At 40.4% G+C, this 249,575-nt stretch overlaps 5 protein-coding genes across 5 annotated transcripts; 3 read left to right on the forward strand and 2 right to left on the reverse strand.

Annotated features, from left to right (window-relative positions):
• Positions 1-104,380: 104,380 nt before the first annotated feature.
• On the reverse strand, positions 104,381-163,238 carry CTPS2 (CTP synthase 2). Its single transcript, XM_054271661.1, has 19 exons — positions 163,187-163,238; positions 161,597-161,802; positions 160,106-160,276; positions 159,682-159,782; positions 157,803-157,919; positions 157,031-157,114; positions 154,476-154,556; positions 152,997-153,148; positions 152,612-152,744; positions 150,385-150,473; positions 149,583-149,677; positions 148,707-148,769; positions 148,046-148,089; positions 120,095-120,191; positions 118,214-118,269; positions 117,398-117,494; positions 115,860-116,004; positions 107,599-107,709; positions 104,381-105,934 (listed from the first exon to the last, which is right to left on the reverse strand). The coding sequence occupies exons 2-18, from the start codon at positions 161,778-161,780 to the stop codon at positions 107,640-107,642; spliced, it is 1,779 nt and encodes a 592-aa protein (XP_054127636.1). The 5' UTR covers positions 161,781-161,802; positions 163,187-163,238; the 3' UTR covers positions 104,381-105,934; positions 107,599-107,639.
• Positions 163,239-163,554: 316 nt separating this feature from the next.
• On the forward strand, positions 163,555-183,074 carry SYAP1 (synapse associated protein 1). Its single transcript, XM_054271823.1, has 9 exons — positions 163,555-163,782; positions 166,910-167,028; positions 169,275-169,341; positions 170,749-170,822; positions 171,115-171,254; positions 173,221-173,366; positions 177,301-177,359; positions 178,305-178,449; positions 179,955-183,074. Exons 1-9 carry the CDS (start codon positions 163,581-163,583, stop codon positions 180,080-180,082), a joined length of 1,080 nt encoding a protein of 359 aa, XP_054127798.1. The 5' UTR covers positions 163,555-163,580; the 3' UTR covers positions 180,083-183,074.
• Positions 183,075-189,198: 6,124 nt separating this feature from the next.
• TXLNG (taxilin gamma) lies at positions 189,199-213,421 on the forward strand. Its single transcript, XM_054271976.1, has 10 exons — positions 189,199-189,324; positions 197,948-198,260; positions 198,971-199,062; positions 202,244-202,414; positions 203,169-203,363; positions 204,759-204,878; positions 205,850-205,924; positions 208,472-208,564; positions 209,093-209,188; positions 210,194-213,421. Exons 1-10 carry the CDS (start codon positions 189,214-189,216, stop codon positions 210,512-210,514), a joined length of 1,587 nt encoding a protein of 528 aa, XP_054127951.1. The 5' UTR covers positions 189,199-189,213; the 3' UTR covers positions 210,515-213,421.
• Positions 213,422-218,001: 4,580 nt separating this feature from the next.
• On the reverse strand, positions 218,002-226,703 carry RBBP7 (RB binding protein 7, chromatin remodeling factor). Its single transcript, XM_054272336.1, is given in 11 exon segments — positions 218,002-218,446; positions 219,260-219,370; positions 219,890-219,947; positions 220,864-220,940; positions 221,511-221,588; positions 221,678-221,804; positions 222,733-222,893; positions 223,446-223,561; positions 223,862-224,035; positions 224,485-224,627; positions 226,372-226,703. Coding segments are annotated over 11 exon segments (1,446 nt in total). The 3' UTR covers positions 218,002-218,377.
• Positions 226,704-227,322: 619 nt separating this feature from the next.
• On the forward strand, positions 227,323-228,012 carry LOC128934615 (uncharacterized). Its single transcript, XM_054272337.1, has one exon. It carries the CDS (start codon positions 227,323-227,325, stop codon positions 228,010-228,012), a length of 690 nt encoding a protein of 229 aa, XP_054128312.1.
• The last annotated feature ends 21,563 nt before the right edge of the window (positions 228,013-249,575 follow it).

Consider the following 249,575-nt stretch of genomic DNA (forward strand, 5'->3'; position numbering starts at 1 on the left):
TGTCACATGCTGCAGGGTGGAAGGTTTGCAAGCCATGGTTGTGAGAAATCATGCAAAAATCACACAGGAAATCAGGATTTCAGGACAGTTATAAATACAGTTATAAAATCTGTATTAATACAAATCATAGAAAGAGCTAAGTTTGAAAAGAAATTTTTAGGCTGATGTTAATACAATGTGACAGGTTGGGTTGTGAACCGGTGGGTTTGAAAAGAGTTAAGGTGGAAAAGTTTTCAGTAGAGCTGAGACCTTCAAATGTCAGGGATTGTCCCTGCATGTACACCCCTTAATTTAATTTCTCTTCATTTAACCCCTATTTCTGCCACTTCTGTTGTTTTCTACCACTGGATCATAAAAATTCTTATTTGGATTCAATGTGAGTGACTCACAGTAAACAATGCATTCATCAGTAATAGAGAAATTTTGGTGTGTATCCAAAAATAATTTGATTTTTACTCATTTGGTTGCTATGCCAAATAATTTAATGAATGTTTTCTGAAACAAAATGTCAGTCTGTGGCATGACTGCAAACTATTCAATAGATGTATTCTTACCTGTGTTCATTATTCTTGTAAATCTGCATTAAAACATTGTCTGACCTCAGTGATTGATGTAAGCACTCAACTTCATGAATTACATATTCTCCTATTCTCCTAATTAAGCCTTTTCTGTAGCTTACTGTCCCAAGTAAACTGGGAGATATACATAATATACATGAAGAATGTGTATTTAAAGTAATATAACATTATAGAAAAAAAATTATTAAAACAAACCGAACAACAACAAAGGCTAGAGATGTTCTGAGCCCAGTGAAAACCTGACAGGCAGTGGGAAATTCTTTCTTTCCAGCCATAGCAACCACACAGAAGAGATTCACATCTGTGAATCTCAGTCTTTCAGACTCTGCAGATCAAACTAGTCCTGGATATTAAAAGCACCCTTCTAAATTCTGAATTTTGCTGGCAACTTGCTGCCTCAACTAAAATCTATGGTAAAAGAGTCATGGCTTTTAGGAGAGTCAAAACACTGCCCCTTGCATAGAAGGCAGATACATTTAATGGGAACTAGCTGCCCTGGCTAATCTTCATGAGGTAGGTTTGGCTGACAGTGCAAGAGACGAGGTTTTCTTCTTCAGCCACTTTAACACTTTTAGAAGGAGACAAGGATTTATCAAGTGCAATAAATTATTAGGAGAGCAATTAATTTTTTACTTTCTAATTTAATATTTTCAATAATTTTTTTATCTTCTAGATCTGTTCCTTAAGTTCCATGGTAATCTGCAGCAGAAAGGAAACCAATAGATGACTCTGCAAACATAAATTTAAATTCTCCACTCCTACATGTCTTCAAATTACATCAGTCCCTTGGGGTTTTTTTTCCCTCAGAGAATTCCTTCCCGTACATCATCACAGCACCATGGTTACTATGGGCAACATGTCTAGGCTAAGCCAGCTCTCTGGATTCCCTAGTCTTTCCTAGGAAAACAGATACTTTCAGAGGGCAATTCAACCTTCACTTTTGGCTGGATGAGAGGACTCACAACCAAAGAGTCTGGAAAGGGACACACCTGGCTCACTGCCCCACCAAGTTAGCCAGGCAAACATAGGAAAAACAGTGAGAAAAATTGGCCACACACTGTCCACAGCTATTGTAAAATATTTGGCTAGAAGTGCATTACTTGTGCAAATAAGATGGGCTGCAAAAATATCCCACCAATCCATGGTTTTGGCATAGAGGGAGGCAAACACCAGGTTTGGCTTTACTTGGTTCTCCCTCTGCAGCATCTTTTTTCTCTTCAGTGCTTTTCTTCTCTCAGTGATACTTTATGAAAAATCTGGAAACCCTGAAGTCTCAGCAGTATTAGAAGGAAGAGCAGGGGCAAAGGAAATACCTAGTAAAATTTGTCAGATGTTGAGTCCCAAGAGCAGAATGGTAGTACAAGGCTCAAATATTGATTTTCAACAAAAATGAAATTTTGTTGAAATCTGACAGCAAATTTCAGGTTTGCTTATGGGAAGGGATGAAAAGAACAGAAAACAATGAAATACCACAAGCTCTATTCTCCTAGGAAATCAAGCAGGAAGTATGATTCAAATCCTCTATAAACCAATTTATATGAGGAAAAAATAGATATCTCTTGTCTCAAGCACACCAACCAACACACCAACCACACCAAAACACACCAACTAAGACCACTGGTGCATCACAAGATGAATGAGACAATCTTCATAAAATTAGGAAATTTGTAGGAATAAGAATTTGTAGGAAATTTGCATATGATACTGCTCCAGGCAAAATAATGGAATAAGAGATTTTTTTTTTTCCAAAAACACAGCATGGATTTTCAACCTGGTATCATAAAATTACCTGCCTGCAATGAAATGGCACTGCACAAACACTATTGCATATTGCATTTAAATAACATTTCTTCGAAGAGCAGATGGATAAGTGGCTTGCTTCACAAGTGCCACATTTTCACGACCTGGAAAGTTTCTTAGTTTCAATCCTCATTTTCATTTACTTAAACAATAATGATGAAAGAACAGGATGCTTCAGGCAGACTCAGGTTAATAGGTATCAATTGTGCTCTGGAGTATGGACTCTTTCAAGTCAGTTATTGATTCTCATAAAATAGCCTGCATCTAATTAATTTTTTTCTTACTGTAGAAAGTGTATATGAATTAACCACATGAATATAAGGTCAAATCCTGAAATTTGTGTTCAGTTTTCAGTTCAATATTTATTGAAGTAACATTCCCACTGAAGTGCAGCCAGAGATCAAAGGAAAGCTCACTTTTTTCATTGATGCTTTTAGACACACACACACACACACACACACACACACACACACACGCACACACACACACACACACACACACACACACTCACACCAGAGTTTATCAAGTGTTCTGGAGTTTCATTTAAACCACCCAACTCCCAGGTAAATGTACTGATACCTGGGCTATGGCTCCATTCATGATGTGTTTATGTTAATCAGGAGTATTTTTACCTGGAATGTCATCTTGGACATGAGGAACACCCCCAAAGTAAGTTTCCACAACTAGTGCATTCCTTCTGAAAGTTTCATGACTGAGACATTTTTGTTTTGCAACATAGTGGAAAAAAAAATAACCCCATTCCTGAGTCCCCCCATGATTTGTGTTACAGACATTGAGAACTGCTGACATTGGGATGTTGCTGGACAAAAAATGAGAGTAGGACACATTTTCTCAGACTGGCATATCCATGGAAAAGGCATGGAATTATTTATCCTCCACTTCCCTTATCACCAGAGAGAAGCAAGCTCTCATGAGGATAATCCCATGCTATGATGCACAGCTAAAATAGAGCAGACAATTCAAATCCCAAATGTGCAGTTTTCCCTCTATTACTTCAGGGGACCTTAGTGATGAGCAACTGAGGTGTAAATTTCTTCAGCAAGGTGAGGCAAATCCCAGTGCAAGGGCCCTTTCCCTGCAGGGGCAAGGCCATGGAGCAGGGAAGGCATGCCTGTTGTCACTCACCAGGTCCATCACCAAGGTGGTGGCAGAAGCCAGGCTGCTCCTGTGGTTCCCAAACCATGGGACCTGTGGCCATTCCATGTAGCAGGTTGCTTTGTCCAGATAAAGTTTATTTGCTTGGCCACTTTCCATACAGTCAGATTCTTCCACAAGCTTGAAATATATGGACTTCCTCCTGTGAATGTGGGACATCTCTCCACAGTTACACCCCAGGGACTAAAAGAAAGAAGTATTTCATGGCTGGAGTGTAGTGAGATACATCAACCTCTACTTAATGGGGTTTTTTTGCTAGCTTTAATATATAATTGCTTCAATGTAATTGCTTTAAAACAGTGCACTTTATGTTATATCAACTAGTGGTTTTAGATTTTTTTACTGTACACTAAGTAATTCTAATTAAGATCTTCTGTCTGTTCATTTTTCTTAATAAATAACTTATCTTTTAGAAATATATCTGATTTGCCATAATTTAACTTGCAGGACAAAGTTGCAAAACCTAAACTGTTAACAAAATCTAAGGCTAAGGAAGGATTTTCCTTCATTTAAACCCCTTTCTAGGAAGGAGTTTAAATACACCAAAAAGTCCTTTCTGCACTTTCGACTCAGAGAGAGCTTTGCTAGCAAGCTTTGTCTGAAGCACCCATGACATTCCATCAGTGCAATTCTATCCAGCACTTTGCAGCAATGATGGTATTTAGTTTTTGCGAAAAAAAAAAAAATATTTGCTTCATCTTTAATAAAATTACTTCAGTGTCACTTGCCCCACCTACAAGTTCATCTGGTTACTTGAAATATCTTACTGTTGAGAGAGACTTCAGGCTGGGTTTTGGACCCAGAAACCCTCTTGGGGAGTACTTAGCAACTGATGCACCAGAAGATGCAACAGTTTCTTTTAAGATACTGATTTAATTAGAAGGAAGTGACATCCAGCACAATGAAAATTTACTTCTTGATGATCAAAACTAACACCCACACAATAATACAGCTGTTGTTTTCAACCTCTTCCACTCAACCTCTTCCACTAAAATGTGTTCATTTGTTACAATGAAGCACTTCATTGGCAGCTGTCTTTCTTCTGTGGAGTTTGATCTCCTTCAAGCACCATGAGTTTGCTTTACTTTATCAGGGCCAGCCTGTGTCTCTTTTAGCCTGTGCCCAAGGAACGCTAGTGCCCAACATTTGTCTGTCTTGAACTTCTGCTGCCTTTCAGCTCATCACAACAGTCTTTCCAAGATGTTCCAGCAGTAGGAGGGGTTGAAATCCATACTGAAACTTGACCCTGACCTTCCTCAGTGGATTCAAGCGGAATTAAAGAGAGAGTGCCTAAACAAAACCATAAAGCCTGACTGTTACCTGTGAGCCAAGCCTCCAGGAGAGCTCTGCTCTGGAGGGCTGGCTGGTGCTGAGCTGCTCCTCTGCTGTCTCTTCCTTTCCAGACAGCTCAGCCCACACAGTGTCCACATCTCTCCTGTGTATACAGTGGTTTCCCTGCCCTCTGTGTCTCTAATACTGTCTGCAAAGGGGCAGGGCTTTCTTAAAATCTTCTTACACAAGGAGCCTGGAAGAAACTGGCTGGAGGGAGCCCTTTGGGATTCAGTCTGTGTGCAATGTCACAGCACTTGAACACATGCATTGACTGAGGGACCATCCAAAGCACACAAATCTGCTTCTAAGCTCCAGCATTAGTGTCAGAGCTGAGCAACTGTCCCTGTATCCAAACTGGCAATTCATGGATGCAAAGTGAATGCCAGAGCTTGGAGGAGGTGATCCTTGGATAGCAGTAAGCATTCTTGGGCCCCTCTTCCCTCCAGGGCTCTATCCCATGGGATTATACTGAGTAGCTTCCTGAAGAGGCCAGAGTCTGCTATCCTGAATTCCAGGGCCCTGAGCTTGCTGTGTGCCCTTCTCTGCCGTGAGCACCTCAAACTGCACCACCTCATGGTCACTGCAGCCAAGGCTGCCTTGGACAATACATTCCCCACCAGCTCCTTCCTCTTGCTGAACCTCTCCTTGTTGGCTCCTCAAACACTTCATAAGGAAGTTGCCATTAACACATTTTTATCTTTAACCTTTAATTCCGGTTCTTTAACAATATTTTAATCTGGAAAGCAAATTTCCTCTTACAACCATTTGGTGAGGAAGATTTCACAGAACTGTTTCTGATTTCAGAGAATATTCTGAGTTGGAAGGGACCCACAAGGATCAAGTCTAGATCTTAATGAGTGGTCTGTATTGGTCAGTATGGGGACTGAAGCTACGACCTTGGTGTTATTGGCATCATGCTCTGATCAGCTAACCTAATCTTAGCGTCCAACTCATTAAAATCTCTTCAGAAACTGACACATCTTTTTACTGACTCCTTACACACTATTCTTGTAAGGAAAGTAATTTTTCACTGTGGAAAATTTTGAAATTTGGAAAATTCTGACTTTCCTCTGTTTCGTCATATTTATCCAAGAGTCTAATAATTTGTTGGCATGAATCTGTGTCAGGGGAGGTTCAGGTCCACAATATCCTTGGGGTGGCTGACTGCATGGAAACACCACAAGCCCTGAAGATCCTGTGTGAAGTGCAGGTGCCAAAATGTGCTGAAATTAGCCTAGGTGCACCTGGGGGAAATGCCCAGGCCACCAGATCCTACAAAAGGACAGCAAGATGCTACCCCAGATTAAAAAGCTGCTGTGACCATGGTGGATCCTTGGATGGTTATCTACCCCTCTCTCTCCTTTTTCTTTCTCTTCCTTTTCCTATCACCTTCTCCTCAAAACAGATTGTAAACCTGACCAAAAAGTCCAGTCAATGCTTTGCTAAGTGCCTTGTTCTGTCTGGATGCTTTAGAGTTTGCTAAGTGAAAGTTTGGCAAGTGCCTTATTCTATCTGGATGTTCTGAAGTTTGAAAGTAAAAGTTATTTTTAATTAAACTTCCTGAGTTTTTTGTTGTTTCCCCCATGCACCACTCAGAGTAAATCACATTACCTTCCCCTAAACCCTCCCAATGGGCCAGGCTTTACAGAATTGTTTGACCAACACTTCCAGGCACATGGTGTGACCCTTGATGCTGTCCTGCACAGGGTCAGGAGTTGAACTCAATGATTCCTGTGGGTCCCTTTCATCTCAGGATATTTTATAATTATATGATTCCAGCATTCTTGACAGAGAAAACATCAAAGCTGCAATCCACAACAAATTTTCTTGGGTTTTTTTAGAATTTGTCATCACATTTCAAACCTTCTGTTCTCATTGAAACAAGACTATTTTAGGAGAGATACACACATAGAAGAATTAGTTTGGGATTTTCAGATCTGAGTTCACTGAGAATAAAGGGAAGAATGCTATCTAGTCCTGTTTGCCTATTGTTCCCTCTATAATTTTTTGTAAGGCTTCCTGAACTACTTCACTTTGAGACATCTCTTCTGATCATAGAAATTTCTTTTCTACTCATTTTGCAAGGAATTAAAAAGTTCAACATCTGTTATTTTAGTTTCAGTGTGATAATACATTATACATTGCATTGTTTACCAATTAAATATTTGAATGTCTTTTATCGCAACAGAGTCATTCCCTAGGAAGATTAAAAAACAAACTAGCAGAGCAGTTGAAGGGCAACAATTGCCTCAGTTTTATCAAGTTCATATTTCATCCCAGAAGCTTAAGTGACTTGAGCAGGGTGACAGCTCTCCAGATCTAACTGGCTTGTAACAGTTTGAGATCTGTCTAATTGAGCGAGCCCAAAGCCTGTGACAGCTCTGCTCGTTTCTCTCAGTGAACGTTCTGAACCGGGCTCCATGTTGCTTTTGAGCATCAGATTGATGGGAAAACAAAAATCATGTGGGAGAATGATATGGGTTATTGACTGCTCTGCAGGGAATACAATGGCAGAAAGCAGAGCATTAGTGTTTACATACAGCTGAGCTAAACAAGGATGCCAAATGCTCCCCACTAAGAAGTATTTGAGCCGTGACCACTAACTAGCAATTTTCATTTTAGACAGCATATTCTTTTCCAGTTTAACACAGATCACTACTATGGGCAAGACTTTTTTCTCTTTGCTTGTTTGACAAGTTGTTTAAATAGCAGGAAAAAAATATACCATTTGTTTAAATACCAGTTGAACTGGAGAAAAGCATTGAGATAAAAAAAAACTACCTGGTAAAAAGATATGTGAAACAGCAAGGTTTGAGATTGAAAAACAGATTTTCCCCTATGTGAGATTTTTTTTTTCCTCCCACAAAAGGCCTCTCACAGGTGCCACTTGATTTCTCAGATCATTATGAAAGGTACAATACACTTGCCGGTGCAAGTACCAGTCTTTCACAGAGATGTGTGGGACACTGGATCAAGGAGAAAGACTGGAGCTTAGAAGAACATATTGGGAGCAGATGAGTTTACCTGCTTCATCTCCTTTTATGTTTTTTCACTGCTGTGAGGAAAAGTTGTACTGCTTTTGCCTAAACTTAGAAAGGGAGAAAGCTTGAATGCTGCACAGTGAATTCCTGGGAGCGCTGCACAGTGAATTCCTGGGAACACTGAACAGTGAATTCCTGGGAATTCCTGTTCACACCATGTGTAAACAAGAGTAATGGCTCCAGAGGAACACGTTTGGAGTTGAATTTTGCCTCCCCCAATTGGTTTAGAGGAAGACAACCGTATTTCTAAGAAAATATGGCACAAACCACAAGGCCTGAGACAAGCGGTAAGTGGGAAGGCTGGAATAATATCTGCCTTTGAAAGCAACCTGCCACCTCAAACACAAATGGAGAAAGAGGAAGGAGAGATCACACCTGGCAGAGGAAATTAGTATGTTCCTAAAAACATTGAGAAGAGCATGATTTTCACAAATCATCTCCTCCTTCCCATGGCATTTACAGGATCCATTGAAAAGCATTCACCAGAACCCCGCTGTCAGAGCTGGAGACCTTGGGAAGGTGCTTCTTGCTTTTTCTCATGAGCAAGGGAATTTTTCTGCATATTATTTAGGCAGGAAATTTTTTAAATCATTTTGGGGAGTTCTGGTTTGATTTTCTCACAACAGCTATAAAATTTAACTTCATCTCTCCAGGGGTTTTTACTGATGTCATTTTAGCAACTTTAAAGATATTGTCATATTATGATGGTAAATACATAAAACCAAACTAAATTCTGTCCTTGGCAGGTTTCTGTCACTGTATCCTAGTCCATGTTTCCAGTGTGACTGAGGAAATTACCAAAGACAAGTGGAAAAAACAAAACAATTTTACATTTATTTCAATTTTTTAAAAATATCACTTTAGTGACATTTGTCTCAATTTTGCCCTTTCCTTTGATGTTGGCATCTCCCAATGGAGAGTGTTTTTATGCATGTCCAGGAGCACTGAATCAAATTGCTTGTTTTTGACATCTGTCTTACACATATCAGAGCCACAGGAGTGCCTCACCTCACTGGACTTGTTCTGGGGAGCCCCAGCTTTATTTTCTACCTCTGTTTCTCATATGGTTCTTTTGAGTACCAGACTTGCCTGTCTCTTTCAGCAGAGAATGAAGGAAGAAAAAGGGGAAAATTACCTCCACATGACCAGCTGATGTGAAGAGAATCAACCACAAATGCCAAAATCACGATGAATGTTTGCCACTGGACAGCATCTAATCCATTATAACTAAATATGTCTATAATAATGTATGGTATAATGTATATTTTAGTATTTTATATATTCAACATATTATACCACTAATTGCAACCCTGGATGTCAGGGTTGATGGCAGGAATAAAAACATTTCCTAGGCTAGTCTGGTCATGAGGGCAGATTTTTCCCTTAGCCCCAGAACAGTGATTAGTCTGATGCTCTCAGCAGATTGGGTCATGTTTTAATCTTGAGATTTTCTGCAACCACAAACAACACCTGCTTCCTAGGCAGGGGTTAAGCATTGATGCCAGGTCTCCTTGCCTGTAAAGAGCACAAGAGGTTTGCTAAAGTTTTGCCCAACTACTGTGAACATGTACCTGAAGACAACTTTCCTTTTTCTGAGTGTCTCTTGGTGCAGTTATAGCAGCCCTGACAACAGAATACTGGCACAGGAAGTATAATTGCAAAAAACCAAGAGAGTGAAAACTTATATAATGGAGAATGGTTTATGCAATAGATGTGATAAAACTTGTGGAGTTTGTGGATTGACAACATCAGACCCTTGGCTCTATTTTGACCAAAGGGAGATGGGGCAGGGAAAAGGATGTGCATGCAAGGAAATGTTTGGGGTTTTTTCTGAGGTTTCTGGGGAGATGCTGACAAAAGGAAAGGAGCCAAAACTGATTGTCTTGATACCTTTAAAGGGATCAAGGGAAAGACCAGGTGAAACCCTCCACAGGTCTGTGTTTCTATTGCCTTATGACCTATTAAAGAAATCAGAAGTGACATCTATTACTATTCTACTATTCATGTCCATGCTCATGACAAAGATGTTCTAGCCCAGTCTGTGGACAGACTCACTGATAAAAAGGAATTAACATGTCAAATAAACCCATTCTCTTTTGCCCTCAGATTTATTGTGTCATAAAGATCAAGACCTAATAAGTCATATCTGGAAAAATCACTCTACTGCTGTCATCTGTTTTATGTTGATGCATTTTTGGTCTGGGAAAGTACATGAAAACCAGAAAGTAATTTCAGAGTCCTACAGAAGTGTAGATTTTTTTCAGTAGACATTAGATGATATCAGAAAATATAACACTTTTGTTGAGCATCATATTTGTTATTTTGCAGATTTATGAGGGAAAAAATGTTTCCACAGCTGTAGCCCTAGTAAGATATTTAATAATGGTGGGGTTTGGTTTGGTTTTTTATGTTGGTTTGCAGTGTAACATGTCCTACTGACAGAAAAGTAATCAAGTATATTTATGGATATGATACTTGGACATAATGAAATAGAATAAAACATAAATATCCCCAAAGATTGGACATAATTTCACAGTCAATGTAAATGCACTTTGTTCCTCTTATCTATCCTAACTCTATATAAGAAAATACCATAGATGTAACCTTTTTGAATTTGTGCATAATATTTTTTAATAGAAAAATGCTGTCATGAAGACAAAATTTCAGCAGGAAGGTGGAATTTCCTGTTTGGACAACATTACAGAATTATGAAACTGCCCACAGAGCTCATTTCATCAATCTCTGAATAAAGGCTTTTAATTAAATTCAAAAGTTTTGGATTTAAAGGTGAATTTACTATTTTAAATCAGAACCAAAGTCTCTGATATCAAATTATTTGTGTGATGAATCACTTGAACATTTTGGTGAAAAGGATGGATTGTCTGTTCTTGAGAAGTATCATAATTTGTATTTTCTCTCTGTTTCAGAGAAGAATAATCAATTCTTACATTGTTTGTGTTGTTTTTCTGAAATTTTACAGGCCTAGGATAAAAATATGTCCTGTCCAATTTCAAGAAAAGCCAGCTGAGGCACTCTGAATTGCACAGGATACCTAGACAATGTGCTTTCCAAGGTGTCTCTTCAGATTATAATATGTTCAGGTTATCCAGGCTTTGTAATTATTAAAAAGGAGATTTCTTGGATAGATATAGAACCCCAACCTTCACTGAAACAAATGACTTTTGGAGAAGTCTTGAAACAACTTTGTAACATCAGAGCAGTGTCCTGCATTCAAGCCTGGAGCCTAAAACAAGTGCACCTTAAAGGAATGTCAGTGGCATGGTGGTAGGGTTTGAGCATCCAAGGATTAGAGGGATTAATATGTGTTATCAGGCTCATCACAGCATGTTTAATGTAATATGTGGTTATCAGGCTCATCACAGCATGTTTAATGGAGAGAATTCTCTGGGAGATCAGTTCTTAGTATGGATTATCTTATGAGACAGAGCTCCTCCATAAATTCACCATCAGATGTACAGTGCACTGCAATAATACTTCTGATAGTGAAAGTTTTGATATTAGGCTAACATCTGAACTCTTTCACAGAAATTAGAAATGGAGGAGGTGTTGTGGTTTAACTTCAACTCAACCCCACACAGCTCCCACTCCACCCCAGTGGGATGGGGGCCAAATCAGAGGGGTGAAACTGAGAAAACTTGTAGGTTGAGATAAAGACAATTTAATAGGTACAGCAAAAGCTTTTCACAAGCAAAGCAAAACAATTAATTAATTCACCATTTCTCATGGGCAGGCAGGAGTTCAGCCACATCCAGAAAAGCTCCATCCATGTAAGGATGCCTTGGGAAGACAAACGCTGTATCTCCAAACATCCTCTCCTTCCATCTTCTCCCGCAGCTCTCTAGGCTGAACATGATGCCATTTGGTGTGGAATTTCCTTGTGATCATTTAGGGTCAGCTGTCCTGGCTGTGTCCCCTCCCAAATCCTTGTGCACCCCCAGCAGTCATTGCTGGGTTGGGGTGAGGGGCAGAAAAGGCTTTGACTGTGCAAATGCTGCTCAGCAATAACAAAACCATCTCTATATGAACAACCCTATTTTCAGTGCAAATCTAAAACACAGCCCCATACTAGCTACTATGAAGGAAATCACTCCAGCCAAAGCCAGCCCAGCTGGGGAGCTCTGGAAGGCTCCAAAGTGCAAATTAGGGGCCCTTGAGCCCAAACAGAAGAAAGAAGGAGGGAGCAGCAGCAATAGGATGCCCTGCAGATGTGCAACTGGAGGTGACCCCACTGAGGTGTTTCCAGGCTTGTACCTGATACAGCTGGATATCTGCACTGCTGTTCAGCTCAGCCTGGGGCATGGTGATGAGCTAAAGCGCATATGAAATTCAGCTCAGTATGAAATAAATAAATAAATAAAACAGTATGAAATGACAGTTCTCAGCAAGGGTAATAACACTTCTGGGGCATTAATCATTGCTGGGACACAGCCAGACAGCAGCAAATTGCAGGCTAATAAGAGAAAATATACATGATATATCGTAGGTGTGATTAAGTTCCAGGGCAAATCTCTGCCAAATGTGACTAAGGATTGTAACACAGGGGAAGGGGTGGGGGCAAAACCAGCGTGAGCCACAGAGGAGGGTGTGTCTGGCAATGCTGAGGTGCATTTTCATCACTGAGCCAGCAGCACTCCAGAGAAGAGCCAGCTGAGGCTGCTGAGGGTGGTTCTGAAGAGGTGCAGCTTTGGGAAGTCAAAGCCACTTGGCTTCCTGCAGCACAGGCTGTGATTTGGAGTGGCAGAAATACTGGCACAGGCTGGGGCTGTAAACTGAGCAACAGCAGCAGGTGGGAACGCCATGCACACAATGTTTCCCACATCTTGTGATTGGATCCTGCTCACCCCCTGGGAAGCCCAACAGCATCCTAATCTGCACCCATTATTGTATAAATAAATGCTTGTCTGAATTGCCCCTGTCTCTGTGAGGGCAGGATGATGCTGGGCCAGCAGAAGCCCCAGGCCTGCTCACCTACAGGAAAGCACTGTCCCTGATCTGGGCCCATGGCCAGCAAGCATCTCTCCTCTACACTGGGCCCTTCACACACTGCACACCCCTGCCCCCAAAGGTGCTCAGCATGTCCTCCAGGAGCCTCCACTACACACTGTCTCCTGTCTCTGCATCTTATGGGCAGCTAGGTGACAAGGATGGGCACCCAAGGGACCCAAGGGCCTGGGAACCCCTTTGAGGATTGAGCAGTGTGAGCTGGGGCACTGGCAGGGAAGAGGAAGGACTTTCCTTCACCCAGAGCAGAAAGACCAAAACCCCTTGGACACAACGGCAGAGAAGGGAGCCCCATTCAAAGCAGTGGCAAGCATGGAAACAGCATTTTAGCAGCATCAGTATAACCCCCAGAGGATGAGCACAGCTCCAGGGCCTGCTGCAGAATGTCCCAGCTGGAGCTCTGGGCTTGAAGATGTCAGTGTGAGAAGCACCTGGCTTGTCAACCTGTGACTGTCAGCCTCCAAGGTGAAGCCTTGACAGACCTAAGAATAGTGTTCTGCCACAAGGGGAAAAACCAAACTGTATCTGCTGTGGGTCTGGTGGCAGGTCCAAAGCTGGGCGGGTTTCTAGAAGCTACAGGAGCTGCTTTGGTCACACACTCAATCGTAGCACATAGATTCAGGAAATAAGAGTTGTACTGACCATCAAGAAAATGTTACAAGAACAAGAACAAGTAAAAAGTAATGAGTACCTTAGAAAAAGCAGCTGATAGCCATCAGCTATTTTTCAGCTTTACTGCTTTGAAAACAACGTTGGTGATATAGCAACATATTTCTTAATAAGCAGAAAACAAATGTATCAGATTAATAACTAACGATCTTGTGCTCCAGAAAATAGCAGACTAGAATATCTTTATTTGGCATAATAGAAGATATAAAAAGTAATCTAAAATTGCAATATGATGCAGAGAGTACTTTGGTGCAGAGTTGATGTAATAAGGCACCTTCAGTGGTACATACACTCCCTTTTGTAGGGGGTATTAGGGCTACCCTCAGCAAACTGTGCACACCGATTTCCATGCACACATGCCAGCCACAGAATACAGAAATACTCTGCAGTGTAAATTCCTTGCCAACAGGGGATTTCACCTGAGGTAAAGAAATCTGCATATGTTGGCTTTTTAGAAATATTTTCAGCATATGTAGTAGCACAACAGCCACTGTTTCCTGGTTATTTTTTAGGACACAAAACAGTTACACCAGTTCCAAATCTGGAAACTGCACATGCAAGTACAGGTTAGACAGGGAAGGGAAGGGAAGGGAAAGGAAGGGAAGAGAAGGGAAGGGAAGGGAAGGGAAGGGAAGGGAAGGGAAGGGAAGGGAAGGGAAGGGAAGGGAAGGGAAGGGAAGGGGCAAAAACTGTGTACACAAATAAGGTTTAACTTGTGAAGAACTATTTTTTTTTTAAGTTTTTCTCACCATTCCTGTAACCTAGCTACAGAATATTTTATTTCTGCTGTGTGTTTTCTTTCTCCATTGAAAGTGTTTATCAACATCTCTGGCACATAAAAGGAATATTAGGACAGAAGCTAGCAGTAATTTTCCAAATAAGAGTCCTTTGAAACATGTATATAGCTTAATTTAATCATATGACTCTCACCTTGGGGCAGCTGCTCTCCCAGTATTAACACCCTTTTTCTATACAGATAATGGTATGCAGGAAATAACCCCTTGCTTGTGGCTTGTTTGGAACCAGTTTAAATTGTCACGGGATTTTCATTCAGTGATTTAAGGATTTGAAGATTCTCTGAAATTACTATCATGGAGAAGATTGAATTTCCCAGAAGAATCACAGCACAAATAAGTGTACTAGAAACACAAACTGGGGAAAAAATGGGCAAAGTAAAAACATAAAGGTGAGAAAATTGTTATGTGGAGAAATAAGTCCTGTATTTAATACAGAAAGCCTTTATCTGCTTTTGTCTGTTACACAAGACAATTTTTATTGTGGTTAGATTATAAATGTCTTATGTCAGCATGCTGATTTGACCTAAATGTGACAATTCAAACTGTGGCATGCGAAAAAATACATATCAGTATATGTAAGGATATATACTGACCTTGAGTATGCACAAAAATATATTGTGAAAAACACAGACTTAATGTAAAAGTTTATTTTAAGACCCAAGCATGAAACTGCCTAAACAACTTTGACTCATAAAATGTGGGAGTCACAAATTATGTTTTTTTTCAATATTTCTGTTATTCTTTCATATTGTGATAACTGAATCTTAATCTGTCCAAAAAATTCAATTGTTGACTTGCTTCTACCATTCTGTGACAGTCCAAAGGGAGTCTTTCTGTTCTGAGTGCCAGATAATTTCCTTAGCAAACACATATCACTGTCAAAAATTAAGTAAAGTAAGTAAACTGAAGGTTTCAATCCTAAATCATATAAAGTTTTCCCTTTTTTGTTATTGTTGTATTGTCTTTCCACCACATCAGTGAAAATTAAAGACAAGTTAAATATGCTGCCTGCATTTTAAAGGGTTTTCTTATCAAAGAAGGATTAAGAAACCAAAGAAAAAGCCAAACAGAACACAAGCAGGAAATAATAATAATTTCAATCTCTGCCCTTTTTGTATGCTTCATTTTGAATTACTTCTAAGAGGGATTAAGTTTCTGACAGAAGATTGACCTTCAAAAGGGGCTGAAGTCCCTTATCTCCCAAACTACTATTGAGCTCTGCTTCGACTGTCATAGATCCAACAGCTTATGGAAGAGCAACATGAATTCAAAAGGTGCAAGCTCTCCTTCTTGCAATCTGCTTGTTTTGAAATGAACTGAACATGTCTGTGTATGGACAAACCTTATGAAAGTTTAAAAAGAAAGCAGTTATCACAAGGCATTCACCAGTTGTGATGCCCCAGCTCCTAAATCCCGTTATTTCTGCTCACCTCCCCTGCAGTGCCAGGTTCTCCAAGCCCCCTCTGTGCCATGGGAGCCCTGGTCCCCTCCTCCTCAGCCCTGCAGGGGCAGCCCAGGTGCCACCAGAGGCACTGAGGCTGCTCTTGTTCTCCTCTCCTGGAGTGTCCCTCTGTCCCTTCCGTGCAGAGGTGGACAAGGAGATGGGTGAGCTCTGTCAGTGTGAAGCGGGAAATGAAGAAAGCATTTTTTCCTGGTTTGGAGGAACCCCTCAGCAGTGCTTTTCCCATGAAGAGGGGGTTCCTGAGGCCTCCTTCTGATGTGTCTGAAGCTGCTCTCCTCCCATTCAAGTGGCAGAGTTATGGGCTGATGTGAATCATACCACCAGCTCCTGCTTACACAGCCTGCAGGATGTAAAGCTGGAAATTGCCCAGAGCTCTCAAGAAATTATCTGATAGATTTAGAGCTATAACTTTCTTTTATTCAATTATTTTCTGAGAAGTGATTTTAAGCTCCATCATTTGAATAGAAACTCAGCATCAGATTAGTCCTAGAACAGAATCTGTAGTGCCTAATAGCCCATTCTCTCTCCCAGTCAATAGATTTTCTTCTTTAAAACCTCAGGGAAGCAATTGTTGCAGCTGAGTTCAGTGAGCTATTTCCTAATGTATTGTCAATTAACAGTTATATTGACTGGAGAATTCAGCTGATTTCTTTGTACATTACTATCACATAAAAAAAGCTATCAGGAGGTAATTAAATGAAACATTGTTTAAAGACACCTAATAGAAATCTACCGGTTGAAATATATTTCAAGTTTTTAAAGAACCACCAACACTTATCTCATTGACATGAAATGGGAGTTAGATGAAGAGACTTAACATTTAATTTAGAACATTTTCCAGTGTCTAGGATTTGAATGCTTTAGAGAAAGTATGTACTGAAAACCTCTTTAAAGTAAAGGCTAGATTTCTTTAAGCAGAAGATAAACAGAAAAGATATGATGGAGATTCATTTTTAAACCATAGTTTGTACTTGTTTTAAAGCCTTCTCACCTTTTCTCTCTGTTAAAAATAAAACACCACAATGTATTCTTTTCGCTGTAAATTGTTTCACAACCAAGCAGGTTTTTTGCGGGGGGGGGGGAAGGGTTAAGAAAAGGCATCGTTCCTGTAAGGTGACTGCTGCTTGTTTGACATTTCAGAAGGCAGCAGCCAGCCTGCAGAGTACAGCACCCTGGCAACCCAGACACACTCAGGAGGCGCTGGGACAAAAATGGCAACTCCACAGGCAAAGCAATTGTTTGTGTGCACTGAGCACACCTGCAGAAATCTGGCCATGTACCTAAATCACAAGTTTGCATGTTTAAGCAGGTTTGAAACACAGGTAGTGTTGGTGAGGGGGTTGGTGCAGAAGGTCAGGAATCAGCAGGCCGGCACCCTGGCTGAGGATGAAGGCACACCAGCCACAAGGCATCCCAAGCACTCAGGCCTAGCAAGAGCATTAACAGCACTTACAGGATCAACTCACTAGAAGCTGGAGGAGAAATTACCTACATTCACTGCAGAAGATGATTCTGGATAGGATTTGGGTGCTTGTATCCTCAAATCACATTTGTAAATTACTGAGAGGAAAGGAAGGCAGAGACGAGCACTTCTCAGAAGCAAAGGCAGCTTTGAGAAGAGGCAATACTGCTGCAAGGCTGACCACAGCTCAAAATTCCGGGCACATCTTGGGTACTTCCAAAGAGAGAGCAAGTTATTACACAGGCTTCCTATTATTAACCCTGATTTCTTTTTAATGACCTTATTTTTACTGCATGGCTGATTTGAATTCTAATATATAAGGACCTGGTTTTTGTTTGGTTAGATTTTTGGTCAGTCAACCTGTATGTGAAGTGGACCAAGTGGACTCAAGTGAAACCAAGCTCACTCCATCTTTCTGTCAGCAGTGGAACAAGATAAAACAGCATAATTGGGAACTCCTGAGTAACCTGTGCCTTTACATACGTGGGGGACAGAAGAAAAGGTTTCTGTGATACCAAAGAATCAAATATGACAAGATTTTTCACAAATAATTATAGCAGGAAAATCCCAGAACAATTCTTGTGTTTTATGATAAAATATTACTTGCAAAGATTTACATTTCCCAAGAGGAGTTCATAAAAACACAAGTGGCAAAGCAAACTAGAAGGAAGGAAGCTAAAAATAAAACACAGTAGGGTATTCTAAACCCCTTTTCACTCTTGAAATCTGATTGGGAATGATAGAAAACAGAAGCTTCATGTAACTCTCTTGGTTAGACTGTCATTTAATAAAATAAGGACATAATAACAAGGTGAGACTGCAATTGACAGGCAGGTACAAAAGCCTGGATGTCTTGAGTCCCAGAATGGGAAAAGTTGGGGAGCAGTGAAATGTGTTTGGCTAAAACCACATAAAAACAGATCTGAATGAGAGATCATTCACTACAGTCACCTCAGCTAATATGAATGCAACACTCATTTTTCCTTCTGCTAATGAATTTTGGGGATTCAACATTCCATCAAATCAGGGTCAAACTGAGGCTGCCATCAGGAGCAGTAAGTATTATAGTCCAATATTCAAGGTTTTTTCCACAAACAGAGACTTCAAGGACTGTAAGGAATGAAGATATCAATCAATTTCTATACATTTGCAACCAGTTTGAATTCTTGTATCATAACCTGAACATGTAAGGAAAAATATTCTTCCCTAACATAAATCGTTTCACAAACATTCAGAGGGAGACTTGGAAAATTACAATCCTTTTTTGTTATTCCATTCAGGGTATTTTTTCATAGCGTGTAATGCTGCTCCTGTGCATTTTCCATTTATCTAATAATATAAAAATGTACCATTTGAAGCTTGGCAAACAGATCAATGTGGATGTTACCATCATCTTGATAAACAGATATTTCTGTGAGAGTTGAAATATGGATGTTTTGTCTAGCAGGAAATCTGGCGTTCATCCTAGGGTGTCTTCCTTGTTTGACATGCTCTGCAGCTTGTAGGTCTTGGAGAGACTGATATGATCACAGGAAGGTTTTTTTGGATGCAGCTGAGACCAAAGTTCAGCCCATTTACAGAAAATGGTGACTCTCAACAGGTTTTCATTTCTTACTAAAAGATAAATTAAGTCAAAAGGCTGCAGAGACATTTCCAGGTTAAATCACAGCTGCTAAGAGGACTGCCTTGGACAGAAGGGTTTGTGCTTTAAACCTGTATCAATAAAACAAATAGAAAACAGAGGAGGTGATCCAGAAAGTTACAACAATAGCTCAGTGTTTGAAGAAATTGTTCAAAGGAAAGGGACAAAATACTTCTGTGGAATATTTTTTTGTCTGGAGCCAGAAAAGAATGAGATTAATCACAGTGTCTTTTTTTTTTTTTTTTTAACAGAACATGTGGACAAATGAAAGAAATTGCTAAATTGCTCTAAAGTTTCATTTCCTTAAGCAACTCTGAGGACAAACCAAATGTTTAAGAAAGCATCAATAAAAGTGTATGAACATGATGTTGCTATTTATGAGGGAAGGGATATTACCCTTTTCCATATTCTATAAAATCTCTCAAATGATTGTAATTTCCTTATTTTACAATTACTCCAAAGTCCTCTCACCCCTCTGTCTATACCTCAAGTTTGTAAAGCTGGGACCTGAGCCATTCCTCAAAAATCTCTGAAGAATTTGCAGGTCTGCACATTGAGAGGGCTGCATGAATCCCAAGTAGAATTTTTATAGACTGAAAACTTGATGGTCTTTAAGGGCCTCCCACTGGTCAAACACAGAACTACATTGGTACCCTCATAGTGAAGTTCCCTTCCCCTTGGGTTTAGGTGTGTGAGGGCTTTGACCTCTCATATTAGACAGGACCTGGGCAAGGCTATGGGGAAGACCCCTGAGATTCTTTGAAAGAGAGATTCTTGTGGGATTATGTGAAAGGAAGTAAAATTTCCATCTAGAAAACCATTTTCAGTGCCTATTTAATCTCATTCTATGCTAAGTTCCCTGAGGATGGGCTACCTAGTTGTGCCACTTGTTATTTTTCAAATGAGTCATGACTTGGTGCATAGAAAGAGAACTTTTTATTAAAGAACCTCTGAAAATTTCAGGGGAAGCAGCCTGAAATGGGCAAAAAGCCAGGGAGAACCAGATAGAATAGAAACTGAGAAGAAACTTGTGCTTAGCCTGTTCCTCAAGTTTTCCTCTCTAGGACTAGAAATGACCTCTAACTCAGCCTAGAGCTGCCAGGCATTGAGTCAGATTTGGAAATATGGTCCCTCTTCATACAGACTAATAATGCCAGCTCTCTTCAGCCATCTGGCAGAGTCCAAGTGTGGATCACATCACATCAGTCTGCCAGATCACCTGGACACATTTTTCTCTTTACATGCTGTTGTTATACTCCTTTGTTCTGTTTCCATTTCCACATTATTCTTCTTAACTTCACTGTCTTGTGTTTCTCCTGCTCATGAGGAAGAGCTTTCCTGCAGCAGCAGTGAGCTTGAGTGGGTGTCCTTCCATCACCCTACATGGGGCAATCCATCAATGCTCTGTCCCTGCACTGGGAGGTCCAGGGCTGCAGCTGCCCTGAAGGGTCCTGATGATTGGCAGTGCTCAGGCAGCACACAAATCTAACCTGCCCTTGCAAAAAAAGGGACATTTCAGCCTTCCTGCAAAGTCACTGGAGCATCCTGTCTGCCTGGTATCAACACTGTGATGTTGGAGGTAGCCAGGCCTTAGGAGTGACCCCTGAACTCCCCTCCCTAAAGCACTGGCTGCAGACAGTATTATTTACCAGACCAGGCAGAGCACTCCCTGTTAAGTGAAAAAATGGCAAATTTGGCCTCAGACCTTGGCTGTCCTGGAAAGCAGTGACACAGCTCACTGAAGGAGACTGATTCTCCTAAGGGTGGCTGCCAAAATAATCCTTTAGCAGCTAAGAACATGCCTAAAGCTTTACCCACACAGCAAGTTTATCCTACACCTCAGCCCAGGCTGTTGAGCTTTAGCTACTTGTGCCCCCTTCTCCCACTCAGTCCAAAGACACAGTCAGTGCTTCCTGGCTCACCCTTTTGGTCACCTTCTTGCACACAGCCTGGGTGGAGTGGGCACAGCTGGGTGCTTTCCTGAGGAACAGCTCCCAGATCACTTCCCCATAGCACAAAGCCAGGGAGCAGGGGAGGGCAAGCAGGCAGGTCCTGGTCACCCTCACACCCTCAGGTTTTTCTTCTTGGTGGATCTCAGTTGTCCATTGACATCTCTTTGTGGGAACCTAGAGCATCCCGCTGGCTGTCTAGAATGGCCAAGACCCCTGCCAGGGGGCTCAGAGACCCTGGCACAGAGCCCAAGATGCCCCTGTGGGTTTGATTATGACCTGTGGAGCAAATTACCAACCTTAGATGAAGATCAGCAAGCCACGACAGTTTAGGTAGAATAATAGTGAAGTTATCTTGGGGTGGAAAAGTAGATTTTGGGGTTTCTGGTATGGGGGTTCAGGAGGCAAGATGGAGGGATCTGGGTCTGTCCAGCCTTTCTCCTTCTTCTTCTCAGCCTCCATCTTCTGCTGTGATGTTGGCACTTACAGATTGGTCTAGAGTAGAAGCTCACTGTCTAACATAGGTGATGGGTATTGGAAAGTAATTGTAAACATTGTACATGTAGTTTTTAGTATAAAGACATAACACCACCCTGGGGGCAGGGAGAGTGCCTGGACTGTCCTGCTGAATGGACCTCGGCTGGACAGGAGAAAGAATTTTATAGATAAGGAACAATAAACAACCTTGAGACTGAGAAATGACGCCCTGACTCCTTCTTCAAGTGCCAGGCTGGGAAAAGAGACTTTCTAACTCTTCTTGGGGTCATCTGACAAGCTAAAGATCCCAACATGTCCTGAGTGATGTCCAGGGGTGACAGCACTACCATGGGTACAAAGTGATGAAGCAGGTGCAGTGGCCAAAGCAATTGTGTTAGAGCTAGCCTGGCAAAGCCACAGCCAGGGAAAAGCATCATTCTATTTCCTAGCTTCTGAGAGCTCAAAATATGCCTCTCCTGGTTAGAAATACAGACACAATGCTTCTCTGCAAAGACAAAGTCCTGACAGCCTAGCCCTGGGGCACTCTCTCTGCTGAGCTGTTTATTCTTGGGCACCACAGGTGCTGACTCTTGTCCCTCCTGGGTTCCTGAAGACTGTGATAAAAAGTAGTAATTTAGTTAAGCACCAAAGAAAACCCTGTGTTTTCTCTTTATTTCAAACCATCCTTAATTACTGTGTGAAATGCACATTCCCTGTGCTCACCTCCTCCTGCAACAGACTTCTCTCATTGCTCAGATCCTGCCTGTGCCTCCTGCTCCCCAGTGACCATAAGGGAAGCTTAGGGTGGCAAACTGAGATCTGCAAGTCCAAAGTGAGACTGAGGCACAGTCAGAGAACAGATGTAGGTCAACACAGATGGATGAGAGACTGAAAAATCTGCCTTGGTGTCTGAACCAGCTATGGGAAACAAGTTAAATCTGTAAGTCTTCTGCAAATGGGATTGAAAGAGATGGTAATCACAGCAAACAAAATCAGCAGTAGACAAGTATTCCTTTTACTAGCAGAGGAACCTTTGCTGTATTTCATTAAAGCACCAAAATTCAAGAAAGAAACAGCTGTTTGTGGGCTCCTGGCAGCAGATTATAACTTAAAATTACCCAAAATCTATGGTTACAGTAAATCAGGAAAACTCTAGTGCCTTCAGAAGTTCCCAATTGAACCTCAGCTTCTGTATCTCTGAATTTGTCTCTGGTTTCCATCATGAAAGCAATTCAGGCTTATGCTATCTATAGACAACCCATGCTATAAAGTGACTTCATGTCTTTCAACTCATTACAGACACTAATAAAACACACAGGGTCCTTGACATTTAATCTACTGTCATAATAATGTTGGAAGTACTCAAAATGAGGAAACTCATTTCATAGTTTGTACCCTTGACTGACTGAGGATAACATTTTATGTTGCCCTGGTAAAGGCCACGTGAGATCATGCCTTTCATGGTCCTTTAAAAAAATAGTAAATAATTCTGCATAGAAAATAAAAAGAAAACTCAAATTCTCCTTTCAGACCCACCTCTCTTTTCTGCAGCCATCATTCTTGTTATGTCCTACCCTGGCTCATGCCTCAGTATCACAGAGACACCAAAAGCCAAGATCTTCATGGCAGCCAGGAGTGCTCCTCTGGTCAGGGTCACACACAACCCTGCTCATGGAAGTGTTTTTAAATAGGAATCAAAGGTCCTTCAAAGAAGCTGTAAAGTTTTAGAGACCCATGATACAGCTTCTAGACAGAGAGATCTCCCTTCCATGAGCCCCACAGCCCTGGTTCACAGCAGCCAGGACTTGTGAAGCCAGGACTTCACTCTCCAAGACAGTGTGAAGCCGGGTAAGGACCATTGAAATTACACAAGTGGAAAAGTAAGAAGTTACTTATCAAATGCCCTGGAAGAATTCCTGCCTGTCTGAGGCAGCAATGCAGCTTCTCCTGGCCACTTGCAAGTTTACCACCCTTAAGAGAGTATGTAATGGAGCAAAAAGCACGTTCTGCAGGGAGGCTTGAATTTTTACTTCTGCCTCTCCAACCAAACCAAAAGGCTATTGAATGTAGTGGAGAGGCTTTCAGGCTCCCTTCAAACCTGGAAAAACCTCCCAGTGATATACTGACACCTCTTCAGAGCAAAACCAACCTGACCAGTTTGCCACACCAAGGAAACCTCAACTCACTGCCCAGGTGAGAAATGGGACTGGATTTTCAGGCAGGGTCCCTTAGCCAGGTGCCAGGAGGTTGATTCTTCCTCTGGGGACACTGGGGAGGCCCTGGGAAAAGGCAGTGGCCAGGAGCCTGCCCAGGACTGGTGAGCACTGAGCCCTGCCTGCCCGTGCCTGCCTGGACACGAGGATGCAGCATCTCCCCCAGTGAAATGTTGCACTGTGTGCAGGAGACACATTCTGCTGGCATTAATCCTTCAGTCTTCTCACTGCCAGTCTAGCTTGAAGGAGCTATTACACAGTCTATAAAGTTTAAAAGAATAAGAAAAGCTTAGCTCCCCACTAAATAGGTTGAAACAAAAACCACTCAGTTTATCTCTTCTGCAGCAGCCACACAGACTAGAGACATAACAAGGCTCAGAAATGGAACCAGAGTTACAAGAAAGAAATGAATTTGCAGGAGCAGATGCCCCAAAAGTACAGTTATAGTTACAGTTTGTGAAAAAAAAAGAAAAGGAAAAAGGACAAAAGGGGAAAAAAGGAAAAGAAAAAGAAGCCTGACAGATAAAGCTGACAGAAAGAAAAATAAAAGTAAAATTAAAAAATAATAATTGCAGACAACATTTGTTGTCGGAAATGCATCCTAAATATCTCTGGTTCATACTACAGAATCAGAGCAGAGTCATAACAAATTCTGCCCTTGGTTTTAAGGGGGTCAGGGTGGTTCTAAGGGTTTCTGTTTCCACTGACAGCCCTGATTTTCAGTGTAAGTGCACCACCCTGCAGAAGCTACAAGAAAGTTAGATGTTTAACATTATGAACTCTTCTCAAAGCTCTGCTCTGTGTGTGTATCCAAACCCAGAGAGAAATAAGCTCAGATGCTGCTCCCATCTCCACTTCCACCTATCATCATGACTTACCAGGCATAGTCAGATCAGCAAATATGTGAATACCTGGAAAGACTGCTGGCGCTTTCTGTCCAGACTAGAAGTGGGAGGAGATGTAAGAAAGTTCGAGCTGTGAATGGAGCTACTCAGAAGCTATTTTGCTTTTCTGTGAAGAGAGATGTATTTAAACTCCAGATGAGGCTGAATGATGGGGAAAAGCAGCACAGATTACTCGGGTAGGAAGGGGTGAGGAGAGGACAGCAGAGCCAAGAGCCGTGCAATGGGCAGCAGGGATGGATGGATGGATGGATGGATGGATGGATGGATGGATGGATGGATGGGCTCAACCCCCTGGGCACCCCCCCGGACACCCATTGCTGGCTCATTTACCATCAAATGAACGGCTCTGCTCACAGAGGAATGGTGGCTGCATTGGGCAGGCGTGTGAGGCTCTGCCAGGGTGCTGCCATGGTCCTTGTGCACAGTGCTCACTGAGGAAAAACAAGGTTTGGAGCTCAGAGCTGCCTCTCCCCTGCTGCTTCCCAAAATCCTACCAGGGCCATGTTACCATTTGTAGCCACAGCTTTCAGAAAAGGGATTATGTCCCAAAAGGGACATATGAAATGCCTGTATTTTTCAAAGTTCAATCAGTGAGCCTCAAAGACCTGTGGGCACTTTTGCTAATGGGAGAAATCCTTAATGACCCTCTCACAAAGTACTCAAGGGCACCAAATATTTTAAATAGCCAGTGGAAAATCAAACCATGTAGTGATGACAGTGTCCCGAGCCTGCACTTTTTGAAGTGAAAAGCTTGGTGTCCCTCTGGCCAAATCTGAGTGAAGTGTAGTGGAGGAGAGGCTTTCAGGCTCCCCTTGAACCTGGAAAAACCTCCCAGTGATAAACTGACACCTAGGACCTTAGCTGGTGCCTAGGCTACCAGTCATTCAGGTCTTACTAAAGCATCCAGAAGAGAGAAAATATCCAATTAGAGGTTTACCAGCAATCAGAATCTCGGCTCACATCTCTGTATTAATAACAAATGTGAACACTGATGTCAAACAGCATTAGGTGAGTCACTAATCATGAAATTTTGCAGACAAAGATGTCAGAAGAGAGAAACAACACAAGAGGTGATGTGTCAAACCAAGCCTCTCCCTGGAACTCTTGTAATGCAAACCTGCCACCCCAACTGGCAATGTGGTGGAAGTGCTCCTGCAGTGACTGCCTGGATTTCTGGATTTCTGGAGGACTGAGTGGCAGGAGTGAAAACCTGAGTTCATCATTTTGAACCAGTGCTGTGAACAGCCTGTTGTTTTACAAAGTGGAGATGGTCTGTACTTTTCTCTTTAGCATTTTAAGTAAAACGTTCAGAAAACTTGGTACTTTTGGGATTTCCTCATTTTATCATTTGAGCAACATTTTATTCATCTTTGTATAGGGTCTTGATTAAGCTTGAGGACTGGGAAGTGAGTTTCAATCTCTTTTTCAAAACAGAGTCCATATTGTGAGTGTGAAACACAAACCTGGATGTGGGTGAAAAATATATTCATTACAGAACAAAAGCTCATCCTATGAAAAAAGATAAAGAATTAATCTGAGTTTCCAGTAGGACAATTTTTGCTCCAGTTTCCCTCGTGCAATGAATTAATGCTTATATTTAGCCCTCTTCTGTTCACTCAGAGTTGTACTAGACAGCAGTATCTGTTTTGAAAACAGGCAAAGGAAAATAGTTTTATTTTCTTAAATTCAGCATCTGATTTCAATTATTCTAATATCTTTACAGATTGAGTCTCTGAAGTTCGTTTGTGCTGAATGAAAAGTTGTTCCTCTTTGTGATTCTTCTTGAATCAGTGATGAAATCTGTTCTGACAATACCTCCTATTTTTGAAAAGCATATTTCTGATGTGTTAAGTCTAGGATATAAAATTCTGTTAGTACCCACGTAGGGAGAACAGAATAACTCATTTAATAACAAACCTATTTTTGTTCCTGGTTGTGTTTGTAATGGAATAGGAAACAGTGCTCCTGTTTTCTGCTGAGAGTACTTGAAGCCATCCTTCATAATGAAGCACAGGTCTGATTCACTGCTCCTGTTTTTCCAGCTGGAGAGTCAGCCCACACTGCCTGTTAACATAGAGGTGCCTCTACTTGGATGCATTTTTTACTCAAAATCATTGCTATAAACCAGACCAAGATAACTGCCAAACAAGCCTGTATCTGTGTTAATTGGACTATCACATTAAACCCACAGAGACAGAGCATTTGAAGCACAAAGATCACAAACATGTCAGTTTTCTGCAGCGGCTCCTTGCAGCCCAGATGAGCTGTTCATGTCGCTAATTGGCCGTCCTGCAATCCAGAGCAGTCCTGAGAGGGGAGAGGGAAAGGGCATAACCGTGGTGCTTATGGAAAAAAAATGCCACTCCTCATATTTCACAGCTAATCTATAGCTCTACATTTCAATTATCCTTTCCAGTAATAGGATGATTGCTTGCATTCAGTAATGAACCAGAAACCAGGAACTTAATGTTCTCATCTGCCAGGCAGTTTTTCTGACTTTTAGACCAATTGACAGCAGCTATAAAAGCATTATAAAATATGGCATGATTTAATAGATGCAGCTTTCATCTACCTCAACGTTCTTCAAAATAGCTTTAGTTAAATATAATTTTCCAAATAGAAGGATGTCAAACCTTATCAGCCAGGGTCCACTACTAAAGAAGATTTTTTTGTGAATACCTAGAATTTAACATTTGTTCTTCAGTTTTTTAATAAATCAGGAGTGCTAGAAATGCCTGTATTTTTCAAAGTTCAATCACAAATAGATTTAATTGAATGACACATCTAACGTAACTGAAGAATGATACATCATCATAAATGAATCTTTCAGCACTTCAGGGAGGAACTCAACAAAATAAAATCGTCTATTAAATTTATATATTTTAATAATGTATTTGAAAGCATGCTGGAGTTTCAGAAGATCAATAAATTGTTTGGGGATTTTAGGTTTTTTTTAAAGGCAATGGTGGCAGTGAAAACACATGGTCCTACAGATCTCATTTTTGCATTTTTAAATACATTCGACAACTCTTTTGAAAATTCTTACTTTCATGTTTTCATCTTAGATGCCTAAATTCCTTTAGCATTCAGGCTTTTAAAATCAGATTCTCACCAGAACTTCAATGAGACTTTTGACTACAGTAATTTTGGAAAGTAAAGTCAAAAATTAAACACTCTGAAGACACTTGAGAATTTTCCTGGGTGTTGCAGGGGTTTTTTTGGTTTTGTGTGTGTGTGTGATTCTTGTCTAACTCCAGTAACCAAAGAGCTGTAAGAGGATGCCATGAATTAATGTAAGTCATTATCCAATTAATTTCAACTTCTCTCACACTAATTTTTTTTCACCTGCTATTTAAATTCATGCTGTCTTTACACACAGTATGACTTCCTCTTGCTTTACCACACTTCCATAACTAGCTAGTTCCACAGGCTCTCTGATGACTTCTGGTTTGTGACAGGGCAGTCACCTCATAATGTGACTGCACATCTCACATTGCATGTTGTTAGAACTGCAGAACACCTTTATTTCATAATTAAGAGAAGCTCCTTTAAAAATATTGAGTCCAGACAAGTGTTGCATTTGTAGGCATATATTAACTGAAAAACTGGACAAGCTATTGACTTCCCAAAGCTAAACACAAGTTGAGAAAACTATTCAAAGTTTAACTGCACACATACAAGCTGGAACAACCAAAAGCTGGTTGCTGGCATTTGTGCAGCAAAGGCAGAGGGTGAGAGATCATCAGCTAACTATCTCCTAGGGAAAGAGCTAGAAAAATAATTTATAACCTGAGGAAAGTGAAGGGAGACGACCATCCGATTGATGAGCATCGATCTCCGATTTATTGATCCAGCTTACACACTTTTATAGTAGTGTTAATTAAGTTCATACATATTGCAAAACCCGAGCTCATAATTGGTTACAGATTACACATTAACCCCTCCTTTGTTGTCAATACCTGTGGTTTCTTGTTGAGGCTAATACTTGTTTTTCTCATCCTGCTGTTGACTTGTTATTGACCATTCTCAAGGCCTCCATGTTTTCCACCATGTTTTTCTCATCACTTTACTCAAGGACATGGTGTTTATTGTTTTTAAGGAAAAAGCCTGAGAACTTGCTGCTTACACCTGCCTTTTACTTTTTAACCAGCTGTATGTAATCATGGCCTTTTCCTATAAGCCATGTCTGAACAAAACTCTGCAACAATAACCTATAAAGGGGGGATACAAAACTGACCACAAAACCAGTACCTCAGATATAACCATCTTTTTTCATTACTACTATAAATTTGCATTCCTAGACCTGTCTTTCAAAATTACTTGTAGTTTTCCCTGGAGGAACAGGGCTGAGAGATTAGGGATGAAGTGGCTGCTTTGCAAGGAGTGTGTCCACAAGCTGTGGGGTTTTTTCTCCTCTCTCAAAGGTGGTGGCTGCAGGTTCCACCCATGGTGGCTGAGGTTCCTCAGCTGAGCACAGTCCCACAGGCTGGGAGAGGTGGGAAACCCCAGTGCAGGCACAGCCCTGTGAGAGCCAGCACAGTGCAGGCCATGGGACACACAGCCTTTGCTGGAAGGGAGCAGAGCTGCCTCTCTGTCTGGGTGACAGCTGAGTGCCAGGAAAGGGCATCCTTGCACTGAGCACAGAGCACAAGCATTTCACTGCTGGCATTAACCTCCCTCTCTGTCACTTGCCCTTCTGGCAGGGCACAGCAGAAATAAAACACCATGAGGCACAAACTCAGTGGCAGAGAGACAGGTGAAATCTAATTTCCTTGATGTTAGAAGCCTTGATGTAAAAAAACCTCCATCACATGGCGGCGGATGGAAATGAGAGACCTCAGAGGATCTGCTCTTTTGGCCACTTCTGTTACCAGATTCCCACAGCTCATTTTTATTTAAAAGTGGATTTTCTGAGAACTGGAATAGACTTTGGTAGAAGCTAAATAAAACTAGGTGACTGAGGGGTGGCAGTAATGATTTTTCAGCAGTGACAAATTACTTCAAGCAGGGATAAAGGCAAGAAAATTGGAAGAAATGCTTTGACGCATCGTAAGAGCACACAGACGGTAAGCATCCTCTTGGATATCTCACTGGAAAACTCTGTGTGACAGCAGGTAAAAAAAGGTTGGGATAAAAACCAGTCTGGCTCTCAGTCTGAGACCTGAGAGTGGCTGGAAGGTTGGTAAAATGTCAAGACGAAGAGCACTGATACATTGTTTTACAGGCTCAAATGCACTGGCGTGACTGTGGATACAAGCCTGTGCCACTCCATGGTCTTTAAAAATGTATGTCCATTACTCTGCAGCCTCTCCCACCCACTGTGTCTGCTGGTTATTACAGCCCCTCACTTGATTTCAGTCCGCTTGTAAGAGCTCAAGGTAAAAGCTCTGATCAAGTTTGAAGTCTGTCTGGGTTTTTCCCTGGATGAAATATCAGGCGTCTTTTTCAGTAAGTCTTGTAGTTATTTTAAAAAGGAATGTTTGTTTTCAGACTACATTTGAAGGCTAAAACATATATTTCTTTTGAATTCAAGATCTTTCTGATGTGTTTGGCACCATAAATCCTTCCAGGGAGGCTAAATACCTGCACAAAGCATGCAGGTTGGAACTCTACTAGAAACAGAGCCACACACAACACAAGAGTAATTCCATATGGCTGGGGAGAAAGGTCTATTCAAATTAAAAACACTAGGATGTTTCAAGTGGAAGAAAACAAAACCACAGGCTCAGGAGATTCCTGGGTGAGAAATGCCTTTTTTTAAATTATCCCACTCTTTTCCACACATAGCACATCTACTGCCTGTATTGAATCACTGCCTTTTAACCACAGCCCTTATGAAACCTTTGAGGCAGTAAATTCAGGAAGAAGAACCAGAAGCTTTAATTAGGTATCATACATACTGCTTTCTTATCCTATGATTTCTTATTCCTATGATTCCTTTCCTCAGTCCTAGCAATTCCCATTTAGAGGAAATACTACTGCATCCTTGTTTCCAGTTTGGGAAGACTTTGCAGGATCAGCAGCTGTTGTGAAGCCACAGACCCAGGAGTTTAGGAAAGGTGAGAGGAGGCAGCTCCCCAAGCAGTGGCACAGTTAGCATTCATGGAAGTACCACAGAAGATGGTGACAAGCCAAGACATCCCTCATCTCAGATCACCCACTTGGCAAGGCTTAGGTAGCTTGAAGGCCTCTAAGAGGAACATCTCTTGGATGTTTCTGATCAGACCTTTCCTGTGAAGAGGAGGCTGGAGGCCCTGAGATCTTAGGCATGAGTTTCACAGTCTCCCAACAGCAGCTTCACTTCCATTGCCAAACAGAGGGATTGGCACAAACTGAGAAGAGCCAGTGCTGTGCAGGGATGTGTAACTCTGGGCAGAGCACCTGGAAACCAGGCACCAGCATAGGCAGGTCCTTAGAAGAGACCAGACCCCATCCCTGAGCCATTACTGAAAAAATGAGAAACACACGCTGAGTGGGGACACAGAGCAGCCCTTACAGCTGGGACTGAAAACCAGACAGCAGCTACAAGAAATGAAGGAAAATCAGGTTTTTTTGCTCTGCATCCACAAGCAGTGACTTCTAGAAAAAAATGAAGAGTCACACATGTGATAACAGGGAACACTGAAGTGTGGGACATGTTCATGACCTCAAGAGGCAAGTACGAACCACAGTGCAGAGCTGAGGTACTGACTTCTGTGTAACAGGGAAAATATGTGGGAAATGCTTTTGATCAGAGGACAAAGCAGAAAACAAGACTGTTCTTCAGAGGCTGGATAGGGGCTGAATAACCTGCCCTGAAGGGCTGACCCAGAACTCACCCATGACACACCAACAGAGAAGGGCCATGCAGAGGATACCTGAGCAGCAAATATCCTCATGAGGATGAGGAGATGAAAAAAAAAATATTTTAAAGGCTCATAGCAGAGGTACTCTAGTCCCCAGGGTACCATGCACACACGGGAGCAAATATGCTCCGTGGTGAAGCAATTCCCAGCATTTGAGAAAAGCCCTCAGACACCAGACTGCACCAAAGGTGCTCGAGAACGGCTGCAAAGAGGCAGTGGGGCTGACTCAGAGGAACTCCTCACAGACAGAGCTACCCTGGCTAGGGAAACCTTCAGACTGAAGCAAAGGGAGCACTTAATCATCAGAAGTCGGACACAGACCAAAGGAGTGATGAACCTGGAGCCACAGGCACACCAAGGTAGGAGTAGAAACTTCAGAGCTATAGTAGGAAGGCAACAACAATGAGAACAAACCCAAAATCAGTCTGTGGCTTGTATACCTGTCCTTCTCTTTGGGTTTGAAAATGGAGCAAGAAGTTGAAGACATCAGTACTGGGGAGGAGGAGCTCTCTGAGCAGCAGAGCTGACACACCACACACTTCTTAACCAGAGGGTGATGGATGATTTCAAGAAGGGGAGGGAGAGTAAAAAAGTATGCACATGGTATGGTATTTCAAAAATCAAGCAGGCTGTAGTGATTCATATCCACATCAATGTTAGAGGTTTTCTTTTCTTTTTTTTTAATTATGTACCATTAAAAAGCAAACAAATAATGTAGTAATGCAGTGAGTCACACCTGCCCATCTCTAGCCATGAGGAGGTGTGCCAGGATTCAGAGGAGCCACATCTGTTATGCATCTTATCAGCCCCTGGAGGAATAATGCTGAAGGATTTCAGGAAACTCAGTCAGCTACAGTCAGAGATGTCTCAGACAGCAAAAAGCAGAGCTTGAGGTCTCTACATCCATTCATCCCACATCTGCCTTTAAGGTACACTAATGAGCATCCTCAGCAGCTTTCTCTGTAGCCCAGAGAAAATCACCATGCCAGTCCCCTTCAGCCCAGCCAGCCACCAGATCATTCCAGTGTGGAGAATCCAAGTCATTGGAAGTGCACAACTTTTTGTGACCCAGTGAGCAGGGGGATTCAAGGACTTCACTCACAGTTTCCTTACTGATTTCCTTTTCTTTCATCTTCCTGCATTACCAGCTCTGTATTGTGGGGTTGTCAGGGGAAAAAAAACAATATGCTACTCACATATCCCAATTTTTTCCATCTGTTTGGTCCTTAAAGGCTCACATGCAAGTCCATCTGCACATCTCCCCACGTTGGTGTGACTCTTTATGCCTGTAAACCTTTTCTCTGGAACCTTTTCTCTGAGTGTTCAAATGCTATTTTGACTGTGCTGCCTCTTCACAGGGTCAAATGGGATCTATTCCCATTAAAAGAAAACTAAATACAGTTTATTAAGAGATCCAGGTGTCCCTTCACCCCCAACTGGAAGCTCTTATATTAATCACTTTCTGATTTTTTAGAATTGACCTTCTTGGTGAAATATTAATGACAGATGTGTTTATTCTCATGCTGTGATCAAACACTAAGAACACAAAAGTCAAGGCCAAGCAAAGAGAAATGTATTTCAATATTTACTTTGGCAGTGACAGAAAATTATCAGCGAAAAGTTCTCTTCCAATTAACATTATCACTGCTATTGCAAACAGTGAATGACCAATGTTTTCACATACTGTAAAGCCTGGATATAATTGACACTCATGATCAACTCTAAACTTCTATTCCTTGTAAATGATTAGAATAAATGTGACAATGAAAAATCACTAGACCTTCACTGGGTAATGAAACTGTGAGTGATGAGCAGCCCGTGATACTGCTTGTCACACTGCCCTGATTGCTTTCAGGATGGATTAAAAATATTAGTAGATGGCAAAAAAGTGGTGGGTGTCATGCTCAAATTGTGGCAAGGCATTTTTAGCACATAAATATTGTGTTCCAAATTCACTTTGAATTGGAAATGAGCATTCCCACATGAGTTGCAAAGTGACTGAGAGGACTCCAAAAACAAAGGGAGGGGACAGGTCAGCCAAGGGAAAGTGTTGGGAACTGAAGGGAACCAAGTTGGGCTCTAGGTTATGCATGGCCCCACTGCTGGATGTGGCACGTATTTTCTACTCTTGCCATGGGGAGAGGGGAGGTGAAGGAAGTGTCTCTCACTCTCTCTTAGTCTGCCAGGACTCCCAGGGACTGACTCATTAGAGAGAGGAGAAGAAAAACTCCTGGCCTTAAGCTATATTTAAAAATAAAATAAGGCTAATTAAAACATTTCTGGCTCACAGTCTAAAATTATCCCATGGAATTCAGAGGTCTAATAATACAAGCTACTTGCTGTGTAAATATATTAATTACTGTAGGGTAGCATGGTAAGAGCTGCTTTCCTGCAACAGCCAGAGTTGTCAGTGTGCTGGCAAGCAGAGGAACTGCTACTATGCAACAAGAAATTGGGAAATACATAAAAATGAAAAATTATGGAATTATATTACTTTACCTGCAGTGATAAGATATGAAAATACAGTGAACACTCATGTGACTGTAATACAGCAGCTCATGAGAGAGCCAACTTCAATCTGAGAAATAGTAATACATTCCTCAGGACACAATGATCTTGCAAAAAGAAACCATGAGCTGAAAGAGTCTTGTGAATTTGCAGGCTATCTCACAGAGAAATTAATGCCATTATCCTGAAAATATTCATGAATTTGCTGAGCTTTACATATGAGTCTTCCTATATTAATCTTTTCTCTGAACTTATTTAGCAGAGTGATACATTTTCAGCCAGGAGCATGTTGAACTATTCATTTCAAATACGCAGCCTGATTAATTTAATCTTCCTTTTGTGAATCAGCCATAAACGGATCCTGATTTGTGACAGAAATTGCTGTCCTGAAGAGTAAGCAAAAAATTTAGAGCAGTTTTCTGGCTAATGGCCTATTTCCAAACCACTTGCTTCAGGAGCCTCCTTTTTGTGGGCTGTTACTGATTACATGCACCTGAACAGTACCAATCTCATTTCCTGAAGGGTGACTGAGATGCTTGGGGTGAGAAAGCAAGGAGCAGCAAGTGCTCCTGCTCACTCAGCAGCACTGGTAGGAAAAGCGGCTGCTCCTCTCAGTGGCTGCCAGAAAAGGAGGCAGCAGCCAGACAAGGCAGTTCTGGAGAGAGGGGAAACAGCCAGAGCATTGCCATGCCACAGCTCCTGCAGGAGCCCTCAGTGCAGAGGGATGGGGGGGAAAACATCAGATGTCCCTAAGCAGCCAGGGCAGTGTCCTACATGTTCAGAGGGCCGTGTGTGGGAGCTGTGCTTTCACACTGCTTTGGGTGGAAATTTGTTAATTAATTTGAAATGAAAACTTTTGATTGTGTCTTGCATAAGTCATTCCCTTGCACTCCCCCACCAGCAGTGGCAGTGGGCAGCTTTGAGGCCAAATGGGCAAAACAGAGTGTTGGCAGAGCAAACTGTCAAACAGCAATCATGCCCCCACCTCTTCCCCAGTACTGCTATTTGACCGAGGCTCCCTCTCTGTATCCCCTTTTTTCAGATGGGTCTGTCTGTCCCCACTGCAGATCACTGCTGTCTGTGAGTGATCACAAGCTGTTTCCTTCCCACTCTCCAGAAGCTCTCTGGACTGTCAGAGTTTTAGTCCCAACTTCTTGAGAAACTGAAAAACAAAAACAATACCATGACCATAAACCACTGAGTAAATCACTTGAATGTCCCAAGAATCACTTCATTTTCACAAGAAAACAGTTGTTTTACTGAGAAAACCCTCTTGGTGAGCCTACTTGATGCTGAGTCCAAATTACATAAGTATGACAAGTTTTGTATAATTTAGATAAAGTACATGAGTTAAAGTCCCTTGACCAACGGAATGTCTGGTGTTTATTTCTATTTCATTAACAAATTAGTCTGTTGTCTGGGAGAATCAATAAGCAATTTGAGAGCAGAGAGCTCATTACACTCATTAAACTTGGTATGATTTGTAACGAGGAACAAAGTTCCCATTTATCAGAAGCCAGCTGAAAGAAAGCCAGAGCGCTTCAGAAAGATTAGTCAAAATATCCCAGACCCTTAACAACTTCTTAGAGAGCAAAGAAGGGGAGTTTTTTGAGAGGCTCTCCCCATGTGAACCTCCAGTTAAAGAGCACGTGGCAGAGTTCCAGGTATTGAAGTGCCCAAGTTCAGCCCTGAACACACTAACTCTGAACCAAGCTGATGCTTTCTGGTGTCTAAGAAACATCTACAATCTTCACTGAACTAGGACCAGCTGTTCCACAAGCATCCTCTCTTGGCTGGAAGCATGGATTTATGGCTTATTATTGTTCATGGCTCCATAAGAATGCATAAGGGTCCACATCAACTGATCAGACTGGGGCCCACTAAACCATTTGTTTTGGAACAAGATTTTTGCAAACCTTTGAATTATTTGAACTGATTTATATATCCCTAAATACTTCTTTCTCATCAGCGAGGCCAACTGCTGGCTGTAAATATTATGACTATATTATCTTTATTTTAATTAAGGGAAGGTTTTAGCTGCCCTCAGAAATATTGTGCCTCCTTCTTCTCCATCTCTTTTCTTTAAGAAAGCAATGGACACTCACTGTTACTGTTTAAATAAGTTGCTTAACTCCCACAAGACCAAAACGCTGCAGTACCTGGTAGCAGAGAAACAAGATGTCATACCTACATGTATTTATCTCCTGCTATGAGTTGGTCACAGCCTAAATGACTGAATTCTTTACTGATTCTGCAAACCTGCACAGCACTGTCTACCTCTGCACTTTGGATAAGCCATTGCTAAGATGCAGAAGTCTTCCTGGGGTTCTGTTTCCCTTTTTTCTTCTCTCTGTAAGGCTTAGGCTTTTTGTAGTGCATGATAAACACAGGCTTTCCTCCTTCAGAAGTGATTAAGCTCTTCAATCACTCCCTACAGTAAAACAGGTCCTAAGGCAAAGAGTTTGTTTATGTGTGTTTCCTCATGTCTGCTTTCTCTCATCATGCAGAGTCCTAAGTGTCTCATCCTAATTAACAGTTTGCTGTGAGCCATCCACAGCAATTGTGTCTGTCCATAATCTATAGTCAAAGGACAAAAGCTGACTCAAAAAAGCCTTGTGAGTTTGCTTTGCCTGTACTTCATTGCCTTCTTTGTATGTCAAATATTACCCCAAGTGCAAGTGAGAACTGAGGGGAAAGTCACTATCATCTGAATAATATTCCCAGCATTCATGTGTGTGCTGTGCAGCACTCCTCCCTCTCCCCAAGCCATCAGAGCAGAGCTGCCAGGGTTTGGGTCAGCAGGACCCTGCAGAGCCCCAGAAGGGAATAAATGAGAAGGCTGTTGTGGCTAAGGACATCTTGCATTTGAGAAATAGTTCACCCTGAGAAGTCCTCAGGATTTTTTCCATTTTCACCTCTGAGGTCAAGTGGGTCAACAATGGAGCTCACAAGATGGAGGGAGAACCTGGGCTCCACCCAAAATCCACCAAAAAGGGATGCAGAGGGGATTCAAGGGTTTCAAACAGCCTCACCCTGCACTCTGCTGAACACAGGATTGCCTCAAGCCCCAGCAATGTCTGGGTAAGAGAAGAGTATTCTACCCTTAAACTTACCACATTTGGTCTACACTTCACCTTCAAATATAGCATCCAATGTTAACAGGATGAAAAGTGTGAGCTTAAAACAACAGGGAGAAAATTGCCACAATGAGACTAAACCACTCCTAAAACTTGCCCCTTGCAACACCTGAAACATTTCTCCCTGAGACTGTTTTTCTGGTTTAGCTGGGATTTGTGAGATAGAAATCACCTGCTGTATTTCAGCAAAGATGTCAATAAAGCCTCCAAAGTAGTCCTGGCCTGTGAAGAAATACATTTTGATTCTAAATGGAAATATCCCTCTATGTCTTTTGGAAGATCATCCCAGTGTTTCATCAGAAAAAAACAAGTCTAAATAAGTGCAATTATTCTCCAGCAGCTAATGAGGAAAATCTTCCCTGCCAGTACAGACTGAAAAGCCCAGTGTAAAGAATGAGACTGAGTGGACTGGAGCAGTTAGAGGTGGCTTTTAGTGGAAGGTCAAAGGGTAGGGAGTGGATCACTTCAAGATGTTTCTCCATCTCAGCAGTGCCTGTCATGGACATGTGCAGTGACCACCCACAGAACTGAAGCAGCTGAAGCTTTGCACAGCTAAAGAGCAAACCCAGCACTGAGAGCAGTGCTGAATCCAGCTCTGCACTTTGTGCACATTTTATGGTACTTTACAGAGCATTCCCAAAGAACTCTGCTTTCAATAGGTAGGATTTGTAGCACTGTATTATTTTGTTACCATGCATTAGGGTGATTTTGATCGAAGAAGGTCTGACTCATAACTTCACACTACAGGAACAGGCTGGAGTTTACTGGAACTGAACAATATCAATAAACAGCCACAGTCATATTAAGGCTCTGTGGTTTGGCTCATTTACCATGCTGGCTTTATTAAATCTGGCATAATTGACATTATGCATCATGCAAGGGCTATTTGGTAGAATTTTTCAGGTTTTAAAGAAATGCTTTCAAAACATCCCAAGAATAGGAAGATTAGAAATATTTCCTACATAAACAGTCGTGATCTTTTTCACTAAAGGACCTCCAGAACTCTGGCAAGCTGCAGAAATCCAAATGCTACTTGCAGACCTACTAGGTTTAATTGTGCTTTGAACACATTCCTATTCTGACAGAAAATCTGAATTTTCCCACTCTGACAAAATTATTGCTTTCAATTTTGACTGAAGAAATGCCAATTTTCTCCCTCTCAGTAAAAATCCTAGTTTTCAGGGTGAGATGGAGCCAAAATATCAATGGAAAGCTATGGCACAGAGCACTTCTCACATCACAGGAGCACTTCAGCAGCCAAAGCAAAAGGGGAAGAGTTGGTCAAGGAGGGAGAGGCTATTTCTGCACATTTCCACCAAAATAAGCAGTTGCACTAAAGGGTGGATACACTAATCACAGTACATCACTAAATTTTTATTTACCAGGCAATCAGATTTTCCATCTACAAAAAAGTAAAATATTACTGCACAGGTGAGGTGGGCTTCACACTAAAATGGTCTCACAGACCTTGGAGAACCTCCAGATGTGAATGACAAATACAAAATGAGGTTTTAGAGAGAGGGCACTGCAAAAGGTGTGGGGCTGACAATGAGGGTGTGCAGACCAGAAGCACAACCACCAGGAGTTGTTTCACAGGTCCACCAAAAAGAGAAGACAAGAAATCAAACACTTCCTCAGAGCCACATAAAGGCAGCCAGTGTACAGGATCCATCATTCTTCTTTCTTAGCAAAATCCCCTGGTCAGACCTGCCAGAGCTGGTTGCTTAAACTGTAGCTATAGGTTTAAATTTGGTTTTATGCTAAACAATTTCATTATCTTACCACTTTTTTTGTTTCTTTCTCTGTTTTTTTTGCTATGTATTTTTAATATTTCTCTGCAAATAGGTGAAAAAGAAAGGAACCAGGACAGTATTGGGTTTTGCAGAGCAGCTGTTCATGTGCCATGGCCTTGTCCCCATCTCCACAGTCAGGTGCAGAGTTGGGTGACCTGCACGATTGGGCTGAGCAGGAGAGCCTGGAGGCACAGGGCACAGGGAGAGCTGCACAGCCTGAGCAGCATGTCACAAATGTCACAGGGGAGAGACTGTCCCCACATCAGAGGGTGGGCTGCACACACACTTCTGGCCACTGTAATGGGGGTTCCAGCTGTTGTAGTGTGTTCATCAAGTTCATTTGATTCCTCCCCCATTTTATGTATCTGCTCCCCCCCATTTTGTGTAAAATGGTTCTGCCCTCCTCAGTTTTCCCGCCACAGCCCTGCCAGTTATATTGTCAATCTTTTAGGTTATATAATTCCTCCTCCCCTTTTTCCCTTATATGTATGCTTTTCCTCCTCCCTGGGCCAGTCAATCACCCCCCCCACTCCACCTAGTATTCCAGAAGCTTCTCCTCTTTGGGGGTTGTGGTTGGCTGTGGTCCCGGGACCCCTCCCATACCTGGTACCTATGTGGCTCTCCACTATGTCATTTGTGTTAAGCTCATCCCCTCTTCTCCCCCTATTGGTCTTCTGTAAACCCCTCCCGGGTCCACTCCTTCCCTTTATAACCCTGAAGCACCCTTTGTTCTGGGTTATTCGCTGGTACGTCAGGGCTTCCCTCCCTGGCTGGCATCGTGGGCTTTCCAATAAACCTAGTTCGTCCCCAGCGAGTGTCCAGCTCTATCCTTCTCGTCGTTTAGCAGCGATCCAGTCCGCAACCAGCACAGCCCGAGGCCTTACGACGCCGAGGGGGTGCTGGCAGGATATGCAGCGAGGTGTCGGCCTTAACCTCAGCTAGCCGGACTCTGACCTTCTCTGCTCTAGAAGGCCAAATACGCCTCGCTGCACCAGCCCCACGGCTGCCAAGACTGATGCAAGAGGAGTGGAAGGTCTGATGAAGAAGTAAACAGAGCACCGGGGAGAGATGATCAGCATTCAGGCTGCATCCCTGAGAGCCTGCTGAGGGACCACTCGATGGAGGTGCTGCTCCTCACCCTTGCAGACAGAGCCAGAAGGACAGATCTGCCTGCTGAGTGCCTGAAGCAGTGGAGATCTCACTTGGGCCCTCTGCTTTTCCTGAGTGGTGACACTACTTGGTCCAACAACCCACAAATGCAACTGGACTTGATGCTAAACCCAGGGTCTCCCATCTCACACCCTGTGAGACCCACTGCTTGCTGGATTTCACTCTGCTCAAGCTGCTCTCAAACTCCCTGGTACTACTTGGCACTTGGGAAATTAATTTCAAACCAGATCTGTTCCTGCCAGCAACAGTGCTGGCTCAGCCAGAGGCAGATATCATCAGTGAGTGATGAGTGCTCATCATGTCCGTCTGGGAGTACCCAAAATGGAACCAATGTACACTTTTCTCATGTATCACAATCTACACAATGTGAATTAAGATCAAATCCAGCACCGGGGATAGTCCCCACTGCAGCAGGAAGGGGGACCAGAGGCCATCTGGCAAGCTGCACATCTGATTTCACGAGCATGGAGCCTCTGCTGCCTCTGTGGAATCAGTGGGCTGATGGGAGAGGCCTCTGGTCAGAGTCAGGGGTGCTGCAGACTGGGGAAGAGTCACACAGAGAGCAGGGCAGGAGCAGCACTCTGCAGGGGTTACACCAGGGGCCAGCAGCCCCAGATGGACAGACATCCCAGCTGATAGGGACCTCGGGAGATCTCCACTCCTGGGGCTTCAGAAGGGATTGGTACCATGGGGAAATCAAGTGTGTTGTCACAGAATCACACAACAGGCTGAGATGGGAATAAAGCAGCTGGTGAGATGTCTGGGGAGCCTGGAAACAACATTCATTCAGGGAGGAGACATGCATGGACTGAGCAGCTCTGCTGACATCCAATCTCACAGCCCATCCAAAGAGCGTCCTTCTATGTAAACATAGTGAAAGATCTGCTGCTGAGAAAATATGCCCATAAACTTACTTTGAACTAAAGTTGCAATCTTTGTGCAAAATTGCTGTCTGGAGTCCCAGTGTAAGTGCTATCAACATAATGTGAGCCAACACTGAGAAAGTTATTCTGTTATAATCTCAGAGAAAATAAAATACATGAGAAATATGCTTTAGTGATGTGCCTTACAAACAAGCAGTGAGAAATATCTCAGGTTTCCTGGATTACCTGCTAAACAAGAGTCATGAAAGATTGATTCCACAGAGCACTTGTTCTGTTGAATGTTAATGCCCCAAAACTCCCTGAAAGCAGATAAATAACAAGAGATACATCACTTGCCATTTTTTATCCAACAGCACAAGAGATGTTACAGCCGCTTTGGTAAATGAATTGAGAATTTCACTTAAACAGAACTTACTTGAGCATGTATGTGCCCTCCATTCATTTTTAAGAGCCTCTCACAGCATCCCTCATGCCCCTGTGTCAACCCTCCATCTCCTCCAAAAAGGACTCACAGAAGTTCCTGAGTGATTGGGTTGAGACAGCAAGGTCAGGATACTGGGAGCAAAAGCTTGGAGCCAATCTGAACTGGAAACTGCATTATCGTATCTTGCACTTGTTTCAGTGGAGCTCATCAAATGAGATGGAGATCTCTAAATAAAATAATTTGCATTGGTGGCAAGAGGAGAATTAAAAAAAAAAAGACAGAAAGAGACATAGTAAGTAGATATAGTAAGTAAAGGAAGCAAAAAGGAAAATCAGAGTTCAATACTGGTTTTGATTGAGGGTATTGGTGGAGGTACCAGACCTGCTCTCCAACGTGAGGTTATTTTGAAATCCACTACTGGATCTTGAACATTTTCATTAAAAGCCTGAGCCTCCAACAATCCTTTTCTGACTTCTGTGACCATGACAGCATTGCATTTTAAAGCATAAAATCTCTTTGCTGTGTTATTTTGGCAGAGAAATGCAGACTTTGCACACCCATGAAATTCAACTAGTGTGATAGCTTTGGGCATTTGTTTGCCTTTCAGCACACAAAGCCCTTTTATTCTGATAGCTGTCATTAGCTGCTGTTATGCCTTTTCTCCCCTTTATCCGACTGTATTTATAAGTATATTTCTATGTTTGCTCCTGTTTCCACAGTCATTACTTGGTTCGTTTTACTAATATAAATCTATACGTTTTGTCCAACAAAAACATTTGAAATGTGGCTCTGGTTAGTATGTATCTGTTTTCACAAAGCAGCAAATATCTAAAACTCTCACATAGAACATCTGTGTGTGTTAGACAATCCTTGGTTTGGACAATGCTTTGAACACACTCAATTTACATTTCATTTCATAGACTTGCTCATGCCTGAAAAAGAAATAACCTGATAAATTATTTGCAGTTGCTGCCAGCTTAAGCAATGGCTGAAATGCTTTGTTGACGAGTGGAACTTTTCAGATTATTTTTGGTGCTGTGACATACTGCTGTACATAACCCAGACTGGAAAATAACTGACAGCCTCTGGCATCTTGGAGATAAGCAGTATCAGCTGCCATAGGGTAGTGGACTGTGTCTCATGAGTAAAACAGACTCTGGCAGTAGCTTTGGGAGAGAAAACCTGATTTTTTTTTCTAACAATTGTGTTGTTAACACATTTCTATTTTATTTTGATTCAGCCTTTAGATGATTATTTTCTTCTTTTTTGCTACTGATCTCTTCCTTTGGCATGCTGGGCATCATCATCCAGTCTATTTGGAAGCATGACTGAAAAGTAAGGTGACCAGGAACAAAAGGGATTTCAGATACATAAAGTAATTTTGTGGGTCTAATGTCTCTTCCCTCCCTCCATCCCCTTGGAAAGTGGAGGAATTATCCCCCTCTCCAGCTGCTGAGAGAGACCTGTGGCACTGTGTCAGCCCAGGGCCACTGTGCGAGAGCTGAGCAGCCCCCAGGAGGGGAATCTCCCACCATGGACATGAGGAGCCACTGTAGGATTTGCCCTCACCCTGCAGGAGCAGCAAAGGGGCTGCAGCCAGAGGGGGAGGCAGGATGAACCACCTGGGACTGCCAGGGATGCTCTGTGTCCAGAGCTGCCTTTGGTGCAAAACATGGAGCCCACTGTCTGGCTGAGAAAACGTGCCAGAAAACTGGAAGCAAATTAAGAACACCTTTCAGAGCAGACTGTGTCCACTGTGTTCCTGATAATGATGACACATCAGATGAGATGTCTAAGCACAGGAGGAAAATGAGAAAGGGCATCTGCACCCTCCTAAATTATTTTCTCATCCTGTTCTCCCTTAGTACACACATGTCTGTGCACTGTTGCTGTGTACTTGGCCCAGGAGAAGCCTTTGGGTGCTTTAAGTCACAAAATAATTACACAGTTGCATGTAAATTTGTCAGATGGTAAAAGCAATCACAGGCATCCACTGGTTTCAAACTGTTAATTTAGGGATAGGAAATCAGTTGCAATAAAACCTTTCTGGAGATGTCAGCTCTGTATGATATACACACACACACACGTGTACATATATATATATATCTTTGAGGGCCAACCATGGCACGATCTCATTAGAATGCTTTTTCCAAATCTGAAACTAAAACAAGCAGAAAAGCATGGCCAGTGAGTGAGTGTCTATCTTTATACTACATAAACATGCAAAAGCCCTGTCAGAACAAAGCCTCATGGGTTGAAGCTCATTTGACACCTGCTCTTGGTCCCTAAGAAGGAAGTTGTTCAGCTGTTATTCAAAGAGTACGACAGTTTCAATGTTCACACTCTTAAAATCTCTTTTTCTTTTCACGTTGTGGGCGCTCTCTCTCACAATCAGCAATCAGTGCAGGAGTTGTCTCCTGAGCACATCCCTTTTGGAATGTTTTGAGCCCCCAAGAGGCAGCTCAGCCCAGTGCAGATGAACCATGGTGGCAGCCACAAGCTCCCTGCACACATTTTAGAGGTGCCAGGCTGTAGAGGTGCAGCCTGTGGTGCATTTCACAGGCACTTACACATCAGGCACATCCAACCCAGAGCTCGGTGACAACGTGGGCCCAGTAAGAGAGTGAGATTTGGCATAGAGACACCTTCCCACAATCACACGTCACCTTCCAGAAAGATCTGGACATAACCCATTCTTTATTCAGGCAAACTGAAAATTTTCCCTACTCTATCTTTTATCTTTATACTTGTGTCATTCCCTGTCTTGAGTATGTTTTGTATTTTAAGCTCAGTTTTAAACCCAAAGGAGACTGAAAGTTGAGCATATTCACAAAGGCTTCCTTGAATTATAACATCTTTGGGGAACTCTTTCTGATTTTTGGAAGACAAGAAGTTTGACTCTCATTGCATGCTGAAAACAGCTTGAGGTCACATCAGTTACAGCACAGTGAAGAGGCTTTAAAGACTGAGATAACTCTGGTTTTGAGTTAATACTATTACTCTGACACAGTGCATGTAATTGTCTCTGGGGGGATATTTTAATTAAAAGGGGAAAAATAAGTTTCTTTCCAACTACAGCTTCCTTCTACCTCTCATCAAATAAAATGTAGATGATGCAGAATAATTATTCTCATTAGTCCTAGTGGTTTGTGCTCAAAGCATTTGTGATAACATCTTGCTTTACTCTTTGTCTTTTCATTACCTGTAGGATACTGTAGAATACCAGGCTGATGCTGAACTGCATCAATGCAGGCAGCCTTGGAGGCTCATACCTTACCATATGTTTTAACATCTTATCAACCTTTAAATTTAACAGACTGATTTATGTGCTGACATTACGGTGAGCTCCCTCTGGTTACTGAACTGTGTTTTATTTGGATGCACAGGTCAACAGCAGCTTCTGCAGATCAGTTCTCTCTGGTCTCTGCCAGAAGCTGATAGGAGGCAAATCTTTTGTGCTTTTCTGGAAAATAAACTGCAGATTTTCTTTAGGAAAAAAAAAAAAAAAAAAGGCATTGTACACAAAAGAGGAAAATAGTGTGAATAGTGGAGAATGGGATAAGGAAATGAAAATTAAGGCAGAGTTGCATGGTCCTGAATATTCAGAATAATCATATTTCATCCTCCAAGAATATCATCCCAGATAAAAGCATGAGGTTAATGTCTCCAGCTTTCCAGATCAGGAGTTCTGGAAGGAAAATAATGAGACAGAAAATATTTTACATTTATATGAAAGACTTCTGGCAAATGGCACTTGTGATTTCTTAGTGTGCCCAAGTAAAGGAAACAGGTGATAAAGTAGTCAGTGAAGAAAGATAAATTTCTTTTTTTCTATCTTAAGTGTTTGGAGTTCCAAATCCATCCTACTGTTTTATTTCTTCCTTGCATCAGTATAGTCACTGCTTGAAAATAAAGGCATTTTACAAAATTTTCTAATTTTCTGTAAGACTTTTTTTTTAATTTAAAAATTGTTCAGATATTCCTAACTGTTTTCAAGTCCATTTTTCTTCTACTTTTGCTGGTGTATTCTGATACTCCAGGCTTTCCTTTAGAGTTGCAATGAGGAATTACAGTAAAATCATTGAAGCATCTTGTTAATTGCTGTCTGGTGGCTGATCAGGGGTTGTGACTTGGCAAATTTTATTGGAAAGTACTTTGTCACAATCTGACAAGATAAATTAATTAGTGTAAAATTCCACTGTGCATTCATTAATGCCAATGTACCTCAGACCTTTGACATAGCTGGTGCTACATAATTTACACAATTGGCAAGGAGCACAGTAAGACCAGTGTTTATTTCCATTGAGCATTCACTTCTTAAACACATGTGCCTTATAAAAAGGAGATTAACTGACTCTTTAATATTGTTAAGGTGATGTATCCCTAGTTGCTCAAGTAGTCACAGTGTTTATGCACCATTTTGGTCTGTCTGCAGAAGTACAGCCTAAAGATTATTGTTCAAAAAGATTTTCTTTATGGTGGTTTAAAGCTTTCATGTGCTTTACAGCCTCTCACTGTCACTGAATTAGAGCACTGCTAGTTTTCCTTGCTAGCAATGTGTCCTTGCTGTGTAAATATGAAAGGCTACAGATAGGCAAGCAGAGTCTGTGGCAGGTGATTTTATGATGCAGATGAACTAGGAATATTTGCATGTCAGAAATATGGAGCTGTTGAGAGCATTAGGGATGGTTGTAGTGATGAACTCCAGTCTGGAAGTGACTGTGTGGAAATAAAAGGGACTGAAGCCATAGGAAGCAATAACTACAATTCCTTTAACAGTCCTCTGATGAAATCATCCATGATATCATGCGGTCTAGGAGAAGTATATAGCCCAGCTCACACTGCATGGTGTAGAGGCACACAGAGGTCCTGATGCTGATTTTGCTGGAGTCAGCAAATAAATTTTTGCTAACTTTAGTTGATTAGGAAATGTTAAAATCTTCTCACCCTTTTCTATAAAGAACAGATATTGTAATTACCAACTTGCAGAAAAATCAAAGTCCTAACAAGAACTTCTGTTCCCATTTTGTTCTCTGTACATTTTGGTTTCAGGGTTTAAGGCATAACCAGAAATCATCCCTCCACCACAATGTCAGCAGCAGTCACTATTATCTCCTCATTATTAGGGACCTGTATTTCAAACACCCACAAAAATATTGATTCCCTAAAAATTCCTTTTATCTTTATATTATGCCACTGGCAGCAAGAAGAATAACCTGTATCTGAAATAAAATTGCAGTGGGTTTTCTTCCCTGGTTGCCAATACACAGTTGAGTCAGAAGCAATACAAGAGTTGTGGGCCACAATCACCTAGGCTGTTGTTTTCCCTCTGCATTCAGCCAAGAAGGAAAGTGTGGGTGTCTCTTTCCTGATCTTGCCTTTTAGTCACCCCCCTCCTGAGAGCAGCTTCTCCCCACTCACTCCTGGGGCGGCTGCACTGCCCATGACTGGTGGAAGGGCCACTGCAGCACAAGCACAGAGTGGTCCTGGTTTGGGATCCTACAGAAACTCAGGCCCTCAAAGCTGGGAAGTCAAATCTTTACCTTATTCTACTGGTAAAATTTTATATATTTTTAACCTTTTTTTTACCTGTCTCAGCAGATGATCCTTGTAATGCAGCAGCACAGTTCAGGTACAGTCATTTGTAGTTCTCAGAAAAATCACTAAGTGCAAGCCTCCCTTCTGTATTCCCTGTTTTCTTGTCTCACTCATCTCTTCATTTCTATGTGATGCTCATAATTTTAATATAAAAGGTGCTCTGAGTCAATGCAAGGACTTGAATCAGTTCAGCACAATGGGAATGAAACAGAGAACCCCATTGTGATGCAGATAAATGGTTCCAGAAATGTAGCAGAAAATGAAAAGCAGAAACTGTGTCCATATCACCTATGATTACCCCAGCACTTGCAAAACAGCTTTTGAAAGATTAGAAGGTAAGATTTCTGTGAAGAATAGGAAAACAAGAAAAAAAGAAGGAGAAAATCCCCTTCCTCAAAGAGCATAATGGTAAGAATTATGAGTATCTGTCACAAGAGCTGGAAAGTGCTATATTGCAGTAAGCATGCCCAAGGTAAACGGAAAGACATGCTCTTAATAAAAGCTCAAGATATACTCTTAACAAACTTAGTAGTAAGTTTTCAATGTTTCTTACCAAAAGTATAAGTGAAACTGAGCTCAAAACTGGGAGTTCAGTCAAGAGGTATGTAGCATGTAACACAAGGTTTGGTATTTGCTGCTTTCACAACAGTGTAAAGGCAAAAGAAAGCAAGTGTAGTAGAAGATGCAATACCTTTTATTGCTTAACTGTTGCGCTTTTGGACAGCTGATGGGCCCAGAAATCTTGTCTGGGAGATTTTTTTTTTTTGTTGTTTTTTGGGTTTGGTTTGTGTTCCGGTTTGTTGGTTGGTTAGGGTTTTGGGTTGGTTTTTTTTTTTTTGCAATATAATAAATTCGAAGCTCAGTCTGGGCAAAGCACAGTTGCTGGAGTTTCACATAATTGTATGAATCCATTCAACAGTTTGAGAGGAAAAGAGCAGTTACTCCAGTGGAACAGAGCTAGATGAGGGGAAAAGAAACAAGGTATAAGGTCACTCTTCTCTGTGGGACTGAGATAGGTAATCAGGACTTGAAGAAAAGAAGTGGTCTCATGGCGACTGAGTTTCTTTGCTGATAAGTTTGACTTGCCACTTAGAACTCCCTAAAGACCAGAGAGAAGAGGAGGTTTAGATACAAAAAGGAGCAAGCTAATTGCACAAACCACAGTAATTTCTGAAGTGCACTAAAGTAGATCTGTCATATGATAGGAATAGCTGGTAAAACAGTGACTCATGGATAGGTCACTTTTAAGCACTCCTAACTGGGCATATAGGTGTGCATTTTCTTAATAATATTAGTGCTTAAAAAGGCTGTGAATCATCCAAATGAATTTCAGAGATGTGTGGAAAGTGACCATCCATTGACACCAGCTGAAGTAGGTATGGATCTCTGAAAAGGTGACTGGCTGCCAACATCTTTGCCAGAATTAAGTAAAACTTAAAGCACTGCCTCCCTACCCAAGTCTTTTGACATCTGAAGGCCTACCAACACCTGCCATTTCCCCAGCCTGCAAGAGGATGTGCTCTGCTGAATCTAGGTCAGAAGATCTAGAACTGCTCTTTATCCTCAGACATTTGCCAAACCTCTGTCATCTCTTCAACTCCATTTCAGGGCTAACTAAAAATGTTTTATTTTGCTTTGGGATTTTTACCCATTTTAAACAGAAGGAATAGTATGCTGAATTTAGTGGCTATATGCTTAGGATACTCTATTTGTATTGGCAGTGGCTATTAGAGCTGTGACTATCGAACATGATGTGCTACTATAATTTAATGGAAAAGACTTTAAAACTTGTTATTTGCATGTTGGAAAGATTTTGTTTGATTGTTTTTTTCTAAATGACAGGTTACAGTCCAAATCAAACTGAAGGGCATCGTCACACCCATGTGCTATTCTAATTTCACATAGGATGCAGCCCATTGCATTTGTCCAGTTGGGTAACTGATGATTGTCAATAATACTGAGAGCTTCATCCAATGCTAAAAGTAAAATCCCATATATTAAAAAAGAAAAAGACTCTGATTCCACACAAAGAATGAATAAATTGCTGCCTAAATGAAATTAACTCTGAGCCATCCCATTCTCTTGCAAAGTATTTTGGGTGTATTTTAACTTTGCACTATCACTATTGAAGTGATAATTAACTACCAGAAAAAACATATTAGCCCTAATGCATTGTAAACAAATGCTGTCAATAAACAGGCACATTTAAAACACATTTGTCTTTCCATTCCACTAAGATGCATGATATACCACATAGTTAGCAATGAAGCACAGTAGATCCTTGCTTTGCACAACTTCACAAATAATCTTGTTAAAGACAACAGAACAATGTTTCCTATTGAAACATGGCATTTCTAACCATTTCACCACTATCACAAGGCAGAAACATCTATCAAGATTACCTTGGCAATCAAAAATGCCTAAGCAAATCACAAACGTAACTACTGTAGAAAATTATTGAACTGATTAATTCTGTAAAGTTGAGTAAACATCCAATAAACTTGTCTGATGTAGAATTAAAATTAAATTCTTCACAAGAATAAACAATATACATAGGAGAAGCTGATAGAAACCTAGACTAAGTTAAAAGATAAAAAAATGTTGAAGTATTATAAACTATGGCATATAGTAAGCAAGAACAATGTTTCTGAATCCACTAAATCCCTCTTATCTCTGATTTCCAGTGAGAGTGGCAAGATAGGTTGTAAATTTCTTATACAGAGGGATCATCCCAATAATTCAATCTGTATTTTAAAGGATGATGAAATAGCTGTCACTCTATGGCTTTTGAATCCTTTGTGCATACACAAAGAACAGGGACAAAAGCTGTCTTCCTTGTGCTGTTATATCACACAAAACCCGCATTCCCACTTTCCCCACTCTCCAGTGCCCTGCCATTCTCAGTGGAGCTCTGAGGGCAAGACAAATAACAGAAGGAAAATGCTAAAATAATTATTTTAATGGCTAGAAAACAAGAAAATTTGGGTGAGATCTTTAAAACTCTGAGACAGATATCAAAGTCATAAACAGGCTTTCCACTCTGTCCTTGCATTAAAGACAGAGTAGAATCCACTTATCACCAAATTAGGTCATTGGCTTTAGGGGCTCTTTCACAAGGATGAGCTTGTCCTTAGCTACTTCCTGGACACCTAAACCTTCTTGCTTTCATATCAGTGAGACTACTGAAAGTTTTGTCTGGTGTTTGAATCAGGAAACAGCATTTAGACCACTTAATTCAATATGGTTGAAGATTAATGCAGCACAGCCCTGACATGGTGCATTTTATTTTATTTGAACATGTAGATTTTTTTCCCATGTTTAAATATTTCAATTTTTACTTTGCATTTTATGTACATAGCAAGAGATATCCTAGGATGATTTCTCTGCGCTGATTTTGGTTATGCCAATTTTCTGGCACTGAAGATGGAGCCCAAAACTGCAGCTTGACTAGAAGCCAAGGAAAGGTGGAAATATGTTAAAGAGAGTTATTTTCAGGGCAGATGTTGCTTTCTTTTGGTGCCAGTCCCCTAGCAAGCACGAGAATCAAGTCCAAAGTGTCAGTCCCAGGTTACCCTCTTATCAATATATTGCACGGGTTCCATATCACCAGAGCTTCATACCTCCTTGATGTTTCCTGTAGTCAGCTCCTCTAGGCACTGACTCTTCCTTGCCCTCACAGCAGCCAAATTACTCCAGTTCCCCTCAGCCAACCAACCCACTCTTTTATAACACTCTTCTGATTGGCTACAGCTGTGGCCTATTAACATCAGGCCTGCTCCTAATCTTTACTAGTAACCCACCTGCAACTCTTTAGGGGTAAGATTACTCTCTATACTACCTTTATTTACTTGTACTCTATCCCCCTACAATTCCCCCTTTTTCTTTTAATTACAGAGTTGCAGTATTTCTAGAAGGACATTTTCAAGTAAATTAACATTATGACACATTCATATATTTCATTCAGAACTAGCACCTATACAAGTGTTCAGACAACACATTATAGTACAAATATATATGTTTCTAAAAGTTAGTTTGGTTTTATAGCTTCTCATTTTACAAAGTACTTATCTTGAAAATCTTTTATACTCATGTTTAACAAACATTAATAGCTGCAATTAATATCTTTTTCCAGTAGTTTAGTACTCAAGTACTTTTCCCAGAATCCACGGGGTTATATGGTCAAATCTTGTTTTCCTGAATCCACAGAGTTATACAGCCAAATCCTGTTTCCCCAAATCCACAGGGTTATTTAGTCGAGTCCTTTGCCCCAAATCCACAGGGTCATCCCAAATCCCAGGGATCATATATTTTAGTCCCAAATCCACAGGGTCATCCCAAATCCATGGGGTCATATAGTTTAGTATTTGAGTCCTTTTTCCAAATCACATCGGGGTCACCATTGGTCATCAATATATTGCAAAGTTTCCATATCACCAGAGGTTCCTACCTCCTTGATGTTTCTTGTAGGCAACTCCTCAAGGCACTAACTCTTCCTCATCCTCACAGCAGCCAACTGACTCCAGTTCCCCTCAGCCAACCAATCCACTCTTTTATGACACTCTTCTGATTAGCTACAGCTGTGGCCTGTTAAAATCAGGCCTGCTCCTAATCTTTACTAATTAACCCAGATGCAACTCTCTAGGGGGTAAGATTACTCCCTATACTACCTTTATTTACTTATACTCTATCCCCCTACATTGCCCTCTCTCCAGGAACTGAAGAGCAGCAGAAAGGGCTGATATCCAATCTAAAGGACCTGCCAGTGAAACACTGAGTTGAGTTTCAACACAAGGACCTGGAAAAATTGCACTTTTTGGCACCCAAATAACTATTTTTTTTCCATTTGCCAACACAATCAGTTGGTTTTACATACAAAGTATGATTCAAAGGTGCCTCATGTGACACCAGCTGGCCAGAGCAGCTTTCCCAGCAGTGCCTGTTACCTCAACATTTTGCAACAGCACTTAAAGGGGGGTTCACTGGGCTTTTACAATGAGTGCAGACCCATCTGTCTGTGGCCCAGGATCAAAGAAGAAAACAGAAAAGTAAATCAGATCAAAGAGTTGAAACCTGAAGCAAAGTTTAACAGAACTGGAATGTAGAACTCTTTCCTTTAAACATCCTATCAATCCTTTTGTCCCATACACAAAACATTTGCTGAATTTGCAGTAGCTCCTGCAACTCTCTTCCAAAAACACATTGCCAAGTAGTTTCCATTTCCAAGTAATTCTCTCTTTCATGCACTCCAAAGAATTAGAGAAACACACACAATCATTTTAAAGAACAATAAATTAAGTGAAAACTGTCAACTTTACTATGTAATTGCATTGAATCCATGCAATTAGGTGCAAGAATAATTTAATTCCTTTTACTGATTCATTCTAGAGTTAGAATTACACAGTATTAAGGCTAATCTTTCATACTTAGAATAATTAATTGGCCTCAATATATTTGTTTAGGGGATGACTTAGGCAGGAAAGCACAAATTGCTCAGTGGTTAGGTGGTGTACATTTTCCCTAAGCAGTAAGTGATGATGTGAGGCTTTATACAAGATCACCACCATACTAAATCAGCTCTGGACCACCTTTATGACATTCCAGGGTGGTCCCCATGCTTTTTTTGGTCAATGCTTTTTTGTGTGGCTGCCACAGGATTGGATTATCTTTGCTTGTACTTTCATTTAGTAGAAATAGAAGAAAGGGGAATTTGGTCCTTTTCTGGGACGGGTCCACATCCTTTCATCAGCCCTATGGGTACTTCCAGGATGTTTTCCTGCTCAACTGTGGATGGATGTTCATTCCTATGTAATAGTGCAAGGAAAACAGTGGGGAAAGGCATGACTTTCCATCTGCACACTGATATAACCAATTGCAGTCTTTGTTGTGGACATGGGAAAAACATTTAGGCACAAAGATTGTCCTTTCCGGCTCACACATCGGATTGTGTATCAGACAGGGGCCAGCCACCACCACACAGCTCCAAAGGAAAGAAGGGCCACTGAAAGAGCTTCCTCAGACTTTTCCTCAGAATTTGTTTTTATATCAATAGGCACAAACTTACCTAATAGATTCTTAGTTTCGCAAAAAAAAAAAAAAAAAAAAAACCACACAAACAAAAACAAAACAAAACAAAAAAAAAAAGAAAAGAAAACCCCAAACAAACAAACCCACAGAGGTCAGTTGAAGGAACAAACTGGGCTAATGAAAAGAAGGGAAATAAAAGTAATTTGCTACTTGCTGCTAAAAATAATTATTTTGGACCCAAGGTGCAAGATAAATTTAATCATATTTAATTTGTGAGGGCAATCATATTTAATTTGTGAGGGCAATCATGTGTGTGACTGAGCAATCCAAAAAAACCCTGGGTATATCCCTCATATAACCCCAATAGAATGGAGGAGCAAAAAAACTTAGATGAATCAATAGGATAGGAACAGATTACTGTATCTACTTACATAGTCCCACACTTTCTAAGGAAAAGAAGAGTCCACAAAGAAAAAGAAAATCCAAACAGAAGTTAGGCTTTGCTTGCATCAGAAGTGTCATATGTGGGATATGTTGCATATGCATCACACTGATGTATTTTTGCTTAAAGCCTAATACAGGCTACTGTTGTATGTGAAAATTTCCAAAAGTCCCTCTTAAGACTTCACATTCTCATTTATTGACCTCTTTTTATTTTTCAATGCAAGGCTGTTTTTTCCTCCTGACAAGGTCCTTTTTTTTCTTTTTTTAACTTCTATTTCTCATTTCTCAGAAAGTTTTGTTTGAATATTCATATTTCTTCTCAAAGGAATGGACAAAAGTGAATAGCAGTGTAGTGGCTGTTTCAAGACAAAGACTCAAGGAGGAGGATCAGGAGGCACAGTGCAGATGACTTTGAGAGACATTTTGAGCAACTTTCAGTGAGGAGAACATATCAGCTGTTTGCATTTCTAGGTCACAAAGGTCAGAACAATAGCAAGAAGCTTTTCTTTCAAGAAAACAAAACTCCACACATTAATCATTCACAAGTATGGGAGTGATCATCTGAAGAAAGTAAACACATAAGAAATTAAGCAAGTAGTGCATGAAACTTATTTTCCCCAAATTTTATCAAATTTCCAAGGCACTGTTGCTACAGGAATGACATTTTAGGCAGTCACTTCTTCTGGAAATGTTAAATTTATGTTTGACTTCCCTAAGGCCTGATTCTGTTTTGAAGTATTTGAGCTACAAAAGCTGGCAGCTTAATGCCCAAAGTGCCGTGGGGGATCATTGCCTTTCCTGTGGGCCAGTGCATTAGAAGTGCTGCAGGGTTAGTGGGACATCAGAAGGTGAGGATTTGCTGTGTCACTTTTACAAAGCACTGAGTCCCAGTGCAGCATTGTGGTGAGACCTGCAGAGCCAGAGCCCTGGGAAAGCAGGTGGGGAGGTCCCAGCTCCTGCAGCAGAGGAGGAGCCTGGAGCCTGCAGCAGTACAGATATCTCTGTTCTCGGATCTGCTGCCAGACAGCCAGCAAGGGACAGGGGTCGTGCATTAGTAGGCCAAAAATGCATCCATTATTGATTCCATCTGTTGATTTTCATTCACAAATAACTCCCCTCTGTCCAGCCCACCAGTCCTACTCCTCTGGTCACCCCTTCTCACCTCCCAGACCAGAGCACTTTTCCCCAACTTGCCCACTCTATGCAGTGAGGTTTTACCTGCTGGAAAAAGTGTCTGAACAGTGCCTTGCAGAGCAGCAGAGAAGCTGAGTGTCTGTTGAAGGCTCCTCAGCTGAGCATACAGCTTACAACATTACCTTTAAATAAGGGTGCCTTCACCCTCAACCCACCACTTTTGGATTAAAATGAGTTGTCTTTGTTTCTGCTGGGACAGCAGATGGGAGAGGGAGGTACTCCATGGTCAGGTACTTTTCTCTGTCTGTTCCTTTACCTCCACCTGTGCCTGTTCTTTTACCTCCACCTGTGCCCTCAGTCTCTTATTTTCTTCCTCCTCTCAGAAAGGGCTGGGCACAGACAGAGTTTTAGGACAGTTATTGCCTTAAAGCCTGACATAATTAAAATCTCTTTCATTACCATCCCTGGTCAGAGAGTATCATTACAATGAACAGGATAGGTACCTTTAGCCCTTACAATAAGAATAAAAGATAACTGCCCATGACCACATGTGTCACATACTATTAACAGAATGCACAATTCAGTAATGAGAGTTAATACAGTTTATAATGGCACTGAGGTACTGATATAATTTAACACTCAGGTATTGGGCAGGATTCTCTAAGCCACCATTGCTTGGTGCACTCCTCCTCCCTGAACGTGGAGCTCCCACTTCTCCAGCAGCAAGGCTCAGGTGCAGAGCACATGTCCAGTGATGGGAGCAGGTTCCCACAGACAGCAAACTCACCGTGCTTCTGTATTTAAGATTATTAAACCACCTGAAGCCTTCTTGGGAAGTCAGAGCTGCAGTAATGGCAGAAATTGAGACAATTTTCTGCTTCTAAACCTGTCTCATCTTGGCAGGGACAGAAAGGAGCCCCCTGTGCCTGTGCCTTGGGTCCTGCACACAGTGGGGAGCTGGCAAGCCCTGCCCCAAAGCTGTTCCCACTGTGAGGGCACTGTGCCAGCAGTTCTGCCCTGGGTGATGCCATCTGATGTTTGCAGCTCTGGGTGCTGCTCAGCCCTTGCTGCACATCCTTCTGCAGGACCAAATTCTCCCCAACAGCTCGGGTGCCACAGGACATGGCTCCCACCATTCCCATGGCAGCCTTTCCCATCAGCCACATCCATCCCCCTCCTGACCTCTCTGATCAGCCTTCCAAAAGGATGTGCCAAGTCAGCTCTGGCAAAAGGGTAGCTCTTGTGGGAGTCAGGGAGAACAGGAGGAGCTGCTTTCCCACTGGAGTTGCTCTCTGTCCCACTCAGAGCACACTCAGGAGCTGCTGATGGACTGGAGCACCATCCAGGCTGCCAAGTGCAGTGCTGGTCAGATCTCCTCCTGGGGACACTGCTCAGTGCCACAGGAGCAGGGGCCCTCAGCAAGGAGCTCAGGAGCTCCTTGTTCTCTTCCAATTCCTGTTCTGTTGATTGTCTTCAAGAAAGAATTAATATTCAGCCAGGAAATCAAATTGTCATCCATTTTTTCTGCTGTAAATCCCAGGGCCCCCACTACATGCCTGCACTGTTTCAGAGATAGTTTCAGGACCTTCATCATCTGGAGACAGCATGGGTGTTAAGGAGTAAGGATCAGAAACAAATAGAAAATAATTGACACAGGAGTGTGCCTGACAAAATTTTACAGACTGATGTGACCAGTGTTTCAGTTGGAGCCATGAAGTCTTTGTCCTCTTCTCTTTGTCATATATCATAGAAAATTGTTCCCTGTGGTCAGTGGCAGTGTAGCTCTTCTGAAGAACCACATCATGTCACATAGCTGGTATCATGTTCTTCTCTATCATTGCTCATGAAGGCCACAATATTTCAAAAAGGACATTGAAGAATGAGAAAATATGCAGAGAGGAGCGGCAAGTTTGATCATTGCTCTGGAAAGAAAAGAGAACCCTATGGAAAGACATCAATAGCCTTCAAGTAGGTAAATATATAGCAGAGAGAGATTAAAAAGGGAATGGGAGATATGGGTGGAAAAGGAACAACTGAGACCTGAGAGCCCTCCAATGAAAGCATCACACAACAGACAGATTTGAAACTGTCATAAGGTCAAATTATCCAATAGAACTAAATTTGTGAGCTCATTGCTACCAAAAAATATGGAAACAATACGCAAAAAAAAAAAAATTAGACTAATTCATAGAAGAAAGAAGTTTCATAATAAAAACCCCTCACCTTCAGAGTGAGAAGCCCCTGACAGCAGGCTATGGATAAGAGATCCTACCAGGGCAGCATGAATGCAGACTGACTCTATGCACCCAGTTACTGCCTGAGCACTTTTCATCTTGCCTGGTGGTGGCTGCAGGGAGGCACAGAGGGTTCTGGGCCACATGGGACCTGTAAACCCTGTGACACCTGTCATCAGTACAGCTCCAGACTGGCCAGAGGCAGCTGGAGCAGAGTGACTGCCATGGGGCTGAGCTGTGCACATGGTGAGAGCACCCAGCCTGGAGGCAGCACAGTGGGCAAGGTGATGGTGGCACTTCAGCAAGGGATACCTCCACACTTCTCAGAGCTGGGGGAAGATTTTCTCTCCTTCTGACTCAGGACTGAGCACTGACAGCACAGCTGAACCCTGTATGACCAATGAGTATAGTTTATGTGATGTCACATAAAATGCAATGACCTCTTTATCACTTCATATATTCCAGTCCACTCTGGTATAGTTCAAAACCAAATGCAGCAAATACTCAGTGTAAGGGAGACATGAAATTGAAATGTATGGAGCAAAAATACATCCTTCTTTTCTCATTGCAAGAGGTAAGAAAAATTCAAGTTCTTCCATTAGGCAGGAATTAAAATGTAGTTTATAGAGCAGGAAAACAGCATATTATTGAACAACTGTAAGGCAAGTGAGGTAATCATTAACTGATTCTATTATGCTACCTTCTCCCAAAATTAAAGTGACTTCCCTATAATTTAGAATGGATTCTGAAAGTATTTCCTGACAGTGTGTTTCCTAATGATGCAGGGCATGATGTTTCTGTTCACTCTTGCTTTGCCCTGTGGTGAAACATGCCAGATAAGAAAATTAGCAAGCTGTTCTCATTAACCCTTTTGGACTGTGTATCCCATGCTCACAACAGACAACTGGCAGGTAGGCTGGGAAATGTAATCAGCTTTGAGCCCATTATGAACAGGTTTGATGAATTGTTACTTCACAAATTATGTCTGCCTGACAAAGTACCTGGCATGGGTGTCTGTGCATTCCTGTCACATGGCAGCTTTGCTGTGTAAGGAATTTAGGACTGGTTTCAGAAGGAACTCTGCTGCCAACATTTTCTTTTGGCACCCCTGGGAATTATCCTAGTTTAGAGTGTTTTACAAAGCTAAGAAATTCCCTAAATGCTCATTTCTGGAAACAGTGCTGCAGCTTTCTGTGGAAGGCAGGCTCTGAACAGTAAAAAAATTGCACATCTACACTTGCACAGCCCTTTCCTTCCCTTCCCATGCTGTACTGTGCACTGCTGGCTTGTGGATAGCCTTTGTGCCTCTCCAGGGAGCTGTGTTTCCCCACAGGGCATCACTGCCACTCATCTCATACTGCAGCATGCTGTGACCCAAACTGCAGCTCCTGCTCTCCAGAAATAGCATCCTGCCTCTGGGAGAGGTCAGCCATGGCTGACTGCCTCATGGCAGCTGTATCTGCTGTGGAGGTTTCCAAACATGCCCTGCCTAATGGCTCATTGCCTTTCTCCTTCTCAGGAATCATCTCTCAAGAGGCTCTGCATTGCCTCCCCACATGACTGGAGACAGCACCCACACAGAGCTGTCCCCCTACACACTTCTCACCCTGGAGAATCCTGTGTGTGGGTGAAGTTCCCATAAATCACCCATGGGGAAGTTCCTAGGCCTGCCCTGCTCCAGATTTGTGGCTCAAGGGCATTAGAAACTTGGGATTTGGGATACATCACTGTGCCACAGGCACTGTCTGAGGGCTCTTAAGAATGTAAATGCACCCAGACTCACAGCAAGGGTCACCTCATCTAACAGCAGCTTTCTGAAGCATTCTTAAGAATGGAGTGTAAAAATCAGTCCTCTGCCCTTACAATTTCTCCCAGCCTCTTAGAAACCAACATTTTAAGGAGTTCTTGAGGTTGCATATTCATCACTGTATGTAATAGCTCTTTTCTCCATGAGCTTACCCAAGTCCCTTGAAATTAATTTTTTCTTTTGGATAAATGCATTAATCTTTTGACAGCAAGATTTGGGGGTTTGGAGGGGGTTTTTCCTCCTTTTTTATTTTTTTTTGGCATATGTTACAATAAACAGCTGAGACATGATAGTGGCAGGTTGTACTGGAGGACTGGAGCTCAGCTGCAGACCTACAGACTATTTCTACCCAGACATGTCCTCCCTCCCTCTCTGCCTCCTGAGCTCATCTCATGATCAAACCCAGCGCTCTGCTGTGGTAGCCAACCACTCCTGATCCTCCTTTTCCCAACCCTCTGAGGGCAGCAGCAAGGGCAGCAGGCAGGGGTATGGAGAGAGCCCTGCATGGGGGGAGTGGTTACTGCTTTCAGTAATTGCTGAGATCATTGTTTATGTGGTCCCTCTGCTCTGAGACAGAAATACAAATGCCTGAGGAGATCAAGCATGTGGACCACTCACCAGGAAATGGAAGCAGAGGTTAAATGCCCAGTATTCTCCCCTGGACCCCCTCTCCAGAGTTCCCCTCCTTCACCTTCCTCAATCCATGCCTGTCCTGCCCTGCTGCTGACCAAACCCTGGTGTCCCTCTGTGCCCTGGAGCTTCATGGCCCTGGGCTGGCCCTGGGGCATGGCAGGGCTGAAAGGGCAGGTGAGGACGGTTCTGTGACACTGTGAACCCTGCAGGAGTTCTGACCCAGTCAGTCCTGATTTTGCTGCTGACACTGAAGCACAGCTGGTCCGACCATGACTGGTGCTGTGCTTTCCCCTGAGGTCTCCTGCTCTGTGTGGAGGGTCAGGGCTGTTCATCCACCAGCTTTGGCTGCTCTTCTGTTAGCTGGGTACCTCATTTTCCAGAAATGCCATCCCAACAATGCCCATGAGCTAAATGTCTCTTTATGTTTTTAAATTACAGATGGGCATAGTTAACATGATTCACCAAGATATATCTTATGTATCACACATTGTTCCCTTGATGAAGACTGCATTTCTCTTTAACACTTTATACTGCATTTCTCTTTAACACTTAGTATAGCCTAAGGTCATACTAGAGCAGCTTTTTTTATGAGAGATCTTGTTTTGTAAGATGATTTACTAACAGCAAAATGTCAAGAAAATCCCACACTCCACAAGCATTACACAGCAGTTCCTACATGTGTGTGCTTTGAGAAAAGAAAAGTCTACTCCCCATTATCTGAACCACAATTTTGACCATTTTGTTTAGCTAGAGTAGAAGCAACCACCTCTGAAGCACCTCAGATCCATGAGCTACACAGATGGTAGAAATGGACACAGCAATTCCATTAAAAATAATAATAGCCAATGTGTGGAGGTTACAGGTGAAAATAGTATATTGGACCTGTAAGAAAAGGAAAAGACAAAACATGAATAAGAGTGTTCTGGGAGGACACTTAGAGAATCACAGAATAAAAATAGCTGGATGAAGAAAGCCCTCCAAAAAATGGAGCTGGAAAAAGAAAGATGTATTTTGAAACAGCAACAAAAGAGTGAATTATGCCTGTGAGCCGAGAAGCTGAATGATAGTGCCAAGGTCAATGGGATGGTAGACAATGGCTTGAGAGAAAGTTAAGAGGGGTTTTGTCACTTGCTAACTTGGCTATGAGAAGGAAAATTTGAGAAAAGGAAAAGAAAGGGAAAGAAAGAAAGAAAGGAGAAGGAAGGAAGGAAGGAAGGAAGGAAGGAAGGAAGGAAGGAAGGAAGGAAGGAAGGAAGGAAGGAAGAGAGAAAGAAAGAGAGAAAGAGAGAAAGAGAGAGAGAGAGAGAGAGAGAGAGAAAGACAGAAAGAAAAAGAAAGAAAGAAAGAAAGAAAGAAAGAAAGAAAGAAAGAAAGAAAGAAAGAAAGAAAGAAAGAAAGAAAGACCAAAAAAGGAGAGGGGGTAGAAGGACAGAGTTTTGTCCCTGAACACCAAGGAAGCCAAAGAAGGAATAGGAAAGGGGAATAAACAGCACTACAGACATCAAGAAACAGCAAGTTCTGCAAAACTTGAAGTATAGTAATATAAAATCAGATTGTCCTTCCTTTTTTCTGAGACACAAAAACAGTTTGATTACATTAGGGATTTGAGAAACATACAAAAAGATATTTTGCAGGATAAGAAATGTTTCTTTTACAGCTTGAGAAAAATACACATTTCTGAAAAAAGCATGGAAGAAAATATCATTCCTGGTGAGACAAGTGGGAGCAAAAAGAGGAAGAGATCTTTATTTGTGATAACCATACATTTTGGAGACTAACATTTATACTTCAGCACATATGGGAAAACCAGTGAGATATAGTATAGATGCTGTATCAAAGACATATTAATCATTTGAGTTTTCCATTAAAAAATCTGATGTTTGATTGTGAACCACATTTCTGAGGGTTACACAGCACACAGAGATAATAAAAATATTTTCTCTGAAACCCAAAAATATCTTTAAACACAGGTTCTAGAGAATTAAGGAAGACAGATGCACTTGCCTTGAACATTAAAAATTCCCTAAATCCTCCATTACTTTCAAGCAGTAGTTTTAATCTCCAAGGAGTTTTTACTGTAGATAAAAGTAAAATCTACTTGGAGTAGGTTTTTGCTTTACTCCGATGCAAATTAATAAATTGTTCAGCTCACATTTCACAACAATTCCCAAGGCAGGACCCACAGACAGGGCATGCAGACACCTTTGGAAGCAAAGACTACAAGCAGCTCATTTTGTGGCTGTGGTTTCTACTTCACTAAAAGCTGCAGGCTGTTTCAGGGTGCTGGTGTCCCTCCAGATTCTTGGGGGATTTGGAACAGAAGCCTCTCCCCAAAGCAAGGCACTGCCAGTTTGCTGCTGGCCACACCTGTGGCTGTCAGGGCAGGTGCCCTGAGTCTGAAGACCCTCCCATGCTTTGACCTGAGTCAGCTCTCAGGATGCTGCCATCCAGGGAGGAGAGAGCTCCTTTCCTACCAAAGCATGTGAAACACAGTGAGGGACACATAAATGATGGTTTTGAACATCTTTGATTCTGAAACAATACTTTTTACTTACTTGGAAATATGGAAACTTCAGTGAGAGCAGCCATGGTTTACAAAGAGAAATGGACTGATAGATTATGTTAAAGTTTTTTTGTTAAAGATCTCACATCTTCCAGAGTGAGGATCTGCTGTTTTCTACAGGATGTGCCCAGGTGAGAGAATATGGTTCCCAGCTTTCTCCTACATCTTCCTCTGATGAGGAGGAAAAGGGAACTCCCCTGTCCCTGTTCCCACAAGGAACAGCATCCAAGTCTCCCAGATCCTGCAGCCCCAGGGCCCCCCTAATGGATCCCTGTGGCAAGCAGGAGAGAAAACCTCTGGTGATGGCCAACTCTGTATAAATGGATTAAGATAGGACTGCCCCAGGTGGCTGAATCACTCCAGAAGCTCTTGTGTTTGACCAAGAGCAGTTCTTTCTCTCCTTAGAGAGTCATGGGCCACCTGCAGGTGTCTGAGTCAGCCTCATCTTCTAAACTTGCTGAGCTCCTGGCTGTAGTCAGTGGATGTAAAGAAATTGTTGATGTTTCAGCAAGCCTCAATCTGCAGATTCCCCATGCATGCTGTGATTAGCTTGTTACAAAACTGTATGAACCACTGCAATAATCCCATGTACTAAGGAAAGGAATTTGGTACCTCTGTTCAACCCCTGTTGAGCAGCACACCTCTGACTGCTTGGATTTACAGCCTCTTTTCTCACTGAAAACAAATTTACAAATGTCCAGATTCTCCCTTTTCCACTCAGCAGAAGAAAGATGACTCATTAAATCCATTGTCTGCTCTAATGAGGTGAGTGCTCATGAAATTTCTGATCTCACTCCAAAAATGCTTCTGAGTACAGGTATTTAGAAACTGCACTTATCTGGACAGCTTTCATCCTGTTTGTCAGACCTTTTAACTGATGAGTACAATTCTAGGGGATGGAGCTGCAAGCCTGGAGGATGCTGCATGTGAGGGAGCAGAGTGCCCCTGCCTTGGCAAGGCAGGCTCAGCCTGACAGGGTTTCTCTGTGCATCCCTGCTGTCTGTGGTACCAGCAGCCTGTCAAAGTGCTGTAGGATCTGAGAACACTGTCACTGACATGTTAAGCACACTGACATGTTAAGCACAAATTTATCTTTGTTTTATGCTGCTTAAGATAAAAACCTTTGCCATCTTTTCAATAGGCTGCTGTCAATTAATCTCCTGCTGAGGCTGTCTAAACTTTCAAACAGTGCTGACATTTTCATTATTTGGCAAACTTGCCCTTCATTATCCACTTTGCCTCTCATCCAGGCTCCATAAGGCCTGAGATTTACCCTAAGTAACAGCTAATTGAATACATTTTCTGTGCAAGAAATCTTGTAATCTGCAGAGATCAAATAACAGACTACTTGCACAGTGACTCCTCAGCTGGACATTGGATTGCCGCATGCTTGCACCATCCTAATGAACAACAGGAATCTTACACTATTTCCCAGCTCTCTTTCTTTAATCTACTAACCAGGGGTGGAATCATAAAAAAGGAACCACAGCTCAATAGGTAGGGAGGCTCCCTTTTCATGTTTTCTCCAGGCTCAAGTTTCTACAGACACATGACAAAGACATTTTCCTGCCTTTACTGGTTTACAAATATAAGAATTGAAACATATTAATTGTCATCAACACTTATAAATGGAGTGAGGACTCTTGTCTTGATTTTTGGAGAGCAATAATAAAGAAACTTGTTGACAAGTTTCCCCCTTATTCTTACATAAAGCTACATTCCTTTTCTGTTTTCAGTTTCCTCCTATGAAATCATCATTAAGACCCAAATTCCAGGCATTTTCAAATGCATGTGAGCAGCAGAGGGAAAGAAAATACAGCCTTGTAATTTATATGATGTGAGCACAAAACCTTGTCAAAATTCTTTAGCTATGCTAAGCTAGAGGAAAGGCAGGAAATGTTGAATTCACACAACTTAAGGAATGCAATTCAGCTTTCTGCTACCTTTACCATGAATGAAGTTGTTGATATTTTTCTCACAGAATGATATTTCTTGAAGATCTGAAGGGGCAAAACATATGTGTGGAAACACATTAATTTCAAAGAAAAATTGTTTTGCCCTTTTCTGTTTTATTTTCTCATAATAACACATAACTTTCATTATGCAAAGGTTAAAAAGCTTCAGTGAAATGCTATGGATTATTTTTCTTCATAAGGAAAATCCGCAATTTCAGCTTTTAAGTAGACAAAGAAGAGCATGGTTCAAAATCCCAACATTTCTCTTGTGCCAGGATTTACAGGCTCCCTTGGACTGGCAGTGATCTGTGTGAACAGCCTGCAGGATGGGCAGTGGCTGGCAAGAAAAGCAGAGCTTGGCAGGTCCCAGGCCAGGCACAAGGCTCAGATGCTGACCTGCAGCTCCCACTCCCATCACCCTGCAGCCCAGGCCAGGCTTCCACCCAGCCCTGCCTCCCACAGCTGGAGGTGGCAGCATCCTCCTGTTGTAACATCACCCTGCTCCTGCTCTGTGCTGAGATTTTGAATGCTGTTATAGAAGCTCTTTGATGTATTTTCTTCCAGTCAGTCTTTCCCATCCTCTAAACAGAGAGTAGGAATTTGGCCAATATACACAAGCTTTACAATCCAGTCTTATTGTGGTGGTGTTCTCAAGGGTCCCAGGACAAGGGAAGAGACAAGAATCTTAACTCCATGATTCAGAAGGCGGATTTATTATTTTGTGATATATATTATATTAAAAGAAAATAATATTAAGACTATACTAAAATAATAGAAGAAAGATTTCAGAAGGCTATCAAGGAATAGAATGGAATGATAATAAAATCTTGTGGCTGGCCAGAGTCTGAGATAGCTGGACTGTGATTGGCCATTAATTAAAAACAACCACATGAGACCAATCAAAGATGTGCCTGTTGCATTCCACAGCGGCACCTAACCATTGTTTACATTTTGTTTCTGAGGCCTCTCAGCTTCTCAGCAGAAAAATCCTAGCAAAAGGATTTTTCATAAAATACCTCCGTGACATCTTATCAATCAAAAAATTGAAAATTTCTTGAAAATTGAAATTAAATTTCTTTGCAAACTTTCAGTCATTTTTGGAGACTTCTGCAAAGAAAAGCAAAGCTCAAATGCTTTTGTTCTTGTTTTTCCTTCTTTCCAGGGGACTGTACAGCCTTTAAACACAATGCAGAAGGGCATTTTTCACATTGGTCTTCTCCTGACTGATAACAAGTGTAGAGAAGCAGAAAAAGTACAACACTGTGAGAAAAATCATTCACCTCAACAGATCCAAATCCTCAGGAAACATATTTTCATTTGCAATGTGACCACCAGCCTGCAGGGTGTAAGGGAGCAGTGTTCTCTCTCCCAAGAGGAAAAGGCACCCCTTTTTCCACAACACCACAAGAGCTGTGTTAACATCACATCTGAGACATGACAGAAAATTTCTGCTAGCTAGAAACTACAGTGAAAGGGTTGTTGAGCATTGGTGAGCACCAGATGCTACTGCATACCCTAAACAAGCAGGGAGTGCCCAATTTCAGACGTCAGCTATTGGCTGTAGAACACAGAAGGTATGGATAGAGGAAATCCAAATTGAAACTAAGCCTCAAGGCAAAATACCCCACACAAGTTCAGTGGCCTAAAGCATTACACCTTTTTATGCAAAGCCATATTAACTGAGATTGCAAAAGTCTAATCAAAGAGTCATTACTAGTCCAGTTCTGATTATACTTATTGTCCAAATTATATAATTATTACAGGAAGATGAGGAACAGACTTTTCAGGAGAGACCAGCAGGACTGGCAAGGTGAAGCAATATGACTCTACTTAAGGTAAAGATTTTACTTTCATTCACTTTAAGGATCCCTTTAGGGATCCATAGCATTTGAGAGGCTATGGGTTAAATTAGATAGAGACAAAAGAAAAAAGTTGTTGTTGATGTTCTCAGTGAATCACCAGCCAGTTAACTAACAGATGAGTTAGTTATTCTACAGGCCTTCAGGAAAAATCTCTTGATTCATAACCCTAATCTTTGTGGGACCTTTCAATGTCTCACACCTCAGCTGGAAACACCCTACTGTTACTGTAGGGGAAAGTAAGCAGGGAATTCCTAGAGGTTGTTTACTATAATTTCTTTTCACAATTAGTCAGCAAGCCAGCTAGGAAAGGTGCCCTCCTGGACTTGCCTTTTGTGAGTCAAGAAGGGCTCATGAGAGATAACAGATGAAAAGAGCAATCCTGCTTCCACTGCTCATCCAGTCAATATGACTAACTTCTGGGATACAGCTTGGGGTGTGTAGGATGATGTCTTGCTGTTCTCACAGACAAGGGTATTTAGCTTTTGAATAACAACACCTTTTTTGTGGTAGCATGAAAAGTCTCACTTTACCAGCTGCAGAGGATTTCAGTTTGTCAGCTTGTATGCCACCCAGCACAGCACAAAGAGAGAACTGACATTATCTTTCTTTCATCTCCTGCTCAGTCTTGATAGTGACTCGTGGGATTCCTCATGCTGCTCTCAGTCTGTGGTTTCCTTCCCCTGGGAACACTGGTGTAGAAGAGACAAGATAAGTGTTGCTGCTGTGTGCCACAGATAACTCTGCTCTGCAGGATCTCTTCATGGCGTGCCAAGGCCTTTCCTGCCTTTCCTGCTGCCATGCTGAGGAAGTTGGGGTTGCATGGGGGACTGGGGGGAGGCACAGCCAGAACAGGTGACCCCAGCTGACCAAAGGAACATTCCAGACCATCTGACATCATGCTCAGTGTATAAACTGGGGGGAAGAGGAAGGGAGCAGGAGACATTTGGAGAGATGGGGTTTGTCATCCCAAGTAACCATTGCACATGGTGGGGCCCTGCTCTCCTGGAGATGGCTGAACACCTGCCTGCCCATGGGAAGCACTGAATGAATTCCTGGTTTTGCTTTGCCTGTGTGCCTGGCTTTTACTCTCCCTATTAAATTGTCTTTGTATCAATGCATGACTTCCAGCTTTCAGCCTTCCCATTCTCTCCCCAGTCCCACTGGTGGATGAGCAGCTGCCTGGGGTTTGGCTGCAGGCTGACCAGGCTGGGATGACACAGAGAGGGCAGGGACATTTCCCTGGCTGCAGTGGCCAGTGCAGATGGAGAGATTCAGAAGAAAGATGCTCTCCATGGTTTGCAGCATGGAGTGACTAAAGTGGCGTCACATTCAGAGTAGTCAGAGCTCTGCAATCATGCTGCAATCCAGCTTCCTCTGGGAAGATGCAGTTCTAGAACCAGGCCAAAGCTAAAATGTCCAAGAAGATTAGTAATAGTGTTTGGAATATTTTTACTCATGATAGAATAACAAAATTAATATATCTGGAAAAGCCATAGTCAATAAGCAAAAGGTGACTACATTGTTTAGGTGAAAATAGTAGTTATTACCTTGTTTATGAAAGAATCCCCCAGTCCCTCAGTATTTATGATGTATGTCAAAGTTCACTAATAAATTTCTATGTTTCAGAAATTTTGAACAGTATTTTCACTGGCCACAATATTAGACAATTATAACTCTCACAAAGAATATAATAATCTCATTCTTCAAATTGCTCTTGCTTTTCTTTTCTTTAGGAAGCACTGAGAAGTGCACTCAGAAATCAGCCTATATGGCTTCACTTTTTTGTTTTTATTATTATTCGGAAAATATTTTTTTCTGGACAGAGCAAAGGCTTCACGTAGGCTGAACAAACAATGCCAATTATCAGAAAGTATTCTTCTCACCCTAATAGGAACAGCTTCTGGTGCATTCAATTCACATTCCATTACATTTCCTTCATTACAGTATGCTGATGGAGAAAGGGAATTAATTTCATATCACTTCAAGCTTTTGCTGCCACTAAGCAATTGGTAATGTTGATTCCCTTCTCCTTGAGTGGTGAAGCTTTACTGGCAGTAGTAAAATGTTATTATCTTCACTCTGCTGTAGTTCTAGGCTACACCTGGTCTCCCAAACATACCAAGACATAAAAACTACTTACCAAGGAAATTTCAAGCACGTATCTACATTAAAATTATTTATTAGATTCAGCAATTCCTTTTCCCCTACAGCAACAAATATGGCCTTTAGAAACTAGTATTGTATGAAGAATAAGCTGTCCATTCAAATACAAAGTATTCCTTTCCCCATTTATATTTTTACCCATTTGAAATCCATTTTCAGGCTTTATTATCTAATAAATACCAGGTCCCAATTCATGTTGAGGCAGAATATTATATTAGCATTCCTGGAACTCTGTCTCACTATTGAACCCTGCTTATATAAGATGAGTATTTTTCTTTAGACACAGATGTCAACCTAAATTGATGAGATTCTCCCACTCCTAATAATTGGTATGAAATTTTTTAACAGTCACTGCACAAAAATTCACAGCCCATGCTGTAATGAGCCATTCAGCTTCACATGAAAAGTTAGCAAGAAAATCACCTTCTCCAGAGCTAAAATGACATATTAACACTTGCAAAACGTGGTATTGTATCAAAGAGAATGAAAATGTTCTCTAAGGCTCTGAGCACAGCAGCACATGCACAGCCCTGAGTGTGCAGTCCCTTGATCTCCTCTGGAGTGATACCAAAGGCCAGCATTTAAAATTGCTTATTAAATATTTTAACAGAAGAACAAGTCAAAACTGTTCAAGATTGCACAGGGTCTATATACAGCCCTGGAGTTAACAGCTCAGTCATTTTTCCCTCAGAGCACCTTTGTCTTTAATTCATTTTTCCTGTTTTGCATTGCTATTGTGATGGATTGGGCTGCTCTATTGGAAAACTGCTTGTGAATGCTGCTATGATCAGCAGGGGAGAAAATCACCTGCAAAACAGAAATTCAAAAGGCTATTTGGTCCCTGCCCACACTGATAGAGAGACAACACTGTCAGATCAGTCAACAGTCCAGTTACTTATTGGAATTTTCTGATGAGGGGTATGCCATAGTCTCCCACATTTCTGTCACTGTATACCTATAGAGTCAATTTTTTTCTCCAAAATCACATTTACATCTTCTTTTCTGTAATTAAACTGAACACATCTTGCCATCTGTGGAAAACAACTGAACATGGAAAGCACTTAATTGTTGGGCTTACTTTAGGCTACCTTTAGAAATGTGTATTAGAAATCTGTTCTGCCCTTCACCACATTTATCCTTTCTGCCTAAGACTAAACAAAGGCAATACTTTCAACATATCCCTCAGCAGTGGCATCCTCAAGTCACCCTTCTTATCAATGCCACCTTTCAGCTTTTGGCATGTTCTGCCTCACCCACCCCTTTCAAAGGGACTGAAAAGTCCAGGTGGGAAAAGGCCAAACACCTGAGTGAAACAGAATCTTCCTGTTTGGTTGCTATATTTTTCAGAAAGGATCTCCCTCAAGGCAGTGGACACAGTTCAGTCACCAGCCCAGAGGTATCTGCTGCCATCTGGTCTGTCCCAGACCAGATGGCAGCAGCTGACAGATGTCCCCAGATGTCCCCAGCTGACAGATGCTGCTCCACAGGACACAGCTCTCCCATGGCTCTATATTCCCTTGTTCCACAGAGATCTCCTGGGCAGCAAAAGCAGCAGAAGTGACACCATGTTCAGGTAACTCCATTAATTTCTCTCTGTCTGCTTACAGAACCAGATAAAAAGTAATCTTCCAAGATACAAGTCAGCATCTGTTTACTTCATTCATTTTAGAAATCCTTGTGCCTTTGCAGACCAGACAGATTTCTACTGCCTCATGTTATGCAGGTTTATGCTTCCTGAGGATCTGCAAGTCCAAGAAGTATGATTGCCTGCTCTTCTCAAATAATAAATGAGTTCACTTTTAATTTAATCTATGTTCACATTTGACTTACTCTCTGCCTAAGTACCTTTTTGTTGTATGACTGATTCCATAGGCTCTAAATATTGTTAATTATATCAAAGAGTGGTATCCAACCCCAAAACAGACTTCCATGAGTTTTACTGGAGGAACTGGGTGTGAAAATGATACTTTGTTCTTCATTTGACTGATCTTCTGTTCTTCCAATTATGCTTTTACCATGTTCATTACCATCTACGTAGCTATGTAAGGATGTATATATGGCCTTCCTAATCTCCTTTTGCAGTTAACAAAAAAAGACAGACCCTCCAGACTCCAGGATTGTCAATGCAGAAAATGTAAAGGGCCAGGAAGGAAGTTCATACACTGAACCTTTGAGCATCTATCATTTTCTTTATCCCTTGGTGTGTCTTTTATTGTTTCAATTCATTCACTCTAATATTTCACCCATGCCCAGTCCAGATGATAGCAGAATCTCTCTCTTAAACAGATGTCCCACTTCAGGACACAGATCTTTTACCTCACTTTATGGAAACACAACTCAGATGGTCTAAAACACAGCCCTCCAACTGCCTTATGCTTAGAAACTGAAATAACACACAAAAGAAAAGAGCAACCCCAGCTTTGGGGCAGAGGAGCATCCATATGGGTCCAGCAGAAACCCAGGGACAAGTGCTATGCAGCTTCCATAGGACCAACCTGCACTAACTAAATACAGATATGAGCCAGGGAAATCCTTTACCTGGCCTCATAATTGAAAATTTATCATCTTCCCCAATAGACACAGCTTAGGAAAATAGCATGTTTATTTTAGGAGTCACTGTGTACACAAAAAAAGCCAGCTGAAAGCCATATATGGCTGAAAGCCATATATTGATTGTGGCTGCAGCACAGACTTGTGGATCCCATCCAGAGGTTAAAGGGAAGTTACTGACCACAGGGATTTTTTCTTTTCTGCTCCTATACTCAATGAACAGTCACAGGGAATTTCTGCAGGTAGTTCAAGGGTGAGGACTGACTAACCATTTGAGAAATCTCAATCTAAATTTTAAGTGAAACAGGGAGGAGCTCCAGATTTCTGATCATCTTCATGGTCTCCTCTGGACTCACTCCAACAGTTCCATGTCCTTTTTTGGGAGATCTGGAGCTGAATTTATTAACATGCAGAAATTGCAGTGTATAAAATTACAGTTTTAATTGAAAACTAGCATTGATGCAAGTACATTGCTGAGAATGGTCGCGCTTTGATACTGTCAGTGTTGAACTCCATAGTGGGCTGTTATTTGCTAATGTTTGTATACATACAAAGCATACACCATCAGCAAGCCACTTCACTAAATAAGTAGGGTACAAATGCAGTTAACAATTACTGCAACTGACAGAGTAGTGAGTACAGGCTTTTCTCATTTGCACTTTGGCATACAGACAGCCTATGCTGACGTGTGAAAAATGAGCTCTTTCTTTACATGTTTTGCCTTTCTTCATTATCTATATAGAATAATAGCAGCAGGGGCAAAACCCTCCAGCATGACTGAGAGAGCTAAGAAAAGCCACAAACCCCCCTGCTAATGTGATGCCAGTTCTCATGCAGAGCTGCTGAGTGCTTTGTGCAGAAATCCTGATGCATCTCTGCTCGCTGCCTTCGGATCATTGCTCCCGTACGGACATGGCACAAAAAGAACCACCCCACTGGAGGCAGTTACAGAGCTCCTGGTGAGTTAAACAGAGAGCAGAGCTTGCCTCAGGTCCTGAAGTCAGTGTGCCTGTGCAAAATGACATCTTAACTGCAGGTCTGTGCATAGTGTAGGACATTTGCATTTGGGTTTACCCTGAAGGAAATCCCAGGCAAGTCAATGACATAGTTTGGATACATCACCAGTCCATGGCTGAGGAATGAAGATCATGGCCCCACCACACTGCTGTGATCCCTGAACAGCCCATCCTTCCCTGCTGCAGCCCAGCCTTTAACCAGATGTGCTGTTCCGGTGGCAGAGGGTCCCCCAGTGTCAGCTCACCTTGTAACCCCATTTAGTACTAGACCCATCTCAAGGGAAAAGCAAAATCATAGTTATTGTCACAGAAGACAGGAGTAATGTACTTTATTTATGGATCTGGGAATAAAACTACAAAATAAGAAAAAAAGGAAAGAAAAGGGGGGAAAAAAGAAGAAGAAAAACTAAAGCCACTTAAAATTATTAAAGCCACTTAAAATATTTCTCTGTCCTTATCTGCTCTGTCAGGAGTTGTTTGCAGATGTTGCCATTACTGATAAATTCTCACAAGCAAATACCCATCAGAGAACACTTTGATTTTGGAGATCCCACCTCTTCCTCTGCTCGCAGTCTCCTGTTTAGATGTTTTCTTAAAAGAAAAAAATCTCTACATATTTATGAACTTTCAAAATCTATTCCATCTCTCCAGTATTCCCCTTTTCAGCTATTATTGTGACAGTTTGAATCATGTTTCAGTTTCATTTCTTTCTTTTCCCTCCTGCCAGTCAGTGCAGACAGGTCCCTCAAGGCTGATTTTTTGCGTCACTAGTGCTGTACCTGCTGCCCAGAGCATCTGGCTGGGTCCCAGTTGATGTTTAACCACTGAGGTAAATGCATCAAGGTGAGTAATTTTCCTGAACTTTCATATTTTTGCTATGTGTTTCCACCACCAGTTCTGCCAGAGCTGTGATTTATCACAAAATTTCAAACATTTTATCTTTACTGTTCCTTCAAACCTAGTAGCACCACACTAACACCCAGTTCAGGAGGTTCAGGAGGTTTCCTCCCCACTCAGATAACAGCACCCAAACTGCTGCTTAACAGAGACAGAAAGCAGAGCAGAGCCTGTGCCTTGGGCTGGGTGCAGTCTGCCCTGGGCAAACCCTGGACTGGGGCTGAGGCTGAGCAGGCTCACAGCTGAGGAAAAAAGGCTGGAAAAAAGAACAGGGCTCAGCCTTGTCCATGCACATTCCTTGCCAGGGATGCTGCACCCTGCAGACCCCACCTGCCTGCTGCAAAATCCAGAGCTGAACACGGGGAGCTCTTAATCCCCAATCCTGGTGTCCTGTGTGAAGTCCTGGCCCTGAGCACCCAGTGAGACAGAGGGAGGGCTCCCTGCCCCTCCATGCCAAGGAAAAAGCACCATCACCATCACTCAGTGGTTCAGCTCATTGTGCTTCAGCAGCCACCCAGGGATGCTCGAGCAGCCCAGCCATGCAGCACTTCTGGATGTCCTTCCCTCCACACCAACTCATTGAGTGAAGCAAAACCCATCACTGACCAGCAAAACAAAGCACCCCAAAGGCCAGCCCTTTCTGCAGGGACTGTGTGTTTGTCCAATTAGGGCACCTTCCCAATAACTTTAGTTTTAAGTGCTGTGGCAACAGGTGGTATAAACATTAACAAACCAAGTGGAATGGGAGGGCAGGCATTCACATAAAAAGAAAGTCCACATTACAGGAGTGGTCTGTGCAAAATGACACAAAAGCCAGCAAGTCTAGAATAGATTTAAAATGTGTATGAAACAAGTACAAATTTTTGGAGGTATTAAGTAGGGTAGGAGTGGTAAAGGCTTGTCAGATGAGTCCTGGTAAGTTGTTTCCCATCTAATTATCTTGGCACTCTCTCTGGTGTTCACCTACCTCTGCAGAGTCCCAGGACTGTGGCTGGAAACAAGCTGCCTTCATGGCAGCACAGCCACTCTGAGTGTCCATCAGCACTGCTGCCCGTGTACTCTGTCTGCTGACCAGAGCTCCACAAAATCCTCATGAGCTGCCAACACAGAACTTTGGGAAAAGTTAGGAAATTAGTTGGTTCTTCAAGCAACTCATCATCACTTTGTCTTGAGCTGGAAATAAGGACTGAGCTGCATTTTTGCTACCAATGTTTTCTGCCCTATCCAGCAACACAGTATAGTATAAATGTTCACAAAGTGAAGCTCTCCATGGTCTACTTCATTGGTTTCAACAATGAAACTTGATCTCCCCCAGAAGACATGCTAAGTCTTCACAGTGCTGAATGAGTTAGTATTTAGTGTACAGTTCAGAAAAAGAGGTTTACAGGATTAAATTTATATAGCATGTGTATGAAAGTAAAGGATTGAATGCCTATGGATTGTGGTAAACATGTTCAGTTTTCTTTTCTGAGTATATGGCCCCTCTGATCAAGCAGTTTGCTACATGTAATGTTTTCTAAATCCCTTTTAACAGATATAAATAACCTGATTTTTAGTCTACAGTGTTCCAAGTTTTATCAGCAGAATACTATGTCTCATGTACTCTTCCAAAGTCCAAACACAAATATATGCTGAAAATAAACCCTGCTACTTTGCTATCTCTACTTACTAGGACACTCTTGCCTGCTTTTTAAACTCAAGATATTGCTGCATATTTATGGATTTGAATACAAACAGCATGAAAAGGAAGGCAGGGGAGTTTTCTAAGTACCTTCTGTAAAGACAACCCTAAACAAAACTCTGGGAAAGGCTGACCTTCATGCAGGTTTGCCTGTTCATTTATAACAGTTGCACAGTGACAATATTTTTTCAGGGTGCAAAGTGCAAAAGAGATACTGAACAAAGGGATTTTGCTCTTGAGGGGTTTACTTTCCTTCTGGGTGAAGTTATTCAACTGCTCTGTTATGTTTCATTTTGCTGCTTCTCCAAGTGTCAGGACTGCTTCTAGAGAAAATGCTGCAAGGAGTGATGACAAACAAAGCAGCACATGACCAGCAAGAAAATATGTGGAATCATTCTCATATTAACTTTTAAATCTGAAGATGAGTCTTAATGTAAAATGCCTGGACTTCTTTCAAAACTGGAACAGGCTGCCCAGGGAAGTGGCTTAGTCGCCATCCCTGGAGGTGTTTGAAAGATGTATGGATGTGGTGCTGAGGGACATGGTTTAGTGGTGGACTTGGCAGGGCTGGGTTAATGGTTAGACAAGAGTCTTTTCCAGCCAAGAGGTCTATGATCCTGTGTGCTGTGCAGGGCTGCAAAGGTGAGTAAGCCCAAGGAGGGCTGCAAAGGTGAGTAAGCCCAAGGAGGGCTGCTGTGGGCCCCAAGCACTTTGAGCAGAGCTGTTGAGAAAGGGGACCAGTCTCTGAGATAAAACACTCTAAGCAGTGATGTTACCAGCCCAGCTGAGCCCTTGTCTCTGCAGCAGTGCAGGCTGTCCCAGTACTCCTTCCCCTCTGAACCAGAAAGGTTTTCCCAGTTTGCAGCCACCTTTAGCTACCCAAACCACAGGCACAATGTGTGCTGGGGGCTGCTTCCCTGTAAGACTGCTCTGGAGGGACTGAGGCATTTTCCCAAAGGAGCTCAGTGTGAGAGGTCACAGTGCCTTCATCAAGCTGTAGCTGTCCCCATAGCTCTCCCCACCAAACCAGCATAACCCTTGCTGGTGGTTCCTGACCTGCTCCCCCAAACCCCACAGTCACAGATCCTCCATTAGATGAGCAAGGGGAAGTTGCCCTTCTTGCAGCTTTGAGCTAAAAGTGACACAGGTTTCCAGGCTTTCTCCTCCATGCTTCCCACTCTGGGCTAAATTTCCCGTTTATCTCTCCTGAGTCTCTGTTCCCCTGAAACAGCCCATTTTCCCAGGCAGTGGCTGGATGAGCTGGCAAAGACAGCCCTGTGCTTGCTCTCATGCTGAGGGCCACAGGCAATCAATCACTGGAGTGTCTGTTTGTTGTGACAGACGGATAAGTGCCTCCTCTTCTCTGTTTTCAAATTATTTCAAGCAACAAAAACAGACACCCAAAACCAATCTCTGAGTGCTTCTTGAGCAGCAGAGCCAGGACCTCCAGAGAGTGGAAGAGCAGCCCCTGAGCTGGTGATGTGGGGAGAGATGGGCTTGGGGCAACCTCTCTGAGATGTGCTGCTGCACCAGCAAGGAGGACCAGGAAGCCCCACTTGGGGAATCTGGGTCAGGAAATCACTTACCTGCTTTATAAAGACTTGACCACAGGAAAGTCTCTTACTTTATACATGACAAACCTGTGGGGAGAAAGAGAAGCAGCCTGTGGGGAAGGATTGTCCACAGCTCTGGGAGCCAATGGGTTTGCTAATATGCCTTCCAGATATGAAAAATCTTAATGATAACAGCTATCATCTAGATAAAAGAGCTCTGCTCTGGGAAAGTGTGAAGGTCTTTTGCTGGAAACAAGCTAAAAGGGGCCTAGGGAAGGTTTTCTGTACTTTGTTAAATTCTGTATACTTTCTTCTAGTTTTTGTTGAACTTTATGTTCCCTGTAGTTTTAAAACATAAGCCCCAGAATTCCATAGTTTACTTTTATTATAAAGAGAAAAATTGATTCAAAATTTCTTTTCAAATATTCTAATTTTTTATGAAGATTATTGAGTAACACCCTGAAAAAATTAATATGGACAAAAATATCAATTGCATTAACACCAGATATGGATATTTTACAGGTGTGAAACCAAGTGTAATAACATACTATACAGGTTTCCAGGTAAAACAATCCATTGGAGGGAATGGAGAAATTATTTTGTCTACCAAATGCTTTTTTAAAATTTCTTTTGAAAAATAAAAATTAAGCATATTAATACACATATTTTTTTCTAAATAAACATAGAAATCTGTTTATTTTCTACAACTTCAAGATATCATTCATTACTGTCAGGTCCTGCCACCTCATACCAATGAATTTATTAATTTTTAAGGAACTGAAGGGAATGGATTTAGATGATACTTTGATATATAATTGATGATCTCTGTATTACAGATGCTTTTGAGTCAAATAGCTGGGCCAGCCCGACTGGAGTGTTTTTCAGTGAAATATCACAAGAGCATGTGCTGAGCTATTGCCTGTCCACACTGGCTGCAGGGCAGGGCAGGAATGCTCAGAGTGGCCAGAACATCTGGCTTCATATGAAGAGAGAGGTTCAGGGGCTTGTCTGGGGATGGTTGCAGTCAAATGTTCTCCATTCTGAATAGGAAGAGAACTGAGTGACCTGAGACATTTCCAATGACACTGGCCAAAACTATAAAGGAAAGGATTTTTCAACTGGCAAATCCTATCTGAATATGTTTTTATGTAGCAGGGCAGAGTAGGATGGCCTAGAACAAAAAATAAGGTGAAATTTCACAGAACCACAGAATCTTCTGAGTTAGAAGGGACCCCTAAAGGATCATCAAGCCCAAATCTGAAGTGAATGGCCCATGAAGGGATCAAACCCACAACGCAGTTGGTGTTGTTAGCATCATGCTCTGACCAACTGTACTGCAAGAACAGTCTGTGGATTCAAGTTTCACTGAAGAGACCTTTAGATAGTAAATTAGAAACATTTTCCTAACATCAGCAACCCTTCTTTCAATTTCTCTGCCAGTTTCTCTCCTAGGGAGACTGAAATTCAGCTACTACAGGGCAACACAGAAATTCTCCCTCACAAATCAGGGTTTGTATTTGTTTCTACTTTGGCACTATCATCAGTAGTCATACAGGGGAAAAGACACATTTTATTTTCCATGCACAGGGTGGAACATGGTCCTTCCCTGGAGAAACAGATTCAAGTTGACTCAGATGGGGTGAGGGAAAGTCAAGTAAGGCACTCCACACCACTTAAGAGTTGGTCACTTTTCTTGGGTTAGGCAAGGAGGACATCAAGGGGATGAGAAAGCTCTACCTCACCCCTCATGTCTCAGTTTAGTCTGACTAGTGTAGTTTAAAGCAATTGTTCTGCGTTAGCCAAGGGAAAATCCATTAAGGTCGCAGGGAGCAGGTGATTTCACAGTGCCATGGAATAGATCCATGCTCATGAAGTTTCAGTGGTCTCCACTTGATCTTTGCAAGCAGTGTTTGCTCTCACCCTGGCCCCCAACAGACAAAGTTGGTAGAAAGCCTCCTGTCATTATCGATCTTTCAGATGATGTTACATTTTCTCATTCCCACTGGAAGAATAAAATATCTGGTAATTGTTTGCACTAGTAGCAGCATGACAAACGTGAATACATTTTTTCAAAAGCATAGGAACAAACTCCAACAACGGCTTGGCTTTGATTTGGTGGAGGGGGGTGCTGATGATTGTATCAATGACAGCAGTTGTTTTCATCTGCAGAGAGATTTATTCTGAATAGTGAAAATATATTAAAATTATAAAATAGTGGTGAAGGAAGGAAGGAAGGAAGTGGCGGAAGGAAGGAAGGAAGTGGCGGAAGGAAGGAAGGAAGTGGCGGAAGGAAGTGGCGGAAGGAAGTGGCGGAAGGAAGTGGCGGAAGGAAGTGGCGGAAGGAAGGAAGGAAGGAAGGAAGGAAGGAAGGAAGGAAGGAAGGAAGGAAGGAAGGAAGGAAGGAAGGAAGGAAGGAAGGAAGGAAGGAAGGAAGGAAGTGGCGGAAGGAAGTGGCGGAAGGAAGTGGCGGAAGGAAGGAAGTGGCAGAAGGAAGGAAGTGGCGGAAGGAAGGAAGGAAGTGGCGGAAGGAAGTGGCGGAAGGAAGTGGCGGAAGGAAGTGGCAGAAGGAAGGAAGTGGCGGAAGTGGCGGAAGGAAGTGGCGGAAGGAAGTGGCAGAAGGAAGTGGCGGAAGGAAGTGGCGGAAGGAAGTGGCGGAAGTGGCGGAAGGAAGTGGCGGAAGGAAGTGGCGGAAGGAAGTGGCGGAAGGAAGGAAGGAAGTGGCGGAAGGAAGTGGCGGAAGGAAGTGGCGGAAGGAAGGAAGGAAGTGGCGGAAGGAAGGAAGGAAGGAAGGAAGGAAGGAAGGAAGGAAGGAAGGAAGGAAGGAAGGAAGGAATTGGTCTAGCAGAACCTGCCTTTCCTGAAGCCATGCTGGCCCAGCCTGGTCCCTGGTTAGTGTGTGATGGCACTGAAGATGATCTGCTCCATGATCTTCCCCATCAAGCTGAGAGGCCTCTCATTCCCTGGATCCTCCTTATGGCCCTTCTTGTAGATGGGTGTCACATCTGCCAATCCCAGTCAACTGGCACCTCCCCAGCTAGCCAGGAGTGCTGATAAATGACTGAAAATATCTTGGTGAACTCTTCCAGCACAGGGAACTTTGCTGGCATTACACAAGAACAGGCCCTGGTACTGTAAATAGTGGAGCAAGAACCTCACTCCCCTTGTAGGAGCAGACAGGGACATGATTTTTCTTTCTATGTGCTATCTGCCTCATTTTAGGATCCTATACATTCAATTCCCTTGGAGCTATTTTATTCCAGCAGTGGGTGTCACACAACTTGCCTCACAGCTGTTGTCAATGAATAACAACGGGACATTATAGTAAAATGAACAGCCTATTAGTTCACATCCTGGTCTATTCTCATGCCTTGCTCCTTAGAAAACCAACAGGCAGCTGCACTGTGACTTTGAACTGGTCCCTATTCATCTCCTACTGGGGTGTGCTTGGACATCCAAATGTATTATGCATGCACAGCAGCTCAAAGGAGCCTCGTTCTTGCTTCAAGCCTGTGGAAATAATACATTGGATGGGGTGGTTATACAAATAGCAGTAATTATGCAGAAATCAGCCCATGTTCCCTTGGTAATGGCACCTCATTAATTTCACTGAAACCTTCCTAAATTATACCAATGAATTCTCCTGTAAGTTTGGGTTTGGGGTTTTTTCTGTTTGTTTGTTTTTTCCCTTTCATAAGCAAATTTTGCCTTAGAAAAGCAAGAAGGGAACATTTCTGCTGGGTTGAAATAGATACATTTCCCATCAGATAAAACAGCAGTGGTGAGAATAACAGTTGTGGTGTCTAGTACACACTAAAACTGTGGATGATAACTGCTGCAGAGAAAGTATTACTTTGATAAAAAAAGTTCAAGAATTAGTTCCAGAAGTGGCAGAGCCCAGTTTCCAATGGATTTCTGTAGGCAGTTGAATTGCATGAAGGCTGCAGCGTGAACTCACCATGTCAGTAAACATGACAGAACACTACAGGGAGAAAGTTATAATATTAATTTTGATGAAAACCGCTATTAGCCAGCTGGGAGTTTTTTTATTAGTAGTAGTTAATGCCAGATAATCTCCTTAGGAGACAACCTTTGACAGAGGAGAGGACTCTTCACTTGACCCTGTGCATTTTACAGCTGAACAGCTTTCGCATTAAGTTTACAGCTTACACATTAAGTTTTCTTCACATTTTGTCACCCTGTCCTGTTGATGGAGGGGTTGCTGGGTACCTGGCAGCTAGCCAAGGTAAGCCCAACACATTCACTTTTATGTTTACTCTATTTAAAAATCCCTTCTCTGACTATTTACTCTGATAGTCTCCATATCTGATACCCCTTATTTTCTCTCTCTTCTGCTGAGGTGTTTCTTATGTAAATACATGATCACCCATGTTTTGATTAAGCTTTAGCTTTTTATTTGCTTATTTTTATTCACCAGTTGTACTACTTAATTATTTTATTTGCCTTTCAAAGTCCATATTCAGTCTTTACAAGTGCAACACATTATTCATTTAATTCTTGAGGTACACATAGTACTTCCAACCAATGCAACAATAGTATTTCCTCTAACAAGCTTACAGCTCAAATGATAGATGATAGAAGAAGCCTGAGCTGGGGCAATCACAGAATGATAAGTCTCTCACTGTATACCCTTGAGAATGAATTGATCACAGGATGTACATAGATCATCACATCCTTGATGGCATGTAACTGTGTAATCAGTGCCTGATAATGGCTTCAAGACATTAAAGCAATGAGGTTTTAAAACAACCTTCTTGTTAGAGTTGTGGGAACAACAAAATAAGTCATCCTTAAGCTGGAGCCTGGTGTGTTTCTGAAAATGACAACAAGATGATGCTGCCTGCAGCAATAGGAGAGTGGATTTTTTCTTTTTAATTTTATTTTTTTTCCACTTTATTTTTTTATTTGCTTGTTGTGAGCAGGGAGGGAAAGGGTCTTTTCACAGTGTAAGCTTACAGAAGGTGAATGTCAAAGCTGCATGCATAAGGGACAGCAGCCATGCATAGCACCCTGGGAACAGATTAGAAAGTGCCAGCACAAGGTCTAGCAAGAAAGCAGGGTCATTAAATGCCTGCCTGCACCTGTGGTAGCTCCCACCCATGCCTAAGAGGTGAAAGGATTTGTTTTACTGCACAAGAGATGGACACTGTGCATTAGACTGACCCCAGCTGATCACAGACTCACCCAGTGACAGCTGTCAATCTGCCTTCAGAGCAGACAGCAGCTGGCACTGCTAACTTGCCAAACCACATTAAAATAAACCATAAACTATTTTCCAAATAAGCAGTTGTTCTAGCTTTTGGAGAGCAAATAAAAGCAGGGAGGAGAAGGAAGGTGGTCTGCAGGTCAGAAAGAGAAATAGGGACACATGGCCAGAAGATGATCTCACAATTGACTGTGATCTGCTTTTCAAAAATAGTTTCTACTCCATCTGCACCAGTATATTTGATGATAAATGATACTCCTGGAAGAGTGGCTAGACATCTTAAGACAAAATTAAAGGGTTTATTTGATTATTTGGGGATAAAGCATTTGTGCAGGCAAAGCATAATTAAATACCACGCTCTCTACAGCCCTCAGAATGCTGCTGCAAGGTTAAGGTATTGTCTTTTTGCCTCCTTTGTGCACTGATTGCATTTTGCCTATACACATGCTCACACACACACACACAGAGTCTGTCAGCTTGCTGGATTTGCCACTTTTCTCCTGGTTTGAAATAGTCTTTTCTTACTGGAAAAAATACTTTTGTATCATTGCCAATAGCTTCCCAAATACTGCTAGTATTCAGGGAACAATGACAGGGAATGGTTTATTCATCCTGTGTGTTTCTGTCACTGATCATACCTGGAGACTGAATCCTATTTGAAATACAGACGTGCTTCCTGACTGTCTGCCTAGAAAAACAGATATCTGAATGACAAAGGCTGAAAGGGAACCTGTGGTATAACAGTATTCTTTAATTTTTTTATTGGATTTTAAGTAGGAAAAATTTTTCTGCAGTGCTGCATGGCAGGGAAGCCCAGGAGTTTCTGCCCAGCACCTGCTTGATGTCTTTGGAGCCCAGATCCCAGGAGCAGACTGTGTGGAGTCTGTTTCTCCCTGTGTTCTGCCACACCTGACCTAACACAACTGAATGTTTCATTGTCTGTCTCTGCACAGAAGGCAGGCAACATTGTTTTGGTGGAGTTTTTAAAGCACATCTGAGTGCTTTGGCACATAATTATTTCTACAAAAGCTCTCCTCAGCTTCTCCATTCTGTGCCTACCTCACTGCCCTTTTCAAGCTGCCTTTTTCAGTTCAGCTGCTGAAACTCTGCCATGGGAGAGGGCACCTGCTGTTTGTGCAATCTCTGTCTACCACCCCGTCCATGCCTATCCAGGGAAGCTTGTCAGCTTGTTATACTGTCTAGAGGGGGGCAAGGATGGCCTTTGGTGAGCACCCAGCATGCAGGGATCTCTCTCTGAGCGAGCACTTCTGAGCACAACAGCAACACAAACATATTGACAAAACAGTATTTGAAATAGAAACAGGATTCTGCCACAAACACTCTGGAGAGCTCCTTTCCCCTCTCTGTTGTAGGAGTTTGATCTCTCTGTGCACCACTTTCACAGCACACTCAGGGGTTCTGAGTAATTTCAAGGGTTTCAAGTGCATTCCTCCTATGTTTTGAATGCAGACATAATAGTAACATCTCCTCCTTGATTTTCTTGAAGAGTTTTGTTAATGCATTTCATAGGGATTTGACTTTCTCTCTACTCCATATTTTTAGATGTTTTTTCGGCAATAAAGATGTGTTTTCTCTCATAAGAGAGTGAAGAGTGTTTACTCCTCAGCTCTTTAGATCTGCTTCACTTTACTCCATCTCTTTCAGGATGAGCCATTGATAGCAGGGCTGGAGAAATACAGAACATTAAACTTTCTGAAACAAGGCAGGAGCAAAAAAACCTGGGGTGGGATGGTTCTAGCATGGGGTGACACAAAACTGGTGCCATGTCTTGGTGATGGAAAGAAGGATTCAGCAGTCATCACTGCTGAGGCCCTCAGAGACCCTTCTCACCCAGATCTGGAGCTGGCATCCACAGCCGGTTTCCCAGAAAAACACCGGTGGTGAAACACATGGCAAATTATAGCATATGTCTAAATTCTTGAGAAAAATACTCAAAATCCCTCATGTAGGGATATAACAATCCAAGCTCCCTGAAGGGAGGGAGAAATGGGGTACAATGCAGCATAGATGAGGAAGCAAGAGGACCAGATAGGACATCCCCTGCCAGCAAGATGGCAGTGGGATCAGTGAAAGGGTCTCCAGAACAATGGCACAACACTATGGGCATCAAACATCACCATGCTGTTGAGCAGATATTTTGGCAGTCAATTCTGTGGGGAGAGTTTGTCCTGAAAACTCATTCCTCATTGCTTCATGTCTGGAATAAAAGCAGAGAGCCTGAGGGAAGTTTCATCCTCACAGGTTCAAAGACCTTCATGTAAAACATGACTGGAGGTGACACCAAAGAAAGTTCTTCTTGCCCACCCTTTGTCTGGTGATCCAGCTTCTACTTCATTTCAGTCACCTGGAATAGGTAATGCATTATTCCTTCATGTTCATATACACATAATGGCCCAGAAGTCTCAAGAATAATGATGGTATCAGATTAAGCCAAGCTTAGTTTTTGTCCTGAGTATGGACTTCAGACCATGCAAGTTACATGTAAGCTCTTTGTGAGGCTGGTTCTGAACTTTGCAACAAGCAAAAGGCCTCTTTGGATACAGACTCATGTCACTTGTTTCTATTCATCATACCAATATCTCACAAATCTGCCTTGATCTGAAAGGGAATGATCGCTAAGCTCTTGAATCTAAAACATATTTTACTTCGTAAACTTAAAAACAAAGGAAAAAACGGTGTGTTGATAGCTGCTGTTAGGCAAGAAGAGATCAAAATGTGCTAAAATAGTTTCTTTAGCAGTCTGCCAGAGCCTTCAATTTTTTTTCACCTAGTAAAAATTTGGGATAGTAGCAAAGACTGATTCACTCCAGGCAATTAAGGAATTTTTATGATGTTTTGCACTTTTTGAAGTATCTTAAGCCATATGTAATTCACTGTAGTTCTAACATCTGTCATTTCCTTGGGAATACTTCACCTGTCAGAAATTAAAATGCCTTACTACTAATGAGATATTCTGATTTCAGATTGTCATTTCCGATTCTAAATATAAAAGTAACTACCAGCACATATGACCCCCCACAACTGAACAATTTTATCATCATTCTCAGAAGTAACACCAGTACTTTTGCTTTTTTCTTGTAAAAGAAAATCTTTTACCATAATGACACCCTTACAGTCAAGTGGAAAACATTACATAGACATAAAGGAATGAAATAATTGTATCAGTGATTTCACAATATTTGCTACATAAAAGAGAAAAAAATAAATACAAAAGGACAGTTAAGTTCTTATGTACAGTCATATAAAGCAGCTTTTGGGTTTGTTTCCCAATGCATGGAAAAAAGTATCTAAAAGCAGAGTCTCTGAAAACTGAGTCTCAGCTTAGTCTCTGAAAACTGCAGCAACAGCAGGAATGTTTGTGCTACTTGTAAAACTCAATAAATGAAGTGTTGTTTCTTTTCATCATACCAATATCTCACTTTGCAAACTACACAGCTATCCATGAGAGAACTTTTAAAATACAAGAGGCAGATTCATAAACAAGCTGGATTTCAGGGATAAATGTTGCCCCGTGCAAACCTCATATCCATCTCCTGCTGTGCTTTTCCTTTTTCAGGAGACTTCTTGCAGTAGGCAGGAGTTCCTGCTGGCGTTGTCATCCTATTCACTATTTGGCCCTCTCAGCCTTGGATGCTCTATATTGGATATCCTGTATTTGATATAGAGTATAAGATGTCTCAGAAGGGAGCCAACAAGTAAGCAGACTTTTAAAGACTCTCCCTTTATCTAGCACATGTAGTTGGAATTATCTAAATAATTGCTGCAGTTATACAGCCTGTTCCTATTCTGTAATTTAATGCCTCTGCACATGTCTATATACTATAACACTCCTCTGCACAGCCCCTTCAATGTTTTACAAGTTGATTTTAGATGAGTATTAGTAAGTGTACTGATAATGGTGATTAAATAAGTAAGAGTATTTCTTCACTACTTACTTCTAGGGACTGAGAAACTGTATTTTGAACAAACTGCTCTGGTTTATTCTAAGAGAAAAATATTTCAGAAAAAAGCAAACTGCTGGATACCTGGTTAGATCAATATTCAGACACTAACTAACTATGTCTCCTTTTCCCATTTCATGTGCATTTGAAAGACAAGAGAATTTAGCAGATTTTTTGCCAAAATTCTTCTCCCTTTCCTGAGGATAAGACCATGTCAGGAGATTAAGAGAGAAAGGATTTTCTCGGGTCATCAGATCCAGCTTTCTGTTATCCCTATTAGCCATGTCACACACATTTTTCCATAAAGAGACAAGTATCTAAGTTTATTTTTCATTCATATCAGTGACCATCTACTGGTTAGGAACATTGGGCTCATTTCCACTTGGAAATTATTCTTGTCCTTGTTTATTTCCAGTTCTTGTATCAGCATTTGGGTCAGTTAAAAGCAGTGAGGTCCTTTGGTTAGCTGCCGGAAAATGCGCTTTCCTTTCTTCTGATTCTCCTCTCCTTCTTACCTCTGTTGTTACTCCTCTTCAGACAGAACAGATCATCACAACCACGTGCTCTGTTTTGGGTGGGACCTCATCAGTGTTCTCGGAGGGTGAATAAGACTTTTCCAGTGCCTGCTGAAAGCTCTCTGCCTGATCCAGCCACAGGCCTGTGCTGGCTTTCCCACATTTCCACCTCAACCTGCTCTCCCTGCAGTTGCTTACAACAACAAGGTCTTGTTCCTTCTTCCTTTGTTTCCAGCAGATGAGCTCCAGCTCACAGCAGGAATTTTAGCTACTTAGAGACCTTGTAATTTTGACTTCCATAATGTCATTATTTCTTTATTACGTCAAGATTTAAAGTAATCCTTTTGTTCCTGTACTGTTCTTCCTCCCAGCTGTTACTACCAAGAACTCATAAGCATGTTTCTACTTTTTCTGTCAAACTCTAAGATATTTCTGAGTCCCATATCCAGTACCCAAGGAATTCAGTTCTTCTTTTTCCTACTACTGATTAGTTCCCCTCTTCCCTTGCATTTTGTTTATCAGACATTTCCTTAGTTATCATATACAAATTAACACACAAAACGGCAGCCTTATTAATCATTTCCAGCGAGGAAATGTTTAATCTAAGTCCAGGCAGATTGAAGCTATTTCACTCCCTCTTTTATCAAAATTTAATTGAATCATGAGGGATAAGTATTAAGTTAGACTGACAAAATCTACTGTCAGGAGATGGCAAATCTACTTTGTGTTTTATACCATTCCCCATCTAGTTCATTGCCTTTAATTATGCTTTTAGAATTATGGGATGAATATTGCCTAAGTGTCTAGTTTGACTGCATTCAGCATTTTGAATTCAAATTTTTTTATGGGAATTGGCATATTTTATCATCACCTGGGCTCATTTGAAAACACAATAATGTTTAATTATTTTTAAGGTTTTCTGTGATGGAATATGTCCATTTCAGCACCTATTCTGCTGAAAAAACTTCTTATTTGATTTAAAGTACATTGTGAAGTCCAAGTGAATGCCATTTTTCCACCATCATAACCTTCTTGATTTTTAAATTGTCTTTTTTTGTTATTGATCTGCTCTTTCATTTTTATCTGATCAGTCTAAAGAATGCCTTCTTCTCTATATAGAGAAATATACAGAGAAAATCCAGGAAAATTGTGCCTCAACATTTTTTCTTCATTCTACATCTGAGAAGGGAGTTTCCTCATTCTTATTACAATTCTTAAAATGTTTTTAACTTGAAGAAGTACTCAAATATTTATCTACTCCAATGCATTCACACAAGCAAGCACTGATATTAACATAAGGGGGAAAAACCAGCCAAAGATTGTAAGAGTCATTAATTGTGAATCACACAGTACAATAGCACATTTGTTTTTTTTTCAAACTAGCACAAAAAGCCTTTCTCACTGCCATCCTTACAAGTGTCTCTATAATCACCTGGAGCATTTAGCTTCCCACGTTGGAGAACTAGAGGATTTGACCTAGTTGCTAGATTTAAGGGAAACAAGATATAGTAAGGAAGAAGCTGGAGGTTTTCAAGGCAAGATGTTGCCAGGGTTACAGGAATTTGCTCGTGCCATCCTCTCCACCACACTTGAGCTATTCCAGAGCTGCTTCATGTGCCTGCACAAGGAAATAAGTGCATACACCAAGGTCTTGAGAATGTTATTTCCAGACAAGGAGAAACACAACATGCTGTGTTCAACACTGTTTTCAGCTCATTTTGTTCCTTATTCCTTATCAAAGCAAATATTCTATGTAAAAAAAAAAAAAAAAAAAATATGAAGAAGAATGAGGTGATCTTGGTTTGAGAGAGGTCTTCAGCTGGTCAAGATGTTTTGTTACTATTTCGAGAATGACATCATTTGAGCAGAGACTTAATATTTCATACTGGACTTCATGGTAGTACTGAAGAGTTGTAGAAAAGAAAACCTACTTTTTAAATGTGTATTCATTCATATTTTACCTTATCAGTATCCAATGAAAATAAAATATTTGTTGTAAAAGACTACACTATAAAACTCCTTTAGAGTAAGACAGATGTTAAGATTTGAACCATGTGGATCTTCCCTGGCCCTGCCTGAACTTACACCACAGGCCCCTGGTCATTGTCACATCCCCGTCCTGACTGCCCCTGTGTCTTGTGTGAACCTCAAAGTCACATTGCAGCAGTTTCTCTGCTGCTGCCAGGTAGATTCTGGATGTGACTCACTACCTTGCTTCCTCTGGGATTGTTGCTGGATCCTGCCATGGTCACCAACCCACCCCTGGTCAGAGCCTGTGGGACAGTGCCTATTGCAGAGGGCAAACTAAACCCCAGCTCCAAAGGCACCAAGGGATGACAGCTCTGTGCAAGGAAAGCTCAGGTCCTGTGGGAGCTGTGATGAGAATGAGTCTTCTTCTTCATTCTTGTAGACAGCTCTGACTTTCCAGGCTGGGGATCAGTCCAACTCGGCCCAGTCTGTCAGGAGCCTGACACAGCTTTTCTGTGGAACTGTCCTTTGAGCAGGAGGAATTGTGGTACCATGTGCCTTGTAAGCCTTGCAAGCCACTGGAGAGGTTTATTCTGCCTGGGAAGGTGCTTCTCTTGCCATATTACAACCACCACACCATAGCAGGTACCAGTCATGCTTCTGAACTTCCCTGGGCATCTACAGGGCCCGGGAGAAGCCAGCAGTGTGTGAAGCTTGATTTCATCTCAGAAACATCCAAGTAAGTCTCTGGATGCTGGTTGCTACAGGTCTTACACAGGGTGGAAGAAACTAACCTCAGTTTCCATAAAGCATCCCTTTCCTCAGACTGTGCTTCTAGTTTTTGCTTTGTTTTTCATGGCCAGTCATTAATTACCCCACTGATTGATGCAGAAAGCTGTGAGGATAGGTTGCTTTTGGCATCAAGGAACTTTTAAAAAGAAACTTCATTCAGGAAAGTCAGTGATGTGGTTGGTCTGAGGTCCATATGGACAAGACCTGTTGGACCCCGTACTAAGGCTGAGACCAGAATGATCTCGCGTGCTGTATTTTCATTACCAAAATGCACCTCAGCCAAGGTGCATTACTTGAGCATGTCTTACCTGGGTTTTTGTAAGAACTCTTAGTGAACTTCCCAGCACACCAAAGCTTTGACAGAAGCTCACACAGAAAGGGGCAGAAACAGGTCCAGCCTGCTACAGGCACTCAGCCATTGTGACTGTACTGTGGTGTTACACAAAGGTAATCCCAACAGCCCCAGTGCTGTTCAGGCACATAATCCCCAATGAAATGCAGTGTTCAGAGCAGAGGCATTACACCTTGCCTTGCATCATGGCACACAGCCCAGCCCAGCTGCCCTTTTCCCAGCCTGGCCCCAGAGCCTCTGGATTCCTGACTCCACAAGCAGCTCCTGGGGCTCAGCAGCAGAGCAGAAGGGCAGAACCCAAGCTGTGCATCCCCACCTGCCCCTAAAGCAGCTCTCCTGGTTCCCAGCCTTGCCTTATTAAGGAGCAGGGTTCCTGAAGGGGATACAGGAGGGTTTCTGAATCCCTGAAGGAGGAGGAGGAGGAGATGAGGGCAAAGATTATGCTGGAGTGAAGAGCTGTAGCAGGAGAATTCATGACCTTGACTTGCATTGTTCAGTGTGGAGACACATCGCAGACTCATCACCTCTCCTTTGTTCCTGTTCCAGCTGAGCACTCAATGTTCCAATCCCCTCCTAATCAGCATCACCCTTTGTAAGCAACACAAAACGTTTCCCATTTTCTAGATACATCAAAATAATGCTTTGATTTAAGCTCCTTCCTGCAGAGAAACAGAGGGAGAAAGACCTTCTTCCATCTCTGTCCCTATACTAAGAGCTGTTTAGTGCAGCCTTATTGACAGTACTCAGAAAAAAATCCAGCTCCCTGCCTTCAGAACTGAAAAACAGGACAATCAGGAATAGCAAAAAATCTATGCTGTCACCACTTTAAAAGCCCTTTAAAGGACAGCTCTTAAACCCAGCATCAGAACAGAGGCATGTCCAGGCAGAGAACAGCTTAAGATGCTCTGACAAGGTTACAAATCCTAGGCCCCTCCATCTCATCTGCTCTGAAGTTTTTCTCCATAGTCTTGGACTCACTAAGTAACTGCAAACACCCACTGAGGAGAGATTGTCTTCTTGAAATGAGGTGACACTCAGGTACTGGATGACACTCAGCACTAGTGGAACCATAGTTAAAGTACCCCAGTTAGATAGAGACAATATATGTCTACTAGACAATAAATATGTTTTTGCAAGCATTTTGTATTGGAAGTCCTGAAAATCATGCAATATGGCTACTTAAATGCTTGGCACGGCTACTGAAAAGGGACAGCTTCAGATATAAAAAGAAAGTGTCAGTTTGTGGGAACTTTATTGCATGGTCTGATGGTCTTTGGGACAGCAGAAGAGAACCTGTGCATGCACCTGTGAAACAAGAAAACAGGCAAGTGAGCAGTGATCCTGACAAATAGCACAACAACTTATTCTAATTAACTAAATTTAATTACTGGAGTCAGACAAACTGTCTTTTTACAACGAGCCAACAAAATCAATACCAAGGATTAGTCATAGCAAATTTTGTAGTGCTGCCTGTTAGGAAAGTGGCTGGACTTTTCTTATTAGAAAATCTGCTTTTGATCTAAATATTCCTTGCACAGCTTCATCTGTCTGAACTGAAATTGTCCATATGTGATATCTAATTTTGACTAATTTTTCCAGAAAATGTTATCAAAAAGAGTATAACCATTTCCAAGAATCAAAGCAGTGAACAGGATACTGCTTAGCCATGTAACTTTCCAGGACAATTATTTTCACTTTCTTACCCTTTGCTTCAGAGTGGGTACTTAAAATGCAGTAGGAAGTGGAAGCTAGCATCAGAAACTGGAACTGTGCTTCCCACAGGGTCCAGCTAAACTCAGCTAAGCTTCACAGTCCTCAGACACTCCACAGATGCTCTGAAGTGTTTGACAGCTGAACTGCCCAGAGGTACAGCCCTCCCTGAGCACAGTGCACCCATTTCCCTCACTGACGCAATCCAGGAAACTTCTCAACATGCAGGAGCTCTGGGAAACTCCCCTGAACAGCTGCTCTGAGTCATTTGGGACCTACCTGGGATAAACAAAGAATTTGTACTTAATTGTACCTTAGGTGGCGCTCAAGCAAACCAAGGGAGGGACCAGCTCTTTATGAATAAGGGCTGTAAATCAAAATAACAAGAAATAAAAATACTGGCCAGGCACAGCAGATTCAGACATAGGCCTGGGGCAGGAAGAAGAGAGGCTGAGGCAGAGGAGCCAAAGGAACAAAAGCTCAAGATCTGGGCCCATGGGAACCTCATGAGGTCAAACAGGGCCAAGGTGCTGCACCTGGGTCAGGGCAATCACCAGCATCCAAAGGAAAGCTGGACATGAGTTGGCAGAGTTAGACTGACAGGAGATGGCAAATCTACATTGTGTTTTATACCATTGCCTATCTAGTTCCTTGCCTTTAATTATACTTTTAGAATTATGGGATGAATATTGCCTAGGTTTCTAGTTTGAGTGCATTCAGCACTTTGCAGCCTTGTGGCCTGAGCTGCATCAAAGGCAGCGTGGCCAGCAGGGTGAGGAAGGGGCTCCTGGCCCTCTGCTCTGTGCTCTTGAGACCCTACATGGAATACTGCACCCAGCTCTGGGCTCCCTGGCACAGGGAGGACATCAGCTTACCTGAGTGAGTCCAGAGGAGGCCAAAAATGACCAGAGGGCAGCAGCACCTCCACCATGGAGACAGGCTGAGAGAGCTGGAGTTGTTCAGCCTGGAGAGAAGGCTCGGGGGTGACATTATAGCACCTTCCTAAAGGGGAAGGTACCTAAAGGGGACTACAAGAGAGCTGGGGAGGAACTTTTTACAAGGATGTGTAGTGATTGGACAAGGATTAATGGCTTTGAACTGAATGATGGTAGGGTTTGATTAGATATTAGGAGGAAAGTCTTGACTGTGAAGGTGGTGAGGCTCTGGAACAGGGTGGCCAGAGAGATGGTGGATGCCCCATCCCTGGAAACATTCAAGGTCAGGCTGACCAGGGCTCTGAGCACCCTGGTTTAGTTGAAGATGTCCTCGCTCACTGCAGAGGGGTTTGGTCTAGATCACCTTCAAAGGTCTGTCTCAACCCATTCTATGATTTTATCTCGAGACAAGCACCCAGGCGGTGTCTCTAGTCCATATTCTCTGAAGGTTCTCACACATATCAGTGTCCTCTTCAAGGTGGGTTCCATGTGGACAAAATTCCCTCAGTGAAAGCCAGACAGAGAGTTCAATGAAGTCCCAGAGGTTCCTGAGTGCAATGAGGAACTCCAGGACAAGGGGAAGAACAGGGACTGGATGGAAGCAGAGGATATGACACATCACAAGGCAGGAAAAAATACTGCTGTGAGTGACAGAAAAAGATTAATATTTCTTATAAAAGTAGAATTCTAATCAATACATATTAAAATGTCAGTGAGGCAAAATAAACACATTAATTTTATTAATCCTCTCCTCTTCTAGCATGTGTGCTGACTATTCCTAGCCCACAACAGAAGAGACAACCAAGCTTTATCCAACCAGGCAATGAAGCCATCAATAACCCTGCCACCACTATGCCTGAGGGAATTCTCTCCTAACCCATTTAAGTCTCAGTGAGCTTAGGAATAGCTGTCAGAGCAGACCTCGATGATCTTTCTAGTAATCTTTTCAGGCCACTGGGGAAGAAATAAAATTGAACATTTTATTATCTGACTTGCTGTGGGTTTGGGCTTGGTTGTTCTTTTAGTTTCTTACTTGAGAAATCCAGCCTTTGAAGGACTGTCTTCAAAATCTTTCTACTCATCTCCTTGAGTGGGGCCTTCCTTCAAAGGGAAATACAACCCTGATCATACATGTCTACACAAATGACTGTTGAACCATTTTTTGTCATTTGTCTGCTGGAGATGAACACTTCTCCGTCCCAGTGAGGAGAACTGAGTGGAGCTCTTAATCAGTCCTGTACCAGCATTATGTTGATTAAATATTCATTAGAAGACAATTTAACCTGCTCTGGCTTACTTTACTCTGAGGTAGACAAAAAGACCTCATATTTGCTCCACCTGGGGGAGCAATCACCTGTGAAATCATCACAGGTATTCCAGCAGGAATGATCTATCTTCAGCCTCAGCTTATGTTGTGCAAATTCTTAGCACAAGTTTGTGCCCCAGAGCATCTCTTTGCTGCCAAAATTTAGTCCTAGTAATAAAAATGAAAAAAAAAAGAGAGAGAGAGAGAGAGAAATGTGGAAAACACAAGTGCTGCTGTATTTCAGTAGTTGTCAAACATTTGGGCTGGAAATGCTGAGTGACATACAAACACTGAGAGGTGAACAAAGTAATCTCCAGTCTTTATTCACACTAGGTTTCCCTGTAATATCTACCTGTTAAGGGAGAAGGCTAGCTTATTTCCTATGTCTCCTCTCCTGTGAATCTGAATCCTGAAAATGCATGAAAAAAACTCCAGCAAAAGCAATTCAAACATGAATTAAGTCATGCTTTGTAAAAAATTGACATAAATTTGCATGGACAAGTGGCCAAACACAGGGAAAGCATTAGAATGCAGCACACAGACAGGCAACTTTCTTAGTTTAATCTCAAAATAATTTAGCTTTAATGTTCTTAAAAAGCAGATGTCATTGTACAATACTGAATCAGACACGCAGAGCTGTGGCTGCTGAGAAGCCCAGCCAGCAGTCCAACCTGGCATTCCTGCTATTTTGCTTCATCACAGAGAGCCCCTGAAGTGTCTGCTCCTTGTCCATAGCAGTCATGGAGACAGGCATTGCCAGCACTGCACCACCTCCCTTCAGCTTCCCTGTCTGCACTGGTGGGAAAGGAGCCATGAAACACCTGCAGGCACACTTAATGCTGAGAATCTCAACTCATTCTTCACAAAATAGGTTGAAAACCTGAAATCTTGTTTCAATCTATACTAGCTATCAGATAACCTGATTTCTTTCAGGGCAGATTTTTAGCTGACACATATTCTGTGGAAAAGTCATGGTGCAAGGACTGTTCCACAGCCACCTTTAGAAAACTGCTGCTGTGGTTTCAGATGTAGCAAAGGGCTAATCCAATTTCAGACAAGTATAAGGAAAGGGAGGGAGAACAGAAACCCACTTTCCTATCTTCATCTCAAATTGCAGCATTTAATGATGTTAGCAGTGCAGTGGTCAAGTCTGGCTGAGAGCCCTCACATAATTTGTTCCATGGCAAAGAAGGAACCTCAGGAAATAAAAGCCCAGAGAATCACACCTGTGACTCTCTTCCCAGGCAGGCACACCTGGCTTTAGGGAGTGTAAGGATCTCCCTAAGGAAAGTACAGCAAGCAGTGTCAATAACTTCTTTCCCTACACTAGGTCGGTTTAGATTTGCTGCCAACTTTTTTATTTGGAGCATTGTTACAACACTTTGATACAAGAAAATAATCACTGATGGGAGCTAGTAATTATCTGTGGCAGAGATCACAAGAAGAAAAGAAAGAAATGATAGAACATCAGCTGCGGCATAGCCCATTAACTTGATGCCTTTCAATTCTTCTCAGCTTTCATCTCCTTCTATTTTAGTTACTGCTACTCATCTCTGTGTGGCCTCCCATGGTTCCTGATCCTTTCTGTCCAAAAGGCATACATTAAACCTTAGAACAGTGTCAGGCTTTTTCCTAATGAACAATTGTTAAAAAAAAAAAAAAAAAAGAAAAAAGAAAAAAATAAAAGAAAAATACAAAAAAAATGACATGTTTTTTAAGTCACTGCATAACCTTACCCTCTGGCTTAACTTACTTCCAGCTCCCAAACATCTCCTATTCATGTAAGAATCAAATAGGGGTTATTTTTGCTTTCATACAATGTGCCTTCCTGGTCTTATTCCAACACACATTTGTTGTCATCCTTGTAGAAATAAAAAATGCCGCTGTTCTTTATAAGAACATGAAGCTTTAGCAGAAAAGAACCTCATGGGGCTCATATGTCTCTGTTCCCCCTAGTCCTAGTCTCTTCCCTTCATCCTTGGGATGAGAATACAGACAATATGGCTGTTTGAAGGACACTAAAACCTTCTCTTTTCCAGCCCCAGGTGGCTAAAATGCTCCCCAGTCAATGCCATGAAGAATTAATAAGTTAATGCCATCCTTCCTTGCAGCTGTCTTGATGCACAGATCTCTCCACAGGACTGGTTTGCTGGTGGCAGGACAGGCTGTGAGCTCTGTGCTCCACCCCTGAAAGCCACCAGATGAAACAAGAGCAAGGATTTGGATATTTAAGCAGCACATGCTCTCTGACCCTGAGCCCTGTGAATAATGACAAAGTTTAAATGCCAAAGCTCTCTTAGCATCACACTTTTGTCACCATGAGCTATTTCACTGTGATAAATTGCATTAGTGCTTCTGTGTCTCTCCTGGCCAAAGCCAGCCTTGATCTAAAGTCAGTTTTGGTGACACTCATGCCCAGATTTTCATAGTGTGCTAAAATCTTTGTAATATCTGGTTCCACTTATATCAAAGAGGAGATCTGGCTTCTTAATGGGTCTATCATAGTGAGACTAGAGAAAGTCTAATGAAATCCATGCTGGGCTATTTCATTATCTTGCAGGCAATAAAACCATCCAAACAAAGACATTCATTATCTCTCCTATTAGGGAAGAAAACAAGTGATCTATATCATTTAGATTATCTCATTGTCCTCCCTGTTCAAAAATGATAGTAGCATAATGAACATTAAAAAAGGCAATGTATATTATTCACTTGTTTCTTTCCACAGTAAGAAAGCAGTGCCTTAGAAGGAAGAATAAGCTTGAGGGCTCAGCTGCATAAAAATTGCCTATTTTACAGCTCATTGCATTGTTAAGTAACATTATAGTGTAATTTGGCCTTTGGGATATAGTTTTACATAGGGTAGACTAACACTTGCAATTTTTTTAAAATATTCTTTTCCCCCAAATATGTTACACATAACCAAATTCAATGTTTGGACTTTCAAATCTGCACTAAGTGGAAATGATTATAAGCATACATGACAGTAGGCTGCTTCTGGACTCCAATTCAAAACCATAATTTTTTCTAAAGTGATATATTAAACACTTCAGAATTGCTCATCTCTACTGTCTATCTTTTTAAAACAGATTATAGGGTCTTTATGATAAGAGCTCTGTCACATTGACATGCCATAAGGCTGGGATTGTAGTAAGAGATTTGGAAGGTTAAAAAAATACAATCATTATAATAATTTTTGTCCTGTTTTCATAAGAAAAAAATTATTTCTGTGACTGCAGCATTTTTCCCTATCCCTTCCTCAGTCTGTCAGTTGTCACAACTTCCAGGAAATTTTCAAACAAGTGCAACAAAAAACATGTGTGTCAGAAATGTTGAATTCCTCCAAACTTTATGGAAATAGGTTAGAAATGCCAAGGTAAAAGGCAGTTATTACTGCCAAAAGACACCAGAGAGTTGGGCAAGTGCATTGGCTACACTGCTACCAAAGCAAGCCTTGGTAGGAGCACTTCTGGCCTGAAATCAAAGGCAACTGCTCTGGGGCTCACCCTTCATCTCTGAGGGCAATGCAAATTTAAATAAAAAGGGGTTTTAAAGGGTATTTAAAGTTCTCCAAAGCACACATCTTCCACAGCTGTCTAGAACACTGGGCACAAATAAAAACAACACCTCAGCTGCAGATTCGCCATTGCACTAGAAAATTGCACTAGAAGTGGACCAGGGCAACTGTGGAGTAGGTTTAGCCAGTGTTTGAATTCAACAAGGCTAGAATTTTACATCTAGGGAATGCCTTTTCACAGTTTCCATAGCATTTTTATTTCAATTAAGCCAAAATGAGATTCTAGTCTCCTTGGCTGTAGGAAATATACTGAAGCTAAAATATGTTGCTTAGAGGCAGTGACTGAAATCAAATGCAAATTCAGAAGAATGTGTCATTATATTGCCCATTTCTAGATGACTAAAGAAAACAGCATATAAAAGAGCAGAATCATATATTTTACTTTCAGACTGGATTCTCCTACAAATAAATATCAAAATCCCCAGCGGGTAGTAAAGACAACCAGACTATGTGAAAGCAAAAATGTTCCAGGTTCCCCCTAATAAGAAATTGCCCTACAAAGAATATGACCAGCACACATCATTTTTTTAAAAACTCACTTGCTTTTTTATTTAGTAGAAGAAATTGAAACTAGGAAGCAAATAGGGATATTTCATCTCAGAAGGGGAGGGGAAATTCTGAGTTATGTTCTGGAATTAAATTCTTAATAAATAAATTCATTATTAAATAATTAGTAATTCAGGCATCTAAAATGGTTATCCTGTGGCAGCACCTCAGTCCTGTGTTACAAATTCACTGTAATATCCAAATCTTTAATTGTAAGCTGGCAGTAGAAGGTCCTTTGTGGTAATTTACCTTTAAAGCAATTAAGTTCTTAATGCCACTGCAGCCTAAAATTTTCCTAGCATTTACAGTTTAGCTGAAGGGATAAGGCCAAATGTTGCCTTTGGACACCTGAAGCTGGAAGTAAGGAATGGGAACAAAACCTCTGCCTTGGATTTCCAGAGGGTGGACTTTGGGCTGTTCAGGACACTGGTTCAGAGAGTCCCTTGGGAAACAGCCCTTAGGGGTCCATGGAGGCTGGACATACTTTAAATGGGGAAATCTTGGTGGCACAGGAGCAGCTTATCCCAATGTGCCAAAAAAAAGTCAGTGAGGAAAACCAGTCTGGCTAAACAGAAAGCTTTCCCTTGAACTCAGGGAGAAAAAAGAGAGTTTATGGTATTTGGAAGAAGGGGCAGGCAATTCAGGAAGAGTACAAGAATGTCATTAGGTCATGTAGAGAGAGAATTAGAAAGGCAAAAGCTCAGCTAGAACTCAATCTGGCCACTGCTGTGAAAGATAATAAAAAAGTGGGTTTATAAATGCATTAACAACAAAAGGAGGGCTAAGGAAAATCTGCATTTTTTGTTAGATGTGGAGGTGAACATTGTAACCAAGGGTGAGAAAAGGACTGAGATGGAAAGGCTGGAAAATGCCTCCTTTGTCTCAGTCTCCAACAGAAAGACAGATTATCCTCCAGGCAACTGGCCCTGTGAGCTGGTAGACAAGGATGGGGAGCAGAAAGACACCCTGCAATCCAGAGGAGTAGTTAGTGACCCGCTGTGCCCCTTGGATGCTCACAGGTCTCTGGGGACAGATGGGATCCAGGGAACCACAGGTCTGTCTGCCTGTCCTCAGTGCCAGGAAAGGTGATGGAGCTGCTCATCTTGAGTGCCATCATGTGGCACACACGGGTCAGCCAGGGATCAGGCCCAGTCAGCATTTAGGAAAGGCAAGTTCTGCTTGACCAACCTGAGCTCCTTTTATGACCAGGTGACCTGCCTGGTGGGTGAAGGGAAGGCTGTGGATGTGTCTCCCTGGAGCTCAGCAAACCCTTTGCCACATCTCTCACAGCATTCTTCTGGAGCAGCTGGCAGCCTGTGCGTTGGATGGGTGCCTCTTCACTGGGTTAAGAACTGGCTGATGGCTGGGCCCAGGGAGTGGTGGTGAATGGAGAAAATCCCAGGGGTGGCTGGCCACCATTGGGGTCTCTCAAGGCTCATTATTAGTCCTATTTAATAGCCCTATCAATGATCTAGACAAGGAAATCAAGTGCACCCTCAGTCAGTTTGTAGATGACACCAAGCTGTGCAAGAGGGAGTGTTGATCTCCTGGAGAACAGGAAGGCTCTGCAGAGGGATAGGAATTTTTGGGGTGAAGTTTTGTTTTTATTAGATCAAGATATATTGCTGAGAACAGCAAACTAAATCTCAAGTACAGAAGCTCTCCTTCAGATGACCCAAAAGCTTGTAAAAACACTTCTAAATAAGTATTTCCATTTCATGGACACAGTTACATCTGCCATCAAGTTTGCTTCTCCTCTAAATTCACAAAGTGTTAACCCATGTGTAAAAAGTCAGCAAATCAGAGGGTGTTAGTTCAGATAGCAGCAGAAACTCATTCTTTTGTCAAGTTCATGTTCCTGAACACTACAGCAAATATTACCAGAATTGTTTAAGCCTGTACAGTAGAAACAAAAATGACATAAATTAGCAGCCTTGTAAATTAAGACTCCATACCGTTAAAGAACACAACAAACAGACTGGGTAAGGGTCTTTTATCTTTTTCACACTCACATATTCTTCTCACACAATGAGATGACAAACAGATGTTGAACAAATCATCTTGGGAAAAGCAGTTTCAGAGGACTGCCACAGGCACATTTTAATTTGTACCTAGATTTTTACTTTATACAGTCATATTTTAAGCTATGATCCTAGTTGAACTTTTACATTTGCAGCATTGCAACAATATAAAAAGCACACAAGCATGACCTTTGTGTGATTCCTCTGACCCCTCCAGTAAGCTTTCTGTCAAAATTCTCAAATAAAACAATCCCAGGAGTTCTTCTACACACTTCTCAAATTAATAAGCAATCATGTCTCTGTTTCCCAGCAAAGTCAGAGCTGCATTACCCTGAGTAAAGATCAGATCATTACATTTGTAGTCTCATCCCTAATTCACTTAGCTATGTGAGTAGCAAATCTCCTAGATTCTGCCCCTCAGGAGGTCTGATTCTCTCCTGCTCACAATATTACACTGCTGCCTGACTTTGTGTAGCCAGGAGAGCTCTGTATCTTCAGTGAGTTGGAGAGAAATCTTTGTTGGTCAAAACCTTTCTTTCTTAAAGCTCATGTAAAACTGAAAGGAGATATTCTCAAGAGTGATATCCCAGTAAGTTTGTAAATAAAATTTGGCAGTAAGATAACATACACAGAACAATCTTTAAATTGTTTACCTGCTTCAAAATCAACTACACACTAGCACTGTCCAAACTTTGTAAAAATGGCACATTATGCCCCCAAGACTAAACACAGGGGAAGTACATTAGCCAGCCACAGGCCTTAGAAGTCAATGTTTTGACTGTTCAAAATTTTGGATGCCTTTTCAATTTCTCAAACCTAGACTCAACCAAGGCATATTATTAGGCAGGTATGTTAAGAAGAGTTCAAGCTCTTCCAGGCATTGGAACTTTGCTGAGAACAGTTTACTTTTATGTGTACAGGCTTCCTTCTATCCCTTTTTGGGATGAAATAAATTAAATCTTGGGTAGGACAGATGAAGAATAGCATATCCAGCAGAGGAAAAGATAATAAGCTGGTGCCTGAGGCTGGCACTAGCAGCAGCAAAAACTGGCACAGGCTCTTACAAGCCAGCAGGGACAATAACTGGATGGAAGAAATAATGATGCAACAACTTCCATCCATAGGGGAGAAGAAAGAGAGAAGTGCTGTCACTCCTTCCTGTTCAGACAGTGGGTAAGTTTTTTAGTCCCTTAGGAAGAACTACTCAGTGGTATCTTTGTAAAGGCTCCTGGCTGTTGATACTTGCAACTGAAAAGGGAAATCGAGGCGCATCCTCTGGATGAAGTGGAATGTTGAAAAAACAATCCTTCAAATCAATGATTAAAAGTGGCCACTCTCTTGGATCATTGAAAGAGAGGGATGTCCAAGGTGAAACGGTCCCATTTCCTTGATGACCTTGTTAATTCTTCTAAAGTCAAGAAGTAATCTCCAATTAGAAGTTTTCTTGTGAATAACAAACAATGAAGGATTCCAGGGACTGTTTGTTGGATTAATGGGGTCTTTCTGCAATTGTTCTTTCACTAAATGTTTCAGAACACTCATTTTCTTTTCTTCCAGGGGCCACTAGTCCACCCATACTGGGTCATTCGTTTTCCAGGTTAATTTTAGGGTGAGCCACCCCAGAGAAAAGGGTTCAAGACTGGCTTGCCAAAAATCAGAAAGCCTCTTTATAATGGCACTGGTTTAAGAAATGGGAGTCCTGTGCTCTGGCTCCTTTTCCAATGACAGTTTCTGTCTTTTGTTCAGTATCTATTTAAAATTCATACACAGTCTAAAGACACGGGCTCAGGTGCTCTCCTTTCCTCCCTCTCAAGGAAGCTCTTGTTGCTTCATCTGCAGAATCACATCCTTGCTGGTTTTCCAACACAGGACCAGTGGAGGCAGGTGGCCCTGGTATTATGAGAGCCATGAACATTGGTACTGAGAACTGGCTTTAACCTGGAGGAGTGGGCAGCCCCCAGAGGAGAGGGGACCTGGCTGCTTCTGAAAGTCAGGAGGAAACTGGTCATGTCTCCTGTGCCCTGGGGGAGTGCCCTGGGAAAGGGATTGTTATTTTTCCAGGGAGGGAGGGAGGCACTACATGAAACTCATGATGACAGATCCTGCTGCAGCTGTGTCTCATGTGGAACTGGTCCCAGCAAGGGCAGACAGAGGTGTTTACCCAAGCACCCACACTGGGGACACACGGGGACAGGCCCCTAGCCGGACTTCAACAAGAAAGGGTTGCTACATTCAAGGCTTTGACTAACACAAAAATGGGTTTGAGGCCCAAGAGAAGAATGAATTTTGTATTCTGAGAAAAGTCAGCCTGTCTGGGGGTGAGACTGCTCAACTGAGCCCCCCAAAACCAGGGAGCCAGATACGTCTAACTGATTAGTAACAATGGTGGTAGTTGTGGAGGGATTGAATGTAAGAAAATAAAGATAGTGCAGAAGGTAGTCTCACACCCGAGGAGTTGCAGCTGTATTAATCACCAAAGATTAGGAACAGGCCTGCCCTTAATAGGCCACAGCTGTGTCCAATAAGAAGAAGAGTGCTACAAAAGAGTGGGTTAGCTGGGCGAGAAGAGTTGGAGTTTGCTGTCTGTGCTGTGAAGAGAGCTGGAGTTTGGTTGCTTTGTGAAGAAGAAGGAGTCAGTGCTGTGAGGAGCTGCATATGAGAAATCGCTGAGAAGGTATGGAACTTTTGCAATATGATGACAAGTAGTGACTGATTCCCAGTCCAGCACCTACACCTATCAGAACCTATCAGGAATAGAATCATCTGACCCAATCTATGTATTTTAGCCATTTGGGCTGGGCTCTTTTTTAAGGTTCGTGCCAAGAAAGAAGCAATACCCACAGGTAATTCATCTGATCTGCTAAGGCTGACTTGAAAAGTTACTGGTTTGTCTGCTGAGGACAAAAGGAGCCTGTGGTGGGTAGCTCACACATAGGCATCAATATTTAGCAGTGCAGGTGCTGATACAAGCATGGCCCACAAGGCCCAAAGGACTGTCTGTGATGCTGTATTTTGCAGTGTCCCATCACTCAAGCAGGATGCTTACCAAGCTCAAAGAGGACCAGGACTGTGCTGCCTGGTTTCCAGTCTTACATGAAAACACATCCCCAGCAACTCAGAACATGGTGCCTGTGTGGAACCTTGAGGAAGCTTTCAACAACAAAAAATACAAACAAACAAAAACCAACAACAACAACAAAAAAACCACAACAATGACAAGGCTGATAGGAAGGTGAATACAAAACCCATACATATACTATGGCAGTGTTCTTCCCTGGGCAGGTTCAGAACTGAATTACACCAGGCTTTGGAATGAATCTTCAAATTTATTTCCTGAAAAGGATCTGAGGTCTGGCACACAACAGCTGCTGTGGGAAATCAATCACATGTAGTGAGAATGTTTGCTCCAAAACTGCACTATTTCTCCAAATTGCAAATCTATATTTAGGCAATGAGGACCGTGTTCCAAAGGTAGCACAAGTGATATTCAAACAAAAAGACACCTGAGGTCATATTTTTATTGCTCAGATTGACTCTGTGAAATCAGGGATTATTGAAGCTGCTACTGGATGAGGATCTGTTATGCAGAAGCTCAGAGCAGACTATCCTGACTATTCCTTTAAATAGATGGAGTCTTGGATTATGCCTTAATCCAAGACTTGGGTCAGTCCTTAGGTTATCCAAAGGATGCTACTGTGAACTTCACTAGCATCTCCCAACTTTCCTTAAATTGTTAACTGAGGGTCCATAGAAGTAGAAAAAATAGCCCTACCTTTCCAGGAGCCATTCTGAAATACAGAATGTTGTCCACACTTCAGGAAAAACTGGTTTTCTAGGCTCTGACCCAAATTTGTGAGAGCAGGTTACCAGGAGTCCAGAAAGGCAACTAATTTCTTCAAATGAATTAGAATGTTACAAGCAGGGAAAATATTTCATATACAAACAAATCATCAAAGTCTAAAGATTAAAGTACACAATTTTTACAAGATGAAAGACATTTTAATAGAGTTTATTCCAGCAGTAGGTTAGCTAGGTCACAGCAGGATGTTAAATCCTGCAGTCTCTGAGGTGTTTTGGAGAGCAAGAAACCAGACAGGACTCAAGATTACTTACTTTTATAGGAATAAAGAACAATAGAACTGGCCCACTTCTGTGTTCCATGAAAAGTTAGTTCACATTAAAAAAAAAAAAACAGTTAAAAAATGTTTACAGATAAAATCAAGATGATTAACCAGAGATTGGAAAATCAGCATTTCTGGAATTGCTATTCAGAGGGAATTTCCAACTGAGGCAACATAGATATTTTCTTTGGCCATCTAATAGATGCTGATGTAAATATCCTGAGCCATTTTAGGGCATCTATACAAATATAAGCCTGCTGCATAGTAGAACATATGCAGACTCTTTTAATGTAATTATTGTAGATGAGCTCTCAATTAATTTCACCTTGTTAGCACATGCTAGTTACCAATTCAGACAAAACTGAATACCTGAAAAATCTAGACAGTAGCCAGTAAAGGGAGAAATAGCTGAGATACTAAGTTCATTGTCATCAAAAATACAAAGGCTGCTACCTGAGACAATATGAGAAATCCCTGAACAAAGTACCAACCATATCAATAGTGGAGACAGGGTGAAGTGATAAGAGGAAGAGTTTGTCTGGAGGTTATCACAGAGCTAACAGCTACCAATTCACTTTGCAAGCAGGGAAAAACTGAGCACTTTATGGGATAAAATGCTGAGGCACAGAAATGCACCACAACTCCCGTGTAGATGTCCCAGGGAGGAAGCCTCCTTCTACTTGTGTGCAAGGATAAGGTGTTATTCAGTCCTAGGTACAGAAACAACTGCATAATTTGTTAACTTCCCTGTCAAGCTGAGTGAGTTTCTGCAGCATGTTGGAAGAGGCCACATGTTCTCCCAAGGACAATGTTATTCTGATTGCCCCCTGCTCCACCTCACTCCCCTTTCTCAGCACATTTTGCTCACCTCACATATGCAGACAGCAAAGTTGAGGGAAATGAGCTTCAGCCAGTCCCACACAGGCTTCCACAGCCCCTGTTCACTTGTGCTGATCTGGCTTTGCTGCCAGCTCAGAAGTCCTCTAGGCTGTAATCACACTCCCTTCTGTCATTGATACACACAGAGTTTGGAGAGAAACTTTCATTTGCATTGCCATGGCAGCTGTAACAGCTCTCCTGAGGAGGCTAGCTCAGGTTGGTAAGTCATTTGTTGCACCTACACTTGACCCTCCCTTATCATCCTCCACATCATTTTGGGCACCAAGACCCTGCCCTTATGATTAGTGACAACTGCCTTTTCTCTCCTGAAAACTTCCTTTAGCTTTGGGCTGCAATTCCTGCTTACACAAGTTCTTGCAGAAAACTCAACCTCTACTTTTAAGGTATTGCTCAAAACTTCCAGTGTCTTCCTGGAAAGCCAGGGCTTAGATGACTCTAGAGGATAGAAGGAGTATGCCAGAGTCCCATGAATCTCAGGTCACAGTAAGCCTTTTTTGGTACTACTCGGAACCAACAATCACACTCTGTCTGATATTATTATCTTCAGAAAAACAGCAACCTAATGTAGCATCTGGCCCACCCTCCCACAAGAGCTCCCTGATGAGGAACTGTCTGTTTGGTCAAGCAAATCCTCCTCACTAGATCCAAACTCTGCAGGCATTACCCACTTGCACGTGCAGGTTCTGTCTCCAAGCAGTTACATAATGGGAAACAATCCTAGCTTTGGGGTACACATTAAATATGTTAGGCAGGTGCTAAAGGAGCTCACCTGTAAAGCTGACAGTGAAACAGGAACCCACACTGCTGAGATGCAGCACTGGACTGCAGACACTCAGTAAGATCCAGGTCTGTCCACAGAGTCAGTGAAGTGCAATACCTACCCTGCATGCTGCTCCCCTTCCTTACAAACAAGCACAGCTTCATTAAATGATGAATTCTTTCTTTAACACCACAGTTCACATCACATTGGCACCATGATTCTTTAGCAGTACCCAAACACTTCCAAATAACACAATTTATTGAAAATGTTTTGAAAATACATTTGCAAATTACAGACAATCTTAGGAAATTCTTCACTTTTCACAAAGCAGTGGCCAGTGTCTCATTGGGGAAGACCTACAGTGACACCAATTCTGCTGTCAGCATTTCTAAGGCACATATTCACAAACTACTTTAGGAAAGTGCAGCCATAAAAATACATTTTATGTTTCATTACCATTAAAGCTTCTTTTAGTGAAAAGACAAATTTACTGTGTAACCTGAGATTTTCTAGAGCAATGCACAGCCCTCAAACTTGCTGTTTTACAAAGCTGTAATAAGGAACATGGTGCTACTTATTTTTGTGCAGATATTGACTTCTGATGAATTAAAGCAGACATTTTGCCCAAAACCACAATGAAATGCAACTCTCAAAATTCAGAATTTTTCTTTATAGGAAAGTGTGCCCCAAGCACCTGGAGCCCATCAGTTACATAGCTCAGATTCACCTTCTGTGACAGGTTTGATGATGCCCCAATGCTAATAGGATGCTTACACCCCTTACACTTTAATGCTGCCTTACACCCAGAGCAGCATCTCTCATCTTCCTCTGCTGTCCCAGTGGTTCAGGCTCCAGCCCTGGCCTTGCAGGGCTGCCTGAGCTGTGATGCAGTGAAATAACTTGTGATTTCTAAATTAAAACACATCATTCCATTCTATTTGGGAATAAGTGCTATGATGATGGAGTGGTCACAGGATACAGGAAAACAAGGGTGAACCTTACTTAATTTGCTTCATACTTATTTACTACAACTAATTGAGTGTGGCAGAGCTGGAACCCAGATAACACCCCAGGTTTATGACTGGTTTTTCTACAACTTTCATAATAGTGTTAAAACTGGAGTTTAATATATTAACGTATTTACTTTCTCTCTTACAAAATACAAATATGAAACCACCTTCTAGTATCACTTCTGTAATTTTGTAGGTCAGACTTATGTTCAGCATTATCAGACTTCCAGGAGAAATAGAGAAAATGAATTTATGTGAAATCAAATTGCTTATAAAAGCAAAGTGAAAAAACTTGTATCCAACATTAATTACTATAATCACATAGAGCTGAGGTACAGCAACCATTTTTCATTTGTACAGCAAAACTGAACAGCAAAAAAAGTAATAAAAATATATATATACAAACTTAATAGGAAAAAAACCTGAAATGGTTTTCTACTGCTCAAGAGAAAGACAATTTTCTCTTAAATGCTTTAGTGCATGGCCCTCCTCATTCCCAAGAGCTAATGCATTTATTCTTCCTGTTCCAAGGCAAACTGAAACCAGTCAAATCTTTCTTCAAATCAAGAAAGCTGTGAACTAGTGAATTGATACATATTCACCTGAGATCACTCTGAAATATAGGACAAGATAACAATGATTAACAGCTAAGGTGCACAATCATTTGGTAACTTTTGAAGCAGCATTTATACAGAACAGTTTTTGCTACAGAACCGTAAAACTGTCATCTGTAATGAGAATTATTGAACATAGCAGAGGAAGAAACAGTATGAGAACTGCAAGCAGCTTACTCTTCTACTTTCTTCTATTCAATATTGTCCTGTTCCCAAGTTTTCTGTAACATAAAAAGAGGGAGAGAAAGGAAGAATAAATTTTAAAATAACAATTATTAAAAATATTTAATCTTTAACTCAGTTTATTTCATGCTTATGTAATTTTCACTCAAATGTGTTGACTCATTTCAAAGTAGTCCTATGTAAATTCTATGAGTAGATGCATTTTATCTAAAGTGAAACCACAAAGTTGAATATAATCTACATGTGTATCCAGCTCTGATTAATGGGTAGAATTAACCATGAGATAAAAAAAAAAAAAAGACAATGCTTTTCTTATTTTTTGATATCTGGATTTAGTTATTTAATCTTTTCTACAGTAATTCTGTTGAATAAAAATTGTTATCCACTAGTGACAAGTCCAAACAAAATCAGCTTGGCTACTGATAACCACTTAAAAGCATCACAAAAGTGCATTCATCCAAGCACTGAACAAGTCACCTGCAACACTAAACAGAGAACTACCATCCATAAATTCCATTGAGGAAAGCAAGGGCTTTTCCAGAGGCACTGCCCTGTACCTTGTGTTGGCTCAAGAAACAGAACCATTGTGATGTTTGGAGGTGGGAAGGATCGAGGCAGGAGTGAAAAGGAATGTCTTGTCTACTTATTTTTTGGTTATTTTAGGGCAGGCATCAGTACTGTATGTACATGTGCCAGGTCATTTAATCTCCTAACATTCTGTTCTTTGCTCTCATAATTTGGGGATGGATCATTATCTTTAACATGTAGTACAGGAGAGCAAAAAAGAATTCAATTGAAAATCACAGAAGAAACCCATGCATCTAAGGACTGAACTCCAATTTCTAGTATCTCATGCCACTACTTGGATCAGGAACCATCAGGCAGAAATGCTGTTCATATGTAGCCTCAATTGTCTGCTCAGCACAGCTGCTCAGTGCCAACACCGTGTGAGACATGTTCAGAGGGGAAAGTTGTGCCCTCCTCACAAAAGTGCTCAGAAATACTGAAAAGCTGAATGGGAGACTCATACCAGCCCCAGCTCTGATGAATCTGCATAGGAAAAATAAAGTAAGACCAAGTTTCAAGCCCAGATCCTGCAGAGATCAGGTGTCTCACAGGAAATGAAACCTCCAACCAAAAGGAAATCTATGACTACCACGTTTACAGGTGAATAAACAACCAATCCAACATCACTCTGGCAAAAGCTATGGCAAACAAAGCCACAATTTCATAAAACCAGTTTGTATCTCTATCACTCTGCAGATTGAGTACAAGTATTTATGTTGGGATGTCTTTGTTGTATCAATGCATCAATGCAATTACAGGTGAATATTAAGGCAAAATAAAAAATAATGTCTACACAATGTAATTGAAGTGATTCTAAATTGTAAACTGAAGACACGAAAAAATGAAATATAATTTTAAAAATGCATTTTTAATATATCTTCAAACACTTACACAACTTGGTTTTGTACAGCATCCTACATAAAAGATGTACCCAAAATACTTAGCAGACTTTAACATCTCAATTTGAGAGTTAAGCAGCAGATGAGGAAGACAATTAAATGCTACAGACAAGAAAGAAGACATAAGCTCTCAGATGGGACTTGACACAAATCGGAGAATTAAGTTAACTTTATTTCCTGTTTTAAGTCTAAAATAAGTCAGTGTCATAAAGCAATATCAAAACATTTCAGTTTACCTCAATAGCATCATCCATTTTGGTGCTCACATATAATAATTTCAGCTTGTGTCAGAATAAGGAAACTCTTTTTCTGGAGAGCTGTCATCACTTAGGTCACTGTAGCTGTCACTGTTGGAATCAATAAGAATTCAGAAAGATCTAAACCAAATATTTCATTTCAAGCCCTCCAACCCATGATGCATAAGATCAACACTTTCCTCAAATGCAACCCATTTCCAGAAAACTTCTTTAGGCTCATGCTAAAAACATGGTATTTTAGAACACCTTCCTCCAAGGGAATGGGCTGAAGTCTGGAGTTTAAGACTTGATGCAAAATAATGCTCTACCTGATAAACAGTACATTAAATTTATTTTTGCTTGACTCCTGTACATTCATTCTGCATTTTGCTGTTGCTGTGTGTCTAAGATCATGGTTAACATGATAGATAATAACAGGTATTCAGAACTAAAATAAAAGGAATTTCTCCCTTATGGTAAAGAAAATCATTAAGTTAAGACAATCAAAAGTTAAGACAACTTTATTAGCTCACAATTCTACACTTAAATTATAGTTCTTGCTCTTTTAGTAAGAACACAATTTTCATTGCACCAAGCAATATCCTGACAGTTTTTCTAGAAGTTTTATCCCCTTTTGTTGTATCCTGAGAGAAGCAGACTGGTTTCCAGAGACCAAATTGCCATGCAAGTGATTGTTTTATAAGTGGTAAGAACAAGGAAACAGTGAAGAACAGGAATCATCACAGTGACTGAGAGAAAGAAGTGCCCACAAACCACATTTTCAGTTAGTGTCTATTGGGTCTCCAAGCTTATCTTAAATTTAAGTGCACCTCAGAAGTGCCTCCAGCCTCAACCCCTCCCTACTACACTTCATTCCACAGTCTGTTTTCCAGATATTTTAATTTTCCCAGATGAGAAGCCAGCAAAGGCAGCCCAGGGAACAGATTAGGTACATTTGAGCAGCAATAATTGTGATCAGCCCTGTGACCCTCCAGAGCCCAGGCCATGGTTAGCACAGCACAGGGGGGATCTCAGACCCCACTTGTGTGGGATCATGACAGCCTTGGGTGCCAACTCTGTGCCAGGCACTGACTGCACAGCTGTCCTGTGACACCTCCCCTTTACCACACACCCCTTCATCCTCCAGACAACAGGACCCCACTCATGTTGTGTTCCCCATCTCTGGGCATGATCTCCTACTGAGACATGGAGCACATAGCCCAGTCAGACAGAGCCTTATCAGTGACTGCCTAATCAGTGACTGCCTGCTGGGCACTGCTGCAAGGGAGCCATGCAGCCCCACAGTCTCTGATGAGGCTGCACTGGGGAACAGTGAACAAACTGCGCTCAGCTACTCTGCTGCTTGCTACTGAGCACTGCTTTATAGCCTGAATGTCACCCTCTCTTCTTTGAGAGAAAAGGAAAACTAAAGAAAGAATAGGTAAAAAAACAGACACCTAAACAGGGTGGGACAGGAGGAATGGCACCAAGAGTCACCTCATTTAATTTCTACCTCTGTTAGGAAAGTTTCCCACAGTTACAGCAGGTCACTGTACCAAATCTGTGTAAAACAGCATAGATATTCTGGCTGTCCTGACATTAAGACTTTGTCTACAGCATTCTGCCCTGGTCTGTGTGACACACACACTGCTGATGTGTTCTTATAAAGGGTGTGTCACATCAGGCTAGTGTGAAACGTTCAATTGGATCATTTCATCAGCTGGTGATCAATTACACAGTTCAAGTGAGGAAAGTGTTGTTAACAGTACGATCAAGCATGCCAGATGCACACAGACAAACACAACATCACCAACATTGTACTTACTTTTTTCTGAAAGTACCCATGGAAACATGGAAAAAAATTCAGTATTATTAAAACAGTTTTGCATTTTCACATCACAGCAAAATAGCAAATACTGTCCACAGAGCAGAGAGTAAAACTGATTGTAGAGAACTGCACAATCTTATGACAGCCATGATTTAAGACCCAAGTTTTCAGAGAATTCTATTTTTTTAATTATCTCTGCTAGCCAGTGGCAATCCCAGCCCAAAACCATGCCAGAGCTCTGTAAACAACACAGTATGGGATGCTTAAGTAGAAGTGCTCACCAACCAATGGGGTGAGTGGACAACTGCCCAGCTTCATCTCTTGGAGGCAGTCAGGTGCTGATCTCCACCCAGCACTCTCCTCATAGGTCCTCCCCCACTCAGTGACACAGGTTTTAGAGGGATTTACCCACAGAAGTGGATGCTTCTGTGGTTTCACTGACTTACCACCCAAACTTCTTAAGCCTGTTTTCAGTTTCCCAAAGCTGAGGCTCACCTGGCTGCTAGAGCAGAGGCTAAAACACTTAACTCAGATGATGACAATCCTGTTCCTGTTCCCACACTGCCCAATTTCAGTACAGGATTTGACACCAAATCCCAGAGAAGGGCTGACATCATTACATTCTTGACTTCTGCAGTAGCACTTCACAGTCTCCCCTACTTTAGGGCTGCTCTATGGGGTGAAAGTCAGTTTGATGTCTCACAAGCAGGTCACAGGGCAAGAAAGGCAGGGGAAATACCCAGGTAAGGATCAGGCCTTGGGTTTCAGACTCAGGTAGCTGTCAGCCTCTCAGGTTCAGCTGCTTGAATGATTTGTCTAAGCATACCCAGAACCTGTGGCATCATCTTAAAAATAACAACTTGGGCCCCAAGGAAACCTGAACTTCAAGAGTTAGGCTGCCAGTGGACTTGAAAGCAAACAGGAACTCCTGAAACTTGGCATATCTACACCTGTGTGTTACAGCTTCAAACCAGCACTAGTGTCAGGTTTCTGAGATTTACTCTGATTTCAAACATTAGTATCACGTGTAATCTGAAGGAAAAATTCAGATTTAGGTGGCATTAACCAGAAGCAAGCCATCTTTTCTCTTTGGAATAAATGTGTACTTTGTTCCAAATTACAATGAGTTGTACAGATACTAAACACAAAACCCTAATGGATGCTTCATGCTCACAGCTGGTAATATTCAGTAACCTTAGTTAAATCTAGTGGCTGTGAAAGTGGTGGTGGTGAGAAACCAAATAAGCCCAGCTTTCTTTAATGAAATTCTTTTTCACACTGAGCCAACCACTGAAAATATATGCTTACATTTGCTTCAGCAAGTTTTCTCTTAGTCTGTGTTCTATTGGTAATTATCTTCATCTTATTTGTAACAATTCTTACAACAGTGGACTCCAACAAGGAGGTACTGAGCAGATCTGAGGCCACCAGATCTAAGATCTAACCCCAACAGGTTTTGTTTGGTTGGTTTTTTGTTTTGTTTGTTTGTTTTTGTGGGTTCTCGAGTATAAAGTGGTGGCCAAGGGAAAAAAAACATAACAAAACTCAAAGAAGTGTCACTGGATCTAGTCAGTCACTTCAGATGAAGTATTTTGGTCACTTCACTCCTGTAGAATGGGTACTCTGTAAACATTCTGTTTTTCACTTGGAAAATCCAGATCAATATTCTTTAGAAACAAAGCAGCAGTTTCAGGGAAGCTTTTCTTTCATTAATTTTTAATGTACAATTGACAAAAAGCTCCTTTTCCAGAAACATAAGGAATTAAAATAATTACTACAGTAATGCTATACCCTGCAAGGTGCCAAGCTAAGTGCATTTCTTCCTCAGTGCAAATTAAAGATACATGAAGTACAGATAAATTTAGTACAGACTGCAGTTGTTTAAGTGTTTAGCTTTTGAGGACTCAGCAAAATGAAATCTGCAAATTATAATAATTAATTTCCCCCAAAAAATCTGAATTATTAAAATTATTATGTCATTAAAACATTATTTTGAATAAATGCATATTTGATGGTGCAATGGTTATAATTGCAGTCACCCATATTCTTGGTACATATTTTTATGATTATTATATGGTCATAAAAATCACAGATATCATTTATGGTCATAAAAAATTTATCTAGCATTTAAAATCATGATTATCCTTTAAAATGATGGTCATCATGATACAACCCTATGCCTCCATAAAACATCATTTCATTTGGGAATCCCTCAGCACAAACCCAAAACTGTGAGCCCCCTGCCCTCACATAACTGGACCTTGGATAAAATCTTCATCTGGGACAGGCAGCAGCAGCTCCTTACAATCACTGGAGAGAAACAGGCTCTGGCAGTGTGTAATGCAGAACTGACCCACAGAACTGCTATAATGAGCTATTTGGTTCCTTAAAGTGCATTTTCACTGAACAACTGCAGAAAAAGACTTGAGGTCTCTAGTTCAGAAGGGTTTTCACTGTAAACATCTAACATTTAATGACAAAGTTAACTGACATAACTAGCCATTACTAAGTGCCAGTATGGTTAAGAAAGGATTTTCTTTAAAACTTCTCTGTAGTTTTCCGTAAGAGCTCTGAGGGTAACAGGGTCTTTGCTGTCCCAACCATCCCCACTTGGGACCTGCATCACTGGAAGGTCACTGGAGCCAGAGCACTTGTCTTCTGTGGCAACTGTGGTACTGACTGAGGACACCATCCTCACCAGGACAGCTCCCACCTCTGGCTCCTGGAGTGCCATCTTTTGTGGAGTAGCCCCTCTCTTGCTGCTCTCCTGACAATCTTCAAATCCCATTTCCATCAAATCACATGTCTGGATTCAGCCAATGGCAGAAGCATGATGGTGTGCCAAACGTGTTCTCGACTGGGGACAACGTACAGGGGACATCAGGCACCAGAACAGGTCACACAGGCTGGTTTCTGTCCTGTTCATGGGTGCTTTCCTCCACAGCTGGTCTGAGAGAGAGCTGGACCATGCTAATGCAGCAAGCACCATATGGGCAAACTTTCTGAGGTTTTTGGTGTTTCATTTAATGCACCATTCCTTCGGTTCTCTGGCCACTTTTGTTCTTTGTCTCTGAACACAGCTCATAGGTCATCTTTGATTAATGTTTTTCCTAGAACTCAAGAGTACTCTGTGACTAGATGGCATTGGATTGGCGATTCACATTAGCATATTCACTAATGCTTTGGAAAGCTTTGTTTTGGCAGTAGTCAGTGTTGCCTACACTTACTCACCTAGGAACACCTCTCATTTCCTACATTTCCTCCCTTGTACTGGATATTTGTGTTTATTTATCTTTAGCTTCTTATCTTCTTCCTCCAAAGATATCATTATACTCAACAGAGATTACTAAATTCCCTACATATTTTTTGTTACTTCTTTGTTCTGAATAGCACTTTCATCTCTTATTCAAATGACATTATTTGCAAATATAATTAATGCATTCGGGCTTACTCTTGCAGGCCATTAATAAAGGTGCTGGCTGTAGACAAAGAAGAAATAAAGCCTGCTGATGCTAAACTGGATAAGGGGAAAAAACACATCAAAACAAAACAAGTAACATGGCTTTATTGTACACCAGTGATTTTGCAACTCATATTATACTGTTCCCAAAGACAAATCAGTTTTTATTAATTTTTTCAAATGAAACTACCTAAGTCTCAGTAAAAGCCAACAACATTACATGTGAAGTTCCCCTCTTCATCCACTAGTTTCCTATTAAAACCCTTTGTTTTCTCTTTTAAAGCAGCATATCTGTGGGTATTGTACACTTTTGAGTCTCATGTAGTTTTGGTTTTCTCTGTCCTTGAAAATGAAAATGTAAACTGGCAGCCTCCCACCAAATTCCTCACTTCTATATGAAATGGTGACTTCAGTATTTCCATGGAAAGGTTTGGAAAAGGTCACGATCTAAAGCCATTCACAAGGAAATGAAGCGCAGGGCTTTGATGGTTGGGCACTCATGCCATAAAGCACAAGAGGCTGAAACCACAAAGGCAACTTGGGAGCCCAACTAGTACTTCAGGTAAATAAGTAACAATTAATCACTGAGCTACTCTGATCCTTTGGTCAGTTCTTGGCTGTCTCTTGGTGTATACACTGACATTTCTAGGAACTAAATTTTCCTCAGAGGATGCATTCCAGTCTCAAACTAGGTATGCTCATGCCTATGTGGGCCTATGTCTGTACCAGATTAGGCCTTACAAAAATTTAAGAGACAGTTTATTCACTTTCATTTATTTAGGGCACTCTCCCAGAAGTAGTAATGCATCCTTGAAGTTATTATTAGCTTTGCTGACAAGCTAGGGCTTCTGTCCAGGTGTCAAATATTCTAAAATCACAACCTAATTATGGGGCTATTAAATGTTCTGGAGTAATAGTTTCCTGTTAAGACTCTCATGCTGAAATACCCATTTCCTTTTGTCTCAGGACTTCATCATTCACTCTCTCTTTAGTGTTTATGGTAGCTTTGCTTTGGTAATCTGCTCAGCTTGCTGGTCTCCACAAATTCTCTGCCAGCTTACTTTGCTCTAGTCCACAGCACAACTAAAACACAGGTGGGTGGTGCTGGATGAGGTGTGCAGAAAATCCTCTCCTCAGATTTATTTCAGCCTTGCTAGGACATGTCTTAACTTTACAACTCAATGACATCACCAGCATTCTGGGGTTTAAAGGTTTACACTGGAAATCTTTCCACTCAGCAGCTGGGTAGGTTAATATGAGTGTGTGTGCTGTAACTAACTGCAATTCCCTCCTGAACATTCTTCCACACAAAATCTTCCTCTTTTAGCCTCCAAATGCCTTCCTATTCCAGTGACCTTTCTCAAGACACAGGAGTATTGCTTGATTGCTGTGTAACTAGGTAAATAGCAAAATCTGCAATTTTATAAAATAAGTTTTGGAGTATGGATTTTTGTCTTTGCTAAATGTTTAAGATTTGGTAGGAGTTTATTCTATGAACATGAAGAAAAAGAGTTGGGTATACATTTTGAATGATTAATTCAAGTAAGTCTAAGTGAGGCAAATTCAGTAATGGCTGAAACTTTAGGTCAGGATTAGATAGCATATAACACTAAGGGATGTAAATTAGCAGGATGCATGCAGATCACTTATTAAAAAAAAGTAATTTTTCTTTATCTCAGAGAAATAAATAGGGTTACTTATGGGATAAAGCAGTGTAAGAAAGGATATTGGGGCCTGTGAAGTGTGAGTCAGAGTGCCCACCAGGAGGTAATGCTGAAGATCACAGTGATGGAATGCTCTGCCTTGCCAAGCACCACAAAAATTTGATCTGTGTATTCCACCAGCACAGCTTTTAAAAGGTAGCTAACATTATAACTGCTTCTAACAATAACAGGCTAAGGTAAAAGGATTGTTTCAATCAAGCTCTGGTTTGCAGATCAGAAATTCATTCTCTTTGTATGCAAATCGCTCCACAACCCGGCAGAGTAAATAAAAATTGATACCCATAAAGGAGTAGGGAACCAAAAGAGATTGGTCTGGTCTGGTTTGGCTGTTTTCCCATTACTACTCAAACTTGAATAAAATTGCTATTTCTCTCCTAACAAACACATCTTATTTTAATAGAACACAAGACTTGGGGGAAAAAAAAAAAGCCCAACCCACAGAATTAATGAGTTTGGTGTCTTGTTTAGAGGAAAAGCCAAAATGCCAGAGTTGGATCTGTTCAATGTTATTATTCAGTCATTTTATGATTTTTTAAAATTTTTTGTTACTGTGCCCAAGGCTTCCCTCTGATTTCTTTATTATTGCTATTATAATGAAATTTTAACTGTTCTTAATATCATTGAAATAAACAAGAATTAGTTGACCCTGGATAAAAAAATATTGGTACATTCAATAAACCAAAGCCTCTGTGTCCAAGAGACCAAGGACAGAGTTTTGGCTGAACCATCCAGTTCTGACCTAGATCCAAATCCTTCTGTAAGTCTAAAGGTATCCCAACTGTTTTATTTCAGGCCTGTCTCTGAAAGATAGTATTTATTATTTAGCTACTTCAAAATAAAATCAGTGCTTTCTTTGTTGTTGTTACCATCATTCAAGTACAACTGGGTACGAATTTCACTTCATTGCTTGATCCTCTAGCAAATCTCTTTCCCTATGAAGCTACTGTCGATGGAAGTTAACACAGGAGGCTGCCTATCTTCATTTGAATTTATTAATTTTTTTACTTTTTTCTGATTGTAATGTGGAGTTCTGGCTTTAGCCCTAATAACCTCTGAAAAGGAAGAAGTGAGGAACGGTGCTTCCTGCTTACAGCTTATTTTATACCCAAGTATATGACAGGCACACAGTCACAAGTAAATCAATACATGAAGAACTCCTTTTCATCTTCTGGGCTTCTGAATTGAAGGATGGGATAGTCCCTCTAAAAATGTGACTGGCAAATGCAGGCAAGCAAAAAACAAAGATTACCTGGGAGACAATTTACATCCACGCTGCAGGTATGCATTCAGTGTCCCAGTTGCTGCCAGCAACAGTCCAAGGTATGGAGGTGAAGGTTTCATAGGTCTTGAGGAAAATTCTGGGTGGAACTGAACTCCCACAAAATATGGGTGATCTACAAGATAGACATCAAAGAAAATTACACAATGTAGGAAGAAGATAGTAGAAAAACTTTTAGGAAAAAAACTTATTAAAGATTTCAGACTAGTGTCCAGAAGCCAGAGCAGCACATGTGAATTTAAGGGTGAGGGAGCAGAAAACTTCTTTCCACAAAAGGCAACTGACAACAGAGGCAGAAGGTTAGTAGGGCAAACCAAAGAAAAATCATCCTCTGATTCATAAAAACTGAATAATAAACCTGTACCAACATGTAAGGGTGGGAGGAGAAGGACACAATTGGAAAGTCACAAAGTTTACATTTATCATGTTATTTTCATGGTATTTTGGTTTCCAGTATCTATTTATGCATGTCTATTCAGAACAATATGCTCAAAGCAGGGACAAACTCAAAGTTAAATCAGGCTGCTGACAGCTTTGTCTAGTCAAGTTTTGAAGGTCTGGATGGAGATTTCACAGACTCTGTAGGTAATACACTCCAGTAATGCTATATCCTTTGCCTATACTGAATGTATTCATATTCCATAAATGAAACACAAATTGGGAAAAATGAAACATATATGGAGACCTTACCAAGAACATTTGAGGGTGCTTAGGGAGCAGGGCAATGTCACTGTGAAACTGGCATATAGATAAAAATCTATAAAAAGCCAGGAGTCTCTGATGAGTAGGAAAAGGCAGTCACCATGCTCTTCTTCAAGACAAAAAGAAGGATCCAAGGAACCACAGAAAATTCCTGATGTTCAGAACATGAAGGTCAGGAAGATTGGAACAACAAACCTGAGAAGAATCTGTCTTTGGATGCAGGGAGAGCACTGGCTTTCCTTAATTCTGACTTTAACAAAGCTTTTCATATGGTTTCCTACCCTTTAAGTTGGAAGCTGTGGACAATGGGTAGACCACAAAGTATGTTAAAAAAATGGCCAGACTTCTGTATTCAGAGAACAGTCATGAGTGGTTTGAAGTCCCAGCAACAGCATACTTGGAGGTACTCAAAACTGTACTGATACAACTCTAGAGAAGTTGACCTATAATTGGAGGTATCCCTGTGCTGAAGCAGAAGGTTGGACAATATAATCTCCCAAATCACTCAATGATTCTACATAGCCAAATGCCCCTGAGCTAGACTTAGGGCCTTTTGGAAAAGGAGCACATTTGTCCCACATAATCAAATACATGCACAGCCTTTGCAAAGTGTAAGACTTTTCCTAACCCACTCTGAATTTTCACCAATTGTAATACACAAGTGGAGTTAGCAGTTAGCACCCAAAATTATCTTGGCTGTTAAGACAGATAAATATTGTGCCTACATGTCATTCAACAACCTATAGTTTACAGTTCATACAGTTTTAACAGATGCAATAAGTATTACAAACAAGTAAGACACTCACTCTCCAGTTCAATAATTTCCATCCTGTTCCCTTCTGTATCATGACCAACAAATTTCAACCCTTTCTCTTCAAAGCAGTGAGTCAATTCTGGGTTCACCTGAAACGTTGAAAGCAATAACAATGGTAGTTCTGTTTATTTTTGGATCTAACAAACAGTAATTGTAATGGTTTTTACATGCATACAAGAATGAAGAGAATTGGGTAAGGGTTGGGAACTTTTGCTTTCTTGTTTTAACAACTCTGGCATAAATTCGTAAAAATTGTCATGTTTATTAAATAAAGAAATGAACCAGTAATTTTAAAAGTTACTATGAAATATTCAAAAATTAAAGCCGGGGTCCCTTCTGCTTGCTGCTCTTCTGAAACCAAGCAGCCTGAATTCCCCCTTTTTAAATGATCCACCAGATGCCCACTGACCTCCCTTTGAACAGTGAATTTCAGTGGTTATGACAAAAGCTGTGATGCAGCTCTTCCTTCAAACTGAGGAGCTTTGCAGTGAGCTGTCTCATTTCCTTGATGATGTTTTAACCACTCAGTTAATATCCAAACTTGAGCAGGTTTGCCACCATCATATTCTCCTCCCTTTCAATGAAGGTTAATATTGTCTGAATCAGTTACAGCATGCACAAATCTGATAGTTCAAGGCCCTTTAGAGACACTGATGGAGTCAGATCCCTTCTGAAGTACCTCAGAGGTAACTCCAGGAGTCCACCTCATGTGTGTCTCCTTGAATGTCAGTTTTATGAAAGTATTCAGGCACCCTATCCCAGATGTTTGCATACAGAGGAGTGGATCCATGCAAAGGACAGTGCTTACCTCATAGCGATGCCTGTGTCGCTCCTCTACAAACATTTCATCACCATAAAGCTTCCCTGAATAAACAACAAAAGAGAAATTAAAAGCCCATGTGTTGCTTTAATAGTTGCTACAATTACTCCTTGTAATTTAAACCTCAAAGTCACATTTAACACTTGTTAAACACAACAAGACCTTATTCATCTCACTGCATTTTCTTTTCTTCCTGAGTGGAAGAACACTCATCACTCATCCTGAGTGATGACTAGTTTCTTTTAATTCACTGCTACCTGAGTTCATTCAGGATTCATATTCAACATTCCTTGACTAGAAATAGCTTAGGCAAACTAGACTCTAAACACACTTTAACTAATTTAAATTGTAAAGCTTTAAAAAAAAAGTCTGAGTGAGCCAGCAATGTAAAATCCCTTCAGAGTTTTACAACAGTTGTACACAAAAGATGCAGGGAAGGAAGCCTTTTAGTAGCATCTGTTCCATTTTAATAGATTATGCATGGCACCTGGCAGAGTACCTCCAAAGAACAGAGAATATTGCTTTTCTCTGTTTTCCTGATCTCATTACCCAAATGACTCTGGCAGTCTTCTGTGCGTCATCTCGAACACTCTGCCTTTCACAGCAACAAGGAGCAAGTCTGAGATATGCAGTAAACTTCTTTCTAGATTTCAATCATATCTCTTACTCATAATCATGGCTCAAACTTTGCTCTCAATTTACACTAAGGTCATGAGAATTACTCTCTTGCTAGGGGGTTGGTACATGAACTAAACTACCAAGAACATCTTCAGAAATTGTAGAATAATAGTACTGCCATTTTACAAAGTATGGTGTATGTCTTAATTTTAAGGGACCACTTTTCCAAAACTATTATTTTCATCCAAGTTGTAAAACATAAGGAAAAGAAATCTTATTTCCTGATTAAACTACCATAGCTTTTTCTTATTCTTTCCAAAGATCTAAACAGATTTAAACAACTCTTAATATTGGTCAAAGGTTACAACACAAGTTAATTTTTATTAACTTTTCCAGAAATGTTTAGGTCACACAACAACTTGAACTTTGTGATATGCATATCTATATCACACATAGGCAAAGTATCACACAGGCCAGTTAGATCACTAGTATGGGCATCTCTAGAATTGCAGATTTTTCATTAAATGTGCATATGGTATTACACTCTGGTCTCCTGCTGAAGTAGATGTAATTTTTAAGTACTCAGAAGGATGCAATCCTTAAGTTTAACATAGCTAAATAGAGAATACCTCAGATCAATATCAGGGGCAGGGCAATATAAGTACATACAGATTTAGTTAATGGACAAGAAACTACTTTTCACACTTTTGCAGCATCATCTATATTACTACTGTATAATGGGCTGATTAATAGGAGACAAGAATTACTTCAATTTTAAAATACACATCGATCTAATTAAATAATTTTTTCTATATTCTGGTTTCTTTTATTTTGTTATCTGAAGGATCCTGTTGCAGCAAATAATTTTCCTTTTCTGCAACATATACTTTGCTTTCCCAAAATAAGATTCCTTCCAGGATCAAGCAAGAAAATAGGAAGGAAGCACTCTGACCTTCTCAAGAACATAATGAATTAAACTGCCATGAGAAGAATTTCAGTTTTCTCAACATTTTACTCATTGCTTTTAAAAAAGCATTGGACCTTCAGTGACAGTTTCACTGGGAGCTACAGATGCCTCTCATTTCTTTTTTTCACTCCAGTTCTCAGTAAATGTAAATAACAGGATCAGAGTGAATGAGCTCAGGGAAGCTGCCACCTAACTGTTTGCTTAAGGTTATAGCATTTTTGGTTTTCCATGTTACAAAGCTCCTATCCAAAAGGCAAAGTCATAAGAGCAGAAAAATAACTTACTTAAAACAGAATTTTCAGTTTTAAAAACAGTCCTCCTCTTCCCCAGTCTCATTGTTCCTCCCATATCTCCAGGATTGTGTTCTGGCATGTCAATAACCTGTAGAGAAAAGTTGCTCACTGTTTCATTCAACAAATAAAAAAATCCTAAACCAAACAAGCCTAGCCTAGCAAGTGGCATAGATTTTTAAGTGGCAACTTTATGTATTTTACCTTCAACCATTTCCAATCATTATTTTTCTTTTGTTTTTCTAATGTTTTGTTCTTCAACACTGCATTGCAATAGACTGACAAGGTTAACTAGTTAGTGACAAATGTTTTCATTTAATGTTAAGATTAACAAAAGCAACTTACAAATTTCTTATTTTAATTTTTGGGGGTGGGAAAAACACCTTTCTTTTAAAACTTATACCAAAATGTTACCAATAGGATAACTCTGCCCAAAGCTATTCTTTGTGCTAGGATAGTACACAGATTTTAAAAAATTCAAATTCATAGACCAAAAAAGTCCACCAAGTGATAAAGACACCATCTCTGGAAAAACAAAGACCCTTGACCTCACAGAGGCTGAAAGATTATACATATTAAATATGAGTAAATAATATGGGTTAAAATTTCTGTACACTAGGCCATTCCTTATATTGCTTTTTCTTATGCCAAGAGGCAGATACAGCTGTGGTATCAAGTACGAAGGCAATCAACCTCTTGGGAAGTAGGAAGAGGGGAAGGGCATGCAGCAGCAGAGTGCAAAAAGGACACTTGTAGTGAGAGGACAATATTGTAAAAGCAGAGTATGGGAACAGGTGACTCCAGTATGTGTGTGCTATTTCAGATTATAGATATAACTAACTTATCACAGAAAATGGAAAACCATTCCCCTCCTTTCATCTCTACTAACGGGTTTCTCAGATTGCTGAAGAGTAATAAGAGTATTAACAAAATACTGGGTTGCCTTGTATGAAGAATATGCTATTTAACATAAAATTTAAAGTCAAGGATATACAAATACTGGGTTTGAGGACTGAAGCAGAGGAGTCAAATGGCTTCTACGTGTGTCAGGTGAAACCCAGGATAATGGGATTCAGGGCATGTCAGAAACCACAACCTAGTAGAAGGAGTGCACCTAGCTTTGCTCAGTTTGAAAAACATTGCAGGGTCTCACAATCCAGTTTAGAGGAAATCTGTCTAAGAGAGGTAAAACAGTTTGAAATTGTAGAAACGTGAGCTGAAGCTTTGACCTATGTACTTGTATTCACATAAACATAGTCAGTGAGAAATGTAATTGACAAAGAAAAGTTCTAAAAATATAAATATTCACATATATGGGTAATCTCAATGGATTTTTATTAACCTTAATTTGCCCTCTGAGAGTAATGAAAACAATATCTGATGACACACTTCATAAAGTGGAGTTATTCAATTTAGGAGGGATGGTGGAAAGTGCTCAACCTTTGGCCTTGTGCCAATGCATTTCAGCTGTGCAATTATCTCTGTACAACCTTATACATTCAAAATGTTATTTATAAGCAAGATATTCATTATAAAATGAGCAGGAGTTGTGATCAAACCAATGGGATATTACAGATTCTTCACTTACCTCTCAAATCACAAAAGTAAGGACCTGTGCAAGATGTTGAGGTAAGCCCCCCTCCACAAATACATAAAATAAAATAAAACCCATTCACTGAATCCTTACTATTTTAAAAATATGAAATTTACTGAATTTATTTTATTTCCTTTCATTTATTTTCACTTTTTTCCTGAAATAGTGGCCACAAAAAAGAAGACAGTCTCAGTAGAGGATCTGCTCTGCTGAAGGCTTCTGTCATCCTCTGGGTCAGACCCCCTCATCAAATGTTTGTGTGTCTGTGTGTCTGTGTGTCTGTGTTTTCAGCTCTCCATCTCTCCCAATACTGTTATATTAGTAAGAAATGGACAAGGTTTGCTATATTAACTTTTGTCATCAGGTGACAAAAGGAGCTATTTATGAGTTAATGCCTTGGAACTGCTTTGGCTCAGTGGCCCAGATGAACTCCAGCAACTAAAACAGCACAGCCCTCAACATTACTTATATGACTTGAGTTTCTCTGCAACAACATCTGCGCAAGAAGCTTTTGAAACCAAAGTGGCACTGCTGCCCTACAGCCCAAAGAAAGTAATGAGAATCAGAAAAGCAATGTCATATCAACGAAATATTTTGCCATATTATACAGAATTTATTTGATCAGAAAAAGCATAGGTTTCAAATAGCGGTAGTTTTGAACAACTGTGCAACTGAATAGGCTCTTCAACAAGCTTATGCTTCCTGGCACAGAATAAATCAGCTCTTCCTGTGCATTAGTTCTTTGAAAGGGCAGAGAACAGCACAGAACAGGCACCACAAGCAACAAAAATATATCTGTAGGGAGGATGCAAGAATATATAAGGCATCAATTAGGTCTTTCTTACCCAAATCTCTGAAAACTGCCAACACTACAGGGATTTTATAGAGATTTTTATATGTATTACACCAGACAGCCAACATGAAATTAAGAATGAATCACTGTAACACAACACAAAGCACATTCAAGATATAGAGCAGTCTGATCACTATTTAATCATGTTACTAATGAATAGTGACTTCAACTATCCATGAACAGAAATCTTCTTTCAGATATCTACTGCCTGGATTGTTTCATTGTTGATAGAAAACATAAAAGCTAATGAGAAAACTTTTCAAGCCCTGACACTCAACATAGAGCAGCCAAGGCTCTGAAATCCCCACAAATATCATTTTAGCAATCATGCCAGGACCATTACATTTTATCTTTGTTTTGCCTCATGTTCTGCAATGCCATTTTGAGAAATTCATCTACTCTGGTTACCTTGGCAGGGGAAAGGGAGGGAGTGGGGGGTGTCTGCTTGGGTTTTGTTTGCAGGCTTTGTTTTTGAGGAGTTGAGGAGGGAGATGAACATTACTTGATTTGAACAACTGATAGCTAAGCAGCTTTGAAAGAACATTTTTACACGTTTGGGGTCTAGGCTTTTTGGCTTTTTACTTAGACCTTGACCGGTGAGCAAATGATTTAACAATGCTGAAATAAATTACTACACATGTAAGTGCAGATCAGAGCATCAGGAGATGCCACAGCCCTGGAGATTACCTGAACACTGAGAAGAGGCTCTGAACACAGCACACAAGGGATTGTGCAGAGGGAAAGCTGACAGGAGCAGGGAATGCAGTGACAGGTACTGATGAATACCAATCCCTGCTGAACACAGCTATGAAAAAAATCTAGCAGCACAAACTGACAAGGACTCAACCCAAACTTAAGGAATTAATCCTTTTATTGACTCTTCCATCATTCTCTGTAGGATTAGTCAGTACTTGCTAGATTTGATCAAATCAATCAATCACAAGTTCATCAGTAGAAAAATCCAGACACCTACAAATGGGATATTTATACTAACATCTATTCTGTTTTAGAAACAAACTAATACAAATATTTTAAAGAAAATTTGACAACTACAACACTGCCAGGGGCACAGAGACCTTCCAACTTGGCAAGGAAACCAAAATGACAGACTTTCCCTGTTCAGAGGGTTACATTTTCAGCTACTGAAAGAATGTGCAAATATTACATCTACCTGCCTTGCTCCCTTTTCCCCCAGAGATTTCCCAGTTCCAAGCAAACTGCATCACTGCCCACCCATATGAAGCACTCAGTGCTCTAGGACTGAATTAACTGCCAACAAAGCCACTTGCAGATTTCAGACCACTCAGTGCCCCATTACTCTGACTGGAGAAATGTTTTTAAAGGACATCCACCATCATGTGTAAGATCAAAGCAGAAATTATCAATAGCTGATTCATGCAATTAGATACTGATATGAGCAACCAGCTTGAAAAATCCTGTCCTCTACTCTCTTCAATAAACTACAGCACAGTATCCAAACATTCCAACAAACACCAATTTAAATTTCTTAAAACTCTGAAAATCCCATAGAATACCACTGTCAACTATTTTCCAGTTTGGGTGATCCTCTTCTCCACAGGTCTGTTGTTTCCTATTTTAGAATTAAGTAACTGCCATGGAGCATTCATTTATTAAAGTCTAAAAGCTCTCTAAGGATTCTGTCTAAGCAGAAATTCTGCTCCAGAATGTTTTGTAACATTTTCTCTAGGAGAATTCATGAAGGGCGTGGCTTCTTTTCAAACAGTGCTTACTCACTGGTAAGCAGAGTGCAATGAACTGAGGAAGTTAATGGAGATGTTGATACGCAAAGCCCATAAAGATATTGCTTAACAGCATTTTGAGAACTCATTCAAGTTATTCCAAACACATGTCCTAGAGCTGGCTTAAAGACTTAATCAGGCAGAAAGTTTCAGACTGTCAGCATTAGTGCAAGGCACAGGGTCAGATAGTGCTGGCTACAGCACTGCAGCGTCAGTCACGCCATGCCACGAAGGGCAGGATTTGCCACAGACTTGAATAACTAAAAAGGATGTGCAAGGGTGTTCTCAGACTTCAAACTGGTCCATCTCACATCATAATTAATGACTAAATACTAATTTATTTTCAGAAAGATCAGCAAATCTGTAGCTAGGTGAAATCCTTAATCCTATCATATATATCTTTAAAAACTCAGAACTCTGTCACTGCCTTTGGAGAGGACTTCTCCAGCTGCAATTCCAAGTAGGTGAAATTCTGCCTCTACCAAATGCCCTTAAATCTACATCAGGTATATCAGAAAGAGGATGGCATCAAGCAAGTCTGAGCATCCTAAAGAGAGGGAAAAACCTAGAGAGTGAGATAGAGCTTGGTGCTCTTTTCATCAAACACCCCACCCACAATGGTGAGACAGCCTGGGACTGTTTGAACAGCACTGTGCTTGGGTGGTCTCTAACTCAGAGAATCAGTACATCCTGCAGGCAGCTGCCACAGAAGACTGGGCCACAGACAAGCCCCATTACCTAACCTACACAAAATAGCCACAGAAACATGAGATTGTCCCTGGTGGACACAAAGCACAACAGATGTTTTACCCTCAAAATTGTCCAATATTCTAAACTTGCTCCTCCCTGAGTTACCATGCCTGAGCAAGCATCCATTCCATTCATTAACAGACCTGGGCTAGTTTGAACCACTTCATTATCAGTTATCTCTGCCTTCAGCAAGCAAGACAGAAGGAAAATTGTTTACTTCAAGGAAAGTGAGCAGGAAAACTGATTGTTTCAAGCGGTCACTACTCCAGATCATTACTGAGGAGAATTACTGGTATCAGCTTTCAGGCAGTGCTCAGTGCCATGACCTACACTACCATGGTACTTCTTGAAGAAATCCTGTTCATCTGCCATAAAAACCATTATCCTCACAGGGAACAGGAGGAGAACTTGCAACTGTTTTTCATCCCATTTCCCTAAAGTAATCAGCCCACCATCAGACTTGTAAGACAGACTGCCTGGAGTCCAACCACTGATCCCTCCCACAGAATGGTGTCCCACCCATTTGATTTTCTGTCCACCTTCAAAATCTGCTCAGTGATGATTTGGTACTCAATAACCAGAGACACAGAAACTGAGGTATTTCTTTTAGAAAGGAAGTGAAGGGGCAGCATGTAGAAAATTACAGACTGACCCATCTTAATTCTTTTTCTAGTTGGAAAATTTTTTTGTAGTGTAAAACTTCCCAGCTAAATGTAGAGCTGAAAAGAAATCCTGGGCAGATCAGCTGAAAGACACCTGTGGACTATTTGTTTTATTTACTGGATATGGAAGAGCATCCTATCAAAAGGATAGCTATTTGAATAGAAAAAAAAAAAAAAAGACAAGGACCCTTGGTTGAAAAGTTGAAAAAGAGACAGCAAATTTTCAAGTAAGAGCTCTACTCACAGAAGAAAGAAGTGCAATTGCTATCTAGAGCATGAAATCCATGTCAGTTTTAAGAACACAAACCTGAACATCTGTATTTTTTGTGGCTTTGCTTCTGCTTTAAGAGAAATTACTTTATTCTCTTTTTTATTCAGCCTGATCATTCATTTTTACATTATCTGACAACACACATTTGACTGAAGCTTAAACAACTTCTAGCAGCTAATATGATTTCACCAACTAGGTTTAGTTGCACCTGATTAATGTATCATTAAATTGAGGTTTTAAACTGAAAGACAAAAGTATACAATCACACTGGTTGATACTGAGAGAAGAAAATTCCTTACTTGAAATTTGGAGTAAAGGAATGAAACAGAAAGAAAGGATTCTAGCTCATAGGAAGCAGCCCAGTACCACTCCTTCTAAGTAGGGTATTATGCTTCATATTATGCCCAAAGATCAGTGGCTGACCATCACTTTAATGGCTGATTGATCACCTTTTGAAACAGACACCAGAATTTAAAATCTGACATTTCTATATCAAAAAGAATTTTCTACTAGTTGGGCTAAATCGGTATCTCTGATACATGAACATTCCATGAAAATCAGCTGAATAGAAGGAAGAACAATGCATTTACTCAGAATAAAAAATGCTAATTTTTAACTCTTCAAAGAACAAAACCCCTGTAGTACAATTTCAGATCCCAAAGAAAAGCAAAGTAGTGAGAAAATATCTCTAAATGTGTTAAAGACACTACTGAGCAAGCATGTTAAACTGCTACAAGGTATTATGCAAGCTGTCTTTGGAAAAAAATCCCACTAAAGATAACTGCAGACAGTTGTGAAAGTAAATCTTGATCTATATCCAGTGCCCAAATCTTGTGCCAATCTGACTCCTTCAACAAGCAGCTCAACTGAGTCCCCTCTGGAAAATAACACAAAGCAGCCAGCTCATGCCCACCACTGTAACCTTTAATTGAAGCAATTTGTTCTCATGCACAAGTCTATCTTCTTTTCAACTGTTCTTTTATATCTAAGCTGTAACTTTGTAGAAATGAAAATAGATGTAGATAATGAAGCTCTCATACTAATTAGTAGTATAGCCATCCTTCTTCCTACCTTCCACTCCATTCTCTTCTCATTTACATTTTTGCATTTTGAAGCAGCATCTCACAGAGGATCACAACCAGAAAGAACACTGCAAGCTCAAATAACTGGTATTGGAAGGCATGCAGGATCACTTTTACTGTTTAAACTGATTTATATCTACCATGTAGAGATCTTGAAATATTTGACATGTATTTTTGTAATGTACTCCTTCTGTCTTCCTCTTTGAAAGCTTCTGGTTTGATTTAACTCCTGTTTAAATGTCATCCTGGTTCCCTCACCTCTACAACCTACACCCCATAATAAAGCAAACAAAATGAAAGGCCCTCTAGAACTGAAGCTGATCACTTCATTACTTAGTGGTACTTCCACTTAATTTACTAATTTGAGAAATTCTAGTAATGTTAATCTTATGGATTAAGAGCAGAACAGACATATTTTAACAGGGAATATCTAGGCAGAAAGCCTCTGGCTCAATCATTCTAATTTTAAATACTACTCTTGTCTTCCATTGGATGCCCAGAATAATAGATGTACTTTGACATATCTGGTACATCAGATATGTCTGATGTACCAGACATATCTGGTCTTTCCTGTCTATAACTTTTCCTAAATTATAGAGAACATGAATTCTGGGTATCTTGTTAGGCATACAGTATTGACATTTATTCTTCTGGAAAGCTCTCCAGGAAAAAGCAATGGGATTTTCTTTCCCCCACAAATTTAACAACAGATTACTTCCTTGAGTCCTTATCCTCCCTCCCACACATACATCATAATGTTTCTCTTCTCATTCTGGAAAAACTAAAGCAAGAGCTGGATATCATAAAGTGCTCATCAAGGTACTGAATTGTAATTCTAGGATTTTCTAAATCCTTTAACTTCCTATTGTGAACTATATTAGAAAAAAAGATAGCATAGGGAGATAATTACAACACAACTTTAAACAGATTATCTTGTAAATGATTTGGTATTTCCATTACTGTCTATCCAACAACAGTAAACATCTTCTCAGCTTCAGAAAACCAAAAGGAATGCTGTATATTAATATCACAGCAGAGATTAATTACCTTGATTACCTCTGCCAGGCATTTCAGGGATGCTTTGAGACACATGCTCTACATCACATTTAATAGCTTCCTGCTTCCATTTCAGAAAAGCTTCAGTTGGCCAAAGACCATCTTGTCTGGAAGACTATTCTGATAAAACACTTATGACCTACAATACTTTTTTTTTTTCTCAAGTAGAAACCATGATGTTTTCCTTCTGAGCAGGATCCCTCCCATCTCATTTTGTCTGTCCTACTTCCTCCAAAAACCTAATAAACATCACTGTTCAAATCATTATTTAATTCTGCACTTCTTGTGATCTTCTCCCCCCGCATTAACTCCCCCCCGTTAACTCTATCCCCTTCAACATGAAATGACAAGAATTCTTTAACATTTGCTTTCCTTAATTGTGTTTATAAGGTACAACCAGGGGGTCAGGTTCAGACACCATTCAAAGGGACAAGTGGCTTGACCAGTTGCACCCACACCATGTACATCAAACAGTAATCACTTCCTGCCCCATTCCAATAACAAGGCCTAGAGTTAACATGACAGTCCAGACATGCCTGTGCAGTTCTTGCTTGCTAATAGATCATATAAAACCAGAATTGCAAATTTTCATATTCATTTCTAGGGATGGACATGGTACACACTTTTAGAATATAAACCCAAAGGAAGAGCTACCTGTGAGGAAGTAAGAAGAGAGAGGCAGAGAGGATGTGAGTATGCATATGGAGAACCACTAGAAAAAAGGTCAGAGAAGTAGAGAAATGGATCTTCACATCACTTCTTATTTAGCAACAAGATGGTGAAAGCCTATAGGAAAAAAATACCAATATTTTTTCTAAGAAAGTAACATTTACAGATTTGACTTTATACTAGTGCAGATCAAGCAGACATTCAATTAGCATGACATCAGCTGAACACACCCAGCAGAATTGTTCCTCTGTGAAAAGTGTGGGTGGCCAGGTACAGATTAAATCAGCAGATAATGCAGTGATCTACCCAAATGCTACAAATGTTTACTGAGCAACCAAAAGACATTGCCACACAGCCAAAGCTCCAGGATGCATCACCAGAGTGGCACACAACAGGCACCTAACAGCCAACCTCACAAAGGCAAAGTTTCCCAGTGGCACCCATACAAAAATCATTTTTATCCTTCACCTGCACCTCTGATAGTCTCCAACAGCAGAATGAAGAGACAGAGAGCACGAGAAAGAACTTTTAGTTTAAAAGCACAGATCTACAGCACGTCACTGTCAAATCCATTGCAAATGTAGTTCTGTTGTTCAGTGCCTAACCCCCCAGTATGGAACACTGCATTATCACATACAATGAAGGATGGGAAGCAAATAAATACAGAATGAAGGAAACAGAAAACCTCATTAATAAAAAGGTCTTCCTTTTGGGGAACTTTCATAATTTTCTCATATTTCACATTATTTTTTTCTCCTTCACATCAATTTCACGGGAGGGGTCAGGGGGCAGACCAGACCCTCCCCATGAACTAAACTTTATGCTAAAATGAAAACTTCAGCTCATAGCTTTTTGTTTAGTTTTACTAAAAATTAAATACTTCACAACACAATGAACAGGCCACTCACATCTAATAAAATACACCCTCCAATACAACCATTCAACTGATTTGAATCCTTTATTTTTCATTGCCCATGCACTTCTAGGCACATGTTCAGCTCCAGTTCTCACACTGGGGTGTATAAAAGGCTATTAGGAAAAGGATGGAAGTCCTCAGCTGCTGCACAGACCTTTCTCTGCAGGTATCAAGTCACTTTACAAAGGCAAGTGTGCTTCATTACCTCCATTTGGTATGGGAAAAATAAGGCAGATTAAACAATTTTTTTCACCTAGAAGAACCAGGATTTCTGTGATATCTAATCTTGTTCCTACATTTTAGAAACAAGGCAGCTAGGGATACAGAAACCACATATTCCCAGGTGACCTTCTAACAAAGTCTTAAGGTCACTTGGTCCCTTGTCTGAGTGGGAGAAATATCTACAGAAATGGCATTCATAAAATTGGAGATTTCATGTTGTTTTCAATGTATGACCTCCAGTAATCTATTAAGTTATGCAGGAATCTGTGAACATTAAAATAAGGAATTAAATATTAGGTAAATATATAAATTAAATATAAGGTAAAATATTTAATGTTCCCTAATTTTTAGATTTTTGTTAATACACAATTTCTGCAAGCTTATTTTAAGGCCAGTGGGTGAAGGAGATGTTTTGGAGTTGTTATATCAAGCAATATAGTCACAGCATTAAGGGATCTGGACAATTCCCCTTTACATTATTGACTTGCCAAACAGAACAATGGTGAGGAACTACTTCACTAGTTACAGTGTTTCCCCTGTGTGTGACAATCACCTCACATAACTTCACCTGCATAACTTCCAGATAAATAATTTAAGGAAACCACCCAAGTGCTTCTCCCTGTAGGGACCACAACACAGACAGGAGCCAATACATTCAAGCTGGAGAACCTCACCAAAACGTGTGGCAGCTTGAAAAGCTCATCTAAGCCATGAGGTGAGCAGTGCTGATCTGCCCTAACCTGCACAGAAGGAGTTTTGTGAATGTCCCTTCAACATCCATTCTTTGTCAACACTCTACAGCATCCCAGAGCATCCTCAGCTCATTCTGAAGTGACACACAATATATTGCAGCATTACCAATGCAGACTCAGGCACACAGTTCTCCATTAAATAAAATGTTCTCTGCTTATTAAATCAAACCCTGACAGACACTCACCTACATCCACTTCATCCAGAAAAATGTTTTGTACACAGCATAAATTTCCCTATTTGATTTACAATTAGTTACACATAATTCCTTTTGTAAGTACTGGAAAGGGCAAAGCTTTTTTGATAATCCAGCATGCATTTCTACTTAGAAAAATGCTTTTTTTTGAAGAAAATTTTAAGAAAGGAAAAAGGTGGGAGTTCATTAACAGCAAGAAGGCATTCTTCACATAAACTAAATGTCCAAATGAAGAAACACAAATACCTTTAACTTTATATATATAAATACCAAATAATTTACCCCATCCCCCAAATATTTAAGAAGAACCTTGTAAAAGGCATCAATAACTGAGAGGTCAATTGTTTTTATTCATTTTAATTTAAGGAGGAAGATGGCATTGTGAAGTTAATCAAATATCAGGACTAAAAGATAAAATAAAACTCATACACAGAATAATGGCCATGGCAGAAAAATCATGAGCGTTCTGCTTGTGTGCAGTATCAAGGAGATATTGCAGTATCAAGGAAAGACATTGCCAAGCTAAAATCCATCTTCAGGGGAAACCCTCAAATTGAAGTGTTAAAAGTGGTTACAAAACAGACAGAACAGACAGTAAAAAATCACTGAAAACAGATGGCACTCATTCAGTTTTGAAGAGACTGAAGGGTGAAACAGCTGATCCAGTACCTGTGGTGAATAACTGCCCATTAGCCTTGTCACCCAGCCAAGTGGCAAATGCCTCACGGAGATACAGAGACCCAGGGTCTGAACAACCTGATGGCCATGCCAGGCAATGCAGCTGAAGCTTTAACAAAAATGTAGAAGTACAGAGCACCTGGGCAGCTATAACAGGTTGGGACACTGCCAACAAAGATTCTGTAAAGGGAGAGACAGGACAAGTCTGGCCAAGGGGGCCTTTCGTCTGGATGGAGCTGTGGTCTGACCCAGGGTGCTCTTGTTAAAGTAAAGGTGAAACCATAACATGCACTGTAGAGCACCACACACATTGCCTTCCTGTGAAATAATTACAGGTGTGCTTAGCCACAAATGTATTTCATCAGCTCAATCTGAGTCTCAAGAGGAAAGCAGGGTTCTCTCCTTTTAATTCCTTATCTAAAGTAAAGGTCCTCTCAGTGCTATTTATCACTTGACCTCCACGTTTTGCTGAGTTTGCAAGTATGTGGTGGAATGAAGAAAATAAGTTCACTGAAAAAATTCTTTTTAGAAACTTTTTCAGTTGTTTGCTTAAGTACTGGCTCTCTCATTTCTCCAAGAAGACAGATATTATTAAATGTCTCATTACTTAAGATTCGGCTCAGAAAAAGCAGGTAAAAATTAGTTAAGTTGAGTGAGAAGGTGATAATATAAATATATTCACGACATAATGGTGTTAATGATACTAAATCTCTAAAATGGTAATTTACTTTGTATTAGTTAATTCATACTGTTTCTTTATAGTCTCACTTACAATTCCAGATTCACAGTGAGAGAAACAGCAAGACAACACAAACCTTGCAAGAACTCCATTTATCATTACTTAAAATGAATTATTCTGAGAAAGATTAGAATATTTCTTTGCCACAAGACAAAAAAGTTGTACACAAAGTCAAGCTGAGCAAGAAAGTACAGTTGCTGATCTGTGTCATTTGCAGGCGCAGCATGTCTGCTGTGATTTGTCAAAACTAATTTTTCATTTTACAGCTTGAGCAATACTGAGGTTTTGGTGGTTTTCCCAGGCTCTTGGGCAATGTCCTTCTCATCAATGAAGACCAAAGTTAACAGTTTCATGGCAAGTTATATCTCTGATGCCTACACAGGCTCCCCCTAATTAGCCAGGCCAAATGACAATGCCAATGGAAGCCACAGCTAATAAATCTGAATTATCTTTCAGTGGCAATGCAATAATCACCAAGTGGTTTTAGACATATATTTTCATTTTTTTCAAATTTATAATTCCAGATTCTTCACTGCTAGATACTAGGGCTTTTTAATACTAGGATCCAATGGGCAATGGAAGGTGACTGTGCAGAGGTGCTGGGAAAAATGGACTTCTCTCCAAGGACAACCAATGTCTGGGAAAAATGTCTCAGAAGAAAAGCAATGTTTCTCCTTTTTTGATGTTTCAGCATAGCATGCACAGGTATCTTGGGTTGCACAGCTCTGCTCCAAACTGGTGCCAGCCTTAAGGCTGACCTCCATATGGCATCTGGTGCACTGCTTCACAAGCTAAAGACACTTAAAACTTTCTTCTAAAATTCACTCCACTCTTGATTCTGAATCCTAAGAAATTATTTAAAGCTACGTTTTGTTACAGCTTAGCTGTGAACCCCTGTGTATTACAGGAAGGAAAAAAAAAAAAAAAAACACCAAGTCCTTTTGTGTTGAAGGGAAGACTAGTCACTAACCCAAAATAAATTAAACTGGCTTTAAAGTAAATTCAACTTAATTGATAGTTGGTTTCCTCACTAGCACAGCTAAGAAGCAAGTTATGGCTGAGGTGGATAATTTGTTAATTTCAGTTTACAAAATGCAAATCTACTTCTTCAAAGCTCTGGTTTACAGATGTTTAAATACGATGCACTTGTCTAAACAGAGAAAATCCAAACTACTACTCCATTTATTTCTTGAACCTAGAATAATTTGGTTTTGATTTTATATTCAAATTGGGTAATTAGAAAATCTAAAATTAAGCCAGGTATACAAGCACTACCCTTTCTTAACTACAATTTCTGTAAGTAGCAACAGCCTAATTTTTTCAATAGGCCATAATCACATATAAAATAGTTAGAAAACTGATTGCTCTATACTGTTTGTTAGACAACTGTTACTCTTCTCATAGGCCTCATTAGTCCCTCTAAATTCTTCGATTTTCCCTCATGTCCACTCTCACTTGGTCAAAATAGAGGATAAGGGGAGAATTTTCTAGGAGCTTCTTGCTTCCATTGTCCTAAATTTCCATTAACCTTTCAGAGAGACCTGGAAGTTACTAATGCCAATTTTGACAGTTTTCCTTTGAAAACAATTTAGCAATAATTTAGCAATATCTATTCTATCTAGACATTAATACATCAAAATGCTAACAAGATGAGGGATTTCTATGCCAAAGGTAAAGCCATTACTTTGTAGCATTATTTTTGTTATGCTTCCCATTGGTAATGAAACATACCATGAAACATACCCCAAAATACCACTAATAATCTGATTTTACAAAGCATGGCTCGCTTGCAGTCTTCTCACTGAGAATTAGTAACTTCTGGAGCTCTACTGGTGCATATAAGCATCTCTTTCTCCAAATCAAAGAGAGAGCTCCAAAGTTCTTACCACTGTTCTATTTATTCCTCTGCCTCTGCATTTTGTACTGCTGAGTCTGATCAGGCCAGCAAGGCCTGCAAGGCTTTGCCATCCAGATACACAGTGCTGAAGGGGAAGAAATTGAAGAGAATCAGAAGTTTCTACCAAAAAATGGCCTCCCTTTCTTTCTGCCTAAGGGCACCCCTCATGTTTGCTGCTGTTTTCTCCACACTTACCTTTTCCTGGCAGAATGTAGGTGGTCATTGTCTAGCACAAGCACCTTCAGCTCAGTATTTTGGCACTACCTCAACAATTTCCTTCCACTTCAAGCAGCAAAGTCAACACAGCTCCAGCTGGGTCCCAGGGGCCTAAAGGGTCACTGCAGCACAATTCTGATAAAAGACCTCAGTCACTGATTGACAGGGGCTTGAACATGGTTAACTGCTGAGAGCCCCCTGTCCCTGCCCAGTGTACATCCACAGAAGAGTGCACAGTGATACATGGGGTGAAAACACCAGAACACTCCTTCTCCCAGCTTCTGCTCTCTAAGAGAAAAGCCAGAACTGTTTTAGAGAACCCAGAACACAATCCCCCATCTTTCCCACATGCACACAAAGTGAGTCAAGAGGATCCTGTCATGTCACCACACCACACCTATCACCACACCATCATCTCAAGCTGCAGGCTTTAGAAGAAAGCCACACAAACTCATATGGTATCAGACTCCTGTCTGTCAAGTCATTTTCAATAAATTCTAAGAATACAAAATGGATTACACCCTTCCAGGATCAAGACAAGCAGATATGACATTTCTTACTCACCAGTAGGATTATTACATTGACAGACAGTAGTCCTAAACTTGCATGAAAACAGATTATAACTATTTTTAGCTAAAAAATATGCTGGGCAAGGGAGTTTCTTAGTGGTACATTTCCTCTTTTGAGATCAAGCATCTCAATGTGATATAATCCCTAAATTAGGTGCCCATTTGTCTTATTAGATGCACCTCTAGACCTCTTTTGAACAGTCCATCAGGTTTGCACTGCTGAGAGCAACAACAATGCTCTGAAAATGAGCTACAAACTTGATTCCAACTCCCCTCATCGATTTTTTCTTCAGGATTAAGAAAGGGTTTTAGATAGAGATGTGACATCTAGTGACTCCAGTTATCTCCAGTGTCAAAGGGCAGCTGAGAAAAGACCTCATCTCACCAGAGAAATAAACTCACTAGTGCCTCTTGTACAGCATTATTGTACTTATACTTACTTTGCTCTACCTGAAACTGAACCAAAGCCACTCCTCCATAAATGCATATATGCTTTGCTGGAATGGAGATTTACACATTTTTGATCACTCTAAAAAATTTCAAAAAACAAATCTGAGTTTAGTATGCAACAAAGAAGATAAAGGGTTTTAGCAGCTACATAACTGTAAATTTCAGCTGTGGCACTAACAACCAGATTGCAATGCTGCACGAGTCAAGGCTCACAAACGGAAGGATAAAACCTCGTATTGAAACACATTCTCCCTCAAAACTATCTTGTGCAATATGGAATATCTACATCACAGGGAGTTTCAGTAATAAATTAGTCTGCCAGATGTGTACATATGACAGTAACAGCTGACACATATAGTTACAATGAATAACACATCACCAATTTAAAGCTGACTACAAACAATGCATCTTATTAAATAATTCATCCCTGTAGCAGTCACACCCAGTCCTGTTTAGGGAGACACCTTCAACATCTCATTAGGTGTATGTCACAAGGGAGGGCCTGCAAGAGACTCTTGTCAGGATAACCCATATAGCTCAAGTTTAATTTGTGAGATGAGACAACCCTTTTACACGTCACCACTACAGGTTTTACAAACAATGACAATTTTAACATAGGGAATGCATCACCTGTGACACATAAAGGATTCTACAACTCATCCCCAACTTCCATCTAACAATTCCATTCCTCAAAGCAATGCCATGTTCTCTACAATGGCTGCAGTGCAGTTTGCTGAACTTCTCACCCGTAATTATTTGATCTTTTTCAGAAAGTTTGTTCACTGAATGCTCCTTTTCTCTCAGTCAGTCCTTTGTCTCCTCCTAGGCTAGCAGTAAGAACCAAGTGACAACACTGAAATGTTCTATCACCCCTCTATTTGCACTACAGAGCTATTTCCCACATCTGCGAGCCACCACATATCTTGGAAAAATTACCCATGGGTTAGACTGGCTCTCAGTATCCCAACTTTAAAGCCCGTTCCTTTCTGTAGGCAGGTCAAGAATGCCTGAAGATGAGTGCCTAAAGCCGTGGGACTGACTCTGCAAACTCACCAAAGCCCTTAGAGCTGAAATAAACACACACCATGGTAGCAGCAGCCATCTGCACCTCAATGGCTTTCATTATTTGCAAATTATCTACAGCACAATGTATCCCATATTTAACTTCAGATGCAGCATGGGGATTGTTAATTTACACAGGCACAGACACACATACATTCTTTATACCAGCACTAGTTCTATAAAACTTCTGCTCTGCTTTTTTACTCATTAAGAAATCAAAACTTGACCCCTTGCAAGATTTCTTAGCAAATCAGATAGGATTCATATGTTCCACAGAGTCCCCAGTCCACCCCAATTTACTTTAACTGTACCATCATTTTTCTCCCACATCTCCCATCTTTTTCTGCTACAAAAAATAAGCAAAGTTAACAAAGGGCTTTCTTTGATCTAGTGATGGATGTCTGTAAGCCTGAGATGATGCACAAGCACTATGTAAGTAGAAATAAGTGAGTGAGTGAGTGAGTGAGTGAACAAACACTAAGCACAAAGCCGCTTCCTGCTCTTTTTTTTCAAGTGTTCGACATCCACAAAGGTATGCTCTCCATTGCAGCAAACTTCACTTTGACAGCAGACATTTCAGTACTCTGGCTAGGCTGTGAAATAAGCCTCACAGAGATCCCTGAAATTGCTTAAAGTAGCTGGGCTTACATACAAGTAAGCCTGGTGCTGCTACCATAAAATACACCAAAGAAGGTGGAAAAATACTGGAGGGTTAGGGCGTTAACCCATCACCAGGGGATTAAACAGATGATTTGAGATAGTCACTGCCCTCAGGTGACAGCCCCACCCCTGTGGAGGGTGCCCTGTCCCTTCCAACAGTGTCAATGAATGGCATAGAAACCCACTTGCAGACCAACCCAATTTATTGTCCATCACCTTAAGGTAAGCAAAGAGCACAGAATCACATAACATTCAGCCATCAGTGGTGGCAGGAAGGATGTGACAAGGGCAAAAGAGACAACACCTGGATTACCATCCCACTGAATCCATCATTAAATGCACATGACTGTGATGCTGTAAACTTCACCCCTCCTACCACTTTGGTGGCACCCAGACTTCAGCCATCCCTGCAGCATCCCTTGTGCTCCCTTACTCTCCAATTGACTGGAACTGCTTCCTCCAAATATGCCCACAAACCAGCTTACTAGGGAAGTATTCACCAGTAGCCAGTTTTGAGTGAATACTGAATGTGTATACTCTGAAAGAAAATGACACACCGCCACCACAGGGACATGCATTAGCCATTGCTAATGGCTTTGTATCTAAGCTAAAATAAAAATGTCAATTCCAAAAGGATACTGTGCTTACAATGACTTCTCTAGACCAGGGCAAACCCAACTGAATTATGCCAGAAACTGCAGGAATTATATATTTTCATATTTGCAAGAAAGAGCAGCAAGGCCCTGGAACCAAAGTTGGATTGCTGCTTCTACACTGGAAGTCAGCTTGCACAGACATCAAAGCTCCAAGTGCTGCTCTTTAGTCCAGATAAATGCTGATATCTGCTAGTCACACATCATCAGGGCAGCAACAGTAACATATTATCTTCCCCTACTTTTGCTCAGATTCTTAGTGAGCACCCAGAATTCCTTACACCTGGATATCATTCTGCCATTGCTGGGCTGTGCTGGGTAAGGTGGATGTATTTCAGAATAGCATTTAAGTCCTACAAGGAGACACTTCTGGAAAAGACAGAGTACTGGGGCCTGTCAAACTGAGTTCTGTGGCTGATTCCAGAGTTCAGAGATGCCACACAAACTACTGGAGGAGGACAAAGAGTCAGGAGATCAAACTGCAAATCCCAGTTCTGCCAATCTCTCATTCAAACAGCCTCACAGATAACAGTGCCTTGTGAACAGAGCTGATCTGAGAACACTGGATTCACCCCCAGATTTGGCACACAACTCTTGAGGAAATCACCCACATTTCCGACATTGGTCTCTCACTCTCCCAGGAAAATGTTTCAGTAAAACTGGTTATGCTATTTTGCAATTAGGTGGTGTTCTTTAATGAACCCTCAGTAAATTACCAAGGCTAATGTGCTGAATTCCAAGTTGTGATCCCTCAAAATGCAGCTTTTCCATACCACTAAGCATCTTACTACTACATTCTGTACTCAGGGAGGTGCCTTAGGTACAAAGAGAAGTCATTTGACTACTTAAAACAAATCTTGTAAATACTGTAATGTCAACAATTCAGATCAGGCACACCAGCTTCCCAACACTGCTTCCAAATAGGATAAAGCAGCAAGGATGGTGAGGCCACCAGACAGGAGCTGCAGGGAGGAATTAGCAGGTGTGGAACTGAAGCCTTAGCAGATTAGCCAGTCACACAATACTACTAAAATTTGACCACCTACCAAAGGTGGAAAATAGGATGAAAGGAGATAGAAGCAGATATTTCTTTTTCATTTTGTTGGCAGAAAGAAGACAAAAGGATTTATCATTATCTTATTGTCATGAGCAACCATGGAGTTCATGCCCCCAGTTTGGTGTATGGGACTCACCCTAACCCATACAATGCATTCCAGGCCACGAGCCCCATGCTTGCTTGCACTGCTACTCCCATATCCCATAGCAGCAGGAGAGGTTGTGTTAGCACAGACAGCAGCAGCTCCTGAATTTCTGTAGATCCAAAAAGCAATTCCAGCTTTGTCCCTCAGCTGGACTGGATAGATAGTGGGGGATGCCTTGCCCCAGTTCTGTGCCAATGATGTGCCAATCAAGCCAATGCCAAGCTTTTGCCCTGAATTTTAAATCACTGTCCTCTCCACAATCCTGAAATTAAGTGTCAAGAAACTTGACAAGTCTTCCACTGTTGAAACCCTGCAGCTGGACATCTCCCTATAAAATACCTCAGAGATTGTCCTCATCAGCCAAATGCTTCTGGAACTATTTAAATCTGCAACACCATGAGCACCCAGAGAGGTGAACAAGTGTCACAACATTGGACATGGCATCTCAAGCAGAATGGGAAATAACTCATAACTAACTTCCCAGAATGGAAAGAAAGTCAAGAAGAAATTACTAGATCTAAGTAGCAGGACTCACAAAGGAAGACTAAACTAGCAAAGATTTCTGATTAAAAAAAAAAAAAAAAAGGAAGACAGGGAATTTCACTGATGTCAAAGGCCATTTTAAGAAGGAAGATGTCTGTTCTGCCTATCTACTGAGACAGGAGAATCAAAGGGCTTGAGTGCAGCAAGGCTTGTGGACACACAGTAATACACTCTAACAAAACCCAAAAGGAATAGACCAGATAAGGAGGCTGTAGATGCCCCGTGATTTAAGGCACTTAATAAGTTGAGCAGACATCCAGTATAAATATTGATGACCCCACTCCAGGGAAAAGGAAATAATTAGCTATATGATCTCTAGGGACTCTTCTAATACTCTCCTGACACTTGGAAGTGAGTGCAAGCACATTCAAATGGGCTGCTAATACAAGGTGTGTATCTACATAATTCATCTACCAAAGTTTGCCTGGCTTTTTCAGGAAACCTCCTACTTACCTGTTATGGAATCCTACACCCATACAGCTGCAGTTCCAAAAACATCCCTTCTGCCCCATCCATGTCCTACAGACCCACAAAGCTCTTTGTTTAGAGTTATAAATGATGAAATGACAACTGATTCTGAAGAAATGATGGACAGGGTGAAAAATCTAGTCAGTGGGCCTGAAGCCAAGCACAAAAAAAAATGTCAACAGAGAGCAGGCAGATTAGAAACCACAGGAAGAAACCACAACCAGAGCCAGCAACTCAGCAGTTGCAAAATTAACAGTGTTGGGTCATGAAGCATCAACCACAGGCTGATTATCAGCTCCAGGATGTCCCACAGACCATCAATGGAACATGATAAAACTATTGGAACATTCAGAATGCTACATTCAGAACCTGCAAAACACAACAGTCAGTTATAAAGGTGTTCCCAAGAAGGGAGTGTTTTTCAGAACCTCACATTCAACTTTCTCATTCAGAACACTTGTTTTTTAACATTCACATCATGCAATGTTTTGTTGCTTAACACTAGCAACCAAAATTTTATTCCAAAGGAACTTCATCTTTTTCCTGAGCTAAGAAGTAGCCCAAAATGTGGAGAAGTGTGATTAACTATTCACACAAAGAGTGAGTAGCTTCTTAATATTTTATTTACATTTTTGGATGTGTTTAAAAACCCCTTATATTTGCCATTTTCCAAAAGGCTACAATATTAATAAATGCTATACACATCACCATAGGAGTCTTTTCTCTGAGTGTCGTTCATCTTGAAGTGAAGAATACACAAATTCAAGCAAGAAAACTTTTCCAGTATCACCTATAAAGACCAAGTAAATATACACCTAGTGCAGTGGAGGATGATGACATATTTCAGAGATAAAAAATATTACTCATTTCTACTGCTAAAGTGTCCTATTCCTTTGACTACTGAAAACACAATAACTAGTGCACTGACTCAATGACACATGCCAGTTTCATAATTAGGGTGGAGCATGCAACTATAAAGGTTGTCCCAATCTGAGACTCTCACTGCTGGACATCTGAAAGCTCCGGGTTCTGAGTGAGGTAAGCATAACCTAAATATATTGGGTCTTTCAAACCCTTAAACTTAACTTAGACAATTTCCTTTCTTGGGAAAGTTGATCAATTTTACAGAGAAAAAAAACTCAACTCTTTTCATCTAGGTTAAGTATTGCTCATTAAATGGTTAATTAAACAATGAAGAGTGTCAGATATATTTCAAATTGTGATTGTTGTTGTCTGTTCTGTTTGCAGTTATTCTTCAAGACAACATCTGAGAAACATGGAACATATACTCAACGAAAACCTCCTGAAGTATTTTACCCAGTATGCTTTACAGGAGGGCAGCACCAGTGCCCTGTCCATTGGTGGGCTGAAGAGTCTGCTTCAGAATCAATTTGCACAGTACCTGAAGGTAAGTTTCACTCTCATTCTATTCACTGTGCTTCTATGGAACGCATGAGAAAAAGGAAATAGAGGCAATGATGTTCAAGGCAGATTACTGTGTCCAAATGGTTTCACTAAAATCCATAATTCTTAAATAAGGTTTGGCTTATAAAACTTCATTTACATTGGTAACAGTAGCTTCAAACAGATATTTGAGCACAGAGTTTATAACAAAGTCCTATGAAATCAAATGCAAAAAAAATCTAAGAGCTGTTCTGTTTGGATTTGTTTTTTTTTTTAATGCAAGCTGTATTTCACCTGAAATATTGTACCTGAATCTTATAAAATATTTTTCATTTCAATCTAAATAATTAATCTTGAATCTATAAAATATATAGAAAAAATCTATAAACAGAGTAAAATAGTAGAACATATTTAAAAGCAAGAGACTTCAGCCAATTTCTATCTAGGTTAAATTACCACCATCACAAAATAAAAGTTTTGCCATTGCAGAACAATGCCAAGTAAAGAAAAGAGATGCCACGAAGCTGGAGAGAGAAATACCCATTTCCTGTAGCTAGAAAAAAATCTCTGTTGTGATTTTATACATATTCTCTGCCAAATCTTTCCTGAATTGCATTAGGAGTCAATTTAGATTTTTCTGCTAGACTAATCTTTAAATACTGTGTTTCGGATATCTCACAGAAGCAATTTTTGCTGAAGGTCTGAAATAAGTGGCACTCCCATTGAAAAACAGTATTTTGAGAACTACAGGAATCCAGTTTAGTAAGTTCAATTAACATGATATGATATGGCTTATTAACAACAGGCTCCCCAAAAAACCCAATAAAACACAAAGGGTTTTTTCTTTCTCTTAAAAGACAGCTTAGAAATTGATTGTCAAAAATTAACAGAAATGTGATGGCAAATTCAGAAATATAATGCTTTCTGTAACACTGAAGACAATTCAGCATCATACAGATTTTCCCAGCTATGTGGAAATGAAACTGTTCAGAAAAAGCAATATTGATGTTTTCTGTCTGGACCTCAGACATTTTCAAGCAACAAGTCTGTTTCCAAATATTTATGACACCACAATAAATCAATATCGAAACATAACAGGTAATTATAAAACATGCAGAGATCCAGGGTATGAACAAAAGAAAACATTTTATGAATTTAAATTATAACTCCAAATTTGGTTTACATTATTTAATTAGCCTGATCAGGGTTGTTATCAGAATATTCACTGCACCAGGATGCTACATGCACTCTTACCAGACAACAAATAAAAGAAGCTAACAATCTAAACTAAATGTTTTACATTAGCAAGATGTTTTTAGCAGTGAATACAGTATTCCTACTAAGGAGGGAGAAGGGGGAGGGAAAGAGACCCTCAGATCCTGGTCTGAAGCATAAAGAAAGTAGCAATATTTTTTCAAAACGTACATACAGGGCCAAATTTAGTGTCTAAAAAAGGAGTAGGTCATATGCAAATTAATTTTTACAGGTGATTATGCACCTGGTGCAGCTATTTCACCTGTACCATTTCCCAGATTCCAAATTTACCCAGAAGAATGAAGTAACCCATCTGAGTAATACTTCATCTTTCTCAAATATTTATACATCTTTGTTAACATTTTTGGCAGGCAAAAGCAGACACTGTCCTACTAGTTTAACCAGTCAAACCAGTAAATACAACACCACCAGTAACACCTTCAAGTAACACTGACTGTTATTGACTGCATCATTTCTTAGCAACGTGCTTCATAGGAAAATGCTCATGGTGATCTAATCATTTCATTCTCTTTTTTTTCCTTTAATTCTTGTCTTATAAAAACAGGATCAATTCTCACTTGATAACATAATTAAATCGTTGGACAAAAATAAGGATGGATCTGTCAGCTTTGATGAGTTTATGATGATTGTAAAAAAGATAACTAGTACAGGACAGTGAGGCATCTGCAAGGACGAGTATCACTGCTTTGGAGAAGAGCCTGGCATTTGTTTACATGACATGTACATCTAAACCCACAGATTTGTTATTATTTTAAAGCATATGGAATAAAGATTTAACAGAAAAATAAGCATGTTTGCATTGTGTTTTATCCACAGTCACCAGCCACACATTCCAGCTAAAATGCCTTCCAACTAGTTCAGAACTACTGTTTCTATTTCACACTACGTTTGAGGTGTTATTTAAAAAATCCTGCTCTACCTGGGCTATTATTTGGACCTCTAGAGAAATTCAAATCACACAGCTTCTAAAACACACAAAAAGAAAGGTGCAGCATTCCATTTGAGGAGTGCTTCCTAGAGTACACTATCCAATCCTCCTCACAGTTCAGTTTCATCATTCACAAAAGATGACACGTCACAAAACAAGCAGTTCAAATTTTTCAAAAATTAAGTACTTATTTCAATAGCAATGTTGCAATGCCAAGTATGATAACTGCAACATTAGATGCTAATTTTAAATTATATTTACATTAGTATGTACTTTTTTTGTTATGACTCTGTGAATGGGAACATACAAGTATATATATAAACTGAGTGACTGTTATTGCAGTTAAAGTTCATTAGCTTTATTTGGTGCAGTCTTAACCTTTTCATTGCATGATTCCTGTAACAGATGTGTTTTCATGGGAATTATTATTTACTTCAAGAAGAAATTAGTAAAAGAGAAATATGAAGGACAGATATTTTGAAGACAAGTAATCAGTGGATTAGGGACTAATCCTACTAGAGAACTTGGAGTTTTGGACTGAATTTTAACACCAACATCATCCATTATATTGATAAATCACATAGATCTCTTAAGTTACTTAAGGACTTAAAGACTTGGCTTAATTGCAAAGCCTGTGAAATGCATTCAAGATCCCATGCTACTGTGGCTCCCACCCCTGAATTTCCCCTCAATGAAAGGAGGAATAAAGTACTCCACACCAGTGATGTATGAATAGAAGCCTTAAAAAATATGATGTTTAAACATCAAATGATTGTCCTAACATGCTCCCAGGCCATTCTTTTACAAAACCCCTTTGGTTGCTGAAATATGTTATTTCTTGAAAGAAAGAAAATTGTATGTATTGTTTTTTTCCCTGGTTTGCAAAAATATTTTAAATTAATGATATGCTTTGATTTAAAAAGTAAATACACCACATGCACATTATGCTAACCAAGCTCCACTAGCAAATTTACACACACACACTTAAGTACAATCACAGAAATTTAGGACATGCTTTTTGCATGTGTGAGACATACATTCCTTTTCATCTCTTAGACAACTTTAGAAATTTTGGAATTCAATAAGGTTACTGACATCCTGAATAGGAAACATGGGCACTAGGAAATTAACATGTTTTAAGAGTGTCACCTACTGGCAAAAAATACTTCTGCACAATTTCTTGAGTAGATAGAAAATGCAGTTATTTTACCCAGTGCAGTAAGATCAGGTTCACGATCCTATACAAGGTGTAATTGTTCATGAAGAACAATGATCACAATTAAAATTAGCTTTTGTAAATCAAAGGGAAAAAAAAGGAAAATTATTTCCAGAAAGTTTTTTTTTCCTTCTTCCAAAGCAATATTAGATGCAGTTGCAATAAAACTGACAAATAACATAATTTAAAGCATCATTTAAAAAAGTAAAGGAAGATGAGAGAAATGGAACAAAACAACTCTTCATCCATCCAGTGAATCCAGTTCACTAGCAGTTCAGACCATATTGTTTCCCTTTAAAGGAGTTATTTGTGAAATTACTATTTGCATGAGAAAATTCATACCAAGCTCCACACTCAAGCAAATGCATGACCTTCCTGAACAGCCATCCTCCTGCAAAGAATACTAAAAATTTACCTATCATTATTTATAAAAACGGCTAGGAAGTAAAGCAGAAAGCTTAAAAATACATAATGGGAACTTCACCTGCAAATAATCAACCAAGAACTTGGGCTGTGCTCAGAGCTCATTTATCTCCCTCATTGCCCTGCTGAGCTAGGGCAATGCTCCAGGCTTGGGAAGAGTGACTGGAAATCTGCCCTGGGCAAAAGGACATGGAGGTGCTGGAGTATGTCCAGAAAATGGCAACAGAGCTGAAGAAGGATCTGGAGCACAAGTCAGACTGGAGCTGTTGAGGAGGCTGGGGTTTAGCCTGGACAAAGGGAGGCCCAGGGGTGACCCCATCAATCTCTACGACTGCCCGATGGCAGCAGGTGGGCACTGAGGGATTCTCCCAGGCAGCCAGTGACAGGATGACAGGAAAGGGCCCCAAGCTGTGCCATGGGAGGTTCAGGATGGAAATCAGGACTAATTTATTCTCTAAAAGGGTTGCTAAGCATTGCAATGGGCCAGCCAGGGATGTGGTGAGTTCAGCATCCCTGGAGATGTTCAAGACACAGATGTACGTGGTACTTAGGGCTGTGGTCCAGTTGACAAGGTGGTATTTGGTTTAAGTTTGGACTTGATTTTGCAGGTCTTTTCCAACCTAAGTGATTCTGTGATTCTGTGTAATACTGACTTACAGGACTACTTGATAATTGTAGTTTTTATTTGCAGCAAAAAGTTCAAATTTACATAGATGCAGTCAACAAAGAGAAACACAAGAGACCAAAATATTTTCTAAGTGCTTTAGATGAAACTATCAACTTTAGTAGTACAGTTCTGAGTGCCTGAATGCTTAGCAAATTAAGAAGCAATGTAAGTAGCTGCATCTTTTATGATGCCCCTCAGTTCCCCTGCCAAACTACCTGTCTAGTTCTATCTTTTTTTAAAAAATAAAAGGAAATGTAACTACTGCCCCACCAGTACCTTTCTTCTCCTTCCTCTGTTTTCAAAGGAGGGGAAACCAAAAGAAAAGTACACTGCTTCAGTCCTAAGTTAGTGCACAGTGGCATCACAAGATATTATCAGTGCTGATATACTCCAATTAACTTTCTTGGATAATGAAACATCTACATCAGTTTGATAGTTCAGCAATCTGCTTCTCTTCCAACTGTTTTTATTGATTATATAGAATATCTAAACAGCTCTCAGCACAAGATGGACTCTGCTAAGGCGGATTATTTAGTGGCTATAATTATTGGTAGTGCAAATCTCCCACTTGGAATGATTTACATCTGTTTCTTGTCTAGAACTGAGGTGTCAAAGATCAGATTAAGATGCTGAAATATGACTGTCAATAACCAATTTCAGAACCTTAATGCAGCTCAGAAAAACAGAATATCCATTATACACACTGCAATGGCAACACTTCCATCATAAACAATGTATTAATCTTCTATGACACATTCACTCCATTATTTTCTTAACTTTATGTACACATAATTTTCTCTTTAACAATCTACTTTACTTGCCCTTGAATGTAAACTGCAGATCACCCAGTTAAACACCATTAAATAAAACTGACACTCAAATTAAATAAATATCATTAAATAAAACTGACACTCAAAAAGCTCTAGAAATAAGGATGCCCCAGAATCACTCTTCTGTGCTCTATCTTGTTCTAACCTAAATTTCCACAGTAAGCTTTCAACATCTTCCACATTTTACAACACATTGCAATTATGAAATTGACCCCTGCAGTGAAAGAGTACATTTTTGCACATAATCAAGGAGAAAGGAAGAGACTTTAACTATGGCAAGACCACAAATTTCATGCCGAAAGTTTCCCTTCACTCACCTGTGGACTTCTCCAAATACCACCAAATTCTAGCAGCAAGTCTCACCCTGAAACTCTCAAGGTCTTTAACTTACCTTCAAATTTCAGACTGGATTATCTTTCCTATGCAAACAAGCAACTTTGACAAACTGAGCAAATGCTCTAAAAACCCTCTTATTTGCACATTTCAGACTAAGCAGATGTGAAAAAAGTATGTTTTACTTGTAAATCCCAACAAAATTCTTTTGAAGGAAATTCATAGAGAAACAGTAGGTCACTGTGAGCAACCTACTTAATTTGTCACTAGAGCAAACTTTTACCTCTCACACCAAGATGCTGCTTTATTTCTCATATTTACTTCTGTTCTTTTTCATTTTCTTAAAAACCCCTTCCCTGATAATTTTTACTTATAATTTTTACTACATTAATAATGTGGTGAAATCCACTCTAAAATCCTATCATCAGAATATGATGCAGAGAGCCCTGCCATATCTGGGGCATTGACATTTTTGTCAAAAGGAGGATCATAAGATGCATGGGGAGGATGGCTGTGGTGGTTATTTATACTATATATATATAAGAAATATAAGAATTTTTCAGCCCATTCCCATTTAATCCTTATCTTGTCATACAAATTTTTATTTTGGTAATAGCTTGTGCTACATGTTTCAGCTCCCTTTTATATTTTATTCCCTAGTAAAGCCAACTTGATAATTATTTTCTACTCCCAGCATGAGTTTACACACAAGGAAACCATTAGAAAAGTTACAAAAATAAAGCTAAGGCAATTCACAGAAGAAAATAGGCAATGGCAAGACACTATCAAAAGAAAATACCTTTCTAAGCAATACTGAGTAAAGACAGGAGATACCACCTCATGTCCTACCACATAGAAATATAGGTAAATTTTAAGTAACATAGAGTCAAATTCCCTTTTTAAGAAAGATATATGTTCACAAAACACATGCAGGGAAAAAACAGTACTTACAACTGGGTTTTTTGTGTCTGGGTCAAATTCTGTAGAATTTGCATCTGGAACAGAAGTTCAAAGTAAGCACAGTACATTTGCTCTACATGCACTACAAACTCATAACAGCTCTGTGGCATTTCAGGGCTTGTCTACATTTATGTTACAATCTTATGAGTTGAAATGCATCCTGCACCACTTTTGAAGCAATCATAGGAAGCATATGATGTCAGACACAGAAGTTCTCTTTCCTGCTTTCCAAAACACTCTCCTCTCAGCTCTTAGTATTAGAAATTGTTGATAAGTCAAATCTCTTCTTACTACTACTGAATGGCTCTTGTTTGGCCACTCTGGCTAATGAAGGCAAGTGAGAAAACTCAGCTTTTACTTCTCACCACCAGAACACTTCAGAAAGAGACTACAGAGGTGAACTCTAAGCACACTTTCTTCTACACTCTTTAGATCAAAAAGCAGATTTCAAACAATGCACATAACAAAGAGTTCTTCCTCCCTTGCACAGAGAGGTAGCACAGGGTACTTAGCTGAAAATGGTCTTGCTGCAAGGGCTAAGTATCTAACAACCACAGGATGTGGAAACAGTTCTAATAATAGACATACATTTCACACAGAGAATAAAAGTCCCTCTAAATAAATCATATTCACACCAGCCTACTGAGCTCACCTTCCCAATTCAAACAGTTTCTTGCGAATTCCACAACTGCTAACTGCATTCCCAGGCAAACTCCTAGAAGAGAAAACAAAAAACTCCAGAATTTCCAGGCTGAAGAGTGGGACTGACTAAGTAATTGCTGCTCTGTCTTAAACTTGACTGCTTTGAAATCTTGGTATTCATTGCATATACACAGACTTACAAAAAACCTAAACCAAAAGTGGCTGCTCAATGTAAAACTCACACTTCAAACTTGGCACATTATAAATACACGTGACACAATTATGCACTTTAAGCCCTTTCAAAGATATTTTATTCCTCTCATCTATTTTTCCAATAATTATTGCAAAGACAAACAGAAGCTGAAAGCCTGGTATATACAGATTCAAACTTTGCTTTGGCAACTACTCAGACACTTAAAAGTAAGAAATGTGGAGTGGGAAGCAAAGCCTCAGAGGTACACAAACAGCACTTAGCTTATAGGCCAGATGATGTCTTTGGACTTTACTGTAATAACATATACCAGTAAATTAAAACAAAAAAACTTTAATATAGCAAAAGTGGTCCAAAGACATTTATGCTTTCTGCATACTGTTTACTAAAGAGAATTATAGTGATAAAATCACAATGAGAAGCAAAGACTCTCCACTTTTGTACATGTAAATTAAACCTTTGCAGAAGGGATTGGTTTTTTCCCTTCCTCATACAGCAGATGTGGTACAAGACCATGCTCCTGGGAACTCTCTACATGGCAGATAGTCACAACATCACGCATACTTCCCTAAGACAGGATACTTCTCTAATGTGGGGGTTTGTCTTTTTTAATCAAATCAATTAGCTTGCTATACATCTCCTAAACACAGCAATTTCTCACTCTAATGATCTTACCAAGAAAAGGTTTTTTCTTTGTTCTTGCCCAGGAGATAGCTTGGAGTTTGCCTTCTGTTCCCCTAATTCCAAAACCTCCTGGGACCAGAATGCCACTGTAATGACAGCCATATACAAAAGAATTAACATGTAGAATCAAGCCAGCAGAGGAATCCACACAACTTGAAGACTCTTGAAGTTAAAACTAAGCAAGCACAATTCATGAAAGGCATGTTTTATATGAACATTCAGAATACAAACACATTAAATTTGGAGATTTGTTTCATCTACCTACCCCAATTCTCATCTGACCAATATCACATTTCACAAAGAAATTCCCACTGCTTAAATAAATAGTGCTCAAATAAACTAGCTACATATTCACTGCTTAAAATCCTAACACCCAAAATTTAGATCTTTCAATACCAAAAAAACTAAATGCATCTAGACAAGAAACAACATCACTTTAAAAATACAAATTGAAATCCTAGCAATGATTCTTAACAAAGACATTTTCAGTGTGCATTTACAAGCACCTTTCACATCAAAATATCACTTTTTGAATTTTTCACAAAAAATCAAAACCCTAAACCAACAAGCAAAAAAACTGCAATTTGTCTAAAGAGATTAAGCAGACTTTGAGGATATATTTTGATACTTCAATTTGCTGAAGTTTTTCACCACCCATTCAATTTATCCTTTCACATAAGTAACAAAAGTCTGGATGCATTGAGAAATTACTTAATTTACTGAATCATTTTTCATCACATGAAATAAATATCATAGTCTGCATTTAGGATACAGAATGCCCAGTGTCACTTACTCTGCTTTGCACAGTTTGTGCCATGCCTGGTGATACTTTACTGAGTTCTCTGCTTCCATAGAATGCTCAAGTTCTGTTGAATCTATGTACTAATAAAGAAAAACACACAATGAAATGGTCTCTTTTTCCACAGAAGGAGCAGTAGACAGTACATGATCAAGTGCTAAGAGAAATTATTAACAGTTTCAAGTGAATTTGCCAATAATAACTTAATAATAATTGAATTTGCCAATAAACCTATAACAACTTCACTGAAGACCCAGTATTTGCTTTCAAGATCCAGTGTTTGCTCTAACTGCAGCAATCTGTGCCCTTTTCCTTGCACACAGCTCAGGAGCTGGGTCTGCCTATAGCCCTGTTTGGCACCCTCCAGGGAAGCAGATTGACTAGAATTTGCAACTCTGAACCCAGGTTACCCTCCTAGAGCAACCAGGGCCAAACAAGGAGTGATGCTGACCTTATCCTGCCATCCCAATGGGATGTGGCCAGGATGTTTCCTTGCCTGGCTTTTGGGTGCCACAGCTTGTCCAATCTTATAATGAGACTGGAAAAATCTGCATTGTCTGTGAGAAAGGTGTTCCTGGGTCTCTTGGGTAGAAAGAAAGAAAGAATCATTATCTATGCCCTGGTGGAAATACTGCATTAGAATCTCTAGTGTCATTAAAAAGCACAGGTCCTGATGCATCACTAGAGTGAGGGGACAATGTACTGCACTGGGGACACAAAAGATCAGAGTTTGATTCTGGGTTTTGTCAGTCTTTTTCTCAGATTAACATAATTAACCACATTCTGATGTAGAGTCCATCCTCCATAAAAATGAGATCATCTGAAATGGCAGAACTCACCTGTGTGCAGAGAAAGGCAACTGACAAGGAGATTGCTGAAAGTTTCCCAGACAAGACTGCTTTCTAGCAAATATTTTCTACTTTTTCCACATTCCAGAAGGCATCAAAAAATACAACAGAAAAATAACTACTTTTGAATGTTGCTATTCTATACTAGAAGAATATTACATAACCAACTAAAAAGACACTATGATAGTGTGAGGTTGGAAAAAGAAACTAATGACAGTTGGAGTTAACTGTATTTTCCTTGCCAAACATGTTAAGAAGGAACATTTATCAGTTAAAGAAGCATCAACATTTTGTCATTCAGATAAAGCAGTTCCTTCAGAGCATGGGATTATACTGACAGCCTTTGGGCATAAGCACTGAAAGGAGATTTGGACATGCAGTTAAGTACAGTGGGAACTGTGTCTGTTAACATTGGTTGCAACTGCACTAGAGCTCAGCAACCATCAGTTTTCATGTTTGTTTATGCAGAAGTCCCACCAAAATTAAGACCAGCTGCACATGAAGCTTGCTGTGCATTTGCAGACAGGGCACCTTTCACCTTTTTTGCTAAAAGCAAAGCTATTTTTCATATCATAAAAACTTTCCCCTCTGCAGCTGTCAGTACAAAACACTACAGTGGCACAATCATGTAGGGCAGAAAGGACATTGGGAAGTCTCAAGCCTCATACCCTGCCCAAAGCAAGTCAGGTCAGAGCAGGCTGCTTAGGATCATTTCCAGTCAGGATCCAAAAATCCCCAGGGATCAATTCTGGCTGTTCCCATTTTCTTGTTTCTTCATGCACACAGAAACAACTTTTTTAGAGTATTAGCTAATACTCTTCCCAGGGACCAAGAAAGGCTAACCATCTGCCATTTCCCCAAATGCTATTTTTTACCTTTTCTTTTTTTTTTTTTTTTAAGACTGGTACATTTTCCCTTTTCTAGTCATAAAACAATTAAATTCTAGTTAATAAATAATTCTAGTCATAAAAGAAATAAAATAGTTGGAAAGGATGTCTAAGATCATTGAACCCAACTGTTAGCCCAGGACTGCCAAGTTCACCATAAAACTATGTGTCATGAAAACAAGTGAAATCTAACTATGGTAGTAAATACAAATTTGCAGATAAAGTCTGCTTTTTCATCAGATCCAGTTTTGGGTAACTTCAGTGTTCCTTTCAGGTAGTTTAGTTCCAAATAAAATAATTAAATCTGCAAACATTTCTTTTAAAACATGAGATGCTGGGCCAGTCTGTATTTATCTGCATGATTCATTTTTTAGTTTTCACATGAATTAAAACTGCCACACATGATGGGAAATAGTAGGTTACCACAGAATGATACAACAGTAGAATCAAAGTATTCCTGAAAGCAAAATCCAGAAATATGCTCACCATTAAATCCAGTTTGTAATTAATTGCCAGTGCAGAGTGTTCCAGAGCCTTGAAAACAGATGCATAGCAGTCACTTAGCTTTGTGTACTTGCCCACGAGAGCTATGGAACACACCTTCAGCAGCCTTTCGTATCTGACAAAAACAAGTTCTTCAGTTACTACACCAAATTTCACAAAAAGAAGAAAAAAAAAAACATTTTAACAGCATTTGCTTTTTCTTTAACTCCACAAAATATCTCCCAAAATTCCCAAATGGTTTTAAACCCAGACCATTCACAGGTGTCCATCAGCACTAACCCAGTCAGTCCAGTTTGGTGACTTCATAGCAGCCAAAACTGACCTGGAATTACAGCACTTCTAGAGAAAGCAGCAGGATGTAGAATACCTGCAAGCCATTTTCTTCCACTTCATTAGAAGATCACTTGGCTGGTCATCAATAGGTAAATTTAGCCTCTGTTTAAAATACTTAATGATGCCTTGTTCCTCCAATAGGATTGGTACTCGGTAAGTAGAAGAAACATCATGAATAAATATCACCTAACAAAAAAAAGGCAGAACATAAAAAACTTATGTAAATTTTTCATAGGAAACATTCATTCTACTTTTGGATACTACATGCATTTTTTATTCTCTATACATTCTGGTTTTCAAATATTTGCAAGAGCAGGACAGAACAGCTAATATTTAAGGTTCTATTAAATCTACAAGAAAAAAGTTACTCAAAAAGGAAAAATGTGTTTTACTTCTCCTTCACACCATCATACATGCTAGTCAAGCCTACCAATGCATCCGTTTTAATGTAAACATCTGGCTCCACAAACACTCATGCTTGCTAGAAGTTCTTTCCTCCCCTCTCACAAGCTTGAGGAGTATTAAGCATGAAAGCAAGAAAACAAATTAAACCTGACAAAACAGACCCAATTTGGTTGTGATAAAGTCTCCTAGAAGTATGCTGTTGGTGAACTAGGCTATGTAATTACTGAGTACAGTCCATCTAAGGACCTTTTTGTTCAGAACACATTTACAAACTGCATCCAAGCTGCCAGCAATGAAGGTGATTGTACTTGGTTTACCTGAGATCACAGAGCTCAGAATCCTGAGCACAAGTGTTCTCAAGAAGGAACAGTAAAGGATACTCTCTTTGTTACCCCTGAGCTGCTTCTGCTCATCACAAACTTTGTACATGTGTGTGCTGACCTGTGCCTATTCTATCTGAATCTGTTGTACCTTCAGCATTATCCAGAACATTGAAAAGTAAAATGCTCTCACTTGCAAAAATATTTAAAAAGCAGTGAATTAATCAAAAGTAATATTTGAATAGCAATTAATTGTAAACTATTGGGGGAAAAACCACACATGAATTATAGGAGAATATATAACTACACAGTAGATGCATGCTTGAGGGTATAAATAGCCTATTACATTTAATCACAGTAAGAGTGTTCATGTGGCTGTGACCATCTGTGGATATAAGCAAATCACCAAGCTTTAACTACACTTTGTTCATCCATTTTTATAATCACCTGAGATGGTTTATGGACAATAAATACATAATGATAAATAATGAATAAAACCAGCCATAGTTGTGAAAACTGTACAGTTTCATGCTATGTATAACAACTAACCATGCACTCAAAATCTATTTTTTATTAGCTTTTACTCAACATGCATTTAAACTATTCATGACTGTCTGACATAAAACTTAACGTATGTACTCCTGATATTTTGAAAATGCTATGGCATCCATAATAGCAAGATAAAAATTATAAAAACAATCACATATGAATGAAGCAGTCAGAAGTTAAAAAGAGAAATGCACACAAATATTTGTATACTTTCCCACATGTAATATTGAAATACAGACCTGCTCAGGCTCCACATGACAAAACATGGAAATCTTCTCCTTCACGGCCATCTCTATAGGTTTTGCACTTCTGCAGACTATCTGTCATAACAGAAGGAAAAACTTCAAATATTTACAGGCAAACCAATAGAAAACCCTCAATATTTCATAGTGAAATTCATCTCTAAGCAGAGCACAAACAAATGTGCCTTGTTATATTCTTTCCCCCCTTTTGAAGTTCTAGGATATATCAGAGCTCACAAATATCTACTAGCAAGGCAGAAGCAAATCCATCACCTGCTCATACTGACAAATTTTCATTCATCTTTCATTCTCTGTAATATTCCTTCCTCATATTCTTATTTCTTGCAAATACTATTGTAATACTCTTTGCCCCAAGTCTAGCAGCTCTAGAATAATGAATATGATGAATCAAAAGAAATATTGTAATCAATATGATCAGATTTAAATTGAGAGAAATAATACTTAGCTTACATGCATGAGTATTTCAGTATTTCAGCATCTTCTTAGTTTAGACATCATGACAAAAACTAGGCCAAAGAGGAGAAAACTAATTCATAATTGTATGGAGTTTTTACTGGTGCTAGAATTTTGCTGATACATTTAAACCCCAGTAATTTTAGAAAATATTGATAATTTTTAACCAATGAAAAAAATAATTATATGCTTTGGTGTTTGTTGGAAAGGGTCTTTTTGTGCATTATGTAACTCCAGGCAACCAGATCAAAATGCAGAACTGCTCTAGTAAAGTGCCTACTTATTACTCAGTCTACTCCCTTCAGTTATTTTGAAACCTGAAAGCATAACAAAAAGATGATCCTGTAACAAGGCTAGGTCATTACATTCCCCATCTTTCAAGCAAATGCAACTACTTAATTCATCCAGCCCTTTTGCTCAGAAACTTGTAGCTGCCCTTTGATCACCTTGCTAATGCAGCTTAGCTACATTGATACTGATGGAGTCTAATTAACTTACCCTAACCTTAGAAGTAATTCTAGAAACAGAAAAAAAAATGCCAAGTACAAGGGAAAATTAGTGTGCTTTTAGATCAAAAGGTAATTAGGAAACAAATTGTACATTCTATTCACTTAAGCACAATTCATTTGTAAAATTTGGTACAGTTTGAATCTGAAGGTATAATTTATAAACCTTGATAGTACAAGCACATGAGTAAACCCACTTTGAAATCTATCATCCATCTTGTGGAGACAAATTTAAAGCTAATGCAGACACAGAAATCAAAAACATCAGAGCCAGCACAAAAACAGCAAAGCTACAATAAAAATGGGAGAGATGCACTGCAAAGGAACATAACACAAAATGAGGAACAATTGAATCCAACAGGGCAGCTCTGACAAGTGCACACTCTAAGTGCTGCATCAGAGCACAGGATCTCTGCAGCCACAGCACATTTGGCACTCAGAACAGACAGGCTGGGGCACACAGAGCTGAGCAGCCCCCCCAGGGATGCCTGGAGCAGGCAGGGAGGCAGCAGGGATTCAGAACTGGATGGAACAGCTGTAGGAGCTGCCCCATGTGCTGCCTGGCCAAGACAGCAACCATTGAAATATTGTCCTGAAGCTGCACTCAAGGAACTTTGTAAGGGCACCAAGAGGCTGCACCTGAAGTGAGAGCTGTCCCTGCTTCAGGTGTCAACAGCAGCAGTCAAAAACCAAAAATGATACTGCGCTCCTGGCAGTCCCAGAACTGCCCCAGGCAAGAACCCAAGATGCAAGACAGTCACCATGTTTGTCTGTTCTCCTTTTACTACACACCCACTTAACAGGCTTTTTCAAAAAATTATTTTTTGGTAGGGAGGGAGAAGTCAGGCCCTGGAAATTGCCCTAAAGGCTTTCAGAAAGAACAGGAAACTTTCTTATGCAATTAGCACTTCAAGAGGGATTTTGGAGATTAGGCCCTGAAACTTGGAACACAGTACAGCATTACATTAATAAAAGTCTTTCCTTCCACAAGCTGGTTATGATTATCATGTCACAGCCACTTCACAAACACATCTTACACATCCCCTATTTCCAAATCCATTGGTTTTGTAGCTAAAAACACATTCATTCATAAATATTAAATGAAAGAGCTCAAAAAAAAAAAAACAGAAAGAAGCACAACACAAAATTTAGTTGTGTGACTATCTTAAGAATAATTTTTCTTTTTTGAGGATATACACACTGCCTCTTCTTAATAATGCAAAAAAAATCTGAATGTTACAAGAAAACAGAAACATTCTAGGTTTTTCTACAAAGTGAATTGAGATTTCAATTATTTTTAGCAGTGAATAATTATTTTTGTAAAAAAGATGCCTTTGAAGGACCTAGCTACAGTCCCAAGATATTGCAAGAAGTTAGTTGAAATAAGTTAGCTTAGAGTGATTTTGACTAATTTGATTTCCTGTGGCTTTAATGGAGCTATGCAGCACATATTTTGCATTTCTTCTAAAATTCTCATTTCTCCTGAGAGACTATGGCTTATTCTTTGAACACAAGTTATGCAAGGATATTTCTAGATGACCTATAAATAAAAATCTGTATTTATTGACTCACCAAATCTGGAGACAAGCCTAGACCCCTCAGGGCTCGAACGCTGTTCTGTGTTGGTTTTGTCTTCTGTTCACCAGTAGCATTAGGCTGAAAAGGCACATTTTGAAAACACAAATAGCAGCTAACATCTGCTAACAAATCAGTTACAGATTAAAAGACAAAATTCATTGCAAGTAATAATATTTGCAGGAAATAAACATATCCAAAGAGAGCCATAATATGCCAGAAACAGAAATGACACCACTGTTATCACTTGTATATGAAATACTGTGATGAAACTACAGAGTTCCAATTCAGGACAAGTTTATTTTGTTGGTTTTGTTTTCAGAGAAAAATTTCCAAATAATTGGCTTGGGCAGAAGAAGAATATTCCAAAAGTTGGATTTGGCTAAAAAATGGAGAATGTCCAACACAGCACAAAGCCTCCAGTGACTGTTTGTGAGATATTCACATGTAATAAATAATTCTGTTCTCAAATACACAGAATTGATCCTACCAATTGCTGTTCAATTCTCTAATCCACAGCTGTAGTTGGTAATTATCTTTTTGTCTGTAGAAGGTGAAATCTATCATCATTACAAACCTTTGCTTACCAAAATATCCCCAGTGAGTAGTGAAGCAAAATTTAAAGTTCAAATAAAAAAATACTTTCAGTCCTATACAAGGAGTTACAGTGGTCTTGACTTGACTCCAGCATGAAAGGGTTAATGAGACAATTGAACAAATATAAAGCCAATATAGAGTAAAATTTATGTTATTAATTGGAATAACTTACCTGTGGTACTAGGCTAACATGGATATTACAGAAGTTCTCTCTTTTTGCTTTGAACTGAAACTGTCTGAATGCTTCAACAAATGGCATTCCTTCAATATCTCCAATGGTTCCCCCCAGCTGAAAAGGAAATGGATATGTCAGAGTGGCAGAAAGCAAAAACAAAAGAAAAAAAGTCTCATGTATTTCAAGATGTTTTCTGAAACTTTTATCTGAAAAAATCCCCTGACAATTGAAATTTGCAAAGATACTCTACAAAGTGCTTTCATCTACTCTGCACAGTTTGTTTCTAGTGGAAAACATTAAACAATTTTCCAGTTTTGTTATGTTCACTTTCCACCAAATACACAAGCTTCCCATGGGAAGATGTGTGGTGCTGCTGAATAATACATGCCTCACACTGCCTTCAAAGTGGTGAACCAGCCATCAATAGTTAAACTGATGCAAAGGTTTTTGTATAGGAAAACTTTATTTCCTGTCAGATTAAAAAGTACTTGTGATTAACTAGAGACAGACATTTCTCAATATTATCACAGCTTTCCAACACCAATAATTGTTTATTACCAAACCAAAATGCAAGACTAAATCCATGCTGAAATTTATTTATAAAGACAGAAATCAGATGCCTTTTAAGGACACAGGGAGCTATAGCAGACTGAGCACTGAATAAAGCAGCTTTGCACACAAGTCTGATGAAATAGTTGTATTTCAGAATGATCTTTTTGTGCCACCAAGTGGTTTTCGACAGAATTGCATATTTCTGTTCATCCAGTACCAGAAAAACTGACAACTATATTTGCATATCACACACATTTTGTCTAACTCCTTCAGGATTTTACAATGGAAAAATGTTACTATTAATTTTAGAGTACTAAAGAAAAATAATTTTATCAGGCTGGAGGTATAAATGTAACAAAAACAAACAAAAAAAACCCCTCCAAACCAAAACACAAAATAACCTGAAAAAACTGTAGTTAAAGGACTGATATGACCATCACTTATTAATGTTTTTGTGCAACTTTTGTATTTACTTTTTCATATTTGTTTTAAATTAAATATTTGACTCCCACTGTGAACACCTTTAAAAAATCTATAGGTATACTGGTAAGTGTATCTCAATCAAGGCAGATTCTTCTGCATAAGAAACACTGAGCAATTCTGCTGCTGGGTCACAAGTTTATGGTACTATTGATTGCAGTGGTCACTTCTGGCATTAAATCTGTGACATGTTCTGCCAAATTCACAACTACAATCTTTTTTTCCATTATTTTCTGCTGTAACAGTACTACTAGCAATTACTGGCTTTCATCCAGCTGTCTCAGTGCCCTACTAAGGGTGGGTCAAACTCTTTTTTTCCATTGTGCAGAACACCAGCAGGTTAAGTAATTAACAAAGTTGCCACAAAAGATAACATCAGAGTGGGACACAAACTTACACATTGTTTAAATATATTCCTTTAAGCATGACCACAAGCAACAAGATGAGCATTTGAAGTTCTATGGAAGCTACAATGTTAAAGGCTGTCCTACAGACCACAGGAGATTTCAGGTACTACACAAGTTTTCTCAATACTATTAACAGCATAAAGCTCCAGTCAAACATCTGGATCTTGCAATAGACAGTCCACATTACAGCAACTGCTTTAATTCTCTAAGTTAATGAGCTCTTAAGAAGCTCAATTTCAGCTGTATTCTAGAGTGGATTTATTCAAGTAAATGGAAGTTGTAGAGCTAAGACCAAACCAAAGACCATAGGAAGTGTTTTTGAATTCCTGCTCTCCATAAAACTTCAGTCTGACCCCTTTACAATAAGGAGCAAAGAGAAAGCAAAGAAGCTCATCGTGTTCACTGTAGATAAACAACCTAAAATGTTCTATACTTGCCTCAATTACACAGATTTGTGGCTCTTTTTTGTCATCATCCACAGGAACTTTTGCCTGATTCATTACCCACTCCTGAACTGCATCAGTAATGTGTGGAACGACTACAAAACAAAACCAAAGAAGGCAAGCACAGCTTACTTTAGGTCCATATACTAATTTTTGCATGCAAAAGGGGTTAAGTGAACAGAAAGCCAAGAAGAAACTACTAGGTCCTTTCTCTAGTTCTCCTTTCCTTGAGCCCAGAAGCCAAACATTACAGGAATATGCCCATATCTTTTGGAAGAGAGAAAGGAGGAAGGTGGCAGAGCAAGAAGCAACCTGTTCTAGCTGATCCCCTCTTTTGTGAAGACTGAATGGACTAAAATTTAAAAACACAAAAATTAAAAATTAAAATTACAAAAAAATACAAAATTAAAAATATTACCTTGAACAGTTTTTCCCAGATAATCACCATGTCTTTCTTTATTAATGACATGCTGATATATCTTTCCAGTGGTGATATTGTTATCTTTATAGAGACTGATGTCCAAAAATCTCTCATAATTTCCCAAATCTAAGTCAACTTCTCCACCATCATTCAATACAAAAACTTCACCTGAAAAAGAAAGCAAAAACAGGCAGAAAAACAACAAAATAATCAGAAATTATGAAACACACAGCAGGAATTCCACAGACATCTTAAAATAGGAGGAAAAAAAATTAAATTATGTATGACAACAACATATCAATAAATTCCATAATGCAACCCAACCTGCATTGTCACTCTGTATGACTTAATATCCAAGTCAGTTTTATATTTAATGTCCATCCCTCAGATACATATAGTTTTGCAAATAAAATGTAAATTACATTGCCAAAATACTTAAGCCACATAAATATTTAACCAGCATTTCAACAGCAGAGTAATCCTTCACTGGAAGAAAACAACCTCTAGGAATCATAAATCAGCAACAAATAAAATATTCATTTACCAGCAGGAGAGAAAAACTATGCTTTTGTAAGCATGAATTATTATACATGTTCAAAGTGTTTCACTATAAATTCTCGTTGATTGGATCTATTTTAAAGATTGAGGCTTCAATTAGGAGTAAAGTTATGATGAAGAAAAATGCTTCTTCAAACATCATCACCATTTCTGAACTGGTTGCTTCATCCATGCCCACAACAAGGGTTATTTCTGACCCTGAAAAATCCACTTAAAATACCCTTCAGGTTCACACTTTTCTCAGCCCTCTAAAGAGTCTCTAAATTCTGAACTCAACTCACTAGATCTTGAGCTAAGGCTGAAAAACTCTTCAGAAAAACTGTAAATATTTTGCCATGACCCAATAAAATCAATGGCAAAACAAATTACATGATTAATGCAGAAAAAAAAAATGGACTACAGGAATGTATATTCCACCAAAGTACAACACTCCACTTTAATGAACTTAGGTTCTCTAAGCTTCACTAATGTTTTTGAATAATTTTTTTTTTTACTAAAATGAGAACTTAAGCTAACTCTCATGAAGGCACTTACATTAGAAGGCCCTGATACCCAGAGAAAAGCATTCTCAAGCAACTCTTAAGAACTTAAGTTTCAAGCAAGTTTCATAGCACTGTTTAAAAGGGGTTTTTAATCAAGTTGAACTGAAGACAGCATTAACTGAATAAGTCTTACAGCTAGGATTTTCCCAGTGAAGAGGTATTTTAGAGAAAGGAAGTGTCTATTCATAACAGTATCTTCAAAAACACAGGCTTCTGTTTCTTAACTTAGAGCAGACAGTGTCCTTGAGAACACAGAGTAAGCAATAAACTTTCAAAATAATGATAAAACTTGTAAACACCATACTATTGGTTTTTAAAAAATAAAACCAGAACACATAATTGTAAATAAAAATGTTTATGTGAAAGAGAACAGCACTTATCTTCATACCATGTTCATATGGTGAAAAGGTTCCAGCATCTATGTTTATGTAAGGGTCAATTTTGATTGCAGTGACACGAAGACCACATGATTTCAGGATGGTGCCAATGCTGCTTGCAATGATCCCTTTGCCAATGCCTGAGATGACACCACCAGTCACCAGGATGTACTTCATTGGAAAATCAGCACACATGCACACACCTTGAGCTGGAAATCTAAAACAACAGAGATTTACTTCTGAGGAATGTACATTCATGTCTGGAAAGATCACAGACTCAATCTGCAAAGATCTAAATTGAAATGACCTGCTGCAACATACAATAAAAATGACCATCCTGGAACCTGGGAGCAGGACTCACCTCTCCCAGGTTATACACCAATCTGTAAGATAAACACTTATCTTATGCTCTAGGTCCTAATGGGGCTGATCAACATACAGAGCCAAGGTATTAATTTATGTTTCTAGATAGAAAGGGGTGCTGGGTGGCAAATCCGCAGAAGTACTACAAAACTTTTTACTATTTACATATTTTAGCAAACAGCTACAAGCTGCATTTTTCCACCCATCTGAGAGAGGATGACACGTATCTCATCTGTAAACAAATTCACATTCCATTCAGGTGGCTGTGGAAGCTAAGCACTGAACAATTTCTGACCAGTGACAGCATGGCTCACCATAAAGCAAGAACTCCAGGGCCAAGAAAATCTTTCCAATCTTTCCTTACTTAAATACCCAATTCACCCAAAACAACATGCAACAGCACTTGATCTAGTGACCCTCAATATAAATCAAAGCAGTGTGGTACTTCAGCTGCTGGTATGAAGCAGTAGATACCTAATGAACATTTTAATTCTTCTTTTTAGTATACTAAAGTAACATAAATAAGGCCTAGATCTTCAGGAGACTGAGTTCAGGAATGTAACAAGGCATGTTATCAATGCTCTTATGTTTTTGGTAATAGGAATTAATAAACGATTTGCTTGTCAATATGATTGAAAAGATGACCATAACCATTAAATGCATTTAACTCAGAAGAAAATTGAACATCAGGGATTAACTTCCCCCTGCCATTTAATTTAAATATGTAATTCTTTTAATAGCAAATACTTTAAGACTTGCACCCGACAACCTGTTTCAGGCTGTTCCTTCAGAACTCAGCCAACTTAGCTGTCAACACTAACATCATAAACATCTAAGCCATTTTCAAAGCCCTTTTCAGGAAAATAGGGGGGATAATTTCAACAACGGTATAAATCTTGAGTACACGCCACTTTAGAACCCTTAAATCTTGCTTACAGAAACCAAAATGAAATTTTTGCTGTGATTTTAGCAAAAAACAGCGATATCCCAGCAGCTTCAGGAAACGCGTTTACTTCAAACGGGTAAGGAGAACTGCAGGTGGTCTGGGAAGACACTTGTAGAAGATGAAGGAAATAGCGTTAGGGAAGAAATCATTTCGTGGAAGTGGCACACGAATTACTCTGCCCAGCCTTATCCACAGGAGCTGCCGCCTCCAGCCGGGATTTGTGGGCGCTGCGCCCCGGACGCGCTGCGCGGCGGGAGCGCTCGGGCAGAGCAGGGAGAGGCCTCAGACTTACGTAGGTGTTACAGGCGGCCGCTCCGAGCGGAGCCCGGCAGCGCAGAGCAGGAGAGCCCGCCGCGGGAGAGCCCAGCCCGGCGGGGCGGGGGCGGCACCTGCCCAGGGCGGGGGCACAGCTCCTGCAGGCACCGCGCCTCCCAGCGCAGCCCGGCAACACGCGGGGGGCCGGGGACAGCGACAGCCCCGCTGGGCACAGCCCGGCCGAGACCGCCCCGCTGGGCACTCCCCGGTGCCTCAGGCGCCTCAGGTACCGAGAGCCCCGCGCCGCCCGCACCGCCCCTGCCGGCACCGCCTCCCGGCGGAAGTGGCGCACGCGGAAGCCGCGCTCAGCGCCGCCGCCCGGGTTCCGCAGCAGCGCCGGGCCGGCCGAGCGCCGCCGCCGCCCCTGAGCCATGTTGCGCGGCCTGGGCAGCTGGCTGGGGCTGGAGCGGGCGGGCGAGGAGCAGCTGCTGCCCGCCGGCAAGAGGAGCGGCCCCGCCGAGCAGGAGCGTGAGGAGGAGGAGGAGGAGGCAGGGCCGGCCGGGCAGGAGCAGGAGCAGGGCGAGCTGCAGGGGGACTCGGAGGCGCTGCTCAGCCAGGCCAAGGGATTCGGCAGTGAGTGTGTGGGGGCTGCCTGCTTTCAAATATGAGCTAAGGAAACAAGACTGCAAAGGGCCTTTCGATTATCGCCTCCTTCAGAGCGTTTCTTAAGTATCTGCTCTGTTGGCACTGTGGGAGGAGGTCTGTGTGTAGAGAGAATAGATATGTCTACGTAATGTACTACGTGGATTGCACTGTGGGCATTTGTGGGTTTTTTTCATAAGAAAATAATGAGGTTTGATGATTTTGTTGAACATGTCTGCAGTCTTAGACTCACAGAATGGTTTGGGTTAGAAAGGACCTTAAAGATAATCGCATTCCAACCCCCCTGCCATGGGCACCTTTTGCTAGACCCGGCTTAAAGCCCCATCCAGCCTGGCCTTGAACGCAGCTGGGGATGGGGAAAGCTGTAACTTGCTATAAGTAAAATCCCTACTTTGCTGTAGTGAATTCTTGGATAAAATTAATCCACAGTATAGACCTATACTCGTTACTAAAGGATTTTTTTAAGGAAAGGGCTTTAGGTTTTTTAAAATTGATGCTCTGAAATTCTGGATCAATATCATCTGAGAGGTTAATCTGAGCTGGTTCTTTACTGTCCATTGTCTTGGGCAGCCAGAACTGCAGCAGTTCAGTCTGTGTAGTCTGGTCAAATACCTGTCTTGTTGTGGTAAATTGATACTAACCTGCTGCTGACTCTGATTGTTCCAATCTGCAGATCACCCTGATTGTTCAGGAAGGATAAAGTTTCTGGGGAAGAATAAGTATTGACTATTATCTATATAAAGATCCATCCCATAACTTGCTCTGTAAATGAAATTTTGGTTTAGTGGTCAATGGGTCCATTGTTTGTGACACCAGAATAGATTGTGGTGGAAAGGCTTTCTTGCTGTTTTAACACATAATCCTAGAAACCTCTGCATGGTAAACAACCTGGGTGGCTGTTTAAAAAGAATGTCCTGGCAGATAAAGAATTTTACTGGTAAAACTGAAGCTTTATAGACATTATTTTTGCTCATTATCATGACATTACAGAAATTATGAGCGTTTTGCCAATGTGAACTAATAATAGAAGTATTGCTAGATACATATTCTTAATACATGTGTACACTTGTAAGATGAAAGATGGGTTTCTTAGTCATTTGGAAGTGTTATTTTCACCACTCTTCTTATTTTTCTGAGGCTAAGTACCACCCCTTCTGCAATTTTATAGGTACCTTAGTTCAAAAGAATATTTGCCCTTAATGGAAGTAAAAAGTATTTTGCTCTTCAGCACGGGTTCACTTTGTGCCGTAATGCCAGAATGTCACCAGACAGCAAATGCCTCTGCACATTCTGCATCTAAAACAATTGCAGAGAGGAGAGGTTCCAGGGACACATGAAACAGCCAATAAAAGCTGGTGGGCAGTAACCAGTTCAGTAGGTTGCTGCTTCCTCTACTCTCATAAGGGGAATAATGTATGTCTATGTCTAAAATGTAGAACTTTGCCTTTTTTTATACCCGAATCATGTGATGGGTTATAAAGCCTGATAACAGATACAAAATATGCTAGTAAGTTGAAGGATGTTTGGTTACAACCATTGTGACTTGTAAGCGAAAGTTACATATAAAAATTTGTCTTAAGGCTTGGCTAGACCTCTGCATATTTTGGTATTGATTTGCTGATATCATTACAAGAGGACATTTTATCTACCACAAAGCATAGTCAGCTTTCCAAGAGGTGACATCAGTGTTCCAAAGTAACTCATTCTACCAGTGGCTAACAACCATGTGTTAAAGGAACTTTTCTTAACTTTTTTATTATAAGATTATTTTTTTACATTTATAACTCAAAGGGAAACTGGATTTTTTGAGAGTTCTTGAGAAGGAGGGTGGTCTTTTGTTTGAAACAGAGGACCTGGGTTTTGGTGGAGTTTGTTTGTTTTGGGGATTTTTTTGGTTAGTTGTTTGATTTTTTATTTTTTTTTTTTGGACAACCCCCTGTATAGAAGTCAAAGGTGATTTTCTGGAGTAACTGAAATATGTGACTACTATTGAGCTGATGACCAAGCAGCACCCCCAGATCTTTTCTGCAGGGCTGCTCTCCAGACACTCCTCTCCCAATTTATATTCATTCCACATGAAGAATCCAGCATGTATTCCAGAAATTTATTGTGAAATTTCATGCCATTGATGTTTGCCTAGGAGTTCCTATCTAGATCCCTCTGCAAGTATTTTATTTCCTGTGGCACTGACACAATGTGTGCACTACAACTGAGGCACTGCAGTTGCAATGCAGCCATTTGGGTATAATTAAGTACTTGTGACATCATGCTAGCTGAGAAGCAGCACCAATGGCTTAAAATCACTTGTCTCTAAGCTGGTTTCTGAAGGGTTATGATATAGATCTGGCTTCTTGCAAGTTTGTTCTCCCTAATTAAAATAGAATAGTACAATGCAGATGGCCATGCTATGTGTATGTGGTTCTTTCCCTGACACCTCTCTTCACTTCAGCACTGCTAATACAAAGAATGTGAGTCTTTGAGAATAGTCTTCATTGCTGTTCTGACACTGAATATTTTCAGAAAATATGTCTCAGGGTGATCAGGGCCACAGTGATTTTCTCTTCCTAGAGGAAGACAGTGCAAAATAAATAAGAGCAAACATCAACAACAAGCTTCTATGCTAAGACTTTTAAAGGTGTTACCTGCCTGAATTTTTTCATGATTTGCTGCCTTAGTGTATAAGAATTTATTGAGCATGTTGATTTTCTTAAAACATATAATTATGTTTTAACACTGTGGCTAAGTTACTTTATGGCTTAATGCCTCCAAAATACTTATATAAAATCAGGAAAGACACATAGCTTCAGAAAACTCATTGGAAAGGAGTATTTCAAGGACCTTAGCAATGTTTGATTTAGTAAACAAGGTTTGTGTACAATTTGTAAATATTAATTTACAGAAAGTTGAGATCATCATTAAAGAATATAAACTAGAAAAGGATAAATAGAATTTTAGGAGTTTTTTGTAGGCCAGAAGCTGGGTTAAGTTATTTTGAAAGAAACTTTTAAATGTCTAAAGAGAAGATAAAATAAATGTAGGAAGAGAACTGGATGTAAAGAAATCTATTCTCAGGTCTTTGGTTTTTTGTTTGTGAAAGGTTACCTCTTCAATTTTGCCTCTGCTGCTACAAAAAAGATATCTGAGTCTGTTGCTGAAACAGCCCAGACAATAAAGAAGTCTGTAGAAGAAGGAAAAATTGACAGTATCATCGATAAGGTAATTTATTTCTAGACACTTGATCTGAAATATCTGTTTGCTTACCATTGTTACAACATGTGGCATATCTGGCATTTGATAACATTTCTTTAAACTGTCTTTAGATATTATGTCTTTCAAGAGATACACTGCATCTCTTGTCGCGATGAATGATGTGACTGAAATGTTTATACATGGTAGAGTTTCCAAAAAATGGTCACCCTGCTTTTCTCAATGCTGCACCCGTGTTTGTTCACTTCCTTTAGGATGTTGATAGACTGGAGAAAGATCAGAAGAAAATACGAAAAATGCTGATAGGTGGAAGGGCTGGAAGAATTTGAGACAGGCATTTGGAGAATGTCTGTCCCAAGATGTCTGGACTGGTTTCTTTTTGCCCAACAGCTTATTTAGTTGGAAAAAGCAATGAGGTAGCTTGCACTTTAAAGGCAGAAGTCAAAATTAGCTTGGCATTGTATATATTGTATCCTAGGACCTGGGTTATACGGGTACAGCTCCTTAAGAACCAGTGAGCTAATAAAACACTTTGTTACTGTCCTGTTCTTCTCCCCACCCTGACCCTGCCCTCTTCTTGCCCACTCTGTTCCTGTCAGCTGCAGCTGCTTAACTTGTGCCAGCAAGTGTTCTTCCAGTGCTTCAAGCCACAAACCTGGCAGAAGGAAAAGAAAAAAAGAAAAAGGCAGCAATAAGTGCCATGAAGTGTTCTGTGTTTGCTGTTGAGAGTATCTGGGAAGGGAAGGGAAAGGGAACTGGTCAAAACCATCCCAGCAGTAGTGGGACTGTGCATCCAGGAGTGTCTGACACAGCAAACCCCTTTTCCTGCTCCTGTCTCTCAGACAGCGCTTCTGGGGAACTACAGCATTGCCTGTTTATTGTTTAATACAACAGAATCCTATTTCTTGATATAGTTAGTTTTCAGGTTGTCTTCCATCTAATCAATTTCTATTGTGATCACATTTTACATTTTGTCTTCAGTTTTCATAGACATTTGTCTATATAATAACAGCAAAGATCTGTTTCCTTCTACAGTAATATCAGAGTCTAATGTAGTATTGATCTACATCAAAGGGGAAAAATCAATTAACAAGGTTATTTGTTAATTTAATACACTAATAATAATGCTCCTGAGAAACTGTAGCCAAGTACCTACAGTATATTTTATGCCAAAAATACAACTTTCTTTTATTTTAAATGTTTTAGAGTAATATGAATTCCCTGTTTCAATTAATCAGTATTACATACAGGAGAAACAGGATTATACCTGTATCATCATAAAGCTTTCTTCTTATACCATATAAATTATTTTATTCCATAAGTAGAAAAAAATTAACATAATTTTAAAGCAGAAGGAACCACAATAATCTGTTTATATAAGTGACATTACTATAGGTCTTTCACTGATAGTAATCTTAAACTGAAATACTGGGTCACTGAAGAAAAAAAGTAGTAAGGAATTTATCAGGATTAAACTTGAAGACTTCTGTGCATTTTGGCAACTTGTTAATACATAGACCTCATCACATAAAAGTTGTATTTTTGTGAGTGGTTTAAGTATTCATTTCTAGCTTCATCTTTTTTGTTTCTGCTTTCAACCACAGAACATTTGCATTCTTAGCTCTAGATTATGGCATACTGAATTCTGAGACCATTCTCCATTTTTTAAATTCTAATTTCAATATAGAATATTTCTAAACATGATTTTTTAAAATGAAAAATTGTCAACAGTATAAGTGGAGAAGCTATTTTGTTTCAGCTAAGCAAGTGTTCTGAAATGCAACTTTACAATTTTGAAAGCCCAGTTTCTTGCTATGGATATATTTCTTAGGCAGCTCTTGAAACTTCTGAAAGGCCAAGAGTATCTCAAAGTGTTAGTGCTTTAAAAACATGTTTAAAAAAGTCTAAACAGTCTGTGTTGGCTGTGTTTTATATGGTGAGACAGTAAGTGGATGTGCATAGTATACCAATGTTCAAATTATCAGCTAAGATTTCCCTTATTTTTTTCCTTGTCCCCTGAAATTCATAAAACTGTAAATATAATTTTGAAAGCATACACAATAGTTTTAAATGCAAAATCAAATGTTTCAGTAAAAGGAAGTGTATGGTTGACACAAAACACCTTAACTAAAAGGAAGAGCCACCATGGATATAAGAATATGCACTGTATTTGAAAGCACTTTCTGACTGAACATAAAACAAGAAGATTGATTTTTAATTTTTTTTTAATTGTGTTTCCCTAATTTTTATTTTAGACAATTATTGGAGATTTTCAGAAGGAACAGAAGAAATTTGTCCAAGAGCAGCAAACCAAAAAATCAGGTAATGTATGCTTTTTTTGATGATGTCTAACATCACATAAGTGAAACCTTGCTGAAAGCTGGATAATTGAGCTGTATCTAAAACTAATCTATCAAAACACTATTTCATTAAATACATTATGACAGAACTTAATGCTTGTGGTGGAATAGGAAGATTGTATTTTTAAGTGAGGTTAGTGTTACATTATGTAGTTGGTTTAGATTTGCTTTTCAACCAAATTCTGCTTTGTGAAATAATCTCAAAGATCACATCAGCAAAGTTGTTTTCTCACGTTGTGTTTCATCATTGACTTTTATTTTTTTTAATGTGTTATCTGAATGCAATAATTTCTGACAATTTGAGTATGTAGTGTCTCTGTTAATCTTTAAAATGAGCTGGTTTTAATGGATTGTGATAAAATTTTTCATGGTGTTTTTAGTCAGTATGTTAGTTCAGTTTCTTCTTGCAAGATTGTTTATGGGATTGTGTTGTCTGTATTTCTGTCTTTTTGTCTGTTAGTAAACTTGGGATTCTCTTAATCTATTTCTAAAAGCTTCATGAAAATAGGTAGCTAGATTGGCCAAAGGAGGAGTGACAGGTGGCCTGACTGAAAGAAGGATCAGCATCTGATGTGGATCCATGTGGGTGAAAGATCTTGCTGATATCAGCTGCACAGGCAAATAAGTGCTGTTAGTTTAAGGGCACAAGAGTTGTCTGCTACAGATGCCTCAAATTGTCTCGGTAGGCTGAATTTGCATTGGCAGTGGAGAGATTGATAAATATCTATACATCTATAATAGTTTATTTTCCTCTCTGTACAGCCCAAAGAACTGTTTTGAAAGTATTGGCAATAACAACAAAGACCAGCTGAACTGGAGTAGACTTACTCAGTGTATAACAGGTTGTAATTCGTAACAAATTTATAACATTTTTCTCCATTGTTAAAGAATTCCTGTCTTCTGGGTGTAAGTTATTTTGCAAACTTAATTTAGAAAAAATTTTAAATCCACAAGATTCCAGATCCACACATTTTAAGTGGATCTGGAAATACTTTTTGCAGGCACTTTAACCAGTTATGCAGCACTACTTCAGTAGCTAAACTAAGAGGCACCAAATTCTGACTGGTGCATGCTGCAAAGAAATCCCCACAGATTTATTTTTACAATTACAGAGATCAGCAACTATTTAGTTGTTGTTTTGTTTGTTTGGGGTTTTTTACCTCTGATAAGCAAAGATCTATTCCTAGGGTTTCTCTCTCACACCAGGAACTTAGGAAAAAGACACAATGACTTGGCCAATGAGTGTAACTGTGACACAATGATGTAACTCTGCTTACTTTTGTGACAGTTACCTTATATAAGGTCTGTTATTTGGAGTGGGTTTTTTTCAAGTAATATACATGAATTGTCTTTGTCCTTTCAATACTAGAAGCAGCAGTGCCTCCCTGGGTAGACAGCAATGAAGAAGAGACAATTCAACAACAGATACTGGCTTTATCAGCAGTAAGTATTTAATTTCCTGTAATATTTGCAATTTTCTCGTGGAGAAATTTAAACTACTGGGTTTTTTAAGTAAGTTTATTAAATGATGTGTTTTCAAGATACTTTTAATATGTCCATCACCACACGAACCATGTGCAAGAGTAAATAGCTCTTATCACTTACAACTTGACCCAAGCAGATTCTCAATATAGGTTTTATTTTTATAAAGGCTTTACAGATTGCTGCTCTTGTGTGTGAAATATGGTGTCCTTTTTCTGATATCATTTAATGGTTATAAATATGTTCTTCAAAGGATAAACGGAATTTTCTGCGGGATCCCCCAGCAGGTGTGCAGTTTCATTTTGACTTTGATCAAATGTACCCTGTTGCACTGGTCATGTTACAAGAAGATGAGCTTCTCAATAGGATGAGGTTTGACCTTGTTCCCAAACAGTAAGTAACTTCTTCTGGTAACTGTACCATCATGCTTTTAATGTGTCTGTAAATACTCATAAATTATTTTTTGTTCCTTTCACTTCCTTCAGTCTTTATGTTCTTCCAATATACATATATTGTGTACATATATTTCTATGCTAGTATCTAAGACATGCAATATTGCACATGCATTGCAGTGCAATTTGCAATTTGAGGTAAGAAAAAAAGTATTTGTGAGACAGAACTAGTAAGGACCTGTTGACTTAAGTATGGGAGAGGTCCTCAGTATTACCATGTCCAGTGTGCTAAATTTTATGATTTTTTTTTTTCAAAGAAAGGTAAAGGCAACAATCAAAATGTTCAGATCTGTTGGTGTAACTGACATCCCAGACAGGTGATTACAGATAGTCAGAGACTGCCCCTGGAGAAATGGTAATAGAATGCGTCACAAAAAAGCAGCAATGCAAACAAGAAAAACTGGATTTAGATAGGAAATGGGAAAAGCTCTGTGTTGCAGAGCTTTATTCTGGAGCTGTTGTTCCTTGTCCAGTCCCAGACTCTGTTCCTAACACTTATTTCTCAACTCATCTTTGCATTTAAGGGAGAGTTCCCAACATTATTCTTCTTGTCTAAGGATGAAAATGGAAAGAAAATCTTTCCTTGCAACATTTTCTGTCTTAAATCTCTATGACGGTGTTCACAGGGGTCTTAGTTTGAGGGAAGAGACGAGGATCTGACTCCATGTTTCAGAAGGCTTGATTTATTATTTTATTATATATATTACATTAAAACTATACTAAAAGAATAGAAGAAAGGATTTCATCAGAAGGCTAGCTAAGAATAGAATAGAAAAGAATGATAACAAAGGCTCTGTCTCGGACTCTCTGTCTGAGCCAGCTGGGCTGTCATTGGCCATTAATTAGAAACAACCAACATGGGCCAATCACAGATGCACCTGTTGCATTCCACAGCAGCAGATAATCAATGTTTACATTTTGTTCCTGAGGCCTCTCAGCTTCTCAGGAGGAAAAAATCCTAAGGAAAGGATTTTTCATAAAAGATGTCTGCAACACTTCTCCTTTTATAAACCTTCCCAGCTCCTCATTCTGTTTACCTTCTTCTCTGTTGTTAGTTCTGAAGATCTGCCCATATTCTCTGATGCACCCATATTGTCTTCAGCCTCTGGTCATGCTAGCCTTGCCTTTTCTACAATATTGCTTAATATTTGTTTTGCCTGTTCTTAGTCTCAGTCACTGTTTGCCTGAATAGGTGTGAAGGTAACTTCATTCTTTCTCAGCCTACACGAGTTCCTCCCCACAGCTCTTGCCATTTCTGCCTTCTGTTGCCTGTGGGTTAAAATTGGGTCTTGTCTTTCTTGCTGGAGGAATTTCAGAGGGAAATGTTACCTGAGGTAGGGGATAGTCTGCCACTTACCAGAGCTAGTCACTTCCAAGATGGCAGTTTCTGGTTACTGTAGGTTCTGTGGATGTGCTGAAGGATGTGCAGATAGTGAAATAGTACTGCTGCAATCTGGGATTGGCTTCTGCCACCACAGATGTTCCAGTTCCACCTGATGTCTAGGGAAGATGTAGACAATTATAGTTTGACAATAATAGAGTGTTTGGCTCAGAGGGGAAGAGAATGGAGTTGTTTGGCTTGTTGGGTTTGTTTGCATAATTTGTCAGGAGAAATGGAACACCGTAATATTTTTCCATACCATATATTACTGCATATTGTTAAGCTTTATCTAGAGTTATAACATTACTATTATAGGTTCAATTCCATTGCAAATTGAGAGATCAGGAACTTCTAAATGATAGACTTCTTAGAATGTGTTAATGTCACAAATTTCTTTTTTAAGATTTTTCTTAAGTATCAGCTATGTCTATTCCTCTTCTCTGCATATTTAATTTTATTTCACTGCTAGATGGTAAAAGGAACCATATTCCTAATGTAATAATCAAAATCTGTTTGTTCTCTCTAGTGTAAAGGAAGAGGTATTCTGGAGAAATTATTTCTACAGGGTGTCCCTAATTAAACAGTCTGCACAACTCACAGCGCTTGCAGCTCAACAGCAAGCAGCAGGAAAGGAGGAGGGCAAAGGCAGAGAAGAGGACAGTGAACTGAAAGGTATGGGAAACGTTTGTTTTAGCACAGTTCATTCACTCAGTGTAATGCTGTTGTCTAAAATCAGAAAGAAAGAATTTTTCATTTAGTAAAAGAGAGAAGAAACATTTTTCAAACAGTATTAAAATTGATAACATAAAGAGCAATCTTTTAATGAAAGCTTTCAGTTGCACATATAATACCTATATGCATGTGCAGCATCAAATTTTCACAGTTTTTATAAGTTTAATTAATTATAATGTTTAGCAAGTACATCCAATAGGAGAAGAGTTGCCCTGTAACCCACCCTTGGATCTGCCCCATTGGAGCCCCTCCAAGGATTCTTAGCCCTATATGGTGTTATATCTACAAAGTATCTTATTATTTCAGCCCAGGTGCCAAAATCCTGCAAAGCAGGATGTCCTTGTTAGAAACTCTTTTTCTTGACCAAACAGAATTTCTCACATATTATGTGACATAATATGTGAGAATGGGTAATTAGTGTTCCAAAGTGTGAGAAAGTGCTAGAAACTATACAGCTGTTTATTCAAAATGTGCAAAGCTACAAATATATTTTTAAAAACTAAAAATCTTTAGGCATCAACAAATGTTCACTGTATACATCAGGTGCTATCACATTTTTATCCTGGATTGCCTATTAAATCAAGGCTTCTCTCACTATACTTTGTGTAGGCTGAGGAAGAGAAGGCTCCTGGTGCTTTTAAGCTGTTTTCCAGATTTCAGCCAACTTTGTTAGATGAGTGGAAGTCTCAAGAGGAGAAATGTTGTACTTGGCTTATAACAGCTCGTGGCCATTATGTCTTAGGTGTGATTTTTGGCCTGTCAGAAAGAAGTAGGAGATACCTTTGGTTCCCTTGATCAGACAACAGGCACTAGCCAACCCAGCTAGCTGGCATATGGATTGCTCTTGGCTTTTGCTCATCCTTCATGCCAAGGGTGAGTGAGTGATACAGGGGTAGAACTGCTGTGAGTGGTGTAGTGCAGGGTGTGCAAAGGCCCATAATGTATTGTGGAAACAGAAAAAAAGAGGGCCAGGAGGCTCCCTGGGATTCAACCTTGAGATAAAAAAGCTGCTTCAACAAAGCTGTCTTCAGTTACATTGATCAGTTTCTACAGGTGATTCTTACTGACCCTCTTACAAACTACTGCACCTCTTTGCATGTGACTAGATTCTGCAAGCAGGAATATCTGTGGCTTAAAGAGTATAAAGCAGTTAGTTATTGGCAGAAACACAAAAGATAACCAGTAGCTCGTTAAATCTTAGCCTAACCTAGATACACTCACTATCCCAGTAAGGCACCTGAAGGATCTTGGCAGGCTGGGTAGGCATTGAGCAGAAGGGCAAAGCTTTTTCTGCACCTTGGAATGGTTCTCATATCCATTCATATCCAATCAATAAATTGTCATCCATGAATTCCAGTAATACTTATGTCCTGTTGACACTGCTGGCCTGACTGACAGTCAGGTGATTGATTGCTGCCAAGTTAACTTCTTTTTCCTCCTCTTTGAATATATCTCTCCATGTAGGTATTTTTCCTCTTGAGTCACCATTCTTACTCGTTTTACAGACTTTTTCACGGGTCTTTTGCACAGCTTAGGTAATCTTGTGCACAGTCTGAACTGAGGTTACCCAGTCAGGCCTTAGCTGCCCATCCAAGGAGCAGAACTTTGGGATGAAGGGGAGGCTACAGATGGAATTACAAAGCTGGGCTTCCACGTTGCCCATGTGCCTTTGTTGTCAGTTTGTCTCATGCTTCTCATAGGTTTTGTTTGGAGTGTGCCTGTGTCAGCCTAGGCAAGGTCCCCTTGTAGAGTGGAAAAAGGAGTTTTCTCTGAGTAGGTTCTGCAGTAGCCTGTCCTGTCAGCATCATCATCCAAGCAATGCTGACAGAACAGGCAACTCCAGACTGTACTGTAGACCAAGAGGCACCAATTCCCACTGCTTTTATTCAGGACAGTTGTTTACTGTCCCAAAACTGTGGCTGTTATGACTGAAGTGTCTCAGCTTTGCAGGAGAGACTGCATCTGATCCTATTGAACAACAGAAATGTTGTGTTTGAGTCACCCAAACCCTTGGAAAGTACCATTCAGTCAAAGAGAAAGTTGCTGGATTCTAGTGAAATTCCCATTGTGACTAAAGCAAAACATATCTCCATTTAAAAAAAAAACCAATAAACTCCATTGTATTTTGGCCTGTTGCAGCTCTTCTACAGTTCAAACCACCAGTATGGGATATGCAGATAGATTTCCTAATGACTGCATGTTCTGTAATGGCAAAGATATATGTACCAGACTGTAGTAAATGCATGTTTTGTTTGACTCAGAAATTGCAGATTTGGCAAGCTCTGAATCATACATGATATTTTTGGTTTAACCTTTTTGAAAGTTGGATTCCCTAATTGGAGGCTAAAACTGGAAGTAATTGCCTGTTGGTAGTTCTTCATAATGTTCAGGGTTTCTTCTTAAAGCTGAGTGTCTATAAAATAGAATTGTTAGCCTTCCATTTCTGTGTCTCCTCCTTAGCTGCTATTTTCAGAAAGTTAAATAAGCATGGTTGATGGGAAAGGAAAAGAGAAGAGACAAATGGAAGAAATTCCACATTCTAGTGTAAAGAACATATAAGACCTATAACAAAATGCCAAATTCCAGCCCTTCTCTAGGTATTAGCAGCTCTATAGTTAGGGAGTAAGTCACCTTGGGATGAGAGCACACTGCAATGGAGGAGATGATGGCAGGCCTGTAGTCCAGAATGGTGCTAATGGTACATCAGTCACACCTGATGGGGACATGGCCCAGGGCAGAGCAGCTGTGTCCCACCTGCACCAGAGCAGCAGGTGGGGTCTGAGGCACCTTTCTTGAGCAGCAAACAGTTACTGCCATGTCCTGCAGCTTCCCCAGGCAGGGAATGCTGGAGCCTCTTTGGCTGCAGTGTTGGGTGCAGTGAGACTCTCTGGAGACAGGAAAGTGGAAGAAAGAGAGAAGATGGGACAGAGCAGTGGGCATTGAGTAGATGAGCTATAAAAGCAGGGACAGCTACCAATTAGGGAATGATTTTAATTAAAACTGACCTTAATTTTAAAAATTAAACACAAAGAATGAGAAATTGCTGAGTTAGCAGGAAGGATCCAGCTGGGCACCCTGTAGAAAGCAGAGCTGCAAGCTCAGAGCTGCTTTGCATGTTTAAGCAAAGAGAACTGCTAAGCAAGCACTTGACCACTACCACAGCCTCCCCTGAATGTTAACTGTTCTTGCAGCCACCTGGCTCTTCATTGTAACTCCTCTCCCCTGAGAGAGAAAAAGCTGGGGCATTCCTTTACCTGCCAGGGAAAAGATCTAACCTTGCTTGTAAACAGTCATTGTCTTCCTAGCACCGTGCTCTAATACAGAATACACACCAAGTTTTCTTAGGAAATTGAGACCGGCTTCTAGGGTTTGTTTGTCAGTGACTTCCTTTGCCTGTGTGAAAGGTAAGGCTGCAGAGCACTGTTCCCATGTGCCCTTAGGGGTGTGCATAGCACATGGGCAGTCTGGTCTGCCCAAGAGCTAACTGGCACCCATGTCAGCAGTAGAACCCAGCCAGGGGAGTTTGAAAACTTCTGTGATAGACACTGACTGGACTTCGTGAGTTTAAGTTTTAAACTTACAAGTTTATGCACTTGTAATTTTAAAGATCTTGGGATGTCCTTTTGAGGGTCAGAGGGATACTGTCTATTAAGTTTGGAGCATAATGAGGAAATGGCTTGCTAAATTTGTCTTGATTAACAGTAGAAAATTGTTTCGCTTTGTTTTTGAAAATGGTTCACCTGTGGCTAAATTCAGCCTTTAACCACAAGGATTCCTTAAAATACAGTATTTCCTTGTATACTTAACAGCTATGCAAATTAAATTACATTTTTAAATATTTAAATGTTATCTACCTTTTTTTTTCCCTTGATAGAAACAGTACGGCCAAAAACACCACCTGTTACAATAAAGCCTCAAATAAAATCACAAGAGGTAAAAATGCTGTTTTATTTTATCTGGGACTTAGTACATGAAGCTGTTCCTTAATAAGTAATTATCAACTTTTTGAGTAAGTTCTGCCATGAAACCATAATAATATAGTATCTGACAGCCCTAACCTGCTGCTGCTTTGCTGTGATAATAATTTTCAGCATATAATCTTGAAACTCATTTTTAGTAGCAGAAACAGAATTTATCTGAAGAATATTTCCCTGCACATTATGATGTGATTTTACTGTCAAGAGTGAAATTTCCAAAATGTTTGGGAGTAGAAGGTTAGCATTGCATTGAGACATGAACAGTACTTTTATAAAAATATATTTGTGTGCCATGTTCTGTCCAACTCCTCAAGCAGTAGTCAGGCTGAAGTATAAGGAATCTAAATGATGCATTGCAATAGTAACACTGTTCTATTTCACTTTTGCTTGGTACTGCAAAAGCCTTTACCTTAGACACAAAATGACCTTTGTTTATTTCTGGATTGTAAAATTGGTGCCAGAGAACACTCTTGGCAGAAGCAGAGCTGTGCATTCACTTGCAAATAATATGCAGCAGGCAAAGATTTCCAAAGAACAGTCCTCTCTTAATCTTACTTTGGTGTTACTGAATTGTGGTCAAATTTTTAATGTTTAAGTCCTGTTCTAAACCACTCTGGAGTTTATTATTGTTTCTGAAGATTACAAACTCAGAATTAAAGTTGTTAAGACAACACAAAAAGCCTAGAATGTAAACCAAATAATTTTCAGTACAGCTATCTAACATTTTTGTTCGTACAAAAATACATGTAAGGAAAATTAGCCAGTAAAGAAAAATAGTTGTGAAAGTAATGTGCTTGGCTTTTGCCAACTCTAGTTAAAAACAGTCACGTAAGTCAAAGTATGTATTGGTGACTTTTTTTACTCTGTCTGGATAAGTTTGTACTGAAGTGTCTTGTTGCAGGATGAGGAAGAGATTTCCACAAGTCCAGGTGTATCAGAATTTGTGAGTGATGCTTTTGATACCTGTAACCTGAATCAAGAAGATCTGAGAAAAGAAATGGAACAACTAGTGCTGGACAAAAAGAAAGAGACTTCAGTAGTAGAAGGTAAAGCTACTATTACCTCTGTATCTTACATAGAGCAATTCTAAGACAGGTTGATTTAAAAGAAAAAAAAAAGGCTGTAATTCAATTTAGAAAAGTAGATCTGTGAACATTTTTTCAAAAGTGTATGAAACAACCTTCAATGAGATATTGCAGAAATTAATAATCATTTTTGCCATGGTCAAACCACATCTTACACAGAATGTTAACTGTGAGGGGTTTAAATCCAAAGAATTTAACAGTTTTAGGTCACTCTTTGATGAAAGTGAGTGTGGGGTATTTTTTCTTTTTATCTCCTCCTTTGTCTTTCATAGGTTCTTCTGCATGTGAATTGTTTTCTTTAATTGACATCCTTGTAGGTAAAGTACAGTATTTGAAAGTCAGGCTCTGTTTTGTTCTTTTGGCACCAGCTAAAAAGGCAACTTTTGCACCAGACTATGAGCTTGAAGAGGCCTCTGCCTATAAAGGTTTATAGGCATTTGGAACACTTAAAATTTAACAAATAGTTTGAGAATGATGATAAGAAATTAAGTGAAGCTTATTAATTAAAATAATTCAGAAGAACTAGTATCAGTGTAAAGAGCATAAAAACAGCCTGTGAAGATGTGACTCTGGCCATAGATAATTTACTTTGACAACACTTTTATATGCAGAAGCTTATCACAAAATTTGCAGAATTTGCTTAGAATGTGCTTTGTATTTTCTTGCATCTTGCTCTTTGATTAAAGTGTTTTAATAGGTCATTAATGTGTTACTTGTTCAGAGCAATCTCAGCTGGCCTGAGCTGATTTGGACTCTGGAATTGCGTATCAGGCTGAAGCACCAGCCAGCGTGTAAAACATGAATACCCTCTCCTCCCCCACACTCCTGCCTATGATAGGCAGAGCTAATTAAAACAGAGATTAGCAACACAGGAATGCCTTCTGACTAATTTTTTGCCCTGAAGTATGAGATATGATTACCTTTAACCCTGATTAAATGAGCTTGCCAAGCTAGTGAGGAGAGTGTTTAAAATGATAGTGAGGAGAGTACCTTTTTTGTTTTAAACCAGCCACAGTATTTGACTTGATTTCTTTTTTCTGTAACAGTATATCCACACTTTTACAAACTTTATTTTTTTTTTTATGGGAATTTAAAATTGTAAAGGGAGATTCAGTTGAAAGCAGAGTGAAAGATTGTAGAAAATGATCTTGCAAAGGGACACTCATAATGACTTAGCTGTGTATTTGCTGTTCATATCTTTATTAAAGTATGCATATATTAATTAATATGTGTATTAATTAATTAAAATATTTAATTTAATTTTTTAAAAAGGAACTTCAGAAATTTCACCTTCCTATTTGTGATCAATAAGAAGGTGAAATTTCTGAAGTTCCTTTTGTTTCTAAAGAGAATAATCCATAAAGTTTAGAGGATATAAGAGAGATTCAGTGCAAATATATCTAGTTTTATATAAATAAGCAACATACATTATCTGTTAAATTCTTACACATCTTTTTCTCTTTTAGAAGAAACTGCTGATTGGGAAAAGGAATTACAACAAGAGCTTCAAGAGTATGAGGTGGTGACAGAATCAGAAAAGCGTGATGAAAACTGGGATAAAGAAATAGAAGAAATGCTGCAAGAAGAAAATTAAACGTTTTCACAAAATCACTATAACCCAAAGCTCTTTTGGAGGACTGACATGGATTTCTGCTTTCATATTTTGCTTACAAAAATATCTTCAGAAGACATAAAAGAATCTAAAGTCATTATAATTCCATATGGGAATACAACCAGTATATCTGTTCTTTATATGAGCAGTTTCTGAACTTCTATATTCTTCAAAAGAAAAAAAAGAGGAGGCAGATACTGCAGGTTATAATTAAAAGTGATAACATTAATACATGAAGCAGTGGTTCAGTTTGAGGCATTTTTAGGTGATCAAGAAGCTCTTCGAAGAGATTTCTAAATCTAAGAATTGCAATTTTTTTTTTGTCCACAGCCTTCTGTTTGGGATGTAAAAATGGATGTTGTAAGTAACTTAGTCCTTGACAACAATTCTCTCTTGATATTTGCACTCTGATTCCTGTATAATCTGTAAATGTGTACTGTTTTTAAGGTACTTATAGTTGGTAGATTTCACATGTATTTAACTTCCTTCATGTATGTAGCCAAAGAAATTATAGAAAACCCTATTGAATAACTTTCAAGGATTTGGTAAAACAAAACTAATGCAGAATCCAAAAGAAGCTGATTATTTATCAGTCAGACAGCAAACATTTAAGCATTTAAATTAGTAGAGTTAGTAACTGCTTGAATTAAATTTGGGGTTGTTAATCATATTGAGATACTGCCTTTCCCCACAGAGAGAAATGGTTTAATGCATTCTTTCTGCAGAAGGCTGTTATGTTTCCATTTAATTTTACTGTCTTAGCTGAGAGCAAATTAAATGCTTCTCTTTAATTTTAAGTGCTGAAACATTTATGTGAAAACTTTCACTGGTTTGGATATCTTTATTAAATATTGTAAATATGTATAAGATTGGCTCATTTGTTTGGAAGGAGGGCACTGAGGAGCGAATTATGCTTCAGACACAAATTTTAAAAATACACTTTTTCACAGTGCTTAAGACATAGAATTTAAATTTTAAAATAGGGGTTTTTTCTCTAAAAGGTTTTTGATTCTTCATAGGCATCTGGGTGTTTCCTGTGGTTATACCATTAAGTCAGTGTCTTTATATATAGATAAATTAAAATTTTATGTTTAGTTTGTCATCTATTTCATAAACTCCTATGACAAAGCATTAATGAAATTCCAAATACAAAGGAAAATGGGTAAAATTAAGTAGGTCGGAGCCATTAAGCACAATTGAATTATAGGCATGTTACATACAGTAAGCTCTGTCTTAATGCCATAATTCTGCAGAAGACTTTTGTAAAGAGACTGAAGAGATTATAGCTGTAATTACTCAGTCAATATTCATCCCGTGGGAAATGAAAAGAGCTAAGTAGTTTCCACTGCTGTTACTGTAAGAAAGGAATATTTTAAATTGTCTCCATTAGCAACTTGGACAGAAAGTTCTCCTCTATTTCTCGTTATGGAAAAGGAATTGTTTTAAACCTGCATACATTTGGCTTCTCAAATTAATTCATTGCCATATACTTTCTCAGCTTCAAACCATTTTAAGCACAATTTGTATTTTTCTAGTGTTTTTCACTTAGTTTACAGACATGAGGTAAGTCACGGTAAATAAGATGTACTTAAGGAGCTTTTATATCTGGGATTAATTAAAGATGATAGAAGTTAAATCTCTTATACTCATAAAAGTAAGTATTCACAGCTCAGTGGTTACTCCTGCCAAACACAACTGCTGTAGATTTAAGCTGGAGGTATTAGGAGCTATCTACTGTACAGTTTGACATGGCACCTTCTAAAAAGATGGGTAGTTCTATTCTGATAGTGGCAAATATTCCCTGGATCACTGAGAGCGCCAGAATCACTGCTCCAAAAGTCTGCTTTCCTAAAAACAAGCCTGATCATTCCTAATGTTTTCAGATGTATGATGGCCTTATTTGCATGGGGCTTGTACATCAAGCCTCATCTTTCTTTTCATGTTAGCATAACCTGTATAGTGGTCATAGATATTAAATTCCATTTCTCATAAAAGATGGTTCCTTCATATAAAACGCTCATTTTTCCCTTTTGTGTGAAAAGCAATTATATCTATAAAATAAAAGAAACCAACCCACTGCTTAAATTTGCATTTAAAAAAGACAATAATGTAGCAAGACTGAATCTGACTTGAGCTCTGATATTTAAAGTCTCTTATCAAAAGTCATATTAATATTTTCAAATCTGGGTATCTGGTTTTAAACTGGAAAACTGAAGTAAATTCTCCATAATCCTGCAGTTTTCAGGCCCGGCCTATGACTTTCATTTAGTGCTACAAGTGCCTATCAATTCTTATTGTGCATGGGAAGAGGGAAAGTTTCTGCATTCCGCTTGCCATGGTGGAGGAGCACAGGCAAACCTTTTCATGTTCGTGGTGAATTTTGCATGCCTTTGTACCCAAATGTGTCATATTAGTATATTACATAAGCAAGTGTGTGTAATCTTTTCTTAACAAAAGGTTACAAAATCAGAAGCACTGGGATAGTACAGTGCATCCCAGCAAAACAGTGCTACAAAATGAAACCAAAAATGAATGTAAATAACATCATCCTGTGGATACAGTGTGATAGAAAGTACAGTTATTCAAAACATTGAGAAGAAGCTCTCTTGGAAGATAAACTTGCAGATTTTTTTAATTAACTTTTGGGAAACAGGGCAAAGATCACCCAGGAATTATGTAGGTTAGCTTAGAATAGCTCTGAGATACCAGCATTTCCACTTATTCTGTGCACTGAACAATCATTTTCAACTATTAGTTTATAATTCCAGTTGCTATTAGTTAATACCTGTATGAAATTTTAAAAATTTAATAATCTGTCCTGGAAGAAGAGGAAAGATTGTCAAATCTGGAAATAAGAAAAGTGTAGGGAAAAGTTCCCCTATGTTTTTATGTGATCACTTACAGATGATCTGTTATCAAAGTTAATCAAAGCTTTCAGTTTCCTGAATTGTTCTAGTAAACCTCTAGTTTTTTTATTTTTTTGTCTCAGTATTTTTTTCCTTGCTGTTTGGTGATCTTGGTGGTTGGTGGGGTGATTTATGTCGTATTGAAGTGCAGGATGTCAATTTTACCCTTGTGCATTTAAATAACCCTGTGTGCCGGAGTGTGTTGCTGGACTGTGAGATGCATCCTTGAACTGTTGGCCACTCACATATTATTGACTTTTACCTTGCAATATCTATTGATAGAAAGGAGCAAAGTGTGTCTGGTTACTTCTCTGGGCAGTGCCAAGCAGTAGCAGCTGCTTCAGGCCCTCAGTCCCGGGGCTGTGTCAGGAATGTGGCTGTACCATTGATGCCTTTTTCTCTGGTCCTAAAAATATGAGCCAGACACAGTTAGGGTGATAAAAAAGGGTTTTATATAAATCTTTTATAGAAGGATCCTCAGGTGCACGGCTGGTTTGGTGGAAAACACTGAACATGCATGCCCTGTGTGACGTGTGTACAATTTTTATAGATTTTGTAAATTGGCATACCTGACAAGAGCCCTGCAATTAGCAACTGACCTGGTGAAGTAATCCCCCCAGCTCTAGTACCTTCTAAATTCTCCCCACCTTCAGTGGGGACCAGGCCCTGTTTACAAAAATATGTCTCAAAAAGCTGTTTTCAACCTTGGTTTCTAAGGACAACCAAGACAGCATAGGGATCCAGGAACTTGTTTTGTTTGCCTGCCTAGGAAAATGCTGAAGCTAAGCTACAATAAGAAGCTACAAATATATGTGTAAAGAATACAGACAGTATATAAAAGAAAAAAAGGTAAAAACCAAAACCATTTACCACCCTGATAATGGTCTGGGTTTCAATTCAGCAGAAGTCAACAGGATGTATTCTCTGGCCTGACACTCTTATGTCTCAGTAAGAGCTGAGTGATAGGTCTGTAACAGCAGTACAGTAGCCTAGCCTTAAATAACATTACCCATCAGTAGATTTTCCTTCCAAAATACTAATTTCCAATGCTTTTCTCCTTTGTTTTAAATATGTGGATTGTTTGTGTGTGTTAGATCGTCATTCTAATTTTTTTTTAACAAAATGGCAAGTCAATTGATTTCTTGCTATATTTCCTGTATCTATTACAGTTAATGATGGAGAAAACAAAAATTTCTACAAAAATATCAGAAGACCTGCGTGGCTCTGTTTTATTCTCAGTACAGCCCAGCATTTCTTATTGATAGATCAAGACCATGCATATATATAAATGCAAACCCATATGTATTATAGTGTCTAAATATATTAAAGAAATTATCATGTACTTTTCAGCTGTTACTTTGAACTAGATACCATTGAAAGACAAAGTACAACCAAAATAATTAGCATTAGTGTGTCACACTGGTATTTATAATTAGATGGCTCTCTGTAAAAATTAAGAATTAAATCAATTGCTTTGTTTCCTAAAAGATTGGTTTTCACTATGAACAGGTTGGGATATTTTCCTTTGCTAATTCAGGAATTCATGAATCTATAACAAACCTCTCCAGATAAACTTGGGAGGTATAATTACCCCAAAACTACACAGGCAGATAGGTTATTTTGTCTCGGTGTGATTCTGGCAAAGTAGGGAAAGACAAGAAAAACACCTCTAGTTAAGGGCTGTATATAAAATTAGAAGAATAAATATTTGATGCCCTCTTTGATATATGATGGTCTAAAGAAAACTGTGCTTAGTAGGTTTTTTTTTAACTTGTCTGCCTGCATAAAACCTTAATTCTGCAGTTGCTTTTATTTATTTCTTCTCGTGGCTATGGTTTCCATACACAAATGTGAGGGTTGAAAAGCCACATAAACTGCTGCTTTTCTGCATTTCCTCTCCTTCGCAGTTAAATTTGTTTACCTCACAGTCAAATCATGGCCAGAGAATGGGTTGATACACCCAGCTTCTTGTCCCACTTACTTCAGAAATTTTTTAATCCTGGCCTTGTGCCCTTTGATGCCAGCAATTTAAACATCAAACAGTTCTGGTTGTGCTGTATCATCACCACCTTTCATCCTGTATCATGTGTAACAAGATTTTCAAGCCCATCATGTGTTGGGTGGATGAAAGGTCCTGCTGTAAGGATGTTATTGGGGTGGAGAGGATGTGGAAACAACAATCTCATGGTGGGATGTAGTGTCAAAAAATTAGTGGGCATGTTCATGAAAAAGCAGGAACCATTGCCTAAGCAGGCAAAAATACTGGTGCAAAGGATCTTTCAGGTGGAAGAATGTTGTTATCCAACCCACTCTGGGTTTCTCTGGCTGTGGATGTACTTGGTAGTCAGCTGACATGTCTGAGCACATGTTGAAAACAGAATGGTTATAAGCAATTACAAAGACCACTAATAATGTTTGCCCTGAGTCAGCTAGCAAACTCTCCATCCCAGCCACTGTTCCCACTGGAGCTGGCAGGCACCCCAGCTTTGGAGGCCAGGTGCCAAGGGCTACAGGAGGGAGTGGTCTGCATCCCCTTGGGCTGGGGAAGCAAGAAAGAAAGAAGAAAATCTCCTGCATGTTTAAGTCACAAGTGCAAGAGCAGCTTCTGGCTTGGGAGTCAGCCCCCAGCCTGGCTGCTGTAAGCCAGGAGAGGTGCAGTTTCAGAGTGAGCAGTGCCAGGCTCACCCAAACCCCACACCAACCTCCTGCCTCCTCCCTGGGGCCACAGCTCCCCTTCCTACCCTGATGGCTGACATCCCAATTCCATTGCAAAGTATGTTTGCACGAACATGCAACTGGCTGTTCTTATTCGGAAAAAAAAAAACAGCTCTTTTTTAGAATTCATTACTTCCCTGGTATTGTGGGGTAAGAATTTATTGATGTGTGAAGCGGACAAATCTTTTTATTGATTTTGAATTTACCTGAAAAATGTGTGACATAGGAGAAGGACTTGACTTTGCCTTCTTTCTATGTCCCACAAGTTAACTTTCTTGAGTCAAGTGAGAAGTTTGAAACTTCACTCTTTTCAAATTTTAATGGGGGCAGTTTTTCATATACCAAATAGTGTGTAGCAGCTTTCTTCAAAACTCACCTTTGGAGGTCATTCTCTGGCAGTGAGGTGTGACATGCAACAAGCACGTACAAGAAAGCACCACCCAGCTGACACATCCTGGTTTTATTTTCTGTATTTCTCTTTATCTCATTCCACATGTATCTCAACTTCTTGTTTTTATCTGTAGCTATGTTCAGCCAGTACATGTTTGTAGTGTTGTCCACAATGGACCCCAGGCAACTTCCCTAGCCACCACTGAATTTTAGGATCCTGTAAAGCCTGGTGATTTGGGTTTGGTTTTTGATTTGTTTGTGTTATTTTCTATTTCCCTCCTGCCTTCATTTTAATTTTTGATTAGTTATTCTGTGAAAATTAACATTGGAAGAATTATTGCTCCTACTCAGTGACATGTTCCAAGAAAAATTCTGATTGTCCTTACCTTCTCCAAAATTTCAATAGAAGGAATTAGCATAATCATCATGAGGAAAGGACAAAATTAAAGTTTCCTGACTGCATTGCATTTTGTAACAATGCTGTAAGAAAAGAAATAATATCTTTATTTCACAGTTTCTCAGTTGTCTTTGGTTAAAGATTTGAACGTCTTGTTCTAGTTGACACCTTGCTGATGTGTTTAAACATAATGGAGGAACTAATTTTTCTCCCAGTTGCCTGGGAGTGCCTCTGCAATGAGGGCAGTGAAGCACCCCGGAGATGTGTCAGCCTGGCTGGAAAGTGGAGAAGGTTCATGAAGTCAGACTACCCTTAAGCTGGGTGATAACCACATAACTTGGCTGTAGTTCATAAAAACAGAGTACTCCAAAATTTGTAAAAAGTTGATGACTAAAGATTTCTGCCAATTGATATTTAGTTATATCCCTAAAAATAATTTAAAAGAACTAATCTTCCTAGAATTTCAGCTTCTTGCCTGTCAAAACTTGAGACCACTGCACCTTCTTGGCAGCAGCCAGCTGGGTGGAACAGCTGCTCCTGGTGCGTAGGATTGCATGAACAACCTCCAGCAAGGTCATTTACAGGGCACAGCTGAAAATATGTTCTCAGTACCTGTATTTACTTGCAGGAATGGAATATAAATTTCCCATCCTGTTGACATGCACTTTATTGGTAAGTGGGGAAGAGGGAAAGCATGTTCACATGAGCACAAGAAGAGAATGTTAAAGGTAATTTAAAATACTAAAAGTAATTATTTTCATTCAATTTCTCATTGTTATTCTCCAGAGGACAACAGCACTGCAGGCAAACAGTGCACCAGAGATCTGAGTCCTGATGGTACCTCTCACACTACACCTGCATCAGCTATCCTCAAAAAACCTCAATTTCTAGAAAACTGACTTACTAGGAATAGTACCTTTCTTCACAAAATAATTATAATCGATCTGTGTCACTTTATCAGCAGAAAGAAAACCTCAAACATGCAGTTCATGTGTGAAAAGCATTACTGCTGGAAATATATTCTCCAACATCTGATAATTTTTGAAGAAAACTTTTTTCTCTTTGACAGATCAGCCTTGTGCCTTCTTCTACTGCACAATGTATGCTAACTTCCCTGGCACCCAAATTCACCCAAAATAGGGCTCACAATTAATTTTATTACAGACAGCAAGAGCTCTGTGGTTCTTTATTCCATTCTCTCCAAATAGCTCATATTTGCAATTCATCTTCCTTCCATTCAAAAAGTATCTCAAAGGGGGACAGTACAAAAGTAATGTATGTTTTGTAAATTTTATATATATACACACACACGTAAAATAATGCTTGGAAGAAATTAAAAGTAATCTTAAGGCCCTATTTAAGGATTTCATGAGCTATCCAGGGATCAAACAGAGCATGTTTGATGACTGGATCTCTTGCTACTCTTAAATGGAAGGGATGCACAGGGAAAATACTAAAACAACAAAATTCTGCTGGGGAAGAGGAGTGGGCTGTCTTCCTTTTTCCAAGAATTTTTACCAGTATTATGCATGTTTGTAAAAGAACAAGTGTTTTGGGGGAACAAAAGTTCCATCTAAAGATCAGGATGGTACAAAAAAATGTAAAATTATTTTTCATCTTAAAATTAACAGTTGAATAGTTACTCTAGTGCTTATTTACTCTAGTAAGTTTAGATTTAAGATGCAAGGACAAGATATTTTAAGCCGTTACTGCCCCACTGAAGCAACTTTATTCAACGCTAACACTTGACCTATTCTCTGAAGTGTTAAGTGCTTAGGGAGGTTTAGAGTGATATTTGTATTCAGTAACTCATATATGGAGTGGGTAAGTTTATTTTCCCGGAAAGCAGAAACATCTATAATGTATTTCTAGGATGTTTGTTTCTACCAGTTTGAAGTTATCCCCCTGCAGCCCCGACACCCGAGCCCCACGTGTGCACATGGCACGGACGGTGGCTCACGGGAGCGCAGGAGTGCTTTGGCAGCTTCATTCTCCGCTCCTGTGCTGAATCCCTGTTTCCCCAGACGGGACCCTTCATCCCGGTGCCCCCGAGCAGGAGGAGCCGGGGAGGGGCGATGGCTCCCAGGGCATCCCCAGGGGCAGCGCCGCTGACAGCCCCGGCCACGGCTGCCCCGCGCTGCAATTCCCGGCACAACTTCCTTGCGCAACTCGCTCTCCCCGCTCGCACGCCCCAGTTTTCCTGCAGAAGCAGCAGCCGAGTGTCACTGAGTATCTCCAGTGAGCCTCCCTGGCTGGACATATTCCAGAGCCGCAGTGCTCTGGGATGCCCTGCTCGGGCAGGTTGCACCAGGTGCCCCGCTGTGCTCCCCTCCAACCTGACGCACTCTTTGATTCTGCTGATCTCGGCCGCCCCGCCCGCTGCTCCGTCACGGAAACGCCGCTGAGTTGGCCCCGACTTCAAAGCCGTGACCGAGGCAGGAACAGGGACAAGGCAGTCGGGATGCAGCGCGCCCAGGGAAGGGAACGGCCGCCACTGACGCTGGCCGCCCGGGGCCACGCCGCGTCCCCGCGCCTCGAGGGACGGACTACAACGCCCGGCACGCCCCGCGGCAGGGAGGGCGCGAGCCCTCCACGTGAGCCGTAGAGCTGCGCGGCGATTGGCTGCGGCCGGCAGGGAGGCGGGCCCCCGGGGAGCACTTCCGGTGCCCCGCGCTCGGCACTTGTTTGGATGCTGCCGTCACATCATGGCGACGCGCGGGGGCGGCGGCGCGGCGGGACCGACCCAGCGGAGCTCGAGCCTCAGCGGCGGCGGAGACCAGGCGGCGGCGGCGGCGGCCCCGAGCGGCAGCCCTGAGGTGAGGCGGCGGCGGCCCGGTCGGGCCCGGCGGGAGGGAGCTCCACCTTCCCCGCCCCGCCAGCTCGCGTTCCCCGCCTGCCCGGTCCCCACGCGGCCGCCCGGCCCGGGCGCACGGGGCAGGGGCGGGCAGTGCCCGCGCCGCCTCCGCCGCTCCGCGGAGCCTGAATCTCGGGCTGCCCCCGAGGCCGGACGCGCCGAGGCACCCGCGGCCGTGAGGTCCCGGCGTGGCCCCCGGGGAGCCGCGCTCGCCCTGCGGGGTCGGGAGCGGCCCCTCGGCGCTGCCCGGGCGGCGCGGGGCGGTCCCTGCCGAGCGCGGGCCGCCGGGGGCGGCAGCACGTGGCGGGCCCGGTGCGCGGGGGGCGGGAGCTGCGGGCCGGGGGCAGGAAGGGATGCAGGGATCCCCCTCCCCCGCCCGCTGCCCCCCCGGACCCTCGGGGCTCGTCCGGGGTGCGCGGCGGGAGCGGACGGCGGCTCTGCCCGCGGGGGTGGCGGCAGCGTTCTCTTAACCTCCGAAATAGTAAAAAAAAACCAAAAGGCCATTTTATTTCTTTTTTCGTTTTCTGCCGAAACCACACTGAGAGCAGGGCTGTTCCCGGTGATGTTACAATAATTTCTGGTTGCAGATCCGTGTAGGGAAAAGCTTAAAATACCTGTGCCTGGTCACCCAACGGCAAAGACTTAAAATATGCTGTAATTCAGCTGCTGTGTGCAATATCGGCTCGGTGTTTAATGTGACAGAACTGCCTTGCTAATCTCGTGTGCTGCTGAAGTATCTCATCTTGTGCTCTTACATAAATTCAAGTGGCTTTTTAGTGGTAACTTTTTTCCGTGGTACAAAGGATAGCATCTCAGAAATAGTAACTTCTTAGTGGTGGTTTATTTTTGCTGTTAAAAAGGTCTAGGAAGCGATGGAGCTAGTTTTCTTCACTGAAAAGCACCGTCCTCTGCAGTGTGGTTTTTTTAGTTCTTTACTAAGAAGTAACTTGTAAGTAACTTCGGTGTCTGTTATGAAAGCAGATGATGATGATGTTAAAAAAAACCCCTGTGTTCCATATTATTTCAAATACAGTGGAAAGGAATGTAATTATTTTAAAGAGGTGAAATATGGCAGGCAATGTTAAGCAAATTCTACATTCTCTTGTAGATTTCCCTCCCCCTGCCTTGATATTATTTTTAGGTTCCTTGTGACCTGTTTGCATTGGGAATTCAGAACTTGTCTACCCTGCTTTTTCCAGAATCATACTGTGGGTGACTACAAAACTATTAACTTTATAGTAAAGAGGAAGTGAAGCCTCATTGGTGGAAGTGATTCACACTATATTAAATGTTTTCTTAATTAGCACCTGTCTCAGATGTTTATATTATAAAAGGTCTTGTTAGATGTGCAGCACTTTGTCCTGTGGGTAAATGCCCTGAAAGCTTCCATGTAAGCTTTGAGTTCCTGCAGTGAATTTTTTTGCTAGAGTTATAGGAGGTGTTTGTCATGAATTTTTTAGGTTGTTTTAAGAATCTCTGGCAAAAGTAGATTTTATATAAAAGCAAAAGCATGACAGAGTTGCTTGGCGAGGTTCGCTCTGCTACTTACTGTGTGGTTTAAGTATGCAGTGAAAAAAATTCAATAAAATCAGTTGATCTAAAACTAAAACCAGCCAAAATGATCATCATGGAGGCTGGGAATGGGAAAAGGGTAAGGATGAAAAGAACTAAGGGGACCCTCCTGTTCAGTCACACTGTTCAGAGTGAATTCCCCCTGCCAAATTTAGCCCCAGTCTTGGCTGATAGTTTAGGCACAAAAGCACTTGAACTTAACAGCAATTAATCGATGTCTCCAGTTAACCAATTTAACAAAATGCTCTGTAGAATTTTACTGTCAGTATAGCAGTAAGTCCCAGACCTCACTCACTCACAAATGTGAAGCACTTAAAAATCTCAGAGAGCAGCATTCACGGTACATTTGCTATAGCAAATATATTTACAAATATATATTTACACTGCACAGACACAGACTTGAAGAGTGTGTAGCAGGTGTCTATCTGTGAAAAATTCCCCTCAGATCTGGGGAAGCACTCACCGTTGGTGCCTTTCTGTGTTCTCAAGGGACAAAGAGCTGAGCCTTGAGGAGTGCTATCAGCCCAGGCTCCATCACCAGCAGCTGGCAGTGCTCCTCCAGGAATGGCAAACGTGGGAGTTGTTGGGTCTGAGAGCTGCCCCCAAGGGGGAAATGCTGCCCACAGCCTGCCACGGTCCAGGGGAGCTCGAGGGATCTCACTAAGACCACTGTTTGTATGGTCTCAAGAGAGAGGGCTTCAGTTGTAAGAATTTTTCATCCTGGTTCAAATTTGGGTTGATAACTTCCCTTGAAAGCCCCGTAACAAAAATGTCATTCCACTTGTGTTGTTATTCATGTAAAAAAAATGGTTTTCAAGGATGTTTACCATAAGCCATGAGCTTGTTAGACATCACTATTTCCTGGGAGCAGACTGTTTCTGATAAGCTCTGGATGAGCTTTTCCTGGGTGCTGTTTGTCACGGCCAAGGCCTTGGGGTGGTACTGTGGCCAGGGGTAGGATGTCAGAGATGCACCACCACTGTTTTAGTGCCTTCAGCTAAGTGAGGAAAGAGATGGTTGGGTTTTTTCCTGTTTGTGTTTGAGGTGAATTTAAAAGCTTTTCTTAAAAACAGGCATGTCATCTGTGTCATGAGGTCACTGAAAGAGCAAAAAAACCCAGTGTGGTTAAGGGTAAGAGGAAGAAGGGAGGGCTAGAAGCAGGGATCATGTGAGAATGTTTCTGAACCAATATTGAAGACCAGGTCTTGAATTATAAGGCAAGGAAACTTAATGGTGGAATTCTGCTAACAAAGAGTCCGTCTTGACTTTTATGAAGGTAAAATACAAATTTAGGAAGTATGTGTTTCTTAATAGTCATCCTGCTGTGTTGGAACTTCTAACCTTGCAGTGCTTTGAAACTGGTGATGAGCAATGCTACTGGCTCCTCTGTCCAGTGTTTTGAAAGTAGATAAATGAGTGCACAGAACATAGTTTTTAATGTAATGACAAAATGTGATGAAGTGTTTGTTTGAAATGACTTTCAGATCTCACAGCTGAGATCCTTGTTCAGTGGGGAAACCACCTCAGAGGCCATTAGGTTTGAGAAAGGTATAATTAGAACTGTGTGATCATTCAGGTCAGTGAGCACAGTATAGAGAAGTATTGCATAGAGAAATAACCTCAATAAGCTAGTCTTGTGGTCAGAAGCATCTGAATAATTGTGTCTAGACCAGTGGATGAAGATGCACCTGCTATAAAATTCAAACTCAAATTTTGTGATGTCCTAAAATGGTGGTTTTCATGCAGAAGTTGTAAATAAAATTATTCTTTATTTATAATAACTGTTGAAAAATCGATTTGAGGATAAGTATCACATAAATGTTTTCAAAATAAGCTTTTCTGTGTTAGCAGGAAAAAGTAAATTGCTGGGATGCAGGAAGCTTAATATTTGTTATGAACGTACACATTTGTGACAAATACAACTTACCTTTTTTGCTGCAATTTTTTTTTTTTTTTTTACTGCAGTCAGGATAAGGGGTATAAGGCTTTTATGACCAGTTGCATGTGAAGCAAGTTTGGAAATGTAGTCAGCTGAACAGTGTTATTCAGATTATCTATTTTGGAGTCTGATGTTGAGGAATTGATTATATATTTATTTACATAGGTTGTCATCACAGTTGTGAAAATGTGTTTTATGTACGTGTGCTTGTTCCAAAGCTTCCTGGATATTTCCTGAAGTATTAGCTATTCCACAGACTAAGGGTGGAAGAGTCTTTTCACAGCACAGTCCAACTGCTACTATGGGGTATGTAGGAGTTGTTTTCACAGATTAATGCTAGTGCTTATGTTTCTTAGGATAATTAGCTAACATTCAGGATAAAATTGATTATGATGCAGCTACTAATCGTGGGTTTTTTTATTAAAAATACAGAGAAGTATTTTCAGGTGGTTTAGGGAAAGATTGTGTATGTGTATGCACAGGAATGTGGAATACAGGTAAGCATGGTACTGACATTATAGCACAGTATATTTAGGCATAATGTGTAGCATAGTGTGCTGTAGACTTGTGTAGGTGTAGAACAAAAAAAAAAGTGGGTTTGTGATACATTTTGGCATGGTGGTAGGACAAGTTCTGTAGGACAAGTGTCTGTTCTGTCCTTATGTGCAGTGCATGTTCCTGAAGCTGAGCTGTTTGAAGAAAAGCTGGCTTAGGCTCTTGTGATCGTAGTAATTTTCATATATGGGGTATGTGTCTTGTCTGCTGATCTTTTAGGTATGAAATAAGGTAGAGTTTTCTTGATGTGCATCTTTTTTGATCAAGGTTGAAGGAGCAGAGCAGAAGACTGACTGAAAACTGGGGTGGGCAGGGGCAGTGTTGCCAGTAATTTTCCTACAGTCATCTTCAGGTGGTTTGTCCTGTAACTCTTAAGCAGCTTGAAGATGACGTGGTTATTCAGAAATGTCAGCATCTTGTAATAGCTGGTTTCACAGCTAGGTAGGTTGCACATATCTTAGAGTTTTGATAAATTTGTGATCTTATGAATTTGCACATTACCTGTGCAACATACTCTTTTTGCCTCTCTGTAAATCTTTCTAGGCGTTTCATAGTCTGACTCTGGGTTATCAGATCATGAGCCTCCTGTGGCTGAGGATGGCTGGAAGCTGAGAGGGGATGGTAGCAGTTAGAAAAGGTAATGGTGATTTCAGTAGAAGATCTTTGCTGGGGCAGTTTTGTTTTGGTTTTATTCAGTCAGTACTGAATCAGCACTGTTATACAATGTGCTGTGGGAAGTGCTCTGTTCTGGCTGGAATGTTCAGCTGAGAAGTTCACTAGTCTGATGAGCACACATTTGAAAAGATGAGAGGTAAGAGTTGGGGTTGTTCTCACCATTGCCTCAGTAAGGAGGGAGCAAGTTCAGTGATTAATATGGGTTAGTACTGCACGTTCTCAAAGTGTTGTTTCTTATTCCTATACTCCAGCTTGAAGCTTGATACAGACCAAATCTGAAACTACCTGCAGTTAAAGTGTTTTAAGAATAGCATTGAGTGTGAGAGGGGTATTGAGACTTCTGGTTAATGGTGTTAATATCTAAAGTTGCAGCTAATGTAGAAAATTCTTTGTTAGTCATAATCAGGAAATCATCTAGGTATTTGTGTTTGTGGCCCCTGTCAGGCAATAGCAGACTTGTGTTTTTTAAAATGAAAACGCTTTCTAATTTAGGTTAAATAAGTTAGAATTTTAGTATGTTGTGCCTCTACTCTCAGATTTGCTAAAACTTACAGGCTACAACTTGACAGATAGATTGAGTTTTAACTTAGAAAGAAGGGGTTTTTGTGTGGGTTTTTTTGTGTGTGTGTGTGTATGCTGTCAGATTGTTCTAGCTGCTGGTAGAACCATTTTTTGAGTACAGTATTCTAGTCTGTGGTCAACAATTTGTAATTGTACTTAAGAAAACTGGATATTTTTACAAAGCCTGTCTGCTCCTACACTGAGCTTTGGTTTTGCAGGGAGCTTATTTGCTTGTCAGTAATCTTGGATTTGTTCCATGTTCATGTTTGGAAAACCAAAAGAATGTTGACAAGTTCTGTGTATATTCACCATCTTTATAATTTTCAAATGTGTTGGAGACATACAGGACACTTGTACACAAACCTTTTTCTTTATTTGAGTATTTTGATAGGTTATTTCTGCCTTTTCTGTTAGACTTTGCAGAGTGAGTCTGAAATTCTAAAAGTCCTTGTGGCTTTTTTTGACAAAGAATAGAGAATACTCAGAGTTTAGAAATTATTATTGTCAGTAAAAAATTGAACTGACACCTAATTTGACTTCAACAAAAAGCTCTGCTGAATTAATGAGGTGGTGGTGTTCACTTCCTGAAAGTTCCAGATGCTTTAGAATATGCATGTGAATTGCTTGCTCTGAATTGACATTTAGGTTACTATGATGGTTTGCTCAGAAAGAGATGGGCATTTCATGACTTACTGGTCACATGTATGCCCCTGCTAGCAGTTGTTCTTTTTTTCACTGGAAACAACAGAAGTTTCTCCGATAAAAACCAGTGAGATTTTTTCAGTTGACTAGGTTTGAAGCAGTCACAAACTCACACAAATGTGGTCCTTCGGTAGCCAGAGTTAAGTGTGTACCTGTGGTGAGAATAAGGTATTGTGTGTTTAGTTCTTGTGCGCTGACTGCAGTTACATTGGCTTTTATTTTTTTAGAGGCTCTCGTGCTTTGGCTTCTTTCCAATCACCCTGCTTCCCCTTCTGTTGGCAGGATTGCCTGTTGCTGTGCAGTGAACTGGGCTGAGGAGCTGATTTGGCTGTAAACTGTGTTAGAACAAGTTGCACAAACGTTAGTGCTAGGCCAGAGGAGCTTGGGCATTGCTGCTGTTCAGTATGTGACTGCAGCCAGTCAGGCTTTCTCACCTTCTGTTGGAGTTGCTGGCAATTTTCTGCTCTGCTTTCAAAAAAAACCCTCCCAAGTCTCTTTATGGATATCAGAAAGTCTGGAAATGCTTCATGCTTTTGGATGCCAAACCCGAAACTTTGAGTTTAAAGCAAACTTTCTGTATGTTTTGCAAGACTACTTGGGCACAAGTGTCTGAATCAGAAGTTCATGTTCTATGCAAATAAAAACCGTGCAAGTTTCACCTGTTCTCTTGGTACTGCAGGTACTCTTAGTATCATGTTGTGTTAGAAGAATCTGACCTTTCTTGTCTTGTCAGCTTAATGTGACACAGTGTCTTCAGCTTCTGTGTGAATCCTGGGTTTTACACAACATCTGTGCCATGGCTTCAGCCATTGGTACACAGAGAGGTGAAAAGAGCTGTGTTGTTTTCACATTCTTGTGTTTTCACATTTCTTGTTCTTTTATGTTTATTTGACTGACCGTAGAGGAGTAAGCCTTTCTTGGAAGACCCACAGTTTAGGACAAGCCAAGGGGAAAAAAATTGGCATTTTCCAGATGACTTTTTAGAGGTGTAAAATGTTGTAATTGGTTATTTGTTCCAGCAGTTCAATTACTGTGTGACCTTTGTAGGCATTTATCAGTAAGTTGCCATGGTTAGAGAATCAAACTGCAGTGCATTTATGTTTGTCCATAAAGCATGTGCATCATTTCCACACTTGTAAAGTGAATCTTCCTTGGAAAGTCAAAAGTTGCTTCTTAATGTCTGTAGAGATTATTTGCAGTTAAAATGCTTATTGTCCTTTGAGAAAGACACTGTGTGAAGTCCATCTCCACAAGAATGAATGTACCTTGAGATAAGGTCTAAAGAAAGTGACTTGCTTTAAGAATAGAGAACAACAAAGCTGTTATGCATGAATATTTCAAAAAAAAGATGTATTTGTTTAATGATTTTTAAATAACCTTTTCAAGCATCCTGAACAAATTTGGAGTTGAAATACATCTCACAATATATTATGAGTGTTGGCTGCATTCCTTTGATGTTGGCTAATTCCTTTTGAAGAGGAAAACAGTCTTGTGCAGAATATAAAACCCAGTGCAAACCCCTGGCTTTAAGAATTAACACATTTTTATTAAGAAAATGCAAGGTAATCTGATATTAATTTGTGCTTTAACTGCATAACTGTGTATAAACAAGCTCTGTTTTTACAATTCCTTGGGACTGTAAGGAAATTTACGTTCAGTCCACTGAAAATAAATCAACATGAATTTTACTTTGGCAGTGAGTTCAGCTCTGCTTATCGTGCTTTTAACTATCCATGTACGTTGTATATTGGATTGCAAATGGACAGAAAAAAAACATGCAACTTTCAAGTCCCATGCAACATGTCTGAAGTCCCAGCCCCTGCCGTGTAACCAAATGAACAAAACAAAAATACACTCAACCAAACATCCTTACAATTCTCATCAGCCTCAAGTGTTTCTAGAAATTGAGAATGTTGTTCAGGTGTTTGAGAGAGAAGTCTGGAGGTGCTTAGTAAAGTACACGGTATTATATAGAGAACATGGGATATTCTGCTCTAAAATATAACCATGTCACAACAGTGTTATAAAACAACTGGTGGTGGTTAACTTTTTGGTTAAGTGATCAAACATTTAGCATTTTAGGAAATCTTTAGAGAAAATTTTGTTTAATTGAGCCGAAAGAATATATTCTTAAAAGTCATAGGCTGTAGGAGTCCAGGCCTGAACTCAGTTAATATTCACTTTTTTGGATAATTTCATTGATGTGAATTTCATAGGCAGTAGGAGTCCAGGTCTGAACTCAGTTAATATTCACTTTTTTGGATAATTTCATTGATGTGAATTTCATTTCATTGAATTTTACCACCTCAGAAGTGCTCCTGGTCCTGTTTCTCATTCTTGTTGTAACAACCAGTCTTCTCCAGTTAAGAGCTGACAGTTGCATTTGGCATTGTGATTGAAGTAGTTCAAGCTCTTTCTCTGTGCCATTGAAACAATTTATTTATGTATTCATTAGACTTCTTATAAGGGTTTCTTTTTTGCATTTTACCCTTATTTATCCATGGAAAAGAAGGGTGGAAGTTGTCATTTTAAACACATTTGCTTAACTGTTCACATCGACTTCTTTCTTTCCATTCTGAAGGTGGTTGGTGGTGCCATGGAAGAAGCTGGATCTGGAGAGATGGGAATGAATAACCAGGATCAGCTGGTGAAGAGCAGGTGCCCTGAGCTGTCTGATACAGCCTTGCAGTATCCCCAGCCCAATTGCTACAGCCTGGAGAGCACTGGCAGCTTGGAAGAGGCTGAGTACATCCCAAAGAGCAGAAAGCACCCGGGGCCCAGGGGCTGCTCCCAGGAGTGCCGCGAGGAGACTCCTGGCAGAGAAGAAGCCCGAACTGACCCACCTGATGGGCAGCAAGATCCAGAGAGTGAAAAACACAAAGAGAAAACCTTGGGTGTGTTCTCTTTGGCGTTCTGATTTTTAATATAGTATTTTTAGAAAATATTTATAAAATATTTATAGTATTTCTGTAAAATAGCTATGGATTTGCTCCTTGTCTCAAATTTACTCTGTAGCCAAAAACTTGTCACCCGTAACAGGATATTTTGAGAAACTGTGTGTGCACTTCTTCTTGGGAAAGACAGTTCTTAATGCATATGTAAGACTCCTTCAGCTGGCAGTGCTATTTTTACATGAACTTTAATAATAATGTGGTAATTGCTAATCAACTTTTTTAACTTTCTGGTTTAAATCTGGGATGGCAGTGTTCAGTGCTGCCAAACACGGCTGATAATTAAATTCTAAATGCTTATTAAGAATGTATCATCTGCCAATACTTAACCTTCTAGATTGCATTTTTTCAGATTTTTTATTATCTGTGCAATTCTAAAACCAAAATATTTTTGTGTTATATATTAAAATAATTTTTGCTCTCCTAGTTGTTGACTAGCAAGGCAAATAGGGTAAGATGAATTTCTTCTTGCTGATGACATCTTGTGATGACTTCCCATTTGTCATCTGTTAGGATTATGCAGCTGTCAAACCAGGGAACAACTTAAATCAGGCTAATTTCTCATGGATCTATATTTTACTTCTAAGGACAGGCTGCTTTTCTGGTATGTGTTTTTTCTTCCTCAGTAACATTGTCTATCATCCATTTCATAGGAAAAGAAGTGTTATTATTAATGCAAGCCTTGAACACGCTTTCTACTCCAGAAGAAAAGCTGGCAGCTTTGTGCAAGAAATATGCTGATCTGGTAAGTAATTCGTAAAGATAACAGAAGTTATTAATGTGTTAATAGTAACTATGGAATGCAAGAACAACTAATGAAGGACAGCTAATGATTTTGAGTATTTTACAGTGTTGGTAAAAAAGACACTCAGGCTGACTGAGTATTGCTTCAGCCAAACTTTCTTGTAGTCATTTCACTTCTACATGACTGCCCAAATCCAAAGAAAAAACAGGTTTTGATAACTTGATGTTGAAGCATAATACTAGGATTAACAGAAAAGTTGAGTTCTTTTGGGAGTAATTGATAATGCTTTTGTGCTAGTGTTTTATCATTTTAGGATAAAGGGAAAGAACATACTATCACACAGAGATTTGAGAGGGAGGGAGAATGTTATATTTAACTCTTTAGTGATTTTTGGAAAATGTAGGATGTTGGAAAGATATAGGTTTAATTTAATTTTGCTTTCTGATGATGTGAAGGAACAGAAAGAAAGGGTTGCATTTCTTCAGTAACAAACCAAAAAGAAGCAGTTCATAAAGTGCATTCCCACCTCAAGCTGGTAATTCTCTAAAACAATTGATCACAAAATTGGGGGGGGTTCATAAGTTTACTTTTCATAATTTTTCTAGAGATAACAAGGCTTGACTAATTTTTCTTTAGACAGGGACAGACAGGAATGGAAAGACCGGAAATCTTGTGTGTATATGTTTTCCCACCATATTTGTAGTTATAAAATGAATGCCAGCTAAAGAGATTACAAAAGCCTAAGTTTTCTGTCTGTAGCTGTCAAGGGTATCATATGCAGATATTTCTGAAAATGACATAATGGCTGCACAACATGGCATTATTCTTCTGTAAGAATTTTTTTTCCTATGAGATTTATAGTGTCTCCAAAACTTTGAGGATGATCTAGCAGGTGGTCTTTTTACTCACAGAGGCAATATTGATTACTTCAGAAGAGACTTATTAGTTCTGTTATGGAAATCCTGAGTCCTCCATGGAGGTCTGTTACATTTTTGCTTTGTTTTCCTTGCTCTCTCTCACATGTTCATGGTTCATGTGAATGCATTTCCTTTAAAACCAACAGCTTCTCTAAGAAGTCACTTTTATTTAAATGAGAAACAAAAGTAGTTCTGAATTGTAATTCAAGGATGGGGAACCCACCTAAAAATGAGCTTCTATATTGTGAGAGAAGAATGCAGTAGGTTAGTTGTTCCTTATGAGCAATTGCTTGTGCATGTGATGCCTTTTCTATTTAAGCAAACAGCTCATGTGTCACCTCACAGTGATGGTGAGGGCCTGCATGAGGAGCTAGGCCAGTATGAATCCCTCAGTTCTGAAGAAAGAAAAGAGCCTGCCCTGTTTCAGTTTGAGTTTTATTATTACTGGAAAGATCTCAAAACTAGGGAGCAGCTAGACCAAGTAAATTGTAATCTCCTTCTAAAAACTTGGTAGTCAGATGAGATGTGTCCTCTTTAAGGTTTTTGCCCTCCCAGGAGCAGATCAATAGACTGTAGGCGGAGTAAGCATTCCCAGTTGCCATCCTAGAAAACCACCTGCTTTCCTCATTATGCTCAGAATGGCTGAGGAGCTGGGTGAGGGCTTGTCTGGGTGTAAGAGTAGCTCTGTTTCAGCTAAATGAGTTTGAGGGATGCCTCTGTTCCACTTAGAATGTTTAGGTTGGATCTGATTGTGTTCCTTTTAAGATGCATTCTTTTCTTCATGATAGTGATGGAGAACCACTGGCATAGGTATCAGCTTTAATGCCAGCAGAGGTTTGAACTGTTTATGACAGTGCACCTACAATGCTTTTTTTCTTTTTTTAAAGATTCATCATCTTTAAAGCTCACTGTCAGGTTTTTCAGTGGTGTCTCATGAAAAGGACTGTACAATGAAGGTAGGAATGCCTCTCTCCTGGCAAAAGATCTTCCACAATTTTTTTTCCATGATTTGGAATCTATCAGGAGATCAGCCTGTGATGCAGGAAGGTTTGCATCCTTGGTGATACATCTCACACTGGCACACTTTTACAAGCCTGAAGTTTCGTAGGTGTGTAGACAGCACAACCACTTGAAGTAGTGTTTTCTGGCCATGCAGGAGAAGGGCTTTTTGTATTTAGATATGAAAATAGGCCCTTAACATTCCATTTCTCTAAACTCCATTAAATGCACATTTAATTTACTGTTGTGATGGAGGTCCTTAACTTTACTCTTTCTTTTGTGCTTCAGCATTATTTTGAGCTCTTTTAGAAAACCAGATTGTATTACTCTTCTGTCATGGTGTTGTTCCTCATTGCCAGCCTTCTTTTCATGTGGTGTCCCAAGGCTGAGGCACTATCTAATAAGGAGCAGTGTAACACTTAACATTGTAGCCTTCTTTGCAAAGAAACAGCCCCTAAATAATGTGGTATCTCAGGGAGGCCAAAAATCAGATATAATGGAATATCTCTCTGAGATATTAGTGCAAGAAAATTCTCTTCACTGGATATTCATAGAATAGATTTTTTAAATATGTATAGCGTTTACCTGTGTAAACAGCCTAAAGGAAATGGGAAAAAAATTGCTTCAAAGGGTTGAGACTGCAGATCTCTACATATGGACTATATAGTTGTAATAGTAACTGACTTGATTTGTCAGGGCTGCTAGTTTTGTCTGTTCTTTTCTGAAATACTGCAGAATTCTACAAACTTGCATCAATTACTGCTTCCCTTGGTAGGAGCTCCTGCTGACAAGGAGCTCTACACAGTTCTGTGGTTTTTCTTTTTGATAGCAAAAACAAGACCCGTTGGATAAACAGGTGTGTGTACTTTCAAGATAAGAGTGGGAAAAGTTGTGACTTGTTGAAAAGCTAGTCTCAGTTGGCTTTTAATTGTATCTGCTACATCTTCCTTTCAGAGGGCTGTTCTTAATCCTGCAGATAAAAGCAGGCTGATAGCTCATAGTCAACAAGAGGTACATGCTGCCTATTCCTCAAAGGCAGATGTTAATTGGCAAATGGAATTTGTAAATTTTCATTTTCTGTCCTTATACATTAGAATTGTCTGGATGGATGATGGCAGTTTCTCTTTAAGATCAACTTGGGGTTTTAATGAAATTTTATTTCCTTGCTTTCATCCAAAATGTTCAAAAGTTTCTTCAGTGTCCTCATCTAGATGCATAAAGATGTTTCACCTATGTTTATTAACAAATTTACTCTCTAACTATAGTTGGAGGAGAGCCGAAATGTTCAAAAGCAAATGAAGATCCTGCAGAAGAAGCAAGCACAAGTTGTGAAGGAGAAGGTCCACTTGCAGAGTGAGCATAGCAAGGCCATTTTGGCACGTAGCAAACTGGAATCTCTCTGTCGGGAGCTTCAGCGTCACAACAAAACTTTGAAGGTTAGTTTATTTATATAAATTATATTTTTATATAATGCTGGTGATGGAAATCTTACAGATCACTGCTTAAAATCAGGACTGCTGCCTTTTTTCTTTGTCTCTTTGTCCATTACCTGTATGTGTAGATGAGTGGCATGTAGTGTAAGTGTAGCTGATTTTAAGGTAAGGAATACAGGGATAGTTGACTTGCTGATGTCCCTTTCCCCTCCAAACCAATTCTTGTTACTTGAAATATTTGATCTTGTCATATTTGTTTCTGGTAGCAGTGCTGATAACTGCTGGAAAAAATTGCACAAGTAAAATAATAGCAGCATGAATTGGCAGAGTAACCAAAAAGCTTAATTCTGTCAGAATATAATCGATGGGAGTGAAATGGAAGAGAGCCAAGATAATCTGTGATTGCTGTAGAAAATTGCATTATAGTATCAGTGCTGGTTGTTACATCTGGATAATGCTGACACTTGCAAAGGTACTTAGCATCTTAATGTACCAGCCTTTGAGTAATGTTGGGAGTGATAAAGACAAAAGTCTCTAGAAGTTTTGCAATATCTATATTATTTTTTCCACATGCTTCACATGGATAGTCAGCGTGGCATATTATGATTGTGGCTTATGTTCGTTCTAACACTCTAGAAATTGAAGCTGTACAGAAGTGAATTACTGCCATTGTTTCTGACTCAAAAAGTGCATGGTTTGACCAGAACACTTTCAATATTTTATATTTAAATATTTTATTAATATTTATCCATAAAAGGAAGAAAACGTGCAACAAGCGCGCGAAGAAGAAGAAAGACGGAAAGAAGCAACTGCACACTTCCAGATCACCCTGAATGAAATTCAGGCTCAACTGGAACAGCATGATATACACAATGCCAAGCTCCGTCAGGAAAATATTGAACTGGGGGAAAAACTGAAGAAACTCATTGAACAGTATGCACTGCGGGAAGAGGTGCTTACAGTACACTTGTAATGGGATTTTCTTAGTTCCTTGATTGTAAGGGTCAGATAATTATTGAAAAGGAAGGAAAACCCCTCATTTCTTACAGCCATTTTATATATAGTTTTTGTAAATATTCTTTTTACTTCACTTCTGAGACAAATTTAGTAACTGTTTGGCTCCCTGTCTGCCCTTCCTGACTGATTTTGATGACCTGATTTCAAGATGCATTGGAGAAAGTTTCTCACAAAGTAATCAAATAGAAATAACTTGTCCAGAGATTGTCAAACCTCTGCCTTTAGACGTATTCAGAGCTCAGCTGGGCAAGGTGTGAGTAACCTGATCAGGCTTTGAAGTTGACCCTAGTCTGAGTGGATTAAATGGCCTCCAAAGGTTACTTCAAACATAAATATGTATTAATGGTTGAAATTCTTCAGAATTATAATGGAAAGGGATATAAGAGTTATTCTGTCTTATTTCTTCCATTTCATTAAAGTTGGGGTCTTTGGGGGAAGCTTTGTGTACATAGCTGCTCTTGTTGGCACAGATTTGAAATAAGCTATCATGTTTTAAGAACATATTTGGCCTGGTGTCATGGAAATGTCTCTACTCTAGGGCTAACTGAGCCGTCTTTAATTGGCACCAGTTTGTGAGCTGACTGCTCTAAGCTACAGTGATGGAAAACAGCCAATTCTCCTTGTCCAAGAAAGAACTGAGCTGCATGGAGTTCTACAGCTAAGATTAGTTGGCTGGTTCTTAGTTGGCACAGGAGGTTTGGAGTATAATTCCTCAACTGTTTCTGAAAGATTATTTTTTGGTTTTGTTTTTGATCTGGATCAGTTAGTTAAAAAGCTCTCTGTAAGGTAATTCCCTACCTTTTGTAATTGTGAAATATTTGTATCTACCTTGAGACTATAGTAGAAAAGACAGGAAGTTGCTTTGTGCCACATTATGGATGGAAGTAAGAATGTAAAATGCAACAATTTGTGGGATTTCATGAGCTAAATTAACTGTTGTTGCAAACTTTGCTCCTTTTGAGCTTTTGTAATGATGAAAACTAGAGCTTTTAGAAGTAACACAATAAGGATTAGAGGTAGATAAACCAGTTTTAGAAGCAAGGATGTAGACTGCTTTTTACAGGATTTTTGACATGTCTGGTGTGATGTGACTGATGGTATTGTACCAACTTAATGAGACAGGCACCAACTTAATAGTCCGTGAAAGACTAAAAAGGGTAATTACAGTTTATGGAGATAAAGAGGAAAAAAAAAGACATGTAAAACATGATCTTTCATCACTTTGTCTTTTGCATGAAACTTTTAAACAGTGTGCATCTCCCCAGACAGTACATTGCTTCATTGACCAGCAGACTATGTTTGGCTATTATGGTTTTCTTTTTCCCTTTAGCATATTGATCAAGTGTTCAAACATAAGGAACTGCAGCAGCAACTTGTGGATGCCAAACTTCAGCAAACTACCCAACTTATTAAAGAAGCAGAGGAAAAACATCAGCGAGAACGGGAGTTTGTAAGTGAACTCTCTGTATGTTAAGAGAAATAAAATCCATCAAACCAGACTTTTCCTGATTTAAAGCAAATAAAACAAATTGAGAGGGCCATCTTTTGAAAATTAGGGTAGATTTCAACAAGGACATTTGAGATTTAAGTTTTGTATATGATGCCCAGATTAACAGCCAAGTAAAGTTACTTGTTTGCATTTTCTTAGCAAATATGCTAAATATAATTTAAATTTCTCTTAGACTGGGGAACATACTATGAAACACCAAAGGTACTTTCTGCAGTCAAGAATTGTAACCTCTGGTGTTATGCTAGAAGAGATAACACATACAGAATAAAGCACTTTTTTGTGCACTCTTTGCCCCCCCAAAATGTGTTGATATTTTATTTGTATGTTGATAATCAGCAATATACTTGCAGTCTTCTGAGAAGTTTTCTTCCTATGAATCTGTAAATTCTAGAAAAAAAAAGCCTTGTTTTTTTCTGTATAATCTTAAAATGACCACCTAGTGTTGGATTCTTCTGGGGTTTTTTTGAACATAATTTCTGAGTCATTAGCTGGTGAAAATCTCCTCAAATATGGATGTACAGAATGGTGTCAAGTTGAAGTAAAATTGGTTTGAACTAGTCTGCAAAGATAATATGGTGACTGGAGAAATGAAGGTGGAAAATAAATTAGGCTACAAATCAGTTAAAAATTACATGTAGTTTGTTAATTAACTATTCATAATTTAGCAGTTCAAACTTGCTAGAGAAATAGAAATATTGTCTCATGTTGCCAGTTAGAGAAATGTTTCAATAAAATTCTGTGCATGACATCACATGTTTTAAATTGTATATATGAAAATGCCTGTGTGAGAAAATGTGGTTGAATATCCCTTAAGTGGTGATATTGTTTGTTCATTTTTAATCATAGATTGAATTAAGCCATTTTTGGGAGTACTTTTTTTTCATTATATGGCTTTCTGCATTGTTTTTTAGCTGCTAAAAGAAGCTACAGAATCCAGACACAAATGTGAACAGATGAAGCAACAGGAAGCTCAGCTAAAGCAGCAGGTACCTTTTTTTAATGGAGAGATCTTCAGTAGCAGTTCCAAAAAGAAAATACCAAGAGATTTTTGACTGTAGTGAACATCAAGCAACATCTGAAAAAACTTAATATTCAGATGCTTGTGAAGAGTACTTGGTATTTTTTTAATAAGTTTTAAAATTTAATTTCCAGTAGGTAACTCTTCTGTAGTGAAGCATGAAACATAAATTGTAAAGAACTGATGTTCTTCACAATATTTACTTGCTGTTATATACGTCTGGAGAGTACTGTTCCAGGAAAGTGCTCAACATTGAATTTCTGGAGTTAGTGCTCCTGTGAGTTAATAGTGTTAATACTACAAAGACTGGAATGTAGGAAAGCTTAAGAAGAAAAGTTTAGGAAAGTGTGACTTCTCTGAAAATACTGTTCTTTTTTGACTGTGAAGAGTTGTGTGGGGTTTTTACTCAGGCAGATTTTAGAATCTGTTTCCTACTGTTTCCATCACCACTTGTTGTGGAGGATTGGGAGCAAGCAATGTCCTGTTTATCCCTGTAGTTATTGAGATTTAGTAACCTGACTACCTCTGTCCACAGACCCTACTGTCTTCAAATTATTTTTCTTGTTGTATTGTAAATGCTGCAGCAAAATCCCCTCTGAGAGAGGAGAAATGCTCTCTGGTTTTGTGCTTTGGATCACCTCCAGTCATTGACTGCATGTGAGCTCAGCACGAGGCGCAGGGAAATGGCAGTTCCAGCCAACACAGAGCAGTGGGAAGCAGTAGCTATTCTCTTCACTGTGTGTCTGTTACTGCTTCATTTGAGGTTTTGTATGAAGTCTCTGTCCTGGTTTCAGCTGGACTACAGTAAATGTGTCTCTATTCTGTGTTTCAGATTCACTCTAGCATTGATGGCACACAGATGTTTTGGCTGTTGCTAAATTGTGCTTACTTTTAAGTCAAGGGCTATTTTATGTCTCATGCTCTGCTAATGAGGAGGTACACAAAAAACCCCCAAAAAACTGGGAGAACAGCTGGGACAGGTAACCCTGGCCAAAAGTCCAAAGGGATGTTCCAGATCAGAAAACATCATGCAGGCTGATGTGGGCTTGGGAATGGGATCTGGCGTTGGGCAGTAGGTGGTGAGCAGCTATGGTGTGCATCACTTGTGTTTTCTATTATTGTTATCATAATCTACTATTATTGTGTTTTACCTTTTTTCAATTACTAAAGTGTTCTTACCTCAACCTACAGTTTTGATTCTCCTCCCCATCCCACTGTGGTAGGTAGTGGGGATGAGTGGGCAGCTGTGTGGTGCCCTAGTTGTCTGCTGGGTTTAAACCATGACAGTGTCTTTGAAAACTATTCCATGCCCTTTTTTCACACATACTGTACCCAATTCTTTTCTAGCCTTTCCAGGAGTTAGGTTTAAATTGTGTGTGTATGTGTGTAGTTAGATGTAATCATACACATCTCCATTGGACTTGAACACAGGAATATCCAGATATTTCCAAATAGGTTATTTCCCATGCTTAGTCTTCTATTATTTTTTCCAAGTTGGTTACCCTTTATTTAAAATCTAACTACCTCTTTTGTTGTTTTTAATAGTTACAATGGGTATAGTTAGTGGTTTCTTGAGGACAACAGATTTTTTTTGTTGAATAAGATGAACTAGAACGTTCAGTGACAGTAATGGCAGAGAGTCATGATGTACTGCTGACAAGCTAGGCTAATTCCTGTTATGAAATTTCCTTTACTAATAGAGCAAACCACAATGTTTCTATGCTCTTAATTGTATTGTCCTGCAACCCCCAGTGTAAGAATTAAGAGAACATAGTACTCTTTACTGAGAGTAAGAAGTTATTCTGAAATGTATTCCTAGAACATTAAATCACACACTGATTAGGAATAATTTTTTAAAAACTGTGTTATTAAACAGATTTTGCAGTTTTTTCTTGGTGATTTACCTTGTGGTGCAGGGCAAGAAAATTTTCTGTAATTGTTAATGCTCTTGACTTTTAAAGGTGTAATTCTCTTCACTGTTCTGTGAATTTCTTTTCAATATTCACTTTCTTTGATTTTTGTTCACTGGGCAGATTACATTGGTTGTGAATCAAAATACTGTGAATCAGTATTTTGATTTCTGAAATCTGTCCTGTTTATTTTGTCCCAGCCTTGGTTATTAGCTTTGGCTGGTTATGGTGGAAAGGTAGGTAATGCCTAAGTTTTAATTCCACCAACCAGGTGCTGAATTTCCTATATTTGTATATGTTCGCAGAATTTTTTTTTCCAGTGGGGAAGTAAAAATGAGGTAGTGATGAACTGTGATGTCTTCCAGCACTTTAATAAACACAATATTCTTTTTACTTCAGAATATATTGCTGTTCTATAAACACAGAACTCTACTTCACATATAATTTGAATAGCGGGTCTGTGTGTTCCTCAAGTGGAAATTGTAGCATAGTTTAAAAAAATATAAGGAAGTTAATGTTTTACCATTTCTAGTTTCATTTTGCCACGTACCTACATATTTTTGTATACACTGTTCAGATTAATGTTCCTGCCTTTTTTTCAATAGCTTTCTCTTTACATGGATAAGTTTGAAGAATTCCAGACCACCATGGCAAAAAGTAATGAGCTCTTTACAACTTTCAGGCAAGAAATGGAGAAGGTATTTATAGGATTACCTAGTTTCATAAAAAGTAATATAGAAATGCATGCTGTTAGTGGGTTGTGTTTTAGATTTTATAAGCATTGGCCTTCTGAAAATATAAAGAGTATTTTGACAATTTAATGTGGATCATAAGATAGGGTATAAGAATTATGGAAGAGAAATGTAATGTAATTTTTTTCTGTATTTTAACATACTTAAGTAATACTTAAATTGGAATTTCAGTGTTCTACCAAGTATTGGTTCTCATTCTCTTTGTCTGTGCTTAAGTTTTAAAACTTGTTTTCCTGAAGGTTTTTATTACTTGTACTTGAAAGTTGATAGTCTGTTTAATTTTAGACTCAATATTGTTTTCTTTGAATGCAGAATCTGTAGTTGTGGGGTTGATTCTGTGCAGAAACACTTTCCCAAAATAACTTGTTCAAACTGGACTTGGAAAGTAATATAAAGTTAGTCTAATTAGTCATGTAAAACCACCTATGTTGCAGCACAAGCCACAAAATTAAATCTTTTATTTATCTTTTTTAGATGACAAAGAAGATTAAGAAACTGGAAAAGGAAACCATTTTGTGGCGTACAAAATGGGAAAACAACAACAAGGCTCTTCTGCAAATGGCTGAAGAGGTAACCATCTTTTAAGCAGCAGTGTAGTTCAGCTGGAGCTTGAGCCCTTCCAGAGAACTTCCAGTAGTTTTTCAGTTTTAGAGAACTGGAAGTAATACACTGCAGCCTCTTCTTGGACTGTCTGCATTATGTTTCATGTTATGTGAGTTATTGTCCTCCTCAGGCATGGAAAATGAAAGGCTGCTATGTAAATCTAAGCTGAGGGCACAAGAAGAAACTGAGCTTGGTTATTACTTACTGTTTAATTGATGAGATGTGTATGAAATCATACAAGCTGAAGGAATTGACTGCATTTCAATATGCTGAGCAAAGTTCAGCCAATGCTGTGATAGAAATCTGTTTGAAATGCACAAGACTGACATGAAGGGAGTAAGCCCCATGCAACAGATTGATTGATTGCTTTCTTGCATTGCTGCTGCTTTTGAGGTCACAAAATGCCATTACTGACTTGCAGGCTGGCAGGAGCTGCACAGTGCAGCTGTGCCTGCTCTGTCCAGGGCCTGGTTCAGGTATGTGAGGTCTGGCCTTGGCAAACAGTGCTTGGTTGAGTAGGATCTGCTCTAGTGCTGTTTATCTTTCCCTCCCTTCTTATAAGGAGCTAGTTAGGAGAGCCCCAAGTGTGATGCATTCTGGCCTGGATTCTGCAGATGGATTGTGGATTTCTTATTTCTGTGCCCTTCTCCTCCCTACAGTTGCCACTATTTGGGTTGTAGTTGACAGTGTTATGGGAGTTCATATCGGGGTCCTGGTTGATGCCCAGCCCTTTCTTGTAGCTAGCATTAAGTGGTTATGTATTTCCCCGTGCTTGTTTTGAAAGGCATCCATTGCCACCCCAGCTCCTGGCTAGGTGAAGTATTCTGAACAAATTGGTTCTAGTTCAGCTGGAATTTGGCCTGCTCGATTAATTAAGACTTAATATTCAGGATTAAATAGTGGTGATTCTTTTAATTAATTTAAGGGGGAAAATGGTTGTATCACAGAGTTTTTATTTCCTTTGTCCTTCAGAAAACAGTAAGAGATAAAGAATACAAAGGCTTTCAAATAAAACTGGAGCGTTTGGAGAAGCTCTGCAGGGCGCTTCAGACGGAAAGGAACGAGCTGAATGAGAAGGTGGAAGTGCTCAAGGAGCAGGTTTCTCTTAGAGAAGCAGATGTGGATCTGGCAGTGCAGGTGTTGCAGTCCTGCACCCTCAATTCCCATGAGGAGCTGGGAACTCCCATTGACACGGAACCAGGAATCCAACCCGATGCAGAATCACGTGCAGGAAGTAGCTCAGAAAAGACTGTCTCAACAAGTCCTGTTCCTGGCACTGAATCTGTAGACTAAAATGAAGTGTAAACACTGTATTGAGAGATATATTTTGTGTATAACTTTCTCTGTTGGTGGTAACTATTTGGTTTTGTGGTGAAAATTTTCTTACTTTTTCTACCATATCTGTATTTTCTTAGAACTACTGGACTTATGTGGTACAGGAAGCTGCATAGCAGCTTTAAATAGCTTAAACTATAAATTTTCCACAACTGTGTTGCACATCTGCCTCATTTTTTAGAAGAAAATATTTTTCCATAAAAGGATGCATGTGCGTTTCCTCCCCACAACACAAATCACTGTCATGGAAGACTGTGTACAGACCTGATATCGTTTGGGGAAAATGGTGACAGCAGGTCACTCTTTTGTTTTAAAGAACAGCACTCTAGTTTTGTTCGTTGATTTGCCACTCAATATACTAAAGATTATCAATTTTCCAGTAAATTTATCTACATGAGGATGTCTAATGGCCAGTAAAAAAGTCAACTTTCCCCCTATATATGTTTTCATATATATGAATGAAAAAGCAAAGGTCCAGAATATAGTTAAAAGTATGTTTAAAGGGTTTTATGTACTTTGTGGTATGAAGAAACAACTTTGAAATACATTAACTTGCAGCTGGTGAAACAGGGTGTACAGCCTTTTGCAGATGTCTCAGGGCTGTGTTGTAAAGGTTAGTTTGGACTATTTGCCCTACCTGTGAACGTGTTAAATATAAATATGTGGGAAAATGTACAGTGATGCTACCAAGTGGGATTTTGCAGCTGTGGAGTCTATTGCACAGGTCTTGGTCACATTCTTCCCTCTTAGCTGCAGTGTGTCCACCACATGGTTATCCTGACTAGAGAAGTCCATTTGTGTCTGAGCAAACCTCTGGATTATCTGAAGAGCTGGAAAATAAGACACTTCCTGCTGGAGGTGTGGAAGACAGGAGTCTGGCATATAGACTTCCTCTAATAGCCAGGTATGCAATGTATTTAAATGTTAGTTAAGGCTGTACAGGTTATGATTGAACATGAAGATTCAGATATGTCTCCTGAAGAACAACGTGGAATTTCCTGCACGTTCAACCTCAAAGCTGCACCAGTTGGCTGAGTGCCTTCCCAGGCAGGTTAAAGATGGTACTTCACATTCTCACACTAACATGCCACAAGCACAGCCCCCTTGTTAACCTTAAACCATAGTGTATTTTCCTAGAAAATTTGATATCCACATTGTGACTTCTTTTCTTGAAAGGAACTAGGACCAACACTTATTTTTTGGCAAGGCAATGTGATCTAACTACATGCTACCCCTAACTTTAGTTCCCATGCATTTACTTTATAGTTTTGGTTGCTGTCATTTTAAGAAATATGAACATGTGTAGCCTTTTCTGGTACTTAAAAGCTTTTTGCACTTACTTGGGAGGGGATTTCTCAGTCAAGCACATCTCAATGAGCTTCCTACCCCCATATCCCTTGGCAGTTCAGTGGCTAAATTACTTGAATGTTCAGGCTGCACTGAGCTCCCAGTCCTTTTCCTGTAGTAATGTATGTTGAAATATCTTAGCTGTCTCAGAAAGGTTCTGTAAGGCCTAATACATGTGTTTTAGCTCATACCACTAAAAGGAACTGTGCAAAACTTACATTTCTGAAATAGAGCAAATGGGAAGCTGGCCATCCTAGATAGTGTGGGTTTGGTGTTTGTGGTCCAAGCACAATGCAGGAATGAAAAGAAGGTAGCAGTGAGCAGTCAGGTTAGATTCAGAGCTTTGAAATGCTGATCATGCAAACCATATGGCATAAGAATAACTGGAAAGAAATATTTCAGATTTGCTGTTCAAATTACTTGCTTTATAGAATCAAGCTTGAGAAAACAGGTGTTGTGAGAACTGGTTTTCAGCTAACACTAAGTGTGATGTAATTTTCCTGAGGAAAAGCAAAAAACTTTCTATCTGGTGCATCATACCCTTGGCAAGGTAGGACATGCGGTTTTCAATTTTTACAATTTGTTATTTGGACATTTGTATTCTGAACAATTCTTTCTGTAGTGCTTGTTTTACATGGAGGCAAGAGTGAGTTTTTGGACCCTGCTGCAGGAATAAATTAAAGGGCTTTTAGAGACACGACAGATGTATGCAACAGCAATACAAGTATCTTTGACACTGGCTAAATATGTAAATGAAGCTGAATGCCCCAAGTGAAAGGCTTTTAGAATGGGGGTATTTTCTCTATTTTCTACCCTCAACATACCCTTATCATAGCAACTTATCTGGCCAAGGCAAACTGTATTTTGCTTCCTGAAAACAGCAAAGTTTCATACATTGGTTAAAAAGTGTTGTTTTAAAAATACAGACTGATGTTAGGGATAAGCTCAGCACTGTCACTGATCTGCCATATTGCAGGCTATTGCACTGCCAGGCTGCAGCCAAAGGGGCTCCAGTAGGGTTTTTAAGTAAATTTCTATTACTGCCTTTCTCCCACTACTACAAACCATTTAACCTGGATGTAAACTGATGTAGCCTGAGGTGAGTGTGTCTAATTGTCAAAACTGGGGCCTGATGGACAGTTTCACCATGATTAAGCTGCAAAAAGCTGAATTGTATGTGATTCAAGACCCAAGTACGTGTATACACACACACATAAGTTAGGGCTGTATCTGTATTGTTTTGTCCTTCCTTTCATTACACCTGGTTATGTTACAGTTCAATTCTCAGGTGTTGCAGAAAATCTACCTCTTTGGACTGTAGATGGAAATAACTGTGAAAAAAGTGATGCAGAAATCTAGTTTGTGCTAAACACACTGCTTTATTTTTACAACCCATGTCTGCTTTCATGAGGAAAAGTGATAAATGAACAGGCAGTCTTTGTTTTGCTTTTCAAAAACATTTTGTAGAGATTTTTCACTAATGTGAATCTGAAATTTTATCTACTCAATTCTGTATAGATTAAGTAAATAAGTATGCTTAATATATTGGACTCTGAGTTTTTCTTTAACATCATACTCATGTCTTGTAACTGAATCTGCTGAAACTGCATTTATTTGGAAAGTCAAGAGTGAAAATGAAAAGATGTGACATTTGATTTCAAGCATATTGTTGGAGGAGGTGCCCTGGGAGGGGGCTGCTCTGGGGTCATGGCAGTGCTTTGCACATTCCTGATGCTGTGTGGTGGGAGCAGCCCAGGGCAGGGGGCGAGAGGTGCTGCACTCTGCTCACCTCACCTGGGGTGTCTTAAGGTGAGTGTCACTTGGACCATGAAGGGCAGGAGCTCTGGCTGAACCTGCCCCTGCCTGCTTCAAATTCTACTCATGCCTTCTCTCTCCAGAAATTTACCCATCGTAGTTCAGTTGGATGCACTGTAAAAAATGTGGGGATTTATGCTAAAAAATAAGGTTTCCTAGTAAGTTCATCAGGTGCTTCACATTCTGTCGTACTCTGTGGGGTCATTTGTTCCTAATGTACACTCCCTCCCAGTTTCCTAATACTGAAAAGTGTTCTGTTTGCCTTTTTTGGTATATACTCTAACATTTGGCAACTTCCCTAAACTGGGTTTTGTTTTGGAGCTGGTTTGAGTTCAGTTTTCCTTTGTGTCTATTTTTTCTAGGTAGCATTTGGAATTGCTCTACAATACCATACTCTGTGCTCTCTGACTCTTTGCAGATAGCATTAATTTTATTAATTTAAAAACATTTAACTTGTTTGCCAATACCATTGTATAAGAAGTGAGCAACAGGGGTCCTAGCCCTGAGCCTTTTCTAGAGCTGTGCCAAGTATTTTGAAATCCAACCACACTGTCTGGTCTTAGTTGTTCTCCTTGCACTTCAAAGTATTCCTTTGTATCTCAGACTTTGTATGTCAGTCTCCTCAAAGGTGTTGCCTCTGCTGCTGTCTAAACACCTCTCCCCCTCCTTTCTTCCAGTGCATGCTGGTACAGAGGTCAAATCTGGTATTATTTATTTCTTTGGACCTTCCCAGTCTTCCTAAGTTCTTTACAAAACTGGTCAGATTTGCAAGCTTTTGCTAGAGGGAAGTTTGGTTGCAGTTAATAGCTGGGGATTTTGGCTTTTTCCTTTTTTGCAGACATGTGCACACACATTTGGGCTGTACTTGTCTAGTGAAGAGTGGGTCTGAGGGGAGAACCTTTTTCACCAGCTGCATTCTGAGCCCTTCAGGCACCTGTGTTTGATGTAGCAGAGATACTTGGCTTTAGGCCTTTACAAAGTTACTCCTCACAGATACTTTTTGTTCCTTTCTGGTTTGGTTGGGGGTTAAGTTTTACATTTAAATTTTGATAATTCCACCCTTCTTATTTAGCTATTTCTTCCTGAAGGAAGGCTGTATTTCCTTCTTACAGCCTAACTCAGCCTCATCTAACTATGCTAGCTTTTACAGACCTTGCTGACTCTGGCACCCATCGAGCTTGAACTTTTAAGTAATTTAAGAATACTGTGGTGCCTGAAGACTTTATTTTAATTTCCTTTAGAACTGTTTGTTTTGTTTTAGCTTTGGGGCTGCATGTTGTTTTGGATTTCTTGTTCAAACAGGGATCTGGGCTGTACTCGTCTCATGGACTGGGACACTTGAAGCAGACCTTTGTGTAATTCCAGACTATGCCAAGAACACTGCTCTTCTTCAAGAAAATAACCTCTTAGAGCCTTTGCAAATTTAAATACTCTGTTATATCTCGTGATATTTCAAGCTGAGAAAATGAATTTAAGTCACTCATTTTTAAAATGTATCTGAATACAGCCATGTGACAAATAGTCCATATTGGTGTAGTTCAGTATCACCTCTACCCGATTTATGTCCTGGTGTTAAGCATCAAAATAACTACCTCAGTTCTGCCAAGTCCATGATGATACTGCTATTTAATCCATGATGATACTGCTATTTAATCCATGTAATCTGTTGGAGTTCTTTGGTTGGTTTCTACTCTTCATGCCTGTATTCATATAAAACCATTTGATCTTGGTCATGCTGCCTGTTTTGTAAATCCTTTTCATCAAAGCTTTTGCTGGCTTTGTGAATCTGCTGTTTCCTGCTGGGTGGTTACTGACTCTTTTCCTAACCCTTTTCTCCAAAATATGGATTTTATGCACTGTTGATGTTTTATCCATTCCCTTTTAAAGGGGAAGAATAGTTGAACTCTCAAAACATTCTGTTATCCATGTTTGATTCTGCTTAAATTGGGGAAAGCTTTGGGTTTGAAATTCACAAGACAAAAGTTGATGTTGAAAGAATTATGAAGACTCCACCCCACCAACCATCTCAGTGGCCATAAAGGAGCAGTCAAACTGGGTGTTTGACTTAAATACTTGCTCCCTGTAGAGAGTTTACATGGCTTTCTTCAGCTGTTTCAGTGCTGAAGAGGCATCACATACACATGGAAGACAATAAAGTATACTATGGATAATGCCATAAACTGTGTGGCTACATAGCAAAAATTACCTGTTAAGGCTCTCAAGGGTCTTGCATTTTACAATAAAAGCAAATACAGTTCTTCTTACCCAGTAAAGGAAAACCCCAAACCTGCTTTTTGCCACACTGAAGCAAAATGCAGCAATGTTACACACACTCTCGGGTTTGTTGCTATATAGATATCAGTCTTCCAAAATATTTCAGCATCAGTTATACTTAATGCCTTGCAGCTCCTCACAAATACTTCTGTCAAGTTTATCTTCAGAGGAGTTGGTGATGCAAACCATCCCATTCTTGGGGAAGAGTGGGAGCAAAAAAGTGTGATGGCCAACAGTAGTGGTCCTTGGCTTAATTAGCAATAAAAGACCACTCTGCCACAGTGTTGGTTGAACACACAAAGCTGGATGAGCTGTGCTCTACATGTTGGTGCCAAGCAGCCAGGAGGTCTCCTTGAAGTGAGCACTGAAGAGGACCAGCAGCAGGGAGGGGTCATGTCACAGAGCACTGCTCTATCTGTACCAGGTGGAGCCACCATCATGCTCTCAGGGAAGTATTTCTGTTCTGTACCAAGAGCAGCCACCATCATGCTCTCAGGGAAGTATTTCTGTTTGTCCAGAAAGCTGGGCCATTGACATCTTCATTTCCTGCTTTTCAAGAGTTGTGTGTGTCAGAATGATTGCCAAAAGAATGTAGGGCCTGACCAAAAACCACCTCTGAATTCAGTGTTAAATGCTTATCATGTGCTGTCACTTGCACTTCCCCAGCAGGGTGGGGGAGAGAACAGGAAGAAAAGCTCCTGGGTACAGCTGGAGGAGTTCCAGAAGTGGGTGAGGGAGAATAAAATCACCCCCTCCCTGACACAGGTCACTGCCCTACCACCATCCAAGCAATGGCCACCAGGAAAGGCCCTCTTCGCCTTCCTCACCCATTTTATTGCTGAGCATGGCCTAAAGTAAGGAATATCCCTTTGGCCATTGGGGTCAGCTGTCCCAGCTGTGTCTCCTCCCCAGCCCATGCCCCTTCCCCCCAGTGTGCAAGCACTGCCCACCAAGCACCAAAGCACAGCTGCCTTTGCAGCATTCCAGCCATAAATCCAAACCAGAGTCCCCAGCAGCCCAGCCCTGCTCAGATGGACAAGCTCTCCAGGCCAGCACGGGCAGCTTCAGATACACAGCTTGAGCCCAGTTGTCTGCTGACTTCTTACAGCTCCAGTGGAGAGGAGAGCAAGGTATCATCCTGTCAGTATGTCACCACTGTCATCTTCTTTTTTCAGCTTGAGCAGAAAGATCAGGATAGCCAGCAATTAATTTAAGTAAGGTCTTAAGTAGCTAAGAGCTATGAAATTCATTTACACTTCTCTGACAGCTCCCAACATAACTCATCACCTATGTGTAGATCCATGATAAATATGAACACATTTTGCTTCTATATAGGCAAAATTCTTGAGCTTTTCAGTCAATCCAAGGTTTAGAAGCAAACTGTGTGTTTGTCTATTATTTGTTCAGACACTGATGTATTTTAGACAACTACCCAATTGCCTCCCTAAGTAAAAAATGCAACAGGAAGGCTCTAACAAGACACAGGTGACACCAATTCACTGGGAGGGCACTGGCACCTTGGCACTTAAGAAAATTATAAAGGACAATGCTTTTATCACCACCCAAAAATCCCCACAACACACTAACACAAACAGACAAAATCTAAACACTAATCACCCATAGACAAAGAAGTTACTCAACCCTGCTCAGGATTTGTACTTGAACTTGACAGATCTACTGGCTCTCCCCATGAATTCCCTAAACCTCCTCCTAAACCCATGCCCTTTGTGAAGAAGTCGGGTTCTGTATTCCAATGGTTTTTTGCATGAAAACAACTCAAATCATCCCAGATTTTTAACTGGGCTAAGTTATAAACTAAAAAATATGTAACTTTGTCACCAGGCAGCAATTAAATTCTATTCTATTATTGAATGCAAGAAGGCATTCAACTTATGCCAGTGGACATTAAATACACCAAACACTTTTTTTAATAGATTTTATTTATGCAAAACCAATCCAAAAGTGGTGTGGAAAAGTGAAAAGCTCTTTTTACATATTAATAGAAAAGGTGTTTTTTATACAGTTTCTATGTGTGAAAAGTGAGGATTTCACCATTTTATTTACAGAACACACAAAGTTTATTTAAAAATACAGACATAGGTATTAAGTCATTCTTAGTTTCTCTAAAGCTAACTGCTGTACAGTATACAACAGCTCAAAGTGCCCACAGAACCAAGAGTATCCCATGACAATTTGATTATACAAGCTTTTTGCTTAATCCAATTAGGAGTATTCCTGTTTTGATGCAAGGCTTCTGCCCAGTGATTCTGGGGTTCTTTGGTTTGGTATTTGGTTTTCTGTGTTTTTTTCAGGATTTTATTTTATGTATACAGTAGTCAAATTACATTACTATGTCATTCCCTCTAGTTCCTTAAAGAAGAAAAGTTACATTCCTTGAGCTTCCAGTTCAGCTGCTGTTATATCTGGTTCTTCATCACTGTAAATGTTTTCTGCCTGAAGACACAAAACATTACAAATGATACATACAATTGTTTTAAAACAATCTTCTACACTTAATCTAGAAAAAACCCTCAATAACACCAAGGTGGCACAGCCATCATCCCCTTCTTGAAGGGATTTTCTCCCTGCCCCTTCTTACAGGGCTGCCAAATTTAGAAATGTGTATACAGTGGCTACATTTTGGCAGCTGCCTTCTTACACTGCTCCATCTCAACAGTAAAAGCACTAGCCACTTAACCACTAGCCCTATCATGAACATTTTATTTGGAATTATTTCAACCACAGTCTAAACACACAAAACAAGAGCAGATACTAAAAAAAGAAGCCTCACTGGTGGCACACATTTTAGTCTGTTAAGGGTTTTTAAACTCGATTTATTCCTAAATTACTTTATTCCACATTTCTAAGGTAGCAGATCAATTTCCTGTGATGTAAAGTAATATGAAATAACTGGGGATTTAAAAGGCATCCTGCTTTACAGGCAACATAAGGGGGAGGGAGTTGGGCAAGAGTAAGTCTTGGCTAATACTGGATATAAGTTTGCAACTGCTTTGTTAAGAACAAATCTTAATGTTAATTAGTACTTAGAACTTGGAATCAAGAATTAAGCAGCAGTTGCTTTTATTCAAGTTGTTTTAGTCTTGGTTTTCTTTTTAAAGTCTTACACTTTTTGATTAGATCAAGAAGTATATGGCACAAACAACTTTCAGTCTTTGAAGGCACAGGCTGCCCCAAGAAGAACAAGCCTTTTCAGTTTCATTTATGCAACAAGCTTTAGAGTAACTCAAGAGCTGTTGTGACACTCACCATCTGCCATATCTGCATTATGTTGTCCTCTGATACAGAACAGATTACCCAAGGCTCATTAGGATTCCAACTGAAGTCTGAAATTTTGGCAGTGTGTCCTCCATGAATAAACTGTTAAAAAAACCCCACAAGCTTCAGTAAGCCATTTCAACTCTAGATAAATCTGTTTAAACCCAGGATTCTTAAGTTAAATTCATCATGCTAAAGACTACCCAAAGAAAACCCTGCTGCTAGAGATTCACAACAGACATAAGGAAGGTGCTCAAGTGCTTCCATTTGCACTTATGGCCACAGATGCAGTTGCTGGGACAGCATTTGAGATAACAGTTCCTACTATTACAGCAACAACTGACATCCTCAAAATGGTCTCTCTTCACACAGGGCTGGGCTGTGAAATCCAGCCATATTTCATTCTGATTATCTCTAAGAGCACTTACAGAGTCACACAAGACATGGGGAAACCTTCAGAACTGAAGAGAGGAAGCCTACAGCAAATTAAAGCACTGGACTGGAAACCAGGGAGGTGAAAAGATTTATGATCAGCTGCAGTTTTAGCAGCACAGTGACAAGACTGTGACATCCCACTGCCACACAGCATGTCAGCACACTGAAACCTGAACAGAAGGGTACCAGCAGCTCAGGAGGCCCATCTTCTGCATCCTCTGCTGACTGCTCTTCTCCAATTTTACTGCAAGAAAGTAGTTTATACTTTTCATTAAAATGACAGTTGCATTCTCTGTCAGCTTAACTGAACAGTTCCTGGCCTTTGTTTCCCATATTTGCAATTTGTGTTTCTCACTGTAAAATATCTATAAGCACCAGGTATAAAACATGAACTATCTGGCACTGTCATTACTGAAATGGAATCTTAACTTGTGAAGCACATGGAGGCAAAAATCACTTACTGATGTGATGCCCAAAGATTTTTAGCCTTTTTCATATTTGTAACTCTGTAGACTTTTAATATAGAGTTGTGTGATTTCTAGTACTTTTTCCTGCCCTCACTCACATTTTAAAATGATTAGTTTAACCTTTCTAACACATCCCTGAAATTCTGTTTAGTCTTATTCTTAAGAACAGAATTTCTGACAAGGACCTCTTGTTTTCCATCAGAAGTTGAGAGACATAACAAGAAATAGGGCAAAGAAACCCCTGGACAAACACCAAAGGGGCAGACCCAAGGGTGTTTTACTGGGCCAATTGATCTCCTACTGGATGTACGTGCTAGATAAGTAATTAATTAACCTTTTAAAAATTGCAGAAAATTCTTTTTTCACACATACACTTATAGCCATATTTGTGCACCTGAAAGCTTTCATTAAAGAACTGCTTTTTATCCTACCACTTTAACACTGTTGCAAGTTTTGTCTTTTGAATCTAGGCAACAAGTGGACAACAGAAAACAATGCTATTAGCAAGAAACCCTGATGGAGAAGTAACTTTAGATGTACTGTGCTGTTTTCTATTTATACTCAGAAGACCAGACCTGAGGTAGGCAAGGAAAGCTGGAGAACAGCACAAATGAAACCTGCCATATAATGCAGGCCTGCAGCCTTTTTTAACCATCTGTTCACATACACTAAGAGACAGGAATTGTTCCTCACCTCAGATCCCACACGTGCAGGCGACGATCGGTACCACTTCAAGCAAGAATGGTTTCATTATGAGGAGACCAGTAAACCTATTGAAAGGAAACAACTTCAGTGGAGCAGTTACTGATTTCCAAAGCATATCCTGAATAACCAGCACCCTGGCCACTAATTTTTAACTATACTCTGTAAATCAGTTTCTTCCAGCACAGAGGATATTCAGCAGCTCAAACAAACTGCTTTAGTCTTTAAGATTTCTCATACTGAACAGACAACATTATTTCACTATTACAGATTTACAATATTTAAAGAAATTTGTCCAAAAATCACTGTTACTTGCATCTAATTAAATAGGTAAAGTTCACAAAATTAGGTTTGAATCCAAATCCTCTCTACAGCACATTATTTTAGAGAAACATTCTACTTGTATTTAAGGTACTTGTGACACCCAGTATCTTTTTAGCATTAAGTTGTTGACTATTTGCTTCAAGTGGGGAAGGGTAGAAATAAACTACATGGTACTGTTTGTAATTGTCAAACTCAACATAGTGAATTTTGATTCAACAGATTTATTTGTGTTGCAAGAACACAAATCTACATGTTCTTGTCCAAGTCAGTATTCCTCTTGGGTTTATTCTACAGGTTGTAAGTAGTTTACCCACCTGAAAAATCTCATCCTTATGAGACTCAAAAGAATGGAGTTTCAGCTTTAAGTTTCGAAGATCCCACAGAGCCACCATCTGGGAGACACAAGCAACAAGAAATTGGTTTTACTATAAAGGCTTTCATCTGCACTGCTCAGGAATGTAAAGTACACACAAGTGAAAACCTTGTCAGCAGAGCCAGTTGCCAGAATGAACTCGCTGTAGGGATTGAAGGACAGGCAGTTCACCTCGGCTGTGTGAGCATCTACTGAGTGACTCGGCCTGGACGTGGCATTAGATCTTGTGTCCCAGCTGTGGCAGTGAAGGGTTTGGGGAAGGGAGGAAAGAGGGAAAGAAAACAAACTTCAGTTTTTAAGAAGTTCTTTTACACTACAGCTTTTACTACTAAACTCAACTCTGAAGCTACAGTTTTCATTCCAAAACCTAGAGTATTTTGTGTCTTTTGTACATGAACAGCTTGCACCATGAAGCTGACACACATATTAGTTACATCTTCTTTTCAAGTGATGTGAACACACTAAATGGTATGTAGATTTCAGTGAATCTGCACCAGCACTGTAGCTGACTGCCATAAAGAAACTACATGAATTCACTCCAAAATTCAGACCTTTTTTTATCCAAGTGCTGTAGACTAGGTCCAGTGGCAGTGACGCTGTTTTGGTTTTACCTTTTTTGCTTTAATATATTCTCTGTATTCTTTACACATACATTTGTAGCCTATTGTATTAGTGGTTAGTATTAGCCTATTAGTGGTTAGTTTTCCTAGAAGTTTTCCATGCCCTTTCCCTAGGCAGAAAGACAAAACATATTCCAAGGGCCCCTATCCTATCTTGGTTCTTCCTGGCTACCAAGGTTGAAAACAGCTCGTGGAGACACATTTTCATAAACAAAGTACAGCCAGTACCAAGGGGGGTGCTCCAGAAAAGGAGCTTGACCTGGGGGGTAATTGCACCAGCACTTGTCCTCCTAACTGCAGCTTTTTTAGTAAATTAGCATAATTGACAAATGTATAAAACTGTATGCACCCCCATGGTGGGAGAGCTTCTGGGACATGGTGGGGCATTCTTCCATAATTGCCCTGGAGACCTCCAATAAAGATCCACTTTTATACTACCTCCCATACTAATATAATCTCAAAAATGTGTTTTGTTTCATTTCTAGGTTGAAAAAAGGCATCAGCAGGACACAGCAGGCCCTACCCAAAAATCTCCTCACTTACATCATAAGCTTCTGATCACCTGCCACAGATCCAAAGAGAGACTCATGGAGCAGGTGCCATGCCACGTCTTCCACTACTGCAGAGTGCCCAGTGAAGATGGCTTTGGCATCAACAATCTTGCCCTCTTTGGGTCCAGCATTTACATCCCATAAACACACTGTCTGTAAATAAGCCACATTCTATTGAAATGCAGACTCTGATTGTATCATCTTTCAAATAAATAATCAATCACACTCTACATTTAAAGAGACAACACTCCTGAAGCAGTTCTTTGCTTTTGAAAAAGAACACTTATTATGCCATAAATGAGAGCTAAGTTATCAATCAGCCTTCTGCAAGTGCAAGGGCCAAGGATTATTTAGAAGGTCACAAAAGCAATTTACACTTTTAAAGTTCACAAAGAAATTTATAAGCTATTAGTTATTGATCTTTGAGAGTCTTACTAATTTATGGTCTTGACCTAATCCAGTGTAAAGGGTTTTTTCCAGTAGACAACTATAAAAATATTCTGTTCTTACATCAAGAACCTTAAGAAGAACTTGTGGTTGATGACAGCCTAAAACCAACTGACAGCCTTTAGAAATGTAACTACAAGATGTGAGAGCCTCCCCACATAACAATACACAGCTGCTCTAGGACAGCTTTTCTCCAATTTTCTACTACAGCATAAGGAGTTGGGCTCTTTTTACAGGGGAAAAGTTGTGGGTTTTTACATGATCATCTGATGCACTGAGAAGATGTCCACTCAAATTGGAGTTCCATGATAAGCCATAGCCTTCCTTCTGGTGTCCTCTTAATCTAAGTTCAGGATTACACTCTCCTCTTGGGTCTGAAAGATAGAAAATTCCTTTCATTTAGCATGTCCTTGCACATCAATTCATAGAAGCATCATTATCACCCAATTTCTGTTGTAATAATTATATTTCATACATGAACCTCTTCAGAGAGTGCTGTTTCTACCAAGATTCTTTTATGAAAGTGAGCATAACCAGGAAATTAAAGTCACTGAAGATATGGGCATTCCCCTTTGGGGTCCAGAGCCCAGCAACTCTGTCCCAGTCAGAGTTAAACACAAGTTTACCCCTCTGTGACAAGAGGCATTTGCTTAGCTCCAAGGAGCCTGACCCACCTGGTTTTGAAGGATGGTTAGTGCAGTCAAACACCAGCACATCAGCAGAGGGTGTTTTTGTCGCAACGATGCGGGGATTCTGCGGCATGTAACGGGCACGGTTCACTTCACCCTCATGGTTAATTTTCATCTCCATCTCAACTTTGCCAGCCACAGATCCAAAGCCACCAAGTTCTACAGTTGTCAGAAAAATGTTAGTTTATTCCATCCATTATTTCAGTCTACTGAAACAGCATTTCACAGCATCTTCCCTACTCCAAGAAACAGTGGTAGCACCTTATTAAACACAAGCAAAGACCAGGAAAGACCATGTAGCACACTACCATTAACACTTCTGATATTTAGAATCCTCTTTCAGAGCTTTAGTTTTTATTTGAGGTAGATGTGTACCAGTTTTCACCACAACTGAGAGCTGATAGATGTTCTAGTAGGGATTGCATATCAATGTTATCTAAGCTCTTCTGAAACAAAAAGTTTCTTCTTTTTAGTTGTCTAGGATTAGTGTGGACTGATAAGTATTTGTCCACTTTTGTATTTAATAGAAAGTTAGAACATCATTATCAGAACAACTGAAAGCAGTAATGATACTGCTCAAACAGAACCTAAGAATGCTGCATACCCACCTCCTTTCTCACTGCCAGACTTCAAAGAATCAAACTGATAATTGTTGGGAATCTGGACTCTGGCAACAAGCAGGTGATTCTGTTCATCAGACGTGTGTGTTCCCAAAAGCAGCCAGTGCAGAGCATAATCCTTTCCCTCTGGCCTGTTTAGAATAATAAATGTTGGAATAAAATTACGTGCTCAGTTCCAGAAGTTCCATAGCTTGCATCAATAACCCTGAAGGTGCAAACCTCTTCAGGGAGCCAGAAAAGAGACACTCCCAAAGAGATCCTCCCCTTTGGTGCAAAGCCTGTGTAATAAAGCAAACTGGACTCTGCCATGGCAAACCAAAGACAACCAGCAAGGCTCAAGTGACAATACAAGGCAGTAAACATTGCCACTGGGGCTTGAAAGGGGCAGTTACAGTTTGCACAGCAGTTAAAGGAGACACCAGTACCTACTTTGGTCTAATTTCCCTAGAGTGTCACAGTATTGATTCAGGAAACAATCAATACTCCTTTCCATAAAACATAAATCCTGAGGAAACAAGTGGCAACCTATTTTAGTTACTTCTCTTAGGAGCTTTTACCAGTTATCTGAACTAGAATCAAATTTCTCTTCTGGTGGTTGAATGCAACATTTAGTTAAAAGTGAACAGCTGGATGGATGGTGCCATTCATCTCTGAAAGGACAAATGTGAGCATAAAAACCAAGCAACCTCTGCATTCTTGAATGCAACAAACTAATTATGTTTCCTGAATCCAAGCAATCCAGAATCATTTGGGCAATCATAAACTACCACAGGTACACTTCCAATTGTAGAGGGGGGAAAAATACAAAGCCAAACAAGAAACACAATGCACATGCACTTACTTGCATCAGGAACAGCCGTCCCATCATGTCAGATGCCACACAAAGAGGCAGTCCTTGCCTTAAATGGCTTACATATTTTGACACTGGATAATTGGAAATACCAGGTTTTAAATTGAATATTAAGTCAATCTGTAAAATATGAGGCAAGCAGAAGTGTTCCTCATAAGGGCTCCACACCCTCAAATCCCCACTGCATTTTCTCCATGCCATGACCAGCTCATATCTCTCAATATCAACCCCAAACACTGGTACCCCAAATGAAGTGATCACCTAACCAACATGTAAAACATCCCATATGTAAAGTGGAACTTTACAGAAGAAAGAGACCATCCTCTGACAACTGCATGAAGCTTACACACAGGGTATTTTAAAATCTACCTAAAATCCACATTACACCAGTCCTTGTCCACTACCTCAGTGCAGCTCTTGTGTTGTTACTGCAACAATTTAAGTTCTGTAGTAGTTGGCACATGAACAGATTCTATCCCCATCTTCATGATTCTTTAAGAAATTAAACTGAACCCACAATTTTTTTCAGGGGGATGTGGAAGAATGGGAAATTTAAACATGTTAATTCAACAATGAACCAGGGAGAAAACCAGGATGCAAAGAACCACTTTTAGAATATTCTCTTAAATTCATGCTTAAAAGATCTCAAGCATATACTATACTATAGATACTATAGCTTGGATGGAACAATATATACAAAGCACATGAGGAAAACCAGTCTTTATGAAAGAGCTAATTTAGGAGATAGATTTCTCCATCAGAATTAACAATAGATGAGCACTAGATCTCTTATTTAGAAATAAACTGAGAAAGATTTCTGTGTTCACACTTCTCAACACCTTCTGCTAGGCTAATCTAGACGTCGGTGAAGCATTGTGACCTTTTTCCTGTAAGCAAAAGAAAGATAACAAAGAGAAGTCTAACCCAAATTGCTCTCGTCTCGCAGTTTTTATCCTCAAGGTACTCAGCACACACGATTAACAGGAAAGGAGCCGAGCGCCTCTCCGGCACCTTGCCTCCCTCACCTGCTGACATCAGGGAGCCACTGCACCGTGAGGCTGGGCCACTCCAGGGCGTGTGTCAGCACCAGGTCGTACAAGAAGGGGCTGTTTTTCTTCCAGATCTTGTACTCCTCGCTGATGACGCTCCTCCAGCGCTGCAGGAAGGGAAGGGATGAACCCAGGGTGGAGGGGCTGAATGGGGCCGCAGCCCCGGCCGGGATTCTACCGGGGATGGGACAGAGCGGGGGTCCCGCAGGACCTCGGGGGCGGCCGGCGGGACGAGAACTGCAGCCGGCCATCCCCGCTCCCACCGCCCACGGGAGGAATCCCGGAGCGCCGCAGCCCCGCTCCGCCATGCCCGGGCACTCGCACCCCTACACGCCACAGCCCGGCCGGGCAGAGGGCGAGGGACGGGGGCTCCTACCGTCCGTGCTCGCCATGGAGGGGGAGACGCGACGGGAGGGAGCGGAGGGGCAGGGAGAAACGGAGGAGGAGGGGAAGGAGGCAGGGAGGGCGCTCAGGAGCCCCTAGAAAGGCGGGCGGGAGGGAGGGAGAAGAGGCGACGGTGGACAGGGTCGAGGAAGCCGCGGCCAGGACCCCCAACCCTGAAGGGCTGCTGGGCTAGGGCGGGGCGGGGCGGGGCGGGGCGGGGCGGGGTGGGGCGGGCGGGCGGGCAGGGGCCGGGGGAAGGCGGAGGCGGGCCCGGGGGAAGGCGGAGGCCAGGCAGGGGGAAGGCGGAGGAGGGGCCGGGGGAAGGCGGAGGAGGGGCCGGGGAAGGCGGAGGCGGGCCCGGGGAAGGCGGAGGAGGGGCCGGGGGAAGGCGGAGGCGGGCCCGGGGAAGGCGGAGGAGGGGCCGGGGGAAGGCGGAGGAGGGGCCGGGGGAAGGCGGAGGAGGGCCCGGGGAAGGCGGAGGAGGGGCCGGGCCCGGGGGAAGACGGAGGAGGGCCCAGGGGATGGCGGAGGAGGGCCCGGGGGATGGTGGAGGAGGGGCTGGGCCGGGGAGAAGGCGGAAGAGTGGCCGGGGAAGGCGGAGGCGGGCCCGGGGAAGGCGGAGGAGGGGCCGGGGGAAGGCGGAGGCCAGGCCGGGGGAAGGCGGAGGAGTGGCCGGGAGAAGGCGGAGGCGGGGCCGGGAGAAGGCAGAGGCGGCCCCGGAGGATGGCGGAGGAGGGGCCGGGGAAGGCGGAGGAGGGGTCAGGAGAAGGCGGAGGAGGGGCCGAGGGAAGGCGGAGGAGGGGCCGGGGTATGGCGAAGGAGGGGCCGGGGAAGGCGGAGGAGGGCCCGGGGGAAGGCGGAGGCGGGGCCGGGGGATGGCGGAGGAGGGGCCGGGGAAGGCGGAGGAGGGGCCATGAGAAGGCAGAGGAGAGGCCGGGGGAAGGCGTAGCCGGGGGAAGGCGGAGGCGGGGCCGGGGGAAGGCGGAGGCGGGGCCGGAGAAGGCGGAGGCGGGGCCGGGGGAAGGCGGAGGAGGGGCTGGGCAGGGGAAAGGCGGAGGCCGGGGAAAGGCGAAGCGGGGCCAGGGGAAGGCGGGGCCAGGAGAAGGCGGAGGAGGGGCGAGGCCGGGGGAAGGCGAGGCCGGGGGAAGGCGAGGCGGGCCCGGGCCAAGGCGGAGGCCGCTGTGTTGCTCTGTGGCCGCTGTGTTGATCTGTGGCCGCGAGGTGGGGCTGTAGCTAAAGCAGCGCCGCTGAGGACACCTCTATTAAGTCAGTCAACCTAATGAGCCCAAATCGCACTAGAAACGTGGATATTGATCTCCCTTCGCAATTAGAAATGATAGAATTATTGAATCGTAGACTGGTTTCGGTTGGAAAGGGCTTTAAAGATCAGCTCATTCCAACTACCCTGTTGGGTAGGGGTGCCCTCCACTAGACCAGGTAAATAAATCTGTAAGGAAAAATGGTTACAGTGGGCACAGCTGAATAGTTACTGTTTTTTCAGCAATGGTGCTGAATACTGTTTAATTTTCTAGAAGAAATGTATGTTTTAACGATTTTTAGTTGGAGCTTTGGCATGGAAGGCACTGAACTGCATTACTGACCTGTCAGACACACAAGATCAGTCACTGTTACAGAGTTTTAGATTCTATAGCTCCCTAATGGGGTCAGTGGTGATGTCTCATACCCTGACAAGTGGCATGGCTTTGTTTAAGCAGCCATGTACAAATCAAATATACAGCCCTACCACCATCCAAATCAAACATACAGCCTTACCACCGTGCCTGCCCAGCCTTGATGATCTCTCCTTTCACCTGTCAGTGCGCAAAAGATTGTTTAAGGCCAGCTGGATGGAGCTCTGAGCAACCTGGTCTAGTGGAAGGTGTCCCTGCCCTGGCCAGGGGCATTGTAACACATGATCTTTAAGGTCCCTTCCAAATGAAACCATTCTATGACTCTATGATTTAATTTCACTGCTTTCAATTCAACTTAAATGAACACTTGCCTTAACCAGGGTAGATATTTCTGGCAGCTAATAACACTTTCCAGAACAATAATGGAAATAGAGGCAGTTAAGAATCAAGTTAGATTCTCCCAAATGCCCTTAAAGATTCAAAGGAACTTTTTGTCTCCAAATAGCATGTGTTTTCTTGCCATGTTGTAAATTACAGTCTTAAGATGAATCCTTGCTTCAGTGTTAAACTCACAGAGATGAATCCTCTATCACTGAAGCTCATATGCCTGGGTCCCAGAAGGGAAGGAAATCAACTCTGAAGTGTAGCTCACTGCGCTCAGGTATAGATGGTGGCAGGAGAGAGAGGGAAACAGACAAATAATGGCTGGCAGTTCATTTTAATTTCCCCTCTGTGAGGACACTCTTCATGGACTGAGCCTTCTAGGGTCTGGACACCAGTTTTTCAAACAGGGAATCCAGTTCTGGAAAATGTTTATGTCTAGCAAAGGCAGGAGTCTCCGAGGTTCTCAACAGCAGCCAAAGGCTGCAGCATGGGAATCAGGGAATAAGATTGAGGAAGGCAGCCAGCTCCTCCAACTGGAAACTTTCCCTAATAAACCATTGCTTTTCTGACCAGAGTGTTAAAAACCAGAAATCTTTTGGTGATGTTAAATAAGTATAGATTAACCTTTGCCTTAACCCACACAGACTGGAATTATACCTGTGCATGGCTTACTTATTTAAAAAGAGAATCCTGTTGAATTGCAGGAAGCTGAACAGCAGTCAGCTCCATAGGAGTGCACGAGTTAACACAGACACAGGGCCTTGTCCTGCCAGATGTGGCACCAGCTTCCCTTTGGCGCTGCTTACTCCATGCTTTGGTGTTTGCTGCCAGGAATGTGTCTACTCCTAGGAAGTGCTGAGGCCTTCCTAAAACGTTTTCAGAGTGAGGACTGAACCTTTCAGAGCCTGTGTGTTGTTACAGAGCGTTGATCACTTAAACTTCAGATAATGGATAAAGGAAATCTCTGTCAGGCTTCCTGGCTTCAAGTGACCTCTGTTAGCTCTCCCAGAAGGGTGATTGCTTGGCCCCTTGACAGATGAAGCACGTATAAGCATTTGGCTATGATGCTCTTTGTGATTTTGCTGTAAACAGCAGTATTTGTGGCCACAGCTTACCTGGAATATGATAGGGAAAATGTGAATTGGTTTTGAAAAATGATGGACAAAATTGTTCTTCAATTGTGTCATGTAGGGCTTGGCTGAACTATAAGTGAAGAATTGCTCCCCAGCCCTCCACAAGTTTTTGTTGACTCTGTTTAGGATCTGGAAATCAAGTTGGATTGTAATAGATTCCAGAACTACAACTAGCTTTGGTGAACAAAACCTGTTACATCAAGATGTCAAAATGGTTGGTAAGTGACCAGCACAGTTCTCTTCTCCTTGTTAACAATTACACTTGCACGCAACCACATTTTCTCTTCATTTAAATCTGTGCACCAAAAATCCTGTTATTAAGTGCTCTTCTCCTGTTGAGATTTATCATGGAAGAGACAATTTATAACACTACATCTATCAAAGACAGCACATCATCAACTCTTATGTTGGTTATTTGCAATTCATTGGCCTGGTCATATCTGTGGCCACACATCTAAAACGTATCCTTTGATCCCCACACTTTGTAAGGAAAGCAATTATGCAAGGCTGTTGTTCATCATTTGCAGGATGTGTAAAATGCACCATAAATTAGTTCTGAGGTGAAAGACTGACTTGAATCATAAGCTTTTTTTTTTTTTTATTAAGCTAATACTTCTTTCAAACCTAAGCATCAAATACTGCATCTTCATTTCAGTAAAAAGCCATCATCTCCTGCATCCTCAATTGTATGTGCTGCATCATGCTTCAAATTGAAGATATATTTGTAAAGACTTATATTCACTTGTTAATTTTAGCTTGAAGACAGGTATGCTGATATATTATTCTGCAAAGAATTAGCTGGCTTGCTGTTGCTTCTTTCTCTTATACATTATGCAGAAGGGATGGATGTTCTTAGCATAACTCAGCAAGTAGGTGTAGGTATTACTGTGAATGACCATCTCAGTCAGAAAATTGTGTAGGGTAAAACAAGTTTGCACAAAAACCTCAAAATTGCCCATTGGAAAAGTAAAATAGCAGCCTCAGCAGTTATTGTACTCTAACATATTTGCTGTCATTGCATAGTCACAGTAGCCTGTTTGGAATAATGCATAATTTTATTAAAACATGTTAATAAGAAAAGCACACTTCATTTTAATTCACTCAGAATTTCTTGAAATGTGACCATGTTTATTTTCCCCACTGCTCATCCAATATTTCTTTTTATTTACCCAGCAATTATCATCTCCCCAATATCAATCACACCTAACCAATATCCTGCTGTCACAAAAGATCTTGAGCTGTAGCTGTGTCTTGGACGTGTTCTCTGTGATGCAGGTTGGGATTTGTCTAATGGCAGCACTCTGACAGCACTTCTAAATATCTGTGACTGTATTTTATCCTGATGTGCAACATCTGTGTGCTGCACAGCCATGTGCAATTGGCAGCTCTTGCTTTGCCTTGAATAAAGAGCATTTATGGCAAAGTCAGTGCTCAGGGGAAAGCATGACTCACTGGATTATATCCAGCATTGTAGACAATTACTCCTCTTGCACCTTCTAGGTGGCATTGCTCCCACCACTGGGATGCTGCAGTGGGAACTCATGAGCTGCAGGGTTTGGGTAACTAGCGCTGTTTGTCACACTTTCAGCTGACTGCTGTAGATTGTATTGAATTTCAAGCTGTAAATGAGAGGAAATCCTATAGCAGTCTTGTGGACTCTTTCAGTATTCAGGAATATAGAGTGTTTTACCTTTGAAGTGGAATATGTTTATTCTGTAAGAAACAAACCAAGCTTGTTCTCATATAACAAGTCTCTCCTTCACCTCCCAAAGTAGCACTGCACTGAGCTAAGACTAATCCAACCCTGCTAAACACTTTTTTTGTTGCTTGCATGGATATGGTAATATTCCCTCAACTGGGCTTGCTGGGCTATTTCTGTGCTCTGTGACATTTATTTAGCATTTTCTATACTTTTTTTTTAATAATTCCATGTAGAATAGCAGGTAGATTATTTGAGAAATAGATATCAATGTTTAAATAACTGGCTTGGTACACTTTTATTAATTTTGCACAGAGTACTGAAACTGGTTGAATTACAGAAGAGCAGGGGAATAGTAGTTTTTAACATGTCATCTTATGAAACAGTGCTGCAATATGTGCTGTTTTGCATGCTTTATATTTCCAATATGTGTTTTCATTGTTTAATCTGCTGTAGCTCTGCAGCCTCTGGCCTGGACATGTTATTGCCCATATGTGGAGTTGCAGACCTGTAGGGATATTAAAAGAAATGGCAGAGAATATTTTGCCCAGCAGAAAATACTCTGGCTTTTTGATAGATGTAGCAGATATGCAAATTTTTACAACAACCTATTTTCCTAGAAGTAAAAATGCTCAAATTAATGCCATCAGGGAGATTTTCAATGAAATGGAAGGAGAATTCTGACTTCTGAAGCTTCCAGCACTTGGCTTAATGGAGTTCCTTGTTGCTTGTTGCCTTGGCCTCCCTCTTTGTGATCTTGGAGGAACTTGGGGAGCATGAATTGGGAGTTCCAAGTTTGTGTCTGGGTCACAGGAATCAGAGGAGACTGTAATCCAGACACTGCTGTTTTCAGTTATATGAAAGGAGTCGAGGCAAACTGCTGCTCTCAATGATGTGCTGAAGCACAGGAAAGTCTCAGCTTTTCATGCCAAAGAAGGTGAAAGGGAGTTGTTTATTATAATCCATTTCCTCTTCAGCTTCCACTCTAGGGCTTAAAAGCCTCTGTGAGTATTCAGTGAAGGAAAGTGATCTCTGGTCTTGCCTTCTAATCTTCAGGAATGCCTCTCCCCACCTGAGCTGCCTGCCCTTCTTTTTCAGAGGCTTCTCTGAGGTCACCATATGGTTTCTCTCTGTATTCTTAACTCATAATCTTTTGAGATTTGAAGCAATTAATAACGGCATTATCTTCCAGGTTTGGAATATCTCAGAGGTGAATCCACTGAGACAGGAACCATGCCAAGCTGTTTCAGCTCACTATCCTGTTTTTGTGGTAATTAAGGTTTTTGTTTATGCTGTTTGATTTACTCAGTCATTATGGCAGAACACCCTCACATGCAGTCTTTGGAAGCTCTAGAGGTCTTGATTTTTATATTGCCTTCTTTCCAAGGTTTGAAATACCAAGAACCACAGTCCTGCACAGAGTGTGCATTAATGGACAGGTGTCACATCAGACATCTGTGCAGCTTTTTGCTTCGGGAGGCAGAGGCTGGGGCCAGAGGAACTGTGGATTCACAGCATGGGCATCATGTAAGAGAAAAAGGAACAGGCAGACACATCTGCTGAGACCAGGTTGGTGCCTGTTTGCATTTCTGCAGTCACTTCTAAAATTGGTGGGTACCCAAGCAAATAAACTTTGCTGTTGTTTCTGCTGGTTTCTCGCTGGTGACTCAGCTGAAGTGGTTTAGCTGCAGGTTCAGAAATGAGAGAAACAGGGATAATGGCACAGCCCTATTGTGCCAGTACTTAACACATTCTTATATTCCCTGTGACCAGTTCAATGCTGCTAAAGCCATCTTGCTAAACATTTCAGAGGATATTTTTATGACCAGTTTAAGCCAATGTAAGACCATAATAATATTATGGTCTCCCCTCTTGCTCACCACTCTTCTGCTCTGCCCAGTGCTGACATTGACGAGGTCAGTGGGGAGCTGAATCAGATCCCCGGGGTAGCTGACTTTTGGTTTCTTTGCAGAGTTGATTTTCAGCCAGATGATCAGGCTGAGGATACTCATTGCATGTCTTCCTGGTTTTAAGCTTGGCACCAAGGGGAGGTCATGCCCATGGGCAAGAGCAGGGCTGGTTCATTCAGGCTCTGGTTTCAGATTAGTTTGCACCAGTTGCACCTACACCATGGGCCATGAAAGTCAATAACTGCAGCACTCTAGTGCTGGTTCAGTGCCAAGTCTGGAGTGTTCAGGTTTGTGAACCACCCAGCCAAGAGTATTGTCTCTGTGCCACTTGTCTGTCTTCTGCAGATGAAAAACCTGAGACAGAAGGTGAAAACTCCATTCACACGCTTTCATTTGCTGACAACATGGGAGGAAAGCTTTAAAATTCCTATTTAGTTACTGGTATAAGTGGAATATAAAATTAGGACTTTGGTGGAAGACAACTGAGCTAAATAAGAGTACAGGAACTCACATTGTCATGGGACACCACTAAGACCTTATTTGACATACATTTAAAATATTCTTCAAAGAGGTTTCTTTAAAGGAAAAGGGTTTAACAAAATTGCTGCTTTGCTGAGAGGCAGCACAACTGGATCAAATTAAATAAAACCTGAGTTTTAAAAGCATCTTGTGATTTGAGATACTGCAGAGAGCCTCTTTAAAAGGTATCTGAGACTAAGCATCCATCAACTGAGGAAATCCCTAGCACTAGGGGCTTTAGAAAAATCTACTCTTTCATATTTTAACTATTACTCCATACAGCTGGAAATCTAATGTAAACAGCGCCTAAGCAACTTGGCCAAAGTAATTTAGGAAATCAGAACTGCTGACTGCTAGTCCTAGCTCAGGTTTCTAGCCTCATGCCCAGAATGCTAATGTTTAGCTTTATTGGTTTGTTTTTCCATGATTCTCTGCTGTGAGGTGCAGTGGGGGAAGAGTAGAGCCATGATAACTGTTAAGATAACATCTCTGCCCTGTTTCTTAGGAAGGACCTGTTTTCTTGCTGAAGCTCAGGGAGACAAGTATAGATTACATGACAACATATTTCTGTGTGAAAAGTCTTTTTTGGCTCTGTCTTACTTTAAAAACCACTGCACATGGGAGGTTAAGGAGGGCGTGAATAACCTCATTTCTTGGTGGAGGAGTGACGCAGATGCAGCAGGTTGGATGGCAGAATGGCTCTGTTATTACTGATGTGTTGCTGCAACATCTCCATGCCACAGGCACAGGGCAGCACCTCATTCTGTCAGAGCTCTGCAGACACTGAGGGGAGATGCCAGTCACTGACCTGAAGATCAGTCCTTCTCTTGGATTCTGAGAACAGGACAGTTGGATACAGGAAGACAGGGCAGTGCAAGGTGGCAATTATTGGTGAGCAAAATAAGCAGTTCTCATGGTTGCAACCTTCCTGGCAGCAAAGGAAATATAGAAAGAGAATTGAATTTTGAAATTGAAAGAGACACAGTGTGGCTTTGTGAATACTTAGGGAAGAGCTGTGTCTGGATGAAATAAGCAAGTAAGAAAAAGGGATAGATAACTTTTCAGATAAAACCAGGTTGGGGTTTTTTTGTAGAACCCTCACTGCAAGTCTTGTGGAGTTAATATTAACGTTTTAATTTGGACCAGGAGTGAACTTGGAAGCAAATCTTGTGATTGCCTTCACTTAGTGCATTTCAGTTCACACTGCAGGCAGAGCACTGCTCACTGAATCCTTCTTGAGAGAAACTAAATCAGAAATATCTTCCATCTGCCAGTAAGGGGGGTCAGATGTACAGAACCAGACAAAAGAAAATCTAAAATCATTAACACCCCCATAAAATATATTTAGCATGGAGTCAAGGTCCTCAAAAACAATTGTTTTACTCTACAGATCCACTTTTATTCATGGTACTATTTGCTAGTGTTAGACATAAAGTACCTTGTTTCTTTGATATTTTTTGTTGAAAGGAATATAGCTTTTTGGTAGACTTTCAAGTGCTCTTTGCATATATTTCTTTAACATGTTAGTATCTGATCATCTGTAATGCCTCAGTGGCATTTGCTTAGGTAGCATTATATGCTGTTTAGTATTTGCAGTGAAATTGCACCAATTTCAGATCAAAGTTTCTGGATTCACAGTAAGCATCTTGTAAGCTAAAATTATGTACTAAAGGTAAATCTCAAATGCCTTCTCAGCATTTTGGCAGTGGCACATATGGAAACACACAGTTAAAGATACTGAAGGTCAGAAATTATGTCTCAGGGGATTTTGACTTGAAATGTGAGAGTTTTAAAAAATATGTTACAGGTTTTAACAGAACATTTGGAAACATTTTTCCCTCTTTCCCATGTGTGGCCATGGAGTCATTCATCAGTCTCTTCTCTCCACTTACTTGGCTCAGCAGTGGAAATATCTAGGGGCAATATACTGTTGATCTTATATGTGTTTTATTAAGGCCTAGCATGCTTTCAGATCCCACAGAAGAGTTCAGAAGAGAAATATTCTGGTAACGTGTGGAACACAAGAAATCAAAGTGGGCTGAAATGTGGAAACACTCCCCAGTCTCCATACACTTAGAGAAGGGGAAGGGAAGAATTTACCACAGGTTGTTAAGGGGCAATGTAGCACATTCTCACAATCAGTCACAGGGAAAAGGAGGGCCCCAGGGAAGTGAAACCTGGTTCTTCCCCCAGACTTTTCCTTGGACTGGTGCAGCTACCCACAGCCTCTCCTGTAGTGAGGCTTTTGTGTCTCTTAAGGCTTCAGTATGTAGGAGATGGTGGTCAGAGAGTGTGGACACAGAAGAATCCCAGTTTCATTGGGACTGAACTGCTACAAGAATTAAGGATAATAAATTTTCCCTCCTTTCAGCACAAATCCCAGGCACATTATTTAACAAGGCTTTTGTAATACAATACAGATAAGTAGCAACATGGGCATTTAGTAGCAAGGGGGGAAAAAAGGTAATGCCAAAACTGACAGCACAGAACCCACCTCCTAAGAAGGGATAATAGAATACTAAACTCCATGTTACAAAAGTCAGGTAACACTTGTAATTCATTCTTAAGACTCAAAAGTGCCATGAAGACAATAGAGCTATTTTAATATAATAGAATCCTTGAAATACATTGTATTTAAATAGCATTTTTCTAAGTAACTGATAATGGCATTTATGTGTTGTTCACATAACAATGCAAAATCAGGTCTGTGTAAAGACCTGTTCTGAGTGGGGTAAGACAGCATGTAATAATATGCCATAATGCCTGGTTTTTTTCAGACATCAGCTTGCCCTTCGTTTTTCTGGGATAACAGCAGCTTAACAGGAAGCCTGAAGAAGTGCCAAAGTAACTACTGTCTCAGAGGACAGTGAGAAATCAGCTGTTGCCACTGAAATCTTGCAAATGTTGGGCAACAGAGCTGGTTTGGGAGTTGGTGCCGTACAGGAGGTCAAAGTTTTATTCAGCATTCTCATTTATTTGTGTTTAGAGTGCAGCAGGACCTTGATAATGCCTACTAAGTGATCTCACAGCATAAAACACAGACTACCAATGGGTCTTTGACCCTTTCTGCTAACAGGATCATGTTCAGTTCAGAAATTCTTACTAGCATAGAGATCTTGTGTTAAAAGAGTACAAAAAACAAACCTTTTTTAGCATAGGTGTTGCTGCCAAGCAAAGAGAAAAGCAAAATAAGAAACTCCATGAAAATTAATGAATATACTGCATAGCAACTAACACTTGGCTTATTGCATAGAGTAATGCTGAAATAGGCAGAGGGCTTACAGCATTCTGCAAACTGATTTTCTCATGGGTAAGCGAGGGCTAGAAGCACCATATATCTGTGCCATGTCTAACTAAGTTTTACACTAGCAAGTGCTGTGGAGGTCTGTGCAAGTGGGCTATTGGCTATATTTCTAGACTTTTTTGATGGCAGGAAATATCTGGGTTTGTGTGCATGTGCTCATTGCTCTCCACTAAAATTGTCATTTTCTCCCCAAAACAAAGCAGATATGGAAAGAACAAACAAAGGAATGTGAAAAAACCCACAACTCTCATAGCTAAAACATTCTGTTTCTTGTGATGTCCTGTTTGTTTGCTGAAGGGTGAACTGTGAGAGAATTTCTGGGCCATTTTGCTCTACACAGCTGTATGATATTAGCATCTGCACTGACCACACCAATTCAGGATATTGATTTGGAAGTTACAGTTACCAGAGCCAGCTCTTTCTTTGCATAAGCAACCATGCTATATACTCCATCCAAACTTGTCCAATTTCACTTTCAAAACCGTTAACTGAGTTTGACTTGCTGTATATGTATTGGAGAATTCCATTTGCCTACAATTTCCCAAACCAGAAATTTCTCAAGGAAGTGTTGTGAGAACAGAATGAGAATTTCTCATCCATTCAGCTGAAGACAAGAGCATGTCCCCCTCAAAGTATTACATAACTGGAGATACATAGTCCTAATAGGTTGTTAGTGCAACAAAAGACAGTACAAGACCATAGGTGAGTAGAACATGAATTTAATTTACAATTCCCTAGGTAAGCAGATTTTACCCGCTCACACTGTCATGTCCACATACTTACAAGCACTAAGACATGTGCATGCCTGACCAGTTTTGCCAGGATCACCTGCATGCCATGGAAGGCAGCAGCAAATAGCTTTCAGGTCCTCACTACATCTCTGGGGTTCCTCTCTATGGGTGACAACAAATGGGTTTGGACAGGTTTTTAAACTCTCTAGGCATCAGCTGTTATTATGGGACAATATTTTCACTGAACAATCTTGTTTATTTTATCCTCCATAAATATTCAATAAGATTGCTGCCTGTTCTGTTTGCTTCTCCATTTCACATATCTTTATGACTATGGTCTGTCTCAATGCTGAGATAACAGGGAGGGGAATGGCTCTTCCACTGTGCTGCAGCTTTGCTGCTTTGCTCTGTTGTTCTTCCAGTGCTGTTGTGGATTTCCACCCAGACCAATTCCAGTACTTCTGTTACCCAGCTTTATACACTGTAATGGCAAAAAAAGCTTTTCCACCTTTTGCTGTTAAGAAACTTGCAATACATCTGAGCATACTTGGCTGAGGATCTGAGGCTATGGGCCCAGAAAACTTTGAGCAGTATGCCAGATTTGCTCTCAAGTGCATTACCTCAAGGGACATCATTTGAGTGTAACTAATTATCACTCTGCAGTGAAGTCAACTGAACATCTTTTTACATGCCTGGATACCTGCCTTTGACCCCAGGCTACTACTCCTGCTTTCTAACCAGTATTCCTCCTAATATCCCAAAGAAAATGGTGGGTGGGTGTCTCACAACTTATATAAAAATGGAAAGCTTATATGAAAAAATTAAACTTTTTATTGTCAAAACTGAAACTCCCCCTCCCCCCAAACCAAGCATTCAAACTCAGTTCTTTCAGCAGGTCACTCAGGGTACAAAAACATTTTAATGATGACTAATGTAAGCCTTGCAAATACATATTTCAAGCTGTTTCTTCTTGCTGCATACATTCAGGGGTGCAGATGTGCTGTGTCAGGTCAGCTGCAGAATAAAATGGAGCCTTTCATACATTTTCCCAAGTTCTCCATTTTTAGTACACGTGAAAAAATTTTGATAAGGACCTTTTAAAATCGATACTTCATTATTTTCTCCTAAGATTAGGCACACTAGGGTTTGACACTTTTTCAGTATTATGGGTTATTGACCATTTCAAACTGGCATTCATTGTCCCTGAAAATAAAGAGTATTCAGTTCAAATTGCAATAAATTTTAGTCACAAGACAGGAATTGCCAATATAAGAGATTTACCTCTGAAAGATAACCTGATGGAAAATATTTTTTCATCTGGAATATGGGATTTGTTATCCTGGCTTGAATCAGTCTAGTGGAGCTCTGTCTCAGCAAATGCATCTAACCAAATAATGAAGACTGTGGAGCCAAAGGGAGTAGGTTTTATTTTATGATTCTTAGAAAGGTTTGGTTCATTTGACTAGATTTATTTAAGTGGCTTGCAAGCAATAAGGAGTCACTAAAATTACACAGCACTTAGAAAATGTTTGTGCAGTAACTAACTTGGTGATCAGCTGCAGAGTTTAACTCTGCATTTATTCCCTTTGGTTTTGCAGAATTGTATCTTAGGTCTTGGAAAAACATTCAGTGAAGAAATAGCTGCAACAATATAGATTGTTATTGACCAACTCTTTGTTGTTCTCCTGCCAGAGGTGAACACAGCCACATTTTCAATGTCCTCCCTTTTGGAATCAGGAGAGCAAAATGATCCTTTAGCCACTTTACTGTGAAATCTAGTAGTTTAGTAACAGAACCCAAATTACTGTGAGAGGCAGCTGATCCTGAGCTGCTAGATTTCATATGATATTGGCTTAGAATCACATAAATGTTTCTTGTAAGAGATTTGGAAAATGTAACTGGGTCTGGGCAGTGAGGAGAGTAAAGATTGGCAGCCTCTTAAATCACTGCAACTGCTTCTAAAATGAAAAACCACACAAGCCTTGGAATTCTAATCTGCCATCCCAGTAATTTCTGTACCACAGCTTTTTGTCATCCTTTACAAACCCCTTGGAAATGGTAATAAGGATGATCAGAATAGAGATGATGTTCTCTATTCAAGCATCAGTTCCAGAAGTATGGCCATTAGTCACTCAGGAGATAATTTACTGAAAAGCTTCTCTTTTCCACCATATGAAAAAGGAGATATTATTTGATTTTTTCCTTGAAATGCAGCTTTCAAAATACTGAATTAGAAATTCTGCATGAAGAATGAAAGGCTAGAAGTTCACTGATTCTAAAATTGAAAAGGTGTTATGCTTTTGTCCCTAAATTGTCAGTTGTCCTCAATAAAAGAATGTGTGAAGTTCTCACTAGAATTTAGTAAATTGTAATAGCTAGCATGCTAGGACTATGAAACATCTTCACAGAAATGCAGCTAGGAGCAAAAACAGTACCAGACTAAAGAAGCTTGGAGGTTCAGTGAAGAAATGAGGTGCTCTGTTTCCCATTCAGCACTGTTTATGCACAGCATAAAAGCCACAGAAAACTGAGGAGGAAAACTCTGAAAAGACCAGCAGTTATCTTCCACTGTATTTTCAGCACGGGATCATAGCCAGACAGCATCACTCAGCAGCCTCCCATGGTGTTCCTTGCTTCAGCCAGACAATCTGAAAGCCCAAGGAATGACTTTGCACTTGTGCTTGTACCAAGCAAGCTGCAGGAGGTTTTCCATCCTTGCTTAGCACAGTCAGTGGTACTAAGAGCTGTATTTGTCAACAGCTTTGTATTGCTCTCAGCATCATGCCAGTTATCCTTGCTCCTGAGGTTTCTGCTGGCAGCACTGGCCATGCTAATGCTGCTAACAGCACTGCAGCTGAATCACTGAGAACAGAATTCTTCACATGCACCAAACTCAGGCTGACTCAAAATAGCAGTGATGCACTGTCATCAAAAAGTACCTGCAAGTAGAAGAGCTCTCATTAAAGCTGGTCAAAACCTGCCCAGTGGGATCAGCTCTGCTTCTTGTATCTAGCTGGGGTAGACAGTAAATTTATCTTTTTAATACAGTAGTTTTGTCAGAGGGCTGCAGTTATTTGCAGTGTTCACAAGTACACACAGTTGAGGGTGGAAATGTGAAAAAAAAACATTAGTGGGAGATTTTTAGTGATGCTATAGTCAGAGTTCCTTCACCTTTCCTTCACCAGCTGTGGGATCATGGTCAGGTCACAGATCTCATGGCATCTCTTCCCTAAGGCAGAGACAGAGGTATGACCTAAGTAGATGTACTGAAAGTAGCTTGAGACTGGCTAAAGAGACAATAGGAGATGATAGACATAGGTCAATAAAGGCCCCAAAGCCCATTTAAAAATTCAGGTAAACATTCGGTGTGCTGGCCACCCTGAGATGCTGCAGCATCTTTGTCCAAACCACCTGCCCATAAGTTCATTCTGGAGTGTCTCTGCAGGCTGCAGTCACACACTGATTGCAGTATGGACACATCCTCAGTACTTCTAGTGGTCAAGCTCTCTACATAGGGCTGACTGGAACTCAGAAAGTATTTCTTAACATGGATTTTACATTCTCTGCCCAGGGCACTCTACTGACACAAGATTTTTCTCAAATGGTATGTGGAATAACAGTGCTTTTTTCTGTATTAGTATATTCAACTTTTCTAGTGAGTAATACACTAACATGAACAAACATTCCTAATTCTGTAGTAGTTGTGCACACATGGAATCCCTCTGCAGAACTAGCCTGTAAATTCTCCCTCTTTTTCACTCCAGTCTTGTTTGCAGGTTCCCTGGTTGGAAGGAGGTAGTTCACTGTTATTTCTAGAGCAGCTCTCCAAAATATTTTAAATACCTTGATATGGCTTCCTCCACATGTCTCTCTCTTGAGACACTCTGACTGAAGGCCTGTGCCTCTTCTGCTGGTAATTCAGTATCTTCTTTGGTGTAAGCCCTGTCCCAGCTTTTCTGTCTGTGCAATTCATTAAATGCAATGTTTAGTACCCGATTAAGACATTTGCCTGCTCCCTCACACCTGCCAACAGTAACATTTACATGCTGTGTGAGCTTTAGGGGCTTGCTTGAAAGCTGAGAAGTTACTGGATCTGAGCAGGCAGGTATTTTGGAGGAGAGCTGCAGGCTCTAGCCTTGCTTCAGATCCCTGCAGCCTTCTCTACCAACAGAGAAAGACTCCATGCTTCCATCCACATCCAGAGCCAGCTTGGCACTCCTGCTCTGCAGCAATTAACCAAAGTGGCATCTCTTGTGATGCTGCCAGTGAGACAGCACAAGGATGCTAAGTGCCTGCAGCTTATGCTCAGCCTCGTGTGTGTGTGGGGGGGAAGAATGCCAAGGATCTGGCTAGATCCTAACAAAACCATGCTCCAGCAGGTGCTTGCAACCCACAGATAAGGTGCAGAACTACCCCAGGACACTGGCCCTGCTGAGCCAGCTCTGGGGGGAACCTCAGGCAATCCTCAGGGGCACTTAGGAGGGTGTCCAGCAGCACCTCATGCTAAAAAATGGATAAAACACTTTGTATGCTGCAATATGCAATTTTAGCCATATGTGTAAATAGGCATAATCTGCTCTTTTTCACTGGCCACAAGCATTTGTAATCTATAAACCTGCTGAATTTTTTTTTACTTTGCATTATTTTCCAGAGTGCTGAACTCAAGTGATTTTTATATTGAAATTATTTAAAGGGTAAAAAATAAACAAAAAGTTAAAAAAATTATACTGACAATAAATTCCACCTTGCTGGCAATCATCATTCTCTGGGGTCTCAAATGGAAACAACATTGCCTTCCACTCCAGACCCTCTCACTGCCCTTGACAGGAGGCAATTTTATTTAATGAAGACACCCATAGTTCAGTATAAAGGTGTCAAGTGAATTATTCATGAGCTCCTTTGTCTCCAAAGCATTCCGGCTGCTTCATCTCATTGTAAAATTGTAAAAGAAAATTAAAGTTTTTTTGTGAAAGTGCAGCTGTTGCTTTGAAAAGCATCTGTTTACCAACTATTACTGGGAGGCAGAAACATCCTCAGCTTTTGCTGTTAAGTAGCAGAAGTAAAAGACCAACAGAATTGGGCAAACAGATGACACTGGAGAGAAATGAGCACAACTGATAACATCAGCACTGTGAGGAAATCAATATTCAGATATTTTAGGTGCTTCATGTTCAGCAATTAATATCTTGAGCAGTATTGAAAAAAGGGAAGAAGCTGAGCTTTTTTTCCCCCCTCTGTATTCCCTTTCCTCTTAACATATGACTGTTCCTTACCATGAGGAATTTTGTTACAGAGCAGCCCTGTCATTAGTGGAGTATGTTGATAGGGATCTTTACTCCTGAGGAAACCAATACAGTCAGCAGGGCCATAGGTAAACACAACAGTCTGCATTTCATCTGATTTCAGAGCTGAGATCCACGTGGGCTCATCCAATTACAGAGTAGAATTCCTTACAGCAGCCATGGGCCTTACTCTTGCCTCATTGGCTACATAGTTACTTAAATTTCCACAGATGCATAAAAGTGTTGCAAAAGAAAAGATAATTTTTTTTCTTGTGATATTTTAGTACTGTGGAAGTAGAAGCAAGCTGTATTATGAAATATGGCTAAAAATTCATCATACCCTTAGAAGTCAGACTAGACTGCATATATCTGTGCCTGTGAATATTTGTACAGAGTAAGGCACATCTACCACATTGCAGATAATCTGGTAAATGCCATCACTATTTAGCAAGTATGGGAGAAAATTAAGTAACTTATTTTACCTTTTACTTTTCAGCCTCTGTGCCCATAAAAGGCTAAAAATAACATTGTGTAGGTTTCTTGCTTGTGGTATTCCCTAATTATGGGCCACTTTATTTCTTAAACTCAAATTTTTTTTGGTAAGATGTTTTATCTAGAACAATCCTAATACAATGACATCTATCATCAGATATAATTTTCAGTTATCATACCCAAGTAACATTTAAAAATGTGATCATAATCTTAAAAGTTTGAACATAAAGATAAGAAAATATATATTCATTTAAAAATTACTCTCTTCAGTGTGGAAGTAGATTTCAATTACTCTTAATTAATTCTGGTTCTGCTGAGATTGGTATCTGGTTTAATATAGCTGCCTTGCCAAGTGCATGCTACTTTCTTCCTCCTGAGCATGAAGATTTTTCTCAGTATTCATTTAGCAGATAATATAGGGTTTGGCTAACAGCTGCTGTGGCAGCTACAATGCTTTCTCTCCCTGTAGCACGGAAAGCTGAATTTCACAGATGATCCAGAGAAGCTACAAGCAAGTGCTTTTGGAATTTGAGCAATACACATCTAGCCAGGACAGAACTTCAAGAAAGGCAAGAGGGATCAACAAGCTGATTCTTTGCCATCAGTAACCACTGAACTGCAGAAAGCAAGAAAAAAAAAAAACACTGGAAGTTCTACTAAGGAATTAGAAAATATTTCAATAATGGTATGAGATTGCCATGCACTGGCTTGAGTGACTGCTGCAAATAAAACATAATGCTGACATCATCAAGCCTTCAGAAGAGAAGAACTTTTTAACTAAAAAAGTTGGTTGGTTTGGCTTGATTTTTTTTTTTTTTTACATCAGAAATGCTGATAATTAAATTACTTTCCATTTTCATATCTCTGATACGTTTTCTCACGATAATTGGATTTTTCTGAATCTACAGGATCAAAGATTGCTAGAGCTGACATTAAAAAAATCCAGAAAGGAGAATCTGTCCTTCTTGCAGACTTCAGCATCTATAATTTTTGTCACAGGGTTTTGATTTGTAACTACTGCAAGCAGCAGACTCTCTGAACATCTGTTCACTGAATGTCCCAGAAGGACTGGTTTTCTATTGCGAATTTCAAGCATCTCTGATATTACCCTGCAATACCATAATCTTTTCTCTCCTTGCTGAAATGCTTTAAATGTGGATATTTTAGAAGAAATATACTTGTCTGAAAGCTGATAATTGCCTATATGTTTTTTTAATTCCTACACATTTTTTTAAATATTGAAGGGTTTTGCAGAACTTAGACCCAGTCATTCTGCTTAGCTATTCCTTTTAGCTTTCCATTTTGTTTGTATTTAATTTTCTTTCCATGGCATTTCTTTTAACTAGAAAAGTTGTTTGACTTTTTAGATGATGACTTTCATTTATGTGCCTGCTCAGGATGCACTGTTCCATGAAAGCCTCGATGACAATTCACTAAAATAGAAAATCCTACTGAGGTCAGGCCTCATCTGGCATGGTCATTTATTACAAATCTATTGCAGTGATACCTATCTTACAGTAAATTTTCAGGCCATTAACCAGCACATGCTTAATTTAGCAGCTGTGTCCAGTCCTGTGCAAATTCAGTATTCTTTCACGGATTTTAGAGGTAAGCATGTACAAAAAAGATTGTGCTGTCAAGGTACAGGATTACCTGACTGTGTTTAGACACCAAGAGTTAGCACCAGAAACACTCATGCTACAAAGCACAGTAAAATTTCCCTCCCCTGCAATTCCCCCCATCCCATACTCTGTTTTGACTGTAAATATTCATACTTTATGAAATTATTCATATTGGTTTATTCCAATATTGCTAGTTAATAAGTATAATACTGACAGTATAAATATAACATTGACAGCTACTCTTTTCTAGAAATAAGTAGACTCTAACTATATAAGAACATACATTTAATAAAACTGTATTTTATTTACCTTGAAAGACAAAAAAAAAAACCCACAAAAAACACCAAAACCAAAACTTAGCAAAAAACCCCCACAACCCTCCCACCAAAAAATCAACTAACCAACCAAAAAACCAAACCCCCCAAAAACCAAAACCAAAAAACCCATACCAGGATATCTGAACAATTCTTACTCCCTCAATTTAACTACATGGCATGTTCATTAAATTATAACCAACACATAACAAATATTCCTCCCTTTAAATATGCACAGTTTTAGAGAAAGCAAGTCTTGCCAAATGTTTATTCTTTAAACTAAGTGCAAAGTACAACAGTGTTCAGAAAAACAACTGTTCAAAAATGCTTGTCTGCTTGCTAGGAAGAAGGGTACATACTCACTACAAACCCAGGGATTCCAGGAGCAAGGGCTTTGCTTTTGAGCCATCCTAGTTTGAAATGCTTCACCTGTGGCTTCAGCAGGTCCCTTTGAGGTTTCTGCAAGGCTACAAGACATGGACATTTTTATTAGCCTGATAAAGCAAAACCACCAGGCATCTGTGGAAGTTTTAATGTAGAATGGCAATCTTTTGTAAAACCTTTTGTCTCTTGCTGTGCTTTTTCAGGACAGAACTAATCCCGAATTTCACTGCACTGTTCCTGCTCCTGAACAGAGGGGATTGAAATATTAGTTATGAGCAGACTTGGAATGGTATTGTAGGAAATATTTGTAAACATCTAACTGACCAAGCACAAGAGAGTAGCTACACATCCTGTGGCCCAATTCCAATTGTTTTTCTAATATTAGGGCCAGGAGCAGTTGATGTACCACACCCAGAGTAGTAAACAGGAAAGGCTGCATCTATTGCTTTGTCCTGCAGCATTTCATGACAAAGGGAGACACAGGATATGTCCAGGAGGATCCATGCAGGCAAGGGGAGACACAGGAAATGTCCAGGAGAATCCATGCATGCAAACCTGAGCTCTTCAGTGCCAATACTCAGACAGGAGGCAGGTTGAACCAGTGAACAGAGCTTAAACTCTGCCTATGCAGAGATATCTCTTTTTTTTTTTTTCTTTCTTTTTTTTTTTTATATTTGATCCCCTTCGCCCTCTCAGAACACCTCAATGCCCAATAATCTCACAAGAGATTGCCTATATCTCACAGGAGATTGTTTGTACCTCACAAGACTGCAATATGATTGGAGAATGTTTCCTTTTACTACTACTCAAGAATCTGCAGAGTTGCACAGCAAATGTAGCAAAGGTAGGAGCTGTACCACACTTTTCTGAGTCTCACTGAGATACACTCCTCAGTCACAAGACTAATTTCTCTTTTTTGCACACACCTTTCTTTACCATGATGAGATTCAATATCTCATCTCTGTACTGAATAATAATATGTCAGCTGTCAACTGCCTGGAATTTTTACACTGAAAAAATGATGTATGACAAAGCAAATAGTACTCTAACAATATTTAGTCTTTGCCAATCAAATACTGGCAGTATGAACACATGTAACTAAAAATATATTATTTTTATAATAGCTGACATGATATTGGCTCAATAGCACAAAAAGTGTATATGCACAGACTAGCCTTTATTTCAGGCCTGATTCTATTCCTATTTTAAATTGTGGCTTTAGATGCCTCAATATCAAATCTATGAAAGACTTTAAATATATTGCAAAGAATAGAAGCCATTTCTTTTCTCACATTACTGGAAATTAGGAATACCTTCAGTGAAGTTGGTCCAGAGCTAAGAAGCAAGCTGGCAGTACCCTGTGAAGAGTGGGTCAGCCACCCCTACTCCTTCCTGCAGTCTGTGAGCAGGAGACACAGTTTGAAGAGGGATTTGGGGAGACCATCATGCTCTATTCTGCAAGGGGAAAGCTGTTCCTGTGACCCTGCCATAAACCATTTGTGTTCTCTCTTCACTGCGGCCCAGGCCAAGCTGTGTAATCCATGTGAGACCTCTTGTGTTCAACTCTGCAGCTCAGCCTTCCACATGGGAGAGAGGCACTGAGTTACCTCTGTGCTACCTTCCCCTGCTGGCTGGCTGCTGACCATGAAGGGGCTGGTGGTGTTTGGGCTGGCAGTGACACTGAGAGGCCAGCTATGCTCTCTGTTATTTTTCCTGTGTAACTCCCAGGCCTCAGGGGCTCTGACTGTCCCTGCTATGGGAGGGCTTTACTTGAAAACAAGATCTTCTCCTGTGCTGCTGAGAAAAAAGCCTGATCCAAACTAACACCACTCAGGTCTCTCAGGTTTCTTATCTTTGAAAACAATATCCCAAGTATCTGTTGTGAACTTAGAGGGGAGGGAGAAGGGAAAGGAGGCTCCTACATGATGGTGTCAGAGTGGTTCTGCAGCCAGCTGTGGTTGGCACTTCTCAGAGCTGTTCCACCATCCCATCCATGCTCCTGAGCCCTGCCCCACTGCCCTGCCCCAGGCACAGCTGCCCAGCTCCCACAAACCCCACCTAGTGAGAGCTTCTGAGGAGGAGTGAGGCCGGGCCATGGTGCTGTGGGTGAGGGAGATGCAGCTCTGGCTGCTGGGGAACATGAGCCGCTGCGGCTTTCTCCATCTTGGCACGTGGGATCTGGGAGCTGGAGCTGCTATCACATTGCAGCACTGGCTGCTGTCACCGTGCCTTTGGCAGAAAGAGCCATGCAGTGACAGTACAGCCCTTCCCAGGCTGATGCTGAATGAAAAGCTTTGCCATGTGCAGGTTACAAGCTCTGCAGCACAGTGCACACTCCTACTGAAAGGGCCTCCCTGGATACTTTCTGCAGCTGCAACAGGTCTGTTGTAGCTGGTTTTGGTCTGGGAAAATTAGTCATAAATAGAATTTATTGTTGGTTTATCTCCACTGTCTGTACTAACAGCAGAAGCCAGGGTGAATTGCAGCTGATTTGTTTGTGGTTTATATTGAGTTCATGAATTAACTGAAGGACAAGGTGGACCACTTGCTATGTTAAAATGTAACCAGGAAAATGGCATAAGGGCATGTACTATTTGCCCGAAAGGGAACATATTTAGGTCAAAACTACATGGGAAACTTGAGACTGCAGTAGCAGCACTGAAAACCCTTTAGGGTCAATAGGTTATTTGACAATGGAACAATTACTAGAATTTGTTTCCAAGTCTGAAGGTGAAATTTTGAGTGGCACATTAGCTGTAGCACACACAGATGAGCAAATGTACAGTGACTTTTTTTTTACTTGTTATTTCTTCAAATGGAAAATATGCATTTTGCTTTGCATTAATGGCTTCATGGCTTCATTGCATTGATTAATGGCATTGCAGAGATTAACGTCTCTGTTCATTTCTGTGATTATTTTTCACTTAAGAGTGTGGTTACCAGTAACAGGTAGTTAAAAGAAACAAGCAATGGTACATGATCTGCCACACAAAGCACCAAGAGATTTTCTTTAATTATCACCTGTGTTCTTATAATAGCCCCTTCTGCCTAACATGAGTTGCTTTCCTTGTCCATGAGAATAGAGTTAACTTTCAGAATATATTGCAAGCTGTACATTTTATCTTGTGTGTACGGGAGAAGACATTAATAAGTTATTTTACTTTATTTATTTACTTTTTTTTTTTTCCTCTGCGTGGGACTTCTGGGATTACATAGACTTTCCCCTGGCAGCATTTCTTGGTTCAGGCATTCAAGTGTCTGATGATAGGACCTTTGGGGATGATCACCCTGCAAAGTAAGGTTTGTTGTGTTTTGGCTGAAACCTGGTGTTTGAATAGTGGCTGAAGGCTTTGTGAATTTCCTAAGCTGAAGGACAAATGATAGAGGAACA

Source organism: Melozone crissalis, unplaced genomic scaffold (genome assembly GCF_028551555.1).
Source record: "Melozone crissalis strain CALT ecotype California unplaced genomic scaffold, PUWL_Pcris_2 ptg000013l_1, whole genome shotgun sequence".
Lineage (NCBI taxonomy): Eukaryota > Metazoa > Chordata > Aves > Passeriformes > Passerellidae > Melozone > Melozone crissalis.

Bases quoted from the DNA above. Each gene is read 5' to 3' on its own strand.
- CTPS2 (XM_054271661.1), bottom strand. From the start codon at position 161,780: ATGTGTGCTGATTTTCCAATGAAGTACATCCTGGTGACTGGTGGTGTC. The intron at 149,678-150,384 runs GTAAGTGACACT...CTGTCATTACAG, and splicing joins CACAAACTGTGCAAAGCAGA to TGGCATTCTGGTCCCAGGAG. The intron at 120,192-148,045 runs GTAAGTACTGTT...TTTTCTCTACAG, and splicing joins CAGACACAAAAAACCCAGTT to GTTATTGACATGCCAGAACA.
- SYAP1 (XM_054271823.1), top strand. From the start codon at position 163,581: ATGTTGCGCGGCCTGGGCAGCTGGCTGGGGCTGGAGCGGGCGGGCGAG. The intron at 169,342-170,748 runs GTAATGTATGCT...TTTCAATACTAG, and splicing joins GCAGCAAACCAAAAAATCAG to AAGCAGCAGTGCCTCCCTGG. The intron at 173,367-177,300 runs GTATGGGAAACG...TTCCCTTGATAG, and splicing joins AGAGGACAGTGAACTGAAAG to AAACAGTACGGCCAAAAACA.
- TXLNG (XM_054271976.1), top strand. From the start codon at position 189,214: ATGGCGACGCGCGGGGGCGGCGGCGCGGCGGGACCGACCCAGCGGAGC. The intron at 203,364-204,758 runs GTGCTTACAGTA...TTTTCCCTTTAG, and splicing joins AGTATGCACTGCGGGAAGAG to CATATTGATCAAGTGTTCAA. The intron at 208,565-209,092 runs GTATTTATAGGA...TATCTTTTTTAG, and splicing joins TCAGGCAAGAAATGGAGAAG to ATGACAAAGAAGATTAAGAA.
- LOC128934615 (XM_054272337.1), top strand. From the start codon at position 227,323: ATGGTGGAGGAGGGGCTGGGCCGGGGAGAAGGCGGAAGAGTGGCCGGG.